This window comes from Mytilus trossulus, chromosome 7 (genome assembly GCF_036588685.1).
Source record: "Mytilus trossulus isolate FHL-02 chromosome 7, PNRI_Mtr1.1.1.hap1, whole genome shotgun sequence".
Classification (NCBI taxonomy): Eukaryota; Metazoa; Mollusca; class Bivalvia; order Mytilida; family Mytilidae; genus Mytilus; species Mytilus trossulus.
This window is the reverse complement of record NC_086379.1, coordinates 50,103-338,460: the sequence shown is the minus strand read 5'-3', so window position 1 is coordinate 338,460 and position 288,358 is coordinate 50,103. Positions and strand designations below refer to the sequence as shown.

At 34.0% G+C, this 288,358-nt stretch overlaps 6 protein-coding genes and 1 long non-coding RNA gene across 8 annotated transcripts; 3 read left to right on the top strand and 4 right to left on the bottom strand.

Annotated features, from left to right (window-relative positions):
• The first annotated feature begins 44,225 nt into the window (after positions 1–44,225).
• On the top strand, positions 44,226–59,416 carry LOC134724451 (forkhead box protein K2-like). 2 transcript variants are annotated; one of them, XM_063587463.1, is made up of 8 exons: positions 44,226–44,646; positions 45,908–46,117; positions 46,918–47,281; positions 48,082–48,275; positions 49,864–50,075; positions 50,823–51,023; positions 54,054–54,358; positions 55,184–59,416. In XM_063587463.1, the coding sequence occupies exons 1-8, from the start codon at positions 44,285–44,287 to the stop codon at positions 55,325–55,327; spliced, it is 1,992 nt and encodes a 663-aa protein (XP_063443533.1). In that variant the 5' UTR covers positions 44,226–44,284; the 3' UTR covers positions 55,328–59,416. The 2 variants fall into 2 exon arrangements, with proteins under 2 accessions (XP_063443533.1, XP_063443532.1); XM_063587462.1 differs by having other exon boundaries at positions 44,227–44,646; positions 50,796–51,023.
• A 3,661-nt stretch (positions 59,417–63,077) lies between these two features.
• Positions 63,078–68,820, top strand: LOC134724450 (tektin-4-like). The gene is made up of 6 exons (XM_063587461.1): positions 63,078–63,766; positions 64,450–64,520; positions 65,311–65,454; positions 66,557–66,779; positions 67,525–67,679; positions 68,218–68,820. The coding sequence occupies exons 1-6, from the start codon at positions 63,227–63,229 to the stop codon at positions 68,432–68,434; spliced, it is 1,350 nt and encodes a 449-aa protein (XP_063443531.1). The 5' UTR covers positions 63,078–63,226; the 3' UTR covers positions 68,435–68,820.
• A 3,334-nt stretch (positions 68,821–72,154) lies between these two features.
• Positions 72,155–72,958, bottom strand: LOC134726075 (zinc finger MYM-type protein 1-like). Its single transcript, XM_063590472.1, has one exon. The coding sequence runs from the start codon at positions 72,956–72,958 to the stop codon at positions 72,155–72,157; it is 804 nt and encodes a 267-aa protein (XP_063446542.1).
• Positions 72,959–93,900: 20,942 nt separating this feature from the next.
• On the top strand, positions 93,901–99,865 carry LOC134726074 (uncharacterized). The gene is made up of 6 exons (XM_063590471.1): positions 93,901–93,952; positions 94,671–94,721; positions 95,818–96,001; positions 96,677–96,768; positions 97,048–97,143; positions 99,615–99,865. Exons 1-6 carry the CDS (start codon positions 93,901–93,903, stop codon positions 99,863–99,865), a joined length of 726 nt encoding a protein of 241 aa, XP_063446541.1.
• A 39,579-nt stretch (positions 99,866–139,444) lies between these two features.
• LOC134726073 (low-density lipoprotein receptor-related protein 2-like) lies at positions 139,445–245,932 on the bottom strand. Its single transcript, XM_063590470.1, has 23 exons — positions 245,899–245,932; positions 241,293–241,345; positions 238,920–239,057; positions 238,106–238,231; positions 231,639–231,764; positions 229,666–229,791; positions 225,808–225,933; positions 224,011–224,136; positions 221,995–222,120; positions 220,605–220,730; positions 219,874–219,999; positions 218,858–218,983; positions 217,684–217,809; positions 173,955–174,080; positions 169,987–170,112; positions 169,207–169,332; positions 166,523–166,648; positions 161,758–161,895; positions 159,439–159,564; positions 158,889–159,017; positions 157,211–157,339; positions 140,241–140,372; positions 139,445–139,482 (listed from the first exon to the last, which is right to left on the bottom strand). Coding segments are annotated over exons 1-23 (2,649 nt in total). The 5' UTR covers positions 245,901–245,932.
• Positions 245,933–248,898: 2,966 nt separating this feature from the next.
• LOC134726743 (low-density lipoprotein receptor-related protein 2-like) lies at positions 248,899–274,900 on the bottom strand. The gene is made up of 16 exons (XM_063591159.1): positions 274,837–274,900; positions 273,062–273,114; positions 270,547–270,672; positions 269,926–270,051; positions 268,984–269,109; positions 266,337–266,462; positions 261,276–261,401; positions 259,996–260,121; positions 259,362–259,487; positions 258,565–258,690; positions 255,615–255,755; positions 254,710–254,835; positions 252,770–252,898; positions 251,214–251,342; positions 249,638–249,769; positions 248,899–249,121 (listed from the first exon to the last, which is right to left on the bottom strand). The coding sequence occupies exons 2-16, from the start codon at positions 273,108–273,110 to the stop codon at positions 249,084–249,086; spliced, it is 1,752 nt and encodes a 583-aa protein (XP_063447229.1). The 5' UTR covers positions 273,111–273,114; positions 274,837–274,900; the 3' UTR covers positions 248,899–249,083.
• An 8,215-nt stretch (positions 274,901–283,115) lies between these two features.
• LOC134726742 (uncharacterized) lies at positions 283,116–284,998 on the bottom strand. Its single transcript, XR_010108625.1, has 2 exons — positions 284,941–284,998; positions 283,116–284,179 (listed from the first exon to the last, which is right to left on the bottom strand). It is a non-coding gene; the product is annotated as an uncharacterized LOC134726742 (long non-coding RNA).
• Between the last annotated feature and the right edge of the window lie 3,360 nt (positions 284,999–288,358).

The window sequence follows — 288,358 nt, the reverse complement described above, 5'->3', positions numbered from 1 at the left end:
AACAAGAATAACAAATGTGAAACAACAACCAAATGACACAAATATATAACAAGAATAACAAATGTGAAACAACAACCTAATGACACAAATATAGAACAAGAATAACAAATGTGAAACAACAACCAAATGACACAAATATAGAACAAGAATAACAAATGTGAAACAACAACCAAATGACACAAATATAGAACAAGAATAACAAATGTGAAACAACAACCGAATGACACAAATATAGAACAAGAATAACAAATGTGAAACAACAACCGAATGACACAAATATAGAACAAGAATAACAAATGTGAAACAACAACCGAATGACATAAATATAGAACAAGAATAACAAATGTGAAACAACAACCGAATGACATAAATATAGAACAAGAATAACAAATGTGAAACAACAACCGAATGACACAAATATAGAACAAGAATAACAAATGTGAAAAAACAACCAAATGACACAAATATAGAACAAGAATAACAAATGTGAAACAACAACCTAATGACACAAATATAGAACAAGAATAACAAATGTGAAACAACATCCAAATGACACAAATATAGAACAAGAATAACAAATGTGAAACAACAACCAAATGACACAAATATAGAACAAGAATAACAAATGTGAAACAACAACCAAATGACACAAATATAGAACAAGAATAACAAATGTGAAACAACAACCGAATGACACAAATATAGAACAAGAATAACAAATGTGAAACAACAACCGAATGACATAAATATATAACAAGAATAACAAGAATAACAAATGTGGAACAACAACCGAATGACATAAATATATAACAAGAATAACAAATGTGAAACAACAACCGAATGACACAAATATAGAACAAGAATAACAAATGTGAAAAAACAACCAAATGACACAAATATAGAACAAGAATAACAAATGTGAAACAACAACCAAATGACACAAATATAGAACAAGAATAACAAATGTGAAACAACAACCGAATGACACAAATATAGAACAAGAATAACAAATGTGAAACAACAACCTAATGACACAAATATAGAACAAGAATAACAAATGTGAAACAACAACCAAATGACATAAATATAGAACAAGAATAACAAATGTGAAACAACAACCAAATGACACAAATATAGAACAAGAATAACAAATGTGAAACAACAACCAAATGACATAAATATAGAACAAGAATAACAAATATATAACAAGAATAACAAATGTGAAACAACAACCTAATGACACAAATATATAACAAGAATAACAAATGTGAAACAACAACCGAATGACACAAATATATAACAAGAATAACAAATGTGAAACAACAACCAAATGACACAAATATAGAACAAGAATAACAAATGTGAAACAACAACGGAATGACACAAATATATAACAAGAATAACAAATGTGAAACAACAACCTAATGACACAAATATATAACAAGAATAACAAATGTGAAACAACAACATAATGACACAAATATATAACAAGAATAACAAATGTGAAACAACAACCGAATGACACAAATATATAACAAGAATAACAAATGTGAAACAACAACCGAATGACACAAATATATAACAAGAATAACAAATGTGAAACAACAACGGAATGACACAAATATATAACAAGAATAACAAATGTGAAACAACAACGGAATGACACAGATATATAACAAGAATAACAAATGTGAAACAACAACGGAATGACACAGATATAGAACAAGAATAACAAATGTGAAACAACAACCAAATGACACAAATATATAACAAGAATAACAAATGTGAAACAACAACCTAATGACACAAATATATAACAAGAATAACAAATGTGAAACAACAACCGAATGACACAAACATATAACAAGAATAACAAATGTGAAACAACAACCGAATGACACAAATATATAACAAGAATAACAAATGTGAAACAACAACCGAATGACATAAATATATAACAAGAATAAGAAATGTAAAACAACAACCAAATGACACAAATATATTACAAGAACCTAATGACACAAATATATAATAAGAATAACAAATGTGAAACAACAACCTAATGACACAAATATATAACAAGAATAACAAATGTGAAACAACAACCGAATGAGACAAATATATAACAAGAATAACAAATGTGAAACAACAACCGAATGACACAAACATATAACAAGAATAACAAATGTGAAACAACAACCGAATGACACAAATATATAACAAGAATAACAAATGTGAAACAACAACCGAATGACATAAATATATAACAAGAATAACAAATGTAAAACAACAACCAAATGACACAAATATATAACAAGAACCTAATGACACAAATATATAATAAGAATAACAAATGTGAAACAACAACCTAATGACACAAATATATAACAAGAATAACAAATGTGAAACAACAACCGAATGAGACAAATATATAACAAGAATAACAAATGTGAAACAACAACCGAATGACACAAATATATAACAAGAATAACAAATGTCAGGGTCAATAATGTTATAGAAGATTAAAACTAGTGCATAAGGCCTGAATATGGATGATATTCAAGGTTCTGATTTTAGATTACTTCTGCAAGGCTATTATAAACTTTAAAATGAAGGAAAATGACAATTACTGCATGGATTTATTCACAGCTTAACATTTGAAAGTCATCAATGTTAACTTAGGGGCCGTTTGACCATAAGGAATATGAAATGTATAGTCAAAATTAAATGAATCATAAGGGCATTTTTGTCTTAGGGGTTTAGACCTCTAATTAGTTTTCACATAATATAATTATTTATCAATTGGGAATATAAAACAAATATATATTGATGTATCTTCCTATATCTAATTATAGGTTATAAATCATTTCAATACTACTACTAAGCTGTTGATCACTGGGATGTTAACAGTCCACTAGAAAAAGATTTTTTTTAAAGAAGTTTGGCTGCATGCTCGATTCAGTTGACATCAGTTGTCCATGTTACTGCACCAGATACGATGTTAAACAATAAATGTATCTTCATTGATGATCGAAGCCAAAATTTTGAAAATACAAAAAGTTTTAATACAAGCATTTGGAGTGGACAAGTATATAGGTTATACAAGTACCCAGCTTCGTACTCTCTGTGTTTTTAGCTCACCTGGCATAGCCATGTGAGCTTATGCCATCACTTGGCGTCCGTCGTCGTCCGTCGTCTGTCGTCGTAAACTATTTCAAGAATCTTCTCCTCTGAAACTACTAAGCCAAATACTTTCAAACTTTAACTGAATGTTCCTTAGGGTATCTAGTTTATAAATTGTTTCCGAAGTTTTGATCTATCAACAAACATGGTCGCCACTGCTAAAAATAGAACATAGGGGTCAAATGCAGTTTTTGGCTTATATCTCAAAAACGAAAGCATTTAGAGCAAATGTGACATCGGGTAAAATGTTCATTAGGTCAAGATCTATCAGCCCTCAAATTTTCAGATGAATCAAACAACCCATTGCTGCCACTTAAAAGGAAATTTTGCAGTTTTTAGTCATTATCTTGAATATTATTATAGATAAAGATAAACTGTAAACAGCAAAAATGATCAGCAAAGTAAGATCTACAAAAAAGTTAACATGACCAATATTGTCAATTGACCCCTTAAGGAGTTATTGCCCTTTAAAGACAAATTTGCTCTATTTGTTCATCAAACTTGCTTAAATGAAAAAAATCTTCTCCTCTGAAATAACTGGGCCAAATACTCTCAAACTTTAAATGAATGTTCATTGGGGTATCTACTTTCTAAATTGTATCCGAAGTTCTGATCAATCAACAAGCATGGCAGCTGTGGCTAAAAAAAGAACATAGGGGTCAAATGCAGTTTTTGGCTTATATCTCAAAAAACTGAAGAGGGTATGATCTATCAGCCCTGAAATTTTCAGACGAATCTAACAATCCATTGTTGGGTTGTTGCCACTAAATTGGTAATTTGAAGGAAATTTTGCAGTTTTTGGTTATTATCTTGAATGTTATTGAATATAAAGATAAACTGTAAACAACAGAAATGTTTGGCAAAGTTAGATCTACAAATAATCAATATGATCAACATTTAAATGGCATTTTAAAGCAAAAATAATAATTGTGAAAGGTTTAAGCAAAACGTTTCAGGTGAGCGAATCAGGCTCCTGAGAGCCTCTTGTTTTAGATATATTTCTATTAATCCATCTGATGAGTTAAGCCTTTATGCAACTGATTTTTGTCGAGCCTGCGACTTTTGTCGTAGAAAGCTCAATATAGGGATAGTGATCCGGCAGTGGCGTTAACTAACTTCTTTAAAGTTTAATATTTTAGAAGGTGGAACTTCTGGATGCTTCATACTTTGTATATGAAGCCTCGTGTTATGAAGTTTACGTCAGTCACATGTCCAATGTCCTTGACCTCACTTTTATGGTTCAGTGACTACTTGAAAAAAAAGTTAAGATTTTCAGTAATATTGAATTCTCTCTTATTATACATAATATGATGACTATGATAAAGAATGTGGCGGGACCCCAACCTCCCCCTAACCTTGAACAGTGGTGTAACTACAACATAAGAACAAATTATAACAAGAGTGCACACACTGAAATGTCGCCTTCTTTACTAATCGTTGATATTATGTTGAAAGTCCTAAATATAAAGCTTGAATGGTTTTACACTAGTAATTTTGGGGCCCTTTATAGCTTGTTGTTCGGTGTGAGCCAAGGCTCCGTGTTGAAGGCCGTACTTTAACCTATTATGGTTTACTTTTTAAATTGTTATTTGGATGGAGAGTTGTCTCATTGGCACTCACACCACATCTTCCTATATCTCTTTATTACAACTGTCACATATACTCATTAACATTAACCAAGTCAACGAAACATTGACCAATGAACCATTAAAATGATGTCAAGGTCAGATGAACCATGCCAGGCAGACATTTACAGCTTGCAACTCTTCCAGTCAACAAATTTGGCTGACCTGTTGCTTATAGTTTAAGAAAACAGACCAAAACACAACCAGATGCTCCTCAGAGCGCAGCTTTATACGATAGCAGAAGTCGCACCCTTAATTGTTGGGTCAAGTATAGACACAACATTCAAGTCTGATACAGCTAATAATTTGACTGCAATCATATTTTTGACATAACATGAGTTTCTGACACAAAACAAATGTTTTTAGCCATAAACCCCCATAGTCAATATTAACCATCCCTTCATGGTATGGAAACTTGTGGGTTAATTTCAGAGAGACGCTGATGAAGACGACAACGTGATACCAATATAGACCTTTTTTTTTAAATTTTTGTCGTATAAAACTTAACACTGAGCAATCAACTTTGAAAATGAGGTCAAGGTCAAATAAAACCTAAGCAACTGACATAATTTAAGAAAATATTTCCATACACCCAATATAGTTGACCTATTGCATATAGTATAAGAAAAAAAGACCAAAACTCAAAAATTTAACTTTGACCATCGAACCATGAAAATTAGGTCAAGATCAGATGACACCTTCCACCTAGACATGTACACCTTACACTTATTCCATACACCAAATATAGTAGACCTATTGCATACAGTATAAGAAAAAGACCAAAACACAAAACTTGAAACTGAACTATAACCACTGAACCATAAAAATGAGGTCAAGGTCAGACGACACCTGCCAGTTGGACATGTACACTTACAGTCCTTTCATAAACCGAATAATGAAACGTAACAATTATGATGTCAATTCATGAAAAAAATCCAGTATATTGATGGTGTACTCAGTTTGAGCTTGAGCACTTTCTTGTTTGTATCAGAGTTGTTGTTTTTAAATGAATGTTGATAGTGTACTCAGTTTGAGCTTGAGCACTTTTTTTTTGTATCAGAGTTGTTGTTTTACCATGTATATTGATGGTGTACTCAGTTTGAGCTTGAGCACTTTTTGTTTGTATTAGAGTTGTTGTTTAATAATGTGTGTTGATGGTGTACACAGTTTGAGCTTGAGCACTTTTTGTTTGTATCAGAGTTGGTGTTTTACAAGGTATATTGATGGTGTACTCAGTTTGAGCTTGAGAAATTTTTGGTTGTATTAGAGTTGTTGTTTTACAATGTATGTTGATGGTGTACTTAGTTTAAGCTTGTACCCTTTTTGTTTGTATCAGAGTTGTTGTTTTACAATGTATGTTGATGGTGTACTCAGTTTGAGCTTGAACACTTTTTGGTTGTATCAGAGTTGTTGTTTTACAATGTATGTTGATGGTGTACTTAGTTTAAGCTTGAACACTTTTTTGTTTGTATCAGAGTTGTTGTTTTACAAGGTATGTTGATGGTGTACTCAGTTTGAGCTTGAACACTTTTTGTTTGTATCAGAGTTGTTGTTTTACAATGTATGTTGATGGTGTACTCAGTTTGAGCTTGAACACTTTTTGTTTGTATCAGAGTTGTTGTTTTACAATGTATGTTGATGGTGCAATCAGTTTGAGCTTGCCCACTTTTTGTCTGTATCAGAGTTGTTGTTTTACAATGTATATTGATGGTGTACTCAGTTTGAGCTTGAGCACCTTTTTGTTTGTATTAGAGTTGTTGTTTTACAATGAATGTTGAGGGTGTACTCAGATTAAGCTTGAGCACTTTTTGTTTGTATTAGAGTTGTTGTTTTACAATGATTAATGATGGTGTACTCTGTTTGAGCTTGAGCACTTTTTGTTTATTTCAGAGATGTTGTTTCACAATGAATGGTGATGGTGTACTCAGTTTGAGCTTGAGAACTTGTTGATTGTATCAGAGTTGTTGTTTTACCATGTATATTGTTGGTGTACTCATATAAACACTGAACCATAGAAATGAGGTCAAGGTCAGATGACACCTGCCAGTTGGACATGAACACTTACAGTCCTTTCATAAACTGAATAATGAAACGTAACAATAATGATGCCAATTCATGAAAAAAATCCCCAGTATATTGATGGTGTACTCAGTTTGAGCTTGAGCACTTTCTTGTTTGTATCAGAGTTGTTGTTTTTAAATGAATGTTGATAGTGTACTCAGTTTGAGCTTGAGCACTTTTTGTTTGTATCAGAGTTGGTGTTTTACAAGGTATATTGATGGTGTACTCAGTTTGAGCTTGAGAACTTTTTGGTTGCATTAGAGTTGTTGTTTTACAATGTATGTTGATGGTGTACTTAGTTTAAGCTTGCACCCTTTTTGTTTGATCAGAGTTGTTGTTTTACAATGTATGTTGATGGTGTACTTAGTTTAAGCTTGAACACTTTTTGGTTGTATCAGAGTTCTTGTTTTACAATGTATGTTGATGGTGTACTTAGTTTAAGCTTGAACACTTTTTTGTTTGTATCAGAGTTGTTGTTTTACAAGGTATGTTGATGGTGTACTCAGTTTGAGCTTGAACACTTTTTGTTTGTATCAGAGTTGTTGTTTTACAATGTATGTTGATGGTGTACTCAGTTTGAGCTTGCACCCTTTTTATTTGTATCAGAGTTGTTGTTTTACAATGTTTGTTGATGGTGTAATCAGTTTGAGCTTGAGCACTTTTTGTCTGTATCAGAGTTGTCGTTTACAATGTATATTGATGGTGTACTCAGTTTGAGCTTGAGCACTTTTTGTTTGTATTAGAGTTGTTGTTTTACAATGCTTAATGATGGTGTACTCTGTTTGAGCTTGAGCACTTTTTGTTTATTTCAGAGATGTTGTTTCACAATGAATGGTGATGGTGTACTCAGTTTGAGCTTAAGAACTTGTTGGTTGTATCAGAGTTGTTGTTTTACCATGTATATTGATGGTGTACTCATATAACCACTGAACCATAACAATGAGGTCAAGGTCAGATGACACCTGCCAGTTGGACATGAACACTTACAGTCCTTTCATAAACTGAATAATGAAACGAAACAATAATGATGCCAATTCATGAAAAAAATCCAGTATATTGATGGTGTACTCAGTTTGAGCTTGAGCACTTTCTTGTTTGTATCAGAGTTGTTGTTTTTCAATGAATATTGATAGTGTACTTAGTTTGAGCTTGAGCACTTTTTTTTTGTATCAGAGTTGTTGTTTTACCATGTATATTGATGGTGTACTCAGTTTGAGCTTGAGCATTTTTTGTTTGTATTAGAGTTGTTGTTTTACAATGTGTGTTGATGGTGTACACAGTTTGAGCTTGAGCACTTTTTTGTTTGTATCAGAGTTGGTGTTTTACAAGGTATATTGATGGTGTACTCAGTTTGAGCTTGAGAACTTTTTGGTTGTATTAGAGTTGTTGTTTTACAAGGTATATTGATGGTGTACTCAGTTTGAGCTTGAACACTTTTTGTTTGTATCAGAGTTGTTGTTTTACAATGTATGTTGATGGTGTACTTAGTTAAAGCTTGCACCCTTGTTGTTTGTATCAGAGTTGTTGTTTTACAATGTATGTTGATGGTGTACTTAGTTTAAGCTTGAACACTTTTTTGTTTGTATCAGAGTTGTTGTTTTACCATGTATGTTGATGGTGTACTCAGTTTGAGCTTGAACACTTTTTGTTTGTATCAGAGTTGTTGTTTTACAATGTATGTTGATGGTGTACTCAGTTTGAGCTTGCACCCTTTTTGTTTGTATCAGAGTTGTTGTTTTACAATGTATGTTGATGGTGCAATCAGTTTGAGCTTGCCCACTTTTTGTCTGTATCAGAGTTGTTGTTTTACAATGTATATTGATGGTGTACTCAGTTTGAGCTTGAGCACCTTTTTGTTTGTATTAGAGTTGTTGTTTTACACTGAATATTGAGGGTGTACTCAGATTAAGCTTGAGCACTTTTTGTTTGTATTAGAGTTGTTGTTTTACAATGATTAATGATGGTGTACTCTGTTTGAGCTTGAGCACTTTTTGTTTATTTCAGAGATGTTGTTTCACAATGAATGGTGATGGTGTACTCAGTTTGAGCTTGAGAACTTGTTGATTGTATCAGAGTTGTTGTTTTACCATGTATATTGATGGTTTACTCATATAACCACTGAACCATAAAAATGAGGTCAAGGTCAGATGAAACCTGCCAGTTGGACATGTACACTTACAGTCCTTTCATAAACCGAATAATGAAACGTAACAATTATAATGCCAATTCATGAAAAAAATCCAGTATATTGATGGTGTACTCAGTTTGAGCTTGAGCACTTTCTTGTTTGTATCAGAGTTGTTGTTTTACAATGTATGTTGATGGTGTACACAGTTTGAGCTTGAGTACTTTTTGTTTGTATCATAGTTGTTGTTTTACCATGTATATTGATGGTGTACACAGTTTGAGCTTGAACACTTTTTGTTTGTATCAGAGTTGTTGTTTTACAATGTATGTTGATGGTGTACACAGTTTGAGCTTGAGTACTTTTTGTTTGTATTAGAGTTGTTGTTTTACAATGATTAATGATGGTGTACTCTGTTTGAGCTTGAGCACTTTTTGTTTATTTCAGAGATGTTGTTTCACAATGAATGGTGATGGTGTACTCAGTTTGAGCTTGAGAACTTGTTGATTGTATCAGAGTTGTTGTTTTACCATGTATATTGATGGTTTACTCATATAACCACTGAACCATAAAAATGAGGTCAAGGTCAGATGAAACCTGCCAGTTGGACATGTACACTTACAGTCCTTTCATAAACCGAATAATGAAACGTAACAATTATAATGCCAATTCATGAAAAAAATCCAGTATATTGATGGTGTACTCAGTTTGAGCTTGAGCACTTTCTTGTTTGTATCAGAGTTGTTGTTTTACAATGTATGTTGATGGTGTACACAGTTTGAGCTTGAGTACTTTTTGTTTGTATCATAGTTGTTGTTTTACCATGTATATTGATGGTGTACACAGTTTGAGCTTGAACACTTTTTGTTTGTATCAGAGTTGTTGTTTTACAATGTATGTTGATGGTGTACACAGTTTGAGCTTGAGTACTTTTTGTTTGTATCAGAGTTGTTGTTTTGCAAATTATGTTGATGGTGTACTCAGTTTGAGCTTGAGCACTTTTTGTTGGTATCAGAGTTGTTGTTTTCTTCAAATTTTTACAATGTAGGTTGTGTACCTTCTCAAAACAACTGATTGGTCATTATACATTTGCCATTCATTGTAATTCTTTCAATCTGTTTTTAAGGTTAGAATAAATAATGTTTGTGTAAAGAATACAGAGCAGTCGTCATCTGAATCGGACAATTCATAGAGAATATTATTTCGAAGAATGTTGAATGGGATCTATAATTTGTGCTTGTATATAATTCTAGAGACCATGAGATTTGTAATGATATGTTATCTTTCACTTGTGTTTTGTATGCGTTCAAATGTATGCTTTAAGCGCAAATAGGGACTTTCCCTTTCAGCATCAATTAACTACCTATTATATAGGTGCCTTCTACAACCGAGTCACACTATCAATGTCATTAACTATTCACGGCAATATAATTTGCATTGTGATGATTTTGTATCTATGGTTAAACTGTTTATATTGGTTACAGTTCAACAGAAGCCTTATTGTATATATTTGTATTATACTTTAATAAACATAGAAAAGAGTAAGATGTTTCGCGGGTAAACTTTGGGTCAGGTTCAATGTAAAGGGGTGTTCCGTAGGAAACTCAGATACGAGTAATGAGACACTTTTGTAGAACACCCCTCCTTCAATAATGGTACGGCTACCATTGGGGTATATAAGCAGGAGAGATTCCTAGCTCAGGGTCGATTGTCAGAAGTTTGAAGACGAAGACCTGAAGTACGGTACGTGGATATTTGAGATCGCTGTCTCTTATATATTAAATATTGTGTTAGTATTACTAAGAGTAATAAAGAACAGGTCGGTGCCTGTTATAAATACGGACTTGTACATTTACAAGCGGAACCGTATTGTACCGTATAGGACAAGTGTGAGTCTGTGTGACCACCTTGTAGAGTACATAATTGTACAAGAGGAAGAAAGACAAGTGCGTAAACTTGTAGGGTACATTATTGTACCAGGAGGACAAGTTTGTTCCTGACCCAAGGACAAATTTGTAAGAGTACAAATTTGTACCAGTTGTATATATTTAAAGTAGAATTGTTTAAGATAGTTTATTGGAGATTGCAAAGAGCAGTTGTATATATTTTGGTTCATTGGCGTATATATTTGAATGTAGATTATTTGTTATACATTTTGTAAATAGAGCAATTTTGGATCCAGTATCAAACTGGTAACGGACACATTCTAAATTAAAATAGACACGCTTACCCTGTGTACACGTTACATAATTTGGTGGCAGCGGTGGGATCCAAATTGTTCATTTTAAATCCATAGTGAAAGATTATATATCCAAATTTGATCATCTAATAAACTTATATCCAAACTGTCTTGTGAGAATTTACTGTTCACTTTTGCACAGATCATATTTGTTCAAACTGTTCACTTTTGCACAGATCAAAATTGTCCTGTTAATGTTTTAAATTTCCCACGGTTAAATTACGATTATTATTTACATTAAGGATTAACGATCGATAGTGGTACAGGCAAAATTTTGATTGACATTTATTACGTTGTACATTTATGACATTGTGTTGATATTATTATATTGTGAATGCATAGTTATATCGCAAATTAAAGTACAAAAATGTCTTTTGACGACGAATTGACAAAACAAATTGAAGGTATGGAAGAGGCAAGGTATAGAAACAGTTTTGTTTCGTCTACACCTAAAGATCAGGGTGTTCGTCCAAAAGATACTTTTATAAAAAGAAATGATTCGGGTCTGGGATCAAGAGGGGCCTCATTGTCAAGGAAGGGAGATAATGAAAAGGTTGATTTACCAACATTCAATAACCCGAATATGCACAAAACTGTTAAATTTTCCCAAATTGATTTAAAGGAAGGGGACACTTTGCCTTTACCTATAGATAATAGTTACATTAGGGAAAAAGACAAAACTGACAAATCAAAGTACAGACATACTGGAAACACAGATAATTCTGGTGTGAAAATTAAACCATGTCAATATAACGGTAGCACATCATGGACGGACTATTTGTCCCATTTTGAAATGTGTGCACTTGTAAATAATTGGTCGGAAAACCAAAAAGGGTTATATTTGGCAGTATCGTTAATGGGACAAGCACAGGCTGTACTTGGAGATTTACCAAGTGAGAAAAGACAAAAGTTTTCCGATCTAGTCAGCGCACTTGAAGAGCGATTCGCGCCTTCTAGTCAAACTGAGTTATATAGAGTTCAGTTTAAAGAAAGACGTCAAAAAGCCAGCGAATCACTTCCCGAATTAGGCCAGTCAATTCGGAGATTGTCCAACTTGGCATATCCTACTGTCCCATTGGACGTACGTGAAACTTTCGGGAAAGAGCAGTTTATTGACGCGCTCGTTGATTCGGAAATGCGACTCAGAATAAAACAATCGCGACCGAAAGGTTTAAATGATGCCGTGAGACTTGCTGTTGAACTAGAGGCGTACAATAAAGCCGAAAATAAAGTAAGAGAGAGACAAGGTTATTTACGGCAAACTAATAACGATGACGAATTAAGTAGGGGAGAAAAGATTACAAATAGTGACTCGCCAAACAAAGACATAGCATCATGGATGCAAACAATGGAGAAAAGTCTAAGTACACTCACGACTGAAATGGCAAAATTAAAAAATAATGGTACAAATGAGGGGTCTTATAATTCTAAAACGAGATATACCCAAAGTAAGAGGACAAATAATGGTTGTTACAATTGTGGCAAATTTGGTCATTTAGCAAGGGACTGTCGCCTACCCCGAAGAAATCAGAACCATTATAATAGAAATAAGGGGGATGGGTCTGTCAAAACAGTAGTGAAAACTAGGAAACAAAATAACCGTAAGACAAATGAAGGTGCGGTTACAACAGCATCAGAAGATGCTGGTATGTATGTCAAACTAAATGTAGGAGACATTGAAGCCAAGTTTGTGGTTGATACAGGAGCAACTTTGACATTGGTATCTTCCAAGTTATACGATATGTTGACTCCATTAGATAAATCATATCTAAGTGAAGTTAAGACAAGTGTTAGGTCAGTATGTGGCACTAAGCTAGAGCTTCGTGGAAAAGGCAGGTTCAATCTGCACTTCGGTCCAAATATGTTGCAATCTGAAGCTGTTGTGACTGATCTGCAAGTTGACGGTATACTTGGTTTGGATTTCATGAAAAGACATAATTGTTTAATTGATGTTAAGAATGGACACTTTTGTATTGGGGATTTTAAGGTAGATTTGTGTTTTCAGGGATCAATAGGCTGTTACCGAGTGGTTGCTTCAGAAGCGGTTGTTATACCGCCAAGGTCAGAAATTGTCATTAATGGCACGGTTTGTTTAGCAGAAGGTCAGAAATTACCTGCTGACAATGCTTTATTAGAGGCAAATGAGCATGCAGGGAAAGACTACATTTTGACTGCTAGAACGTTGGTAAGGTCAGGCGAAAAAGTCCCTGTTAGATTAATGAACACAGAACTAGATCCTAAGACAATCTATCCTGGTACAACTATAGCCCAAATGTCTGGTGTTGAACAAGTACTAGATGGTAATATTGGTTCAAATGAACAGACACATAACGGACTTAGACCAGATTTACAAGATTTGTTAGACAGGACATCAGATGAATTGACTTCGAAAGACAAACAAAAAGTAAAATCTTTGTTGATAGAAAATCAGAACTTGTTTGCTTCATCTGATGTTGACTTGGGAAGGACCAATCTCGTAAAACATGAAATCAATACGGGAAACGCAAGGCCGTTTAAAGAACCGCCTCGTCGTACACCGTATCATTTGAACAAGGTGGTTAATGACAACCTTGACAAAATGTTACAAAAAGGGATAATTGAACCCTCCCATAGTCCCTGGGCGGCAGGGATAGTCTTAGTTAAGAAAAAGGACGACACTTACCGCTTTTGCGTAGATTATAGACGCTTAAACAGTGTTACTCTTAATAAAGACGCGTACCCTTTACCAAGGATTGACGATTCGTTGGATCATTTAGCAGGAAATAAATGGTACAGTACTCTGGACTGTTGTTCAGGATATTGGCAGGTGGAGCTTGCCGAAAATGACAAACACAAAACCGCTTTTGCAACGCGAAGGGGTTTATTTCAATTTAGAGTCATGCCGTTTGGGTTGTGTTGCGCTGCACAGACATTTGAGCGATTGATGGAAACCATACTAGCTGGTTTACAGTGGGAAACATGTCTGGTTTACATTGACGATATAATCGTTTTTGGAAAAACACTAGATGGTATGCTTGATAATTTAAGAGACGTTTTTGATAGGCTTAAATCGGCTGGTTTAAAGCTGAAGGCAAAGAAGTGCACCTTGTGTACCACCAAGGTTCGTTTCTTAGGACATATTGTCTCTGAGGAAGGAATATCAACCGACCCAGACAAGATTAAGGCTGTTAAAGAGTGGCCCACACCTACACATGTAACTGAAGTTCGTTCCTTTTTAGGTCTTTGTGGGTACTATAGGAAATTTATTAAAAACTTTGCCCACATTGCTAAACCGTTACACAAAATTACAGAGAAAGAAACAAAATTTGTTTGGAATTTAGATTGTCAAGATGCTTTTGATCAATTGAAAGGCAAGTTGATAAACGCTCCAGTTCTTGCATATCCAGATTTTAACAAAGAATTCATTTTGGATACTGATGCAAGCAATTTGGCAGTCGGAGCTGTCCTGACACACAAATCTGATGAAGGGCTTGAACATGTTGTGGCTTATGCTAGTCGTACACTTTCAAAATCAGAACGGAGGTACTGTGTGACACGCAAGGAGTTGCTTGCTGTGGTTTGTTTTGTTAAACATTTCAAACCATACCTTTATGGTAGAAAATTCACAGTACGAACTGATCACGGATCCTTAAAGTGGTTACTTAACTTTAAGAACCCAGAAGGACAGATAGCTAGGTGGATAGAGACACTAGGTTCATTTGAGATGCAAATTCAGCATCGACCAGGAGTGCAACATAGGAATGCAGACGCTCTTAGTCGTATTCCTTGCAAACAATGTGGCTATCATTCTGGTTTAGAAAATGAAATTGCTTTGACTGAGACTGAAAACCAACATGACAATGTTAATGCTATCACCCGGTTTGATAGTAGTAATGACAGAGATGATGACAGTGAAGATCATGATCTGTCTTTAAAGGAAATTCAAAATAATGATCATGACCTGAATATAGTGACAAAATGGGTAGAAACAGACGGACGTCCTGATTACAAAGATATTTCAGATAAGGGATTTTTCTTGAGATCACTTTGGAATCAATGGAACAATTTAGAGATAAGAGACGGACTTATTTACAGACGATTTGAAGACCCTGCAAACAAAATTGTTAAAATGCAGGCTATCATTCCTTTGTCAGAACGTAAAAAGGTATTACAATTTTCTCATGATGATAAATGTTCTGCTCATTTGGGTATCCATAAAACTTTGGCAAAAATTAGACAATCTTATTATTGGCCTGGATTACAAAACGACGTCAGGACTTACGTAAACGGATGTGACAAATGTGTAAAGCGAAAAAGTCCACAAAAGTCCAAAAGAGCTCCAATGGCTTTAGTTGAAGCTAATGGGCCAATGGAAAGGATAGCTACAGATATCCTTGGTGAGTTGCCAGAAACAGAGAGTGGTAACAAATATATATTGGTAGTTTCTGACTATTACACAAAGTGGACAGAATCTTTTGCCATGCCAAATATGGAAGCTAAGACTGTAGCTAAGATTATTGTTGAAGAAGTCATTGTAAGATTTGGTGTTCCTCATTGGATACATTCAGATCAAGGCAGGCAATTTGAAAGCTTGTTGTTTCAAGAGATGTGTTGTATTCTCAACATAAAGAAAACACGTACCACCCCATATCATCCGAAATCTGATGGTATGGTGGAAAGATTTAATAAGACTCTTGCGACAATGTTAAGTTCATTTGTGGAACAGAACCAGAGAGACTGGGATGAATACATTCCTTTTGTCATGATGGCATATAGGGCATCTGAGCACGAGACTACTGGACAAACGCCGAATAGTCTCATGTTAGGTAGGGAACTATCAACCCCTTTAGACATCATGTATGAAATGCCACCATCAGTTAAAGATATCCCTGCACATAAATGGGCTTGGGAACTTAAAGAGAAGTTAGAACACTCTCACAGCTTTGTCAGAGGTAAAATTAAAGGACAAATGCGCAGACAGAAACACTATCACGACCTCAAACTGTCATATCAAAATTTCAGAAAAGATGATGAGGTATACGTCTATTTCCCAGTAAAGAAACCTGGGATGTCTTCAAAACTGACTAGTTTCTGGAAAGGTCCTTTCAAAATTCTCAACAAATACGGCGACCTTACATATAAAGTTGACTGTGGATACAGAGGAAAACCACAAGTCATACATGTCGACAGACTTAAGAAAAAGAACAAACAGACATTAAGGACAGAATCGGATAACACTTTTGTTCCATTAGTCACTGAAAACAATAGTGTTGAAGATGGTCCTATGGACATGATAGAGACTCAATATCTGCAAGACATAGCTGTACACGAGTCAACTTTGCCAGTTGAAGAAACTCAGGAAATTAGTGATGAAGGGCGCCGTCCAAGGCGAAAACCAGCTTGGATGGCAGATTATGTTGTTAAATAGATTTTGTACATTTATTTGAAGTATGTGTATATAGTATTTCTATGTTTTATCCGTTTGAAACATGTTAAAGATAGTTTTAGACATGCGGGACGCATGTGTTTTTGAGGCGTGGGTTATGTGATGATTTTGTATCTATGGTTAAACTGTTTATATTGGTTACAGTTCAACAGAAGCCTTATTGTATATATTTGTATTATACTTTAATAAACATAGAAAAGAGTAAGATGTTTCGCGGGTAAACTTTGGGTCAGGTTCAATGTAAAGGGGTGTTCCGTAGGAAACTCAGATACGAGTAATGAGACACTTTTGTAGAACACCCCTCCTTCAATAATGGTACGGCTACCATTGGGGTATATAAGCAGGAGAGATTCCTAGCTCAGGGTCGATTGTCAGAAGTTTGAAGACGAAGACCTGAAGTACGGTACGTGGATATTTGAGATCGCTGTCTCTTATATATTAAATATTGTGTTAGTATTACTAAGAGTAATAAAGAACAGGTCGGTGCCTGTTATAAATACGGACTTGTACATTTACAAGCGGAACCGTATTGTACCGTATAGGACAAGTGTGAGTCTGTGTGACCACCTTGTAGAGTACATAATTGTACAAGAGGAAGAAAGACAAGTGCGTAAACTTGTAGGGTACATTATTGTACCAGGAGGACAAGTTTGTTCCTGACCCAAGGACAAATTTGTAAGAGTACAAATTTGTACCAGTTGTATATATTTAAAGTAGAATTGTTTAAGATAGTTTATTGGAGATTGCAAAGAGCAGTTGTATATATTTTGGTTCATTGGCGTATATATTTGAATGTAGATTATTTGTTATACATTTTGTAAATAGAGCAATTTTGGATCCAGTATCAAACTGGTAACGGACACATTCTAAATTAAAATAGACACGCTTACCCTGTGTACACGTTACAGCATTATATTTTTACTTATCTGAATCTACAAAATGTGCACGTAACTATATACAACTTTTTCAGTATGTACTTTACTATTTGAGTGCTTGAAAATTTTTATAGGTATACAGCTGGAGAAAAGAAATTGTTCGTGCATGACACACATGGTAATGCAATGGGCCTTGGAGGTGATTGAGAGTACGAATGGACTCCCATTATAGAGCATCTATTTGACTCTACGTGATAGTCGTAGATTACATACTGAGAGGCGGTGGTGCAATTGTCTCCTCCAGCTAACCAACAAACAAACAATATCATTATCATGTATGTATATGTAAGTACAAACTATTCTTAAGTCGGTAAGAAAATGCATGTTGTGCTACCCAGTTGCCTCAAAACAGTGCTTATTAGTATTAATTCATATATGTCATCACATGGACAACACATGCATGTGAAATAAACAAACAAAAAATATATTAATATTTGTGATTTGTTTGACAATGTTTGAGTTTTGTTTGACAATATTTGAGTTTTGTTTAACAATAATATTTGTGCTTTGTAATAGTTGTGCTTGTTTGACAATATTTGTGCTTTGTTTGACAATATTTGTGCTTTGTTTGACAATATTTGTGCTTTGTATGACAATATGTATGCTTTGTTTGACAATAGTTGTGCTTTGTTTTACATTATTTGTGCTTTGTATCACAATATTTGTGCTTTGTATCACAATATTTGTGCTTTGTATCACAATATTTGTGCTTTGTTTGACAATATTTGTGCTTTGTATGACAATATTTGTGCTTTTTAATAGTTATGCTTTGTTTGACAATATTTGTGCTTTGTTTGACAATATTTGTTTCTTGTATGACAATATTTGTGCTTTGTAGTAGTTATGCTTTGTTTGACAATATTTTTGTGCTTTGTTTGACAATATTTGTGCTTTGTTTGACAATATTTGTGCTTTGTTTGACAATATTTGTGCTTTGACAATGTTTGTGTTTTGTTTGACAATAGTTGTGCTTTGAATGACAATATTTGTGCTTTGTAATAGTTATGCTTTGTTTAACAATAGTTGTGCTTTGTTTGACAATATTTGTTGATTGTTTGACAAAATTTGTGCTTTGTATGACAATATTTGTGCTTTGTTTTTTGACATTTGTGCTTTGTATGACAATATGTGTGCTTTGTTTGACAATATTTGTGCTTTGTATGACAATATTGATGCTTTGTTTGACAATATTTGTGCTTTGTTTGACAATATTTGTGCTTTGTATGACAATATTTGTGCTTTGTTTGACATTATTTATGCTTTGTATGACAATATTTGTGCTTTGTTTGACAATATTTGTGCTTTGTATGACAATATTTGTGCTTTGTAATTTATGAAAATAAAGAGACATTAAATCTCATATCAAAGTATTAAAAGCTACAAGTATATAGCAACTGGGCTAGATGAAATCCCATTTTGGGGGAATGGTCCTTGGAAACGGGTTTTGATATTCATTAGGGTTCAAATGACAATTTTTATTTAGCCTTTGTTTCAGTTGTGATTTTTTTTTCATTTTTTTCATTTTTTTATTTCTTTTCTTGACCTCTGTGAATCAGATGAGCGACTACAGGCTCCTTCGGCGTCTTGTAAAAGTTCATGAACCAATCACCAATCAATAATTCAATAATATTTGTTTAGATTTTAATAATATAATTGCCGAGTACGTGCCGTTTGGATGATTTCGGAAGTTGCTGCGTTTAGAAATATAAAAGCACTTGTTCAAATCTGCTCAAAATCGAATGGAAAATCGTATCGTGTGAACAAATACAGAAAACGTTGTACCATTTACCTGTGCGACGGTGTCAAATCGGACGCAAAATCGAATCGTGTAAACGCACCTGAAGACTAAATTATCATGTACGTACACATCCAACATCCAATGCATTTAGTGTAAAGACGTCATAAACAGTCCATATGTGTCCTTTTAAAATTTACAACAGATTCCGACTTTAAAAACCCATTTGTAATATCAATTTTTTGAAGACATGCTTCGGATATTCATCCGATCTATTTTTATGAAGGAGATAATGGGTCATTGATCCTGAGCATTTTTTTCAAATTTTCCGAACAGTTCTGTCCTTTTCAATGACCTCTCGTCAAACTAGAACTACAATACTAAACGAAAGGGAGGGGGCAATACATTTTTTTCTTATAATAATCTGTTTTGGGCCATTTCAAGATGTTGTTAAATTAACTATTATTTGAAACTACATATTAACTGTGTTCAATCCACTGTCGGTGGCTTAGTGGTATGTAAGTAGTTACTACTGTATTCAATAGCCAGTCAACACTGAGGTTGTAAGTTCGAACCCCGTTCGTGACAGAAAGCAAGTTACAGAATCAAATTATAAAATTTATAATCGATTTAGGAAACAGGAACCGAAAGTTAGAAGACAATTTTACCCGCCTTGAAGAGAAATTACATAAACTGCAAGATCACAACGCAATCCAGCAAACAGAGTTATTAAAGTCAAAGGACAAAACCGATTTGCTAGAACATGAATTGTCCTCTTTGAAAAACTTACAAAGTATACAACAATTGCAGTCGTTATATTCTTTGGAGCAGAGTGTCCAAACAATAAGTTCGAAAGTAAATGTTTTGAGTAGTCATGAGCTAGTTCGAATCCTGGTACCTTTGATAACTGTTTGCTGAACATTTTTGCTGTGTACAGTTTATCGTTATCTTCAATAATATTCAAGATAATGTTGTTAACGTAAAATTTAACTTATAAGTTTGTCAAATGATTAAAAAAATCAGCATTATGTACTTGTCTCGACTTTGCTGATGTACTATGGACTTACTTACTCTGATCATTTTATAAATGCAGTTTTTACCAACGAACACATTACACAAAAAAAGAAAAAAAGTATATGTCCAAGTGGATGACCGCATTTATAACCTTAGATAGTGGTGTAACAACACAATTCTGTAGAATATAGAACATTTTTGCTGTGTACAGTTTATCGTTATCTTCAATAATATTCAAGATAATGTTGTTAACGTAAAATTCCGAGCGTTTCTAATTTACAACTAAACACCGTCTTTGTAGAATAATACAGGCACGATTTATTCACACTGCATGTATTATAATTGTTTGATACTTCAGTTTTTTCCAAAAAGTGACATAACTTTTACATAGTTTATTTTTAACATACTGACATATCGAACCAATTGATTGGTCAAAATTTGGTAATTCAATATACAGACGTCATATAAAAATACAAAACACTCGGCATACACTCCGACAGTTCAAACCATTTCTTTCATCTTGTTCATTCGTCAACACATCTATCCCTTGTTACGTCCGAGTGGTTATCGCACAACGTCAAAATACGGAAAACAACGTTAACACTGTTTTGCATAAGCATGCACGGACATGAAGACAAGTCACGGTCACAACAATTATAATCAAAAACTGCAAAATTTCCTTAAAATGACCAACCAGAGATATATGCCAAAAACTGCATTTGACCCTTATGTTCTATTTTTAGCCATGGTGGCCATATTTGTCGATGGCTCAAAACTTCGGATACCATTTATAAACTAGATATCCTAAAGAAATATTAATAGTTTACGCAAAATTTTCCTAAAACTATCAATTTAGTGCCATCATCCCAACAATGAAAGGGTTGTTCGATTCGTCTGAAAATTTCAGGGCTGATAGATCTTGACCAATTTAAAGATACCCTATGCCATAATAGGCTCTATTGTCCGGAACTGTCAACTATGTGTTAGCTCGCTCTCTCTCTTGGCTCTCCATTGTAAACCAAAGATCCTTGTATACATGTGATAATCTAAAGCTGTATTAAACAAGTAACATTCAATTGCAGTTAAGTAATGACTTAATGCCCTGGTGTAGTTTCATCTTAACTGGCGCTAAGGAACATTAATTTAGAGTTTAAAGGTATTTGGCCATTAGTTTCAAGAAGACTTTTGAAATACTTGACGAGAAGTGATGGCCGGTGAACTAAAAATATTATTTTATACAAATAAACCATTGCAAGGAGCGTATTCCTGCTGCAACCACTGACTCAAACTAATTGAATGACTATACAAATAAAAATGAACGTAATAAAATTATCTACCCAATCCATGATCCATGCTGCCAAGGTTAGTTTATTTACTAATATTATTGTTACTTATAAGTTTGTCAAATGATTAAAAAAATCAGCATTATGTACTTGTCTCGACTTTGCTGATGTACTATGGACTTACTTACTCTGATCATTTTATAAATGCAGTTTTTACCAACGAACATATTACACAAAAAAAGAAAAAAAGTATATGTCCAAGTGGATGACCGCATTTATAACCTTAGATAGTGGTGTAACAACACAATTCTGTAGAATATAGCGTATTTCGAATAAATTTTAAAGCGAAAGATATAAAGTTGACAGAGATAAAACATCATAAAGAAATGTCAGACATCTAGTTGGGAAATATGTCATGGTAAAACCACTTCCACTAAGATAAATCACGTCTGTAAGTTAAATTTGGAACTTTATCTGGTGAGGTGCAACTTGTTATCATAAAGTATTGAACGGAACGGATAGGTGATCTTTGCGCCGGAGATTGAACGTGATTAGTCCCTCAACATGCTAAAGCTAACACTTTTTGTTACTTGTACATATTTTGTGTCAAATTCTGGATTTCTGTTGGAAAAAAATACTTCATCCAGCGGACAATCGTCAACTTTGAGCACCCAGTATCTTAGTGTAACCGAATATCTTAGCGATAAAACACGAATTAATTCTGAACTTCAGGAAATCCGTCGCGATCATGACAGGACGTTAGGTATATTAACAACGCAGTTACAGGAACGTCTTGTCGCTATTGAGAAAAGTGTGACAGAAAGCAAGTTACAGAATCAAACTATCATCGATTTAGGAAACAGGAATCGAGAGTTAGAAGACAATTTTACCCGCCTTGAAGAGAAATTACATCAACTGCAAGATCACAACGCAATCCAGCAAACAGAGTTATTAAAGTCAAAGGACAAAACCGATTTGCTAGAACATGAATTGTCCTCTTTGAAAAACTTACAAAGTATACAACAATTGCAGTCGTTATATTCTTTGGAGCAGAGTGTCCAAACAATAAGTTCGAAAGTAAATGTTTTGAGTAGTCATGAGCTAGTTCGAAATCAAGATTTCATTGCCCTTCATAATCTAACAAGCATTCAGTTTGCAAAGCTTGAAAAACAGACAGGAAATTTAACCGGTCGAATAGAAGACATATTCAGAGAAGCAAATACAACGAATATTCATATAGAAACACTTTTGAAATTGAATATTGATAAACTGAATGTCACTGCACAAAATCAAATACAACAATTAGAACGAACATTAAAACTTTACGAGCAACAACAAAACAAGACTTTGGACTTAGCCATGCAACAGATTCACACGAATAGCTTGGATGTTGTGGTAGCAGCATGTCGTGAATCTGGAACCGCAACCTTGTCTACAGGGACGATCATTAAGTTTGACAAAGTCAGAACCGTACACGAGTACAATAGCGTGCCATCATTTACTTCAACCGGAAAATTCAACTGTGAAATTTCTGGGTTTTATTTTATATCAGTTGTTATAGGAACGCATTCGGAAGAAGGTGGGTTTAAAATAATGAAAAATTCAGAAATTATAACAAATGGATGGCATACTCCACCATCCAAAAGTTGGACTCGCACCGCTTCATCATTTATAGCACTTTTCTTACAAAAAGGTGACAATATTTCGATTTTGACTTTACGATCAATGGCTGTGTCTAAAGGTAATATATCGTGTATTACCATATTTAAGATATAGAATCCGAACGGGATAACTTTTATAAAACACTGTGTTGCCATACTTGCTTGCTACTTATCAAATAAAATAACATTGGTTCGTGTTGTTTATTCTTTAGTTCACTATGTTGTGTCATTGTTACTATTGTTTGTCTGTTTGTCTTTTTCATTTTAAGCCATGGCGTTGTCAGTTTATTTTATATTCACGAGTTTGACTGTCCCTTTGGTATCTTTCGTCCCTCTTTTAGTCCCCAAGTAGATTTTTATTGATAATATCAACTTCTTGTGAAAGAAAACTTTTTGGTCATTTGACTTAGGCCGTGTTCACACCAAACGCCATATACAGTAAACAGTCTATGGAAGAAGCATATCGATCAAAACGTTTCTTATATCAACGAGCGATATAAATGTCTTATATCAACGAGTTGCATTGTGGGAAATTTCAGACGAATGTTAGCATTTGTGCGAAGAAAGGCAAATTTACCGGTATAAAGTAAGTGACGTCTGCTGTATAAATCCATGAATTATTCTATATTATAATAAGCAAGGTTTATTTGAACGAGAAAATTGATTTGTTCAATAAATGAAACATCAATGCACGATTTATCGTTTGTAGATGTACACATACAATACATATCAGGTATCAAATCCAGTGGAATGCAATTGAGGTGAATCAATTGTTTGCTAAGCCGAAATCACCTATAAGTCAAAGATACTGCTATATTGTATTATATCAATGCGATATTTGTCTTATATATAAACAGCGATGTGTTTTTAATATAAAAAAAAATCTGAATGCGATGTTTGTACCTCATTGGCAATTAGGTGAAGTTGCTAAGATGCAAGTCCAAAATATGTAATTTTGTGATATCATATTCATTGCTATTGTACGTATTTTAAAAAAATAACGATTTTTATTAAAACGAAAAAATAATTGTCGAAACTATGTTTTATGCTGCATGCGATAAGCTTCATTGAAAAAACGTCGATTTTTAGGTTGTCCCACGTAACGTATTTCATTTATTGTAACCACTAAACTATGATTTTTGTCAAAACTATTTAATATTTTGAAAAACGGGTTTTTCCATCATTAAACAGAATGGTGTCTTCAGTCTTTTGTGCATTTTGTATGACGTTATGATGACGTCACAGAAAAAAACGCGTTCCATACAAGGGCAAATCTGCCCCACGGGGAAAAAATTGGGATTCCAGATTTGAGAATCAAAATAAAGGCAACAGTAGTATACCGCTGTTCAAAACTCATAAATCCATGGACAAAAAACAAAATCGGGGTAACAAACCAAAACCGAGCGAAACGCATTAAATATATGAGGAGAACAACGACACAACACCGAAACACACACAGAAACATTTATCTAAAATGAGAAAAGTTTAGTATTTGTATTTACTACATCAATGTTAATTTGCTTAATTTCATGAATTTAAAAACAAATATCCTGAAAAATGATATATGGTAATTTATGGGCGTTTTTTCAAAGGCTTACAAGGTTGTCGCACCGCCATTTTTTTTACGTAAAAACGAACTCAACTCAAATTTACGTCAATTGTTTGCTTATCACTGCTCTTATAATGGTACAATTTTATGATTTTTAAAATGTTATTTTCTTAATTTTTCAAAAAACTAAAATTCATCAAAGTTAAAAAGCACCGTCGATTTTACGGAGTCTTACAAGAATGTTACACTTGCTTAAAACAACTTTTCAGTCGAATTTTTGGTTTGAACGTTACGAAATATTCGCGACGTTTCGTTACGCTTACATGTACGAACATCGCGCGTAAATACAATAGTAAAATAAGTTAAAAAGTTAACAGTTCCACTCAATCGATTTCATCCTTCCATTGGGACTCTTCAGGATAACTGATATGCCGTCGTTATGGGCGACGTCGTTAAGGAGGTTTGTGACGTTCCGTCATTGTTCGTTCTTAAAAGTTTTCGGGATTTAATTTTGATCGGAACGTTGTGATGAAATAACGTTCCATCTCCTTTCGATAGGCTTCATCCCGTCTTCATTTAAAAATAGGTATTATTTGAAAACGTTTTTTACCACAAGTGTCAAGATGGGCACTAATTGGCGAGTTTCTGAATTGTGGGTGTTTTATTTGTTCTTTATGAACTCGCACCCGTTCAGAGGCTATTCCCGATCTGTCCAATATAATTTTCATGACAACCAGGACATGTGACGCAGTAAGTAAGGTTTGTTGGCTTACAAGTCATATTGGCGTTCACATGAAATTTTCTGCCATCTTTAAATGTCTTTATTTTGCCCGTTTCCAAATATTTTATATCTTGACCGCAAACACCGCATCTTGAATCGGCCTTTGACCAATCCTCGTTGTGATCTATGATAGTGATGGTAAGTTTTTTAAGATCAGCTTGGGCGTGCCCATGTGATCTTAAATGACGACTTACGGGGAGGTCGGGCTTGCAGGTGTCGTCACTACGATGACCATTCATGCGTTTGTTGAATGGCTGTTCTGTCTCGCCAACATACTGCATGCCACATCGACACTGAATCAAATTGAGAAAGGAAATGGTGAATATGTCAAAGCGACAACCACCCGACCATAGAGCAGACAACAGCCGAAGGCAACCAATGGGTCTTCAATGTAGCCAGAATTCCCGCACCCGTAGGTGTCCTTCAGCTGGCCCCTAAAAATATGCATAATAGTACAGTGATAATGGACGTCATACTAAACTCCGAGTTATACACAAGAAACTTAAATTTAAAATCATACAAGACTAACAAAGGCCAGAGGCTCCTGACTTGGGACAGGCACAAAATTGCGGCGGGGTTTAACATGTTTATGAGATCTCAACCCTCCCCATATACCTCTAGCCAATGTAGAAAAGTAAAAGAATAGCAATACGCACATTAATATTCGGTTCAAGAGAAGTCCGAAACGCTGTCAAAAGATGTAACAAAAGAATATAAATAAAATGACAATAATACATAAATAACAACAGACTACTAGCAGTTAACTGACATGCCAGCTCCAGACCTCAATTAAACTGATTGAAAGATTATGTCTTCATCATATGAATATCAGGCACAATCCCTCCCGTTAGGGGTTTAGTATCATACTATCATAAAATATATGAGAAGAACATAACCCGTGTCATGCCAACAACTGTTTTTTTAAGAAATAAATGTGTTTAGTACCGATGCAAAGACCCTATCAGTGAATCAATATTAAAGCCAAAATATGCAATCTTTAATAACCTGACAACAACATTCTGGGTTTTGGAAGTTACATTACAAAATATTGTGTACACAGACCCAGTTGAGTGGCAAGTAAATGTTTGAGTATTCAGTATATGTTGGCAAGTCAGACATCGTTTGTTACCACACGACTTACACCATCCTGTAGTTGAACAGCTTTTATTAGAGGAGACGGCAGCTTTCACAAATAAGTCTTTTAGAATTGCTGGTCTCCGAAAAGCTTAGTCAGGAGGATCGGGAAAGATTTTGGATAATTTTGGGTGATTGGCAATACTTTGCCAATTGGCACGGATCAAACGTGAAAGGTTAGTAAAGGCGGGATTGTATGTTAAAACAAGTGGAACTATTTTGCTGCGCCTCTTCTTTTTGTCCTGTAACAGGTCTTTGCGGCTGTTATTGTTAGCACGCGCAAACCCCTTATCTATGTCCAATTTCTTATAAGCTCGTTTGATTAGAAATCCGCGAAGTTCCTGTAACCGCTGAGTGACAGCCTCCTCAGAGGAGCAAATCCGCTTTACTCTGAGAGCTTGACGGGATACTTTTTGTACAGTGTTTGGGGTGACAGCTTTGGGGAGAAAGGTACTGATGTTTATCTGTAGGTTTACAGTAGAGGTCTGTTGATATGACACCGTTCTTTATAGATGTAGTTGTGTCTAAGAAAGATATCTTAGAGTCGGATATTTCATATGTAAATTTAATTGACTGGTGGGCGTTATTTGCGTGTCTGATAAAAGCATCTACTAGTATTTTTGTTGGGATTCAATCCATTTCATGTCAACATCATCGATGAAACGGAACCAAGACAGAGGTTTGGATAAAGATAATTTGTTTCTCTAATTTGCCCTTGAAAATATTGGCGTAAGACGGTGTCATTTCGTCCCCATCGCTGTCCCGTTAATTTGAAGGTAATTCTCACCATTAAAGGTAAAATTGTTCCATTTGGGGACCAGAGTAAGCAGCTGGACTAAACATTCGGTAGGAGGTTCTAAAGTGTTGCGCGAGTCCAATATTTCTCTACACGATTGTAATCCGTCATCATGAGGTATGTTGGTATACAATGTCATTATGAGGTGACATCTAAAGTGAGGGTTTCCGGAGGAAGAGGGTTCATGGATTCCATTTTGCGAAGATAATCTGTAGTGTCTTGAATGTGAGAAGGAAGATTTTCTATAGGAGATCTTAAATGAAAGTCTACAAATTCCAAAATTTTCACAGTCGGGTGGCCGTTAGCGGTTACAATGGGTCTACCAGGGTTGTTAACCTTGTGTATTTTAGGAAGAAGATACAATCGACCAGGCTTGGCGTTCTCTGGTTTTAAATATCCAATTGTATCCTCATCTATGTGACCGTCATTGTGCATGGTTTGTTATATATGGGGTTCGTGTTGTTTATTCTTTAGTTTTCTATGTTGTGTCATGTGTACTATTGTTTTTCTGTTTGTCTTTTTCATTTTTAGCCATGGCGTTGTTAGTTTGTTTTAGATTTACGAGTTTGACTGTCCCTTTGGTATCTTTCGTCCCTCTTTTGTAACGCAGTAATAATTTTGGAACTAAACTCGGAAGTAGGGTCATTGTCAAGTTTCTTATAAAATCTCTCATCAGAGAGCTGACGCTCTGCTTCCGCGATGTAGTTTGCTTTGTCCATTATCACAACGGCACTTCCCTTGTCTGCCGGTTTAACAACAATATCATCTCGGTTTCTCAGCGATTGTATGGCTTTTTTCTCGTCAGAAGAGGTGTTATAAAACGACGAGTACTTGTTGCTGGCTAGATGTACAACATCCGATTTAATTTTGTCAATAACATCTTCCAGTGTAACAGATTTGCTGGGCTTTGGAATCCATGAACTCTTCTTATTAAAATACGGAATTATGATTTCATACTCCGAGTTGGACGTGGCTTTGTCTTCCTCAATATCCTCCTCTTTATATATATACTAGAGGTAGCAATACACAGTTAGAACTTTAGTTTCGCATTATGGCCCCTGTGAATTTTTTTAATTTTTTTACAATAAAATTGATTTTTTGATAATTGAAGAATAATAGAGCCTTCTTAGTGGGTTTATATGAACATTTAGATAGATTTTAACATGTTTTATAGGCCATTTGTATGATTGACAGTCCGTATTTTCCTATCCGTACCGTTCATAGGGCCTTAAATTATTGAAGTGTTTATCAACAAAGATTTTGCGCTCGATCTTTTCAATTCAATTTTATGGAAAAAGGAGCAGGAAAGCATATGATTTTTTTTTTGGACCACTTGATAGATATAAACCTATGGATTCAGGAAAGGTATCACTGTAATTTGTTGCCATGGTTACACCCAAAATGTGATATCGCGGGTTCGTGACTGAATTCATATCCAACTATAGCAGTCATCACGTGACTTTTGTGACGTCACACATCACCCTTATCAAGCCCAAGTAAATTGTAAAGAAATGCATAGGGGCTTTCTGGAATCGATGAAATACATTACTTTAAGTTTATGATACTAAAAGTGTGGGTCTTTGTAGTAATTCCTCGTATATTTAGAAATATAAATATTCCTTTTGGAATAGTTTAAATTTTGATCTTCTCCCTTCCAAATGCTTTTGAAAATTTGTCTTGTTGCCTCGATAGTTCACACTGTTAAATCATACAACAACGATAAATATTGGATTTTCTGTCGTCTTTAATCTTAAATTGCGATTTAAACAAAACAGATGGAATAATTGTGGGTCTTTGTGCTTATTATTATATTCATAAATATTTGAAAAATCGTATATAGAATAGTTTAATTTTCTATTATGTCCCTTCCAAATTGATTTGAAAATAAGCTATTTTCAGAAAATCTGCTATTATTTTTCAAGATGGCGACCAGATTGACAGCGTGGGGCGACATGGTAAAAATATAATTTGTATGATTTTTAAAATGAAAATTAAATAACTGTTGGATGCTCGCGTTTTCAGTCATTGTCTTACCTTAAAGCAGCATGTAATCGAACATTGGTTCCTTTTTATCAAGCTCAAACATGCTGTTGTTATTTTTATAATATGGCGAAAAATGGCGAACAAATAATTCTCAAACGTAGAGGATGTTCGACACTTATTTTGTTAATGCACATAATTCAATTTATTTTCACTGTTTATATTGCAATTAAATATGACACGTTATTGTAACTATAAGAATAGCCTTAGACATAGCTAGATTAAGGAGATATTAATTAAGTCATAACATCAACGTGATCAAAGAAAACAAACATGGCACCTAATCACGATGTAAGTTTTGACAATACCCATGTAGATGCGTGTTTTGACAATACCTATGCCGGTTAGTGTTGTCCGATTATCAATGAAATTCTTAGCAAAATTATTTTATATACATAAAAGAAGACATCGAATGGATATAGACCGAGGTGAACTAAATATATTTTCAATTTTCTTTAAATAATTCATCAGGTAACAGGTAAAAAAAAAATCCAAATTGAACCAGTCACATGCAGAGTTATCGAACGTTATTATGACTGTAATAGTTGCATATGAATGTATACAACTATGCGCAAGCCTTATTTTAGTATTAGTATTGTCATCTGATAAACTCATGCCGATTACTGATCAATTATTAGTAGTATTAATTATTTGGAAAACAAAGGTCCGGGAATGGAGTATTTTTTAATCAACAGCATTATCCTATATTAGTTATAGATAAAGTTGAATTATTTGATTCGCTGTTTTACGTCATGCCCGCTAACAAATTGAAAAATGTACCTATACGCCTTATTTTCAGTCAGATTTTTAGTATTCATATTGTTATCTTAGAAAGTCTTACTGATTGAAATACTTCAATAGGTAACAATTTGACAATTTAGTAGTGTCAACCCTGTGATTATTGAAAACTGTACCTATACGCCTTATTTTTAGTCCAGATTTTTAGTATTCATATTGTTATCTTATAAAGTCTTACTGATTAAAATACTACGTATACAATAGGTAACAATTTGACAATTTAGTATTGTCAACCCTGTGATTATGACCCGTGTATATAGCATATTAATCCTGAATACACCGTTTGGTGGTGCGCCTGTCAGATGCGGAACGTACAGATAAGGTAAGAGGTAACAGGTGAATGTATTATTGGTATCGATATCAGACTCGACCCGGACTTTATTTAAAATTTTTTAAAAAATCGATGTGAACTGGTTACAGTTACCTATATAGTTAATGTTTCTGTCATTTTGGTCTTTTGTGGAAAGTTGTCTCATTGGCAATAATACCACATCGTCTTTTTTATATGGCACAACTGTAAATTCCCAAAGGTGGTGACAGTTGAGATGTTAAACAACTGCGTGGAAATACAGTCCAAATAAACAGTCCTGATCGATCTAAGTTGGTATAATATTTAAAATATGACAACGGTGGTGCAATTTCAACAGAGACTGCTTATTTAAACATCCCAAAAATATAGTAATTTGATGATAAGAAAATTGAGTAATAAATTTTTACTAAGGTTCAGTAATGCAACGTGGCTGCGTATTTACACATCTCTGCCAACTGTAATTAAAACTAGTATAATTCAAAAATTCCTGAAAAATGTAATAGCCCAGTACGGAAGCCAGAGTAATTAGACACAAGTGATGGCAGGAAATTAGTAATGGTAGGGAAAATGAGTGACTCTTCTATGTTTTTTCATTAATGCCCTCTGAGCATTCTTATCCAAAAACTTTCCCGAGCAAGTCTGTATATGAGAGATTCAAATTATATCAAGGACTCCCTGCCCTCTGTCTTAGCGACTTTTTTTTTAAAAAGGAGCCTAATTTGCAAGTATCCTGTTTTGTTTCAGGATTGAGGATATGTCTAAATTTATCAATATGTTTGATGTTTGAGGATCAATATCACTAAAATTTCGTTCCTGTAACAAAATTAACACTTACATGAACTTATAAATATAATTATCATTTCGAAAATGTTACTTGACCCTATTGAAAGTTGACCTGGGGTCTACAATAATAAAGCTTTCAGTTACCGTGTGTTACCTTTCCTAGTCAGTATTAATCTAGCGGCGTACTACTGTACATGATATATAAGGCATGGAGATGTTTTTGTTACAGATCAGCTCAGTTATCTATAGTAAAGGATTCTACAAATTAATGTAAGATCATATACTAGTATATATATATTAAATGACTGAATAAATAGTCAACGATAAATCTTACGGGGCGATGGATCATATACTAAACATGATTCAGTATACTACAAAATATAATTTATAACAAGTCTAAAAGGGTACAACATCACCAAAAACACAATAAAACGAACAATATGTTAGATATTTCGGATAACAGATATCCTTCCTCGGTAATTGCACGATAACAAATGAATCATGTCAATTCAAATTGAGACTCTATCAAAATCTTGAAATGTATACAATTTAGGCGAACGCTGGAACAATTTTTAAATTTCCAAACACGGCGCAAAGACTACAAAGATATGCCAAAATTTAAAAAAAAATCGATGTGAACTGGTTACAGTTACCTATATAGTTAATGTTTCTGTCATTTTGGTCTTTTGTGGAAAGTTGTCTCATTGGCAATAATACCACATCGTCTTTTTTATATGGCATAACTGTAAATTCCCAAAGGTGGTGACAGTTGAGATGTTAAACAACTGCGTGGAAATACAGTCCAAATAAACAGTCCTGATCGATCTAAGTTGGTATAATATTTAAAATATGACAACGGTGGTGCAATTTCAACAGAGACTGCTTATTTAAACATCCCAAAAATATAGTAATTTGATGATAAGAAAATTGAGTAATAAATTTTTACTAAGGTTCAGTAATGCAACGTGGCTGCGTATTTACACATCTCTGCCAACTGTAATTAAAACTAGTATAATTCAAAAATTCCTGAAAAATGTAATAGCCCAGTACGGAAGCCAGAGTAATTAGACACAAGTGATGGCAGGAAATTAGTAATGGTAGGGAAAATGAGTGACTCTTCTATGTTTTTTCATTAATGCCCTCTGAGCATTCTTATCCAAAAACTTTCCCGAGCAAGTCTGTATATGAGAGATTCAAATTATATCAAGGACTCCCTGCCCTCTGTCTTAGCGACTTTTTTTTTAAAAAGGAGCCTAATTTGCAAGTATCCTGTTTTGTTTCAGGATTGAGGATATGTCTAAATTTATCAATATGTTTGATGTTTGAGGATCAATATCACTAAAATTTCGTTCCTGTAACAAAATTAACACTTACATGAACTTATAAATATAATTATCATTTCGAAAATGTTACTTGACCCTATTGAAAGTTGACCTGGGGTCTACAATAATAAAGCTTTCAGTTACCGTGTGTTACCTTTCCTAGTCAGTATTAATCTAGCGGCGTACTACTGTACATGATATATAAGGCATGGAGATGTTATTGTTACAGATCAGCTCAGTTATCTATAGTAAAGGATTCTACAAATTAATGTAAGATCATATACTAGTATATATATATTAAATGACTGAATAAATAGTCAACGATAAATCTTACGGGGCGATGGATCATATACTAAACATGATTCAGTATACTACAAAATATAATTTATAACAAGTCTAAAAGGGTACAACATCACCAAAAACACAATAAAACGAACAATATGTTAGATATTTCGGATAACAGATATCCTTCCTCGGTAATTGCACGATAACAAATGAATCATGTCAATTCAAATTGAAATTTTATCAAAATGGTGTATGTGTTTTATCCATATACAATTTCAAGAAGAAGAAAAAAAATGCACTTTAATAAATTCAAACTATATACTAGTAATCACTTCCGTATATTAAGACTCAAATCAGTAACAATTTTCCAAATAATCTTTGTAAATACATTTATATTAACTGAAATATTCGTGGCTGAACAGTTATCAGAACCAGCATCCATTGGCATACCAGTATCAACAATGCAGAAAAAAATCCGAACGTCTGGCATCTCGATTTCCCCCTTAGGACCTTATGCACGCATTACGTTCATTCAACAAATATATGCATTTAATACATTTACTCAATCTAAATGGAAAATACTAGAATATTGTCATAAATGAAGCTGTATACAACACATTGATAGATAATCATCAGAGACCTTTAACTCTTAAAAATAGTAAATATTACATCAATGAAACACTTCATAAGTTACATATGCAGTCAAAAGAAAATACGATTAATTCTCCCTCTCTAACGTGTTCAATCTCTCATACATCACACTCACAAAATAAAAATAAAGATGAAACAAATGAATAGCTCCAGAAATGTCAATATCAACCTAGGTTTTATTTATGACTATTATCTCACCGCTACTGACAATCCGCTATCAAATCAGTCCAACTGATAACAGAAATATATGTATTAATAAAAATAATAAAAATAATAAAAATTAAAAAAAAAATCCTTCACGTTAAAGTGCGATGGTCTACGCTAAAGTCTGGGTTCCATACTACGCCATTTTGAAGTGCGATGGTTCGGGAAAATATAGACGTAAAAACGTAGTTTGATAATGACAGACGACTATTTTTCTAAATAAATACAAAACCGTATATAGGCATACTTATCCTGCTTCTATTTGAAGCGAACGGAACAACGGATACAATTCGAATCATTGTTTATGCGGCACTTACTTTGTGATCCCTGTTACAATGCCACCGTTGATTTTAATGAAAAGTAACGTCGGTAAAATAGAGATACATGTGTTCATGCGTTAACTATAAATTGTCTGCTAAAATGTATGTTGTAGGAAAATAAGGAAAAGGAGAAAACTCGGCGAACATTGCACTTCTAGCTCTCGCATTTAGATTTAAGCTTATGAAAATAAATGTTGCATTTTCCGACAGTGAACGAATTAGGGATTTTTTTTATTTTAAATGACAAATTAATGTAAGGGTTGTAATATTAGTGTGAACGGCAATTTACACCAATTATCCAAATATTCATTACGCTCCGAATTGTTAAAAAAATCATTTTACAAGAAATATTTTATAAGCAAACAATAGTTACCTTTATAGCAATTATAACTTGGTCGGACTTGTTAATCTAGATACAATTACTTCCGACTACCGGTAAATTGTAAAGCCTATCACATATGCTATACCTTAGCATAATAGCTTTTGCAAAAAGACTTTTTAAACCTCGATGTTTTAATACTTCGAATCTTACCTTTGGACCATCACACTTTGGCGTGATACACCATCGTACTTTCGAACAAACAATCAACGCACTTTAGTTTGAGACACCATCGTACTTAAGCGTAGACCATCGCACTTTAGCGTGACCATCGCACTTTAGAGTACCATCGCACTTTAGAGTCCTACATATAAATATAAAATGACTGAATAATAGTCATTGATAATTCTTACGGGGAGATGGATCATATAACCATGATGCAGTACACTACAAAATATAATATATATAACAAGTCTAAAAGGGTACAAAATCACCAAAAACACAATAAAACTAACAATATGTAAGATATTTCGGATAACAGATATCCTTCCTCGGTAATTGCACGATGACAAATGAATCATGTCAATTCAAATTAAGACTCTATCACAATCTTGAAATGTATACAATTTAAGCGAACGCTGGAACAATTTTAATATTTCCAAACACGCCGCAAAGACTACAAAGATATGCCAAATTAAAAATAGTTATTTACAATCTGTACTGGCACAACTCTAAAATTCCCAAAGGTGGTGACAGTTGAGATGTTAAACAACTGCGTCGAAAAAAAGTCCCAATAAACAGTTCTGACCGATCTAAGTTGGAATAATATTTAAAACATGACAACGGTAGAGAAATTACAACAGCGACTGCGTATTTAAACATCCCAAAAATATAGTAATTTGATGATAAGAAAAACTAGAGGCTCTAAAGAGCCTGTGTCGCTCACCTTGGTCTATGTGCATATTAAACAAAGGACACAAATGGATTCATGACAAAATTGTATTTTGGTGATGGTGATGTGTTTGAAGTTCTTACTTTACTGAACGATTTTGCTTCTTACAATTATATCTATCATGAACTTTGCCCATTAGTAACAGAGAACTATATTTGGTAAAAATTTACATAAATTTACCAAATTAATGAAAATTGTTAAAAATTGACTATAAAGGGCAATAACTCCTTAAGGGGTCAATTGACCATTTAGGTCATGTTGACTTATTTGTAGATCTTACTTTGCTGAACATTATTGCTGTTTACAGTTTATCGCTATCTATAATAGTATTCAAGATAACCAAAAACGGCAAAATTTCTTTAAACATTACCAATTGGAGGGCAGCAACCCAACAACCAGTTGTCCAATTCATCTGAAAAATTCAGGGCAGATAGATATTGACTTGATTAACAATTTAACTTCTTGTCAGATTTGCTCTAGATGCTTTGGTTTCATAGTTATAAGCAAAAAACTGCATTTTACCCCTATGTTCTATTTTTAGCCGTGGCGGCCATCTTGGTTGAATGGCCAGGTCATCGGACACATTTTTCAAACTAGATACCCCAAAGATGATTGTGGCCTAGTAGTTTCAGTGGAGATTTTGTAAAAGATTACTTAGATTTATGAAAAATGGTTAAAGATTGACTATAAAGGGCAATAACTCCTAAAGGGGTCAACTGACCATTTTGGTCATGTTGACTTATTTGTAGATCTTACTTTGCTGAACATTATTGCTGTTTACAATTTATCTCTATCTATAATAATATTCAAGATAATAACCAAAAACAGCAAAATTTCCTCAAAATTACCAATTCAGGGGCAGCAACCCAACAACCGATTGACCGATTCATCTGAAAATTTTAGGGCAGATAGATCTTGACCTGATAAACATTTTTACCCCATGTCAGATTTCCTCAAAATGCTTTGGTTTTTGAGTTATAAGCCAAAAACTGCATTTTACCCCTTTGTTCTATTTTTAGCCGTGGCGGCCATCTTGGTTGGTTGACCAGGTCACGCCACACATTTTTTAAACTAGATACCCCAAAGATGATTGTGGCCAAGTTTGGATTAATTTGGCCAAGTAGTTTCAGAGGAGAAGATTTTTGTAAAAGATTACTTTAATTAACGAAAAATGGTTAAAAATTGACTATAAAGGGCGATAACTCCTTAAGGGGTCAATTGACCATTTAGGTCATGTTGACTTATTTGTAGATCTTACTTTGCTGAACATTATTGCTGTTTACAGTTTATCTCTAACTATAATAATATTCAAGATAATAACCAAAAACAGCAAAATTTCTTCAAAATTACCAATTCAGGGGCAGCAACCCAACAACCGATTGACCGATTCATCTGAGAATTTCAGGGCAGATAGATCTTGACCTGATAAACATTTTTACCCCATGTCAGATTTGCTCTAAATGCTTTAGTTTTTGAGTTATATGCCAAAAACTGCATTTTACCCCTATGTTCTATTTTTAGCCGTGGCGGCCATCTTGGTTGGTTGACCGGGTCACGCCACACATTTTTTAAACTAGATACCCCAATGATGATTGTGGCCAAGTTTGGTTTGATTTGGCCCAGTAGTTTCAGAGGAGAAGATTTTTGTAAAAGTTAACGACGACGGACGACGACGACGACGGACGACGACGGACGACGGACGCCAAGTGATGAGAAAAGCTCACTTGGCCCTTCGGGCCAGGTGAGCTAATGAGTAATGATTGTTTACTTAGGTTAAGTAATAGAACGTGGCTGCGTATTTACACATCCCTGCCAACTGTAATTAAAACTAGTATAATTAAAAAAATCCTGAAAAGTTTAAGAGTCCAGTAAGGAAGCCGGAGTTAGTGGACACAAGTGATGACAGGAAATGAGTGATGGTAGGGAAAATGAGTTCATCTGCAATCTTCTATGTTTTTTTCATTAATAACCACTGGGGAAACTGTCCTGAACGTTCTTATCCAAAAACTTTCCCGAGCAGCAAGTCTGTCGGCCTTTGACCAATCCTTGTTATGATATATCATGATAGTTATGGGAAGTTTTTTAAGATCAGCTTGGGCGTGCCCATGTGATCTTAAATGACGACTTACGTGGAGGTTGGGCTTGCAGGTGTAGTCCCTACGATGACCATTTATGCGTTTGTTGAATGGCTGTTCTGTCTCAACAGCATACTGCATGCCACATCGACACTGAAGAATGTATTCAACATTCTGGGTTTTACCAGTTACATTACAAAATATTGTGTACACAGACCCAGTGGAGTGGCAAGTAAATAGTTGAGTATTCAGTATTTGTTGGCAAGTCAAACATCGTTTGTTACCACATGACTTGCACCATCCTGTAGTTGAACAGCTTTTATTAGGAGAGACGGCAGCTTTCACAAATGAGTCTTTTAGACTTGCTGGTCTCCGAAAAGCTAAGACAGAAGGATCGGGAAAGATTTTGGGTGATTGGCAATACTTTGCCAATATTGGCACGGATCAAACGTGAAAGGTTAGTAAAGGCGGGATTGTACGCTTAAACAAATGGAACTATTTTGCCGCGTCTCTTCTTTTTGTACTGTAACAGTTCATTGCGGCTGTTATTGTTAGCACGCGCAAACCCCTTATCTATGTCCCATTTCTTATAACCTTGTTTGATAAAAAAAAAAATCGCGAATTTCCTGTAACCGCTGAGTGACAGCCTCCTGAGAGGAGCAAATCCGCTATACTATGAGAGTTTGACTGTACGGGATACTTTTGTACAGTGTTTGGGGTGACAACTTGGGGAGAAAGGTACTGATGTTTATCTGTAGGATCTTTTACTATAGATAATTGAGCTGATCTATAACAATAACATCTCCATGCCTTATATATCATGTACTGTAGTACGACGCTAGATGAAAACTGACGAGGAAAGGTAACACACGGCCACGGAAAGCTTTATTATTGTGAAGCCCAGGTGGTCGTGTGGTCTAACGAAAGGGATTAATATAAGTTGCAAAACTTGTTTTCCAATCCACTATAAATAAATATGTTTAAACTAAACTAACTAATATAGTACAAAGGTGTAGATTAAAAATCAGGTGTTATCAGGAAAATCATTGAAAGTTTAGCATGTTTCATTGTATAACTTTTTAAATATATTTTTATTATAAAAAGTATTCATGTCTTACAAAACAATTCAACATACTGAATCCAGTGGTGTAATTATTATTTTTCGCTTTTTCGCAGAATATAGAATAGAAGATAAGGACAAAAGAGAGTGATGCAGTGCTAAACAAGAGAAAAAAAATAATAATTGTTTAAGAATACAGGCATGAAAACAACACTGGGTGTTGGAACTGTAACCATTGCGATGTACTCATATTGGTGACAAAGAAGTTTACATGCGGAAAACTGCAGTTCTCCTCTCTCTTATGCATGTAGAAAGGAACTTAACGTTACGGAATAAAATGAATTAAAACTTCAGTTACCAAAATGTAGCTGCAATTCGCTCCCTTCCATTTACTTCTTTCGAATAAATTGAAAACAACATAAATTATGATTAAGTAATAGAAGAAAATCACCAATTGGATGATTCTGACAAATAGCATGTGCATATGAGAACGACAACACGTTTTAAGTACACCTGTGTTGTATTAGAAAGACACTGTCAGTCGGATTTGAGACCGTGCTACTTTTAACAGATTCAAAAATTAAGGCCGATTGAAAACGTTTATAATAAATCCATGCATATTCCAGCGGCCTATCCATATCATGCTATATTGAAGTGACACACTCTTCAATAAAATGCAAAGAAAGTCAAAATAAAAATGCTCGAAGGATACTGTTGCACCGTATTGTCAATTTGTTTTTACTCAAGAACATCTCATTCTTCACTGTTTCAATGGGAAAATGTAAAGGTAGCAACATATATAAATAACTCTTAACTGACACAATTTCATTTGTCCGACCCGTTAACACATTTTATTCTCATAATTTTCACTAAAACGTGGTATTAATCACGTTATATTACAATTATGAAATATTTACTATTGTCAATTTATTTTTTTAGAACCAAAGTACTATTTTGTGTCCTTTAAATGATATCTAAAATTGTTTCTTTCGCCTTTTATTAAAAAAAAATACTATGCGTATAAGCATGAATAATACATACCTGCGCGACGACTTTCAGTTTTACTGAAAACTGCGCAGACTATGAAATGTTGTTACAGGTGGAAAATATTCTATGATAGATATCATTTTGTTAGACACTTTTCTTTTTTTTTGATTTGGTTCTTATAAAATCCAAAAAATCTGTATATTTAATATAGTTTAACGTAAAATTGTGCGGTTTACGCTTAACAGACGTATAACCAACCCGATTAACAGACCAATCGCCCATATAGCCGCATACTCAATATAGATTAACCGATCAATCTCTCGGTTAGCCGAGTGTCGGCCGTGTACTACCTTATCTGTACGTTCCGCATCTGACAGGCGCACCACCAAACGGTGTATTCCTCAGGTGTATTTAGGATTAATATGCTATATACACGGGTCATAATCACAGAGTTTACATTACTAAATTGTCAAATTGTTACCTATTGTAGTATTTTAATCAGTAAAACTTTCTAAGATAACAATACGAATACTAAAAATCTGGACTAATAATAAGTACAGTTTTCAATTTGTTAGCGGGCATGACGTAAAACAGCGAATCAAAGAATTCCACTTTATTTATAACTAATATCAGAATGAATATAGGACAATGCTGTGGATAAAAAAATACTTCATTCCATGACCTTTTGTTTTCCAAATAATTAATATTACCAATAATTAATAAGTTCCAGTTCGACGGATTCAAACAGAAAGATTTGAAAGCAGAGAAAACTGCGTATCTTAAAATCGGCATGACTTTATCATATGACAATACTAACCCTAAAATAAGGCTTGCGCATAATTATATACTTTAATTCAGTCACGGATCCACGATATCACGGGTGTGACCTAGTATATATTTTTTGAGAGCCCAGGAGGTCGTGTGGTCTAGCGGGACGGCTGCAGTGCAGGCGATTTGGTGTCACGATATCACAGTAGCATGGGTTCGAATCCCGGCGAGGGAAGAACCAAAAATTTGCGAAAGCAAATTTACAGATCTAACATTGTTGGGTTGATGTTTAGACGAGTTGTATATACATTATGTACACCGCCATGTATCACCATCATTGATGGCGATCCGATGGATACATCTGTTGTAGGGTTGTCACTGACTCAGACGTACTTATGAATATAATTATTTTCTCTGACTGTATCTTACATTAATTTGTAGGATCCTTTACTATAGATAATTTAGCTGATCTTTAACAATCATCTTCATGCCTTATATATCATGTACTGTAGTTGGCCGCTAGATTAAAACTGACGTGGAAAGGTAACACATGACCACCGGAAGCTCTTTTCTTTAGGTCCCAGGTGGTCGTGTGGTCTAGCGGGACGGCTGTAGTGCAGGCGATTTGGTGTCACGATATCACAGTAGCATGGGTTCGAATCCCGGCGAGGGAAGAACCAAAAATTTGCGAAAGCAAATTTACAGATCTAACATTGTTGGGTTGATGTTTAGACGAGTTATATATATTTTCTGTGACGTATTAAATTTATATTAAGATCCATTTTGTTACATCTTGTGATCAATTTTATCTGGCAATCGCCAATGGCAGTCAGCAGGGTTAAAGAACATCAGTTGTTCGACCTGTTAGTCAAATGCGTTTTGTTTAAATATACTTTTTCACTCTTTTGGTCTTTTGGAAAATGTTGTTTGTGCTGTTTTTAGACCCTTCTACAACGAAATTTGTTTGACATGCACACGTATAAAAATTGCGGTTTTTATCCAACGCAGTCATATGTTTGAACGTAGTTTTCAATTTAGACTCGTTTATATTTTTTGTTTGGGCATGCATCATATTTTCCCTCCGGTTTATATGATCCGTTCATCCTATATATTGACTTAAAATTCAAGAGTTAATCTAAAAATGAGGGTACTTTCTCTAAAAATGAGGGTACTTTTTATATGGCCTTCCAAATACCGTTTCGATCCCTAACATCACTGAAGAGACATTTATTGTCGAAATCCGGATATGGTGTACTAAAAAAATATTGACACCGAATGTTTGTGGCACAACATACTGTCCACAAGTTAACAATTTTTTTTTTTCTGTGACGTATTAAATTTATATTAAGATCCATTTTGTTACATCTTGTGATCAATTTTATTTGGCAATCGCCAATGGCAGTCAGCAGGGTTAAAGAACATCAGTTGTTTGACCTGTTAGTCAAATGCGTTTTGTTTAAATATACTGACTTTTTCACTCTTTTGGTCTTTTGGAAAATGTTGTTTGTGCTGTTTTTAGACCCTTCTACAACGAAATTTGTTTGACATGCACACGTATAAAAATTGCGGTTTTTATCCAACGCAGTCATAGGTTTGAACGTAGTTTTCAATTTAGACTCGTGTATATATATAAAGTGCCTAGAAAATCCACTTAGTAACGATGATAGAGTAGATTCGATACGTAACTTCCTCCCCGGCCGAGGCTGGAACCTGTACTTTTTATTTCAAACTTCTACGACATCGCCTAGCATTGTGCAGAGACCTCAGAATTCCCTTCTCTAACTTATAAAAATAAATTTTCGTTTCGGGAGGTGTTACCTACTCGTAAGAATCAAACAAGCATCTCTGATACAATGCGTTAGCTGTATATGCCTGCCTGGCATGGTTCATCTGACCTTGACCTCATTTCATGGTTCATGGTAAATGTTCAGTTTTCTTGGTAAATCATTAGGTTTATGTGACAATTGTAAACTATATATATATATATTAGTTTACAACTGTCACACATATATATATAAAGACAATGGGACTATTCTAAAAGGCTCATTAAAAAAAATCAATATCGTTATGATTTGAAATTTACTTAATCGCAATATTCTCACCATTTTGTAAGTTGGCTGAAGGTTAGGGTATCAACTGACACGTTTTCTAGGGGAAGGGGACGGACGTCACGGCGAATTAAAATCGAGTAATATCAAACCAAAGTGAGATCAGATAAGTATAGAGAGGGTTGGTAATTGTTGCTGTCTTCACCCGTCATAAGATAATAATATCAGATTATTACATGGCATTTTTCATATCGCATGTATTATCAGCCCTAGGTTCAATATCAGCCCAAGAGCCGCATGGCTCGAGGGCTGATAATACATCATGCGATATGAAAAAGACATGTTATAATCTTTTTATCATATGCCTCAACATATGGAGAAAAAAAAACCAGATTCTTATATTAATCCTTTTACGTGGTTCACAAATAGAAGTTCAAAATGTGAAAGGTTCAAAGACGTCGGACCCCAAATTTAGTACATTCGATATGCAATCTTTCTTGCATATGCCTCAACTGCCTCAACAGAGAAGAAACATATTCTAATATGGACGAATCGACAAAAATATACATAATAAACACTGTTTGAAAAAGTCAAAAGTAAGAGCAAGTAACTTTCTAAATTATGTTAACTTTGAAACTTTTAAAAATGCATTTACTTAATTTTTTAATTTTTTTTTTATCATTTTTCACAATATACTTTCCAGTATCCAACACTACTTTGTAATGTTATTCATAGAAAACGTAGCAGTAAAGTGTATTTTCCGAAATTCGTCGAGTATCACCGGAATGCCATGCGATAACGTTACGCCGGGAAAGGCATGTGCACAATCGAAGCATGTGATAAACTTTTCATGTCAGCCCACTAAGCAACAGTTCGAAAAAATATGTAATTTACGTTAATTCAATGCTATTACCATACAGTAAAAATAATATGTTATTTAGTCTAGGTAAATGATAATGCCATATACAGAAGTTATCATAATGGTCTCGACTGAGGGTCTTGATCGACTGATCATGGTCACCGTTTACACACAATTAGATTTGGTTATACACATCGACGGGAAAATAACAAAATGAAATGAAAACAAATAGTTGTAAAGATAAAGAAAAGAATGAGGTGTTAATAACAAAATAAGAATAGACCGTAATAATGGACACAAATCAGAAAAGGGTCTTTAAAAATCCACTTTAGAAGATCTTAGAACACTGCTTTAGAAAAAAATAAGAGTTATCGCTGATTTACCTCATTAGAGCCTACAAATGAAAAAGCAATTATGATTGATGGATTTTCACTTGTCTTACTTGCAAAAAAATCATTGTATGTACTGGTAAATGCCTCCGATATCCGAAGAACCCCTCGAAAGCTGCAAGGGTACAGTGACATCCGTGTACACTCCCTAACAGGATTAATGGAGATGTGTCACTAACGTATATTTATACGACAATTATTTTTACAAGGACAATCAATCCCCACCCAATTCAACACAAAGGGAGTGCTAGGACACCGGGAAGTCTGGGTACCAGAGATGTGTGTGAGAGGGTGAAAATTACCCTACTAATGTACTGATATTTTTAGCACCCCGAGTGAGAATCGAACTCGGGACCTTCAGCACTGTAGCCATCGGTCTTAACCACTAGACCACGAATTAGAATAATTGTTTGGCGTGCTAAAACAATAACAATAATTTTAAATTTACCGCGTTTTAAAGTTTAGGGTAAACCGCAAAGCATGTCGGGATATTGTGATGTAAACACTTGGAATAGGGTATGTTGTTTTCCCTTGATTTGCTGCCATTTTTGTGTGCTATCGCCTCGTGATGTCTGCTGTCCCACAATCGTCAGATAACGATGCTTGGGCATTGTTATCTCTGATGAAGTCTGCACCAGCAAGTCCTAAAGGCATACAATGGCAGCCGGATCCACAGAACCAGTCTATTGCCAGATTAGAAGGAAGAGACTTCGAATATTCTATGCGAAAAAATCGGATCACAATAGGGAGAAATAGTAGCAAGGGTGATGTCGACGTAAACATGGGCCATTCTAGTTTTATATCTCGTGTTCATCTTGAAATTTTCTACGATCAACCTAACTTCTTCATGAAATGTGGTGGGAAGAATGGCATATTCATTGACGGCATCTTTCAGAGAAAAGGCGCACCGCCTTTACAGCTTCCAAGGACGTAAGCACGCATTTCCCCCATAAGTTGGCCCCTCGAACTTGTCGGCATTGTTTACAAACAAATACTTGAAAATAAACGACGACACCGTTTTCTATCGACAAATCGGCTTTCAAGCTATCAAAATTCACAAATTTAAAATATCAAAACACGTCTTAAGTCTTTATTTTGTAAATAAAGGGTAACCATGTGCTCGTCAAATAATGGCCGCTATGTAAACAAAATGGCTGCATGTTTGTTTACGTTTTAACCTGAACCTAATCGTTTTATCTTTCTGCATTTGAAATGAAGAATAAAAAGGGACATTTTGACTCTCATACTTTAGAAAAGAAACATCATTCCCAAAATTTCAATGTTCTGTTCAAATCTGCTTTTGTTTTAATATTTGCAAAAAAGGGTGTTTTGTTTGTAAACAAAATTTTGAAAGCTATCAAGCATGACTTATTGCCATAGGTGTGAGGACATGTCATTTCTTATGTGAAGTAAACATTGATATACTTTTGAGTTATTTTAAGTACAGATTTTTATTCAATTACTTATTGAAATTTTAAATGAATACATTCTTCAAATTTTAAATGAATATGTTCTTCCAACAAATTTATTTCAAAGCACATAAAATTAAACGAAAAAGCTTTTCTCTTTTGAATCAAGTTTATATTATTTTTCAACAGGTTACCTATGACTTCTTGGTACTCAGTCAATTTAGAGCAAAGAAAGAAGTAACATTATCATTAATCGGTGTGATTGAGGGGAAATTTTACTATTTTCCGATGAGTTTGTTGTGTAAAGAAAATATGAGGCATCATATTTTCCTCAAGAATATACCATTAAATGTTTGATGTTACTTCTTTATGTTGCTCTTAATTGACTGCATACCAGGATGTTGTAGGTAAATATAAACCAGATTCAAAAGTCGGTAATATGAAAATAGCCTAGTAATTATTACTAGACACAACTGACAAAGTACATACATGTAACATCATTTAAATATACAAAATGAATATTTCTGCCTTTATAAAAAAAAAATATGATTCATGAAATCTATAGCAACATAGATTACATAACAGCAACAATTCAATTGGCAAATATTGTTTATGCCTAGATATAGAGTGACCCCTAGATAAAATGGAATTTTGTTTTGTCAATACTTTTGATTCAAAAATGAAAATTTCTCCATTTATGGTTCATTTAGCAGAGTAAAACAATAGACTATCATAATGTTCCTTTTACTTATGTATTAAGCTTTTTTGTTTTATATTTGTAGATGTGTTCTAAGATTTCCTAGTACAAATATTAAGATTGTGTTCCAGTCTTTAGTAGAAGACAATCCCCCAACAACAGCCCCACCCCCTCCACAGCTGGAAACCCCACCAAAGAAGAAGGCACCATTACCTCCATTAAAGATCAACATCCCAGATCCTGTTCAGCAGCCACGGTTTGAAAGTCCTTGTCCATCTCCAACAGGGACCATTAGGTATGTTCAGTGATAAACACAAAGATAAACAACCTATAATCAGGATAATGAAAAAATACAAACATAAGACATTTACAAACTCAGGATATTTGTGACTAATTTGTCACCAATTTTAAACATCAAGCAGTTGTTTGTACTATACTCACAATTCAAAGACAAAAATGACAAGTACACATGTATCCCAAAAAAATGCCCCCCCCCCTCAAAAATAAAAAAAGAAAGATGATGAATATGAGATTAAATGAATCCTGGAAAAAAGAATTTGAGGATATTAAATGGTTTTGATTAATTGAAAACTAAAGAATGAATTAAACAAATCAGTCATGGCAAATTAGTCAACAAATATTAAACAAAGAAAATTACACAAATATATATTATGCTATGATTTGAACCAAAGCTTCATCTTTGAGTCTTCATGAAATAACATGCAACCAACTTAAGTCAATGCTTTTCGATCTTCTATCAGCAAAAAAATCAATACAACAAACTAATATTGATGAGTTAAGGTCAAAGGGCACATTGCGTCAAATTTGTTGTAAGGAAAGGGCTAAGCGTCTGAAAAAAGGCAAGTTTAATCGCTTAAGGTACATGTACATGTAAAACACTACATTATTAAATGTCGATACATGACAGTTTAAAATTCCCAAGGCAAATACACAATTAGGACAAGTGATTTTCTCTTTCTGACAAGTAACGTATCAAAAGCACTGCCAAAAGGCAAGTTGTTTAAAAAAAATAATGTCCAACTCTATATAAAGCAATGTATTTCTGATTAAACTGTTCTGTGTTTTGTTTTTCAGTGCAGCAAATTCTTGTCCAACATCTCCAAGAGGAGGCACATCATACCGTCCTAACTTCATATCTGAGGCACAGATAGCTGCCCTGAATGCTGCTGTAACTTCAAACAGTAGTGCTAACAGTCTTACTAACAATAATAGCATTAAACACGAGGAAAAAGACAATACCCCAATGTTACAAATTAGTGAAACATCAAATGGAGCTGGGGGAAGTCCCAAAGATGATTCAAAGCCTCCTTATTCTTACGCACAGTTAATAGTTCAAGCTATATCATCAGCGCCTGATAAACAATTGACACTGAGTGGCATCTATGCTTACATAACAAAAAATTATCCTTATTACAGAACAGCTGACAAAGGTTGGCAGGTAGGTATTAGCAGTTACTCTAATTAGCACTCTGCCACGTTGACTAAATGCTACATCAAAGGTGTAAAGAATAACAGTAATATGAGTTGTGTGAATTTAGTACTACTAGATTGATGATATATTTTACAGATTTATTTATCTAATTTGGGTAATGCAGTGTATAGGTTCACCAAAATTTATAATTATTTTACAGTCCTGAGAAATTTTTCAACAAAATACAATATGTGGACTCACAAAAACAAGCAATGTAAAAATTATTGTCACTTTAGGCTCAGCCTAAAATTCAATTTTGAGCATGTTGAGAAAAAATCTGTTTTATTCATATATTTTTTTCAAAATTCATGTTCAAATTATTGCAATTATAACCCTGTAGCATTTTTGGCAATAATTTGTGAATTTACAGTAATATACATGTTTATACCTGTCAACCAATGTAAAACTGCAGGGTTGGACTGGCAAGAAAATTCTGCTCAAAGAGGCTGGCTCCAGTGGACCCCCTAAACTTATAGAAGCCTGTCATTTGTTTTATATTTTCTAAGTGTAAATTTTTAAACATTTGTAAATGCTATAAATTCCTGACCCTGCAAAATAAGCCCAAAATGAAAGAAGTAAGTTATAAGAGGTGTGCTATAATTAGAAAGAAGATACAGTGAGAAAAAATTGTGTACTGGTATATCCACAAACATTTACACTTCCTGTTTGGTTTGGTGTTAAGAATATATGTCAAGCTTCTTCCTTTAAGTTGTAAAAAAAACACTAAATAAAAATTCAAATAAAATATCTATTTCCTTTCCTTTCAGAATTCAATACGACATAATTTATCATTGAATCGTTATTTTGTCAAAGTACCTCGATCACAAGATGAACCCGGTAAAGGATCATTCTGGAGAATAGATCCTGCCTCAGAGGCCAAATTAACAGCACAAGCATTCAGAAGACGTCGCCAGAGAGGGGTGCCATGTTTTAGAGCACCATTTGGGGGCCTTTCCACTAGGTGAGTTAAAAAATTGAACAGGAACGAGATCAACAAAAGAATTTTTTGTAATGAGGACCTCACAAATAGAGGAATCAAAGTGCTGATTACTCAAATGTTTGTTTTAGGCTCAACAAAAACAGATAAAGCAATATAGCTGTTAAGAAACACAGATAAAGCAATATAGCTGTTAAGAAACATAGATAAAGTAATATATCTGTTAAGAAACACAGATAAAGCAATATAGCTGTTAAGAAACACAGATAAAGCAATATAACTGTTAAGAAACACAGATAAAGCAATATAGCTGTTAAGAAACACAGATAAAGCAATATAGCTGTTAAGAAACACAGATAAAGCAATATAGCTGTTAAGAAACATAGATAAAGTAATATAGCTGTTAAGAAACACAGATAAAGCAATATAGCTGTTAAGAAACATAGATAAAGTAATATAGCTGTTAAGAAACACAGATAAAGCAATATAGCTGTTAAGAAACACAGATAAAGCAATATAGCTGTTAAGAAACACAGATAAAGCAATATAGCTCACAGATAAAGTAATATAGCTGTTAAGAAACACAGATAAAGCAATATAGCTGTTAAGAAACACAGATAAAGCAATATAGCTGTTAAGAAAAACAGATAAAGTAATATAGCTGTTAAGAAAAACAGATAAAGCAATATAGCTGTTAAGAAACACAGATAAAGCAATATAGCTGTTAAGAAACATAGATAAAGTAATATAGCTGTTAAGAAACACAGATAAAGCAATATAGCTGTTAAGAAACACAGATAAAGCAATATAGCTGTTAAGAAACATAGATAAAGTAATATAGCTGTTAAGAAACATAGATAAAGTAATATAGCTGTTAAGAAACATAGATAAAGTAATATAGCTGTTAAGAAACACAGATAAAGCAATATAGCTGTTAAGAAACACAGATAAAGCAATATAGCTGTTAAGAAACACAGATAAAGCAATATAACTGTTAAGAAACACAGATAAAGCAATATAGCTGTTAAGAAACACAGATAAAGTAATATAACTGCTGTGAAACATATGGACACTGCAAGATATTATTGTAAAGGAATCAAAAGTGGTAACACAAATATTTGTATGACTTAATAGTAACATACAAGTACAGAATAACAACTGCATTATAGAATGAAGTTACTATAGTAGTTTCCTAACAAAGGCCACACAATGTTAAAATGTGTGTGCTTCTCAACAATATCACAAAGTTTAACTTAATTCATGAAAAAATTCAGACTGTTCGTACTGTGGATATTTGTGGAATAACTTTTGTCGGTTTAGGGAAAACATAAATTTACATGTGTAGTCTGCACCGTTAACCACTAGACAGATGCCACAGACTAGTAAATATTGATTCTGTCTAGTGAAAATTTCAAAGTTCTGTATAGGGACAAGTTTTGATATTTAGTTTCCAGACTAGTATATGAAAAAGCTTTTGGCTCAGACTGTAGACTTGTGTACAAACTATTGCTAAATTATAAAAAAATATTATTTCTTTTACCCACAAAAATTGAGTGCACAGTATTAGATATTAGTATTTCATAAAATCAAATGTAATTAAATTTATTTTCAGATCTGCACCTACATCTCCTAGTCAGATGGGAGGTTCATTTACACCTGACAGTATGTCACGAGAAGGTAGTCCTATCCCGGAACATTCAGAAGAAAGCATGCCTCCAGCCCCAACCCAAAACTACATCCATCATCAACATCCACAGATTATACCTGCAAGTTCTATTGCAGAGCTGTGTAGAATAAGTCAGTCAGCGCCTGGATCTCCTGCAGGTAAATAGCCACATTTATCCGACATATCTGTTGATTCTTTTACACAGCTTTGGTTGATAAGATGTTCAGTACTATGATCTATTTCAAGAAATCATCCAGACTGGGATACATTTTGATATTAAATTTTTGCTTGCCTTTGAAAATCATTTTGATTTGTTTCAAAAAAAATTTCCATCAGATAAAAAAGGTTTTACAAAATGACTTGAATCTATAAACTGTCCTATTTCTTATAATCAACTATTTTCAGTTCAATTAATTTTCAAAATCACATTTTTTTTTAGTTGAATTTTTATGCTTCACCTTCGATAGTAGAGGGGCATTATGTTTTCTGGTCTGTGCATCCATTTGTCTGTCTGTTTGTCTGTCTGTTTCAGGTTCAAGTTTTTGGTCAAGTTGGTTTTGATGAAGTTGAAGTCCCATCAACTTGAAACTTAGTATACATGTTCCCTTTTATATGGTCTTTCTGATTTTTATGCCAAACCAGATTTTTTTTACCCCGATTTCAAGGTCCACTGAACATAGAAAATGATAGTGCAAGTGGGGCATCCATGTACTTGGGACACATTCTTGTCTTCACTTGTTTGTTATCATTCTTATTCCACTTGATTAATAAAGTCCTCTATATCAGTCACTTGCTTGCAAGACAAAATTTCTAAAATTGAACTAAAATCAGTGATTTTAAAATGGACTATTGATTGAGCAACTTGTTGTATCTTTCAGCATCAAGAGTTATGTCCCCTATTTCAGTTACAACAATGCAGCCATCTGTGTCGACAGTATCGGCTCTTCATCAACTTCCCACAGTCATCACTAAGCCCAAAATCATGGTTACAAATGCTGCCCAGATGGTGTTGAATGGACCATCCCATACAGTTTCTAATTCATCTTTAACTAATGGGGCCCATACAGAAATTAAAAAAGAAAACAGTTTGTCAGCTCTATCATTTGGTAAGTATTCTCTTAGTTAGTTACTCTTTTTAGAACAAAATATAAATTCATATTCATTTGTTATGATCCTGAATATATAGATGTTAAGCAGCCATAAATCTATCAATCACAAATTCAGTTAAGCATAAAATTGTAAATAATGTTTTTTTATACGACCGCAAATTTTGAAAAAAATTTCGTCGTATATTGCTATCACGTTGGCGTCTGCGTCGTCGTCGTCGTCCGAACACTTTTAGTTTTCGCACTCTAACTTTAGTAAAAGTGAATAGAAATCTATGAAATTTCAACACAAGGTTTATGACCACAAAAGAAAGGTTGGTATAGATTTTGGGAGTTTCAGTCCCAACATTTTAGGAATTTATAGGGGCCAAAAAGGGCCCAAATAAGCATTTTCTTGGTTTTCGCACTATAACTGTAGTTTTAGTCAATAGAAATCAATGAAATTTTGACACAAGGTTTATGACGACAAAAGAAAGGCTGGGATTGATTTTGGGAGTTTTGGTTTCAACATTTTATGAATTAGGGGCCAAAAAAGGGCCCAAATAAGCATTATTCTTGGTTTTCGCCCAATAACTTAAGTTTAAGTAAATAGAAATCTTTGAAATTTTATCACAATGTTTATGACCACAAAAGGAAGGGTGGTATTGATTTTGGGAGTTTAGGTCCCAATAGTTTAGGAATTAGGGGCCAAAAAGGGACCCAAAAAAGCATTTTTCTTGGTTTTCGCACCATAACGTTAGTATAAGTAAATAGAAATCTTTGAAATTTCAACACAAGGTTTATGACCATAAAAGGAAGGTTGGTATTGATTTTAGGAGTTTTGGTCCCAACAGTTTAGGAATAAGGGGCCCAAAGGGTCCAAATTTAACTTTGTTTGATTTCATCAAAATTGATTAATTGGGGTTCTTTGATATGCCAAATCTAACTGTGTATGTAGATTCTTAACTTTTGGTCCCGTTTCCAAATTGGTCTACATTAAGGTCCAAAGGGTCCAAAATAAACTTTGTTTGATTTCATCAAAAATTGAATAAATGGGGTTCTTTGATATGCCAAATCTAACTGTGTATGTAGATTCTTCATTTTTGGTCTTGTTTTCAAATTGGTCTACATTAAAGTCCAAAGGGTCCAAAATTAAACTTACTTTGATTTTAACAAAAATTGAAATCTTGGGGTTCTTTGATATGCTGAATCCAAACATGTTCTTAGATTTTTGATTATGGGCCCAGTTTTCAAGTTGGTCCAAATCAGGATCTAAAATTATTATATTAAGTATTGTGCAATAGCAAGTCTTTTCAATTGCACAGTATTGCGCAATGGCAAGAAATATCTAATTACACAATATTGTGAAATAGCAATTTTTTTTTAAATTAGAGTTATCTTTCTTTGTCCAGAATAGTAAGCAAGAAATATCTAATTGCACAATATTGTGCAATTGCAAGAATTTTTTTTAATTGGAGTTATCTTTCTTTGTCCAGAATCAACTTAAATCTTTGTTATATACAATATACAATGTATATTCACTTTTTACTGCCAACTGATAAATTAAAATAATCTTAACCATTCAGTGATAACAATCAGTTTTTTTACATCTTAATATTTTATGATGTATTTAAATGAGTAGTTATTGTTGCAAACTCCATTAGAAATTTTAATTGCGATTAGTTTTGGAATAAGGGAAAGTGGGATGTGATTAAAAAAATTGGGTTAAATTTTCTCATTTGAAATTTCATAAATAAAAAGAAAATTTCTTCAAACATTTTTTTGAGAGGATTAATATTCAACAGCATAGTGAATTGCTGTAAGAGAAAACGAAAATTTTATGTTCATTAGAACACATTCATTCTGTGTCAGAAACCTATGCTGTGTCAACTATTTAATCACAATCCATATTAAGAGCTGAATCCAGCTTGAATGTTGTGTCAATACTTGCCCCTACCGTTCAGGGTTCAACCTCTGCGGTCGTATAAAGCTACTCCATGCGGAGCATCTGGTTATTACATTGTTTATGCATATTCAAAGCTGCTTGAGATTTTATTGAATTATTGTCTCCCCTGCAACAGAAGTCGCTGTATGCCTGACATAGGTATTACAATTTGCAGCTTCAGTGGTGAAACCTTTGATTTTGTATAGAGCTTTATATTATTGAATATAGGAAACCTGAATGCTTCATATCTTTTTATATAGGAGACCTGAATGCTTCATATCTTTTTATATAGGAGACCTGAATGCTTCATATCTTTTTATATAGGAGACCTGAATGCTTCATATCTTTTTATATAGGAGACCTGAATGCTTCATATCTTTTTATATAGGAGACCTGAATGCTTCATATCTTTTTATATAGGAGACCTGAATGCTTCATATCTTTTTATATAGGAGACCTGAATGCTTCACATCTTTTAATATAGGAGACCTGATTGCTTCATATCTTTTAATATAGGAGACCTGATTGCTTCATATCTTTTAATATAGGAGACCTGAATGCTTCATATCTTTTAATATAGGAGACCTGATTGCTTCATATCTTTTAATATAGGAGACCTGAATGCTTCACATCTTTTAATATAGGAGACCTGATTGCTTCATATCTTTTAATATAGGAGACCTGAATGCTTCATATCTTTTAATATAGGAGACCTGAATGCTTCCTATCTTTTATGCAGATACCTTATGTTGCAAAGTTTCTGTCTATCATTATCATTGACCTCATTTTCATGGTTATCTGACTACTTGAAAAAATATATAGTTTTTTTATGTGAATTTCTAACTTATAATGAGTAATAGTAATAGAATAACTATATTTGTATATAGGTCCCTTGCAAGGTCTACATGACAACCAGACATGGTTTACCTAATCTTTACCTCGTTTTATGGACCACTATTTGATATGGTCACAGTCTATTAGAAGTACACTGGTTATTGTTGTAGCCAATGCAGATATGATCCTAGGTGAAAAATTGGAAGTCATGCAACCATATTGAGTATCAGTTTGTCTGCAATAATTAAACAAACATTGTTATAACTTTTCAGATAAGTTTCAAGGAGTTACAGTTGGTGGTCAGACTGTTAAGCCTGTTACATTAGTAAGAAATTTAATAACAAGTTTAGCCCAACAAGGCGGAATGTCAGCAACTGGCCAGCCATTTACTGTGTTGCCGACCAACTCAAGTCAGTCGAGTCAACCAACGGCTATTCTGCAACAGTCTATTAGTAGTACATTGGCAGGGTCACAGGGCTTGACCTTGCTATCTCAGCAAGGAGGCTTACAGTATGTTAATGCCGCAGGGGCAGCTTCGCGGCACTCTGATGGGCAACAATCACAGACTCAGTTTTTGGTAAGACTGTCAATAAGAAACTAAACATCTGAATTTGAATGATTTTATTTTCATAAATTTTGATAAAGATATTTTTATGTAATTTTATTTATTTTGCGTATTTACCTCTGATAACTATTATCATATGACAACACAAACAACAATTAAAAAAAAAAAAACATCGCACTCTGAGGAAAATTCAAAAAGGAAAGTCTGTAATCTAATTCAAATCCGAAAATTCCAAAGCTCAAACAAATAGATAACAACTTTCATAATCCTGACTTGGAAGGTAGAAAATGGCGGATGACATTACAAACAATAGACAATGCATAAACATGACGTCACATACCTGATTGTGTCACTCTGTTCTGTAGGATGCTGATGTAATCGGCCAAAAACGTTGCTAATGTTGGACGATAAATGTTGTAGTAAACTTAGGTGTTGTTGTCAATTTATCAGTACTTAAAATAATGTATTGTGTACAATATTTTAAAAAGAGGGAAAGAATTTATTTGGACAAAAGGAACTTAACAAAAAAAATTCAATACATACATCCCCATTCCCTAAAGGGTGAATAAATAGTCAAGTAAGTTATTGTATTTACTAAGATAGATTTAGTTGTTGCACATGCTTTAAACAGGTTACCAGTTTTCATACCATAAAAAAGTTTGTAACAACTAAATGTCTACTGAAAATATAAAGCCATAAATGTTAATGATTGGTATATAATAATCTAACAATCAATGTTATATTTTCATTGCATCAACTTCAAAGTTTTTGAAACTTTATTGTATAAATATTTTTTTCTCATAATTCTTTAAAATAAAATATTATTTTCCATTTCAGGTGACAACTGTAGGTGGTGTTCCGTTGACACTTCCTGTTACGTCAAAACGTCCGGCGGCGGCAGGAGACGGTGATAGTGCTATTGAAAACAAACTGATCAAACTGGAGGAACAAGTCGGGAAAGAAGAACCAAAGGCAGAATAAAACAATTGATTTTTACAGAAATTTTTACTCTTTTGTCTGTTAGTTGTTATTGGAGAAATATTTTTACACATTTTAGCTCGGGTGGGTGACAAACACATGAAAGACTGTTTTTGATTGGTTATTTAGAGATGATGACTTGATTGTTTGTTATTTACGACCTGATTGTTAAAGACGATTGAAATTGACTGTGTGTGGATATATATATTTCCACTTTGTATTATTAATAGCAATACTTCTCAAAAGTTAATGTTGTCAGTATTTTTTATACAGAAATTCACCGTAAATTGTGTTTTTATGGTTTTGAGGGAGGTTGTTACAGTCTTGAATGAATAAGTTATTTCTTCACTCCTGAATAGACCCCCAAAAATACAAATAGATTATGAGTTATTCCCCTTTCTTGGGATTTGCAATAGTTCTCAGCTTTGATAACTTAACAATAAGCTATTCGTAACTTCTAATTTCTTGCAGTGCATTATTGTATGTTGTATTTGCTTTGTAAAAAAATAATATAGTCTTTGTAGTCAAATTGAAGTATAATTAAAAAAAAAATGTGTAGATAAAACAAAAAATAGATATTTTCTTTTGTCTTTTGCTTTTCAATATATCTTATACAAACCATTGCTGAGAACAAGAACTTATCCCTTGAAAGCTGAGTAACTTATTTCTGTATTGTTTTATTGTCAATTTCTGAATATATGACATGACTTAATGAAGTACTATATATACACGATAAAACTAAAGATTTTTTTTTTCTTTTTCAACCTACCCCTAGTTGGATTTGACACATCATAGTCTAACTTGACCACCTTATGGAATGGACATGTTTCTTCTTGTTGTATTTAACTTTCAGGTATAATTTATTTATATATTATAAGTATGTGTATTGATAATTTCTTAAAAAAAAAAAAAAATAAGTTCAGGGGGCATGGGTTGAAAAAGGGAATTTCTTTAGAGCTGTAGTGTAAATGTAATTTGTTATAGAGCAAGAGACTCTCTAAACATCTTTGTTTTTAATCCTGTAAAGTAGTAATTAATGCAATGTACAAAGTAAAGTTTTTAAGCATTAACAGTTTGTGGTTATTTAAAAAAAAATCTGCCTTTAGAGCACATGTTTTCTGATAGTTCGGGTGTCACATGGGCAATACTTAAATAATTAGAAATGGTTTGGGAATATAAATAAATAACTGGTCTTCTAATGGCATTACTGTTAGCATGTTTTAAACACACAAATAAAAGTTGTGATAATTGGCTGACAAACGCTTTGACAAATCAAATTTCACCAACTTTATTGGAAGATATTTTATTTTGAAAAAAATGTCATATTTCCAAAAATATAAAGTGATAATGAAAAAAGCCCATGGTCTGATGTAAATCAAGTTTGTAGAATAAAGTCCTGATATTTACATTTTATCCTTTTTGACCTAATTCATTGATTGTTGTTTTCTTGTTAGAAATAACTTAATATTTGCTAAATCTTGCAAATGATTTTGAGGGAGTTATCTTCTTTGATATATGATTTCATGATGATTTCCTTAGTGAATAAAATAATGCAAACATCATGTTTATTTTACATATCATGTTGGAAAAGATTTTTTTTTCGATGGTGGACTTGGTATATGATAAAATGAAAAAGTTATTTGGTTTTATTAAAAAACTGAAAAAATTACTCACTCTTAAAAGCATTACCCGGTAAATGGAACAAGTTTATATAGAAGGCAGCATTTAGCTCATATTTTACATAAAATACATGTTTGTCTACTGATAATAAAGATATAAAATTTGAATGAAGTAGAAAAAAAAAATGATAGAAATTAATTTATTGTCTGCACAAATATTTTTTGTTGTTGTTTACACATTGTAAGAATGTTTTCTAATGATATTGTTTATCTATGAAGTTGGGGAGCATCTTTTAATGTTTTGAAGGGAGGTTGGCAGTTTGGTTTAAAGAACATTGCTTTTATAATTAAAAAAAAAAGTGAATGTTTTAAAAAAATGAAGATATGACCATATTTTGTATAAAAGATGGGAACAGAAAAAAATAGAAAATTGGTTTTGGACAAGATCTGTATATGTGAGAATATGCAAGTTATAAGAGTTTAAGAAAGGTACATAACTCTGAATGTTTTGTCTGCATATTTGATATAGACAAACAATAACAAATTGTATCATTATGCTGAAACAAGTATCAATAGGCAGTTTTTATAAACCTTGTACTATCAAAAGGACATATTGCATCTGAAAATAAACTACAGTCCTTGGTGAAGCAATGCATGTAAAGTGAAGATATATATGGATATTTTTTTATCATGATTAGTTGCAAAATATTAAGGTATTTGAGTGGACATAATCCTAGATAATTCAATCCTTTATATGTACGGATTATCATATTAATGAACTGGTATAAACAGATAAAACTTTGTACGAGACCAGGATGATTTGTGTTGAGAGAATTTGTTGTTGGAGATGTGATTTTATCAATTAATAATAGTGCTGATAACTTTCTGTGTTAAATTGTAATTATGGATCTACGTTTGGATAGATTCTCATGATTGTTTAATTGCTTGTATGTAAAAATTAATTGTTTTTCTTTGTTGAAAAATGCAAATATAGTATCTAACTTTGTTGTGATAAAACATTAAAGCTCAGTCCGTTTATTTATCAAAATCATTTGCATTCTGGGTAATTAAGATTAATGCTAAGGGCTGTTTTACTAACTATACATTGTACCCAAGGAAGGCACTTTAAAACAAAACTCAGTTATAACCCTTTTAAACAAATTTGGTTTATCATGTACATTTTTGTTGTACTTTAACCTACTCATTGGGGAGATCCAAATTGCCTTCTTTGGATCCTCTGTATGTTTTTCTTGAACATTTCAAGCCTCGTGATTGCAAGTTTAAAACAGCCTCTTTTTGACTGAATATTTATGGCAGCCTCATTGTGACTGAACAATTTAGACAGTCTTAATTGTGGTGAATTTCTTTTAATGATATTCAACCATCACTTGTGGAAGAAGTGAAATGCCCAGCTTTTTGTTGTTTAATACATATTTATTAGATTTATTTGAATTATTTAAAGATAGCCATGTTTTATTGGCAAGTTATGATGACTAATGCTTTATTACAAATTGATACATAGATTATAATATGAATTAATAATCTTCAATTTGAACTGCTAATTCTCTGTTATTTCTCTTTTAATTTCAACAATAGTTGTAACTTGATGACCTGAATTTTATGGCAAACTCCATAAACTGCTTAGAATTTTCCCTTGATTAAGAAATAATTCTTCATACTTACTTATGACAGTTGTTTAATCTCTAAAAATCATTGTTACTCAAGAATAAGACATAACAAATGAAAGTTCATTTTAAATTAAACAAAAATCAAATTAGGAAATTTAATCATCAATATCGATTTATTGTACATCATTGTACATTCATACATAAATTCAGATTTCAACCAATTTCATAAAATGTTTGATCAAATTATTTGTTTTCAAACATTACAAAAGCATATGTTATGATTTTTACCCATAATTTTTCAAGCTAACAATATATACTGATGATTATGGATTGAAAATGTTCATTGTAATTTATTATTTTGTATTGTCTTCATTAACATTATTGTGGACATTGTAAATAGAAATGTAACAGTGTTGTTCTCTTCATTGGTGAACAACTATATTGTTGTTCCACATCATTGGTGAACAACTATAGTGTTGTTCTCTCAACTGGGGAACAATCATATTGTTGTCCTCTTCATTGGTGAACAACCATATTGTTGTTCCACATCATTGATAGACAACTGTAGTGTTGTTCTCTCAACTGGGGAACAATCATATTGTTGTCCTCTTCATTGGTGAACAACCATATTGTTGTTCTCTTCACTGGGGAACAACTATATTGTTGTTCTCTTCACTTGGGAACAACTATATTGTTGTTCTCTTCACTGGGGAACAACTATATTGTTGTTTTCATCACTGTTGAACAATTATATTTTGTATCATTGGTATTTAATAACTGGATAGTAAAAATGGTATGTCCCATCAGTGGGTTGTACCACTCTGATCAATAAAAATATTGTTTTACTCAAACTCTTGTTTTATTATTGTGCCATCAAAAGTACATTTTTGAGTTATGATTGCATTCATACTGATATCAAAAGCTTTTTTTATGACCCATTTATGGGCATTATATTTTCTGGTCTGAGCGTATACGTTCGTTCGTCCGTCTGTCCCGGTTCAGGTTAAAGTTTTTGGTTGAGGTAGTTTTTTTGATGAAGTTGAAGTCCAATCAACTTGAAACTTAGTATACATGTTCCCTATCATATGATCTTTCTAATTTTAATGCCAAATTAGAAATTTTCCCCCATTTTCACTGTACATTGAACATAGAAAATGATGATGTGGATTGGGCATCCATGTACTGGGGGAACATTCTTGTTTCCAGCCATTCCTCCACATTTCATATATATATTTCCAGCAATTTATACATGAAATAGATTTGCTCATGTATGACCATACCTGTGTGTAGAAAATTGTTTTTATTGAAAGAAACAAAAGCCATGAAGGTAATATTGAAATAGGAGTTATCCTTCTTTGTTTATGCATTAACCAAAAAAATGACAAAAAGTTGTAGATGATTTTACTTCAAACCTTTTATTTTGGGTGTTAAATAATTAATAATTTACAACAAATGGTCAATTGAATTTGAATATACCTAAGGCTGAATAACCCACATAGCCATAGACAGATAAAATATTACAGTAATTTCTTACAATTTAATCCTAAATTCCATTTAAACTGAGTAAACCATGAAAAACCGTTGATGACTCACGGTCCTATGAATAAATTATGTCTATGAGCTGATAAACAAAATGACGTCAGCCAATCAGTAGATGTGTTTCATACAAAATTAAATTATTGATATATATTGCATATCATTGGTAGACAACCAAATCAAAATTCAAATATGTATTTATTTGTAAATTACAAATTAGGATGGACACCATGAAGCCACAAGACTTCCTAGGAACTACTACAGTTGCACCAGCTAATGATTTAGGTGATCAATATGGAAAGCTTCATAAAAAAAGGATAACGGGGTTTTAGGAGGGGTTGGGGGTTGGCGTAATAAGAACTAGAACAAAATCTTCCAGTGCAAATAAACAACTTATGAATAATTATTACTCCAGCAATAGACAAGTATCTAATTAATTCTCCATATGCCTGGAAAATTTAAAATAAAGATATGAGGTGTGATTGCCAATCAGACACCAAATTATGAGAAAGGGATTTATAAAATATACTGTTTAGTCAACTTTAAAACTATTAAGACATTAGAAAGACAGATAATCTGATATACATGTAAGCTTTAAACAAAAGAATGAAAAGAAAAAAAAACAATATAACAGACAGAAAGGTCTAGTTAAATGAATAGAGAATAACTAGCCTAAAAAAAGAATGGATTATATTGTGCAAAAGTATAAAGAATAATTGTGAGAAAAGAAAGAATTGGGTAATGAATATTGATTGCTGAAATAAATGATTTATAGAATAGAGTTTTGTCCTAAGTCAGATGTCAAAGTTGATGTACTGTAGTAGTCGTCTGTTTATTTAGTTCATAGGTGCTTCTCGTTTCTCCATTTTATAAAGATTAGACTTGGTTTTCCCATTTGAATGGATTTACATTTCTTATTTTTATGCCCTTTATAGCTTGCTGCATGGTGTGAGCCATCATCAGGCTCCATGTTAAAGGCTGTACCTTGACATATAATGGTTTACTTTTATAAATTGTTATTTGGATGGAGAGTTGTCTCATTGGCACTCATACCACAGGTTCCTATATCTATTCATATACTTACAAAATAAGTTATTCATGAGAAATTTGCACAAAAGTGTTATTCTTCAAGATGATGTCTTGTAATTTTAATAAAACATAAATTAAGGACCCAATCCACACCATCATAAATCATTTTAATAAGCTTTTATAATATCAACTAGTATGAAATTTGGGATGGAAATGCAAAATAGTAACTAATTTTACAGATAAAATTCATATCATGATTAATCTATTATAGAACTTAACATGGCTAGACTAATAATTGCGTCACCTATAGATTAAATTAGTGTAATTATGTTTGTAACAAGTTTTTTTTACAGCTTAAATAATTACCATATGTCATATCAGGTCGAGTGTTACCTGACCAAGTATAGTTGTATGATTAAGAATTGGATTTCAGCTTAAATTTTTTACCATAATTGTTTTTACACTTTATGTGCTTAGACAATTCACCAGGCTTTAGTGCAAAGATAAGATTTTTTTTAAAAATAAAGCTGTTATTATATGAATAAAACTGGAAGGAATTGATATAAATGGATGAATTTATTATAAACATAAGATCAGAGGCGGATTAAGGGGGGGGGGGGGGGGGGCAGGGGGCCTGGCCCTTCCCCCTTTTTGGGAAAAAATTGGTTGCTTATGTAGGGAATTACTGAAGCGTGACTGGAGCAAGCCCCCTCCTAGCTCAGTCAGTGGGCCCCCACTTCTGAAAATTCCTGGATCCGCCACTGAAGATGAATGAAATAAAGTCATAATGCAAACCTATACAGCATGAGTTTTATAATTGTAGCTTAATGAAACTTTACAAAGTATACCCCCCCCCCCAAAAAAAAAAAAAAAAAAAAAATAAATAAATAAATATAAAAATTGAATAAAAAATAAATATATAATGAAATTGAGAATGGAAATGGGGAATGTGTCAAAGAGACAACAACCCGACCATAGACAAAAAAACAGCAGAAGGTCACCAACAGGTCTTCAATGTAGCATAAAATTCCCGCACCTGGAGTCGTCCTTCAGCTGGTCCCTAAGCAAATATATACTTGTTCAGTGATAATGAATTGTGTTTGCTCTCCTCCATCTTCGAAGTTTTGATCTGAAGGAAGTTATCAAAAATGCAAATGAACAGAAATATTATTTAATGTCATAATAAGCTAGCCAAATAATGGGAGGGTCTGGATTGGGGTTATAGAGAGGTTCTATTCAGACAGGCATGTCTTCATCAGCTTCCAACTTTAAAAAAAAATCATTGCTGGATCTTTGATGCAGTTAATTCTGAATTAAAATATAAAAAAGAAATTTTGTATGATTGTCAATGAGACAACTGTCCACAATGACACAAGAATTAACAACTATAGGTCACTACAGCCTTCAACAATGAGCAAAGCCCATACCTCATAGTCATCTATAAAACTAGTTATATTTGTCTGAATCAGATTCTAAGAAAGGAGCACTTCACAAAATAACTGCAAAAGTAGCACCAGAAAAGGAACAGACTAGCTTTTAATGTATAAATCTTGTCACATCAAATGGAACTATACTTCACAGAGGGTATCTGCACGGAAGAACGCAAAACAAAATTGACAGTTCACGATGAACGAACAATCAAAAAATTTCCTGTACGTTGATTCTTTTATCAATTTCACGAAACATGAAACTTTTTCACAGCTGCACGTGAAATAAAAATGGCAAAACATGTTGCATGAAAATAACTCTTTACCATCCCCTAAAAAAGTAAAAAGAAAATAAAACAATGCACATTCTAATAATAAAATAATGGATGTGTATATTGTATTAGAAAAGAGAAAATGTAATTTTCGTTAATAGATTTTTAATTTTTCATGGATATAATTTTAATTTTCCCAGACTTTTTACTTGACAAAGGGGAATAACTAATGACCACGTGGTACAAACCGGAAACAACCACATCCATAGCGACCATAACAACGATAAGGGCTGTCGAACCAACACATTGCACAGCACTTAGCGATACTTGACAAATATCGTTAGTGAACTTATTTCATGTAAGTAGTACAGTCGTACAACATTCGAACAAGATGGCAGCAGCTACGGCAACACTGAGGAGCACTGAAATTCCTCCTACTATGCCAGAAACTACAAGAAATATGACTGTAAATGGGATGGAAACAACATATCAGGGAAACACTGGACCTGATATGGGAATTTCTACAATGGGATTCCGGTCTCAGAAATATAACCCAGCAGAGTGGCACGAGACCAATTATTCCAAATATTATCAGTCCTTTTCTGACCGAGACAATGCCGAGAGGATCAGACACGAATCCAAAAGAACCATGAATGAAACTGAGTCAACTACAAATAAAACACAGGCTGAAGTAACCAAGAAACTTGGTGAACGACTCCAGGACATTAACTTCTGGAAATCTGAGTTGGAAAGAGAAATTCAGGATGTTATTTCAGAAACTGACTTGCTCTTGGCACAAAAGAAACGTCTAGAGAATGGTTTGAGAGCAACTGAAATCCCACTACATATTTCCACAGATAATTTAAATTGTAGACAGAAAAGACAAGGTGTTGATTTAGTTCAAGATGATGTAGAATTATCTTTATTAAAGGTAAATATTTTATAAGCACTTGCAATTATTTCATTTATGGCTTGTTTATTCAACTTTAATGTATAAACTGTAGTGTACCATACATATTATTATAATATAATATACATACATTAGAGACGATCTTAACAAGGGTCTAGAGGAACAGAAGAAAATGAAATATAAGTGTGAAATTATCAATGAATGAAAATTAAACAATTGTAGGATTAAGCTTTAACTTCATAAATTCATTTCTCTGTTGTTTCATTGTTTTAAACATAATTCAATTAGTGTTTGAATCAGAAATATGTTGCGGTATGAACCAGGGGCAAACTTGTTGGTGTGAATGTGTTAAGGGAGAAAACAGACCCAATACCTTTAATCAGAGTTCAAAGTTTATAAGCATTTAAATGCCATGTTACAACATTGAAAATTGTTTTTAAGCTTGCATTGTATGCTGATGGATAGAATTATAATATGAATAGGATAGATAAATATTTACATTTCAGTTAATTTTCTTATGTATCAGCGTACAGATATGTGATGCTTTCAAATTAATTGACAAAATCACACACTTACACAAGTAAATTAAATAAATATTAGAAAGGGACTACATGTACTATTGAATAAATGATAATTATATAAATTGTTTATTCAAATGTTATTGAAATTGAAGTTTTTAATCATTTTTTGCTATTCTTTTTCAGGAAGTAGAAATAATTAATAATGTTCAAGATTTGCTCAAGAAAACTATAGATCAATCTGAGAAACAAATTAAGTAAGTAAACTATATCTTTAAACACTTTATTATATTGTGTACTTTTATGAATCATAAATTGTTGTATTTAATTATTCAGATGTTGCAATCCTTATCATGATATAGTTTTAAACTAAATTGTTAGCACAACAGGGAGTTTTTTCAACCCAGGACAAAAGGGAGGGGTGTCCAACTTCATGTCCCCATTCAAATGCATTGATTGCCCCCCAAATAAAGGGGGGGGGTTCAATTCCCCTGGATCCGCCAATGGCACAATTAAAGCAATCATCGTAAGAAATGTAAACCATGATCCATACTGTTACACACCTGGGGTTGAAATCATTAACTTTTCTCAGTGCTTGGAGAACAAAAATCATGCTCGAAACATAAAATCAAGCATTTTGATTGGTTGATTTTGGAGTTTGAGTATTTAGAAATATATATGCACCGATTTGACTGGCGAATCTGCGCCTCTTGAACTATTGATGTTATAATAAAAAATATTCCCGTCTTACTCTGTATGTACAAACAGGATACCCATTGGTAATTGGATTTGTCTTGTAAGAACAAAAACATTAAAAAAATAATCAATGCATGCAATTACAATCGGATAAAAGTAACAGTTATTTAACTGAGCATTTAAAATACACATTCACTCATATAAACCATATTCAGAAGGATGAGTTTTTAAAATTCAAAGCAAACAATTTACAATGCAAATTTCTTAACTATAACCTATAAGGACATTTTTTGAATAATGAGAATTTCATCATTTTTAGCTACCATTCATGTTACATTCTATCTATTTTAGATTAAACAGAGAAGCTAAACAGAATTTGGAGATGGATTGGAGTGATAAGAAAGAGGCATTAGAAATAGATACCAAGTCAGGATCACTTAGGAACCACCATACAGATAAACAGTTCTATAGTGGAGCTGCTAAATTTGAAGAAATGTAAGTCTTTTTGGAGAGTTTTTTTTAGTTACCAGATTAAGGAAATGTAACCTAATGTGAGTGTTAAGTTTTTCTATCTTGATATTCAATCTTGAAGAATAACAACAGACAAAAAAGATTTTTCATATAACAAATTAACAATGCCTTCCATCATTGGCAGCAATTAACATGATTAAACTATGATATTTTATCTTTTTGTAAAAAAATCCCAGATAGACAATAGTTATTTGAATGTTTTTATATAATTTATTATTTATTTGAATATTAAATAGATGTATCTCATTTGTTCTGAAATATAAACAAAGAAAGTATTATATTCAAATTATCTTAATTTTAGTTTTTCAAGTAAGAGAAGTTAATTAAAATACGCTCCTTGAGTTAATTCCCTTTTGCACTTCAAAACTTTATTGTCATTAAACTAAATTGTTAAGTGTTATGTGAAAAATACAATGAACAAAAAATATAGTAAAGACAAACTGTAAAATAAGTAATAAAATAATAGATTTAACAATTAAATGTTTTAAGTACAAAACATGTGCAATGTTTTTAATCGTTTTTAAAGTAGTAATCAATGGATTCCAATAAATTCTTTGAACTTGAAGTAACACTTTGAGACCTGTTTCTTACATATCATAAAGACAAGAAATAAGAACATGTATATATTCATTGTTGCATAATTTTTTTTTAAAAGCTGTCTAAATTTTCAATTACTAAAAGAGAAAAAAACTACCTTGAATTGATGTTAAGTTTTAAGAAGCAAAACTTTGAAAAAATCAGCATGATCAGTAATCTTTAGTGTCACTAGTAGCCTAGGAACTTCTGAACCTACACTAATGCCTTTTTTGGGGGAAAGTTCTTGTTGATGAATGTAAAGTTTCCTATGTACTTTTTTGGGGGGTAACTTCTTGTTGATGAATGTAAAGTTTCCTATGTACTTTTTTTGGGGGTAAGTTCTTGTTGATGAATGTAAAGTTTCCTATGTACTTTTTTGCAGAATGATGTTTGTATTTTCTTTTGATTATGTTTCACAATTCAAATAAATAATAATGTTTCTCAATAATAACATTTTTATTTATACTCTTCATTTGTATCTATCTCACAGTCAGTCAACACCAGAATCTTGGGCCCAGTTCTCACATGATAATGTCGTCCGTGCAGAGCACGAGAGAATGGCATCCATTCAATTACGTCAATTGATTGACAACATCCTTGAGGACTCATCACGAGATATGAGAGAACAGTGTGACACAGTAGATGTTAACTTTACGAAGAGAATTGAAGAAATGGAAGATGCTAAAACAAAACTGGAGGAGAACCTTAACAAGGTAATTGAAGTTAAATAAACGCACTTAAACATCCAAACTGAAAACTATAAATATCAAAAAGTTATTTATTAAAGTTGCTAAGATTCAAATTGAAGTTTGACTATAAAAAAGTCAGAGAGCAATGACCTCACAAAATAAGTCTCGGAAACATTATGCCTATAGGTTTGTAAAAAATATTATTTAAAGAGTTTCCTCTTTTACAAATTGTTGATACATCTTTCACGGAGTTTGATCATTCATACTGTTAATTATTTTATTCTTAAAAAATTGTTGTAAATGTTTAGTAAAGAAATGGTATTTTGCTTAAAATGTACATTACTTAGGTGTGTAATTAACCAAAATCACTATAGAAGTGTTTTCTCAATTTAAATAAGGATTAAAAAAAACAGTAAAATTTTGATTTTTGATATATATATAAATTTGGAAACATTTAAAAAAGAATTTATAATAATTTAGAATTTTGAATTTCGATTTGAAATAATATGTATTAAAAAAATGTTATTTTTTTGTTCTTAGTATTTGAGGTTATTTATTAGAGAAAAATAGAATATGTATTAAAGCAATAACAAATAAATTGTTTAATTTAATCTTTGAGTTGTGACCCCTCAGTTGAAAAATTACACCTGAACAAACTGACTTCCTTAATTTGAATGCTAAGTCTCTAAATTAATTTTTAAAGATGTTTTTTTTTATGTCGGATAGTGTACAAAATATAAACATAATTTCATTTAATTTTTTTTAACAGATCTGCAGAGAAATCACCCAGATGGAGAGTAACATTGATAACCTAAGAAAAGCCATCCGTGATAAGGAGAACCCAATGAAAGTATCTCAGACTCGTCTCAACAACAGAACATACAGACCAGGTGTAGAACTGTGTAGAGATCCAGTGCAATACAAGTAAGTCTTCAATACTTTCATGAATGTTGATTGTTCACATATGAAATTATGACTCAAAGCTCATATATGAAAAAAGAAGATGTGGTAGGATTGTTAATGACTCAATGAGACAACTCTCCACACCAGACCAAATGACACAGAAATTAACAACTATAGGTCACTGTACAGCAAAGCACACGCATTATTATTATGTCAATCAGCAATAAGAGGTCCAAAATGATCGATCTGAAATTTGGTATACATGTTTTTGCCTATCTGAAAGCAAAGGAATCATGCTAAAGGAGGAAGTTTCAAAGAGGTGCCCTGTATCAGGAAAGGTACATGTTTGAGAACATCGCTGGTTAAAAGTGTAAACCAGTACAAAATTTTGCTAACAAAGGTACATCCTCACACCACCTTCCTATATCTATATAAGTTTCACATAGCTCACTTTTATATATGCAATAATGTTGATTAGCTCTTTGACATTTAATTGTTCTTAACCTTATTAGGTCAAATAAATGTACTTTTTTTATTATTGAACTTGTACAAATTTCAGATTGGTGGGCGAAGTAAATGAAATTGCACAATCAATAGATGCTCTTACAGAACAGCTGAACAATGCAGAGAATGCCCGAAAAGACCTCCAGGATAACCGAATGGCTCTTGAGAAAGAAATCTCTGTAAAGAAAAATAGCTTGTTTATTGATAGAGAAAAATGTGTCACCACACGTACACGATATCCCACCACACTGAAACTGCAGGGACATCAATAAAACACTATGCTTATGGATTTAGAATGATGCAGTATTGATTTTTTTTCTTTTTTCTACCATGTTTTGTCGTCTGCAATCATAGAACATTCTCACCATATTTGGTCATCATGACCTAATATAGATATGTTGACCAAATATGGCAATAGATTTGCACTGCACATGTACTTTGTCGACTGCCTCTATGTATCTTTGTTTGCTCATTCATTTTTCCAAACATCAAATGTGATAATTTTTTATATATTATATTAACTCTAAAAATGAAAGTATTATTTATGTGGCGGAGAAGATCGTTGATGCTTAAAATTTAAATCAACAGTTCAATTGTTGAGTTTTATTCAGATATATTTAATGTTATGTAAATAAGTAATAAATCATTCAAAAACCTACATTTGTGTCAAATATTAAAACAAGAAATTGTTGTGAGATTGCCAATGAGACAATTTTCCAAAAGAGATCGAAAGACACTGAAATTAACGACTATATGTCACCTTCCTTCAGCAGTGGATTGATTGATTGGAGGTTGCTTATCTTCAGCATTGTATAAAACCCTTGCAACAGCCAGGGTCAGCTATACATTTTTTAAAAGGCCACGAAATGACAAATGTAAAAGAATTCAAACAAAAAAGATTAACAGGCTGATTTATGATCAAAATAATTAACCTGGTTCTAGGGGCCATATAAGGTGTTGTCACTATTTTATTTTGTGTCTTTTGTCAGTCACCTGTTTTTTCACTTTATTTTGAAAATCTACCTCTACTGAAATCATAGCCATGTCAACTCTTTAAGTGTGTGAATCTCCTGCAGGTTGATCAGCATTTTTGGTCACAGTATCTAAAACTAGAACAAACTATCTCTAAAACTTTTGCAATTGGAGAAAACTACAAAGGGTAAAGATATATAGCCTACCAAGTTTTACCAGGAAAGTTTGGAAAAAGTTTGTCAAGTAGTTCTTACCTGTGAAATGTTGATTTTTCTCATCACTTGGCGTCCGGTGTCAGTCGTCTGTCGTTAACTTCTACAAAAACCTTCTTTTCTGAAACTACTGGGCCAAATTAAACCAAACTTGGCCACAATCATCATTGATGTATCTAGTTTAAAATTTGTGTGTTTTTTTACCCGGCCAACCAACCAAGATGGCTGCCATGGCTAAAAATAGAACATAGGGGTAAAATGCAGCTTTTGGCTCATAACTCAAAAACCAAAGCATTTAGAGCAAATCTGACATGGGTTTAAATTGTTTATCAGGTCAAGATCTATCTGACCTGAAAGTTTTAGATTAATTGGACAACTTGTTGTTAGGTTGCTGCCCTAAATTGGTAATTTTAAGGAAATTTTGCTGTTTTGGGTTATTATCTTGAATATTATTATAGATAGAGATAAACTGTCAATAGCAATAATGTAAAGCAAATTAAGACTCAAAAATAAGTCAAAATGACCAAAATGGTCAATTGACCCCCTAAGAAGTTATTGTCCTTTATATTCATGATAATCAATTTTTAACAATTTTCATAAAATTTATAAATTTTTACTCACTGAAACTACACGGACAAGTTCATTATAGATGGAGATAATTGTAAGCAGCAAGAATGTTCAGTAAAGTAAGATGTACAAACACATCACAATCACCTAAACACTATTTTGTCATGAACTGTCTGCTTCCTTTGTTCACATATACCAAAGTGAGCGACACAGGCTCTTTAGAGCCTCTAGTTTAAAACTTGTTATTTTCTTAACCACTGTTCCAAGTATAGTTATAGTATAAATATTGCAAAAACGATTGCTGTGACAAGATATAGCCACGGTACCTGAGATAACTACTTGCTTTGGAGTCATTTGCTCATTTTTTTAGTAGCTTGGTAAAAAAGATAACAAATGACTTAAAAATGTTCAGGAAAGGAGGAGGGTAAACAAAAGTTTGTTTATTTGGAAATAATAGAATCTCACTTAATCCACAATAAAGGTTCTGTCACAACATGTGTTGAAGTTATAGCCATATAATCACATATTTTACCCGGTTTTATGGGTAACGTTGAAATATGTTGGAGTTGGTAAAAACTTTTAATTCCATAAAAATTCACCATGGCAAGAAGTATATACATTAAATCGAGAAAGGAAATGGTGAATGTGTCAAAACGACAACAACCCAACCACAGAGCAGACAACAGCCGAAGACCACCAATGGGTCTTCAATGTAGCGAGAATTCCCGCACTCCTAGGTGTCCTTCAGCTGGCCATTAAAAATATGTATACTAGCAGTGATAATGTACGTCATACTAAACTTCGAAAACTAAAATTAAAAATCATACCAGACTAAAAAATGCCAGGCTCCTGACTTGGGGCAACGCCGTAGCACCGCCTTAATTATTGGTGCGGCGAAATCCGCCGCGCGCACTGCTAGGGGGGTTTGGGGGCATCCCCCAAGAAATTTTTGAAAATACATGCAAATCTGAGCAATCTGAGAGCCTTTTCATCTGTTTTTCAGAAAATTCAAATACCAAAAAAGTCATGTTTTTTGTGTATATCTTTCGAATATTTTATGCCTCAGTGACAGTGTGTCCATCAGTTGAACTTCAAATGTGTTGGATTTCTATTGTTAGTAGTTAGTTTAGGAAAGCCATGCCTTGAACAAACAGATAAGGTGGCAAATCACGAACACAGTATACTGACAAATTGTTTTTTTTTCAATAACTAACTAATAACTAACTATGTTAAAGGTGTCTGTTTCGTGTACTGTGCATTACATTACACTTCTGTTTACATTATAAACTTCATTAATTTACATTACACATCTTTATTTATAATGAACGATAGAACAAGATTGATTAGAATTGTCCAAAAATGTTCCTTCGGTTTTCCGTGAAAACAAATTCTCTCGCAACAGCTACCAAATTGAGGTGGTCTGTTTTTTTCTTTATGAACATTGAGAACCATAAGATTGTTTAATCTACTTTGGGTCATTGTAGAGCGTAGATAGGTCTTCATTTTCCGAAGGGAACTAAATGACCTTTCACTCGTCGCGTTCGTTGCTGGCATGACAAGGACGAGCTGCAAGACCTTCACCACCTCGCCTTGCCATATTTTTCCTCCCTTTAACAATCCTCTGAAGAAATTTGTGATATCAGAAAAAAACTGCTTCCCCTTTGTTTCCATCACATTCGAAATTTACAGAAAGCATTTGAAGTTCTGTTCGCAAATTGTCTGTGTGAAAGTCATCCCCATAAAATGTTGTAACTGTTTCAAACTCTTCTTCAAACACTTCGCCTCGAACACATTTTATTAGTAATTGTTCAGCATTTGCATAAATTGCAAAATCAGGTGTGTCAAACCTGTCCTCGATCGCATTCACTAAATGGTCTATTGCCTCATAGTAGATCTGGTGAAAATATGCTTGTGTTGTATCATGATATTCGGGGGCTGCATTTCCAGTTTCAAAGCGAGCAGGCATTCTTTTTTGCCTCGGCAAACATGGTTCTGCTACTCCTTTCCGCTCAGCATTTTGAATCACCTTCTGCCAAAAGAGTCCATATGCTTCATCCGATCGCATTAGGGATATTGCTTTTACGGTTTTCATGTCCATGCTTTTTCCTTCAGCAGCAGACAAATCCTTTGACGGAAGGTCTGCACTTAAATTGTCTGCATTTCGTAGACACTCACCTAGAGTAAGTCCAAAGAAAAAGTCAAATCTAAGCATGTGTGATTGTACACCCCTAATCCTTGCCTTCATGTCAGTATCATGAATCTGTCTAAAGACCATTCCCAGAGCTTCATCATTAATTCATGGTTGTTAATTATTCCAGAGTAGTTACCATCGTCAGATTCCAACAGCTCAACTTTTCTAATCTTATCTAATTGTGTATCCCGTTGAGAAGACTTTTTAACAAGTTTAGTAATTTCATATGTTGTATCAAGGGCATCACACATGATTTTTGTCTTTTTGATGTTATCAGAGCAAGCTAGATTCAAACGATGACCGTGACAGTGGTTATATAGCGCCTTCGGTTGCTCGTCTTTAATTCTTTTTTGAACACCACTCTTTGGGCCTGACATTGCACTAGCGCCATCATATGTCTGACCTCGGCATTGTGATAAATTTATGTTCAATCTAACTAGAGCGTCCTGTATTGAATCAGTTATTGTTTGAGCAGATGTATTATCAATCTGGTACAAACCAATAAAGTCTTCATGTACATCTAGTGCTTGATCAATCCATCTCAAGCATACATCTAGTTGCTCCTTATTGGCAACATCTGTAGTTGTATCTACCATCAATGCAAAATATGACGACTTTCGAATATTGTCCGAAATTTCCCGTACAATCATCTGAGCCATGATCTTTAAGATTTCATTTTGGATGTCAGGTGAAGTGTACTTGTCACTTTTTCTTGTGAGCCATTCCCTGAAATTCTGGTTGTCTTCGCATCGTAGAAGATTCAATTGGACAAAATTTGAATCTGAATCATCAGATGATCCTCTAAATGGTAAACCCTGTCGACTGAGAAATTGAAGGTTTGACAAAATTGTCATAAAACACGACCTGTTGTTTTCTCTTACATCACCGACTTGTTAGTCCTATGTCTGTGGAAGATTTGTCTACATTTAATTTTTGTAAAGCTTCTAGGTGGCATTCTGATTGCTCATGCTTTCCAAAACACCTGTGTGCATCATTCCAGTTGCTGAATCCAGTTGAAATAAAAACTTGACTGGCTTTTGAAGATTTTATCAGTCTCTTTCTAGATGCAATTTGGCAAGGGTGACAATAAGCTTTATCTTCATTTTCATTTTCAAACCAAACTGGTTTAAATGATCTATATTCAATAGATTTTGCCGAACGGCCTTTTAGGAAAGTTGAAAATATTCGGTTGATTAGGCTTTTGGTGTTCATCTGTTTCCTCATTTCTTGGAATAGTGTTAGGATATTGTGTAGTGGATTCAGTCTGTAATATTAAACAGGTGTGTAAGATAAACAGTTATAAAAGAGGGACGAAAGATACAAAAGGGACAGTCAAACTCATAAATCGAAAATAAACTGACAACGCCTGGCTAAAAATGAAAGAAGACAAGCAGACAAATAATAGAATAAAGCACATGACACAACATAGAACAGAACACCAAAGAATAAGCAACACGAACCCCACATATGAAACAATGGTCGAAGTCTAAAAAAAAAAGAATTCAGCTTCAACAGCTTTAAGATTAAAGAGGGACGAAAGATACCAAAGGGACAGTCAAACTCATAAATCCAAAACAAACTGACAACGCCATGACTAAAAATGAAAAAGACAAACAGAAAAATAATAGTACACATGACACAACATAGAAAACTAAAGAATAAACAACACGAACCCAACCAAAAACTAGGGGTGATCTCAGGTGCTCCGGAAGGGTAAGCAGATCTTGCTCCACATGCGGCACCCGTCGTGTTGCTTATGTGATTACAAATCCGGTAAATAGTCTAATTCGGTAGGTCAAATTCATGAAAGGGAAGGGGATTGTAGTTACGACGTAAGGAACATATCTGATATCATTTGTGAAACGGTTATTCCATAAAGGTCAACCAACTCGTGATGGCGTCCGTAAAATTTACGAAGGGATGATTTCAACTTCAACATTTGGAACTCTTGATTTAATAGCTTCCTTGTGAGCAGTAACCCTCTATCAAGAAAATCATGATAGGAAATGCAAGCACGGGAATATCGTATCAATTGAGAGATATATACCCCGTATGCAGGTGCTGCTGGAATGTTGCTACTTAGAAATAGAAAGTCCACAATTGGAAAGCTGAAATCATCTCTTTTGTCGTAAAGTTTTGTCTTCAACCGACCCTCATTGTCAATTTCTAGATGTAAGTCAAGATATGAAGCTGACTTAACTGTATCTGTAGTATCCTTTATCTCCAATTCGATGGGATAGATGCGTTCCACATAGAATTGTTTAGTGAAAGAACGTCATCTATATAGCGGAAAGTAGAGTTAAAGGATATTGCTAACTTCTTATCTTTCTTCCTAAGAAGTTCCTGCATTAAGTCAGCCTCATAATAATAAAGAAACAAGTCAGCAAGTAGAGGGGCACAGTTTGTTCCCATATGGATGCCGACAGTCTGTTGAAAAACACGTCCTCCGAACGTAACAAATATGTTGTCAATCAAGAAATCAAGCATCTTGATAATATCGGTTTCAGAGAATTTTTTGTTTGAATCAGAGTGATTCTTTACAAAGTAGGATTTATCCCTTCCTAAGACAAGATACTTGTTTCTACGTTGGCCATTCTTTTTTATGAAGCAAAGTAATACCAACTCTTTTAATTTGTCTTTAAGTTTGGAATGTGGAATACTTGTATAAAGAGTAGAAAAGTCAAATGTTTTAATACTGTTACAAGATGAAAGAGAGTTAGATTGTATGTACTCTAAAAGATCTTTGGAATTTTTAAGTATCCACATCTGATTCACGCCTCCTCTAGAATAGGCAGTTTCACAATAACTTTGAAGCTCGTCTTTGATTGCTGATAAAATGGATGTTAATAATTTAGAAAGAGGTTTTGTGGAGCACTTGGAAGACCCAGCAATATACCGCTGTTTGTAAGGACACTTATGTAGTTTAGGTATCCAATACAGTGATGGAAGATCCAGTTCTTCATCTTTGGTTGAAATACCAAAGGAACAAAGAACAGACCTATGATTATCCAGGATTTCCTCTTTGGTAAGTGTCGTGAGGGTATATGTTGAGTTTCCAAGTGAATTGTCTATACCTAATTCGTTTATCAAGCAATTAATGCAATGACTTTTACAGACAAAAACGATGTTATTTGGGGCTTTGTCTGCGGGGACAACAACATATTTATCATGGAGGTCGGATAGGTGTTTAGCAACATTTGGGTCTTTAAAGATTGACGTAGCATGGGCATTGATGGACCCATTCAGTTTCTTAATTCTGATTTGTATTAAGGACCTCACTGCCTTTATCCATTCGGATAGAGTGTATACGTCTTCCTTCTCGCGCTTAGCCCATTGCCTGGCATAATCCTCGACTGAATCCATCAAAATTTTAAGTTGTATTTCCAATTGATGGATTTAGGCTCACGATATTTCGGACCTTTCGATAACACGTTTCGTAGAGAAGTGTTATTAACAATGTTAAGGTCACCGGTAATAACGTGGCCAGCAGGATTATATGTGAATAGGGAACTAGCACAAGTGCAATCAGGAGGTTTAGACTTGAAGTCGTCAATATCGAGATCCTGCAAAACGCGTTTGTAATTGAAAATTTTAGTTGCAATAGGTTTGGTATAGGTATAAGAAATTATTGGTACAGACTGGTCTTTAAAATAAGGAGGTATTTTCGATTGAACTAATTTATGATGAAGGATATTGCCAAGGTTGACGCCATCGAGACCTTTGTTGGCAAAGGGAAGATTTAGAAAAGATCTTTTCTCTTTTTCATCTTTTCCAATGCGAACTGGCTTGAAAAGTCTGTGACTTGCAATATCCGAAATTATAGCTTGAAGTTTGTATTGGTTTGAATGAGGGTTTGTAACAGTGGATTCCAAACATAAATTGAACAGAGAATGAAGTTTTGAAAGGGGTAATGAATAAAGTTTCGTGCGAATGTGATGAATACCTAACGGTTTTTGTATGAATGACAGTAGTATAATGGTGTAGTTATAATTAAATACCACTTGTTACCGTTCACACTAAGCATCTGCAGTTATGTTAACCTGTTTTTTTTTTAAAGATGTCTTTAGTTTTAAGTTCTATGTTTACCTTTTTGTCATTGATAATTTTTGCATAGTCATGGTTTGTCTTTGTCTCTGAATTTAAATATTTCAACGATATAAATAGATCATTGATAACAATTACCCATGGCGTCCATGTTTGATGATGAATATTCATTCATTTAATTTACTTTAAAAGTAAGAACCATCTGAAAGATCGCTAGACTTTTGCACTTCGGAGTAATTATTTTTGTTCATATCAGGAAATATCAAAATATGATATTAAGCTAAAGCAAGACATATTTTCAACTCATCCAGATTTGTTGCTGTGTTACACATTTGTATGTTCGTTCTTTTTTTGTAAATTAATGAGATCATCATTAGTTTTCTCTTTTGAGTTTTTTTTTCGTTTATGATTTCGGTGTCATTTATAGTAGTCTAAACGGTATGAGTTTATTGTTGAAGGTCGTTTAGTGGCCTATTACTGTTAAGTGACAGTCTGTGTCATTGTTAAAAGTTGTTTCATTGACAATCATACCAGATCTTCTTTTTAATATATGCTTAAATTGTAAATAAGAACTTTTGTGCGTGATGTTCTTTTTTTTTTTTAACAACAAATATAGTCTTTATTCTAAAGATATCTTGTTACAATTATACTTCACTGTCCAAGCGCCAGTGGAGCATTCCTGTGAAAAAACTTCTGAGTTGCCAGGAACATACTCAGAATATAATAAACAATATTACATAAACTATTACAATATTTTCAACTTATTCTATTAAATCAATTTCTTCAAATTTATGAAAAATCATTTTGAGGAATTATTTTGCTTTCCTTCATAACCCTTCTTAATTCCTTTATAAACAATTCATACACATCTATATATTTCAATTTTTGCTCTGAAACATAGTATGACTTGAAAATGCAAAAACCTAAAACTGTCAAAAAATAGTTAAAAACCATAATAACCTTTATCTGATATTTTGTATCCAAATACTAATTGTTTAACTGATATCTTATTTTTAAAATTGAGTTTTGCAAGAAGATGTTCCACTTTATCCCAAAAGTCTTTTAAAAAAGAACATGTTATAAAGAAATGAAAGTAATCTTCCTCTTCTGTTCGACAAAAATTACATTTACTATTAGTAGAAATTTTCCATTTAAATAGTAATTGCTTTGTGGGAATAATATAATTTAGCAGTTTCCATCTAAACATTTTCATCTTATTCTCTCTTAAAAATTTGAATATAAAATCGTTTACGAATGACATATTTGACTTGCTATCTAGCTTTAAATTTTTTGTCCAAATATTGATACCAATCGGCTGTGTATACTTTTGATCTACTAGACTATTATATAACATTTTATTAAAGATATCTTGTGCTTGTATTTGTTTATTTCCCCATTTCAAATTATCCTTATTAATACTAATTTTACTCTTTAAAGAGTTTTCTTTAATAAGAATTTGCTGCCATTCCTTTGGGATGGAAGATTTTAATATTGTAAACTCTGCAATCCAATTAGACTTATTGCTTAATTTTTCTAAAATAAAAGCCTCTGATAACTTTCCCTCACGATCAAGTATGTCGTTGATGTAAATCAAACCACTTGCTACCCAGTTTTGAAAGAACAAACTTTTGTTACAATGTTTAACGTACCTATTTCCCCAAATAATCTGTTTTCTTATATTTGAAAAATGATCTTTAAATTTTGTAAAACCTCCCCCTGTTTTCACCCAGCTTGAAATTACTTGCAAATAAAAGTCTGGTATATTTTCAAATTCTTTTAGTGATTTAATGTTATCTAAATTCATGTTAAAGACAAGATAATTTTTTCCCAGATTGTTGAAATATTTGGTAGGAATAATCTTCCAGTTCGGCATAGTGGTTGAATTGAATTTGGAAACCCATGAAGCTTTCAGTGATGTAAAATAGCTATCAAAATCAACCATTTTTAACCCCCCTTTTTGATAATCGCCAATAAGTGTATTTCTTTTTACTTTGTCATTTTTACCTTCCCAAATATATTTAAAACAACAGCTTCCAATCTCTTTTATGTATTTGTTTGGAACAATACACGAAGTAGCCAAAAATGTAAATTTAGGTAAGATCAAAGATTTTATAATTAATATTTTTCCAATTGTTGTTAATTTTCTTTTTTTCCATGCCTTCAGTAAGGATTTCATTTTATCAATTTTAGGTTCCCAATTTAACTTTTCACATTCGTTTATGTTGTGACCAAAATAAATCCCTAAGGCTTTAACTGGTTTGTCCGTCCAGCGTATTCCCTCAATTTTATCTTTACTATGTTTAAGCGCCCCTATCCATATTCCTTCTGTTTTACTGCGATTTAATCTCAGACCTGAGAAAGAACCAAACGTTTCTATTATATTCATAGCATTTGATATGTCGGTTTTTGAACTACAAAAAAGAGTTGTATCATCTGCCAATTGAGATATTTTTATGCTATGTGTTTTTTTATCAATAGTAATTTGAATACCTTTGATGTCGGGGTTTTGTCGTAATCTCAAAGCCATAATTTCTACTGACAAAACAAAAAGTAAAGCAGATAAAGGGCATCCTTGACGGATTCCTCTAGAGTTTTCAAAAATCTCAGATACCCATCCATTATTTATTACACATGTTTGTATTCCCTTATATAAAGTTTCCACCCATGATATAAATGATTCATTAAAACCGAAATGTTTTAGAACGCTTAACATGAATTCCCATTCCAATGAATCAAAAGCTTTAGTAAAATCAACAAATACGATAGTCCCATCTATTCCATATGATTCTGCATAGTCCATAATGTCTTGAATTTGCCTTAAATTGAATCCAATAAAACGATTTTTTACATACCCAGTTTGATCTTCATTGATTAGTTTAGGAAGCAGTTTTTTAAGTCTCTGTGCCAAAACATGGGATAGTATTTTTAAATCTACGTTTAATAATGATATAGGACGATAATTGTCCAAAGATAATGGGTCATTCTTTCTAAATAATAAAGATAGTACACCTGTTCGTTGGGTATACGATAAAACTTTTTCCTCGTGTCCCTTATTAAGAACTTTAACTAACATTAGTTTTAATTTTTCCCAGAAAGTCTTATAAAATTCCAAAGTCAAGCCGTCAAGACCTGGTGATTTATTTAGCTTCATCGTGTTTATTGCACTGGTGCATTCATCTATAGTTACTTCCCCATCACATTCTTTAAAGTCATTAATATTTACATCTTTTTCCATAATAGTATCAGCAACGTATGAATGTAACAAATTTTTATCGGGGCATGTTGTAGTGTATAATACTTTATAATAATTCTTTATCATTTCCAAAATTTCATCCTGGTTTGTTGTTACTTCGTTTCTTTCGTTTCTAAGCTTATTAATAGATTTTTTAACCTGTCGCTGTTTTTCTAACCCTAAAAAATAAGCGTTATTTCCCCCCCCCCCCTAATTCCACCCATTTTTCCCTTGATCTAATTTGAGCCCCCTTGGCTTTATATTCATAAATTTCTTCTAAATGCACCTCTAATTGTTTTATATCTTTTGTTAACTTTTCATCTTCCTTTAATTGTTCATCTCTTAATTTCGTAAGTTGCTCTAATTCGTTTTCCAACTTTCTTGTTGTCTCCCTTGATAACTTTGATTTTCTTTTACAGTAAAGTATAGATTCGTCCCTGATTTCGACTTTTAAATTGTCCCATAGTAAACGTATATCACTGCTGTCACTATTGATTATACGACCTTTAAACCTATTTATCACATTATTGATTTTATCTTGATATTCAATATCTTTTAAAATAGAATTATTCAATTTCCAGTACCCATTCCCTCTTTCAGAATCTAAAACCCGAATGTTAATTACTACCCCTTGGTGGTCCGTCACTTTAATAAGTGCTGGTTTTATTTTACAATTCTCAACAAGAGACTGAAAATCTTTTCCAATTAAAATATAATCTATCCTACTTGCTTGAGTCTTATCTTTTCTTCTCCATTGATGTTCTTATGATGAAATCATAATCTTTCAGTCAGTTTAATTGAAGTCTGGAGCTGGCATGTCAGTTAACTGCTAGTAGTCTGTTGTTATTTATGTATTATTGTCATTTTGTTTATTTTCTTTGGTGACATCTTCTGACATCAGACTCGGACTTCTCTTGAGCTGAATTTGAATGTGCGTATTGTGTTATGCGTTTACTTTTCTACATTAATTAGAGGTATAGGGGGAGGGTTGAGATCTCACAAACATGTTTAACCCCTCCGCATTATTGCGCCTGTCCCAAGTCAGGAGCCTCTGGCCTTTGTTAGTCTTGTATTATTTTAATTTTAGTTTCTTGTATACAATTTGGAAATTAGTATGGCGTTCATTATTACTGAACTTATATGTATATATTTGTTTAGGGGCCAGCTGAAGGACGCCTCCGGGTGCGGGAATTTCTCGCTACATTGAAGACCTGTTGGTGACCTTCTGCTGTTTTTTTTTATTTGGTCGGGTTGTTGTCTCTTTGACACATTCCCCATTTCCATTCTCAATTTTATTTGTATCAAACATATATGGTAAGTACATTATATCGAAGAATTCTGCGTTGTTTCGTCCGATCTTTAGATAGAAAGGCATAATGAAAAAAAATGTAAAGTGAAAGTTTATTGATAGATTCTGTATGGAGAACAACAAATGTTAGCAAAAGCTCGCATAGCCTGAGGAAAAGTAAGCTAAAAACTGAGTTTTTAAAAATTTAATTACATTCATGGCAGTATCTGTAACATTGGCATCTGTATGAGAAATACCAGGCTCAGTATTAGACTGAGGGTTGCCATTAACTAATATCTTTTTTTAGCTGGAAAGTCTGCAGCTTGTTGTCCAACACTATTTCCTATGTCCACAGAAAGGCTATGGTCTTCATGGTTTATAGGTTTTGTCAGTTTTGACTGCAATAAACATAGCACAATAACATGACATGGAGCTAACAGGTGGAACATCGTAGGAACAGGCGAATAAAATAATTATCAGATAATTTTAAGAGCTTTAATAGAAGCCAAAATTTAAAAAAATAAGTAATAAAAGTTCCTTGAATTACATGTTTACCATTCTTTCAAAAATGTTTTATTTCTTTAAATTCTTCAAGCTTACCGAAAAATAATCAATCAATGTTCTTCCTTTACGCTTTCTGATTTTGTCTAAGGATGCTGTAGTTTTGTCTAAGGATGCTGTAGTTTTGTCTAAGGATGCTATAGTTTCGCCTAAGGATGCTATAGTTTTGTCTAAGGATGCTGTAGTTTTGTCTAAGGATGCTGTAGTTTCGCTTGTACACACTGTTCCTTCAATAATACAAAAGAAAAATCACAATTGATAAATTGATAAACGGCTTTTAAACGTCCAGTGGCAAGTTGAATGCATATTCAGAAAGAAAACATAATAGTGTAATACGAATATTATAAACCATGTTTTTTGCGTGCATTCCATAAATCACTGAGACGATTAACCAACATATACAAAGATAATATTCTTATTTTCTATTGATGGAACTAGATAATGTTTTATTTTTTTAAATGTGAAATAAATATTTGAATTTAGTTTTTTTTCTATCCTACATTGAACTGTTCATGTCGTCCCTTAAAAAGGATCAAATTATATTTTTAAAAAGACCTAAGATTTTATTTTATTAATTCTTCTTTAGGTTCATGTTTTTCATCTGTCTCTTTAAACCATTTTTAGCAAAGAGTACTATTATGATCATGCATGCATGATTAATATATTCTTGTTTTTTGTTTGTTTGTTTGCTTTTCATTTCATTTGATCTTCTCATTAACAATATTTTTTTTTCAAACTTACTACGAGTAACGCACACAAAATGATTTGGATTGAATGGACCATGAGGTAAACCTCCATCAACAGACCATATATGGTTCTGCCAATTTGCAGCCAGCTTGCATCAAAAAGTTGCAATGTTTGGAAAAGTTTGCAGTGAGCTGTCTACAACTGCTCACATTATTCTCCGGTTGTTTTGCAAATATGCAGATGATCTGCTGCAAATCTGCAACTATTTTTTCATTTCTCTAACAAGTGAAACAACAAATATACCAAGGAAAATTGAAGACAGAAAGTCTTGTCTCAAATGGCAAAATCTAAACACCAACACAACTGCGAGCGTTATACCGACAGGGAAGCTCTTAAACTAAGAGAACCAATGGTAAAGTTGAAATCGCCAATTCTTAAATTTTACGGACGCCATCACGAATGTAACCTATATATATATATAGAGCTACCGAATTATACTTTTTACCGGATTTGTAATAACATTAACAACACGACGGATGTCACAAGTGGAGCAGGATCTGCTTAACACTGCTGGAGCACCTAAAATCGTCCCAATTTTTTTTAGGGAGTTAGTGTTGCTTGGTCTTTAGATTTTTTTGTTTTCTATGTTATGTCTTCTGTGCTATTATCTGTCTGTTTGTCTTTTTAGTAGTGGCGTTGTCAGTTAAGTTTCAATCTATGAGTTTGACTGTTCTTCTGGTATCCTTCGTCCCTCTCAAATATGCAGTAGTGTTTTTATGCTTCCCACACATGAAAGAAGCATTTAATGTATTGCGGTTAAACATTTTTTTGGGTCCGAAAACTTGAGTATGAATCTTCAAGTAAACACCGGATCCCGTTATAGAAAACTGTTCATTGAAAGAAAGTGTCGGAACCACCAAATATAAAACAATGCAAAATCTATTCATAGTGTCATTAATGGAAAAAAACATGTTGAAATATAAAAAGCGCTATTTGTACAAGTGTTACGTATGAAGTAACCCGTACAACCAATTCTAGTTTAATACAAAATTGTCCTCATTTATACACATTGAACTCATTTGATAGATCTGCAGTGATTGGAAAGAAACCTTATAGTTTGGAAACGTGAAGATTCAATGTGCAAAAGTTACCATCCAAAAATAAAGACTCAAACGATAGATGAGAGTCTGAATTGGGGTATGCTAATTTCTAAGCTGAATTTTAAGGCAATTTTTCTCTTTTGTTCCCCTTTATTTTTGCTAATTGTTCATGTTTAACTATTCACATTTTACCAGTTTGTTCATTATCTCTTTTGTAAATTAATTATCAATTATGTTACATCTATAGAGACTTCTAATTGCAATATTGCAATATACTGGGGCTGTTCAAACGTTATCAAAGCGTAGAATCTAGTGTTGAAATAACAGTTTACCTTTAAAGACTGAAAACTTGATCATTCTAATATTTGTTTAATTTTAGAAGAGACGATATTTTTTTACTTTAAAATTGCACACAAACACGTTTTAGTAAAGAAAACAATGAAAATGAATCGCAATAAATGAAATAAAATCCGAACATCAAATTAGCAAACGACGAGCACGATAGGCTGTAAGAGCTTTGTGTAACAGTAGTTTAAAGTCTTGCTACACGAAGTATTGCTCATAGTACATATTTCAATTTATTTTCTTATAGTTCAGTACCTCTCTTGAACACATTTATAACCTGCATATGTATATAGGTAGATCAGAGAGATTGGGGAGAGTATTCAAAAGTAATCGATTGGTATAAAGAACAGACTAGTACTTGAAGTTATATTACAAACAAATTCAAATGAGTCTTATCCCAATGTTAACAAATTAAATCAACGTGAATAAACCGAAAACACATGAAATACACCAACAGACATATGAATGACCTTTTCTTAAAACAGTATTAAAAAAAAATAGAAACCTTACCTTTAAATATTTTTTTCAAAACTGCACGGACATAACTTTTATGATCACGAAAAAAACATATTTCATATTGAAATTTACGCAACAAGAGCAAACAGGTGTACTCGAAAACTTAGGTGTGAAACACAGGTATATGTTCGGAAATTATAACGTGGTAGGGCTATGTAGAACACTCCTTATATTGATGACCTGAAATATCGTTATATTTTGAATGTTCTAGAACGTTGTTTTTCCATTTTTTGTCAACACTCAGCAAAAGCTAAGATGTCTAATCTGCACCAATTGTTTCCCGTCCCCGATTTTGACATTTGTTGTGTGAAAACTGCAATAAAAGGGAACCTTTGCACTAATACAACAATTACGCACACAGGCTTCCAATATTTGAAGTTCATAGAAATTCAACAATCTTGTTTTGTTATCAATAAGATTTGAAAGCTTATAAAGAAATTATCATAGTTTAACATTCATACACTAAGTCATCATAACCTTTGTTTTTCTATCATTATACGTCGTCATCTCACTGCTTAATATCATATTAATAATTTTTTTAAGTGTTTTTTTTATAAGTGTTAAAAAGAAGATGTGGTGTGATTGCCAATGAAACAACTCTCCACATTGACACAGAAATTAACATTAATAGGTTAAAGTACGTCCTTCAATAATGGGCAATGCCTATACATCATAGTCAGCTAGAAAAGGTTTGTAGCGTTTGATCAAAGCAACAATGCATAATTTATTCACGAAATACTTTCTGATGTTGCTTGTTTTCAAGTACAAACATGTAGCTTAAGTATTTTTGTTGATCTTTTGATGTTTTGATCGACTTTTGAAAAGTAATACAAATTTATTCACACGATACTTTCAGCTGTCACCTTACATAATACATTTGCGTTTCCTTTTTTTTGTAGCTAAACATATTTATTCGATTAAATATTTTCCAGTTTTATTTTGTTTATATGAAATATAATTAATGTTTAAGCCTACCTTGCAATAATAAATCTATCAGTTATACAAGTCTTGAGGGGATGGCTCTTGATTTTTTAGAGGCATCAACATTCCAATAGAAAAATGATTTGACCCCGTTTATGTTATAAAGGTCTTGTTGCTCCATGAGCATTGCCAACTACAAGAAAATTCAATAATTTCTAAAAAAAAAAAAAAGAGATGATTTATTCATTTTTTTTTATCTGATTGGGTTCCATTAATATATCCTCCAGAAATAGAAATAAGGACTAGTAGCAGTTACTGACATGCTAGCTACACACATTAATTAAACTGATTGAACGTAAATGTTATGTCTTTACCCATTGGAATCGCTATTGACGATATACGGAACCTCCGTGGCGAATAAAAAAATATCTAGTAAAGAAATTAAGTATAGTTATCGTATCAAAACAGGTACATTTGTCTTAACTCTTTTGCTCGTGTTACTTACTAGTAAATCTTACATCATATATATTCGCATTCTTCCTTTTATAGTGTCCATTTGATTATTTTATTGATTTTTTTCTTAATGAGAATATGAGGCAAAGTGGTATATAGAGTAGAAAATCAAAACTTTCACCAAATTTTAAATAGTAAATATAAAAAGTTAAATCACAAAAATACTGAACTCGGAGGAAAATTGAAAAGGGAAAGTCTCTAGTCAAATGGCAAAATAAAAAGGTCAAACACATCCTACGAATGGATAACGACTGTCATATTTCTGACTTGTTAGAGGCATTTTCTTATATAGACAATGGTGGATTCAACCTGTTTTAAAAGAGCGCAACCTCTCATTTGTACGTACGACAGTCGCATTAAATTCTGTTGTGTTGACAACGATGCGTGATAAAAAAAAACCATCAGACATAATGGGTATAAAAGTCTAAATAAGGGGTATAGCATTTAGCATAAGCCTGCCATTTACAAAGTTCTTCCAATAAATGTTTGATACCCCAAAGCAATTAATTCCACTATTTTAAAGGACTTATTTGAACATTTAAGTAACATGTTTTTTATTGTACCAAGTGTAATCGTAAGCTAGAATAGACGGTTTAGTAGTGGAACAATGACGAACTAAATCTATATTTGTGAGGCGTTTTGTGTGTAACTAAAGAAGAAAGTTTATAGTTTTCATTGTATTTGGTTCTGCCTGTGAAGACATGCTTGTTACAGATCTCATTTTGTGAAAATGGAGTCAGATCGAATGTAGGTGAGTAATAGGGCTATTATGATTGTTGTTAGGAGTAAAATATGTCTTGAATTGCTAAATACGAACATATGCTATGTTCATTCATGAATTAAGACAGAATATAAAGATCTTAGTCATCTTTTCTTGTTTTATCAATATCACAGAACGTCCGTTCTAAGTCCCGGATGATATCACTCATTTAAATAACTTATAAACTGATAGAGGTGGGCGTTATTTTAGTCTTTCACTGAGGAGTTATTTCAACACTCTGTCATGAAAAATGTTATAAAAGAGAGGTGAAAGACACCGGAGGGACAGTTAAACTCGTAGATAGAAATTAAACTGCCAACGCCATGACAAAAAAAAAGCAAAAGACAAACTGACAAACAATAGTACAAAAAACACAACATTGAAACCTAAAGACAAAGCAACAAAAAACCAACCAAAAACTCGCAGGTGCTTCGGAAGGGTAAGCATAATATATGGACAGAAATTTTCTCGGATACGCTAAAATTTCATGACGAATGTTTAAAATCTGTGCCCACTTCATTGAACACATATTTACCGATAGATTTTTTGTAGACATATCACATAGGAAAAAGCCCAGTATTATCAAAATCACCGGGAATTTATTGACAAATTTGATTTTGATAAAATGTATTTCATGATTTTGAGGGCGATCAATTTTTTGAAACAGTTTAGAATAACAATTCCAATAATTTATTTTAACTTGGACGATTCCATAGTTCAGAGCTGCAATAAAAATTTGTGTTGCAATCCTCTAAAATACAATTTAATTTATTAACAGGTAAGAACAAAGCCAGTATCTACAGTTGATTTTTAGCTCACCTGGCCCGAAGATGAAAATTGTTTATCATGTCAAGATCTATCTGCCCTGAAATTTTCAGATGAATCAGAGAACCCGTTGTTGGGTTGCTGCTCTTAAATTGGTAATATTAAGGAATTTTTGTCGTTTTTGGTTAATATCTTGAACATTATCATACATAGAGGTAAACTGTAAACTGCAATTATGTTCAGCAAAGTAAGATCTACAAATAAGTTAAATTGTCAGTTGACTTCTTAAAGAGTAATTGCCCTTTATTGTAAATTTTTTAACATTTTTTTGTAAATTTTTGTAATCTTTTACAAAAATCTTCTCTTCTGAAACTACTAAGACAAATTAAACCGAACTTTTCCACAATGATCATTAGGGTATCTAGTTGAAGAAATGTACCCACGAACCAAGATGGCCGACATGGCTAATAATAGTACATATGGGAAAATGCAGTTTTTGGCTCTTATCCCTGAAACCATAGCATTTAGAGCAAATCTGATGGAGTAAAATTGTCCAATAGGCCAAGATATATCTGCCCTTAAATTTTTAGAGCAATCGGGTACCTTGTGGTTGGGTTGCTGCCCCTGAATGGTAATTTTAAGAAAATTTTGCAGCTTTCGGTTATTATCTTGAACATTATTATAGATAGAGATAAAGGGTAAACAGCAATAATGTACAGCGCTACAAAGTAAGAGCTACAAATAGGTCAACATGACAAAAGTGGTCAATTGACTCCTTAAGGAGGAATTGCCCTTTAAAGTCAATTTTTAACAATTTTCATAAATTTTGTAAATTTTTGTAAATTTTACAAAATATTCTTTTCTGTCACTCCAGGGCCAAGTTAATTATAGATGGAGATAATTGTAAGCAGCAAGATTGTTCAGTGAAGTAAGATCTACAAACACATCACCAACACCAATAATCTTGAATACATCTGTGTCCTTTGATTAATTTGCACATAGACACAGGTGAGCGACACACACATTTTAGAGCCTATAGTTTAAATAGTAATTAAGTCCAGATATTATCTTGGTGGTACAAATTTTTCTCTAATTTTGATTAATTCTACGCCCATGAGAACGGCTTAAACGACTTGAATTAAGAGACGTATTAGTGGCACTCATACATCTTCTTATTTCTAATCAGAAACTATATCAAAAAGGTTTAAAGAATTTGTTCTTGATAAATATCGTATGCCCATGATATTATCACATGTATCATTAAGACCGAGAGTATTGACTGTTTGTGAGTTTTAATTTTATTTGATTTAATTATTTTAAGTGATCGAACAAACTTTGAATTATATTTTCTAGGCTCCTTATTAACTGTTTCTTAATTTTGGATTGTTAAATCTTTGAAAGGATGAGTATGACTTGTAATGATGTACGTAGTTGAGGTGTTGGAATTTTTCAAGAGTCCTTGGTTTTATAGTATGATACAGGGAAACACAGTTTGCCCCACTACATCAATTTTTCTTTTCAGATAAGACTACAATAGCTCATGAAAGATCATTTACTAAAATTTCGATTTGATATCAAAATCATTTATTTCGTGGTTACCAATTTTTGTAGATTATTAAAAACTTGTATTTTCGTAGATATTTGTCTTCGTAGTTAGACCAGATTTTGCATACAATGCTATAACATGTTTGTTATTTGTTGAACATTTAAATTTGTGGTTTTGCTGTACCCACGAAATCCACGAAAATTGCTATCCAACGAAAAAGGACGAATCCACAGTAATACCAATATAAGTTCAGGTAAAACTCCGAGCTAATCAGACCATCAATATGTTTAGCTTATTTTCCTCCTAAACGAATGCTTTTACGACTTATAATATCAATATTTTTAGATTATTTTCCTCCTAAACGAATGCTTTTACGACTTATAATATCAATATTTTTCGATTATTTTCCTCCTAAACGAATGCTTTTCCGACTTATAATATCAATATTTTTAGCTTATTTTCCTCCTAAACGAATGCTTTTGCGACTTATAATATCAATATTTTCTTCCTAAACGAATGCTTTCACGACTTATAATATCAATATTTTCTTCCTAAACGAATGCTTTTACGACTTATAATATCAATATTTTCTTCCTAAACGAATGCTTTTACGACTTATAATATCAATATTTTCTTCCTAAACGAATGCTTTTACGATTTATAATATCAATATTTTCTTCCTAAACGAATGCTTTTACGACTTATAATATCAATATTTTTGAAAAGAAATCACCTTAATTTCGTTGTTCTCTTCTTATAGTTGATGTGTTTCCCTCAGTTTCAGTTTGTAATCCGGATATGTTTCTCTCAATCAATTTATGATTTTGGAACTACTACTGTTGCCTTTATTTAGTAAACATATAATACTGTTAGTTTTTTAATTCAGTTTTGCGATGCAAGAAAATGTGCGACCATTCAATGATGCCATTACCGTATTGTGAAAAGACGGAGACATGCAAATAATTTTTTTGACACAAGTAAGAATTGAAACCACGAATTTTATTATAAAAAATGTGAACGAGTCTAATATATACTTAGAAGATTGAGACGTTAAGAAACCATTCTAACGAGTCTAGTGTTTTCTTTTCCATTCTGGAGTTTCATTTTGTTATCTATATTTCCAATTGAAAGTAGAAAAGACTGGCGTCCGGAACATAATAATGTTTATGGTTTAACTGGTTTAAAGTCGCTAATCCACTCCTTATCTAGGCCTGTAGTGTAACAGTACAAAATAAGAATTAACTATAAAAATCAGTTTAAAAGGCCTCACTCATCATATGTATACAAATAGAAATACATCTAATAAGAACACAGAGTGGACATTGATGGGTACGTACAAAAGTACTTACAAAAAAGACACTTTATACTGATCTGAGAGTAATTCTTCCAGTGGCATACTAAACTTTTGGTAAAGTTTAGCTACTGACAGTTATTTCAAAGCCAATAACAACAACAAAACATTCATGCGTCTAAGATTAAAAAAATAAGGACCTTCAAACTCATAGATTGAAAATATTCTAACAAAGCCATGGCTAAAAAGACAAAAGTCAAATAGACGAATATTAGTATACAAGACACAACATAAAAACATAACGATTAAGTAACACGAACCCCAAACACTTGGGGTGATCTCAGGTGCTCCGGAAGGGTACGCAGATCCTTTTCCAGATGTGGCACCTGTCGTGATGCAACTGTTATTACGATACCTGTGAAAAGTCTTCAAGAGCACCAAAAGGACGACTCCGGGTGCGGGAATTTTTCGCTGCATCGAAGACCTGTATGTGACCTTCTGTTGTTGTCTGTTCTATGGTCGGGTTGTTGAGACATTCTCTATTTCTGTTCTCAATTTTTATAATAGGTCACATTCGTGAAAAGGGAAGGGGAGTGTAGTTACCACACAAGGTATAGAACTACTAATTTAGACCCGGTTGGAAAGAACATACAAAAAAGAAGCACATATTTTATACAAAATAGTTACTACGCATAACTTGATCTTGGACAATAAGTGGAATATTTTTTTGTAGCTTGGGGACTTAGTGTCACTGTAGAACCTTGTTAAAAGTTCCGTTTGAATAATAAATCAGTATATGCAATTTTAATTGGGAGTAACATTTGACACTTTGTTCACATCACAAGTACCTGTTTTGTACTATCAAACATTCTGGTATCAGTTTTCCTTAATATGCAATTAAATGTATGTCGATTTTTTTCAGCACAAGTTAGGATAAGGTATTGTTCTAACATGAAATTACTGCCAATTTATTTGAACTTAACCATTAGTGCTTGAAATTAAGGAATTTAACAGAAGTGGTTTTATATCACATGGAACATCCAATATCATATGTAAAACGAATATTCCATATAATATCAATAAGTACATATCCAACATCCAATAAATTAAGTGTAAAGACGTCATGTACAATCAAAGAAAAATCTTGACCTTGTTCAATTCCACGATACAGTTTTAGACAGATTGTAGAGCCATACATGAACATATGTATATGAAATTAATAGTAAGTAGGTTTTTTAGTTATTGATAACAATATCAAGATAAACACCAATAAAATACAGTTCAAAATTTAATTACAGTATTGAAATGAAAACCTTTTATATTAAGTTATCTTTATTTCGCGGGGCACTCCAAATTCTCCGCCTTTCATCACACTTTGCAGAGCAATATTTATTTGTTGCATTTTCTCAGCTTTAGCTGAAATTTGCACGCAATATTTGCTAGTTGACGTAACGCAAAAAAAATAGAATAAATACCAACAAACAAACATGCACATATCTTTTCGGGCTTAACATATGCAAAGAGAGCAGAACTTTTCCAAAGTGTCATGCACACTAGTCGAAAACAAACTGACAATGCAATGGCCTCAAAAGAAAAATCAAAATTCACACAACAGTACTCCCAAAAATACAACATAGAAAACAAAAGATTTAGCAAAGACCAAGGGTGCTCTCGGACAGGTAAGTAGATTCTTTTTCGCGTATGAGAGAAAAGAGGATCTGTAAGTCATTAAACTTGACATTGAATGAAAACAATATGGAAGTTATTTTCCAAGTTGAGCAACATAACTTTAAATTTAATTTGTTTCTGATGTAATCACTACAACACATGCATATAATTGATTTTGGTTTTATTTTTAGGTGCAACTGAAATAAAGTTTTACTGATTTAATAAGTAGGTTAAACATAACAATTGGCTTTCTGTTTGTTGATTATGTAAATCAACACGTACTAGTGGCATGCTTGTATTCAAATGAAATTGATTAAATGTTTGAAAGTTCGTAAATGTGTAAAACATTCTCCTGTTGCATACTGAACTATTGGTTAAAAGTAAAATCACAAAAATACTGCACTACGAGGAATATTCAGAACATAATTAATTTGGTTTTGAGGCGACGCTCAGAGAAAGAGGGACGAAAGATACCAGAGGGACAGTCAAACTCATAAATCGAAAATAAACTGACAACGTCATGGCTAAAAATGAAAATAGACAAATAGACAAACAAAAGTACACACAACACAACATAGAAAACTAAAGAATAAACAACACGACCCCACCAAAAACTAGGGGTGATCTCAGGTGCTTTGGAAGGGTAAGCAGATCCTGCTCCAAATGTGGCACCCATCGTGTTGCTTATGTGATAACAAATCCGGTTAATAGTCTTATTCGGTAGGTCACTTTCATGAAAAGGAAGGGATTGTAGTTACGACGTAAGGAACATATCCGATATCATTTGTGAAACGGTTATTCCATAACGGTCAACCAACTCGTGATGGCGTTCGTAAAATTTACAAAGGGATGATTTCAACTTCACTATTTGGAACTCTTGGTTCAGTGAGTGAGGGTCATTGTAGATTCTTTAACATGGATGTAACACTAATGGTGTTGTGGTAGTTTTTACATACATAACATTCGTAATTAATCAGTTCCTTATCCAACCATACATCCCGGCAATAAGTTTCCAATGTAATGATATTTTGTTTTATTATTGTTACATTTCCATACAACCGTAATCAGTACCTTATAATAAAGATTGTGTAGGTGAAATTCAAAGATTGCCTTTTCATCTAATATTTCTTCGTATTTATTACGCGTAAACAATTTAAACAGCGAACACATTTTATTCAATTGGCACAGCACAAAGGTAGATATGTAAACATTACCTGCATGGAATTAAATAAAAACTGCATAGATGAAAGTTCGATTGTAATTTTGGATTTCCAACTATCTAAGATTCATTTGCAGTCTACTTTGCGTTAGACAAGTCTTTGTTGAAAATGAAAATGAAAAAATCTTTTTTTCAAGTTAAAGATCCCGTAAGGTTGAGCACAAATTGAGCTTTTGAAGTCAGTAGAACGTTACTTTAAATCAATATTACAAACCAATCATGATAAAAAAAAACAACACAAGATCTCCGAAGAAGGGAAGCTGTTCATGCAAAAACTTACGCAGTAAAAAAAGTGTTACAATCGGGTATTATAAACACTTTCGTTAAAATAAAAGTTTAATCTCATATATTGGTTTCTGAAACTCTAAGATAAATCTACTGTTTCTGAAAAAGAAACATTATCTCAAGGTAAAGATATTATTATAAACATAATTTGCACCGATAAAAGTTTTTTTGATTGCACAGAAAAAAATACATCCGATCAATTTTAATTTCATCTACATATAAGTTATTTTCGTCGTAAAGTATTACATATACAACAGCCTGTATGACAACTGAATTCTGAATAAAGGTTTAGAAAAGTAACGAACATAGAAAATGTCTTGCTGTCACACATACTTCATTATCTTGTATTTTAAAAGATCATAAACCTAACTCCACGTAATTAATTTTGCCCAACAACAGTTTGCCTACATAATCTGCTAGTCTTGGGTCCATTTGTTATCTTTTTGAAATCTACAACTCTGTAAAAATGTTCATTGACTGCACATTTTTTTATCTGTGTATAAACAATACATATATATTCTATCACTACATCTTGATACGATACGATATTTATCGATAGTTGAATTAAGCTTTACAGATGAAAAGTTTATATACAGCTTTACAGTATTACAGTTTATATACAGCTTCACAGATAAACATTTTATATGCAACTTTAGAACTGTACATCATGGTTTGGTTGCCAATGAGACTCATGAAAACAGATCAGTAAAAGTGTCAATAAACACTGTCCGTAAAATAATAGTTTTGTCAAATGTTATTGTTTCTGGAACTATAAGATAAATCAACCGTTTTTAAAACAACATTATCTCAAGGTAATGAAATCTATAAGAAAATTGCACCAATGATCGATTTCTAGAATGCATTATTAATGCAAAAAAAAAGATTGCACCTAATAAATGTTTACAACACCTACATAGAAGTTATTTTCGTTGTAATGTACTACATCAACAACAGCCTGTATGACAACTGGATAAAGGTGTGAGAATATATACAAAAAATACTCTTACCTAATAAAAGTATTACTCGCATTTATCAGACTATTATGTGACAAAGTAATGGAAAGACATATCTCAATAATACGTTTCTTCCTTTGTTACACAGTATTTGGTAAGTATAATAATTCTTAACGAATTAAACATTGTTACAAGATATTTTCAATTCATATGCACGTCTGGTACAGTAAAAATCGTTCTGATAAAAGCTATTCTGAATTTATGATATATATTTTACATATATGTATCAGCAAAAGGTGTTATTTTCTATTTGACAACAATTTTGAAAAAATGCTAATATACTGATATTTATTATTTGTTAATTGATTACGAGATCAATATGAAGTTAACAAAGGAGACAGGACATACAGACTGGATAAGTGTTTCCTAATAGCCATGCATGCAGAGAACAATTGATTTTGTGTGCAAATGTGTTGGTTTTTTCCCAACGACATGATGTTGACCAATATCGACGAATCAATGTTTTTGACACTGGATATTTCTTTTTTTACATTTGTTGATTCGAGCGTCACTGATGAGTCTTTTGTAGTCGAAATACGCGTCTGGTGCGAATTTAAAATTTCATTCCTGGTATCTATAATGAGTGTATTTACACCGTATATGTATAGATATATTGTCAATATTGGCCACGGCCTTTTGTTAAGTTAAGTTTAAAATATAGATGCCTTAACTGATATTGTGTTTATTTTGTTCTGAATATCCTTCTACATCACAAATTATTGTCTCGATTAATTCAAAGATTTAATGTATGACCAGCATTTACATTGAGAAAAATTATTTCTTAATATTTTTTTTCTTTTTTCTTTTTTCAGTTACTGCTTTTGGACATTCTATGTACTCCAGATATGCACCAGGAAAGAAAGGTACGTCGTGTGGTATTCTGAATTCACCAATTTTAATTTAAAGTTATCCTCATACTGGATCGACATTAAGTTGGGTTAGTATCCTTTCGTCTATAATTTGGATAATTAGCTTGAGTTAGTTTTAATGTGTTTGTTATTCGTAAAGAATATATGTATCAATGCTCAATTTCGTTGTTGATATCATGATTTATTAAAATTGAGAATTGAAATTGGGGATGTGTAAAAGAGACAAAAACCACACATCAAAAGTTTGTTGAGCTGTTTTGCTCCCACATTGTTGTCAATTAAATGGAAATCTATGCGAATGTCATTTACGTGAAAGTTTGGGCTAACTTTAAATCACTACTTAATCCACTATGTTCTACATAAGGAAATGCAGGTACCAAGTCAGGAATATTACAGTTGTTGTTTTGATGTGTTTGCGCTTTAGATTGTACTATTTGATAAAGGACAGGCTGTTTGTTTTGATATCATTTCTTTTTTCTTTTGCTTTAGTTGTGTACGCCTAATTTGTTAAAGCTCAGACGGTAAGCAGCGTTAAACTCCAATCTAATTTTCCTGAGAGTATCAATTTAATTTAACCTGTATGGAAAAGTCTTGGTATCTTCAGATGATTTGTTTTAGAATAAGGACGAGACGTACTTTGACATAACCCTGGTTCAATAATTTTTCTGACCAGACACTACGGACGTTTTATATGAAGTGTGCGTACTAGTTGCAATCTCTTAAATACCAAATAAGTAGTACTATATGCAGGTGAAAATTATATTTTGCTTCTTAGGTGGGTGAAATTGATAATTTAAGAAAATAAATATTTTTGTTTATCATAGATTCTGGTACTGAGATGACCGTTTATGTAAATTTCGAGGTATAAGTCTGAAAAATGAGCCGTGTGTCTTTTGTTTCTTTAATTTATATTTCTGGAGGTTATCTATATGGAACCCAATTAGAAAATGTTTTTATGGATAGAACATCATAAATATATCTGAATGTGAAATTAAATGATCTGGCGTCTTTGATTATTTTGTTTTTGACAATTGTCTGAAGGAACTACAATGTATAATTTAAAAAAAAAAAAATATTATTTTTTTTTCAGGAAAAACTGAATTTCCTTGTACTTTGCCATGCCCATGGAGAGGGAAAACCTTCGACACTTATAACCTTAATGGGGTCGATACTTTTCCTAATTGGACCATTGACGCTTCTGGAAAATCAGGAGCTATCCCAATAGGACTTGTATTCGAGTGTTATCAAATTAATGATAGATTTATTATTTTCAGGTAGGCTGAAAACATAATTATTTCTTATACAAAGCAATTTTTTTAAAAAATTTGCAAATAAGCGATAGATGAAAGTATGGCATAAATAAATAAGCCTAGATACTTTTGAGTAAACCTTACAAAATAAACTAATAAAATATAAACATACTATAAAGAAATGTTATGACGACTTTTCATAATAGAAAAACAAAGGTTATGACGACTTACTGTATGAATGATCAATTATGATAATTTCATAAGTAGCTTTGAAATCAAAATGAAAACTAAACAAGATTGTTGAATTCCTATGAACTTTAAATACTGACCGATCGTGTGTGTAATTGTTCTTGTAATGCAAAGAATCGCTTTAATTGAAGTTTTTAACCCAAAATGTCACAATAGAGAAAAGCAAACATTTGGTGCAGATCAGACAACTATTTAGATATCCATATCATATATAACATGCCAAAAACAAAGTTTAGACGCAGCAGACTTTTATTCAGTTTGAGTTAATCGACCCGGTTTACTCATCAATAACCTCTAGTTAAAAAGTGTTTAATCCTATATTGTAGTAGAAAAGCTTGTACTGGTTTCTTCATTCGTGACACATGTATCAACGATGTCTGTATATTTCATCAACTATTTTTTTTAAATTTTTCATCAATGACACACATAATAGATTTTGCATTGCTTTAGAATTCGTGGTACCGACACATTCTTTTGTTCAACATTCTTCTATGACGGAAGTACGGACCCGGTGAAATTTGCTCTAAATGATGTCGATTCAGGTATGTTTACTCAAGCGGTTATCAAAATAAATACTATGTATATAATTATTACAGATACACGAAAGAAAGGAAAAATGTATTAATTTTAATTGATATCCTAAAAAAAGAGCAAAAAAAAAAAAAAACCCCATTGTATTCTCCGTGTTCTCATGAAGTTGTTTATTGATAACCAGTTTTTATAAGCTAATTAGTTTTACAAAAACAAATACATGTGCTGCAGTTATTTTGGTATTCGTTCAATGTGCCAAATATAATCGAAACTTTAATTTGATCATTCAGCTGATGGTCTTATCACCTTTGAAAACAAAACGGACGAATTCAACGATATATGTGAAGTTTGCAAATTTCCATCATTTGCAAAGCTACTATTTGTAGGTAAGTGTAACATTAACGTAAAATTTACTCTTTCAAAACATCCCATTTTTTTCTTATGAATAAAAATATTACGAACTTTCAGAATTTAGTGTGTACATCCACATGGTGACCACGGAAATCACACTGGCCGCCATGTGGAATGTACACACTCAATTTAAAATGATCTTTATGAACTAATATGTTTTCTGTTAATCATTTTTAAGTTATACAATACATCGATAATATACTATTAATAAGCAATATTTAAAAGTCACCAAAATGAGATAATATTAAATTTTCAAGTTTTATTCGGTCATTACAATTGTTATATGGATAATAACAGTGTTATTCGGTCATTCGTGTTACCCAGTTTATCACTTCCAGTAGTAAAACCTAGATAGGGAACTTTCCATGTCTTGCTTCTAGTAACGGATTTTTTATTTCGTTGGACACTTAGATTCGCGGATAAAGTAATCCACGAAAATCACGAAAATTGGTTCCCCACGAATGAAAGTACCTTCACAGTATTATGCAACTTGGACGTAAGCTAATTGCTCAGATCAATTTATAGCATCTCTTAAAATTGATGTAAGTAGGGTACGGGTTTTTTTCTCCTATTTTTTTTTTATGATAGTATGATGTTTAACCAATAACAGGAGGAATTGTGATTGATATCCATATGATTATGAGATAATCTTTCAATCAGTTTCATTGAGGTCTGGATTATGCATGTCAGTAACTGCTAATAGTACTTTTTTAATTCATGTATCATTGTCCTTCTATTTAGTATCTTTTATTTCCTATTCTGATATCGGAATCGGACTTTTTTTAAATTATGTTTGACTGTGCGTATTGCTGTTTATTTCTACATTGGCTAGAGGTATAGGGAGCGGGTTGAGATCTCACAAAATGCTTACTCCCCCTGTATTTTTACAACGGGCTTAAGTCAGGAGCATCTGGCCTTTGTTAATCTTGTATATGTATAATTTTGTATTTCAGTTCATTTATTTATTTCGAAGTTTTGTATAACGTCTATTTTCATGGTGCCAGTACAAATGTTTATTTAGGGCCCATTAAAGCACACGTCTGGGTGTGGGAAGTTTTTGCCGAGTTGAAGATTCACTGGTGGCCTCTGGTTTCTGCTCTTAGGTCGGGTTGTTTTCAATTGTAGAACACATAACACATTTCAATTCTTAATCTTAGTTTATTGATATTTGATGATTTGTATTTCACTGGTTTATTGACTCATTGTTCGTTTTGAATTTTCCTCAAAGCTCGGTATTTTGTTAATTTACTTGTTGACCCTCTACAGGCAGCAGAAATCATTTAATATGTAATGTCGTCATTGCAACGTTGTGTGAAGCTATTAGAGATAGCTCAGCACAATAAAAATATGCATGTTTCTGATGTTTGATAACTAACTGTCACATTGTATTCTTCCGATACTTTCTTCTTTTCAGAATCTGGAGCACCTCGTTAGTATATATTATTTACTTACATTTCAAGAATTTTAATAAGTTTTTCAAAAAGTATTCATGTAGTGTACCCAATAATCCTGTGAAACATTCATTTATTAACCTTTAATTAATCATTGAAATGCCATATTTTGATCGGCTAGTACGATTGCGATGATTTACTTTATACTTTGTCTACTCGGGTGTCAATTTTTGAATGTCACCCTATCGTGCATTCAGCAATCCTCGGTAGAATCCGCTGAGTTGAGACGAATGCCTATCGTGCAGTCTAATCAATAGTCGACTCATTACAGGACACTAGATTGAATTGGCATGAATGATTTAACAGGAGACATTGCTCAAGTTTTTGCCTGAAATTTTTTTCAAAGACAGTTAAAAGTAAAAAACCCAAAGATATTGCTACACTTCTGTTGTTTTTCTAATAACTGTAACAATGTTATGTACCTCGCACCATAGTTCAGTTCTTACAATTTGAAATGAAAAGTTTATGAACTTATCATAAATACTACTATGAGCATTTGTACGCGCGTTTCGTCGAAAAAAGTTGTTTTAATTTTTGTTGTATTCTATTTTGGCCATGTCAGTGCATGTTTTGTCTTGCTGCCTATCACTCTGCGCAGCTCTTAATCAAATTGCATATCACGGCTTTGTGACGTCTAATACATTGACTCAAAATAAGAATATTTGACGTGGACAAATCACCTACGTCGTAACATATGAACCGACGTTGATAATTTTGACCCGAAATAATCAGGTCATTTCCCGGTTTGCTGTTGAAACAAAAATGCACTTTTCTATCATGCAAAATAGGCAAATTCCCGATACAAAGATTATCTGATTTTCTTTATATTTATATTGTAGTCACAATATGAAGCATTCACTACGCTCAAATCAACAAAAGGTTTCCTATTGTGACTCGCAGCTGATATTTGACGATATCAATATGCTTACAACCTGATAATCGGTATCTCTTTGGATGTACAAAATAGTGATATAGTTTTTATTCATTTATTTTAGGACCAAATGATCCCGACGTCGAATGCAATCTACCATCTTACTGTGAACCTTCTGAGTCATGTACTTCATGTGCTGTATGTAAAAATAATGGCAATGTTCCTAAAGCGTGTAAGAAGAACAAATGTAGAGATTCCTTCAAAAGAAAAGGATCTTATAAGAAAACATTCTGGAAGCGAAGATACAGAAAAAGTTTGAAAATGAAAGGGAGAAGAAGAGCGAAGAGTTGGTTATATGGCAGAAGATACACATGATTTTTTTCCGTAACGAGCGAATGTGACAATAAGGAAACTATTCTAGTAACCAATACATATCACTTAAACAATAAATAATATTTTTGAATACGACTTTGCTTTATATTCAATTTAACAACTAATGATTGCCCTTTGTAATTAGTGAAATGTAACTGGGATCATCCGGGAATATTAACAATACTAAAGTATATTGTAGCAGGCCAGAAATAAAACAAACATAAAGCTTATATTAATTAATTAATATTCGTGGGATACTAATTTTCGTGCATTTTTTTTGAGATTCAGCAGAATAAAGAATAACACTTTTGCAATAAAATTGGATAATCACTTTGACAAAGTTGTACAGCACTGAGTATCAAAAGTTGAAAAAGGTTGTGCCAAATACAGCTAGGGTTTTCTGCTTGGGACAAGAACATCCTTATAAACGTTTATATTTGTATTGGAATTTGATTTGCCAATTATCAAATGTTTAAGGTGAAGGTCAGAGCACCTGACCCTGGAGAGGGGATTCACACTTTGCATTCACTGACAAAGATTTCTAGAGTATTTTGATCGATGATATCGTTTTTATCTCTAGTTGATCCTAACCGGCCTTGACCGACTATGAAGGAATGCATTTAGTCAAAGTAGGTTTGGTGTATTTAGGATAATTTATACATATGAATTGTATGATATTGAATTGTATATGCATTACAATAAAGATGATAATAATATTTGTGATTATTTATAATACTATATGACCTCCGTCGAGCATGACGAGCTGTCGGCAAACTAAGATTATGTTTGCATTGGTTATAATTGGCACGAGTATGTAGTTAATACTTATAATTATGTTTATAATTACCTACTAGTGACATACTTTTCTTTAAAGGAAATTGATTTAATATTTGCATGTTCGTAAACATGTGAATATGTGTTCATTCAACCATTGGTATACTGCAGTTACTTATGTTAAATCCCCTTAACTCTTTTTAGCTCACCTGGCCCAAAGGGCAAAGTGAGCTTTTCTCATCACTTTGCGTCCGTCGTCCGTCGTCCGTCTTCCGTCGTCCGTCGTCGTCGTCCGTCGTTAGCTTTTACACAAAATCTTCTCCTCTGAAACTACTGGGCCAAATTAAACCAAACTTGGCCACAATCATTATTAGGGTATCTTGTTTAAAAATTGTGTCCTGTGACTCGGTCAACCAACCAAGATGGTCACCATGGCTAAGAATAGAACATAGGGGTGAAATGCAGTATTTTGTCTTATAACTCAAAAATAAAGCATTTAGAGCATATCAGACAGGGGTTAAATTAATTATCCGGTCAAGATCTATCTGCCCTGAAATTTTCAGATAAATCGAACAACCTGTTGTTGGGTTGCTGCCCTAAAATTAGTAATTTTAAGGAAATTTTGCTGTTTTTGGTTATTATCTTGAATAATATTATAGATAGAGATAAACTGTAAACAGCAATAATGTGCAGCGAAATAAGATTGACAAATAAGTCAACACCTTTGAAATGGTCAGTTGATCCCATTAGGAGTTATTGCCCTTTATAGTAAATTTTTAACCATATTTCGTAAATTTTAGTAATCTTTTACAAAAATCTTCTCCTCTGAAACTACTGGGCTAAATTAAAGCAAACTTGGCCACAATCATCATTAGGGTATTTAGTTAAGAAATTGTGTCAACCAAACAAGATGGCTGCCATGGCTAAAAATAGAAAGTAGGGGTAAAATGCAGTTTTTGGCTTATAACTCAAAAACCAAAGCATTTTGAGCAAATCAGATAGGGGTGAAATTTTTTATCAGGTAAAGATCTATCTACCCTGCAAACTTAGGATGAATCTAACAACCTGTTATTGGGTTGCTGCCCCTGAATTGGTAATTTTAAGGAAATTTTGCTGTTTTTGGTTATTAGCTTGAATAATATTATAGATAAAGATAAACAGTAAACACCAATAATTTACAGCAAAGTAAGACCTAAAAATAAGTCAGCATGACCAAAATGGTCAATTGACCCCCTACTGAGTTATTGCCTTTAAAGTAAATTTTTAACAATTTTCATAAAATTTGTAAATTTTTACTAACATTTTCCACTGAAATTACTGGGCCAATCATTATAGATAGGGATAATTGTACACAGCTAGGATGTTCAGTAAGATCTACAAACACATCACTATCACCATCACCAAAATACAATTTTGTCATGAATCCATCTGTGTCCTTTGTTGAATATTCACATAGACCAAGGTGAGCGACACAGGCTCTTTAGAGCCTCTAGTTTTAGAACAACACACTTATGCTGCATGTGTGTCTTTTGCTTACAACATCTATCAAGTATTCGAATGTTTTATAGTTATTATTCAATATGAAAAGTAATTAGTCGCAGTTTGAATCCCTGTAATTCTGTTGGGTTACATACACTATTGTTTGGCTTTTTTTCCCTAGATTTCTAAAAAGAAAATGCCACTAAATTTCGTGTGAATAAAAAAGAGACGAAAGATACCAAAGGGACAGTCAAACTCATAAATCGGAAATAAAATGACAACGCCATGGCTAAAAATGAAAAAAGACACACTGACAAACAATAGTACGCATTACACAACAGGGAAAACTAAAGATAAAGGACACGAACCCCACCAAAAACTAAGGGTGATATGTTGTGCTCCGGAAGGGTAAGCAGACCCTGCTCCACAAACACTAAAATATATTTATATACATCACTTGGAGAAGTGGTAGCAGGAATGAATCAGAGTCAGCATCTATATGACATTTTCCACCAACAAAATGTTTAATGCATATGTATGTATTCTTTTTTACTCTGACAGTTGTAAAGTCGTCTTAAATATGCATGTATCCTCATGTGCATTTTTCTCTGTCCTTCCATGGCTTTGGAAATCTTATAAATTCCACTCCCTCTATGTAATTTGTGTGTGTATAACGTTAATCACTATTATTATTATATCTCACTACTAGAGTTTAGAGATAAAACATATAAATTTATTGTTTGTATAGCATAATACTATTAATACATATGGGAAATAAGTTTGTCCTCAAGTGAGATTGATTACTCAGTATGTATATAAGGATATCTATAAATAGACTAAACAGATAATCTGATCATATGATATCTCAAGAAAACTCCGGAGGCTCTTTGAATAGTGAGTTAACGACCAGATATCTTTTAGAAAATACTTGGTAACAAACATTTTGATTGGTTGGAAAAAGTACAAAACTTACGGTATGGAATGAAAAACTTAAATGAAAGTTAAAACCAACGCGTTGAAAGTAAAAACCAACGCGTTGATAGTAAAAACCACCGCGTTGAAAGTAAAAACCAACGTGTTCATAATAAAAACCCAACGCGTTTAAAATTTCATACGGTATGTTCATACCGCCAATGACACGAACGGCCACTCATATTCGCAGTGTTGCTCATGTTATGATAAATCCGGTAATTGTCTAATTCGGTAGGTGACATTTATGAAAGGGAAGGGCATTGATATTCCGTCCACAGGAACATATCCGATGTAATCTGTAAAACAGTTATTCCATAAAGATCAACCAACTCGTGATGGCGTCCGTTAAATTTACAAAGGGATGATTTCAACTTGGCAATTTGGAACTCTTGGTTTAATAACTTCCTTGTGAGCAGCAACCCTCTTTTAAGTAAATCATGATAGAAAATACAAGCACGGGAATATCATATCAATTGGGAGATAAATACCGCGTATGCAGCTGCTGCTGGTATGTTGCTACGTAGAAATGGAAAGTACGCAAGTGGAAAGCTGAAATCATCTCTTTTGTCTTAAAGTTTTGTTTTCAACCGACCCTCATTGTCAATTTCTAGATGCAACTCAAGACATGAGGATAACCTAACTATCTGTTGTATCCTTTATCTCTAGTTCGATTGGATAGATGCCTAAATTCCTTGACTTATTGCCAATGTTAATACAGTTTATACAGTTGAAAATGCACAAGTGCAGATTTGCATGTTGTTGAATAGTAATAAAAAGATAAAAGCGATTAGTTCCATTGTAATTTTAGCATTACAACTATTTAAATCTATTCAGTTTACTTTGCATATTAGAAGACGTATGTTGAAAATTAACTACTACCATCTTATATGTCCTGACCTTTTAACAGCTGATTGCTTGACAAAAATGGTTTGGAATTAGATAGGGACTTCAATAGGATTAGCCTTAAATAAAGTGTTAATTTCATTTGGTATTAAAATGTTTTATTGACAATTGCACGTTTAGAATAACTATATATTTAGTATATGAAAAATTGTACATTTTTTCTTGCAATCGTGAAATATGTAGAAGGAATAATCCATAATTATTTCTTCACCACAACGGAGTCAAGTAATTCTTACCTTGTAAATCAAAACTGAATCCTACCTTCTTAGCCATTTGAAACAGATACATAACTACTAAGTTATGTATATCATGCTGAGAACTTTCGGAATTCATATAAGCTTAAATCAAAACTCATTATGCATACATATGTGAGATATCCGTAATCCAATTAACATATGTCTTTCAAAGAAGTATGAACCACAAGTATTATGAAAAGCTAATTTCAAAAAGTTAATGGTGCATAGAAATAATATACGAAATGTTTAACTCCAAAGAAGCATTAATGGGTTGCATATTTACCCCATGAAATACACAAAACAACTTGAATATTAAAACATTCGATCAATGTTATCCGAATGGGAATATACAGACCTGCACATGTGTCTTTACTTTCGTCAGAACCATCTTTACATTCTGTATTTCCATTACATAGGTTATTCTTTTGAATACACTGTAAACCATCGGAACATTTCACATGATCTGGTAGGCACTGAAAATTAAAAAAAACCCCAACAATATTTGATTTGTATTTTAGAAATAGGAAAGTTCGTTTTTTTGCTTATTGTACAAGACTCCAACATATATTTGATCATATATCAGTTAATAACTATAGGTCACCGTACGGCCTTCATTCGCAAGACCCATAATAGGCTAAAAATAACGAATGATTTGAAAATGAAACCTAACGGTCTAATGTATGTACAAAACTATAAACGAAAAAATAACGATACACAGCAAAACACGACAGCAAATTAAATGCATGCTTCTAAGTTAGAGCAGGCAACACTAGAATGAAGGGGGGTTAATCTATTTTCCTGTTGCCACAACCGTTCTTTTCATAACCTTGGACAGTAGAAATAGAAACCGTACATTAGAAGGACAAACTATAGAAAATAGTTGAAAATTGCATAACTCATCATATCGAAACAAAGCAGAAAACCTCTTGCGCAAAGTATAACGTACATGGCAGGGAATAATACATCCAACATCAAAATGAAAAAGTAGTACAAATCTTAGATTACACACATGTACTGACAGCTGCTTATACTACTTTTATTCGCAGATGAAACATTGTAAAATATCATTTGCACTCTCCAACGCTCAATGATGTTTCGCAGAGCAAACGGTCCGGAAACCTCCCTTTTCCTTTCAAAACCTTGAGAAATTGTTCCAACACCTTTTGTTATCTTGATGTGAAGATTGACTTTTAAAAAAATTGTCGAGTACACGATTACTTTTTCTGTTTGGTGGGTAAACGCAATTGTTTGACCATGTCTATCTTTAATCGTTCCCATTAAGTTAACCGAACTAGTTGTAAACATTTAACAACTCAAAACATTTTTTTTTTAAATTTGCCTATTATGCTTTGAAAATTGCTAAAATGTTTAATCAATAAAATAATATTTGACTAATAAGTTAATAGTCAAATAACCATACTTTCTAAACCTGTATCTTGACAGTTAGCCGTGATTTAACAAGCGATCGAAATTTGATTAAATTGCAACTTATAAACTAACCTTTGCACATTAATAAATCTTCATTGTCACCAGTTTTGCATATATCCTCACCATAACAGTGATCTTTTGGTGAATAACAGGCAATGCCATCAGTACACGTCGTTGTATTAGTCGGACACGTTTGTTATAATAAATTGGTAGAAACTGGAAGGTGACTTTTTAATGACAATAAAGATATTAAGGCTTAAAATATTATTACTATACTAGTAGACTATTGCAGTAGTTGCAGTATAATAACTTAAACACGTTTATTGATAATGACAAGAGATCCTCATTTCGAATTTTTAGAATAATGCTTAGTCAGGAGCCTGTAATTCAGAGGTTGTCTTTTGTTTATGTGTTACATATTTGTTTGTCCTTCATTTTTTACACAAATAAGGCCGTTAGTTTTCTCGTTTGAATTGTTTTACATTGTCTTATCGGGGCCTTTTATAGCTGACTATGCGGTATGGTCCTTGCTCATTGTTGAAGGCCGTACGATGACCTATAGTTGTTAATGTGTGTGTCATGTTGGTCTTTTGTGGATAGTTGTCTCATTTGCAATCATACCACATCTTCTTTTTTATATTAACCTTCAACATTAAAAAAGGCGTATCATTTGCATTTAAATAAATATCTTAAATGCCATTAAGTTGCTAACACTGTTTCATTTGACAAAATCTGCAATTTCTTTAAAAATATTGAGTATAACAAAAAATTTATTTTGAAATAAAAAAAAATCACAAAAATACCGGACTCTGAGGAAATTCAAAACCAATATTTCATTATCAAATCAAACACATCAAACACATATATAACAATTGTTATTTCATTCGTTTAAACGGCCACTGCATTATCATGATTATAGTGAAATTGATTCATCCTGGGTGTAATCGCATGCAGCATAGAGGGCGGTAGGTTTTCCGGATTTATTTTCGCGGTTTTTGATTGCCTATGAAATCATTCAGCACGACACCGTCAATCTAAACAGTCGAATTTTCCAAAAAAATGTTACTTCTGGTTAAAGTTAACTTAGCTGTATATTTCAAGAGTTTTTTGTTTTTTGTTTGATGCTTGTGTTTGATTTCATATATTATATGTGTAGATATATGTATAAATGATGATTATTTCATATTAAATAATGATCATCGGCGTTGTCGTATAACAATCTAATTTACAAAGGCCTTTGGTATGTATTATAGCCTTTCATTGCATGTTTGTTTATCAGTTGGATTGGCCGGTGCAAAATGGGGTTGGTAAATCACCTTTTTTGTGGAAATATTTGGATGGGCGAGAACTTTTTTCATAGAAAAAATATTGCTATATATTTTATTGGTGTGTAGGAATTTCTTTTGCGGGCACACAAAACATGTATCATCAAACTGATTGCTAAATGATTCAATTCTGTCAATGTTCTGGAATAAATAAACTACAATTTTCTGTTCAGACTATTTTTTTATTTTTTTTACCTTATAGAATACCACGTTGTTTAATAGTTTGGTGTCTTGCTGTAAAATTTATGGATTCAATCATTACATTTAGTTAAGAAAAACACCGTTTTCGAATCAACTTGGATTTTCATAAAACTCTACAGCTAACTTACTTATATATTGATCTTATAGAACACTAGTTATTTTAGTAGTTTGGTGTATTTCTGTCATTTTTATGGAATTAAATATAAATAAGGAAAAAGAGGTTAAAATTTTCAGTTTAGGTTGAATCCATATAGTCATCTTTTGATTTTTTTGTTATAAATTTTTTAAATCAACTTGGATGTTCATATAGATTTACAGTTATTTCATTTACATATTGATCTTACAGATGTTCCGACAGTGGTGTTTTTCATTGATCAGATTATGTATAAGTCTTCAAACAGTGGTGTTTTTACTTGATCAGGTTATGTATAAGTCTTCCGACAGTGGTGTTTTTCATCGATCAGGTTATGTATAAGTCTTCCTACAATGGTATTTCTGGTCGATCAGGTTATTTATAAGTCTTCCGACAGTGGTGTTTTTCATTGATCAGGTTATGTATAAGTCTTCCAACAGTGGTGTTTTTCCTTGATCAGGATATGTATAAGTCTTCCGACAGTGGTGTTTTTCCTCGATCAGGTTATGCATAAGTCTTCCGACAGTATTGTTTTTCCTTGATCAGGTTATGTATAAGTCTTCCAGCAATGGTATTTCTCGTCGATCAGGTTATTTATAAGTCTGCCGACAGTGGTGTTTTTCATTGATCAGGTTATGTATAAGTCTTCCGACAGTGGTGGTTTTCATTGATCAGGTTATTTATAAGTCTTCCGACAGTGGTGTTTCCTTGATCAGATTATGTATAAGTCTTTCAACAGTGGTATTTTTCATTGATCAGGTTATGTATAAGTTTTCCGACAGTGGTGTTTTTCCTCGATCAGGTTATGTATAAGTGTTCCGACAGTTGTGTTTTTCCTTGATCTGGTTATGTATAAGTGTTCCGACAGTTGTGTTTTTCCTTGATCAGATTATGTATAAGTCTTTCAACAGTGGTGTATTTCATTGATCAGGTTATGTATAAGTTTTCCGACAGTGGTGTTTTTCCTCGATCATGTTATGTATAAGTGTTCCGACAGTTGTGTTTTTCCTTGATCTGGTTATGTATAAGTGTTCCGACAGTTGTGTTTTTCATTGATCAGGTTATGTATAAGTGTTCCGACAGTTGTGTTTTTCATTGATCAGGTTATGTATAAGTCTTCCAACAGTGGTGTTTTTCATTGATCATGTTATGTATAAGTCTTCCAATAGTGGTATTTTTCTGTGATCAGGTTATGTATAAGTCTTCCAACAGTGGTGTTTTTCATTGATCATGTTATGTATAAGTCTTCCAATAGTGGTGTTTTTCCTTGATTAGGTTATGTATAAGTGTTCCGACAGTGGTGTTTTTTCTTGATTAGGTTATGTATAAGTCTTCCGACAGTGGTGTTTTTCCTTGATTAAGTTATGTATAAGTCTTCCTACAGTGGTGTTTTTCATTGACCAGGTTATGTATAAGTCTTCCGACAGTGGTGTTTTTCATTGACCAGGTTATGTTTAAGTCTTCCGACAGTGGTGTTTTTCATTGATAAGGTTATGTATAAGTCTTCCGACAGTGGTGTTTTTCATTGATCAGGTTATGTATAAGTCTTCCTACAATGGTATTTCTGGTCGATCAGGTTATTTATAAGTCTTCCGACAGTGGTGTTTTTCATTGATAAGGTTATGTATAAGTCTGCCGACAGTGGTGTTTTTCATTGATCAGATTATGTAGAGGTCTTCCGACAGTGGTGTTTATCATTGATCAGGTTATGTATAAGTCTTCCAACAGTGGTGTTTTCGTTGTTCAGGTTATGTATAAGTCTTCCGACAGTGGTGTTTTTCATTGATCAGGATATGTATAAGTCTTTCGACAGTGGTGTTTTTCCTCGAACAGGTTATGTATAAGTCTTCCGACAATGGTATTTCTCGTCGATCAGGTTATTTATAAGTCTGCCGACAGTGGTGTTTTTCATTGATCAGATTATGTATAAGTCTTCCGACAGTGGTGTTTTTCATTGATCAGGTTATGTATAAGTCTTCCGACAGTGGTGTTTTTCATTGATCAGGTTATGTAAAGTCTTCCGACAGTGATGTTTTTCCTCGATCAGGTTATGTATAAGTGTTCCGACAGTTGTGTTTTTCCTTGATCTGGTTATGTATAAGTGTTCCGACAGTTGTGTTTTTCCTTGATGAGGTTATGTATAAGTCTTCCGATAGTGGTGTTTTTCCTTGATTAGGTGATGTATAAGTGTTCAGACATAGGTGTTTTTCCTTGATAAGGTTATGTATAAGTCTTCCGACAGTGGTGTTTTTTTCTTGATTAGGTCATGTATAATTCTTCCTACAGTGGTGCTTTTCATTGATCAGGTTATGTATAAGTCTTCCGACAGTGGTATTTTTCTGTGATCAGGTTATGTAAAAGTCTTCCAATAGTGGTGTTTTTCATTGATCAGGTTTTGTATAAGTCTTCCAATAGTGGTGTTTTTCCTTGATTAGGTTATGTATAAGTGTTCCGACAGTGGTGTTTTTCCTTGATTAGGTTATGTATAAGTCTTCCGACAGTGGTGTTTTTCCTTGATTATGTTATGCATAAGTCTTCCTACAGTGGTGTTTTTCATTGATCAGGTTATGTATAAGTCTTCCGCCAGTGGTGTTTTTCATCGATCAGGTTATGCATAAGTCTTCCGACAGTGGTGTTTTTCCTCGATCAGGTTATGCATAAGTCTTCCGACAGTATTGTTTTTCCTTGATCAGGTTATGTATAAGTCTTCCAACAATGGTATTTCTCGTCGATCAGGTTATTTATAAGTCTGCCGACAGCGGTGTTTTTCATTGATCAGGTTATGTATAAGTCTTCCGACAGTGGTGTTTTTCCTTGATCAGATTATGTATAAGTCTTTCGACAGTGGTGTTTTTCATTGATCAGGTTATGTATAAGTTTTCCGACAGTGGTGTTTTTCCTCGATCAGGTTATGTATAAGTGTTCCGACAGTTGTGTTTTTCCTTGATCTGGTTATGTATAAGTGTTCCGACAGTTGTGTTTTTCCTTTGATCAGGTTATGTATAAGTCTTCCGATAGTGGTGTTTTTCCTTCATTAGGTGATGTATAAGTGTTTAGACAGTGGTGTTTTTCCTTGATAAGGTTATGTATAAGTCTGCCGACAGTGGTGTTTTTTTCTTGATCAGGTTATGTATAAGTCTTCCTACAGTGGTGTTTTTTTCTTGATTAGGTTATGTATAAGTCTTCCGACAGTGGTGTTTTTTTCTTGATTAGGTTATGTATAAGTCTTCCTACAGTGGTGCTTTTCATTGATCAGGTTATGTATAAGTTTTCCGACAGTGGTATTTTTCTGTGATCAGGTTATGTAAAAGTCTTCCATAGTGGTGTTTTTCATTGATCAGGCTATGTATAAGTCTTCCAATAGTGGTGTTTTTGCTTGATTAGGTTATGTATAAGTGTTCCGACAGTGGTGTTTTTCCTTGATTAGGTTATGTATAAGTCTTCCGACAGTGGTGTTTTTCCTTGATTAGGTTATGTATAAGTCTTCCTACAGTGGTGTTTTTCATTGATCAGGTTATGTATAAGTCTTCCGACAGTGGTGTTTTTCATTGATCAGGTTATGTATAAGTCTTCCTACAATGGTATTTTTTGTCGATCAGGTTATTTATAAGTCTTCCAACAGTGGTGTTTTTCATTGATCTGGTTATGTATAAGTGTTCCGACAGTTGTGTTTTTCCTTGATGAGGTTATGTATAAGTCTTCCGATAGTGGTGTTTTTCCTTGATTAAGTGATGTATAAGTGTTCAGACAGTGGTGTTTTTCCTTGATAAGGTTAAATATAAGTCTTCCGACAGTGGTGTTTTTTTCTTGATTAGGTTATGTATAAGTCTTCCTACAGTGGTGCTTTTCATTGATCAGGTTATGTATAAGTCTTCCGACAGTGGTATTTTTCTGTGATCAGGTTATGTTAAAGTCTTCCAATATAGTGTTTTTCATTGATCAGGTTATGTATTCGTCTTAAAATAGTGGTATTTTTCCTTGATTAGGTTATGTATAAGTGTTCCGACAGTGGTGTTTTTCCTTGATTAGGTTATGTATAAGTCTTCCGACAGTGGTGTTTTTCCTTGATTAGGTTATGTATAAGTGTTCCGACAGTGGTGTTTTTCCTTGATTAGGTTATGTATAAGTGTTCCGACAGTGGTGTTTTTCCTTGATTAGGTTATGTATAAGTCTTCCGACAGTGGTGTTTTTCCTTGATTATGTTATGTATAAGTCTTCCTACAGTGGTGTTTTTCATTGATTAGGTTATGTATAAGTCTTCCGACAGTGGTGTTTTTCCTTGATTAGGTTATGTATAAGTCTTCCGACAGTGGTGTTTTTCCTTGATTATGTTATGTATAAGTCTTCCTACAGTGGTGTTTTTCATTGATCAGGTTATGTATAAGTCTTCCGACAGTGGTGTTTTTCATTAATCAGGTTATATATAAGTCTTCCGACAGTGGTGTTTTTCATTGATCAGGTTATGTATAAGTCTTCCGACAGTGGTATTTTTCATTGTTCAGGTTATGTATAAGTCTTCCGACAGTGGTATTTTTCATTGATCAGGATATGTATAAGTCTTTCGACAATGGTATTTCTCGTCGATCAGGTTATTTATAAGTCTGCCGACAGTGGTGTTTTTCATTGACCAGGTTATGTATAAGTCTTCCAACAGTGGTGTTTTCATTGATCAGGTTATGTATAAGTCTTCCGACAGTGGTGTTTTTCATTGATCAGGTTATGTATAAGTCTTCAAACAGTGGTGTTTTTCATTGATCAGGTTATTTATAAGTCTTCCAACAGTGGTGTTTTTCCTTGATCAGGTTATGTATAAGTCTTCCAACAGTGGTTTTTTTCATTGATCAGGTTATGTATAAGTCTTCCGACAGTGATGTTTTTCCTCGATCAGGTTATGTATAAGTGTTCCGACAGTTGTGATTTTCCTTGATCTGGTTATGTATAAGTCTTCCGACAGTGGTGTTTTTCATTGACCAGGTTATGTTTAAGTCTTCCGACAGTGGTGTTTTTCATTGATAAGGTTATGTATAAGTCTTCCGATTGTGGTGTTTTTCCTTGATTAGGTTATGTAAAAGTGTTCCGACAGTGGTGTTTTTCCTTGATCAGGTTATGTATAAATCTTCCGACAGTGGTGTTTTTCCTTAATTAGGTTATGTAAAAGTCTTCCAACAGTGGTGTTTTTTATTGATCAGTTTATGTATAAGTCTTCAAACAGTGGTGTTTTTACTTGATCAGGTTATGTATAAGTCTTCCGACAGTGGTGTTTTTCATTGAACAGGTTATGTATAAGTCTTCCTACAATGGTATTTCTGGTCGATCAGGTTATTTATAAGTCTTCCGACAGTGGTGTTTTTCATTGATTAGGTTATGTATAAGTCTTCCGACAGTGGTGGTTTTCCTTGATTAGGTTATGTATAAGTCTTCCAACAGTGGTGTTTTTCATTGATCAGGTTATGTATAAGTCTTCCGACAGTGGTATTTTTCATTGATCAGGATATGCATAAGTCTTCCGACAGTGGTGTTTTTGCCGATCAGGTTATGTATAAGTCTTCCAGCAATGGTATTTCTCGTCGATCAGGTTATTTATAAGTCTAACGACAGTGGTGTTTTTCATTGATCAGGTTATGTATAAGTCTTCAAACAGTGGTGTTTTTCATTGATCAGGTTATGTATAAGTCTTCCAACAGTGGTGTTTTTCCTTGATCAGGTTATGTATAAGTCTTCCAACAGTGGTGTTTTTCATTGATCAGGTTATGTATAAGTCTTCCAACAGTGGTGTTTTTACTTGATCAGGTTATGTATAAGTCTTCCGACAGTGGTGTTTTTCATTGATCAGGTTATGTATAAGTCTTCCAACAGTGGTGTTTTTCCGTGATCAGGTTATGTATAAGTCTTTCGACAGTGGTGTTTTTACTTGATCAGGTTATGTATAAGTCTTCCGACAGTGGTGTTTTTCATTGATCAGGTTATGTATAAGTCTTCCTACAATGGTATTTCTCGTCGATCAGGTTATGTATAAGTCTTCCGACAGTAGTGTTTTTCCTTGATCAGGTTATGTATAAGTCTTCCGACAGTGGTGTTTTTCCTTGATTAGGTTATGTATAAGTCTTCCAACAGTGGTGTTTTTCCTTGATCAGGTTATGTATAAGTCTTCCAACAGTGGTGTTTTCATTGTTCAGGTTATGTATAAGTCTTCCGACAGTGGTATTTTTCATTGATCAGGATATGTATAAGTCTTCCGACAGTGGTGTTTTCCTCGATCAGGTTATGTATAAGTCTTCCGACAGTATTGTATTTCCTTGATCCGGTTATGTATAAGTCTTCCAACAATGGTATTTCCCGTCGATCAGGTTATTTATAAGTCTTCCGACAGTGGTGTTTTTCATTGATCAGGTTATTTATAAAACTGACCATAATTAAAATATCTGAAAAATGTTACATTTCTGTTATCATGGTTATGTTACAGAACTAATTTATGTTTTCTCCTTTCTTTAACAAATAACACTTTTTAATTTTCACAATTGAATTTCAGCAATATAAGCATTTTGGGACAGCCCATTGTGTACTGACTTTAAAAAAAGTATTAAATAGAAACTCATAATGCACAAATGTGTCAGATAGCTATAAAGCAGTACCAAATTTAACATATAGCTTTCAAGTAAGTGTACAAAAAATAGTTTAAAGGCAATATCAGAAAGATAGGTCCATACAATATAGATATAAAAATACAAAATTGAAATTAGTCAAAGAATAAATTATAGGTTTGACAATTATTCAATGAAATACACAGAACAACCTAAATGTAAAAGAATGATATACATAGAACCAAAATTGGAATATACAGACCTTCACACGTATCTTTACTTTCATCCGATCCATCATTACACTCTGTAGATCCATCACAGAGGTCCGTCGTTCTAATACACTGTAAGCCATCAGCACATTTAACATGATCTGATAGGCACTGAAAATCTAAAGGAACACATTTGATTTGTTTTTTTAAAAAGGAAATATGGTTTGTATTGATTGGACAAGACTCAACCAAGGACTAAATGACATATCAGTTAACACCTATAGGTTTACATATGGTCTTCATCAGCAAACCCAATAACGAAAAAAGATCCTTAAATGTCCTTATGTGACTAATGTTAATGAATTCAAACTATCAAAATGATGACCCTATGTATGAACAAAACATAAAGAAAACAAATGAAATACAGCAACCATTAACAATCGTTGAATATTTGGACAGGCAACACATAATGTTATGTAGTTAAACTATTTAGTAAACACCTCCCTATCTGGTTTAGTAGAAGTGTTACTGGCCAGCAAAAGAACAGACTTTACAAAGCATTTGAAAAGTGGTCAATTCATCTGATCACTTAGAAGCGATTTTTTTGGCGAGAACAAGGACGGACGTGGAATTTTTCATTCGCAATCAAAATCGACCGACAATTAGTACATATCTGGTAGTTCAGCATTTTATCAAAATATTTATACACGTTAAACAATGTTATATACTGTTTATTTGAACATTGATTTGCTTTTAATAAGAAATGCTCCTTGTTTAGACCTTACTATGACTTATAATTGTGACTTTGATGGTGAGTCGCATTGGCACTCAAACTACATATTCTTAAATTTGTTTGAATACAACTGTCGATAGAGTATTCAGCATTGTTTTTCTCTGTATCATTTTATGATGAAATTGTTTAACCATGTCCAAGGTTGTATCGTTCCAATTTTGTCAACAGTAATTTCTGTGATTTTTTTTATTTGAATATCATAAATATCAGATTGCTATGATTATGTTTTTATAATCCAAAGATGGTTAACAAATATAATACTACTTCAAAAATTGTATCTCAATAGAAATCAGTGCATAATCAAACGGAAGTAAATTGATAAGGTTAAAAATGTTAAATAACTAGTGGTAAATTGTTTTCAGGTGTAATATTCATGATATTACCAAATCATAGAACGTCACATCCAGTTGCATACAACAACAAGTCGAGAACAAATATTCCTTTCAATCTTTGTCATAAACATATATACACATGGAAAAAAGTATTGCAACACCTTGATTTTTTAAAACTTGAAAAATCAGTCTCTTATTCTGTATGGAATATGAAAAAATATTTGTAAAATAATATTGAAACGAAGTTAATGATAACATTAGCTTTAAAACGAAAAAAAAATGTATGAAAAAAAAGGTTTTATAAAACCAAATTTTTTATAACAAAATGAAGTGTTTTTTGTACCAAAAAATGCATTTTACAAGTTTTAAGTCTTCCGACAGTGGTGTTTTTCCTTAATTAGGTTATGTATAAGTCTTCCAACAGTGGTGTTTTTCATTGATCAGGTTATGTATAAGTCTTCAAACAGTGGTGTTTTTACTTTATCAGGTTATGTATAAGTCTTCCGACAGTGGTGTTTTTACTTGATCAGGTTATGTATAAGTCTTCCGACAGTGGTGTTTTTCATTGAACAGGTTATGTATAAGTCTTCCTACAATGGTATTTCTGGTCGATCAGGTTATTTATAAGTCTTCCGACAGTGGTGTTTTTCATTGATTAGGTTATGTATAAGTCTTCCGACAGTGGTGGTTTTCCTTGATTAGGTTATGTATAAGTCTTCCGACAGTGGTATTTTTCATTGATCAGTTTATGTATAAGTCTTCCAACAGTGGTGTTTTTCATTGATCAGGTTATGTATAAGTCTTCCGACAGTGGTATTTTTCATTAATCAGGATATGTATAAGTCTTCCGACAGTGGTGTTTTTGCCGATCAGGTTATGTATAAGTCTTCCAGCAATGGTATTTCTCGTCGATCAGGTTATTTATAAGTCTGCTGACAGTGGTGTTTTTCATTGATCAGGTTATGTATAAGTCTTCAAACAGTGGTGGTTTTCATTGATCAGGTTATGTATAAGTCTTCCAACAGTGATGTTTTTTATTGATCAGGTTATGTATAAGTCTTCCAACAGTGGTGTTTTTCATTGATCAGGTTATGTATAAGTCTTCCTACAATGGTATTTCTCGTCGATCAGGTTATGTATAAGTCTTCCGACAGTAGTGTTTTTCCTTGATCAGGTTATGTATAAGTCTTCCGACAGTGGTGTTTTTCCTTGATCAGGTGATGTATAAGTCTTCCAAACGTGGTGTTTTTCCTTGATCAGGTTATGTATAAGTCTTCCAACAGTGGTGTTTTCATTGTTCAGGTTATGTATAAGTCTTCCGACAGTGGTATTTTTCATTGATCAGGATATGTATAAGTCTTCCGACAGTGGTGTTTTCCTCGATCAGGTTATGTATAAGTCTTCCGACAGTATTGTATTTCCTTGATCAGGTTATGTATAAGTCTTCCAACAATGGTATTTCCCGTCGATCAGGTTATTTATAAGTCTTCCGACAGTGGTGTTTTTCATTGATCAGGTTATTTATAAAACTGACCATAATTAAAATATCTGAAAAATGTTACATTTCTGTTATCATGGTTATGTTACAGAACTAATTTATGTCTTCTCCTTTCTTTAACAAATAACACATTTTAATTTTCACAATTGAATTTCAGCAATATAAGCATTTTGGGACAGCCCATTGTGTACTGACTTTAAAAAAAAATATTAAATAGAAACTCATAATGCACAAATGTGTCAGATAGCTATAAAGCAGTACCAAATTTAACATATAGCTTTCAAGTAAGTGTACAAAAAATAGTTTAAAGGCAATATCAGAAAGATAGGTCCATACAATATAGATATAAAAATACAAAATTGAAATTAGTCAAAGAATAAATTATAGGTTTGACAATTATTCAATGAAATACACAGAACAACCTAAATGTAAAAGAATGATATACATAGAACCAAAATTGGAATATACAGACCTTCACACGTATCTTTACTTTCATCCGATCCATCATTACACTCTGTAGATCCATCACAGAGGTCCGTCGTTCTAATACACTGTAAGCCATCAGCACATTTAACATGATCTGATAGGCACTGAAAATCTAAAGGAACACATTTGATTTGTTTTTTTAAAAAGGAAATATGGTTTGTATTGATTGGACAAGACTCAACCAAGGACTAAATGACATATCAGTTAACACCTATAGGTTTACATATGGTCTTCATCAGCAAACCCAATAACGAAAAGAGGTCCTTAAATGTCCTGATGTGACTAATGTTAATGAATTCAAACTATCAAAATGATGACCCTATGTATGAACAAAACATAAAGAAAACAAATGAAATACAGCAACCATTAACAATCGTTGAATATTTGGACAGGCAACACATAATGTTATGTAGTTAAACTATTTAGTAAACACCTCCCTATCTGGTTTAGTAGAAGTGTTACTGGCCAGCAAAAGAACAGACTTTACAAAGCATTTGAAAAGTGGTCAATTCATCTGATCACTTAGAAGCGATTTTTTTGGCGAGAACAAGGACGGACGTGGCATTTTTCATTCGCAATCAAAATCGACCGACAATTAGTACATATCTGGTAGCTCAGCATTTTATCAAAATATTTATACACGTTAAACAATGTTATATACTGTTTATTTGAACATTGATTTGCTTTTAATAAGAAATGCTCCTTGTTTAGACCTTACTATGACTTATAATTGTGACTTTGATGGTGAGTCGCATTGGCACTCAAACTACATATTCTTAAATTTGTTTGAATACAACTGTCGATAGAGTATTCAGCATTGTTTTTCTCTGTATCATTTTATGATGAAATTGTTTAACCATGTCCAAGGTTGTATCGTTCCAATTTTGTCAACAGTAATTTCTGTGATTTTTTTTTATTTGAATATCATAAATATCAGATTGCTATGATTATGTTTTTATAATCCAAAGATGGTTAACAAATATAATACTACTTCAAAAATTGTATCTCAATAGAAATCAGTGCATAATCAAACGGAAGTAAATTGATAAGGTTAAAAATGTTAAATAACTAGTGGTAAATTGTTTTCAGGTGTAATATTCATGATATTACCAAATCATAGAACGTCACATCCAGTTGCATACAACAACAAGTCGAGAACAAATATTCCTTTCAATCTTTGTCATAAACATATATACACATGGAAAAAAGTATTGCAACACCTTGATTTTTTAAAACTTGAAAAATCAGTCTCTTATTTTGTATGGAATATGAAAAAATATTTGTAAAATAATATTGAAACGAAGTTAATGATAACATTAGCTTTAAAACGAACAAAAAATGTATGAAAAAAAAGGTTTTATAAAACCAAATTTTTCATAACAAAATGAAGTGTTTTTTGTACCAAAAAATGCATTTTACAAGTTTTAAGTCTTCCGACAGTGGTGTTTTTCCTTAATTAGGTTATGTATAAGTCTTCCAACAGTGGTGTTTTTACTTGATCAGGTTATGTATAAGTCTTCCAACAGTGGTGTTTTTCATTGATCAGGTTATGTATAAGTCTTCCGACAGTGGTGTTTTTCATTGATCAGGTTATGTATAAGTCTTCCTACAATGATGTTTTTCCTTGATTAGGTTATGTATAAGTCTTCCGACAGTGGTGTTTTTACTTGATCAGGTTATGTATAAGTCTTCCAACAGTGGTATTTTCATTGATCAGGTTATGTATAAGTCTTCCAACAGTAGTGTTTTTCATTGATCAGGTTATGTATAAGTCTTCCAACAGTGGTGTTTTCATTGATCAGGTTATGTATAAGTCTTCCAACAGTGGTGTTTTTCATTGACCAGGTTATGTATAAGTCTTCAAACAGTGGTGTTTTTACTTGATCAGGTTATTTATAAGTCTTCCGACAGTGGTGTTTTTCATTGATCAGATTATGTATAAGTCTTCAAACAGTGGTGTTTTTACTTGATCAGGTTATGTATAAGTCTTCCAACAGTGGTATTTTCATTGATCAGGTTATGTATAAGTCTTCCAACAGTGGTGTTTTTACTTGATCAGGTTATGTATAAGTCTTCCAACAGTAGTGTTTTTCATTGATCAGGTTATGTATAAGTCTTCCAACAGTGGTGTTTTCATTGATCAGGTTATGTATAAGTCTTCCAACAGTGGTGTTTTTCATTGATCAGGTTATGTATAAGTCTTCCAACAGTGGTGTTTTTCATTGATCAGGTTATGTATAAGTCTTCAAACAGTGGTGTTTTTACTTGAGCAGGTTATGTATAAGTCTTCCAACAGTGGTGTTTTTCATTGATCAGGTTATGTATAAGTCTTCAAACAGTGGTGTTTTTACTTGATCAGGTTATGTATAAGTCTTCCAACAGTGGTATTTTTCATTGATCAGGTTATGTATAAGTCTTCCAACAGTGGTGTTTTTCATTGATCAGGTTATGTATAAGTCTTCCAACAGTGGTGTTTTTCATTGATCAGGTTATGTATAAGTCTTCAAACAGTGGTGTTTTTACTTGAGCAGGTTATGTATAAGTCTTCCAACAGTGGTGTTTTTCATTGATCAGGTTATTTATAAGTCTTCCGACAGTGGTGTTTTTCCTTGATCAGGTTATGTATAAGACTTCCAACAGTGGTGTTTTTCATTGATCAGGTTATGTATAAGTCTTCAAACAGTGGTGTTTTTACTTTATCAGGTTATGTATAAGTCTTCCGACAGTGGTGTTTTTCATTGATCAGGTTATGTATAAGTCTTCCAACAGTGGTGTTTTTCATTGATCAGGTTATGTATAAGTCTTCCAACAGTGGTGTTTTTCATTGATCAGGGTATGTATAAGTCTTCAAACAGTGGTGTTTTTACTTGAGCAGGTTATGTATAAGTCTTCCAACAGTGGTGTTTTTCATTGATCAGGTTATTTATAAGTCTTCCGACAGTGGTGTTTTTCCTTGATCAGGTTATGTATAAGACTTCCAACAGTGTTGTTTTTCATTGATCAGGTTATGTATAAGTCTTCAAACAGTGGTGTTTTTACTTTATCAGGTTATGTATAAGTCTTACGACAGTGGTGTTTTTCATTGAACAGGTTATGTATAAGTCTTCTTACAATGGTATTTCTGGTCGATCAGGTTATTTATAAGTCTTCCGACAGTGGTGTTTTTCATTGATTAGGTTATGTATAAGTCTTCCGACAGTGGTGGTTTTCCTTGATTAGGTTATGTATAAGTCTTCCAACAGTGGTGTTTTTCATTGATCAGGTTATGTATAAGTCTTCCGACAGTGGTATTTTTCATTGATCAGGATATGTATAAGTCTTCCGACAGTGGTGTTTTTGCCGATCAGGTTATGTATAAGTCTTCCAGCAATGGTATTTCTCGTCGATCAGGTTATTTATAAGTCTGCCGACAGTGGTGTTTTTCATTGATCAGGTTATGTATAAGTTTTCAAACAGTGGTGTTTTTCATTGATCAGGTTATGTATAAGTTTTCCAACAGTGGTGTTTTTCCTTGATCAGGTTATGTATAAGTCTTCCGACAGTGGTGTTTTTCATTGATCAGGTTATGTATAAGTCTTCCAACAGTAGTGTTTTTCATTGATCAGGTTATGTATAAGTCTTCCAACAGTGGTGTTTTTCCTTGATCAGGTTATGTATAAGTGTTCCGACAGTTGTGTTTTTCATTGATCAGGTTATGTATAAGTGTTCCGACAGTGGTGTTTTTCATTGATCAGGTTATGTATAAGTGTTCCGACAGTGGTGTTTTTCATTGATCAGGTTATGTATAAGTCTTCCTACAATGGTATTTCTCGTCGATCAGGTTATGTATAAGTCTTCCGACAGTAGTGTTTTTCCTTGATCAGGTTATGTATAAGTCTTCCGACAGTGGTATTTTTGATTGATCAGGATATGTATAAGTCTTCCGACAGTGGTGTTTTCCTCGATCAGGTTATGTATAAGTCTTCCGACAGTATTGTATTTCCTTGATCAGGTTATGTATAAGTCTTCCAACAATGGTATTTCTCGTCGATCAGGTTTTGTATAAGTCTTCCGACAGTAGTGTTTTTCCTTGATCAGGTTATGTATAAGTCTTCCGACAGTGGTATTTTTGATTGATCAGAATATGTATAAGTCTTCCGACAGTGGTGTTTTCCTCGATCAGGTTATGTATAAGTCTTCCGACAGTATTGTATTTCCTTGATCAGGTTATGTATAAGTCTTCCAACAATGGTATTTCTCGTCGATCAGGTTATCTATAAGTCTTCCGACAGTGGTGTTTTTCATTGATCAGGTTATGTATAAAACTGACCATAATTAAAATATCTGAAAAATGTTACATTTCTGTTATCATGATTATGTTACAGAACTAATTTATGTCTTCTCCTTTCTTTAACAAATAACACATTTTAATTTTCACAATTGAATTTCAGCAATATAAGCTTTTTGGGACAGCCCATTGTGTACTGACTTAAAAAAAAATATTAAATAGAAACTCATAATGCACAAATGTGTCAGATAGCTTTAAAGCAGTACCAAATTTAACATATAGCTTTCAAGTAAGTGTACAAAAAATAGTTTAAAGGCAATATCAGAAAGATAGGTCCATACAATATAGATATAAAAATACAAAATTGAAATTAGTCAAAGAATAAATTATAGGTTTGACAATTATTCAATGAAATACACAGAACAACCTAAATGTAAAAGAATGATATACATAGAACCAAAATTGGAATATACAGACCTTCACACGTATCTTTACTTTCATCCGATCCATCATTACACTCTGTAGATCCATCACAGAGGTCCGTCGTTCTAATACACTGTAAGCCATCAGCACATTTAACATGATCTGATAGGCACTGAAAATCTAAAGGAACACATTTGATTTGTTTTTTTAAAAAAGAAATATGGTTTGTATTGATTGGACAAGACTCAACCAAGGACTAAATGACATATCAGTTAACACCTATAGGTTTACATATGGTCTTCATCAGCAAACCCAATAACGAAAAGAGGTCCTTAAATGTCCTTATGTGACTAATATTAATGAATTCAAACTATCAAAATGATGACCCTATGTATGAACAAAACATAAAGAAAACAAATGAAATACAGCAACCATTAACAATCGTTGAATATTTGGACAGGCAACACATAATGTTATGTAGTTAAACTATTTAGTAAACACCTCCCTATCTGGTTTAGTAGAAGTGTTACTGGCCAGCAAAAGAACAGACTTTACAAAGCATTTGAAAAGTGGTCAATTCATCTGATCACTTAGAAGCGATTTTTTTGGCGAGAACAAGGACGGATGTGGCATTTTTCATTCGCAATCAAAATCGACCGACAATTAGTACATATCTGGTAGTTCAGCATTTTATCAAAATATTTATACACGTTAAACAATGTTATATACTGTTTATTTGAACATTGATTTGCTTTTAATAAGAAATGCTCCTTGTTTAGACCTTACTATGACTTATAATTGTGACTTTGATGGTGAGTCGCATTGGCACTCAAACTACATATTCTTAAATTTGTTTGAATACAACTGTCGATAGAGTATTCAGCATTGTTTTTCTCTGTATCATTTTATGATGAAATTGTTTAACCATGTCCAAGGTTGTATCGTTCCAATTTTGTCAACAGTAATTTCTGTGATTTTTTTTATTTGAATATCATAAATATCAGATTGCTATGATTATGTTTTTATAATCCAAAGATGGTTAACAAATATAATACTACTTCAAAAATTGTATCTCAATAGAAATCAGTGCATAATCAAACGGAAGTAAATTGATAAGGTTAAAAATGTTAAATAACTAGTGGTAAATTGTTTTCAGGTGTAATATTCATGATATTACCAAATCATAGAACGTCACATCCAGTTGCATACAACAACAAGTCGAGAACAAATATTCCTTTCAATCTTTGTCATAAACATATATACACATGGAAAAAAGTATTGCAACACCTTGATTTTTTAAAACTTGAAAAATCAGTCTCTTATTTTGTATGGAATATGAAAAAATATTTGTAAAATAATATAGAAACGAAGTTAATGATAACATTAGCTTTAAAACGCACAAAAAATGTATGAAAAAAAAGGTTTTATAAAACCAAATTTTTTATAACAAAATGAAGTGTTTTTTGTACAAAAAAATGCATTTTACAAGTTTTAAGTCTTCCGACAGTGGTGTTTTTCCTTAATTAGGTTATGTATAAGTCTTCCGACAGTGGTGTTTTTACTTGATCAGGTTATGTATAAGTCTTCCGACAGTGGTGTTTTTACTTGATCAGGTTATTTATAAGTCTTCCGACAGTGGTGTTTTTACTTGATCAGGTTATGTATAAGTCTTCCAACAGTGGTGTTTTCATTGAACAGGTTATGTATAAGTCTTCCTACAATGGTATTTCTGGTCGATCAGGTTATTTATAAGTCTTCCGACAGTGGTGTTTTCATTGAACAGGTTATGTATAAGTCTTCCTACAATGGTATTTCTGGTCGATCAGGTTATTTATAAGTCTTCCGACAGTGGTGTTTTTCATTGATTAGGTTATGTATAAGTCTTCCGACAGTGGTGGTTTTCCTTGATTAGGTTATGTATAAGTCTTCCAACAGTGGTGTTTTCATTGAACAGGTTATGTATAAGTCTTCCGACAGTGGTGTTTTTACTTGATCAGGTTATGTATAAGTCTTCCAACAGTGGTGTTTTCATTGAACAGGTTATGTATAAGTCTTCCGACAGTGGTGTTTTTACTTGATCAGGTTATGTATAAGTCTTCCAACAGTGGTGTTTTTACTTGATCAGGTTATGTATAAGTCTTCCGACAGTGGTGTTTTTACTTGATCAGGTTATGTATAAGTCTTCCGACAGTGGTATTTTTACTTGATTAGGTTATGTATAAGTCTTCCGACAGTGGTGGTTTTCCTTGATTAGGTTATGTATAAGTCTTCCAACAGTGGTGTTTTTCATTGATCAGGTTATGTATAAGTCTTCCGACAGTGGTATTTTTCATTGATCAGGATATGTATAAGTCTTCCGACAGTGGTGTTTTTGCCGATCAGGTTATGTATAAGTCTTCCAGCAATGGTATTTCTCGTCGATCAGGTTATTTATAAGTCTGCCGACAGTGGTGTTTTTCATTGATCAGGTTATGTATAAGTCTTCAAACAGTGGTGTTTTTCATTGATCAGGTTATGTATAAGTCTTCCAACAGTGGTGTTTTTCCTTGATCAGGTTATGTATAAGTCTTCCAACAGTGGTGTTTTTCATTGATCAGGTTATGTATAAGTCTTCCGACAGTGGTGTTTTCCCTTGATCAGGTTATGTATAAGTCTTCCGACAGTGGTGTTTTTCATTGATCAGGTTATGTATAAGTCTTCCTACAATGGTATTTCTCGTCGATCAGGTTATTTATAAGTCTTCCAACAGTGGTGTTTTTCCTTGATCAGGTTATGTATAAGTCTTCCGACAGTGGTGTTTTTCCTTGATCAGGTTATGTATAAGTCTTCCGACAATGGTGTTTTTCCTTGATCAGGTTATGTATAAGTCTTCCAACAGTGGTGTTTTTCCTTGATCAGGTTATGTATAAGTCTTCCGACAGTGGTGTTTTTCATTGATCAGGTTATGTATAAGTCTTCCAACAGTGGTGTTTTCATTGTTCAGGTTATGTATAAGTCTTCCGACAGTGGTATTTTTCATTGATCAGGATATGTATAAGTCTTCCGATAGTGGTGTTTTCCTCGATCAGGTTATGTATAAGTCTTCCGACAGTATTGTATTTCCTTGATCAGGTTATGTATAAGTCTTCCAACAATGGTATTTCTCGTCGATCAGGTTATTTATAAGTCTTCCGACAGTGGTGTTTTTCATTGATCAGGTTATGTATAAAACTGACCATAATTAAAATATCTGAAAAATGTTACATTTCTGTTATCATGGTTATGTTACAGAACTAATTTATGTCTTCTCCTTTCTTTAACAAATAACACATTTTAATTTTCACAATTGAATTTCAGCAATATAAGCATTTTGGGACAGCCCATTGTGTACTGACTTTAAAAAAAATATTAAATAGAAACTCATAATGCACAAATGTGTCAGATAGCTATAAAGCAGTACCAAATTTAACATATAGCTTTCAAGTAAGTGTACAAAAAATAGTTTAAAGGCAATATCAGAAAGATAGGTCCATACAATATAGATATAAAAATACAAAATTGAAATTAGTCAAAGAATAAATTATAGGTTTGACAATTATTCAATGAAATACACAGAACAACCTAAATGTAAAAGAATGATATACATAGAACCAAAATTGGAATATACAGACCTTCACACGTATCTTTACTTTCATCCGATCCATCATTACACTCTGTAGATCCATCACAGAGGTCCGTCGTTCTAATACACTGTAAGCCATCAGCACATTTAACATGATCTGATAGGCACTGAAAATCTAAAGGAACACATTTGATTTGTTTTTTTTAAAAAGGAAATATGGTTTGTATTGATTGGACAAGACTCAACCAAGGACTAAATGACATATCAGTTAACACCTATAGGTTTACATATGGTCTTCATCAGCAAACCCAATAACGAAAAGAGGTCCTTAAATGTCCTTATGTGACTAATGTTAATGAATTCAAACTATCAAAATGATGACCCTATGTATGAACAAAACATAAAGAAAACAAATGAAATACAGCAACCATTAACAATCGTTGAATATTTGGACAGGCAACACATAATGTTATGTAGTTAAACTATTTAGTAAACACCTCCCTATCTGGTTTAGTAGAAGTGTTACTGGCCAGCAAAAAGAACAGACTTTACAAAGCATTTGAAAAGTGGTCAATTCATCTGATCACTTAGAAGCGATTTTTTTGGCGAGAACAAGGACGGACGTGGCATTTTTCATTCGCAATCAAAATCGACCGACAATTAGTACATATCTGGTAGTTCAGCATTTTAGCAAAATATTTATACACGTTAAACAATGTTATATACTGTTTATTTGAACATTGATTTGCTTTTAATAAGAAATGCTTCTTGTTTAGACCTTACTATGACTTATAATTGTGACTTTGATGGTGAGTCACATTGGCACTCAAACTACATATTCTTAAATTTGTTTGAATACAACTGTCGATAGAGTATTCAGCATTGTTTTTCTCTGTATCATTTTATGATGAAATTGTTCAACCATGTCCAAGGTTGTATCGTTCCAATTTTGTCAACAGTAATTTCTGTGATTTTTTTTATTTGAATATCATAAATATCAGATTGCTATGATTATGTTTTTATAATCCAAAGATGGTTAACAAATATAATACTACTTCAAAAATTGTATCTCAATAGAAATCAGTGCATAATCAAACGGAAGTAAATTGATAAGGTTAAAAATGTTAAATAACTAGTGGTAAATTGTTTTCAGGTGTAATATTCATGATATTACCAAATCATAGAACGTCACATCCAGTTGCATACAACAACAAGTCGAGAACAAATATTCCTTTCAATCTTTGTCATAAACATATATACACATGGAAAAAAGTATTGCAACACCTTGATTTTTTAAAACTTGAAAAATCAGTCTCTTATTTTGTATGGAATATGAAAAAATATTTGTAAAATAATATTGAAACGAAGTTAATGATAACATTAGCTTTAAAACGAACAAAAAATGTATGAAAAAAAAGGTTTTATAAAACCAAATTTTTTATAACAAAATGAAGTGTTTTTTGTGCCAAAAAATGCATTTTACAAGTTTTACTGTAGTCGAACTTGACAATATCAGACATTTCTAAATTTATCTTTAGGTGATTGTTCACATCATGGTTGATCGTTATACGCCAAAGAATTAGTACTTTGTGCGCAGCTTCCATTCAAACGGATAACAGCATCTTAACGTCTTCTGATCCCTGCCATAAGTCGACTCATTTGTTGCTTAGCTAGCAGCAACCATTCTTGACGAAGGGTATTGTTTATTTCATGACCTGTTTGAACTGGGGTGTCCTTTCGTGCACTTTACGCCCAATAGTGTCCAATATATGCTCGATATGGTTCCAATTCTGGCTACAATAGGGCCAAGAAAGTTAAACCGAATTCAATTGGAACAATGGATCTTCCTCAACGACGTTAATTTTCAACTTTGGCGAGCTCTACACTATATTGGATACGGGCATCTGTGTGTCCGTTCGTAGGCAAAGGTCCCCGAAATGGTATTATTGCACGATAACCAGAAGCGATGAGCCGATCTTAAACAGTTCTGGTTTAAAGGCTCCTGTATGGTCATTATTCCCTTTTTAGGATTGTATTGTTTGCAATGGGTTTCTTTCTGACCAACCTTCATTATGCTTAATTTTCCCTAGCAGATGTTATATGGGGTCTTCCTGACCTCGGAAGGTCTTTAACATCGTTTCTTGCCTGCTTTTTAATCTCAAAACGATTAATAGCGGAATGGAGATGACCAACAATACGTGCAATAATCACAGCGACATACCTGCTTCCCTCATGCTGGATATCTGCCATCTTGCTGCAGTTATGAGTTGTGGATGACCAATTACAAGGTGTCAATAACATAAATTTATAAACTTGGTTATTTTAAGTGCTGAAAACAATGAGGATTAAAACATCTGTTTTAGGGTTTACGAGTACAGTAGCTGCATGTGCAGATAAGAACTGATAGAGTCGATACTTATTGATTAATCTCAGGTGATATTTGAATAATGTTAAACTAGTTCTATTTCAACAAATTATTTAACAAAAAAATAAAAAAGTATTTTTTTAATTTGAATTTTAATTTGGTGTTGCAATACTTTTTTCCAGGTGTATATATTACTCTTTTTTTTTTTAAAGCAGCAGTATTGTTTTATTTTGAGTTTTTAAGAAATATTTTAGAAAACGACTCGACGATGCATGGTTACTTAAGTTGCAGATAGATTAAAAAGCGTAAAATTTTAAAAATAAACTTCGAATGATGTTTTTTTTCTGATATGCAATTAAATGTTATGTGAAAGAATTGTTTCTAAATTACTGGACATGATAAAACTTTACCCATGCAATGTATTTCTTTTCTTGAAACATTATAAATGCTGCAAATGTTTTATCTAAAAGTACAAATTTAACAAAGATCAATAAGAGAAAATCGATGGTCGTATCACACCTAATATGGGAAGCTGTATATGTTTCTTGAACCTCTTTAGTACTCTCACGTGTAACCATTTTTTTGTGATCTTAGTAAAATTTAAAAAAAAATATATATTTTGAGTGCAGTCTTGAAATCTCATTTTATGAAAACATTTTTGAAATAGGATTCTACCATGCACAAAAATTGACAGAATAAGCCACATTTAGGGTTTTAGGAGCTTATTCACTTACACAGAAGTTTTTTTATGTCCATCTCCTGAACGCGGAATAAATCTAAGTTTTACGTTAGGACTAATTGAAGCATCGTTGGAGACTGTAAACTTTTACATTCAATTTGATAGTTTATCCAGCTCGAATTACTCAATTGTTGTAACATTAATATCCTAAATGAGTGAATCTTACACCATTTTGGTCACCATTTTACAGTCATAATAAATTTAAGAAATAATTCCTTCATGTCATGCTCTATGCTCATTTTAACATGGGTAGGCATTATATTTGTCGATATTTTACACTGAGCGTTAGCGAGGTGTAAAATGTGATCAAATATAATGCCTACCCATGTTAAAATGAGCATAGAGCATGACATGAAGGAATTATTTCGATTCTAATAGGACAAATTCGGTATTTCTTTAGGTCGAAGCGAACGAAAATACCGTAAGATTGTTTGGCTGTTCCCGTGTCCTCCCCGGAGATTCTGTATATTACATTTCATATTTGATAAGTTTAAAAACTACGAGCAGACCAAATATATGTTGTTTGATAAAAATATATAATAAAAGTTTATATTAGCTGCTTAAATGTAAATATTTAAAAGGATAACGATGGAAATAACGTTAATATAAACAGTAAGTCCGTGCGCATGTGTCAAACATATTTTTTGTGCTCATTAGAACACGGCTTTGTTAACAAAGCGTAATAAGGACGTCATATTAGAATAAGAAATAACATCATGTGCACCATTTAATAGTTTAAAAGTGTTTTAAAGTTAAGGAAGTATCAGAGGTTATACGCCAGTTCGTTTTTCGATGTTCAATATCCAACCTGCTGCTATCAGTCGGTTCGGTTTTCAAAATAAAGCTGAAAATTAAAAAAAAAATACTTGATAACATTAAAAGCATGATTTTCATAGTTAAGAGGATTGATAAGACACGTAGGATATCGTTTACTGACCTGTTCAAGCTGGCATAGATTATCTTTGTCATCTTATATCAACCCTTTTTCTAAGTTGCATATTTGTCTTAATGAAATTGAGATTTTTATCCATAAAACGACTTCAAATAATTATGTACATTTTTTATATGATATTTAAAAAAAATAAAAAAACTCTAGAAATATTTATAGAAAAACATAAATTTATAGAAAGTCCAAAAAACAAAATATGTAGCACAAACCTACCTGTGACCGCTTAAATGAGAGTGATTCCCCCTGGTATTTCAATGTCCATAAAATTCAATTAATTCACATACTCTGTACATATAAAGGTTGTATTAAAATAATGTCATCTTCGATATCTACGGAAGTCAAATATTGTCACTTTTTAGCTAAAAAAGTTGTCAAAATATTAGGACAAAGGGCACAGGGCAATGTTGAGAGTCCCCTTGATCTTTCAATCTTTCTAATATTAATATGCAGACATTTAGGTAATGGATAGATACAAACATGACTAAAGGAATGTTGGTACACTTCCGGTATTCTATGTTAAAGGAGGGCCAAAAGTGCCAGTTTGATATTCCAAATAAATAGTGAAAAACTACTTGAGACCGCTTAAATGACGATGAGACCCCCTGTTCTTATAATGTCCATGAAAATTGATGAAATCAGGACAAAGGGCACAGGACTATATTGAGAGCCCCTTGGTATTTTAATCCGCCTAATATTAATTTATCAAATTTCATGGACATTAAAAAAAACAGGGGGTCTCCACGTCATTTAGGCGGTCTCAGGTAGGTTGTTGCTATATATTTATATTGAAGGGGCTCTCCGTATGTTTCTATTGGTATTTCTGAATATTTCTAGAGTGATCGGTTATGTTTTTGTTTTAAGAAATGTTATATATAAATTTTTCGATGTCATTTCATTCATAAAAATCTATAAAACATAAAGACAAATATGCATCTTACACAAGCATTGATAACGGTATATATTCGAGGACAACGAGTGTTCAAGACAACTTGCAGAGGTCATTAAACGGTTTCCTACTTACTTCTCACTCCTCTCAAACATGAAAATCATGGGTTTAATGTTATTTTAAAAATATTATAATTTGTTATGATTTTGAACTAAATTTTATGCTAAGTAATGCATGTAGCCGATTTGATATTGAATATCGAATATCGAATAACATACCGGCTGCTAATTTCACATCTATGTTTAGGGAATATACATGTATGCATGATGATTTGATAAAATCATAAAACCGAAGAAATCAATATACGCAGGTGCAAACAATTTTTTTTGGATTTATAGCATTGGTTTGTTCACAAAGCGAACGAAGCACGTCATATTATAATTAAAAGTAATACGAACATGAAGTATAATTCATTAAAAAAAAAAAAAAATCGAAAGAGAGCTTGTCCTCCTATGAAACAAAATACGAATTTTCATTTTTTTATAAGTCATGTTAATTCGTTTATTCAATGGAAAGATCAATATGAATAGCACGAAAACCTACAAAAAGATGAAATGAATTTTGCCATTACACAATTATTTTATAAATATTTACAGATTAATTATACAGATAAACATTTAACCTTCGTACCTCTACAGATATCTTCGTTTTCATCCTCCCCATTGTCAAATTTATTCCAACCATTACAGAAGTGATATCTATAAACACAGCCAATACCGTCTGAACATTATCTACATTCTCCTGGAGGAATAACGTCTGTCAACCAACCTGTTTAGATATAAAAATTATTAATTACAGCATATCTTAATGCATGACATTTTTGGTATAAATAATAAATGTCAATTTTTGGTGAAGAGACAATAACAATCATGACCAAGGAGTAAAAAAAGACTAACAAAACAAAGGACATTTACATCAACAGTTATAAATAATGAATAACAAACAACACGAACTCCACTACAAACCGGGAGTGAAGTCAGGTGCTCCGGAAGGGGAAGCACTTACTGCATCGTTTACGGCATCCGTAGAATAGATACTGTTTTACTTTGTTATCCTTTTTTTTCAGGATAGTCCTTTAAAAAGAAGTAGTCTTCTTATGATTGTCGATTAAAAAAGAGGGATGTATAAATATGAACACTAGCACATTTTATAACTAAAAGTACTTTGATATGACTTAAAGTAAAAATATTGAATTTAACGAGAAAAGCCAAACAATTGTGATGCGTAAGTAGAATGTGGATACTTAAATTTATAAAATGCTTTTAATATTATTTTGATTTAATATTAACTCTTGACTTAAAATAATTCCTTTTGTCTTGTAATCATATAATACATATTACATAGTATTACCATATAATTGAAAAGTTAAAAGGAAAGAAATTTCTCTTTTCCTAATGTGAAGAGTAGTACCTTACTGGTTTAAAAAGACGAAACAGGCTACCTCACAAATTGTACTAACTTAGTCTGTATATAAGTAATAAAAGAGGGACGAAAGATAACAAAGACGACTGCGTTGGCATCCTAAGGTAGTATTAAGACTTGACAAAATTCCTGATCCTTTGATATTATCACAGCAACCATGGGAGGTAGTTTTATCGGTGAATAACAGAGTATTTCGTAGCATATTAGCATGCGGCAATCCTTGCATTTAAATAAAAGTTGACACAAATAGTTAAGTATTGCTCCAGTTATGTGGAGCAGGATCTGCTTACCCTTCCGGAGCACCTGAGATCACCCCTAGTTTTTGGTGTGGTTCGTGTTGTTTATTCTTTAGTTTTCTATGTTGTGTCGTGTATACTATTGTTTTTCTGTTTGTCTTTTCATTTTTAGCCATGGCGTTGTCAGTTTGTTTTAGATTTACGAGTTTGACTGTCCCTTTGGTATCTTTCGTCCCTCTTTTATGGATTAGCCTTCGACCAAATACGAGTGTATTTGCAATTGAACATGAAACAGTTATGGTATGAAAATAATGATTTAAGCTTAGTCTCGCATACATATCCCTTACCTCTTATTGCAGTCAAAAACCACACAGCAAAGAAAGGATAAATTTCCATTGCCCTGTGAAAAATAATTTTATAAATGTAACATGATAAAAAATTATAGCATGCACTGTTATTTCCTTTTAAGTCTTTTTCATACATTGTATTACAATGTATATATCGACTTTATTAACATTGAAAAAGTAATCAAATCGTGATATAACTGATACATTCTGATAATGGTAATATTACGATAAAGGTAAATATTCAGTTATCCTTTAAATTTTGTTGCGACATTTTCAGAATATTACAATATATATATAAAGTTTCTAATAGAAGAGAAAACATACTTTGGACATGGTTACCAATAAAATATTTAGTTGCATACATTTTTTAAACCTAATAGATATAAGAAGATGTGGTATGAGTGTCAATGATACAACTTTACATCCAAATCACAATCTGTAAAAGAGAACCAGTATAGGTCAAAGTACGGTTTTTAAAATGGAGCCTTGGTTCACCCCGAACAGAAATCTATAAAGGGCTCTTCAATGACTAGTGTAAAACCATTCAAACGGGATAACCAACGCATTGATATAGATAAAAAAAAAAGGAGAATTGAGATACAGTTATAAACCAAATCAACAAACGACAACTACCGAACATTATAATCCTGACAGAAGACAGGTGAAATTAAATGCAGCGGGTTTACATTTTTTATACATACATGAGGCTGACTTCATGCAGGAACTTCTTAGGAAGAAAGATAAGAAGTTAGCAATATCCTTTAACTCTACTTTCCGCTATAAAGATGACGTTCTTTCACTAAACAATTCAAAATTTGGTGACTATGTGGATCGCATCTTTCCCATCGAATTGGAGATAAAGGATACTACAGATACAGTTGAGTCGGCTTCATATCTTGACTTACATATAGAAATTGACAATGAGGGTCGGTTGAAGACAAAACTTTACGACAAAAAAGATGATGTCAGCTTTCCAATTGTGAACTTTTCATTTCTAAGTAGCAACATTCCAGCAGCACCTGCATACGGGGTATTCATCTCCCAATTGATACGATATTCCTGTGCTTGCGTTTCCTATCATGATTTTCTTGATAGAGGCTTACTGCTCACAAGGAAGCTATTAAACCAAGAGTTCCAAATGGTGAAGTCGAAATCATCCCTTCGTAAATTTTACGGACGCCATCACCAGTTGGTTGACCGTTATGGAATACTAGTAACCCTTTCACAAATGATATCGGATATGTTCCTAACGTCGTAACTACAATCCCCTTCCCTTTCATGAATTTGACCTACCGAATTAGACTATTTACCGGACTTGTAATCACACAAGCAACACGACGGGTGCCGCATGTCGAGCATGATCTGCTTACCCTTCCGGAGCACATGAGATCACCCCTAGTTTTTGGTGGGGTTCGTGTTGTTTATTCTTTAGTTTTCAATGTTGTGTCATTGTACTATTGTTTGTCTGTTTGTCTTTTTCATTTTTAGCCATGTCAGTTTGTTTTAGATTTACGAGTTTGACTGTCCCTTTGGTATCTTTCGTCCCTCTTCTATACAGAAGAATTACATTTATATTATGTAATACAATCGGTTCCATATAAGGCAAAATTGTGTAACACTTTTGAAAGAAAAGTAGAAGTTAGCCAGCTTATTGATTTTTGTAAATGCTTCACACAGAATATATTTAGATATTAATTACAGTTTGCTTAACATCCAGACTTATAATACAAAAAAAAAAAATGACATAGATAATTCAACTTTATTTATTACTAATATTGGACAATGCTGTTGATTAAAAAATACTCCATTTCAGGCACCTTTGTTTTCCAAATATGTCATATTACCAATAATTGATAAGTTCCAGGTCAACGGGTTCAAACAGAAAGCTTTTTAAAGCAGTGAAAAATGTGCATCTTATAATCGGTACGACTTTATCAGATAATACGCATAGTTAAATACTTTAATTCAGTCACGGACCCGCGATATCACGGATGTGTTTTAGTAGAAGTAAAGAATAAGCAACACTTATCCCACTAAAAACTAAGTGTGATCCCAGGTGCTACGAAAGGGTAAACGTATTTTGCTCCACACGTGGCTCCCGTCGTGTTGTTCATGTTATAACATATCCGGGAAATAATCTATTTCAATAGGTCACATTCATGAAAGGGATATAGTTACGACGTAAGGAATACATGTATATCTGATATCATATGTGAAACGGTTATTCCAATACGATTAACCAACTCGTGATGGCGTCCGTAAAATTTACGAAGTGATAATTTTGACTTCACAATTTAGAACTCTTGGTTTAATAGCTTCCTTGTGAGAAACAACCCTCTATCAAGAAAATCCTGGAAGGAAATACAAGCACGGGAACATCGTATCAATTTAGATATATGTATACCTCGTATGCAGGTGCTGCTGGAATATTGCTACTTAAAAATAGAAAGTTCACAATTGGAAAGATGAAATCATCTCTTTTGTCGAAAAGTTTTGTTTTGAACCGACCCTCATTGTCAATTTCTAATAAGTCAATATTATGAGACCGACTTAAATGTATCTTTTGTATCCTTTATTTCTTGTTTGACGGGATAGATGCGTTCAACATTTTCTTTAATTTGCATTTAAATTTTTAAGTGAAAAAACATCATCTATATTGCGAGTTAATGTAGAGTTAAAGGATATTGCTAACTTCTTATCTTTTTGCCTGAGAAGTTTATGTATGAACAAGAAACAAGTCGACAAGAAGAGGGACACAATTGTTCCAATTGGAATGACAGTCTGTTGAAAACCACTTCCTCTGATCTTGATAATGTTAGGTTCAGAGATTTTTTGTTTGACTTCGAGTGATTTTTTACAAGGTATGTAATTGTGCATGGTGAAGGCTGTAATTGTATAAGGTGTTTGTTGGAAGCTTAAATCATCCGATGTCTGAAGTCAATGTGTTCCATGAATAGAATAAAACTATAAAAATATTCCTTCAGACACTTCTGTTATTGTAATTAAATTCATTCTTTTCTTTTATTTTCGCTAATGTGCCATATCTATATGACCGTTATCGAATGTCTTTATGTTCGTCCTAATTACTACAATACCGTCCAAGCTCATCCGAATGTGAACTCTGCGTTATATTTACTACAACGGGTCTACACTAGCATGTATATTTCTCATAATTTAAATTCCGTAAACTTTTTAGAGTTAATTGGCCTTTTTTAATTTTAAATTAATTTGACTTCTGGTGGAGTGCATGATTCATATATCCTTTTTTTAGTGTCTAGATGCAGTTCAATAGTTCATTTCATATTGATAAACACATTTCATTATATTTTTTAAAAACTGCCAAAATGACGTATACTTCACATTACGCTAATAAGTTATAATGGTATAATTTCATTCATACAGTGTTACTGAACATAATACACATGTTGATAAAGTTGATTGCATCTATTCTTCAATATGATGCAGTTCAATAGTTCATTTCATATTGATAAACACATTTCATTATATGTTTTAAAAACTGCCAAAATGACGTATACTTCACATTACGCTAATAAGTTATAATGGTATAATTTCATTCATACAGTGTTACTGAACATAATAAACATGTTGATAAAGTTGATTGCATCTATTCTTCAAATATGAATGAGATGGCATATCCATAAACATGAAAATTTATATCATTAGAAGACACAAAACTGTTCACCTATATTTCACTGTGTCTAAACCACACCGGCAAAATTTGTTCGGACTCGATGGTATCTAACATCCAGGACAATGGCGGAACATCAATAGACAGAAAAAAGGTTTCTTTTTATTTTATTATTATTTTATGATATCGAAGAATATATATTATATATACAACTATTTTCAATTGTGATATGCAATATTTTCTACAACCGTTTTATCTTAATGGAGAAATAAGTAAATATGCACGTCAAAATGACGAATTGAGTGAACCTTGCCTCAAAGTTGTATAATTTCTCGTTAAAACTCATTTTTAATACCGAAGTTAATTATTAGTTATAATGTAATGCGATTATGTTTTTTTTTTTACCAAACCGGGTTATGCATAATGAAATATATGACAAAAACGGGTGATAATCATTGACAAAACCGGCAATTTCACATCCAATTTTTTATGGAAATATTCTTTATAAAGCACAAAAATGTCAGTATTCTCCTCAGAAACTAACAAAACCTTTAAATATACTTATTAAAAGAGGATACAGTTACGATACTGTTGTCAGGTCATTAAAGATTGCATATTTTGGCTTTAACATTGATTCACTGATAGGGTCTTAGCATCGGAACTAAACACATTTGTTTCTAAAAAACAGTTGTTGGCATGACAAGGGTTATGTTCTTCTCATATATTTTATGATAGTATGGTACTTAACCCCTAACGGGAGGGATTGTACCTGATATTCATATGATGAAGACATAATCTTTCAATCAGTTTAATTGAGGTCTGGAGCTGGCATGTCAGTTAACTGCTAGTAGTCTGTTGTTTTTTTAATGTATTATTGTCATTTTATTTATTTTCTTTTGTTACATCTTTTGACATCGGACTAGGACTTCTATTGAACTGAATTTTAATGTGCGTATTGTTATTCTTTTACTTTTCTACATTGGCTAGAGGTATAGGGGGAGGGTTGAGATCTCATAAACATGTTTAACCCCGCTGCAATTTTGCGCCTGTCCCAAGTCAGGAGCCTCTGGCCTTTGTTAGTCTTGTATGATTTTAAATTTTAGTTTCTTGTGTATTATTCGGAGTTTAGTATGACGTCCATTATCACTGTACTATTATGCATATTTTTAGGGGCCAGCTGAAGGACACCTACGGTGCGGGAATTCTCGCTACATTGAAGACCCATTGGTTGCCTTCGGCTGTTGTTTGCTCTATGGTTGGGTGGTTGTCGCTTTGACATATTCACCATTTCCTTTCTCAATTTTAAGTTCCATTTTGACATGACCTGTTTCTTTCGTTCCATACTCAGAAATACAAGCATTGAGATGTTCATAATGACAAGTTTTGCAATATCCGTGTCAGTATCTTCCCGTACCTTTTTTCCGTACAATGTGAACAATTTAACGAGAAATTAAACAATTTCGAGGCAAGGTTCACTCAATTCGTCATTTTGACGTGCATTTTCCCTTTTTTCTTCATCTAGAACGGTTGTAGAAATAAAGGCAACAGTAGTATACCGCTGTTCAAAACTCATAAGGAGAACAACGATACAACACCGAAACGGACCAAGCAACAGACAAAACACCACGAGAATAACAAATAAAACATCAAAACCAAATACAAGAATTTGAAAATATTGCATATCAAAATAGAAAAAAAAGATGTATATGTATTTATCGGACCGCAGATGAATTACCACGTTGTCATTGGTTAAACGCCGTCACGTGGTGACCCCCTATAAGACCAATGGGGTAAGTAAGTTTCATATGGGGTTCATGACGCGTTAATGGCGACGTCATCTATAAATTTTGTTGTGTGTCAATGTTTATTTTTCAACAAAATGCCGCAGAAAAGACCAGCGTCCGATAAATTAGTTATACGGTTAACTACGGACCCCCTACGGATCCATTGAGGGTGAAAAAAATTCACAGGGGACTTGGCCTCCGGCCTCACTTCCTATGGATTTTACTAACCCTCTATGGAATCGTATGGGCTCAGTAGCGAACCATATAACTTATAACATATTCTTCGATATCATTTAGAAAAGAATACAATAAGGAGAAACCTATCTTTTTTCTGTCTATTGATATTCAGTCATTGTGCCGAATGTTACATACCATCGAGTTCAAAAAAAAATCCCGATGTGGTTTAGACACAGTGTGTTTTGATAATCATAAAACCATAACATATTCACTTGTAATAATCGACACAATTGGTATCATAATAAGATTGGGGTTTGAGGATTGTCAATACGACGAGTTTACGACGGAATTTAGTGACAAATGCAGTGTTGTTTAACAACTTTGTACAATAGTTTTCTATGCATTTGTTTGGTTTTTTGTATGTGGATATTATTATTTTTTCTATCATTCTCTATTTTTCTTGAACGTATGAATTCAACTGTCACGACTCTCTCTGTTGGATTTTCAAATCTTGTTTACAAAAAAAAAAATCAATTGTATTTCTGAAAATCAATTAACATAGCTATTTTTGTATTTTATTTATCAGTATATTAGCAAGCAAATTTAAAAGTTTTAAACAAAAAACAATAATACAGGAACATTAAAGATTGCAGAAAAATATGTAACATTTAACAAGTGCACATGTTTACACATACATAACTGAATTTCGACACTTATCTTAATAAACGAGAACAATGCTGATTCAATTTCAAAATCATAATTGTCTTTGAAGTTCGATCGGATAAAAATAGTGATTGCACACAAATGTTTTTTTTTTTTATTTCGACCTCTAGCAAAGGAGGCAGCATTGGCCATAACTGTGCATAAACTATAATTTGGATAACAAAAAGACCCAAATTACGCTACAAAAAAGGACGTTAAGAAACCTTTAAATTATCCTATATAAATTTTCATAGTTCACATAGATTATTTTTTACCTTGAGTGTTTTTGTTCTCAAAAAGGACAAACAAACTATAAACATTGTGTTGAATTTCAACTGCTGTTCATATTGTCACGAAGACCTGTTAGCAGTGACTGGTAACGTCGATGACAAGACGATACAAATAAACATGATTGCAATTAAAGAAGTCCATGAAATATTTCATATTTTGATTATTAAATGATAACATCTAAAACAAGATTTGAACACACTAAATTGTCATCCTAACTATTTACAAATACCACAAAAGGCGTGATGTTCACATCACATAAGTCTTTTTTTTTTTAAATGTTTTGATATATGACTAAAGCGAGATGTTTTTACGTCAAATCAAATCAGACTTCTTTCTATGTAAGCCACGGCAATTTAATGGATCCTTCTGGACCTGAAAATATAAATTAAGAAGAACATATTTCAATGTCTAATCAATATATTATAAAACTATCAGCCTTTTTTAGATGAAAAAGGGGTCTTATGTTTTGACTAATTCTTGCATTTTGATGAAACGTTGTACAAGTATACTACAACGAAACATTATTCCTGATCAATTGAAAACTGAATTAAGAAGTCTTAAAAAATCTACAATCAACACCACATTTATAAATGGACAAAAGATACATATTCCAAACAACGGTCTTCTCTTTCGTTTATGGACACTACATCGCGTATCAATATTTGACATTAATGGTATACAAACGTGTTTTTTTTTGTCATGTACACAAATAAAAAGTTGTGAGAAATTTAGTCAAGAACAAGCAACATCTCAAAAAGTATGAGAACCAGTTGATACATGTTTGTATTGTTTACTTTGAACATTGCCAACATATGTTAATAAATCAAGTGTAAATAATAATACAGACTATTCATTTTATTTTATGAGGCAGAAACCTATCAAACTTGACAAATCAAAACTCGTTTTTTTATATAGACAAGACCGTTAGTTTTCCTGTAAGAATGGTTTGATCGTTCCCATTAAACCCAAAAGAAAACAGTATGTAAATGAGGTCGATATGTGACAAATCTGTCCCTTTTAACATATCTAAAGTCAATAAGTTTATTTTAAGACATGCAAAGCATAGTGTAGTTTAAAAATACTCAAGTTAATATCATTATGCAAACATGTGTTCAAGTTAAATATCTTACGATTAAAGCAGTTATTGTGACTTTCATCCGCTCTGTTATCACATTCTGATTGGTTATTGCAGAACCAACTATCATATATGCATTGTGGGTCATTTTCGGAGCATCTAGACATCCCAGTTGGACAAGTTCTGTCTGTGAAAAATATTGTAAAAATATTTTAATATACAATACATATACATCATGCAATTGCAGTTCCAGTAATTCCAAATATATTGACGGCCCAAGATCCTATGTTATAACAGGACACCTTATTATTGCCCATGAGCGAGAACTAAAATTATTCCTCATTTAATAACCTGCATATTGTCTCCGATTCACACCTTGCCATATGCACGAAATTAATAAAACGAAAACGAAAACAGCTAACAAAAAACCCTTAGCTTCTTTTTTTTATCTTAAGTATGAATGAAGTTGATATTCGTATTCAACGTTTAAAAACATACCCTATTTCTCCTAACAACAACTATAATAGCTCGATTTCTGGTATGAAATATAGGCAAAAGAAATCGCCATGAAAATTCATTTTTTCCGGCTTGAATTTCCTCTCCCTTTTTAGCAGTCTCTCCTTTTATATTTGAAATTATTCAAGAGATGGTAGAACTTATTAACCATTACATAACACAGAACTGGTCTCTTTTGATTTGAGGGCATATGTTTTCTAGATTTTGACCTTTCTTTAATCTTCGTATGTACACGTCTAGTAAACAATCATATAACACTCAAAATTACATTTTTTTAAACCGGAAGTTATGACTGATTTTCCTTTATTTCAACGAAAGTGTATAAAACCATATATTTTTAAAAACAGCTTACGACGCATTTAGTCCTCGACATTTAGGTCAAGTCATATGCAATATTGACGTTCTAGACTTCGACCTTTCCTTTAACTTCGTATGATAAAGTTGTAGGACTTTGGCATTATGTTGCTAGCCATATGTCCTTGACAATTTCTACTGGAAATCACCTTGAGAAAACCAAGTGGACGCCAAGTGTTATACCCTTTTATGTCAAAGTACTAACATCACATATGTTTTTAATTAATGTCTAGTAAGCTATCAGATTATAACATTTTTCAAACCGGAAATACTAAATAATCTCCCTTTATTTCAAACTCTATTGTATAGACACCATGTATTTTAAAAATAAGCTTACATAAAGCTATCAGTTGGCACTGAAAGTTACATTTCAAACCAAAGTTCATTTTTTTCCTTATCATAGGGTGAAAAGATGATTTAACCAGCTGATCGTGATCTGTTTTTGTTCTATTTGAGCTAGTTTTTGTATTCTTGACACATCCCCCGTCTCTATGTTTTCCACTTGTACTTAACTCGGTAAATTATGGTCTTCTATATAAATATATCTAATTAACTGTGCATTTGTATTCAGATATCGCAGATCAAATTTATTCTTTAAAAAAGGATTTTCCTTTTTGAATTCTCCTCGGAGCTCAGTATTTTTGTGTTTTTACTTTTTATTCGTTCATGGTGTTATCATACGTTTTTTGATTTAGTTAAGTCTGCCAATTGATATTTTATCGTGTGTTTTCCTATGTTGTGATGTTATGCCATTGTTTCAGAAAAAAGGGAGAAGGTTTTGATCCATTAAAACGTTTAATCCCGCTGCAAATGTTTGCACCTGTCCTAAGTCAGGAATCTGGTGTACAGTAGTTGTCGTTTGTTTATGGAATATATACGTGTTTCTCGTTTCTCGTTTTGTTTATATAGATTAGACCGTTGGTTTTCCCGTTTGAATTGTTTTACACTAGTAATTTTGGGGCCCTTTATAGCTTGTTGTTCGGTGTGAGCAAAGGCTCCGTGTTGAAGGCCGTACATTAACCTATAATGGTTTACTTTTTAAATTGTTACTTGGATGGAGAGTTGTCTCATTGGCAGTCACACCACATCTTCCTATATCTATCTATATATTTTCTGCATGCTCTATAACCGTCAATGCAAATAATCTGTAAATTAATCATAACATTAAAGACACATTTCACAATTGACAAACGAAGCTTACACTCGTTGTAAGAAAACAAAGGTATACAGAAAATACAAAATATAAAGCAAACAAATCAAATTAACCCAAATAATAGAAAAAAATGGAACGAAATATTTGCAATGAAATGGTTAGCAATTGCAACTGTTACCTGCGTTTTATTGTGTTGTAATGGCATAATGATAGTTGAATACAGTTACATCATACATATATATTAAATTGACAACACTATGTAATATAATCAAACAGAAATTAAACAACAGTTGTTTAGAGAACAATGAAAGGTCTTTCTAACCGGAACAATATTTTTGACAAGGAAAAAAAATAAAATCCAGTTTAACATGTCATTTCCTCCTACAAAATATAAGTTATTGTATACTGGTTCCTAAATATCTGCTTTCTATACACTATTTTGTGACATAACAGAGATAACTTGTTACTTCAGCTTAGACAAATATTATATTTGCTTTTGATTAATAGTTTACTTGACACTGATTTTAATAATACATGGTTCTATATATGTTTAAATAATATTTACAAAACATAGCTACATGTACTTCAAGTTTACAAAGGTCTTATGCAATAGAACCCATCCTTTTTTTTTATGTATATGTCGTGTACAAGTTGCAATTATGTACAGGTTATAACATCTACAAAAATATTGTAACTGTTATAATTTTTACAATGCTATAATACAAGTTATTACATGTACAAAAGTACCTCGTACATGTAATAAACTGTACACAATATTGCTTAAAAATGGTTTTAACTTGTACTAAAATATGTTTATTATTCATGTTATTACAATTAAAGCATGCCATTAACTTCAGTTGTATTTTTATGGTCCATTCATGTTAAGATGATATCTTTTCGATACGGTTAATGACCAGATACCTAGTTTTTATTATAACTCAATACCTTATGGTGGTATATATGGAAGTCAAAATTAAAAATGACAGAATTTGTTCATACTATGTAGTATATATTGTAATATGATATAAACAAATATATAAAAAAAAATTATAAGTTGTGACAACACGACACATTTTGTATGGATTATACAAGGAGAAAATATGATTATATGATTAGATGATAAATAAAGGCAACTGAACAGTTACAGTAGTATACCGCAGTTCAAAACTCATAAATCCATTGACGAAACACAAAATCGGGCTAAAATAAATGATATAATTGTAAAATAAAATAGGAAAAGACAGCTTTTGGTAAATGCTTTGGTAATATCAATAGAAAAGATAGGATCACTGGGCGAATTCTTTCGAATGTGAATGAACATAGCGGCTATAAAATTCTAACTAAAGTAGGATTAACAAAGGGATACTTCAGAAAAAATTAGGGTTATGTTTTTGTAAATCAACTTTAAATATTTTTGATTTGTATCAATGAGTGTGAGAGATAGTGCGTAAGCTATGATTGAGTGGAGGGCAATGTTTTGTGCATCCTCAATGTTAGAAAGGCAGTTGTAAGTCTTGTAGAAGTAGCTGTGGAAGATATAAAGTTTTGTCTTTTCTGTGTGTGTTACATTGGAAAGTAAATAATCCACCTTCTTTTGCTTCTGATTATTGTTCTTTATTTTTGAATCAATTTCAATTATGCATGTCTATCCTGCTTTATTATCAGTTTTGAAATTTTGTAAAGGTGAATACCATTTTTAAGCAATATTTTGTAAAGGTTATAACATATACGAGGTACTTTTGTACATGTATGATATCGGATATGTTCCTCACGTCGTAACTACAATTCCCTCCCCTTTCATGAATGTGACCTACCGAATTTTACTATTTACCGGATTTGTTATCACATAAGCAACACGACAGGTGCCACATGCGGAGCAGGATCTGCTTACCGTTCCGGAGCACATGCGATCACCCCTAGTTTTTGGTCGAGTTCGTGTTGTTTATTCTTTAGTTTTCTATGTTGTGTCATGTGTACTTTTGTTTTTCTGTTTGTCTTTATCATTTGTAGTTTTTGCATTGTCAGTTTGTTTAAGATTTATGAGTTTGACAGTCCCTTTGGGATCTTTTGTCCCTCTTTTATCTTCTTCAAAACTTTAGCATTGTAAAAATTATAACATGTACAATCTTTTGTACATGTTATAATTTGTACAAAATTGCAACAGGTACACGACATAAACATATAGAATAAAGGCAAAGAAAGGTCAAAATCTAGATCGTCAAATTCATGTGTGACCTTGTAAAATCCATTGTCATAAACCAGGGACCTCAATTCGAAAGTCTCTAGGTCTTTATTATATTTTTGATTTTGAGTTATATCGCCATACACGTAATTTAAAATATAATCAGGATTAGTGCGACACGGAACATATTATCGGGAGATATCTCTTACAAAACACAGTATTTGGTTAAGCGGTGTCAGTATAACCGGAAGAAAAGTTACCATATACTATAATTCGCAAAGTGCTTTACATGAACTCTCGTTTTAAATTGAATATTTATATGAACTCTCGTTTTGAATATTATATAAACTCTCGTTTTAAGGTAGCACAATACAAAGATTTTTTTACTTCCAATCACTAACATTTGAAATGCTGTAACTTTCTTATGAATGCATAGAAAATAATAAAAGAGGTACATATAGATAGGTAAAAGATTAATCTTTGAAATGAATGTAATATTTTTATTATGCAATCATTATGTAATCAATTATTATTTAATAAGTGGCAAAATCGGGGTAAGGTCACTTGAATGAATTTAGCTCTTTCATCTCTTTAACTATACAGAAAATTTTAATGAAATCTTAATCAACACATCATGGGCTTCAAAAGGGTGTCTCAGATTGTCTCTATGGTTTTCTATTCTCTCATAAATCTCCAATTAGTGAAACATCCTAACCACATAAAAGAAGATAATGTTTAATAAGGTGTAAAATTTGTTCTATACATTCTATCTGAAATCTGAGACACCCTTTTGTAGATAATGGCCATAGGAACAACATATAATAAAATCAAGCATCTAGGAATACCTATGCAGAAGCTAATTTCATTTGAAAGTGGAAATTTGGTGAAAAATATTTTAGACACCGTTAACATTATAATTGGTTACATAATTGTTGCATAATGCTAACATTGCATTAATTTGAAAGAGTAATCTGTTAGCTATACAAAACTACCACTTTTATAAATTTTCAAGCATTATTAAGAAAGTTACAGCATTTTAAAACTTGGTAGTTGGAGTTATAAAATCTTTGTATTGTGCTACCTTAAATCGAATATTTCCCATTTTAGTCTTAAGTTGAATATTCTTGTTTAAAATGTTCCTGTTTTCTTAAATATAATGTGTCTTATTTCAAATGTTCCTGTTTTCTTAAATATAATGTGTCCTATTTCAAATGTCCAAGGAGATTATAGAATTACAATTTTTACAACTTAATCTGTCAAAAGTGCTAAACTTACACTCAACTTCAAAAGAGGCAATTTTCGCTAATTTATAAAGTTAAGCCGTAGGACAATGTTCAGCTTATTATTACATAAGATTGGACTATTATATATATATTTAATGATAACCTTTATAATGTTTTAATACCCTTATCTAAGACTTTCTTTATGTTTTGCATGTTTTGTAAACTGTTGCTGGGGCAGTCTTCCCCTAGCTTTCGAACTGTAAATTTGTGTTAATAAATTTGTATATATTTTTATACGGTTTTGCATTTAAAGCAGCCATAGTGTCAATTATAGACCTAAAAACTTTAATGTTACCCGTGTCGAAGTTCACGGACTTATGCCAGAATTCACGGGGGTTATAATCTCCACTGCAACCTTCAACATGATCATAAATGAAGTAATCAGGGATCTCAACTGGAAAAGCGCATTAGTTTATGTGGACGACATTCTAATTTACAGTAGGAACTTTGAAGAACACCTTTGCCACTTATCAGCCCTATTTGATAAACTAATCGAAGCCAACCTTAAATTAAACCGTCGAAGTGTTAATTCGCATTTAAAGAGGTCCAGTATTTAGGCCATATTATTACCAAAGCAGGCATAGCAGTAGATCCAGAGAAAACGACATCTGTACATTCCTTTGCAGCGCCGAAAAATGTCAAAGAAGTACGTATGTTTCTTGGACTATGCAATTATTACAGAAAGTTCATTCACAATTACTCCAAAATTACTTCTCCGCTCAATCAACTGCTACACAAAGATCAACAATTCCATTGGACAGACGAATGTCAACGATCGCTCGAAATGCTCAAGACAAAACTTACTTCAGCTCCTATTCTAGTATTTCCGGACTTCAATAAAGAGTTTATTTTACATACTGACGCAAGTGGTACTGCAATAGGATATGTTCTAGGTCTACATGACAAAGACAAGAAACTCCGAGTTATTGCGTATGGCGGACGCATGCTACGAAAACCAGAACACAGATGGGACGTTAAAGACAGAGAGTGCCTCGCACTAGTTGTAGCTATCAAACAGTTCCACGTTTATTTGGCAAACAGCAAATTTCATGTTTATACTGACCATATAGCTTAGCAATTTCTTCATCGTATTAAAGAGAGTACTGGACGTTTATCAAGATGGTCCATGTATATTCAAACACACAATTTTGAAGTTCACTATCAACCAGGAAAAGATAACGTTTGCGCTGACTTCCTCTCCATAATTCAGCACCCCGAGAACCAGTGTCAGCGTCGACTCAGTATAGACGAAATCGAGGCTACATATACAGCAACCGATCAATCCAGTAAAGAAACCAATCAACAGATGTACAACGAATATCAACGTCAGTCGTCCAGCCAGTCAAGTTACCAGACTCAGACGAATCAAAACATGAATCAGTATCAGCAATTAAGGCAATCACTGAAGCAGATAATCGTTATCGTAATGCGGATCAATTACTCATGATCATCGAAACCACAAAGCTTACACAGGAAAGAATCCAAGCCGCTCAAAATGAAGACGAAGAAGAAGGACAAATGCTACATTACATTGTACAAAACACGTTACCCCCAAGACAAAACGAAACCTGATGTAATAGTCCGAGAATCAAATCACTACGTTGTTTCTAATGGAATACTGTTTCACCACTATTATCCTAGAGGGAAAGGACACTTATCAGATAGGATCATTAAACAACTTGTTGTACCAAAGTCATTACAAGACGATGTACTCTTATCGAACCATGATGCAATTATTGCAGCGCACCCCGGTATTGACAGAACTTACAACATCCGAATGAAGTATTACTGGAAGAGAATGTACTCAGACATTACAGATTATGTGAAAACCTGTATTGCATGTCAACAAGGAAAGACTAATCCACACTCTAAGAGAGCACCCTTACAGCCTCTTCCGGCAACTGGAGTATTTTAAAGAATACACATGGACCTTCTTTTAAATTTACCACATTCATCAGGGGTCTGTTGTTCAACTTGTCGTTAGTGCTGAAGCGTCGTTAAAATTTCTTAATCATTCGATTAAATTTAATTATATGATTAGTGTGTTGTTCAACTTGTCGTTCATTTTAACGCTGCGTTAAAAATGCTAAAACTGTTGTTAAACTTAATCAACCTCTTTGAGGTGTATTAAATTTTAATCATATGATTAAAGCATCCAAGATGGCTGCAGTACCAATGCAAAAATAAGTTTATCCTTGAAATATGAGATGTTTAAGATATATTTAGCTCCTGGAAAGAGATTTCAGCTATGAAAGAGCTTTAATATTTGAAAGAAACACAATATATTTGCTAGGAGTTGAGTTGACACATAAATTGGCAAGAGATTTGACAAGATGGGGCGAAGGATCGGACGCACTCATTAATTGGTAATTTGATAACAGAATGAAACTGCACTTTTCGGCAGATTTCCGTTTGTTGATTGCAACGACGGCCACATTATTATGCGGAATCATTCAATAAAATATTACGCAAAACAGCTTTATAAATAATAAATGTTACCATAGCATTAATGTACAGGCCATAGGTGATTTTGGAAGCAAGTCTTTGCTAATTTCCCCATTTTTCGAAGTTCAAATAATAGCACATTCTCTGGTAGCGCCCTTGACCTAACAGTTTACGCAGGTAAATTCTAACGGGTCAATTCGTCCCACAGATAGCTCGGACCTTACGGTTTTTATCTTTACACGGGAGTTTTTAAACATTATTTATTTTCCATTTACTATCAAAACTTATGTTTGACGAGGACCCAAATAATGGACGGATCCAGCCTTTTGGGGGAAAAGGGGGGTGGGGGGGGGGGGGGGTCCAACAGTGCTTAGGTTAAAAGGATTGTTTCAACTATATGTTTTCTTTCAAAGGCTTTGATTGTCAAATAAAAAGGGGTTCAGACCCCAGATACCACCTCCTGAACGTCCACTCTAATTATTTATTATGAAAATGTTCTACCGCAAGTGTTTTATGTTAGTGATTTAGTAAAAAAAGTAATGAGTCAATGATATGTCTCATATTTCTCAACTGACGTGTAATATACAAACTCAAGCACCTGTTATCAAGAATCTGGAAAATCTCATTTGATTTTTCGAGTGTCAGAGATATTTCAAAAGAAGCAACTCACCCCCGTTGGGAAAGAGGGAGAATTTCACATACTAGTGCCGGTCATTCAAATAATTTGGATTATTGCAAAACATAATATTATGTTTGATTTATTTAACACTCAACTATATGCTACTCCGGTTTAAACGTCCGAGTAAGACATGATACAGTGGCGGATCCATAAACTTTTCCTAAAAAGGGGGGGGGGGGACGCTGACTAACACGAGAGGGTGCCGCTCCAGTACGTCATGCTTCAATTATTCTCTATATAATCAACCAAATTTTTCCCACGAAAGGGGGCCCAGGCCCCCCAGCCCCCTGGGTCCGCCTATGTGATAAAGTATAAATTGCGTCAATATTTCCCGAGAGAGTTTGATCGATTACTGATCGATGACTTCAAGACATCAATCGAGTACTGATCGAATATGATCGATAAGTGTTTGATTACCGATCTGATCGATTAGTTAAGTCTGGATATTAACAATAAAGGGCATGCAAAAATCCAATAGAGAAAATTACATGGAGAATTTTGTATATTGACCATTTGTTATATTATGATCGTGTTCTTAGCGACACGTACATTTAGGTCATAAATTAATTTCATTTAATGGAATCAAATATTTATCTCCTAATGGGTGCAATAGGGGTTCATCGGCGATTTGAACAAATATTTCTTGACATGTAGCGGATAAAAAAAACCCTCAGGGTTAGAATTTACAGAACAGACAAGTTACAGTGACTAATGTTTCATGTATATTTTGAACATGGAGAGGGTGCCCCTGGCATATCATTGTCATTTTGTTTAGTTTTATTTGTTACCTTATCTGACTTCGGACTCGGACTTCTTTTAAGCTGAGTTTTACTATGCGTAATTTTTGTTGTTCTTTATTCTACATTGGCTAGATGTAAAGGTGGAGGGTTGAGATATCTCAAAACTTATTTAACCCCAGCGCATTTGTGCGCCTGTCTCAAGTCAGGAGCATCTGACCTGTGTTAATATTGAATGTTTTATATGGGGGTGGGGGTCCCCTGTCCGTTCATCTTCTAATATATCCTCCTGTCGGATTACTTTCATTGATCTTTATTATTATTTCTATCAGGATTTTTTTCTGACAGCTAGGGTATTGTCAAATAATGTCACGAAAAAGTTGCTATTTCAATTTAAAAAAAAATATTGAAAACTCAGATACCTTGACTTATAGAATTACAACTTTGACGGACTGTGCATTATGCATTTACACTTACACAATTGAATATTTGTAATTGTCTCTCTGTATCTCCTTTTGTCGTAGGAACTACAATCGATCTCAGTTCTGTTAAATATAGTGCGATCTACACCATCCGTAAAAAATATCTTAAATGTTAACTTGGCTTGCCATACTTGATGAAACGCGGACGTGAAAGAAAGCACTCTTCATCAACGCGTCAATGGAGATATTATTTCGTCATTTAGCATGTGAAGAAGGTTGTACTAAATCAACAACATAACTGACAGGATTTTTAAAGAAATCATTATGATCTGGATAAGTGGAAAACCGGGGTAAAATCATGAAAATCACGGCCATGAGTCGGATGCATTCTTGACCGGAGACAATTCAGATCACTGACATTATTTTTTTTTTTCTTTCTGAGTTTATAGAACAACCAAATGTTGCATGATATTTCAATATGCCGCATATTCTCAGGGCATTACTTGACTTTTCACTGAAATTATTTTTCCATTTAATAACATTTCATTGTGAGCTGGAAACAAAACTAAAAGTGAATATGATTGATCATGATTCCATAAAAAATATGAACATGTAAAAATTAATAAGATATTTATTTAATAATTATTGGTACCCAAAAACTGTTTAAAAGAAGAATGTTATGATTTAATGCAAACAGGGAAGTTATAGAGGCCCTGATTTACAATGCATTGTGGGAAACACTTGCTAACTACCCAAACTTAATCATATGATTAAAAATTAATCGCATGATTAGTAAATACAATGATTAAAATAAGTTGAACAACGAAATTTAATCATTGCATTTACTAATCATCCGATTAACTTTTAACGACTGATTAAAATTAATCATATGATTAGTTTAATCACAAGTTGAACAACAGACCCCTGGTGGATTCAACTAAATCTTACTAGTAGTATGTCCGTTCTCTAAATGGTGTGAAGCCTTTCCACTTAAAACAGGAGAAGCCATAGAAACTACATGAATCTTGTACAACGAAATTGTATGTCGATATGGTCCTTGTAGACAAATTCTTACAAATTTAGGGAAAAATTTCACTTCAAACCTCGTGAAAGAAATCTGCAAAATTTTCCAGATCACCAAACTCAATACGTCATCCTATCACCCAGAATGCAATGCAGCAATCGAACGACAGAATCGTACATTAGCAACATCTGTTTAGATAAGACTCTGAGGTGAACAGATGTGTTTTCCTGAGCTCCATTTGGTTATCAAAATGGAGCTAAATTTTTTGCTGTATATGTGAATCAAAATCATATCAACATTGTTTATTGGAATTATGAGTTATTAAGTCAGAATGGATTTCAATTCTACATTTGTGAACAACTTATTTACATCTTTTTCTGGTGAATTTTCTGGATTTGAAAGTGATGACTATAATTGCTACCTAAACAACTGTAATCTTTATTCAATTGAGGATTGTACAGATAGAACATTGTCAATTGTTGAAACCTTTAGCAGTGAGAAAATATACTTTATTTTTGAAAACATTATTTTTCAAAATTATGACAGAAATTTATTCATTCAGAAAGACAAGAACGGATTTGTATATAATTTCATTTATGAAGGGAATACAGTTGTGATTACACTATACAGTTCGTCTGCAACACTTCATATTCAAGGAAAAGGATGTGGGATTTGGTTTAAGGAAGCATTTAGTGTTTTAGGAAAACAATTACACAATGAGGTAACATATTTTCAAACTTCTTTAATAGAAAATAACACTGACCAGATGTCTACTGGAAACCTATTATTAGAATCCATGATAAGCTTTGACACTTCAGAAACAGACCCAAAGTTATTAGTAACAGATATGTCAAACACCTTGTTAACATCAACCCCAATTAGAAACTCGTCTGTGAATAGTACTTTTCGTAATCTACAAAATCTAGATCATTACAATCTAGATTTGCAACAAGAAGTAATTGATTTAAAACAAATGGTTGAATCAATTATCAATACAATCCATTCAAACATTAATATAATTGATAAATGGCTAAATGAAATGAATAATGGAAATATCAATTTGGCAGTCCTCTTGGATTTTAAGAAAGCTTTTGATGTTGTTGATCATAAAATTCTATGTACAAAACTTCTAGTTTATGGCTTCCATGAAGATACTGTTGATTTTTTTAAATCATATTTGAGTGAAAGAACACAGCAAGTCCATATAAATAATCAGTTTTCTGATAAAAAGTTTATAAATTTTGGTGTTCCACAGGGCTCAATATTTGGTCCCATTGTGTTTGTTTTGTTTATAAATGACCTTCCATTACACATCAAAAACTGTCATACAGACTTGTATGCTGATGACACAACTATGCATACATTAGGAAAGACCATTGCTGATATGCAATTAAAAGTACAAGATGATCTCCAATGTGTTGAAAAATGGTGTCTTGAAAATAGCATGTTCATAAATTCGGAAAAGACTAAATGTATGGTTATTGGTACAAGACAAAGGCTGCGTTTAAATCAAGCAGAACCAGTTCTAACTATTGAGAATAATATTCTTCAAAAATCATCAATTGAAAAACTTTTAGGTGTTAGAATTGACTCTAATCTGTCCTGGACAGGCCATATTAATTACTTATGTTCATCAATTTCATCTAGACTTTTTTTACTCTCTAAAATCAAGAAATTTCTAAATATTGATCTAAGAAAATTATTTTATAATGGTTATATTCTCCCACTGATAGATTATTGTTGTATTATTTGGAGTGGTTGTGCTAAAAATGAGCTAGTCAGAATAATAAAATTGCAGAAAAGGGCTGTTAGAATTATTTTAGATGCTGATCCACTTTCATCATCAGCTCCACTGTTTAAACAGCTTGGATGGATGACAGTAGAGAACAGAATCTCATACCACAAATCAGTTTTGATGCAGAAATGCCTTAAAAATGAAGCCCCTGTATATCTCAATGAAAAATTTAAAGAAATGCCAGAAATAAACCAATATTGTTTGAGAAATGCCTCTTGCAAAAATTTACAAGTTCCAAAAGCCAAAACAGAGCTTTATAAGAAATCTTTTATATATTCAGGATCTGTTTTATGGAATAATTTACCAATATCCCTGAAAAAGTCAACATCAAGTTCAAGCTCATTCAAAAAAGATTAAAAAAATTACTGGTTGGAACATTAAAAAGCTGAGTGTTTTTTATATGCATAATAATTTTCTCACAAATTTTTACTCAAATTTGTTATTGTTGATGTTATTACAATAAGTATATGTCATATGTGAATTTGTAATTTTTACCTGTTTTGAAAATTGTATACTTCATGACAATTTTTTATTTCATTCTTCATGTATGTGTGTCTGTTTGATATTTTGTAATTGTTTGTTATATTTCATTGTATTTCATGAGGGCCTCAGGGAAGATTAGCTTTAGAGCTAACTGTGTAACCCTCTTTAAATAAAGAATTATTATTATTATATTATTATTACATCTCTGCGAATGTATTGTCATGACAACCAGTCGACTTGGACCGACTTTTTACAAGGCGTCATGATGTCTTTCAGAAACAAAATACAAACCGAGTCCACACAATATAGTCCATATTATTTGGTCGTTGGAAGGGAACATCGAAATTCTATCGACATCGCACTAATCCCAGAATCTACAAAAGGATTGAGCAAAGAGTCAGCCCTAAAATTGATCGTTGATAATCTCGCCAATGCCAGAAAAATAGCCAAGACAAATATTGAAGCTGCACAACAGAAGTATAAAACGCAACACGACAAAAACGTATATACTAAACAAAGTGTGGCTTTACTGTACCCGGACTCCCGTTTGGTTGTCGCCCAAACTCCAATGTAAATGGACTGGACCATATTTTATTGCGGAACACATAGGCGAAAATACTTTCCGTTTGCGCAAAGCTTCTCTAAGATGAATTTTCATTTCTTTTCTGAGATATTTGCCACTGACATTGAGAAATTAAGCAATAAATCGAGCTAAAGTCTGTGTATCTTTGTTGTATCATAGAACCTAGTGTTTCACACAAGTAAAGGTTGTAACTTTGAGCAAAGATCACTGACTATAGTATACCAAATAACCACAATTATTGTTTAATTGTCGTTATTACTTTGTATTATTTCACGCACCATGCTATCAGTAACCTGTTGAATTTACACGTATGAGTTTCAGTGGTATATCAAAACCATTTTAAAATACAATTTTGGTCCGAAACAGGAGTGCAAGATTGACTCGTCACCTATCTTGTGTTCTTGTTTCCATGGGTGTACAGGAGTGACGACCTGTATACTACATTTCAGAAAAATGCTTTGTTATTGTTGATCAAAACCTGCTTACAAGGTAGATATATCCACTAATAATCTGATAATCGGTTCAAATTCTTGATATTGTTTTCGAAAACCTTCCAATATAGTGTAGTTTTAGTTAGAATCATAAACGGACCATTGATCATTATTGCCCCCTCTTTTAAAATAAAACTTGAATGTTCAGTCCTACTTTTATGATTATAGTAAAAGCAGCCGAAATTTGTTTTATATAATAATACATGTGATAGAGCCATGCATGCAGTCTTTTGAGTTGTGAAGTTGAAATAGACATTTCAGTATATTTATGTCAGTAGTCCCCCTTCCTTAGAGTATTAGTATATTTATGTCAGTAGCCCCCTCCTCAGAGTATAGTATACTTTTGTCAGTAGTCCCCCCTCCGAGTATTAGTATATTTATGTCCGTAGTCCCCCCTCCTCGGCATATCTAGTATGTTTATGTTTATCCCCCTCCATATACCCCCTTTGTATATCTATTAAAAGTTCCAATATGTGCACTTTCTATGTTCGTGATGTTTTCAGTACGTACACACTTTCAGCAACCAGGAAGATGAATTACCAAAAGACGAATTACCCATAGACGAATTACTCAAAGACAATTTACCCAAAGACTAATTACCCATAGATGAAATAATATTAAAAACCCAAATACGAAATGTAGAATTTGTGCTCGGGACGATCACTTCGGGGAATAAGTGGAGAAAATAACCAGAAGAAAAGTGACTTTAGGAACTTTTACTATAATTCGCAAAGTGCTCTACATGAACTCTCGTTTTAAATTGAAGATTTATATGAACTCTCGGTTTAAATTGAATATTTCCCATTTTAGTTTTAAATTGAATATTATTGTTTTAAAAGTACCTGTTTTCCTAAATATAATGTTTCTCATTTCAAATGTCCAAAGAGATTAAAGAATTACTATTTTACAACTTAATCCGTCAAAAGTGCTAAACTTACACTCAACTTCAAAAGAGGCAATTATCGCTCATTTATAAAGTTAAGCCGTAGGACAATGATCAGCTTATTATAACATACAAGTATGGACAATTATATTTATATTTTTAAAACCTTTATAATGTTTTAATACCCTTATCTTAGACTTAATTTATCTTTTGTAAACTGTTGCTGGGGCTTTCGAACTGTAAACTTGTGTAAATACAGTTTTGCGTTTAAAGCAGCCATTGTGTTAATTATAGACCTAAAAACTTTAATGTAACCCATGCCGGAATTCACGGGGTTATATTAGTTTCAAATGCGTATTAGTTATTCAATATCATACACCAAAAATCTAAGCGACGTATTTTGAACAACAATACAGTGAGAGAAAAATAGCCGAAAAAAGTACACTATCTTTCACGTAAGAGTGGAAAGACCTGCCAAAAGTATTTTATAAAGCACTAAATAGTGAGGGTTTCAAATATATACAAAGGTAAATAATTGAGTTTGCTATTACACGATAAACAACGTCTGTACCTATAATCTGTACTTACAGACCAGCAAATGTTATTTGTGAAGTTGATAAAAAATATCTATCAACTAGTTCATTGGAAACCATCGATGAACTCTTACTTTTTTAAAAGACGGGGAGTTATGTTATACCACACTGGTTCATCGACGTTTTGCTTAGACACTAAAGACGTTTGATAAATTCCGACTTGCAGCTGCAATAAAGGCAACAGTAGTATAGCGTTGTTCAAACGTCATATATCGACAGCAGGATAACAATTCGGGATTACACACTAAAAAGGAAAGAAACACATCAACTATGAAAGGAAAAGAAAGGAACAAAACGAACAACAGGAACACTGAAGTTTAATAAAAACAGACGTCAACTTACATAGTAACAAACTATTTGATAACAACTGCCATATTTCTGACTTGGTACAGGACTTTTTAAGAAAACAAATGATTTAAGACTAGCTAATATGACAAAATTTAATAATATCGCTTAAATAACAACACTACGTGACAGAAATACTATACACATAAACGCAATAACACTCATCACAGAAACAGAACAAACATATATTATAATGGTAGACAAAACTCCAAAAGAACAAGTAACATATTCGTTAAACAGAACACCGCAAACAGAGAAGGTCTTACGTAACGAGCATGCAATCTATAACTTACATTCATACAATTATTTTCATAATATCAGTCCAGAATACTTTCATGAAAATGATTGTGATAACAGGTTATTTCATAGATAAATAAACTACAAAGGATAAAGTGTGAATTCGTCCATCTGTTTTAATATTGAGGAAAGTATCACGGTATGAAGGAGTCCTTTTTATCAGTTGTGCCCCCTTTTTCACGATTAAAGGGGTATATGAGATAACAATTTTGAATACTGAATGAGTCATGAAACATAGATATAAATGTAGCTGGTGTATAGAAGTTATGTATATAAGAGTTATAAACCACAAGGAAAGACACAAAACATCTGTGTGCTTGAAAGATATATAATTATATAGTTTCTTTGCTCAATATTTATTTCTGTAATTTTGCCGACATAGACGCACTTATGAGTTCTAAATAAAGGCAATAGTAGTATATATACCGCTGTTTAAACTCACAAATCCATGGACAAAAAGAAAATCGGGGTAGCAAACCAAAACCGAGGGAAACGCATTAAATATAAGAGGAGAACAACGACATAACACTAAAATGAAACACACACAGAAACGGACCGAGCAACAGACAAACTCCCGCGATAACAACAAACCTAACATCAAAACCAAATACATGAATTTGAGATAGATAAACCGTTTGAATAACACGTTTTCAAAATATGACACACGCATAGAAGACAACAGGTTTAACATTTGTTAAAACAACTGACATTGCGTACTAAAACTGTTTTTTTCAAAACATGAATTAAGATCTACTATTACCTTTTGTACAAATCTTTGGGCTTTCGTCAGATTTATCCATGCAGTCATGGAATCTATTACAAAACTGTACTTCGTAAATACACTGAACTTTATCTTCACATTTCACCATACCAACTGGACAGCCACGATCTTTTAAAAAAAAGAAACTAGAATAAGTAAAGGCATGTAAGGGTATATATTCTGGGTACTGACGTTGTTGATTATCTTTATTATGTGCTATGGTATTCTTTTATTTGTTTTTATAATATCACTTGTACTGTTTAATGTATCCTTTTGTGATATTCATTTTACATTATGTACGTGGCTCGGTACCTGGACATCCCGCCATTCTGTTATTGTATTAGAGAACATTTGTGTATTTCTGTCTTTAATTTTGCTAATTTGTTTTTTTCTATTTACCGCTTTTATGTTTCCTTTTTACTTATTTGTTTGTTTTATAGCATATATTATACATGTAACACAATATTGACTGTTGTATCCTTATTTTGAAGTTTTTACCTGTTATGTCTAGTTTTTTTGTGAACACATCGTTGTAAATATAATTTAGGAATTTGTAAGATGTTATCTATCCGTTTGATGTGAACGAGCTTTTGCTTTTGTCATTTGATAAGATACTTTCTGTTTTGAATTTTCTTCGTATGATTTACTTCTTAAATGCCTTGACTGAGTTCCAATAACAATATCGCATTTATTTTATACATGGTTTCGCAGTATACAAGTATGCATCAATAACCAACAAAATAACTAAAAAACACGAATATGTAGTATTTTTTCAGTACTGACAATATTTTTAACATGTTTAATACAAGTGGCTAATCACCTTTTCACGAACGTTTGTTTCAATAGTGTCTTCACACTAGAAATGAATTCGTATTCCTTTCGTAAATAAAGCTGATGTATATGTTAAGTTTGAAATGTGTCAACCAACTGTTACACAATAAAGGTGTTAACGCTGTACTTGTACTTCAAATGTTACTTGTACAACACTTTATAATCCTAGAATCTAAAAGGTAAAGTGAGTGTCGACATGTCAATTAAAAGTTTCAAAATGTTTCTCCCAAAGAAAACAATGAATCTTATATTATGATACTGGACACAGTTGATTTTGTTTTAGTTTTAGGAACACCTATTATTGTAATTATGTAAGTCAAACATATATGAATAATAAAATAGTATGCTATTATGTTGTTTATAAAATGATATTTTTTGTAAAACCAATATAAGATTTTCAGCTCTAGATTTACTGTAAATAAGATCACACTCTTGTAGCTTTTTGAAATCTCTTCTTTGTGTACTAAAACCTGTGTGAGTTATTTCAAATTGCATTGAGTTACATTAAAAACATAACCTGACTCAATTAGAGCTGGACAGACATTTTCTAATTTTTCGGCAGATTAGAAGAAAAGGTATTCAGTTTCAGTGATTGCCGTGAATCTGTCTATTATTTAAATGTCTAAATATGCTTGAATGAAACACAACTGAAATAAGTGCTTGGCCACACAAAACACACTTGACTGTTAAACATGCACTTTATAAAAACTAAACCTTTGAAATATTTGATAAAAGAAATTATCTCTTTTTAAACACTACAATCATTTCATTTCTTAAACCTTTCGACCATCATTTGCCAAATTGGTATAATTTCAAACATTATTTGATTTTATCCAAATAAGCATACTCTCTACACATAGGTCTGGATTCTCATCTGAACCATCTGTACAATCTATTACGCCGTCACATTTCTTGAACTCGTACACACATTGGTAGCCATTATCACATTTGGACATCAAGTCACCACAACTGTGTGCTGTAATTAAAGAATTTATATATGAGTTTTACTGTTCCGTTGGTATCCTTGGCCCCTATTTCATTTCATAGAAATAATCCATGACTCCAGAAAGAAAAATATAATATCTTAAGTGTTCGAGCATTTCAACAATTTGTCATTAAGATGCGAGATACACCAACAATCCCCTTTGTATTAATACTTCTACCCTAAGGGAAACACAACATATCAATCTACCCAAACAGATGTTTTTTTACGAAAGGCCATTACAAACCTGTGTCTATCACAAAGGTATATTTTCATCTTCAACAACTGACACTTTTGATATTGACTTCTATATCAAAATTCATCACAAATGTTCTGGTCTTGCTGATATTATTTATAGTTCACGGCTTCTTTTAAAAAACCCATCTTAATGAAAGAAAGAAATACATTTAATTACTTTTACAAAATTGTTGACCATCTTCTGACTCGCCGCTACATTGTTGTTCTCCAGAACATATCATTGACTGGTGTACACATTCATAACCATTAGGACATTTGGCAAAATACAGTGCGCATTCGGTGGCTAAAATATTAAAACCAAGAAATAGATAAGTGTTTGATACATTACAGATGTTACATTTGGAAAATGAAAATAAAATGTCTAGAAGAGTCATGCAATACATATTCGCAAGAAATCACTTGTAATATAACATATAGACACACTTTAGTGTGAATAAACAGTTATATATTCAAATAAGGATATTGGACCAGTATATTACCTTTTGATGATTCTATCGAATTTATCAATATGAAATAATTGCTTAAATGCAACACCAAAAAGCACAGGCTAAAAAGACCTACTATGTAAAAAAAAAAGATGTGATATGATTGCCAATGAGACAACTATCCACAAAAGACCAAAATGACACAAACATTTACAACTATAGGTCACTGTACGGCCTTCAACAATGAGCAAAGCCCATACCGCATAGTCAGCTATAAAAGACCCCGATCAGACAATGCAAAACAATTCAAACGAGAAAACTAACGGCCTTATTTAAGTAAAAAAATTTAACGAAAAACAAATATGTAACACATAAACAAACGACAACCACTGAATTACAGGCTCCTGACTTTGGACAGGCACATACATAGATAATGTGGCGGGGTTAAACATGTTAGCGGAATCCCAACCCTCTTCCTAACCTGGGACAGTGGTATAACAGTACAAAATAAGAACAAACTATAAAAATCAGTTGAAAAAGGCTTAACTCATCAGATAGACAAGAATACAAGTGAACGTGGCCGGGTACTTATACATCTTACACAAGAAAAACCACAATGCACAGATCTTAGAGTACTCGCAGTTATCTGACAGCTTGTTCAAAGTTACTAACAACTAATAAAAAAGTCATGCCACTAAGACTAAAAGTACTATGTCTAACTCAGAAGGTGCATAACGTTACAATATGTTTGTGTGCTCAGTAGTTTTGTTTTTGCCATGTTTTAAATTTTTCAAGAAATAACTGTTATTACAAAGACTGCCACTTATTCATACCAGACAATTAATGGATGACATGTAAAGAGTTTATAGCTCATTTGGGTCAATAGTTTTTAAGAAATATACCATTTATTATTTTAATTTACATGCATTTGAATATTGAAATCTGTAATGTCATATTTACCAAACTTGATAGCAATGTTTTTCTCACACATACATGACTGATATGATTTATATGATGAAGTTTTAACACTATAACAACACAATCAACCAGAAAAAAACAGTAACTACATGGTACAGATTAGAATTTATATGACATACATCATAACGATGTGATTTTTTTATTCTTATAACATGAATCTACTTTAAAAGATCCCAGTCGTTATATTACTGTTCTATTATATGTCATTATGTTATTGTTCTATTATATGTCATTATGTTATTGTTCTATTATATGTCATTATGTTATTGTTCTATTATATGTCATTATGTTCTTGTTCTATTATATGTCATTATGTTATTGTTCTATTATAAATTTGAAAATACTTTGAACGACAAACGACAACATAAGTTGACTTGCGTAATGGTCTTAACAATATGTGGATTCCTAAAAATTCTTCTATAAAATTTAAAATCTAGGTCTATTTCTGAAATAAATTATAACATAACTTTTGAATTTTTAACCCTGTATACAACTATTCTCAATGTGACATTATTATTATTTTGAATAAACATTATACGATATTTTTTTCCTTATGTGATATTTACATTTTCTGACGTCAGACACGCGAAGCAATGCATGTGTTTTTTTTTATTTTATAGATAATTTTGTGCCTTGTTGTAAACAGTTGTTTGGTCTGACACTATAACACAGTGATAACTGCTCTACCCAAATTTTGACTTTTGTTTTTTTATGTCTGTTTTGTTCGCGCATCGTTGTAAATTGAACTTAATTTAATGTGACTTTCATATAAGTGAGAGTTTTAGGGCTTTAACATCAGGTTCAATGCAACATTTTCTACATTTAAAAACGCCTGTACCAAGACAGGAATATGATAGTTGTTGTTCATTCGTTTAAAGTGTTTTATCATTTGATTTCGCCATTTAATTTGGGACATTACGATTGAATTTCCGCAGAATTCAGTAATTTTAAATTAGTTATCGTTCAAAATTCAATTTTGTAGATCAATTGTACCACGGAAATCCACGAAAGTTGATATAAATTGAGAAATAATAAATCCACAGTATGGAATTTTCCCGTAAAAAGTTTTCAACCTGCACAAAAATCTGTATCATTATTCGAACCATCTTTACATCCCACTTCTGAAACGGAGTTCCCATCACACAAATAAAAATGACGAATACACTGCATTCCGTCTTTGCATTTCAGAAATCCGATAGGACACTCATAATCTACAAAGTAAAGCAGATTTACGGTTACGGGAACAGATTATGGTCATAACATCTATAACAGAGTGTATGTCATTAAATACTACATCATATATTTCAAAAGTGGCTGAAGAGCATTGACAAGTCGTTAAATACTATATCATATATTTCACAAGTAGCTGAAGAGCATTCACAAGTCGTTAAATACTACATCATATATTTCACAAGAAGCTGAAAAGCATTGACAAGTCGTTAAATACTATATCATATATTTCACAAGTGGCTGAAGAGCATTGACAAGTCGTTAAATACTATATCATATATTTCACAAGTGGTTGAAGAGCATTGACAAGTCGTTAAATACTACATCATATATTTCACAAGTAGCTGAAGAGCATTGACAAGTCGTTAAATACTATATCATATATTTCACAAGTGGCTGAAGAGCATTGACAAGTCGTTAAATACTACATCATATATTTCACAAGTAGCTGAAGACCATTGACAAGTCGTTAACTACTATATCATATATTTCACAAGTGGCTGAAGAGCATTCACAATAAATTAAAAAAAAACCCAAAGTATAACTATTGAACAACATATAAGTAAAAAGGACACTTTGTGCTTTTTAAAAAAAAAATATTATTCAGAATACTTGACAGAGCTGTGCCTTAATTCATCCTGATATGGTTGACAAATATAGTCTGTCATAAATTGTCTGAAATATGAGTATTGAGAATTGATCACATCGTTTATTGATTGATATATCAGACATCAACATCTGAATTACATGGCAGTTGAGGATTATCAGCGTAAAGCAAAGATGAGGCTTGGAAGGTCTCTTGTCATCTTAATATTAGATCATCATAAAATGTATTTTATGTTTTTTTTCAGTGGTAGACGTATTTCATAGGCATATAAAACGTTAAATGTGTGGTATGCAAAACAAATCACATACTGACACCATTCATATCGAATTCCGGACAATTTACTCACAAATGACATGCCGTGCTCGTAAAAATGAGCCTTTGTGCGTTTTGAAAAGTTAAAATTAGAAACAAATTATTTTTGCGTACATTGCAACAAGTAACATATGGCCACCGAAAGCTCTTTTTTTGAGAGCCCAGGTGGTCGTGTGGTCTAGCGGGACGGCTGCAGTGCAGGCGATTTGGTGTCACGATATCACAGTAGCATGGGTTCGAATCCCGGCGAGGGAAGAACCAAATATTTGCGAAAGCAAATTTACAGATCTAACATTGTTGGGTTGATGTTAAGACGAGTTGTATATACATTATGTACACAGCCATGTATCACCATCATTGATGGCGATCCGATGGATACATCTGTTGTAGGGTTGTCACTGACTCAGACGTACTTATGAATATAATTATTTTCTGTGACTGTATCTTAAATTAATTTGTAGGATCCTTTACTATAGATAATTTAGCTGATCTGTAACAATAACATCTTCATGCCTTATATATCATGTACTGTAGTACGCCGCTAGATTAAAACTGACGCGGAAAGGTAACATATGGCCACCGAAAGCTCTTTTTTTGAGAGCCCAGGTGGTCGTGTGGTCTAGCGGGACGGCTGCAGTGCAGGCGATTTGGTGTCACGATATCACAGTAGCATGGGTTCGAATCCCGGCGAGGGAAGAACCAAATATTTGCGAAAGCAAATTTACAGATCTAACATTGTTGGGTTGATGTTAAGACGAGTTGTATATACATTATGTACACAGCCATGTATCACCATCATTGATGGCGATCCGATGGATACATCTGTTGTAGGGTTGTCACTGACTCAGACGTACTTATGAATATAATTATTTTCTGTGACTGTATCTTAAATTAATTTGTAGGATCCTTTACTATAGATAATTTAGCTGATCTGTAACAATAACATCTTCATGCCTTATATATCATGTACTGTAGTACGCCGCTAGATTAAAACTGACGCGGAAAGGTAACATATGGCCACCGAAAGCTCTTTTTTTGAGAGCCCAGGTGGTCGTGTGGTCTAGCGGGACGGCTGCAGTGCAGGCGATTTGGTGTCACGATATCACAGTAGCATGGGTTCGAATCCCGGCGAGGGAAGAACCAAATATTTGCGAAAGCAAATTTACAGATCTAACATTGTTGGGTTGATGTTAAGACGAGTTGTATATACATTATGTACACAGCCATGTATCACCATCATTGATGGCGATCCGATGGATACATCTGTTGTAGGGTTGTCACTGACTCAGACGTACTTATGAATATAATTATTTTCTGTGACTGTATCTTAAATTAATTTGTAGGATCCTTTACTATAGATAATTTAGCTGATCTGTAACAATAACATCTTCATGCCTTATATATCATGTACTGTAGTACGCCGCTAGATTAAAACTTACGTGGAAAGGTCACATATGGCCACCGAAAGCTCTTTTTTGAGAGCCCAGGTGGTCGTGTGGTTTAGCGGGACGGCTGCAGTGCAGGCGATTTGGTGTCACGATATCACAGTAGCATGGGTTCGAATCCCGGCGAGGGAGGAACCAAAAATTTGCGAAAGCAAATTTACAGATCTAACATTGTTGGGTTGATGTTTAGACGAGTTGTATATATATATATATATAGACGAGTTGTATATATATATATATATATACAACTCGTCTAAACATCAACCCAACAATGTTAGATCTGTAAATTTGCTTTCGCAAATTTTTGGTTCTTCCCTCGCCGGGATTCGAACCCATGCTACTGTGATATCGTGACACCAAATCGCCTGCACTGCAGCCGTCCCGCTAAACCACACGACCACCTGGGCTCTCAAAAAAGAGCTTTCGGTGGCCATATGTGACCTTTCCACGTAAGTTTTAATCTAGCGGCGTACTACAGTACATGATATATAAGGCATGAAGATGTTATTGTTACAGATCAGCTAAATTATATATAGTAAAGGATCCTACAAATTAATGTAAGATACAGTCACAGAAAATAATTATATTCATAAGTATATATATATATATATATAGGAAAGTTGAATTGAAACTACAAAAAAACCTGCAGGATGTCTCAGTTCTATGAAACATGAGAACTATATGATTAATGAGCACACTCAGTAAAAGCCGATGAAGCCACATGAGTAGTTGTTCCATGACCATATTGGTATATACTCCTATATATCCTACTCTTATGGTCCGACTGCGCGTGCGGGGTTATTAACAGGTTTAATTTGAATTCTTAACGCTACATACAACCCTTCTAGTTGTCACGTCATTTAAAATGCACAATCAAAGGTAATTTTATTATAGATTTATTAGAAATTAACAAGATTTAAACTTAATAAAAAATAAGATGTCTCACACATTTAATTTCATCACTAGTCAAAATTATAAACACATGTTATTTTTTATATCTTCATTAGAATATAACGAGCGAATGGCAAAATGTCGACTTGGGTACATCAATTTTATCAATATCTTAATTATCTGTTACACAAGAGGTCAACTGTTTTACTTTAAAAGAAGGACGAAAGATACAAAAGTCAAAGGGACAGTCAAACTCATAAACCTAAAACAAACTGACAATGACATGGCTAAAAATGAAAAAGACAGAAAGACAAACAATAGTACACATGACATACCATAGAAAACTAAAGAATAAACAACAAGAACCCAAACGAAAATTAGGGGTGATCTCAGGTGCTCCTGAAGGGTAAGCAGATCCTGCTCCACATGTGGCACCCGTCGTGTTGCTTACGTGATAATAAATCCGGTAAATAGTCTAATTAGGTAGGTCAAATCAATAAAAGGAAAGGGGATTGTAGTTAACACGTAAGGAACATATCTGATATTTTTTTTAATAGTTATCCCATAACTGTCAACCAACTCGTGATGGTGTCCGTAAAATTTACGAAGGGATGATTTCAACTTCATCATTTGGAATTCTCAGTGTAATAGCCTCCTTGTGAACAACAGCCCTTTATAAAAAAAATCATGATAGGAAATGCAAGCACGGAAATATCGTATCAATTGGGAGATATATACCCCGCATGCAGGTGCTGTAGGAATGTTGCTACTTAGAAACTGACATTAAAATCGACAGGATGAAGAGTCTATTGATTTTCTAATAATTTTGAAACTTTATACAAATAACATTAGCAGTGCAATATTCAGAATTTTGTTACTAATACGTGTTATTGTTTTTGAAGTATGAATGATGTCACCGGCAAGGACACTAGTTTATTTTCGAAGGTGTAGGGTTATATGATGTAATTCAGTCAGGTTACAAGATAGGAGATCTAGATCTTTTCAAAAACATCGTAAACACCTCGGAATCACACAGAACCGAAGCTATGGTACCGTGTTGAAGTCATTATCATCCTTTGCATACATGCAATAATACAATGAGCTATGAAAACTAGCTGTGGCCTCAATATTTAATGCTTATGTAGCCTTTGAATTGTAACTAATAAATTTGCATGTAGCAATCATTTTTTTATAAAGTATTCTAATGCATTTATTTTCAAAAATACATAATTTGTCCAAATACTCATATAGTCCGGCTCGTTAATAAAAATACGAGTGAACACCTGGACCTTATATAGCACAGTTAGAAAATAACAGCACCTAACAGTCAGTATAATTAGGGTGCATATTTACGTAAGCACATATCGGGATCTTCGTCTTCTCCCGTTGAACACTCATCGCGTCCATCACACCACCTTTGTGCATCAATACATCGATAGTCATCACTACACCTTCTAGTACCATAAGGACATTTTCTTGCTAAAAAAATACGTTGTGATCAGGGTAATAAATAACAATTAATATAGAATAGTGTTAAATATGTGTTATCTAAAGACACACAGAAAAAAAGTATCATAAGTTTATAGCTGACTGAGAGAACTAAGTATACATAGTTAAACTAGTTTATAATTGACTGAGAGAGAGAACATAGTGTACATAGTTAAACTGGTTTGTAACAGACTGTAATGATAATTGTCTTTAACACCCAGTCTTTGATAGAACCATGCAAAATGCCTATAAGTCTCCACATGACATGTCAACCAAATGAAATGAAATTTTGCACACATGCTATGACAGTCAAGAGAAAATTAATAGTAACTTTAAAATTTTATTTTAAGCTATTTTTAGATTTAACAGCGCCTTGAACTGGAAATGCCTGAATTTCCAAAAAAATCTACAAAAATATCACACTTTTGTTGCTCTGAATATGCTAGATAAAGTTATGTTAAACTGGTATTTGAATTGATTTTTATAACAAGTATCATTCCTCCTTGGAAACTTGACAAAATGTTAAAGCTTGAATATTGCTAAATTTTGAGGCTGACCGGTCCAAAAGGGGCATTTTGGGCATACTTTGGATACTTGGTAAAATGACAATCAAAAGGACATATAATCTCATATAGTACTTTAAATTTTTAAATGTTTTACATATTTTTACGAAGGTTTACATGTGTACTACAGTATGTCTTATTAAATGACAACTGCCAGTTGACCTTGACCTTTGACCTCAAGGTCAAAATATTTGATTTCCCCCCGTTTCTGATACTAGAGGACACACTTTTTTCTTCCTTGAAGATTTTTTTAACACTTGACACACAATGTCAGCACCTAAATATTATGTATTGTGTACTATGGATGATGACCTTAATATTTGACCATCAAGGCCAAAGAAAAGGTCAAGGTCTAATAGATAATTCCAAGTGTCAGCTTAAAACACAACATTCTGTCTTGACATGTCAATATGAAAAAGAAATGTACTGATTGCTTATGAGACATTACAAGCAAAATAAAGTGGTAGTAATCATTTTTATTTTATAGGCCACAGAACAGGCAAAACCTTTGCAGTACAGCTAAGGGTTTATCTCTGTGGTCATGTTCTACTCCCTCATATAATGATGTTACTGTTTAGACTTTTAAAAAGTTCAGTACCTAATCTGTAACCCATATGTAACCTTAATTGTCTTTCTAGTTCATCATGGGGGTCATGCCCTGCCCCCACCATACAATTGATGGTTAAATAGCTTGAAATATCTTCATATTCTTCACTTTTAAATCATATGTATTTTTTCAATCAGACCTTAGAGTACACCAATGATGTTTTTGCTGGAGTTCGCTCCCATTATAGACACTGTTCAGATACCAACCCATAACCTACAAACTTTAATAATAATTTTATATCATGACTAAACCAACTACGTGTACCATATATTATGTAACTCATGTCATAACCCTCGACTCTACAGGGAGGACATGAGTTTTGATTCACTAAAACAGTTCTATCGAGTTATAGTTGAAGTAAAAAAAATCGTAGAAATTTAGCTAAAAGCAAAAACTTATAAAACTGCAAATTCATGTATTAGGTTTTGATTTTATATTTGTTATTCTAGTGGGATTTGTCTATGCTTAGTCCGTTTGCGTGTTTGTTATATTTTAGTGTTGTATCGTTGTTCTCATGTTATTTTTAATGCGTGTCCCTCGGTTTTAGTTTGTTACCCCGATTTTGTTTTTTGTCCATGAATTTATGAGTTTTAAACAGCGGTATACTTCTGTTGTCTTTATTAAAATAAAAAAAACATAAACTATTTTGACTCCATTATACCAGTGTTATGTCGTTAAATTACGGCAAAAGTTGTATACCGCTGTTCAAAAGTCATCAATAGATTGAGAAAAAACAAATCCGGATTGCAAACTAAAACCGAGGGAAACAGAGAAACCATGTAGCTATAATGTAATATATTGTTCAGTGAGATAAATACATTCAACGTGGAATTGAAAAGTTATAGTTGGCAAAGTGTTTGAACAGTTACAAAAGGGAAACTGATCAACATACATTTGATATAAATATTTGAATGAAATATAAATTTTGCTTGCAGTATAGAGTATTACAACTTTGTCGCCTCGCAAGGGTTCTAAACATGATTCGAATCATTTTAAGCCGGCAGAAATTTCAACCGTCTCAATCGGATACAACACACACTATTTGGATTTCTTCACCTTGAAAAGTCGAGCTATATCATTCTTGATGTAAAAATAATGTGTGTAAGGCTAGTTATAATATCAATGTAAAATATAAATTCTAGGTACCAGAGTATCAGAATACAGTAAAAATTCATCTACATTGTCAAAAATACATCTTTATATATGATAAATTTGGAAAAAAACAATTATAAGCAAACTATCTTAAACTTTATACAACAATGTTCTCAATGTATCAAAACTTAAAAAAACGAAAGTTGTTTATCAACGGCATGACTAGCGATAAACCTCTCGTTGCATATACTTTAAATGTTTCCTCCTTTTTTAGGATTGGGGCTTACTTTGGCATTTTTCTTTATCTTCATCACTACCGTCATGACAGTTTTCATGGCCGTTACATATATCTTCTTGACGAAAACATTGTAGTCCATCCGCACATTTAGCTCTACCTTTTATACATTTGTGTTCTAGAAAGAAAAACAAAACAATAACCAGAAATGTCCATTAGATTCATAATTTCAATATGTTGTCGAATGTTTAGAATTATTTGTTTAAATATATCTTTCACCTTTTTAACGACATTAATTACTTGCATATTTTTTCAACTTGATATGTTTGAGCTTTTAAATTTGCCATTTCGTCTGTAATATTCCGAATAAATTTTTCCCTGGACTTGTTGGAGTTTGGAAATTGGGTTCAATTTAATGTTCAGTTCAAATTTGACGTGCTTGATAATAATCCAACAACGCTTGACTTATCAATTCAGTAAATGTATTCTCTATTGCAATTAACGTTTTAAAAGTAGGGCAAACAATGATACTGATGTTCTCTTATTTCTATGGTTTAATCATTGATTATAAATATATATATTGATGACAGTAGGGAAATGTGTAAAGTAAACCAATTTGATATTTGAACGTAAAACATTATTTTAAATATTAATCAGATGAATTGCAAGGGTAAACAAATTAGCTAATCTATCAAATATTTCAGTGTAAAGATTTATTTCTTAAGTCAAGTGCATGTGGATATACACAATGCTTAATTAAAATAAATTGAACAGTTATATTTGTACATACATGCAAGATGGTAGTAAAATTTTACATGTGTTTTAAAAGTACCTTTACATGCTACTGGTTCTTCATCCGAACCATCATAACAGTTCGCATATCCGTTACAGACATTGTCTTTGTCTATACAGTTATAATTGTCTGCACACTTTGTTTCGCCAGGTTCACAGGTTCTAGCTGTAATTGACGCATATATTTACTGCATTAAATCACATAATCAAGATAAACTGATAATTGGATAAACCTCGGTTGTACTCCTGTACAAAAAAAAAAGTCAAATCACACGTCGCAATATTTACAATGCAAATAGGAAAACCTACTAAAATATTTTATGAAAATCTTCAGAAATAATCAGATCAAGGAAAAATTCATTGCAATATATTTGGCGTGACAAAAAACTAGATCGAAAAAAACATATGAACATTGATAATATAGTCAATGCTTAGTACGTAAGTTTACAGGTTGAGAAAACGTTTCAAAAACCGAGATATAATCAATTTGTTTGAACAACACGTAAGTAATGTATGCCTTTTATCAGATAATAAACCAATTTGACGAGCCCTTAAGTACAACCACAACCCAGTGATCAGTACCCCTACCTCAACATGAAATGTTCTTTATTAAGAGGTCATTTGTCGATAATACATTAATCACTTAAAACCCAGTGATCAGTACCCCTGCCTCAACATGAAATATTGTTTATTAAGAGGTCATTTGTCGATAATATATTAATCACTTAAAACCCAGTGATCAGTACCTCTGCCTCAACATGAAATATTGTTTATTAAGAGGTCATTTGTCGATAATACATTAATCACTTAAAACCCAGTGATCAGTACCCCTGCCTCAACATGAAATATTGTTTATTAAGAGGTCATTTGTCGATAATACATTAATCACTTAAAACCCAGTGATCAGTACCCCTGCCTCAACATGAAATATTGTTTATTAAGAGGTCATTTGTCGATAATACATTAATCACTTAAAACCCAGTGATCAGTACCCCTGCCTCAACATGAAATATTGTTTATTAAGAGGTCATTTGTCGATAATACATTAATCACTTAAAACCCAGTGATCAGTACCCCTGCCTCAACATGAAATATTGTTTATTAAGAGGTCATTTGTCGATAATACATTAATCACTTAAAACCCAGTGATCAGTACCCCTGCCTCAACATGAAATATTGTTTATTAAGAGGTCATTTGTCGATAATACATTAATCACTTAAAACCCAGTGATCAGTACCCCTGCCTCAACATGAAATATTGTTTATTAAGAGGTCATTTGTCGATAATATATTAATCACTTAAAACCCAGTGATCAGTACCTCTGCCTCAACATGAAATATTGTTTATTAAGAGGTCATTTGTCGATAATACATTAATCACTTAAAACCCAGTGATCAGTACCCCTGCCTCAACATGAAATATTGTTTATTAAGAGGTCATTTGTCGATAATACATTAATCACTTAAAACCCAGTGATCAGTACCCCTGCCTCAACATGAAATATTGTTTATTAAGAGGTCATTTGTCGATAATACATTAATCACTTAAAACCCAGTGATCAGTACCCCTGCCTCAACATGAAATATTGTTTATTAAGAGGTCATTTGTCGATAATACATTAATCACTTAAAACCCAGTGATCAGTACCCCTGCCTCAACATGAAATATTGTTTATTAAGAGGTCATTTGTCGATAATACATTAATCACTTAAAACCCAGTGATCAGTACCCCTGCCTCAACATGAAATATTGTTTATTTAGATTTTTTACAAGTTTTTGAGAATGAAGTTATGACTGTTATTCATATTTAAAACATATTTTTTTCAGTGGCATTTTGAATGGTTTGATTTGTAAATCACCGGTAATTCTTAAAGTTGACAGTTCTTTTTCCTTTATTGTGGATGCTTATACATTGTTGTCAACCTAATAAAACTTAATGAGGTTTTGAAATAATTTAAATTTATCGCAGAAGCTAGTTAAGACTGAAGATTAAATGATAATCTTGACTTTAATTAATAATTCAATCTTCATTCTTTTAAATAACAATGAAATCGTTACCAGTACTTCTTAAACTTTGTCATTGAAATTGATTACGTCACCCATCGCTTAGGAATTTTATGTAAAAAAATACGCATATCAGTAATCATTGCATTTTATCTGAGATTCAGGTTTTTGGTTGTTTACTGGAATATGGTAAATAATGGTAAAGGTATAAATTACAATTATTGTGATATGTAATGGCGTTTTATACGGACCGTGGTATCATCTTTCTATCCATATAAACATTGGGCTATTATGGAATAATCAGGATGATACCGAGTTTTATATTGCAGTCGTTCTATTTGAGCAGTCAAATGCGTTGACTGTTTATGTCTATGTCATATACAGTGACTGACCCCATATCACCTTTTCACATGCATTTTTAAATAGAAGTTGTCTAAAATATTTAGTTATTCATACGACCTCTTCATCCTAGTTTTGTTTCCAATGTATACAACGAATCAAACTTATTTGGTTTATAATTTTTGGAAAAAAACATACATCACTGGTTAATATTTTGTGTTTAAGACCTATAAATAATTTTGTTTTATTCTTATTGTTAATATTTTCGTTCATACTCAAACGAATTCGTTCACCATCGATTGCTGGTTTCAACAGGTAAAGTGCATTTTATTCGTCTGATATGAGGCCTGTTTAAACGGGAATTTACCAATACTTTAATCAAATTAAAAGAAAATTAACACATCAAACAACATGCATTGATTTGTCAGATGAAAGATTAAAGGATTTGATCCGAAACGGGGAAATGCGAGGCTGTTTTCTAAGCCTCATTCTTATATCGTTGATAGGTAAAGTAAATGCACTATTATTGTCTATATATCTATAAAAGGACACAATACAATATTTCATTCATTTTGGAGAAATAGTAGTAACATGAATCCTAATCAAGAAGACATAAAAACGTTACCGTATTTAAAAGGCTATTTATTGCATTTGGTTTCAAATTGCAAAAATAAAATAATGCCACATCGTTCTTGTTAAAATACATCATTGCACATTTTGTCGTAGTAATTATTTTTATCATATACTTAGACTAAATAACATATGATTCTTACTGTATGATAATAGCATTAAATTAAACGTAAATTCCATATTTTTCGAATTGGTGCTTAGCGGGCTGATATGAAAAGTTTATCACATGCTTCGATTGTTATCACATGCATTTCCGTAACGTTATCGCATGGCATTCCGGTGATACTCGGGAAATTCCGGAAAATACACCTCAATGCTACGTTTTCAGTGAAAAACATTACAAAGTAATGTACAGAACAATTATTTAGATACTGGAAAGTATATTGTGTAAAATAATTTAAAAAAAACTAAAAAAACCCAAACAAACAAATTAATAAATAAATGCTTTTTAAAAGTTTCAAACACAATTTAGAAAATTACTTTTAAAAATTGACTTTTCGAAACAGTGTTCATTATGAATATTGTTGAATACCTTTTTTTGTCGGTTTGTACATATTTATATATTTTTCTCTTCTGTTTGGGTACAATGTATACGATGGAAAGATTTCATATCGAATGTACTAAATTTTGGGTCCGACATCCGTAAACTTTTCACTCTTTGAAGTTCTATTTTAGAACCACGTAAAAGAATCAATATATGAATCTGTTATTTTTCTCCATTGTTGAAGCATATGATAAAAAGATCATATTAACATGTCATTTTTTCATATCGCACGTATTATCAGCCCTCGGTCAATATCAGCCCTCGAGCCATGCGGCTCTTGGGCTGATATTGAACCTAGGGCTGATGATACATGCGATATGAAAAACGCCATGTAATAATCTGACATTCTCACACTTTGTTATAACAACAAAACATTGAAGTAAAATATCAACATACCAATAATAAATTGATTTGTGGTCAACAAGTCACCCTTCTGATACATGTTCAACTTCTCAAAAATGAAAATGCAACCTGACTGTTGATATCTCACCGTTACACATATGTTCATCCTCATCAGACTCGTCATTACAATGTGTGTATCTGTCACATAGTTGATATTTATAAATACATTGTATGCCATCATCACATTTAACTTTGTCGTTGTCACATTCCTTTGCTGCAAAAAAAGATTTGTCATTGTATAAGCAAATGTGTTTGTTTTGTATCTAGTACGTATGCAACCATAATAATCAAAGTAATTTCATGCAATTTCTTGTTTTTACGATAGCTATATACAGAAATGGTATGAGTGTAAAATGAGACAATTCTTCATCTAAGTCGCTATTTTAAAAAGTAAACCATTACAGATGAAGGTACTGTCTTCAACACGGAGCCTTAGCTCACACCGAAAAACAAACGACACAGAGCTTCTCACAATTACTAGTGTAAAACCATTCAAACGAAACAATTAACAGTCTCATTTATATATAAAAAAACTTCACTATTGTTTTTTAAAGGGTGAAGAAACTTATATAACTATTAAATGGAAATTTACATTAACTGAATCAAACATATTAAAATGAAAATAAGCAGACAATTATTTTTTTCGGTGCTGGTTGTAGCAGTGAATTTGATGAATGTTTTTCGGTGCTGGTTGTAGCAGTGTATTTGATGAGTGTCTTTCGGTGCTGGTTGTAGTAGTGTATTTGATGAGTGTCTTTCGGTGCTGGTTGTAGCAGTGTATTTGATGAGTGCATTTCAGTGCAGGTTGTGCAGTGTATTTGACGAGTGTCTTTCAGTGCTGGTTGTAGCAGTGTATTTGATGAGTGCCTTTCAGTGCAGGTTGTAGCAGTGTATTTGACGAGTGTCTTTCGGTGCTGGTTGTAACAGTGTATTTGATGAGTGTCTTTCGGTGCTGGTTGTAGCAGTGTATTTGATAAGTGTCTTTCGGTGCTGGTTGTAGCAGTGTATTTGATGAGTGTCTTTCGGTGCTGGTTGTAACAGTGTATTTGATGAGTGTCTTTCTGTGCTGGTTGTAGCAGTGTATTTGATGAGTGTCTTTCGGTGCTGGTTGTAGCAGTGTATTTGATGAGTGTCTTTCGGTGCTGGTTGTAGCAGTGTATTTGATAAGTGTTTTTCGGTGCTGGTTGTAGTAGTGTATTTGATGAGTGTCTTTCGGTGCTGGTTGTAGCAGTGTATTTGATAAGTGTTTTTCGGTGCTGGTTGTAACAGTGTATTTGATAAGTGTTTTTCGGTGCTGGTTGTAACAGTGTATTTGATGAATGTCTTTCGGTGCTAGTTGTAGCAGTGTATTTGATGAATGTCTTTCGGTGCTGGTTGTAGCAGTGTATCTGATGAGTGTCTTTCGGTGCTGGTTGTAACAGTGTATTTGATGAATGTCTTTCGGTGCTGGTTGTAGCAGTGTATTTGATAAGTGTTTTTCGGTGCTGGTTGTAACAGTGTATTTGATGAATTTCTTTCGGTGCTAGTTGTAGCAGTGTATTTGATGAATGTCTTTCGGTGCTGGTTGTAGCAGTGTATCTGATGAGTGTCTTTCGGTGCTGGTTGTAACAGTGTATTTGATGAATGTCTTTCGGTGCTGGTTGTAACAGTGTATTTGATGAGTGTCTTTCGGTGCTGGTTGTAGCAGTGTATTTGACGAGTGTTTTTCGGTGCTGGTTGTAGTAGTGTATTTGATGAGTGTCTTTCGGTGCTGGTTGTAGCTGTGTATTTGATGAGTGTCTTTCGGTGCTGGTTGTAACAGTGTATTTGATGAGTGTCTTTCGGTGCTAGTTGTAGCAGTGTATTTGATACGTGTCTTTCGGTGCTGGTTGTAGTAGTGTATTTGATGAATGTCTTTCGGTGCTGGTTGTAACAGTGTATTTGATGAGTGTCTGTCGGTGCTGGTTGTAGCAGTGTATTTGATGAGGTTCTTTCTGTGCTGGTTGTAGCAGTGTATCTGATGAATGTCTTTCGGTGCTGGTTGTAGCAGTGTATTTGACGAGTGTCTTTCGGTGCTGGTAGTAACAGTGTATTTGATGAGTGTCTTTCGGTGCTGGTTGTAGCAGTGTATTTGATGAATGTCTTTCGGTGCTGGTTGTAGCAATGTATTTGATGAATGTCTTTCGGTGATGGTTGTAGCAGTGTATTTGATGAGGTTCTTTCTGTGCTGGTTGTAGCAGTGTATCTGATGAGTGTCTTTCGGTGCTGGTTGTAGCAGTGTATCTGATGAGTGTCTTTCGGTGCTGGTTTCAGCAGTGTATTTTATGAATGTCTTTCGTTGCTGGTTGTAGCAGTGTATTTGATGAGTTTTTTTTCGGTGCTGGTTGTAGCAGTGTATTTGATAAGTGTCTTTCGGTGCTGGTTGTAGCAGTTTATTTGACGAGCGTTTTTCGGTGCTGGTTGTAGCAGTGTATTTGATGAGTGTCTTTCTGTGCTGGTTTTAGCAGTGTATTTGACGAGTGTTTTTTCGGTGCTGGTTGTAGCAGTGTATTTGATGAGTGTCTTTCTGTGCTGGTTTTAACAGTGTATTTGATGAGTGTCTTTCGGTGCTGGTTGTAGCAGTGTATTTGATGAATGTCTTTCGGTGCTGGTTGTAGCAGTGTATTTGATGAGTGTCTTTCTGTGCTGGTTTTAGCAGTGTATTTGATGAGTGTTTTTCGGTGCTGGTTGTAGCAGTGTATTTAATGAGTGTCTTTCTGTGCTGGTTGTAGCAGTGTATTTGATAAGTGTCTTTCGGTGCTAGATGTAGCAGTGTATTTGATGAGGTTCTTTCGGAGCTGGTTGTAACAGTGTATTTGATGAGGTTCTTTCGGTGCTGGTTGAAGCGGTGCATTTGATGAGTGTCTTTCGGTGCTGGTTGTAGCAGTGTATTTGATGAATGTCTTTCGGTGCTGGTTGTAGCAGTGTATTTGATGAATGTCTTTCGGTGCTGGTTGTAGCAGTGTATTTGATGAATGTCTTTCAGTGCTAGTTGTAGCAGTGATTTAATGAGTGTCTTTCGGTGCTGGTTGTAGCAGTGTATTTGATAAGTGGCTTTCTGTGCTGGTTGTAGCAGTGTATTTGATGAATGTCTTTCAGTGCTAGTTGTAGCAGTGTATTTAATGAGTGTCTTTCGGTGCTGGTTGTAGCAGTGTATTTGATAAGTGTCTTTCGGTGCTGGTTGTAGCAGTGTATTTGATAAGTGTCTTTCGGTGCTGGTTGTAGCAGTGTATTTGATGAGGTTCTTTCGGTGCTGGTTTCAGCAGTGTATTTTATGAATGTCTTTCGGTGCTAGTTGTAGCAGTGTATTTGATGAGTGTCTTTCGGTGCTGGTTGTAGCAGTGTATTTGATGAGGTTCTTTCGGTGCTGGTTTCAGCAGTATATTTGATGAAGGTCTTTCGGTGCTAGTTGTAGCAGTGTATTTGATGAGTGTCTTTCGGTGCTGGTTGTAGCAGTGTATTTGATGAGGTTCTTTCGGTGCTAGTTGTAGCAGTGTATTTGATAAGTGTCTTTCGGTGCTGGTTGTAGCAGTGTATTTGATGAATGTATTTCGGTGCTGGTTGTATCAGTTTATTTGATGAATGTCTTTCAGTGCTAGTTGTAGCAGTGTATTCAATGAGTGTCTTTCGGTGCTGGTTGTAGCAGTGTATTTGATAAGTGTCTTTCGGTGCTGGTTGTAGCAGTGTATTTGATGAATGTCTTTCGGTGCTGGTTGTAGCAGTGTATTTGATGAGTTTTTTTCGGTGCTGGTTTCAGCAGTGTATTTAGTTTAAACATATTGTTACGGTTTTGTAATTCTAAATTATCCATTCTTGATCATTTCTTTTGTGGATCACGTTCTTTATATTTTGTGATGAAATGTAAATACTGTTCAAGATGGGAAGGCAATTGATACGGGAAATGGGGACAAAGCTTAAGACTATATTTTTTATAATTGTATGATGTATGTGACAAGTGTAGAATTTACTATTTTAATGTACGAGTTGTACATTTAACTTACAGTCAAGTAAAACTAATATGATTCTCTGGTTCCTTGTTGTAGTTATACCGGTATCAACGATCACAAGTCTCCCAGACATGTAGCTTTTATCCCTTTTTATTAACGGGTCACTTCAACCCTGGGGGCCGCCATTGTTTATTTACAAGTTTCTTATAAAAGTCCCCGTATGTTTAAAGTGCAGTTTGTGTCGTTACGTCATTTGACGTTAGAAACGTCAAAAGTGTGTCCAAATCGTGTCCAAAGTGTGTCGTGTACTATAAATTCATGCGCGTCATTCTCTCTTATTCAGTCTTGTTCCTCCTGGGCAGCCATATTGTTAATTTATAAACAAACTAGCAGAAACATAGAATTTATATAACCAGTTATTTTATAAAGGTTAGGTTCTAATATTTTAGGATTTTGAGGATTATTATTGATATTTATTCTAGATCTTTTTATTACAAAAGCTTATTTGAATCACGCTAGCTAAATAGGAAAGTTCATTGTGAATATTTATACGGTACCGCCGATTGCGGAACACCGCAGAAACCGTAATTTTAACTATAAACTGTTAATTTCTTCTATAAATATTCTTTAAATATATATTAACTTTAGTCTTCCATTTATGCTGAAATGTGTAAGGATCTGTAAGGATTATATGCTTTGATTATTTATTTAGTACTGTTAGTTATTACCAGTCCAGTTCACTTGCCCGTATTGAACCAGAGCTACCCCAGCCCCCCCCCCCCCTTTTTGTAACTCTCACAGGTACCAGAGAAGTAACCAGTTGTTACTGACTATATATTTTGTGTTTGTATAAAGTTGTAGATAAAACATAGTATTGTTATAACAGTTATTTGTGGAACTTATTGATTATATAAATCTAACTTATTAAATTACACATATTAAGTTCGAGATACGACTTTGTATTTATTGAAACGCCAAACCGCCATTTATACAGCTAGTTAGGCTACCTACCCCACCCCCTTTTTGCTATCGTAACTTATGCAAACAAGACTACGGCGGCAGTTGAGCTGAATATTGATTGATAAGTGAGACAACTATCTACCAGAAGTCTAGCAGTATATATTGACCTCCGCATAGCAGTCACAGTATCCGATAAACCATGCAACAGGCAGTAAAGAAACGCTACCAACCCTCGACCCGCTACAATTGGTTGCAGCGGTGGGATACAATCTCCATTGACATAAAGATTGCCGTTAAAAATGTCGGACTGTGAAGAATCATATGCACGGACTTTTTCAGAGAAACCTCAATATTTGCAGCTGGACTTAGAGCAGCCGTCAGCCCAATGTCATGCCCAGGGACCAAGACTCCCCGCATCTGCCTCCGAACCATACATCAATGCTACACCAACAGGAGAGGTACAGATACGGGTAAAGAAAGCCGGAGAAGGTTGCTACGAAAGACAAGAACAACGATGTATATATGATTAACCGGGAACCAGTTATGAAAATACCAGAACTGACCATTATAATGAAGATTTAATACAGATCAATGAACCTACTGGCAGGGCGGTTTATGGAGATAAAACCGCAGCTGGTTTAGTTGCTCGCGAGCGAACTATCAATCAGCAGGTAGCCCATGGAAGGGGAGACATACACATAAATACTGGAATAGGCGATGTTGAGAACCAGCGTTTAACCCGGCAACGGGCGTCTTTTCCTAGATTTTATAGCCCAAGTCGTTCAGAGGAGCGAGCTCCAAAGGACTTCACAGGGGTAGAAGTTTTACAGGAAGTCTCTCAGGGTCCAAAATTGACACACACGGTGCCTTCAGAAGGCATGCGGGGGAACCCATGGAAGATTCACACAGGTACAGAAGATCCCAGGGAGTGCACTGGCCATGCACGGGAGTCTTTCAGGACAGTACCTACGGGTGGGGATATACCTGGTTGTCGCGATAATCAAGGGTTTAGCCAGGGTTCATATGGTATGACAAATGATTATAGGGGCGATAACAGGGTTATGAGAGGAAATAATTCGCCTAATAAATCATACAATAAGAAACCAGCAACTTTCGACGGAACCAGTAGTTGGCAAGATTATCTTGTACATTTTGAGATGGCAGCAGAAACGAAAAGACTGTCAGCCACTTCCAGATGACGCCTGTCAGAAGCCCAACTCCAGTTTATGTGGACATGCCAACATTTAATATAACCCCAGATGAAGAAATGCTGTTCCTGGGAAGACCATTACAGACAGGAAGTCCTGTAGAGTTATTGAGTTTGCTAGATAGACCTAGACCGAACCATGCAGTTCCGAGTCCACGAACGGCTCCCAACACAACAACCGCTCCTGTTCGAGCTCCAGACGTTTCAGTACAACCAGCGGCAGTACAGACCATTCCACAAACAACTCCTATGCCAGTGACTATCAACCCAAATTCTCTTATGCAGGCATATTTCACAGGAACTCCGCAACCAGCTGCACTACAGGCCACATCATATGCAAATCAGCCAATGCCGGTTATCAGCACCCCAAGTTGTGTCACGCAGCCATATTTCACAGCAACTCCGCTACCAGCTGCAGTACAGGCCACATCACATTCAAATCAGCCATTGCCGGTTATCAGCACCCCAAGTTACGTCATGCAGCCTTTTTTCACAGCAACTCCGCAACCAGCTGCAGTACAGGCCACATCACATTCAAATCAGCCATTGCCGGTTATCAGCACCCCAAGTTATGTCAAGCAGCCATATTTCACAGCAACTCCGCTAACAGCTGCAGTACAGGCCACATCACATTCAAATCAGCCATTGCCGGTTATCAGCACCCCAAGTTATGTCACGCAGCCATATTTCACAGCAACTCCGTAACCAGCTGCAGTACAGCCCAGTGCACAGACAACTCAGCCATTGCCGGTTACCATCAGTACAAGCTCTCTTTGGCAGCCATACTTAGCAGAGACGGTAACGCCACAGTCATCACCCCAGTTAGCTCAGCAAGTCCCAGTGCCAACAAACCCAAGTACCATGGAAAGGAACGACAAAACAACTTCGGACCACTCTAAAATATCAGAAGCACCATCCAGTCCTCCTCCCATTGTCGAGGGGTATGATCCAGAGATGCCATGGATAGATGGAGACAAGAGACGGGCGGAATTTCGAGAAGAAATTGAATTATATCCCCCTAGGGAATTCAGATGACAGCCACAGGTAGAGGGAGGCTGTATGACTGGAGCCACCTGGGAGTCCCCACTCAAGAGACATTAAATGACCCAAGGTTCCAGTTATGCTCCCCCCCATCAAGCTACCTGTCGAGTGAAGATGCCGAACTAATAAGGAGGCTCCGATCTAGGGCAAGGACAGCAGACATTGATGCCCGTGTCGTACCCGATGGGTACCTCGGGTTATTGAAGGAAGAGAAGGCTGTTCTTCCAGATGGCACCGTATACGTACTTAAAAGTACATGGATACCCGACCCGTCAGTAAGGAGAAGACGAAATACAGCAACTCAAACAGAAGAAGATACATGTACCAACCAAGTTGAAGCAATAATAGAGAACAGAGAAATCAGAGACAATGGGGTCCAGGCGACAGTAACCACAGAAGACACCAGTACACAGTGCAACATATTGCAGGAACTTCTTTTTAGTTTATAATAATTGTATTTAGGAAATTATTTTCAGTTTGTAATGTAATTTTATTGTTAATAGGGTATATTTTAAAAGACATGAAACGTTTAGATGACTAACTTTTAAATTTCTAAGGTAAAGATAAATTATTCATGTTCGAGGACGAACAGTTTTTCAAAGGTGGGGGTAATGTTACGGTTTTGTAATTCTAAATTATCCATTCTTGATCATTTCTTTTGTGGATCACGTTCTTTATATTTTGTGATGAAATGTAAATACTGTTCAAGATGGGAAGGCAATTGATACGGGAAATGGGGACAAAGCTTAAGACGATATTTTTTATAATTGTATGATGTATGTGACAAGTGTAGAATTTACTATTTTAATGTACGAGTTGTACATTTAACTTACAGTCAAGTAAAACTAACATGATTCTCTGGTTCCTTGTTGTAGTTATACCGGTATCAACGATCACAAGTCTCCCAGACATGTAGCTTTTATCCCTTTTTATTAACGGGTCACTTCAACCCTGGGGGCCGCCATTGTTTATTTACAAGTTTCTTATAAAAGTCCCCGTATGTTTAAAGTGCAGTTTGTGTCGTTACGTCATTTGACGTTAGAAACGTCAAAAGTGTGTCCAAATCGTGTCCAAAGTGTGTCGTGTACTATAAATTCATGCGCGTCATTCTCTCTTATTCAGTCTTGTTCCTCCTGGGCAGCCATATTGTTAATTTATAAACAAACTAGCAGAAACATAGAATTTATATAACCAGTTATTTTATTAAGGTTAGGTTCTAATATTTTAGGATTTTGAGGATTATTATTGATATTTATTCTAGATCTTTTTATTACAAAAGCTTATTTGAATCACGCTAGCTAAATAGGAAAGTTCATTGTGAATATTTATACGGTACCGCCGATTGCGGAACACCGCAGAAACCGTAATTTTAACTATAAACTGTTAATTTCTTCTATAAATATTCTTTAAATATATATTAACTTTAGTCTTCCATTTATGCTGAAATGTGTAAGGATCTGTAAGGATTATATGCTTTGATTATTTATTTAGTACTGTTAGTTATTACTAGTCCAGTTCACTTGCCCGTATTGAACCAGAGCTACCCCAGCCCCCCCCCCCCCCCCTTTTTTTGAAACTCTCACAGGTACCAGAGAAGTAACCAGTTGTTACTGACTATATATTTTGTGTTTGTATAAAGTTGTAGATAAAACATAGTATTGTTATAACAGTTATTTGTGGAACTTATTGATTATATAAATCTAACTTATTAAATTACACATATTAAGTTCGAGATACGACTTTGTATTTATTGAAACGCCAAACCGCCATTTATACAGCTAGTTAGGCTACCTACCCCACCCCCTTTTTGCTATCGTAACTTATGCAAACAAGACTACGGCGGCAGTTGAGCTGAATATTGATTAATAAGTGAGACAACTATCTACCAGAAGTCTAGCAGTATATATTGACCTCCGCATAGCAGTCACAGTATCCGATAAACCAGGCAACAGGCAGTAAAGAAACGCTACCAACCCTCGACCCGCTACAATTGGTTGCAGCGGTGGGATACAATCTCCATTGACATAAAGATTGCCGTTAAAAATGTCGGACTGTGAAGAATCATATGCACGGACTTTTTCAGAGAAACCTCAATATTTGCAGCTGGACTTAGAGCAGCCGTCAGCCCAATGTCATGCCCAGGGACCAAGACTCCCCGCATCTGCCTCCGAACCATACATCAATGCTACACCAACAGGAGAGGTACAGATACGGGTAAAGAAAGCCGGAGAAGGTTGCTACGAAAGACAAGAACAACGATGTATATATGATTAACCGGGAACCAGTTATGAAAATACCAGAACTGACCATTATAATGAAGATTTAAAACAGATCAATGAACCTACTGGCAGGGCGGTTTATGGAGATAAAACCGCAGCTGGTTTATTTGCTCGCGAGCGAACTATCAATCAGCAGGTAGCCCATGGAAGGGGAGACATACACATAAATACTGGAATAGGCGATGTTGAGAACCAGCGTTTAACCCGGCAACGGGCGTCTTTTCCTAGATTTTATAGCCCAAGTCGTTCAGAGGAGCGAGCTCCAAAGGACTTCACAGGGGTAGAAGTTTTACAGGAAGTCTCTCAGGGTCCAAAATTGACACACACGGTGCCTTCAGAAGGCATGCGGGGGAACCCATGGAAGATTCACACAGGTACAGAAGATCCCAGGGAGTGCACTGGCCATGCACGGGAGTCTTTCAGGACAGTACCTACGGGTGGGGATATACCTGGTTGTCGCGATAATCAAGGGTTTAGCCAGGGTTCATATGGTATGACAAACTATTATAGGGGCGATAACAGGGTTATGAGAGGAAATAATTCGCCTAATAAATCATACAATAAGAAACCAGCAACTTTCGACGGAACCAGTAGTTGGCAAGATTATCTTGTACATTTTGAGATGGCAGCAGAAACGAAAAGACTGTCAGCCACTTCCAGATGACGCCTGTCAGAAGCCCAACTCCAGTTTATGTGGACATGCCAACATTTAATATAACCCCAGATGAAGAAATGCTGTTCCTGGGAAGACCATTACAGACAGGAAGTCCTGTAGAGTTATTGAGTTTGCTAGATAGACCTAGACCGAACCATGCAGTTCCGAGTCCACGAACGGCTCCCAACACAACAACCGCTCCTGTTCGAGCTCCAGACGTTTCAGTACAACCAGCGGCAGTACAGACCATTCCACAAACAACTCCTATGCCAGTGACTATCAACCCAAATTCTCTTATGCAGGCATATTTCACAGGAACTCCGCAACCAGCTGCACTACAGGCCACATCATATGCAAATCAGCCAATGCCGGTTATCAGCACCCCAAGTTGTGTCACGCAGCCATATTTCACAGCAACTCCGCTACCAGCTGCAGTACAGGCCACATCACATTCAAATCAGCCATTGCCGGTTATCAGCACCCCAAGTTATGTCATGCAGCCTTTTTTCACAGCAACTCCGCAACCAGCTGCAGTACAGGCCACATCACATTCAAATCAGCCATTGCCGGTTATCAGCACCCCAAGTTATGTCACGCAGCCATATTTCACAGCAACTCCGCTACCAGCTGCAGTACAGGCCACATCACATTCAAATCAGCCATTGCCGGTTATCAGCACCCCAAGTTATGTCACGCAGCCATATTTCACAGCAACTCCGTAACCAGCTGCAGTACAGCCCAGTGCACAGACAACTCAGCCATTGCCGGTTACCATCAGTACAAGCTCTCTTTGGCAGCCATACTTAGCAGAAACGGTAACGCCACAGTCATCACCCCAGTTAGCTCAGCAAGTCCCAGTGCCAACAAACCCAAGTACCATGGAAAGGAACGACAAAACAACTTCGGACCACTCTAAAATATCAGAAGCACCATCCAGTCCTCCTCCCATTGTCGAGGGGTATGATCCAGAGATGCCATGGATAGATGGAGACAAGAGACGGGCGGAATTTCGAGAAGAAATTGAATTATATCCCCCTAGGGAATTCAGATGACAGCCACAGGTAGAGGGAGGCTGTATGACTGGAGCCACCTGGGAGTCCCCACTCAAGAGACATTAAATGACCCAAGGTTCCAGTTATGCTCCCCCCATCAAGCTACCTGTCGAGTGAAGATGCCGAACTAATAAGGAGGCTCCGATCTAGGGCAAGGACAGCAGACATTGATGCCCGTGTCGTACCCGATGGGTACCTCGGGTTATTGAAGGAAGAGAAGGCTGTTCTTCCAGATGGCAGCGTATACGTACTTAAAAGTACATGGATACCCGACCCGTCAGTAAGGAGAAGACGAAATACAGCAACTCAAACAGAAGAAGATACATGTACCAACCAAGTTGAAGCAATAATAGAGAACAGAGAAATCAGAGACAATGGGGTCCAGGCGACAGTAACCACAGAAGACACCAGTACACAGTGCAACATATTGCAGGAACTTCTTTTTAGTTTATAATAATTGTATTTAGGAAATTATTTTCAGTTTGTAATGTAATTTTATTGTTAATAGGGTATATTTTAAAAGACATGAAACGTTTAGATGACTAACTTTTAAATTTCTAAGGTAAAGATAAATTATTCATGTTCGAGGACGAACAGTTTTTCAAAGGTGGGGGTAATGTTACGGTTTTGTAATTCTAAATTATCCATTCTTGATCATTTCTTTTGTGGATCACGTTCTTTATATTTTGTGATGAAATGTAAATACTGTTCAAGATGGGAAGGCAATTGATACGGGAAATGGGGACAAAGCTTAAGACGATATTTTTTATAATTGTATGATGTATGTGACAAGTGTAGAATTTACTATTTTAATGTACGAGTTGTACATTTAACTTACAGTCAAGTAAAACTAACATGATTCTCTGGTTCCTTGTTGTAGTTATACCGGTATCAACGATCACAAGTCTCCCAGACATGTAGCTTTTATCCCTTTTTATTAACGGGTCACTTCAACCCTGGGGGCCGCCATTGTTTATTTACAAGTTTCTTATAAAAGTCCCCGTATGTTTAAAGTGCAGTTTGTGTCGTTACGTCATTTGACGTTAGAAACGTCAAAAGTGTGTCCAAATCGTGTCCAAAGTGTGTCGTGTACTATAAATTTATGCGCGACATTCTCTCTTATTCAGTCTTGTTCCTCCTGGGCAGCCATATTGTTAATTTATAAACTTAACTAGCAGAAACATAGAATTTATATAACCAGTTATTTTATTAAGGTTAGGTTCTAATATTTTAGGATTTTGAGGATTATTATGGATATTTATTCTAGATCTTTTTATTACAAAAGCTTATTTGAATCACGCTAGCTAAATAGGAAAGTTCATTGTGAATATTTATACGGTACCGCCGATTGCGGAACACCGCAGAAACCGTAATTTTAACTATAAACTGTTAATTTCTTCTATAAATATTCTTTAAATATATTAACTTTAGTCTTCCATTTATGCTGAAATGTGTAAGGATCTGTAAGGATTATATGCTTTGATTATTTATGAAGTACTGTTAGTTATTACCAGTCCAGTTCACTTGCCCGTATTGAACCAGAGCTACCCCAGCCCCCCCTTTTTTGTAACTATCACAGGTACCAGAGAAGTAACCAGTTGTTACTGACTATATATTTCGTGTTTGTATAAAGTTGTAGATAAAACATAGTATTGTTATAACAGTTATTTGTGGAACTTATTGATTATATAAATCTAACTTATTAAATTACACATATTAAGTTCGAGATATGACTTTGTATTTATTGAAACGCCAAACCGCCATTTATACAGCTAGTTAGGCTACCTACCCCACCCCCTTTTTGCTATCGTAACTTATACAAACAAGACTACGGCGGCAGTTGAGCTGAATATTGATTGATAAGTGAGACAACTATCTACCAGAAGTCTAGCATTATATATTGACCTCCGCATAGCAGTCACAGTATCCGATAAACCAGGCAACAGGCAGTAAAGAAACGCTACCAACCCTCGACCCGCTACAATATTTATTTATAGTGGATTGGGAAACAAGTTTTGCAACTTATATTAATCCCTTTCCACTTTGCGGATGCGAGTGCTGCCTAGTAGCGGCATTAGCCTACTCTTTTTCGAAATCTACAAGGGTGTCTTTAACGTGCAAGAGATGTGGCTCTCTCTTAACACGGGCCAGCCATTTATCGTCCCCGTCCGACGGACTATCATCGTTTCCTCAAGACCATACTCGCAGATGGTGTCAAGGGAGAGCCGAAAATTGAGTTCCTGAAATTTTCATCCCAAACGGGAATCGAACCAGGAACCTTTGCGTTAGTAGTCCGATGCACTAACCACTACACCACGGCTCTTCGGTGCTGGTTTCAGCAGTGTATTTGATGAATGTCTTTCGGTGCTAGTTGTAGCAGTGTATTTGATGAGTGTCTTTCGGTGCTGGTTGTAGCAGTGTATTTGATGATGTTCTTTCGGTGCTAGTTTTACATGTGTATTTGATAAGTGTTTTTCGGTGCTGGTTATAGCAGTGTATTTGATGATGTTCTTTCGGTGCTAGTTGTAGCAGTGTATTTGATAAGTGTCTTTCGATGCTGGTTTCAGCAGTGTATTTGATGAATGTCTTTCGGTGCTAGTTGTAGCAGTGTATTTGATGAGTGTCTTTCGGTGCTGGTTGTAGCAGTGTATTTGATGAGGTTCTTTCGGTGCTAGTTGTAGCAGTGTATTTGATAAGTGTCTTTCGGTGCTGGTTGTAGCAGTGTATTTGACAAGTGTCTTTCGGTGCTAGTTGTAGCAGTGTATTTGATAAGTTTCTTTCGGTGCTGGTTGTAGCAGTGTATTTGATGAGTGTCTTTCGGTGCTGGTTGTAGCAGTGTATTTGATGAGTGTCTTTCTGTGCTGGTTGTAGTAGTGTATTTGATGAGTGTCTTTCGGTGCTGGTTGTAGCAGTGTATTTGATGAGTGTCTTTCGGTGCTGGTTGTAGTAGTGTATTTGACGAGTGTCTTTCGGTGCTATTTGAAGCAGTGTATTTGATGAGTGCCTTTCGGTGCTGGTTGTAGCAGTGTTTTTGATATGTGTCTTTCGGTGCTGGTTGTAGCAGTGTATTTGATAAGTGTTTTTCGGTGCTGGTTGTAGTAGTGTATTTGATGAGTGTCTTTCGGTGCTGGTTGTAGCAGTGTATTTGATGAGTGTCTTTCGGTGCTGGTTGTAGCAGTGTATTTGATGAGTGTCTTTCTGTGCTGGTTGTAGCAGTGTATTTGACGAGTGTCTTTCTGTGCTGGTGTAGCAGTGTATTTGATGAGTGTCTTTCTGTGCTGGTTGTAGTAGTGTATTTGATGAATGTCTTTCGGTGCTAGTTGTAGTAGTGTATTTGATGAGTGTCTTTCGGTGCTGGTTGTAGCAGTGTATTTGATGAGGTTCTTTCGGTGCTGGTTGTAGCAGTGTATTTGATGAGTGTCTTTCGGTGCTGGTTGTAGTAGTGTATTTGACGAGTGTCTTTCGGTGCTGGTTGAAGCAGTGTATCTGATGAGTGTCTTTCGGTGCTGGTTGTAGCAGTGTATTTGATAAGTGTCTTTCGGTGCTGGTTGTAGCAGTGTAATTGATGAGTGTCTTTCTGTGCTGGTTGTAGCAGTGTATTTGATGATGTTCTTTCGGTGCTAGTTGTAGCAGTGTATTTGATAAGTGTCTTTCGGTGCTGGTTGTACCAGTGTATTTGATGAGTGTCTTTCGGTGCTGGTTGTATTAGTGTATTTGACGAGTGTCTTTCGGTGCTGGTTGAAGCAGTGTATTTGATGAGTTCCTTTCGGTGCTGGTTGTAGCAGTGTATTTGATGAGTGTCTTTCGGTGCTGGTTGTAGCAGTGTATTTGATGAGTGTCTTTCGGTGCTGGTTGTAGTAGTGTCTTTGACGAGTGTCCCTCAGTGCTGGTTTTATCAGTGTATTTGATGAGTGTCTTTCGGTACTGGTTGAAGCAGTGTATTTGATGAGTGTCTTTCGGTGCTGGTTGTAGCAGTGTATTTGATGAATGTCTTTCTGTGCTGGTTGTAGCAGTGTATTTGATAAGTGTCTTTCGGTGCTGGTTGTAGCAGTTTTTTTGACGAGTGTCCCTCAGTGCTGGTTTTATCAGTGTATTTGATGAGTGTCTTTCGGTACTGGTTGTAGCAGTGTATTTGATGAGTGTCTTTCGGTGCTGGTTGTAGTAGTGTATTTGACGAGTGTCTTTCGGTGCTGGTTGAAGCAGTGTATCTGATGAGTGTCTTTCGGTGCTGGTTGTAGCAGTGTATTTGATAAGTGTCTTTCGGTGCTGGTTGTAGCAGTGTATTTGATGAATGTCTTTCGGTGCTGGTTGTAGCAGTGTATGTGATGAGTGTCTTTCGGTGCTGGTTGTTGCAGTGTATTTGATGAATGTCTTTCGGTGCTGGTTGTAGCAGAGTATTTGATGAATGTCTTTCAGTGCTAGTTGTAGCAGTGTATTTAATGAGTGTCTTTCGGTGCTGGTTGAAGCAGTGTATTTGAAACGTGTCTTTCGGTGCTGGTTGTAGCAGTGTATTTGATGAATGTCTTTCGGTGCTGGTTGTAGCAGTGTATTTGATGAGTGTCTTTCGGTGCTGGTTGTAGAAGTGTATTTGATGAATGTCTTTTGGTGCTGGTTGTAGCAGTGTTGTCGATAAGTGTCTTTCGGTGCTAGTTGTAGCAGTGTATTTGATGAGTGTCTTTCGGTGCTGGTTGTAGCAGTATATTTAAAGAGTGTCTTTCGGTGCTGGTTGTAACAGTGTATTTGATGAGTGTCTTTCGGTGCTGGTTGTAGCAGTGTATTTGATGAGTGTTTTTCGGTGCTGGTTGTAGTAGTGTATTTGATGAGTGTCTTTCTGTGCTGGTTGTAGCAGTGTATTTGATGAGTGTTCCTCAGTGCTGGTTTTATCAGTGTATTTGATGAGTGTCTTTCGGTACTGGTTGTAGCAGTGTATTTGATGAGTGTCTTTCGGTGCTGGTTGTAGCAGTGTATTTGACAAGTGTCTTTCGGTGCTAGTTGTAGCAGTGTATTTGATAAGTTTCTTTCGGTGCTGGTTGTAGCAGTGTATTTGATGAGTGTCTTTCGGTGCTGGTTGTAGCAGTGTATTTGATGAGTGTCTTTCGGTGCTGGTTGTAGCAGTGTATTTAATGAGTGTTTTTCGGTGCTGGTTGTAGTAGTGTATTTGATGAGTGTCTTTCTGTGCTGGTTGTAGCAGTGTATTTGATGAGTGTCCCTCAGTGCTGGTTTTATCAGTGTATTTGATGAGTGTCTATCGGTACTAGTTGTAGCTGTGTATTTGATGAGTGTCTTTCGGTGCTGGTTGTAGTAGTGTATTTGACGAGTGTCTTTCGGTGCTGGTTGAAGCAGTGTATCTGATGAGTGTCTTTCGGTGCTGGTTGTAGCAGTGTATTTGATAAGTGTCTTTCAGTGCTGGTTGTAGCAGTGTATTTGATGAGTGTCTTTCGGTGCTGGTTGTAGCAGTGTATTTGATGATGTTCTTTCGGTGCTAGTTGTAGCAGTGTATTTGATAAGTGTCTTTCGGTGCTGGTTGTAGCAGTGTATTTGATGAGGTTCTTTCGGTGCTAGTTGTAGCAGTGTATTTGATAAGTGTCTTTCGATGCTGGTTTCAGCAGTGTATTTGATGAATGTCTTTCGGTGCTAGTTGTAGCAGTGTATTTGATGAGTGTCTTTCGGTGCTGGTTGTAGCAGTGTATTTGATGAGGTTCTTTCGGTGCTAGTTGTAGCAGTGTATTTGATAAGTGTCTTTCGGTGCTGGTTGTAGCAGTGTATTTGACAAGTGCCTTTCGGTGCTAGTTGTAGCAGTGTATTTGATAAGTTTCTTTCGGTGCTGGTTGTAGCAGTGTATTTGATGAGTGTCTTTCTGTGCTGGTTGTAGCAGTGTATTTGATGAGTGTCTTTCTGTGCTGGTTGTAGCAGTGTATTTGATGAGTGTCTTTCGGTGCTGGTTGTAGCAGTGTATTTGATGAGTGTTTTTCGGTGCTGGTTGTAGTAGTGTATTTGATGAGTGTCTTTCTTTGCTGGTTGTAGCAATGTATTTGATGAGTGTCTTTCGGTGCTGGTTGTAGCAGTGTATTTGATGAGTGTCTTTCAGTGCTAGTTGTAGCAGTGTATTTGATGAGTGTCTTTCGGTGCTGGTTGTAGTAGTGTATTTGACGAGTGTCTTTCGGTGCTGGTTGAAGCAGTGTATTTGATGAGTGTCTTTCGGTGCTGGTTGTAGCAGTGTATTTGATGAGTGTCTTTCGGTGCTGGTTGTAGCAGTGTATTTGATAAGTGTTTTTCGGTGCTGGTTGTAGCAGTGTATTTGATGAGTGCCTTTCGGTGCTGGTTGTAGCAGTGTATTTGATAAGTGTCTTTCAGTGCTGGTTGTAACAGTGTATTTGATGAGTGTCTTTCGGTGCTGGTTGTAGCAGTGTATTTGATAAGTGTTTTTTCGGTGCTGGTTGTAGCAGTGTATTTGATGAGTGTCTTTTGGTGCTGGTTGTAGCAGTGTATTTGATAAGTGTTTTTCGGTGCTGGTTGTAGCAGTGTATTTGATAAGTGTTTTTTCGGTGCTGGTTGTAGCAGTGTTTTGATGAGTGTCTTTCGGTGCTGGTTGTAGCAGTGTATTTGATAAGTGTTTTTTCGGTGCTGGTTGTAGCAGTGTTTTGATGAGTGTCTTTCGGTGCTGGTTGTAGCAGTGTATTTGATGAGTGTCTTTCGGTGATGGTTGTAGCAGTGTATTTGATGAGTGTCTTTCGGTGCTGGTTGTAGTAGTGTATTTGACGAGTGTCTTTCGGTGCTGGTTGAAGCAGTGTATTTGATGAGTGCCTTTCGGTGCTGGTTGTAGTAGTGTATTTGATGAGTGTCTTTCTGTGCTGGTTGTAGCAGTGTATTTGATGAGTGTCTTTCTGTGCTGGTTGTAGCAGTGTTTTTGATATGTGTCTTTCGGTGCTGGTTTTAGCAGTGTATTTGATAAGTGTTTTTCGGTGCTGGTTGTAGTAGTGTATTTGATGAGTGTCTTTCGGTGCTGGTTGTAGCAGTGTATTTGATGAGTGTCTTTCTGTGCTGGTTGTAGCAGTGTATTTGATGAGTGTCTTTCGGTGCTGGTTGTAGCAGTGTATTTGATGAGTGTTTTTCGGTGCTGGTTGTAGTAGTGTATTTGATGAGTGTCTTTCTTTGCTGGTTGTAGCAATGTATTTGATGAGTGTCTTTCGGTGCTGGTTGTAGCAGTGTATTTGATGAGTGTCTTTCAGTGCTAGTTGTAGCAGTGTATTTGATGAGTGTCTTTCGGTGCTGGTTGTAGTAGTGTATTTGACGAGTGTCTTTCGGTGCTGGTTGAAGCAGTGTATTTGATGAGTGTCTTTCGGTGCTGGTTGTAGCAGTGTATTTGATGAGTGTCTTTCGGTGCTGGTTGTAGCAGTGTATTTGATAAGTGTTTTTCGGTGCTGGTTGTAGCAGTGTATTTGATGAGTGCCTTTCGGTGCTGGTTGTAGCAGTGTATTTGATAAGTGTCTTTCAGTGCTGGTTGTAACAGTGTATTTGATGAGTGTCTTTCGGTGCTGGTTGTAGCAGTGTATTTGATAAGTGTTTTTTCGGTGCTGGTTGTAGCAGTGTATTTGATGAGTGTCTTTTGGTGCTGGTTGTAGCAGTGTATTTGATAAGTGTTTTTCGGTGCTGGTTGTAGCAGTGTATTTGATAAGTGTTTTTTCGGTGCTGGTTGTAGCAGTGTTTTGATGAGTGTCTTTCGGTGCTGGTTGTAGCAGTGTATTTGATAAGTGTTTTTTCGGTGCTGGTTGTAGCAGTGTTTTGATGAGTGTCTTTCGGTGCTGGTTGTAGCAGTGTATTTGATGAGTGTCTTTCGGTGATGGTTGTAGCAGTGTATTTGATGAGTGTCTTTCGGTGCTGGTTGTAGTAGTGTATTTGACGAGTGTCTTTCGGTGCTGGTTGAAGCAGTGTATTTGATGAGTGCCTTTCGGTGCTGGTTGTAGTAGTGTATTTGATGAGTGTCTTTCTGTGCTGGTTGTAGCAGTGTATTTGATGAGTGTCTTTCTGTGCTGGTTGTAGCAGTGTTTTTGATATGTGTCTTTCGGTGCTGGTTTTAGCAGTGTATTTGATAAGTGTTTTTCGGTGCTGGTTGTAGTAGTGTATTTGATGAGTGTCTTTCGGTGCTGGTTGTAGCAGTGTATTTGATGAGTGTCTTTCGGTGCTGGTTGTAGCAGTGTATTTGATGAGTGTCTTTCTGTGCTGGTTGTAGCAGTGTATTTGATGAGTGTCTTTCGGTGCTGGTTGTAGCAGTGTATTTGATAAGTGTTTTTTCGGTGCTGGTTGTAGCAGTGTATTTGATGAGTGTCTTTCGGTGCTGGTTGTAGCAGTGTATTTGATAAGTGTTTTTCGGTGCTGGTTGTAGCAGTGTATTTGATGAGTGTCTTTCGGTGCTGGTTGTAGCAGTGTATTTGATAAGTGTTTTTTCGGTGCTGGTTGTAACAGTGTATTTGATAAGTTTCTTTCGGTGCTGGTTGTAGCAGTGTATTTGATGAGTGTCTTTCGGTGCTGGTTGTAGCAGTGTATTTGATGAGTGTCTTTCTGTGCTGGTTGTAGTAGTGTATTTGATGAGTGTTTTCGGTGCTGGTTGTAGCAGTGTATTTGATGAGTGTCTTTCGGTGCTGGTTGTAGTAGTGTATTTGACGAGTGTCTTTCGGTGCTATTTGAAGCAGTGTATTTGATGAGTGCCTTTCGGTGCTGGTTGTAGCAGTGTTTTTGATATGTGTCTTTCGGTGCTGGTTGTAGCAGTGTATTTGATAAGTGTTTTTCGGTGCTGGTTGTAGTAGTGTATTTGATGAGTGTCTTTCGGTGCTGGTTGTAGCAGTGTATTTGATGAGTGTCTTTCGGTGCTGGTTGTAGCAGTGTATTTGATGAGTGTCTTTCTGTGCTGGTTGTAGCAGTGTATTTGACGAGTGTCTTTCTGTGCTGGTGTAGCAGTGTATTTGATGAGTGTCTTTCTGTGCTGGTTGTAGTAGTGTATTTGATGAATGTCTTTCGGTGCTAGTTGTAGTAGTGTATTTGATGAGTGTCTTTCGGTGCTGGTTGTAGCAGTGTATTTGATGAGGTTCTTTCGGTGCTGGTTGTAGCAGTGTATTTGATGAGTGTCTTTCGGTGCTGGTTGTAGTAGTGTATTTGACGAGTGTCTTTCGGTGCTGGTTGAAGCAGTGTATCTGATGAGTGTCTTTCGGTGCTGGTTGTAGCAGTGTATTTGATAAGTGTCTTTCGGTGCTGGTTGTAGCAGTGTAATTGATGAGTGTCTTTCTGTGCTGGTTGTAGCAGTGTATTTGATGATGTTCTTTCGGTGCTAGTTGTAGCAGTGTATTTGATAAGTGTCTTTCGGTGCTGGTTGTACCAGTGTATTTGATGAGTGTCTTTCGGTGCTGGTTGTATTAGTGTATTTGACGAGTGTCTTTCGGTGCTGGTTGAAGCAGTGTATTTGATGAGTTCCTTTCGGTGCTGGTTGTAGCAGTGTATTTGATGAGTGTCTTTCGGTGCTGGTTGTAGCAGTGTATTTGATGAGTGTCTTTCGGTGCTGGTTGTAGTAGTGTCTTTGACGAGTGTCCCTCAGTGCTGGTTTTATCAGTGTATTTGATGAGTGTCTTTCGGTACTGGTTGAAGCAGTGTATTTGATGAGTGTCTTTCGGTGCTGGTTGTAGCAGTGTATTTGATGAATGTCTTTCTGTGCTGGTTGTAGCAGTGTATTTGATAAGTGTCTTTCGGTGCTGGTTGTAGCAGTTTTTTTGACGAGTGTCCCTCAGTGCTGGTTTTATCAGTGTATTTGATGAGTGTCTTTCGGTACTGGTTGTAGCAGTGTATTTGATGAGTGTCTTTCGGTGCTGGTTGTAGTAGTGTATTTGACGAGTGTCTTTCGGTGCTGGTTGAAGCAGTGTATCTGATGAGTGTCTTTCAGTGCTGGTTGTAGCAGTGTATTTGATAAGTGTCTTTCGGTGCTGGTTGTAGCAGTGTATTTGATGAATGTCTTTCGGTGCTGGTTGTAGCAGTGTATGTGATGAGTGTCTTTCGGTGCTGGTTGTTGCAGTGTATTTGATGAATGTCTTTCGGTGCTGGTTGTAGCAGAGTATTTGATGAATGTCTTTCAGTGCTAGTTGTAGCAGTGTATTTAATGAGTGTCTTTCGGTGCTGGTTGAAGCAGTGTATTTGAAACGTGTCTTTCGGTGCTGGTTGTAGCAGTGTATTTGATGAATGTCTTTCGGTGCTGGTTGTAGCAGTGTATTTGATGAGTGTCTTTCGGTGCTGGTTGTAGAAGTGTATTAGATGAATGTCTTTTGGTGCTGGTTGTAGCAGTGTTGTCGATAAGTGTCTTTCGGTGCTAGTTGTAGCAGTGTATTTGATGAGTGTCTTTCGGTGCTGGTTGTAGCAGTATATTTAAAGAGTGTCTTTCGGTGCTGGTTGTAACAGTGTATTTGATGAGTGTCTTTCGGTGCTGGTTGTAGCAGTGTATTTGATGAGTGTTTTTCGGTGCTGGTTGTAGTAGTGTATTTGATGAGTGTCTTTCTGTGCTGGTTGTAGCAGTGTATTTGATGAGTGTTCCTCAGTGCTGGTTTTATCAGTGTATTTGATGAGTGTCTTTCGGTACTGGTTGTAGCAGTGTATTTGATGAGTGTCTTTCGGTGCTGGTTGTAGCAGTGTATTTGACAAGTGTCTTTCGGTGCTAGTTGTAGCAGTGTATTTGATAAGTTTCTTTCGGTGCTGGTTGTAGCAGTGTATTTGATGAGTGTCTTTCGGTGCTGGTTGTAGCAGTGTATTTGATGAGTGTCTTTCGGTGCTGGTTGTAGCAGTGTATTTAATGAGTGTTTTTCGGTGCTGGTTGTAGTAGTGTATTTGATGAGTGTCTTTCTGTGCTGGTTGTAGCAGTGTATTTGATGAGTGTCCCTCAGTGCTGGTTTTATCAGTGTATTTGATGAGTGTCTATCGGTACTGGTTGTAGCTGTGTATTTGATGAGTGTCTTTCGGTGCTGGTTGTAGTAGTGTATTTGACGAGTGTCTTTCGGTGCTGGTTGAAGCAGTGTATCTGATGAGTGTCTTTCGGTGCTGGTTGTAGCAGTGTATTTGATAAGTGTCTTTCAGTGCTGGTTGTAGCAGTGTATTTGATGAGTGTCTTTCGGTGCTGGTTGTAGCAGTGTATTTGATGATGTTCTTTCGGTGCTAGTTGTAGCAGTGTATTTGATAAGTGTCTTTCGGTGCTGGTTGTAGCAGTGTATTTGATGAGGTTCTTTCGGTGCTAGTTGTAGCAGTGTATTTGATAAGTGTCTTTCGATGCTGGTTTCAGCAGTGTATTTGATGAATGTCTTTCGGTGCTAGTTGTAGCAGTGTATTTGATGAGTGTCTTTCGGTGCTGGTTGTAGCAGTGTATTTGATGAGGTTCTTTCGGTGCTAGTTGTAGCAGTGTATTTGATAAGTGTCTTTCGGTGCTGGTTGTAGCAGTGTATTTGACAAGTGCCTTTCGGTGCTAGTTGTAGCAGTGTATTTGATAAGTTTCTTTCTGTGCTGGTTGTAGCAGTGTATTTGATGAGTGTCTTTCTGTGCTGGTTGTAGCAGTGTATTTGATGAGTGTCTTTCTGTGCTGGTTGTAGCAGTGTATTTGATGAGTGTCTTTCGGTGCTGGTTGTAGCAGTGTATTTGATGAGTGTTTTTCGGTGCTGGTTGTAGTAGTGTATTTGATGAGTGTCTTTCTTTGCTGGTTGTAGCAATGTATTTGATGAGTGTCTTTCGGTGCTGGTTGTAGCAGTGTATTTGATGAGTGTCTTTCAGTGCTAGTTGTAGCAGTGTATTTGATGAGTGTCTTTCGGTGCTGGTTGTAGTAGTGTATTTGACGAGTGTCTTTCGGTGCTGGTTGAAGCAGTGTATTTGATGAGTGTCTTTCGGTGCTGGTTGTAGCAGTGTATTTGATGAGTGCCTTTCGGTGCTGGTTGTAGCAGTGTATTTGATAAGTGTCTTTCAGTGCTGGTTGTAACAGTGTATTTGATGAGTGTCTTTCGGTGCTGGTTGTAGCAGTGTATTTGATAAGTGTTTTTTCGGTGCTGGTTGTAGCAGTGTATTTGATGAGTGTCTTTTGGTGCTGGTTGTAGCAGTGTATTTGATAAGTGTTTTTCGGTGCTGGTTGTAGCAGTGTATTTGATAAGTGTTTTTTCGGTGCTGGTTGTAGCAGTGTTTTGATGAGTGTCTTTCGGTGCTGGTTGTAGCAGTGTATTTGATAAGTGTTTTTTCGGTGCTGGTTGTAGCAGTGTTTTGATGAGTGTCTTTCGGTGCTGGTTGTAGCAGTGTATTTGATGAGTGTCTTTCGGTGATGGTTGTAGCAGTGTATTTGATGAGTGTCTTTCGGTGCTGGTTGTAGTAGTGTATTTGACGAGTGTCTTTCGGTGCTGGTTGAAGCAGTGTATTTGATGAGTGCCTTTCGGTGCTGGTTGTAGTAGTGTATTTGATGAGTGTCTTTCAGTGCTAGTTGTAGCAGTGTATTTGATGAGTGTCTTTCGGTGCTGGTTGTAGTAGTGTATTTGACGAGTGTCTTTCGGTGCTGGTTGAAGCAGTGTATTTGATGAGTGTCTTTCGGTGCTGGTTGTAGCAGTGTATTTGATGAGTGTCTTTCGGTGCTGGTTGTAGCAGTGTATTTGATAAGTGTTTTTCGGTGCTGGTTGTAGCAGTGTATTTGATGAGTGCCTTTCGGTGCTGGTTGTAGCAGTGTATTTGATAAGTGTCTTTCAGTGCTGGTTGTAACAGTGTATTTGATGAGTGTCTTTCGGTGCTGGTTGTAGCAGTGTATTTGATAAGTGTTTTTTCGGTGCTGGTTGTAGCAGTGTATTTGATGAGTGTCTTTTGGTGCTGGTTGTAGCAGTGTATTTGATAAGTGTTTTTCGGTGCTGGTTGTAGCAGTGTATTTGATAAGTGTTTTTTCGGTGCTGGTTGTAGCAGTGTTTTGATGAGTGTCTTTCGGTGCTGGTTGTAGCAGTGTATTTGATAAGTGTTTTTTCGGTGCTGGTTGTAGCAGTGTTTTGATGAGTGTCTTTCGGTGCTGGTTGTAGCAGTGTATTTGATGAGTGTCTTTCGGTGATGGTTGTAGCAGTGTATTTGATGAGTGTCTTTCGGTGCTGGTTGTAGTAGTGTATTTGACGAGTGTCTTTCGGTGCTGGTTGAAGCAGTGTATTTGATGAGTGCCTTTCGGTGCTGGTTGTAGTAGTGTATTTGATGAGTGTCTTTCTGTGCTGGTTGTAGCAGTGTATTTGATGAGTGTCTTTCGGTGCTGGTTGTAGCAGTGTTTTTGATATGTGTCTTTCGGTGCTGGTTTTAGCAGTGTATTTGATAAGTGTTTTTCGGTGCTGGTTGTAGTAGTGTATTTGATGAGTGTCTTTCGGTGCTGGTTGTAGCAGTGTATTTGATGAGTGTCTTTCGGTGCTGGTTGTAGCAGTGTATTTGATGAGTGTCTTTCTGTGCTGGTTGTAGCAGTGTATTTGATGAGTGTCTTTCGGTGCTGGTTGTAGCAGTGTATTTGATAAGTGTTTTTTCGGTGCTGGTTGTAGCAGTGTATTTGATGAGTGTCTTTCGGTGCTGGTTGTAGCAGTGTATTTGATAAGTGTTTTTCGGTGCTGGTTGTAGCAGTGTATTTGATGAGTGTCTTTCGGTGCTGGTTGTAGCAGTGTATTTGATAAGTGTTTTTTCGGTGCTGGTTGTAACAGTGTATTTGATGAGTGTCTTTCGGTGCTGGTTGTAGCAGTGTATTTGATGAGTGTCTTTCGGTGCTGGTTGTAGTAGTGTATTTGACGAGTGTCTTTCGGTGCTGGTTGAAGCAGTGTATTTGATGAGTGCCTTTCGGTGCTGGTTGTAGCAGTGCATTTGATGAGTGTCTTTCGGTACTGGTTGTAGCAGTGTATTTGATGAGTGTCTTTCGGTGCTGGTTGTAGAAGTGTATTTGATGAGTGTCTTTCGGTGCTGGTTGAAGTAGTGTATTTAATGAGTGCCTTTCGGTGCTGGTTGTAGCAGTGTATTTGATGAGTGTCTTTCGGTGCTGGTTGTAGCAGTGTATTTGATGAGTGTCTTTCGGTGCTGGTTGTAGTAGTGTATTTGACGAGTGTCTTTCGGTGCTATTTGAAGCAGTGTATTTGATGAGTGCCTTTCGGTGCTGGTTGTAGCAGTGTTTTTGATATGTGTCTTTCGGTGCTGGTTGTAGCAGTGTATTTAATAAGTGTTTTTCGGTGCTGGTTGTAGTAGTGTATTTGATGAGTGTCTTTCGGTGCTGGTTGTAGCAGTGTATTTGATGAGTGTCTTTCGGTGCTGGTTGTAGCAGTGTATTTGATGAGTGTCTTTCTGTGCTGGTTGTAGCAGTGTATTTGACGAGTGTTTTTCTGTGCTGGTGTAGCAGTGTATTTGATAAGTGACTTTCTGTGCTGGTTGTAGTAGTGTATTTGATGAATGTCTTTCGGTGCTAGTTGTAGTAGTGTATTTGATGAGTGTCTTTCGGTGCTGGTTGTAGCAGTGTATTTGATGAGGTTCTTTCGGTGCTGGTTGTAGCAGTGTATTTGATGAGTGTCTTTCGGTGCTGGTTGTAGTAGTGTATTTGACGAGTGTCTTTCGGTGCTGGTTGAAGCAGTGTATCTGATGAGTGTCTTTCGGTGCTGGTTGTAGCAGTGTATTTGATAAGTGTCTTTCAGTGCTGGTTGTAGCAGTGTATTTGATGAGTGTCTTTCTGTGCTGGTTGTAGCAGTGTATTTGATGATGTTCTTTCGGTGCTAGTTGTAGCAGTGTATTTGATAAGTGTCTTTCGGTGCTGGTTGTACCAGTGTATTTGATGAGTGTCTTTCGGTGCTGGTTGTAGTAGTGTATTTGACGAGTGTCTTTCGGTGCTGGTTGAAGCAGTGTATTTGATGAGTGTTTTTCGGTGCTGGTTGTAGTAGTGTATTTGATGAGTGTCTTTCGGTGCTGGTTGTAGCAGTGTATTTGATGAGTGTCTTTCGGTGCTGGTTGTAGCAGTGTATTTGATGAGTGTCTTTCGGTGCTGGTTGTAGTAGTGTATTTGACGAGTGTCTTTCGGTGCTATTTGAAGCAGTGTATTTGATGAGTGCCTTTCGGTGCTGGTTGTAGCAGTGTTTTTGATATGTGTCTTTCGGTGCTGGTTGTAGCAGTGTATTTGATAAGTGTTTTTCGGTGCTGGTTGTAGTAGTGTATTTGATGAGTGTCTTTCGGTGCTGGTTGTAGCAGTGTATTTGATGAGTGTCTTTCGGTGCTGGTTGTAGCAGTGTATTTGATGAGTGTCTTTCTGTGCTGGTTGTAGCAGTGTATTTGACGAGTGTCTTTCTGTGCTGGTGTAGCAGTGTATTTGATGAGTGTCTTTCTGTGCTGGTTGTAGTAGTGTATTTGATGAATGTCTTTCGGTGCTAGTTGTAGTAGTGTATTTGATGAGTGTCTTTCGGTGCTGGTTGTAGCAGTGTATTTGATGAGTTTCTTTCGGTGCTGGTTGTAGCAGTGTATTTGATGAGTGTCTTTCGGTGCTGGTTGTAGTAGTGTATTTGACGAGTGTCTTTCGGTGCTGGTTGAAGCAGTGTATCTGATGAGTGTCTTTCGGTGCTGGTTGTAGCAGTGTATTTGATAAGTGTCTTTCGGTGCTGGTTGTAGCAGTGTAATTGATGAGTGTCTTTCTGTGCTGGTTGTAGCAGTGTATTTGATGATGTTCTTTCGGTGCTAGTTGTAGCAGTGTATTTGATAAGTGTCTTTCGGTGCTGGTTGTACCAGTGTATTTGATGAGTGTCTTTCGGTGCTGGTTGTAGTAGTGTATTTGACGAGTGTCTTTCGGTGCTGGTTGAAGCAGTGTATTTGATGAGTTCCTTTCGGTGCTGGTTGTAGCAGTGTATTTGATGAGTGTCTTTCGGTGCTGGTTGTAGCAGTGTATTTGATGAGTGTCTTTCGGTGCTGGTTGTAGTAGTGTATTTGACGAGTGTCCCTCAGTGCTGGTTTTATCAGTGTATTTGATGAGTGTCTTTCGGTACTGGTTGAAGCAGTGTATTTGATGAGTGTCTTTCGGTGCTGGTTGTAGCAGTGTATTTGATGAATGTCTTTCTGTGCTGGTTGTAGCAGTGTATTTGATAAGTGTCTTTCGGTGGTGGTTGTAGCAGTGTATTTGACGAGTGTCCCTCAGTGCTGGTTTTATCAGTGTATTTGATGAGTGTCTTTCGGTACTGGTTGTAGCAGTGTATTTGATGAGTGTCTTTCGGTGCTGGTTGTAGTAGTGTATTTGACGAGTGTCTTTCGGTGCTGGTTGAAGCAGTGTATCTGATGAGTGTCTTTCGGTGCTGGTTGTAGCAGTGTATTTGATAAGTGTCTTTCGGTGCTGGTTGTAGCAGTGTATTTGATGAATGTCTTTCGGTGCTGGTTGTAGCAGTGTATGTGATGAGTGTCTTTCGGTGCTGGTTGTAGCAGTGTATTTGATAAGTGTCTTTCGGTGCTGGTTGTAGCAGTGTATTTGATGAATGTCTTTCGGTGCTGGTTGTAGCAGTGTATTTGATTAGGTTCTTTCGGTGCTGGTTTCAGCAGTGTATTTGATGAAATTCTTTCGGTGCTAGTTGTAGCGGTGTATTTGATAAGTGTCTTTCGGTGCTGGTTGTTGCAGTGTATTTGATGAATGTCTTTCTGTGCTGGTTGTAGCAGAGTATTTGATGAATGTCTTTCAGTGCTAGTTGTAGCAGTGTATTTAATGAGTGTCTTTCGGTGCTGGTTGAAGCAGTGTATTTGAAACGTGTCTTTCGGTGCTGGTTGTAGCAGTGTATTTGATGAATGTCTTTCGGTGCTGGTTGTAGCAGTGTATTTGATGAGTGTCTTTCGGTGCTGGTTGTAGAAGTGTATTTGATGAATGTCTTTTGGTGCTGGTTGTAGCAGTGTTGTCGATAAGTGTCTTTCGGTGCTAGTTGTAGCAGTGTATTTGATGAGTGTCTTTCGGTGCTGGTTGTAGCAGTATATTTAAAGAGTGTCTTTCGGTGCTGGTTGTAACAGTGTATTTGATGAGTGTCTTTCGGTGCTGGTTGTAGCAGTGTATTTGATGAGTGTCTTTCTGTGCTGGTTGTAGCAGTGTATTTGATGAGTGTTCCTCAGTGCTGGTTTTATCAGTGTATTTGATGAGTGTCTTTCGGTACTGGTTGTAGCAGTGTATTTGATGAGTGTCTTTCGGTGGTGGTTGTAGCAGTGTATTTGACAAGTGTCTTTCGGTGCTAGTTGTAGCAGTGTATTTGATAAGTTTCTTTCGGTGCTGGTTGTAGCAGTGTATTTGATGAGTGTCTTTCGGTGCTGGTTGTAGTAGTGTATTTGACGAGTGTCTTTCGGTGCTATTTGAAGCAGTGTATTTGATGAGTGCCTTTCGGTGCTGGTTGTAGCAGTGTTTTTGATATGTGTCTTTCGGTGCTGGTTGTAGCAGTGTATTTGATAAGTGTTTTTCGGTGCTGGTTGTAGTAGTGTATTTGATGAGTGTCTTTCGGTGCTGGTTGTAGCAGTGTATTTGATGAGTGTCTTTCGGTGCTGGTTGTAGCAGTGTATTTGATGAGTGTCTTTCTGTGCTGGTTGTAGCAGTGTATTTGACGAGTGTCTTTCTGTGCTGGTGTAGCAGTGTATTTGATGAGTGTCTTTCTGTGCTGGTTGTAGTAGTGTATTTGATGAATGTCTTTCGGTGCTAGTTGTAGTAGTGTATTTGATGAGTGTCTTTCGGTGCTGGTTGTAGCAGTGTATTTGATGAGTTTCTTTCGGTGCTGGTTGTAGCAGTGTATTTGATGAGTGTCTTTCGGTGCTGGTTGTAGTAGTGTATTTGACGAGTGTCTTTCGGTGCTGGTTGAAGCAGTGTATCTGATGAGTGTCTTTCGGTGCTGGTTGTAGCAGTGTATTTGATAAGTGTCTTTCGGTGCTGGTTGTAGCAGTGTAATTGATGAGTGTCTTTCTGTGCTGGTTGTAGCAGTGTATTTGATGATGTTCTTTCGGTGCTAGTTGTAGCAGTGTATTTGATAAGTGTCTTTCGGTGCTGGTTGTACCAGTGTATTTGATGAGTGTCTTTCGGTGCTGGTTGTAGTAGTGTATTTGACGAGTGTCTTTCGGTGCTGGTTGAAGCAGTGTATTTGATGAGTTCCTTTCGGTGCTGGTTGTAGCAGTGTATTTGATGAGTGTCTTTCGGTGCTGGTTGTAGCAGTGTATTTGATGAGTGTCTTTCGGTGCTGGTTGTAGTAGTGTATTTGACGAGTGTCCCTCAGTGCTGGTTTTATCAGTGTATTTGATGAGTGTCTTTCGGTACTGGTTGAAGCAGTGTATTTGATGAGTGTCTTTCGGTGCTGGTTGTAGCAGTGTATTTGATGAATGTCTTTCTGTGCTGGTTGTAGCAGTGTATTTGATAAGTGTCTTTCGGTGGTGGTTGTAGCAGTGTATTTGACGAGTGTCCCTCAGTGCTGGTTTTATCAGTGTATTTGATGAGTGTCTTTCGGTACTGGTTGTAGCAGTGTATTTGATGAGTGTCTTTCGGTGCTGGTTGTAGTAGTGTATTTGACGAGTGTCTTTCGGTGCTGGTTGAAGCAGTGTATCTGATGAGTGTCTTTCGGTGCTGGTTGTAGCAGTGTATTTGATAAGTGTCTTTCGGTGCTGGTTGTAGCAGTGTATTTGATGAATGTCTTTCGGTGCTGGTTGTAGCAGTGTATGTGATGAGTGTCTTTCGGTGCTGGTTGTAGCAGTGTATTTGATAAGTGTCTTTCGGTGCTGGTTGTAGCAGTGTATTTGATGAATGTCTTTCGGTGCTGGTTGTAGCAGTGTATTTGATTAGGTTCTTTCGGTGCTGGTTTCAGCAGTGTATTTGATGAAATTCTTTCGGTGCTAGTTGTAGCGGTGTATTTGATAAGTGTCTTTCGGTGCTGGTTGTTGCAGTGTATTTGATGAATGTCTTTCGGTGCTGGTTGTAGCAGAGTATTTGATGAATGTCTTTCAGTGCTAGTTGTAGCAGTGTATTTAATGAGTGTCTTTCGGTGCTGGTTGAAGCAGTGTATTTGAAACGTGTCTTTCGGTGCTGGTTGTAGCAGTGTATTTGATGAATGTCTTTCGGTGCTGGTTGTAGCAGTGTATTTGATGAGTGTCTTTCGGTGCTGGTTGTAGAAGTGTATTTGATGAATGTCTTTTGGTGCTGGTTGTAGCAGTGTTGTCGATAAGTGTCTTTCGGTGCTAGTTGTAGCAGTGTATTTGATGAGTGTCTTTCGGTGCTGGTTGTAGCAGTATATTTAAAGAGTGTCTTTCGGTGCTGGTTGTAACAGTGTATTTGATGAGTGTCTTTCGGTGCTGGTTGTAGCAGTGTATTTGATGAGTGTCTTTCTGTGCTGGTTGTAGCAGTGTATTTGATGAGTGTTCCTCAGTGCTGGTTTTATCAGTGTATTTGATGAGTGTCTTTCGGTACTGGTTGTAGCAGTGTATTTGATGAGTGTCTTTCGGTGGTGGTTGTAGCAGTGTATTTGACAAGTGTCTTTCGGTGCTAGTTGTAGCAGTGTATTTGATAAGTTTCTTTCGGTGCTGGTTGTAGCAGTGTATTTGATGAGTGTCTTTCGGTGCTGGTTGTAGCAGTGTATTTGATGAGTGTCTTTCGGTGCTGGTTGTAGCAGTGTATTTAATGAGTGTTTTTCGGTGCTGGTTGTAGTAGTGTATTTGATGAGTGTCTTTCTGTGCTGGTTGTAGCAGTGTATTTGATGAGTGTCCCTCAGTGCTGGTTTTATCAGTGTATTTGATGAGTGTCTATCGGTACTGGTTGTAGCTGTGTATTTGATGAGTGTCTTTCGGTGCTGGTTGTAGTAGTGTATTTGACGAGTGTCTTTCGGTGCTGGTTGAAGCAGTGTATCTGATGAGTGTCTTTCGGTGCTGGTTGTAGCAGTGTATTTGATAAGTGTCTTTCAGTGCTGGTTGTAGCAGTGTATTTGATGAGTGTCTTTCGGTGCTGGTTGTAGCAGTGTATTTGATGATGTTCTTTCGGTGCTAGTTGTAGCAGTGTATTTGATAAGTGTCTTTCGGTGCTGGTTGTAGCAGTGTATTTGATGAGGTTCTTTCGGTGCTAGTTGTAGCAGTGTATTTGATAAGTGTCTTTCGATGCTGGTTTCAGCAGTGTATTTGATGAATGTCTTTCGGTGCTAGTTGTAGCAGTGTATTTGATGAGTGTCTTTCGGTGCTGGTTGTAGCAGTGTATTTGATGAGGTTCTTTCGGTGCTAGTTGTAGCAGTGTATTTGATAAGTGTCTTTCGGTGCTGGTTGTAGCAGTGTATTTGACAAGTGCCTTTCGGTGCTAGTTGTAGCAGTGTATTTGATAAGTTTCTTTCGGTGCTGGTTGTAGCAGTGTATTTGATGAGTGTCTTTCTGTGCTGGTTGTAGCAGTGTATTTGATGAGTGTCTTTCTGTGCTGGTTGTAGCAGTGTATTTGATGAGTGTCTTTCGGTGCTGGTTGTAGCAGTGTATTTGATGAGTGTTTTTCGGTGCTGGTTGTAGTAGTGTATTTGATGAGTGTCTTTCTGTGCTGGTTGTAGCAATGTATTTGATTAGTGTCTTTCGGTGCTGGTTGTAGCAGTGTATTTGATGAGTGTATTTCAGTGCTAGTTGTAGCAGTGTATTTGATGAGTGTCTTTCGGTGCTGGTTGTAGTAGTGTATTTGACAAGTGTCTTTCGGTGCTGGTTGAAGCAGTGTATTTGATGAGTGTCTTTCGGTGCTGGTTGTAGCAGTGTATTTGATGAGTGTCTTTCGGTGCTGGTTGTAGCAGTGTATTTGATAAGTGTTTTTCGGTGCTGGTTGTAGCAGTGTATTTGATGAGTGCCTTTCGGTGCTGGTTGTAGCAGTGTATTTGATAAGTGTCTTTCAGTGCTGGTTGTAACAGTGTATTTGATGAGTGTCTTTCGGTGCTGGTTGTAGCAGTGTATTTGATAAGTGTTTTTTCGGTGCTGGTTGTAGCAGTGTATTTGATGAGTGTCTTTTGGTGCTGGTTGTAGCAGTGTATTTGATAAGTGTTTTTCGGTGCTGGTTGTAGCAGTGTATTTGATAAGTGTTTTTTCGGTGCTGGTTGTAGCAGTGTTTTGATGAGTGTCTTTCGGTGCTGGTTGTAGCAGTGTATTTGATGAGTGTCTTTCGGTGATGGTTGTAGCAGTGTATTTGATGAGTGTCTTTCGGTGCTGGTTGTAGTAGTGTATTTGACGAGTGTCTTTCGGTGTTGGTTGAAGCAGTGTATTTGATGAGTGCCTTTCGGTGCTGGTTGTAGTAGTGTATTTGATGAGTGTCTTTCTGTGCTGGTTGTAGCAGTGTATTTGATGAGTGTCTTTCTGTGCTGGTTGTAGCAGTGTTTTTGATATGTGTCTTTCGGTGCTGGTTTTAGCAGTGTATTTGATAAGTGTTTTTCGGTGCTGGTTGTAGTAGTGTATTTGATGAGTGTCTTTCGGTGCTGGTTGTAGCAGTGTATTTGATGAGTGTCTTTCGGTGCTGGTTGTAGCAGTGTATTTGATGAGTGTCTTTCTGCGCTGGTTGTAGCAGTGTATTTGATGAGTGTCTTTCGGTGCTGGTTGTAGCAGTGTATTTGATAAGTGTTTTTCGGTGCTGGTTGTAGCAGTGTATTTGATGAGTGTCTTTCGGTGCTGGTTGTAGCAGTGTATTTGATAAGTGTTTTTTCGGTGCTGGTTGTAACAGTGTATTTGATGAGTGTCTTTCGGTGCTGGTTGTAGCAGTGTATTTGATGAGTGTCTTTCGGTGCTGGTTGTAGTAGTGTATTTGACGAGTGTCTTTCGGTGCTGGTTGAAGCAGTGTATTTGATGAGTGCCTTTCGGTGCTGGTTGTAGCAGTGTATTTGATGAGTGTCTTTCGGTACTGGTTGTAGCAGTGTATTTGATGAGTGTCTTTCGGTGCTGGTTGTAGAAGTGTATTTGATGAGTGTCTTTCGGTGCTGGTTGAAGTAGTGTATTTAATGAGTGCCTTTCGGTGCTGGTTGTAGCAGTGTATTTGATGAGTGTCTTTCGGTGCTGGTTGTAGCAGTGTATTTGATGAGTGTCTTTCGGTGCTGGTTGTAGTAGTGTATTTGACGAGTGTCTTTCGGTGCTATTTGAAGCAGTGTATTTGATGAGTGCCTTTCGGTGCTAGTTGTAGCAGTGTTTTTGATATGTGTCTTTCGGTGCTGGTTGTAGCAGTGTATTTGATAAGTGTTTTTCGGTGCTGGTTGTAGTAGTGTATTTGATGAGTGTCTTTCGGTGCTGGTTGTAGCAGTGTATTTGATGAGTGTCTTTCGGTGCTGGTTGTAGCAGTGTATTTGATGAGTGTCTTTCTGTGCTGGTTGTAGCAGTGTATTTGACGAGTGTCTTTCTGTGCTGGTGTAGCAGTGTATTTGATAAGTGTCTTTCTGTGCTGGTTGTAGTAGTGTATTTGATGAATGTCTTTCGGTGCTAGTTGTAGTAGTGTATTTGATGAGTGTCTTTCGGTGCTGGTTGTAGCAGTGTATTTGATGAGGTTCTTTCGGTGCTGGTTGTAGCAGTGTATTTGATGAGTGTCTTTCGGTGCTGGTTGTAGTAGTGTATTTGACGAGTGTCTTTCGGTGCTGGTTGAAGCAGTGTATCTGATGAGTGTCTTTCGGTGCTGGTTGTAGCAGTGTATTTGATAAGTGTCTTTCGGTGCTGGTTGTAGCAGTGTATTTGATGAGTGTCTTTCTGTGCTGGTTGTAGCAGTGTATTTGATGATGTTCTTTCGGTGCTAGTTGTAGCAGTGTATTTGATAAGTGTCTTTCGGTGCTGGTTGTACCAGTGTATTTGATGAGTGTCTTTCGGTGCTGGTTGTAGTAGTGTATTTGACGAGTGTCTTTCGGTGCTGGTTGAAGCAGTGTATTTGATGAGTTCCTTTCGGTGCTGGTTGTAGCAGTGTATTTGATGAGTGTCTTTCGGTGCTGGTTGTAGCAGTGTATTTGATGAGTGTCTTTCGGTGCTGGTTGTAGTAGTGTATTTGACGAGTGTCTTTCGGTGCTGGTTGAAGCAGTGTATTTGATGAGTGCCTTTCGGTGCTGGTTGTAGCAGTGTATTTGATGAGTGTCTTTCGGTGCTGGTTGTAGCAGTGTATTTGATAAGTGTCTTTCGGTGCTGGTTGTAGCAGTGTATTTGATGAGTGTCTTTCGGTGCTGGTTGTAGTAGTGTATTTGACGAGTGTCTTTCGGTGCTGGTTGAAGCAGTGTATTTGATGAGTGTCTTTCGGTGCTGGTTGTAGCAGTGTATTTGATGAGTGTCTTTCGGTGCTGGTTGTAGCAGTGTATTTGATAAGTGTTTTTCGGGGCTGGTTGTAGTAGTGTATTTGATGAATGTCTTTCTGTGCTGGTTGTAGCAGTGTATTTGACGAGTGTCCCTCAGTGCTGGTTTTATCAGTGTATTTGATGAGTGTCTTTCGGTACTGGTTGAAGCAGTGTATTTGATGAGTGTCTTTCGGTGCTGGTTGTAGCAGTGTATTTGATGAATGTCTTTCTGTGCTGGTTGTAGCAGTGTATTTGATAAGTGTCTTTCGGTGCTGGTTGTAGCAGTGTATTTGACGAGTGTCCCTCAGTGCTGGTTTTATCAGTGTATTTGATGAGTGTCTTTCGGTACTGGTTGTAGCAGTGTATTTGATGAGTGTCTTTCGGTGCTGGTTGTAGTAGTGTATTTGACGAGTGTCTTTCGGTGCTGGTTGAAGCAGTGTATCTGATGAGTGTCTTTCGGTGCTGGTTGTAGCAGTGTATTTGATAAGTGTCTTTCGGTGCTGGTTGTAGCAGTGTATTTGATGAATGTCTTTCGGTGCTGGTTGTAGCAGTGTATGTGATGAGTGTCTTTCGGTGCTGGTTGTAGCAGTGTATTTGATAAGTGTCTTTCGGTGCTGGTTGTAGCAGTGTATTTGATGAATGTCTTTCGGTGCTGGTTGTAGCAGTGTATTTGATGAGGTTCTTTCGGTGCTGGTTTCAGCAGTGTATTTGATGAAATTCTTTCGGTGCTAGTTGTAGCGGTGTATTTGATAAGTGTCTTTCGGTGCTGGTTGTTGCAGTGTATTTGATGAATGTCTTTCGGTGCTGGTTGTAGCAGAGTATTTGATGAATGTCTGTCAGTGCTAGTTGTAGCAGTGTATTTAATGAGTGTCTTTCGGTGCTGGTTGAAGCAGTGTATTTGAAACGTGTCTTTCGGTGCTGGTTGTAGCAGTGTATTTGATGAATGTCTTTCGGTGCTGGTTGTAGCAGTGTATTTGATGAGTGTCTTTCGGTGCTGGTTGTAGAAGTGTATTTGATGAATGTCTTTTGGTGCTGGTTGTAGCAGTGTTTTCGATAAGTGTCTTTCGGTGCTAGTTGTAGCAGTGTATTTGATGAGTGTCTTTCGGTGCTGGTTGTAGCAGTATATTTAAAGAGTGTCTTTCGGTGCTGGTTGTAACAGTGTATTTGATGAGTGTCTTTCGGTGCTGGTTGTAGCAGTGTATTTGATGAATGTCTTTCGGTGATCGAAAAGATATACCATAGCTCTAACAATCCTTATCTTTCAACGACTCTCCGTAGACAAAAAGAAGACTACTGGATTAGACAATTGGGAACTGCAACACCGTATGGCTGCAATGACAAAATTGATGGTATAGGTATTCTATGTAGTCCTTCGTGTAACTCGATGAATGTGATGAATATTTTCAACTCGACTCCTCGACGTAGACGCAGTCATGGTCATCGTCATTATACATCACCCTCTCTGCATTATGTCTCTATTAATGACTTGCTGCCATTCATACAAAAACCGTTAGGTATTCATCACATTCGCACGAAACTTTATTCATTACCCCTTTCAAAACTTCATTCTCTGTTCAATTTATGTTTGGAATCCACTGTTACAAACCCTCATTCAAACCTATACAAACTTCAAGCTATAATTTCGGATATTGCAAGTCACAGACTTTTCAAGCCAGTTCGAATTGGAAAAGATGAAAAAGAGAAAAGATATTTTCTAAATCTTTCCTCTGCCAACAAAGGTCTCGATGGCGTCAACCTTGGCAATATCCTTCATCATAAATTAGTTCAATCGAAAATACCTCCTTATTTTAAAGACCAGTCTGTACCAATAATTTCTTATACCTATACCAAACCTATTGCAACTAAAATTTTCAATTACAAACGCGTTTTGCAGGATCTCGATATTGACGACTTCAAGTCTAAACCTCCTGATTGCACTTGTGCTAGTTCCCAATTTATATATAATCCCGCTGGCCACGTTATTACCGGTGACCTTAACATTGTTAATAACACTTCTCTACGAAACGTGTTATCAAAAGGTCCGAAATATCGTGAGCCTATATCCATCAATTGGAAATACAACTTTAAAATTTTGATGGATTCAGTCGAGGATTATGCCAGCCAATGGGCTAAGCGCGAGAAGGAAGACGTAGACACTCTATCCGAATGGATAAAGGCAGTGAGGTCCTTAATACAAATCAGAATTAAGAAACTGAATGGGTCCATCAATGCCCATGCTACGTCAATTTTTAAAGACCCAAATGTTGCTAAACACCTATCCGACCTCCATGATAAATATGTTGTTGTCCCCGCAGACAAAGCCCCAAATAACATCGTTTTTGTCTGTAAAAGTCATTACATTAATTGCTTGATAAACGAATTAGGTATAGAAAATTCACTTGGAAACTCTACATATACCCTCACGACACTTACCAAAGAGGAAATCATGGATAATCATAGGTCTGTTCTTTGTTCCTTTGGTATTTCAACCAAAGATGAAGAACTGGATCTTCCATCACTGTATTGGATACCCAAACTACATAAGTGTCCTTACACACAGCGGCATATTGCTGGGTCTTCCAAGTGCTCCACAAAACCTCTTTCTAAATTATTAACATCCATTTTATCAGCAATCAAAGACGGGCTTCAAAGTTATTGTGAAACTGCCTATTCTAGAGGTGGCGTGTATCAGATGTGGATACTTAAAAATTCCAAAGATCTTTTAGAGTACATACAATCTAACTCTCTTTCATCTTGTAACAGTATTAAAACATTTGACTTCTCTACTCTTTACACAAGTATTCCACATTCCAAACTTAAAGACAAATTAAAAGAGTTGGTATTACTTTGCTTCATTAAAAAGAATGGCCAACGTAGATACAAGTATCTTGTCTTAGGGAGGGATAAATCCTACTTTGTAAAGAATCACTCTGATTCAAACAAAAAATTCTCTGAAACCGATATTATCAAGATGCTTGATTTCTTGATTGACAACATATTTGTTACGTTCGGAGGACGTGTTTTTCAACAGACTGTCGGCATCCCAATAGGAACAAACTGTGCCCCTCTACTTGCTGACTTGTTTCTTTATTATTATGAGGCTGACTTCATGCAGGAACTTCTTAGGAAGAAAGATAAGAAGTTAGCAATATCCTTTAACTCTACTTTCCGCTATATAGATGACGTTCTTTCACTAAACAATTCAAAATTTGGTGACTATGTGGAACGCATCTATCCCATCGAATTGGAGATAAAGGATACTACAGATACAGTTAAGTCAGCTTCATATCTTGACTTACATCTAGAAATTGACAATGAAGGTCGGTTGAAGACAAAACTTTACGACAAAAGAGATGATTTCAGCTTTCCAATTCTGAACTTTCCATTTCTAAGTAGCAACAGTCAAGCAGCACCTGCATACGGGGTATATATCTCTCAATTGATACGATATTCCCGTGCTTGCATTTCCTATCATGATTTTCTTGATAGAGGGTTACTGCTCACAAGGAAGCTATTAAATCAAGAGTTCCAAATGGTGATGTTGAAATCATCCCTTCGTAAATTTTACGGACGCCATCACGAGTGGGTTGACCGTTATGGAATAACCATTTCACAAATGATATCGGATATATTCCTCACGTCGTAACTACAATCCCCTTCCCTTTCGTGAATTTGACCTACCGAATTACACTATTTACCGGATTTGTAATCACATAAGCAACACGACGGGTGCCGCATGTGGAGCAGGATCTGCTTACCCTTCCGGAGCACCTGAGATCACCCCTAGTTTTTGGTGGGGTTCGTGTTGTTTATTCTTTAGTTTTCTATGTTGTGTCATGTGTACTATTGTTTTTCTGTTTGTCTTTTTCATTTTTAGCCATGGCGTTGTCAGTTTGTTTTAGATTTATGAGTTTGACTGTCCCTTTGGTATCTTTCGTCCCTCTTTTGTAGCAGTGTATTTGATGAATGTCTTTCTGTGCTGGTTATAGTAGTGTATTTGATGAATGTCTTTCGGTGCTGGTTGTAGCAGTGTATTTAAAGAGTGTTTTTCGGTGCTGGTTGTAACAGTGTATTTGATGAGTGTCTTTCGGTGCTGGTTGTAACAGTGTATTTGATGAATGTCTTTCGGTGCTAGTTGTAACGGTGTATTTGATGAATGTCTTTCGGTGCTAGTTGTAACAGTGTATTTGATTGGTGTCTGTCGGTGCTGGTTGTAACAGTGTATTTGATGAGGTTCTTTCGGTGCTGGTTGTAGCAGTGTATTTGATGAGTGTCTTTCTGTGCTGGTTGTAGCAGTGTATTTGATGAGTGTCTTTCGGTGCTGGTTGTAGCAGTGTATTTGATGAGTGTCTTTCGGTGCTGGTTGTAGCAGTGTATTTGATAAGTGTTTTTCGGTGCTGGTTGTAACAGTGTATTTGATAAGTGTCTTTCGGTGCTGGTTGTAGCAGTGTATTTGATGAGTGTCTTTCGGTGCTAGTTGTAACAGTGTATTTGATGAGGTTCTATCGGTGCTGGTTGTAGTAGTGTATTTGAGGAATGTCTCTCAGTGCTGGTTGTAGTAGTGTATTTGACGAGTGTCTTTCGGTGCTGGTTGTAACAGTGTATTTGATAAGTGTCTTTCTGTGCTGGTTGTAGTAGTGTATTTGATGAGTGTCTTTCGGTGCTGGTTGTAGCATTGTATTTGATGAGTGTCTTTCGGTGCTGGTTGTAGTAGTGTATTTGATGAGTGTCTTTCGGTTCTGGTTGTAACCGTGTATTTGATAAGTGTCTTTCGGTGCTGGTTGTAGCAGTGTATTTGATGAGTGTCTTTCGGTGCTGGTTTCGGCAGTGTATTTGATGTATGTCTTTCGGTGCTGGTTGTAACAGTGTATTTGATGAATGTTTTTCGGTGCTGGTTGTAGCAGTGTATCTGATGAGTGTCTTTCGGTGCTGGTTGTAACAGTGTATTTGATGAGTGTCTTTCGGTGCTGGCTGTAGCAGTGTATTTGATGAGTGTCTTTCGGTGCTGGTTTCAGCAGTGTATTTGATGAGTGTCTTTCTGTGCTGGTTGTAGCAGTGTATTTGATAAGTGTCTTTCGGTGCTGGTTGTAGCAGTGTATTTGATAAGTGTCTTTCGGTGCTGGTTGTAGCAGTGTATTTGACGAGTGTTTTTCGGTGCTGGTTGTAACAGTGTATTTGATGAGTGTCTTTCGGTGCTGGCTGTAGCAGTGTATTTGTTGAGTGTCTTTCGGTACTGGTTGTAACAGTATTTGATGAGTGTCTTTCTGTGCTGGTTGTAGCAGTGTATTTGATGAGGTTCTTTCGGTGCTGGTTATAGTAGTGTATTTGATGAATGTCTTTCGGTGCTGGTTGTAGCAGTGTATTTAAAGAGCGTTTTTCGGTGCTGGTTGTAGCAGTGTATTTGACGAGTGTTTTTCGGTGCTGGTTGTAACAGTGTATTTGATGAATGTCTTTCGGTGCTGGCTGTAGCAGTGTATTTGATGAGTGTCTTTCGGTACTGGTTGTAACAGTGTATTTGATGAGGTTCTTTCGATGCTGGTTATAACAGTGAATTTGATGAGGTTCTTTCGGTGCTGGTTGTAACAGTGTATTTGATGAGGTTCTTTCGGTGCTGGTTTCGGCAGTGTATTTGATGTATGTCTTTCGGTGCTAGTTGTAGCAGTGTATTTGATGAATGTTTTTCGGTGCTGGTTGTAGCAGTGTATCTGATGAGTGTCTTTCGGTGCTGGTTGTAACAGTGTATTTGATGAATGTCTTTCGGTGCTAGTTGTAACAGTGTATTTGATGAATGTCTTTCGGTGCTGGTTGTAACAGTGTATTTGATGAGGTTCTTTCGGTGCTGGTTGTAGCAGTGTATTTGATGAGTGTCTTTCTGTGCTGGTTGTAGCAGTGTATTTGATGAGTGTCTTTCGGTGCTAGTTGTAGCAGTGTATTTGATGAATGTTTTTCGGTGCTAGTTGTAGCAGTGTATTTGATGAGTGTCTTTCTGTGCTGGTTGTAGTAGTGTATTTGATGAGTGTCTTTCGGTGCTGGTTGTAACAGTGTATTTGATAAGTGTCTTTCGGTGCTGGTTGTAGCAGTGTATTTGATGAGTGTCTTTCGGTGCTGGTTGTAGCAGTGTATTTGATAAGTGTTTTTTGGTGCTGGTTGTAACAGTGTATTTGATAAGTGTCTTTCGGTGCTGGTTGTAGCAGTGTATTTGATGAGTGTCTTTCGGTGCTAGTTGTAACAGTGTATTTGATAAGTGTCTTTCGGTGCTGGTTGTAGCAGTGTATTTGATGAGTGTCTTTCGTCGCTAGTTGTAACAGTGTATTTGATGAGGTTCTTTCGGTGCTGGTTGTAGTAGTGTATTTGATGAGTGTCTTTCGGTGCTGGTTGTAACAGTGTATTTGATGAATGTCTTTCTGTGCTGGTTGTAGCAGTGTATTTGATGAGGTTCTTTCGGTGCTGGTTGTAGCAGTGTATTTGATGAGTGTCTTTCTCTGCTGGTTGTGGCAGTGTATTTGATGAGTGTCTTTCGGTGCTAGTTGTAGCAGTGTATTTGATGAGTGTCTTTCGGTGCTGGTTGTAGTAGTGTATTTGATGAGTGTCTTTCGGTGCTGGTTGTAGTAGTGTATTTGATAAGTGTCTTTCGGTACTGGTTGTAGCAGTGTATTTGATGAGTGTCTTTCGGTGCTGGTTGTAGCAGTGTATTTGATGAGTGTCTTTCGGTGCTGGTTGTAGCAGTGTATTTGATAAGTGTTTTTCGGTGCTGGTTGTAACAGTGTATTTGATAAGTGTCTTTCGGTGCTGGTTGTAGCAGTGTATTTGATGAGTGTCTTTCGGTGCTAGTTGTAACAGTGTATTTGATAAGTGTCTTTCGGTGCTGGTTGTAGTAGTGTATTTGATGAGTGTCTTTCTGTGCTGGCTGTAACAGTGTATTTGATGAGTGTCTTCCTGTGCTGGTTGTAGCAGTGTATTTGATGAGTGTCTTTCGGTGCTAGTTGTAGCAGTGTATTTGATGAGTGTTTTTCGGTGCTGGTTGTAACAGTGTATTTGATAAGTGTCTTTCGGTGCTGGTTGTAGCAGTGAATTTGATGAGTGTCTTTCGGTGCTAGTTGTAGCAGTGTATTTGATGAGTGTTTTTCAGTGCTGGTTGTAACAGTGTATTTGATAAGTGTCTTTCGGTGCTGGTTGTAACAGTGTATTTGATGAGTGTTTTTCGGTGCTGGTTGTAGCAGTGTATTTGATGAGTGTCTTTCGGTGCTAGTTGTAGCAGTGTATTTGATGAGTGTTTTTCAGTGCTGGTTGTAACAGTGTATTTGATAAGTGTCTTTCGGTGCTGGTTGTAACAGTGTATTTGATGAGTGTTTTTCGGTGCTGGTTGTAGCAGTGTATTTGATGAGTGTCTTTCGGTGCTAGTTGTAGCAGTGTATTTGATGAGTGTTTTTCGGTGCTGGTTGTAACAGTGTATTTGATAAGTGTCTTTCGGTGCTGGTTGTAGTAGTGTATTTGATGAGTGTCTTTCTGTGCTGGTTGTAGCAGTGTATTTGATGAATGTCTTTCGGTGCTGGTTTCAGCAGTGTATTTGATGAGTGTCTTTCGGTGCTGGTTGTAGCAGTGTATTTGATAAGTGTCTTTCGGTGCTGGTTGTAGCAGTGTATTTGATGAGTGTCTTTCGGTGCTGGTTGTAGCAGTGTATTTGACGAGTGTTTTTCGGTGCTGGTTGTAACAGTGGATTTGATGAGTGTCTTTCGGTGCTGGCTGTAGCAGTGTATTTGATGAGTGTCTTTCGGTACTGGTTGTAACAGTGTATTTGATGAGTGTCTTTCTGTGCTGGTTGTAGCAGTGTATTTGATGAATGTCTTTCTGTGCTGGTTATAGTAGTGTATTTGATGAATGTCTTTCGGTGCTGGTTGTAGCAGTGTATTTAAAGAGTGTTTTTCGGTGATGGTTGTAGCAGTGTATTTGACGAGTGTTTTTCGGTGCTGGTTGTAACAGTGTATTTGATGAATGTCTTTCGGTGCTGGCTGTAGCAGTGTATTTGATGAGTGTCTTTCGGTACTGGTTGTAACAGTGTATTTGATGAGGTTCTTTCGGTGCTGGTTGTAACAGTGTATTTGATGAGGTTCTTTCGGTGCTGGTTGTAACAGTGTATTTGATGAGGTTCTTTCGGTGCTGGTTTCGGCAGTGTATTTGATGTATGTCTTTCGGTGCTAGTTGTAGCAGTGTATTTGATGAATGTTTTTCGGTGCTGGTTGTAGCAGTGTATCTGATGAGTGTCTTTCGGTGCTGGTTGTAACAGTGTATTTGATGAGTGTCTTTCGGTGCTGGCTGTAGCAGTGTATTTGATGAGTGTCTTTCGGTACTGGTTGTAACAGTGTATTTGATGAGTGTCTTTCTGTGCTGGTTGTAGCAGTGTATTTGATAAGTGTCTTTCTGTGCTGGTTGTAGCAGTGTATCTGATGAATGTCTTTCGGTGCTGGTTGTAGCAGTGTATTTGACGAGTGTCTTTCGGTGCTGGTTGTAGCAGTGTATTTGATGAATGTCTTTCGGTGCTGGTTGTAGCAGTGTATTTGACGAGAGTCTTTCGATGCTGGTTTTAGCAGTGTATTTGACGAGTGTCTTTCGGTGCTGGTTGTAGCAGTGTATCTGATGAATGTCTTTCGGTGCTGGTTGTAGCAGTGTATTTGACGAGAGTCTTTCGATGCTGGTTTTAGCAGTGTATTTGATGAGTGCATTGTTTCACTTAAGTTAATTGCAATTATAGTTAAGGCAACTTTTGCTAGACAATTAGCTATGACATATATAAGAGACCATAAAAACAATAGCATAATATTTTTGTTTTTCTCGGTTACATTGACATATATGATGTAATATATCTGAAACCGATTATACGAATTCGTTCTGCTAATCTAAATTTCGTAATTTCTATATTTTTCTAAAAGAGATCTTTCATATTCCTCAATTACAAATGTGTCAGTTTGTTGTATATGTATTGTGTTAAGAACAACTATCCTTTTGAGGAACTAACCAGCCTGTAAATGGTGTAATTTCCAATTTAAAACTGATGGTTTATGCAATCGTTTATCGTCTTCTTCTGTTGAACTATATTAGATGTAGACTATTAAAAATTTTCTGAATGTCCGCAAACATGTTACAGGTTGACTTTATATTTTAGTTCGCGATTTCAGAAAGAGAAAGGTGTATAGAATTATGATATTTGATGTGTTATTTATGTGTGAAGTTTACACTATTTAAGGTTGGTCATCTGACAAAAAAAGGAAAATATGCAAAACTCTGTTGTTGCCGAAAAAAAAAGAGAAAATATGTTTCAATCAGTACTCAAAATAATGCCATTAGGCCAACAAAAAATAAATGCTTATACAAATAAATCAACCACTTCAGAATATACCTCTACAAACGTCTGGATCTTCATCTGATCTATCTGTACAATCTGTATTTCCATCACATACACTGTATTTACTGACACATTGTAATCCATCTGAACACTTTTTGTTGTAATCACCGCAGCTATAATCTAGATATATATACACATGTATGTCATAGCAAAATTCCGGACAAATGATAAATTCAGGCGTGAGAACAAATTGTTATTACAACCATATATTCATTTAGTAATGCGAAAAAATCAGTTGTTGATGTGATCAAAAAATGGATTTATTTATAAGTCAATTTTACTTCGTTAGTGTATTGTCATTAGACAGACTAGTGTAAAACGTTACATCAAGTGTTATTACTCAGGAAATTGAGATTAACTGAATCAAACATATTAAAATGAAAATGTGCGGAAAATTATGTTTTTCGGCGCTGGTTGTAGCAGTGTATTTGATTAGTGCATTCGTTTCACTTTACTTGATTGCATTTCATTTCATGTAATTTTTACTAGAAAACTAGTTGTGACATATTTAGGAGACCATAAAACAATAGCGTAATGTTTTTGTTTACTAGTTTGACCTTAGTGACATTGATAAATAAGATGTAATATGGCTGAAACCGATTATAGGAATTCTTTCTATCATATACTTGAACTATAAATGTATCAGTTTGTTGTACATGTATTGTTTTAATGACAACTAGCCTTTTGATGAACTAAACAGCCTGTAAATGGTTTAATATCCAATTTAAGTATACAAAAGAAGATGTGGTATGACTGCAAATGAGTCAACAATCCACAAAAGACCAAAATGACACAAACATTAACAATTATAGGTCACCGTACGGCTTTCAACAATGAGCAAAGCCCATACCGCATATAGTCAGCTATAAAAGGCCCGAATAAGACAATGAAAAAAAATTCAAGCGAGAAAACTAACGACCTCATTATATAAAAAAAGAACGAAAAACAAATATCTTACACATAATCCAACGACAACCACAGAATCACAGGCTCCTGAATTAAGGTTTTTCATCAGACAAAAAGAGTAAAATATGCAAAACCATGTCGTTTCCAAAAAAACAACAACAAACAAACAACAAAATATGTATCAATCAGTAGTTGAAATAATGCCATAAGGCCAACACAAACTAAATGCTGATACAAATAAATCAACTAATTCAGAATATACCTCTACAAAAGTCTGGATCTTCATCTGATCTATCTGTACACTCTTTGTTTCCATCACATAAAACGTATTTACTGACACATTGTAATCCATCTGAACACTTTTGGTTGTTTTCATCGCAGCTAAAATCTAGATGTATATAAACATGTTTCTCTAATTCTTCGTCAATTTATCCCTTTCTGCACCATTTGTATAAAAAAATAATAACCAACGTGTGGTTCTATTGATCTCAGTGCTTCATTGGTTAAAATCCGAGTATGAAGTCGAACTTTTTTGCTTTTCTCTGAATTTCTTATTGTGACGGCATGAAAAAAGGCGACCATGCCTGATGACGTCACATAGGAAGATCTTTTAGCAGCTCATTCGAAAGAAGGTAATAGTTTGCCTGCATAATATTTGAAAATCATAAGGGAAATAGATTCCACCACTGCATCTTGTGTAATATACTATGTATCAACTCTTGACAGTTAAATTTTAGATATCTAAAACGCTCGGGCAAGCCTCCCGTTTTAAATTGGAAAATTGAACTGCCTCGAGTTGATAAATATCATTTTACACTCGATGCAGTGGTAGAATCTATATATTACATAACAAAATACAGGACAAATGATAAATTCAGGGGTGAGAACAAATTGTTATTACAATCATATATTCATTTAGTGAATCGAAAAAGTCAGTTTATGGGATCTAAAAAGGATTTATTTATTAGTTAATCTTACTTCGTATGTGAATTGTTATTAGACAGACTAGTGTATAATGTTACATCCATTTTCATTACTCAGTATAAATGCGCGAATATATTGACATGTCAAATGATTGTTTTTAATTGAACTTTATTTTTCAAACACTTGCATACATATCTGGTGTATGCTGATTTTTATTTATAAGAAATGTAAAGTGCTGTGGTATATTAAACTACATAATCAATTTGGTAGGTTATCTGTGTATTTATAGTAGCAGCATCTCCTTTGTGATAACAAAACAATCATTGCAATGTCAGCAATTCATTATTTGAATACCTCGACAAAATCCTGGATCTTCGTCTGACTTATCGTTACAATCTGCATGTCCATTACACGAACTTTGTTTACTGACACATTGTTGTCCATCAGCACATTTCATTTCCCACTCAGAGCAAACATATGCTAGAAACAAAAAAAAAAGACTTCAGGTTGTATATATAAAACATGACCTTTGATAATATAACCAGAAATAGTGTTGTTTTTCTTTACACTAAATCACAGTATTATTTGATTTACATTGTTACTACATGTATAAACTTTGAAATGTGTTCTCTTAATTTTTTGTAGAAATACAAATTTCATTAATCTATTTCGCATTTTTTTTTATCAAAATGTATGATTATATATCTGTATATGTTCATGCAGGAATCATAATACAGATAATGTTCGGAATCATTTCTTCAATAGATATAGGAAGATGTGGTGTGAGTGCCAATGAGACAACTCTCCATCCAAATTACAATTTAAAAAGTAAAAAATTGTAGGTTAAAGTACGGCCTTTAACACGGCCTTCAATCTCCACATGTTGACCGATATCATATATTCAGCAGAACTGTTTTATTATTCAATACGAATTGTTTTGATATGCTGGTATAAATATAAAATGTTTATAATGTTTTGTTTTTGATACAAAACATCATTGGATATGAAAACCTTACTCTACACACTACATAAATCGACAACATAATCATCTTTCATTTTGAAAAAACAAAAATGTTAGAATTTACCCTTGCACATCACTTCTTCTTCATCAGACCCATCATAACAATGTTTCGTTCCATCGCAAACAGTTGATTTAGGGACACATTCAACACCATCCGCGCACTTAGTTTTGTCGTCTTTACAAGGAAGAGCTGCATAGAATAATTGAACAAATGTATGTGATCATTATACAATCATTTCCTTTGTCTAATTGAAATAGGAAGATTTGTTCACCCATAGAAAAATCATATTTCACGAGGGTGAACAAATCTTCATATCTCAAGAAGCCAAGGGACATTATTTTTTCATTACTTTGCCTATACTTTTTTCAATTCTTAATATAAAATTTACATAATTGTTTTCTTATCCGTTTTGATTTATAACTTTACTGCTTAGTCTTAGAGGCATGATGTTTTTATTAGTTGTTAATGGCTTTGAACTAGCTGTCAGATAACTACGATTACTCTCATATCTGTTCATGGTGTCTTTTTGTGTTGGGATGTATTAGTACCCGGCCACGTCCACTTGTATTCTTTGTCTATCTGATGAGGTAAGCCTTTTTCAACTGATTTTTATAGTTCGTTCTTATGTTGTACTGTTATACCACTGTCCCAGGTTAGGTGGAGAGTTGGGATCCCTCCAACATGTTTAACCCCGCCACATTAGTTATGCATGTGCCTGTCCCAAGTCAGGAGCCTGCAATTCCGTGGTTGTCGTTTGTTTATGTGTTACCTTTTTGTTTTTCGTTCATTTTTTTACATAAATAAGGCCGTTAGTTTTCTCGTTTGAATTAGTTTACATTATCTTATCGGGGCCTTTTATAGCTGACTTTATGCGGTATGGGCTTTGCTCATTGTTGAAGGCCGTACGGTGACCTGTAATTGTAAATGTTTGTGTCATTTTGGTCTTTTGTGAATAGTTGTCTTATTGGCAATCATACCACATCTTCTTTTTTATACAACATACACAGTTAATAAAGATCAATTTTGAATGCATATAATTGACACATCGCTATTTGCAATTACCACTACAATATGCTTGTTTTGTATTTGTCAGTTGATTGTTTTGTTGATAATTTCATAACATCAGATATCAAATGACGTAGATATCAACATCTTTAATTCACGTATACGTAATGACCTTGAACAATGAGAAAAATCTGTTCTGCATAGTAAGTGATAAAATGGCCAGAAAAGGAAAAATAAAAGTAACAAAAATGTTTTGAATTATCGTATTATCACGCAGATAAGTCGAGTCTTGTATATGCATTTGTAAAAGGTTGAATCATTTCAGAAATTAATTAATGAAACAATCAATTATGGATATCTAAAGTTGACCTAAATCATGTAAGTGTGATTGTTGAAGAATTATCACATCTACGCGCAATCCTACACGACCTTTAATACACGTGTATACCTTTACACATTTCTTCATCCTCGTCAGAACCATCATTACAGGTTACATACTGATTGCATAGGCCTGATTTATAAATACATTGTATATTATCCCTACATTTAACTTTACCATCTGGGCACTCAAAATCTGAAATTAAAAGAGACAACATTTAGATAAAATATACAACATAACTTTCGACGTAACGCTATAAATATGAAAACTATTCCTTTCTTCTGGTGGTTTGCTTAGATAAAATTTAGAATGGAAATTGGGAATGTCTCAAAAAAACAAACGACAGCAGAAGTTCACCAACAGGTCTTCAATGTAGTAAGAAATTCCCGCACTCGGAGACGTCATTCAGCTGGCCCCTTAACACATATATACTAGTTCAGTGATAATGAATGCCATACTTATTTACAAATAGTACACAAGAAACTAAAAATAAAATAATACAAGAATAACAAAGGCGAGAGGCTCCTGACTTGCGACAGGCACAAACATGCGACGGGATTTAACATGTTTGTGAGATCTCAACCCTCCCCTAATACCTCTAGCTAATGTAGAAACGTAAACTCCTAAAAATACGCACATTACAATTCAGTTTAAGAGAAGTCCGAGTCTGTTGTCAGAAGATGTGACCAGAGAAAATAAATAAAATGACAATAATACACAAATAACAACAGACAACTTACTAGCAGTTAACTGACATGCCAGCTCCAGACTAAAATTAAACTGCCTGAAAGATGATGATTTTTGAATATCAGGCATAATCCTTCCCGCTAGGGGTTTAGTATCCTACCATCATAACATATATGAACTGAACATAACCCGTGTCATGGCAACAACTGTTTTTTTTAATAAATGTCTTTAGTTCCGATGCAATGACCCTATAAGTGAATCTATATTAACGCCAAAATATGCCTTCTTTAATGACCTGACAACAGTATTATATGACATACTGACAAATTGATTTTTAAGGTCAAGTATATTTTCCTCTTTTTCCGGACAATTACTATCAATGTGTAATTGCATTAGTCAATTATGTTAATACGTTAACTGGAGTCATGTTATTTGAAATATAAGTTTAATAAGCAAGTGTATTGATGACGGCTCAAAGCAACAATGCGTACGATAACAAATGGGTTAAGGATACTACAGATACTGTTAAGTCGGCTTCATATCTTTACTCACATCTGGAGTTGACAATGAGGGTCGAGTGAAAACAAAGTTTACGACAAAAGAGATGATTTCAGCTTTCCATTTGTGAACTTTTCATTACTGAGCAGCACCATACCAGCAGCACCTGCATACGGGGTATATATCTCCCAATTGAAACGATATTCCCGTGCTTGCATTTACTATCATGATTTTCTTGATAGAGGGTTACTGCTCAGAAGGAAGCTATTTAACCAAGATTTCCAAAAGGTGAAGTTGAAATCATCCCTTCGTAAATTTTACGGACGCCATCACTATTTTGTTGACCGTTATGGAATAACCGTTTCACAAATGATATCGGATATGTTCATTGCGTCGTAACTACAATCCCCTTCCCTTTCACGAAAGTCATCTTCCGAATTAGACTATTTACTGGATTTGTAATCATATTAGCAACACGACGGGTGCCACATGTGGAGCAAGATATGCTTACCCTTCCGAAGCACCTGAGATCACCCCTAGTTTTTGGTGGGGTTCGTGTTGTCTTTTCATTTTTATCCATGGCGTTGTCAGTTTGTTTTAGATTTATGAGTTTGACTGTCCCTTCGGTGTCTTTATTCCCTCTTTTATCTTCTTAAAAAATTTCACTATAACCAATATTTGTGTATTTATCATACAACACTTTACACATATATTTTTATCTTTATCAATCCAAGTAACCGTGGAAAAGAACAATTGACATTTCATTATTATTAATTCTATATTTTGAGTGTATTGTCTTAAAACAAGCAATGATTAAAACGCCGATTGGGTCTAACTAAATATGATGCTTAATACAAATGCTAAAATATAAATCATACTCCTCTTTATTTGTATTCTTACCATTACATATTTCCTTTGTTTCATCAGATCCATCATTACAATCTTTAAAACCAGAACATAGACTCCTTTTAAATACGCACTGAATATCATCCTGACATTTGATCTTACCGTCACCACAGTCGAAACCTAAATAATAACAATTTGTAATTATTCTCGCGCCCATGTATTCAATATTCGGTGTTTTAGTCGACAATTGTGTATCTCTGGTATAAATCCATATCAAAACCGAATGTATTAAAGAAAATAATATTATACTGCATGAATCGCTTTAATGTATATTTGACAAATGCGCAAACAAGTTCATTGTGACTATTACTTTATATTTGTATTGGTATTATTTTGGTCTCTAATCGAATAAAAAGAAATCCAGAATATGTTTAAATTTTAGTAAATGACCTTTTATCGGCTATTGACAATAGTACATAAATAACAACAAACAACTAGCGGTTGACTGACATGCCAGCTCTAGATATCAATTATACTGACTGAAAGATTATGATTTCATCATAAGAACAACAGTCATAATCCTTCCCGTTAGGGGTTTAGTATAATACCATTATAACATATATGAGACGAACAAAACCCGTGTCATGGCAACAACTGGTTTTTGAAGAAATGTGTTTAGTTCCGATGCAAAGACTTTATAAGAGAATAGATATTAACGCCAAAATATGCAATCTTTAATGACCTGACAACAGTAAATATTTAAAACCAGAACATATGCTCCTTTTATATACGCACTGGATATCATCCTGACATTTGTTTTATCGTTACCACAGTCGAAACCTTAATACATTCGTAATAACAACTTGTAATTATTCTTGCGTCCATGTTTTCAATATTCGATGTTTTAGTCGACAATTGTGTTTCTCTGATATAAATCCATATCCAAACTGAATGCAATAAAGAAAATAATATTAAACTGCATGAAACGCTTTACATGATAACGCTGTAGGATTAAGTGGCTGTATACAAGATACAATATAATGCAGTAATGTATATTTGACAAATGCGCAAAACAGTTAATTGGGACTATTCCATTATATTTGTACTGGTATTGTTTTGGTCTCTAATCTATAATACTAAAATAACGAGGTCCAATTTGTCAGCCGTCATCACGTAAAAACAACGAATCAAAGAATACAACTTTATATATTACTAATATAGTACAAAGGTGTAGATTAAAAATTACACCACTCCACGTAATCAATATTGCCAATAATTAAGAAGTTCCGGGTCGAGTCCGATACCGATACCAATTGTATATTCACCTGTTATCCATTACATTATATGTACGTTCCGCATCTGACAGGCGTACCACCAAACGGTGTAATTAGGATTTTGCTATATACATGGGTAATAATCACAGGGTTGACACTACTAAATTTAATCATTGTCAAATTGTTACCTTTTGTAGTATTTTAATCAGGTAGACTTTCTAAGATAATAATACGAATACTAAAAATCTGGACTAAAAAAGGCGTATAGGTACTGTTAGTGGGCATGACGTAAAACAGCGAATCAAATAATTCAACTTTTTTTATAACTAATATAGGACAATGCTATTGATTAAAAATTACTCCATTCTAGAACCTTTTGTTTTCCAAATAACTTATATAACTTCAGTCATGGACCCGCGATATCACGGGTGTGTTCTAGTCGAATAAAAAGAAATCCAGAATAGGTTTATCAATTTAAGTAAATTACTTTTTGTCGGCTATTAAAGTTTATCTAAAATATTTCGAAAAATTATGTAAACGCCTGCTAACAATGATTCTTGGATGGGAATATACACACCTGCACAGGTCTCTATACTTTCGTCGGATTTATCATTACACTCTCTATATCCATCACATAGATGTCTCTTTCTAATACACTGTAAACCATCAGCACATTTAACATAATCTGGTTGACACTGAAAATCTAAAGGAATGTATTTAATTTGTATTTTAGAAAAATGAAAGTCACGGACTAAATGTTTTATCAGTTAACAACTATATGTTTCAGTATGACATACATGAGCAAAACCTATACTGTATAGTCGGCTTTGTAGACCCCGATATAGCTGGTGATGAATAGGTATTGTCATGTAGTATCAACAGTCCAGTAGTCAGCACTTCTGTGTTGACGTGAGTTATCATTGATGTGTTCATAATTATACATTAACTGTTAGCAAATCATCGAATTAATGAAACACAAAGGCTCTTCTACCTCAGGAAAAGATTACTTTAGCTGTATTTGGCAAGACTTTTAGAAATTTGTGGTCCTCAGTGCTCTTCAACTTCGTAATTAACTTGTCCTTTTATGATATTTGATTCGAGCGTCACTGATGAGCCTTTTGTAGACGAAACACGCTTCTGGCGTAAATTTTAGTTATCTTGGTGTAATCAGGGATGTACAGAAATTAACACCGTTGTTGAAAATTGATACACCCTGACGCGCAGCCGAATGGGCGTATGAATTTTCAACAACGGTGTAAAATTCCGTACACCCCTATGTATAGCTAATTACACCAAAATGACGAATCTATTTCTAAGGAACAATTCCTTTACTCATTTTCAAACCAGGATGTAAAATTAAAAATTGGTAATGAAGAATTTCCAGTTTTTAACTTCGATGTTGCGACACGTTGTCATATAGATACACCTTATTATATATTTTATATGAAGTGTTCTATTGAAGTTTCGGGTAAAAAAAAATATATAAAAAAGTGTATCTTGTATGTTTTATTTTAAACATTAAATCTTTTTTTTTACTTTTTTTTTTATTTCGACCAAAAAAATTTAATTCGTTTTTGGCATATTTTATTTATCCCGATGCAAACAAGGGTGGGGTGCTATTTACAACGTGGTAATTAACCAACTAGATTGCAAAAGATTTGCTGCCTGAGAAATATTGAATTCTATTCCTGGTATCTATGACGAATTTATATTTCACATTTGAATGAATTCAAACCAAAATCAGTAGGAAAAAATATATGTAAAACTCATAAAACGAAAACAAATAATGTACAGCAATATTCGACAATATGCATATGCTGATAGCAAAAAAAAAAAAACATATAGCGAGAAAAAAGACGAATTTATATACATCTTCCAACATAATCGGCAATAAGAACTGATCTTATAGCATTCCAATTTAACGAATAGCAAGCTTATAACACTTTTATCCGCAGACAACATATCACTTCCTTTCTGTTACGCTTAATGTTTTGTTTCAGAACCCCAAAAAGGTTTTATTTACCATTTCATCAAAATATTTCTACACATTTATTTACTGTGATCATTGACCTGTTTTATGGAGCAATTCTGTGTTGAAAGCCTTACTTTGACATATAATGATTTGCGTTATACAAATAATAACTTTATTGGAGAGTCTCAATGACACATATACCACATCTACTTTTTTTTAACAAGATTGTCGATCGAGTAAACGGCAATGTACTGCTCCGTATCATTCAATAATGAAATTGTTAATTAATGTCCAACATTCCAATTTTGTGAACCGACATTTGTGTAAACATTCAACAATTAAGGCCGTGTTCACACCAAACGCCGTGTAGAGTTAACATGGTTACAATTAGTTCAGTGTAGTGTTCACTGGTTTCACATAAGATTTGTCCACATCTATACACCTTGTTTAGTTAGCTGTACATAAAAAAAATTCCCATTTGTAAACTATATGTCATTTAAATTTTCATTACGTAGAAATGAATTCAAAATTTTTGGAAAAATTTTCTAGCGGTAAGGGAACAATCATTTGACTTCAAAAGGGGGGTGGGGGATGGGAATGGAAATATTCCGATCACCAATTTGATAAAAAAAAAAAATATTCTGAATCCAGAGTTTCCCCATACATTATAGTGTTAAATATTGAAAAAAAAGTATTTGATCACCAGCATCGAAAAAAAGGGAATAAAAACGTACGCGCGAAATAAAATCTGACTCAGATAAAAAAAAATAACCCTCCCCCTTTTTTTAAGTTAAGTGGTTGCTACTATATGAAAGCCATTTTTATAATTTGCAGTAGTTTGAATATACGAGAGATGTCTCGATAACGCATAAGTAAACGTTAGCTGCAACAGCGTGCTTACAGCCAAAAAAAAAAAAGGATTGATATATTAGGGATCACTACATTTTTATCTTTTCTGTTCGTTTCAAATGGTATTTCTTCTCCAATGAGTATTTGGTAAAGATAGAGGGTAACATTTTTTTAAATTTATTTTACATGTTATTTAGCGGAACTGAGATACTAAACAAACATATCATTTACCTCACACTTTTTGCAGTCATGCATTCATGCGTGAATCGTTTTTTTTAAAGACCAGTGGCGAATATTTCTGTGTACGTCAAAGACCTTTTCAAATGAATTAGGCAGCAACTATTTTCTTCATTTTTTGTGGAGGGGGAGGGGGCGTAAGCTATTGATTTTTTTCAGAACAAATTTTGTTGACAAGTCGAAATCAATTTCAGCATTATATATAGTGGCAGCTGAGGGTGAAACAAATAATTTTTTTTCAGGGCCAAAAAATGGAAACATTTTTTGTTTCCAAAACAAAACCCATAGCTCACCACCCCGACCCCCTTGCCTTTATGTCTTATACTTGACTGTAATAGCCCCCCTTCGGAATATCAACTGGTTGCTGCCTTATGGGTTCGGCAATGATGCTGCTTTGAGTCTTGATTAGGGGTTAATAAAGTACGTTAATTTGTTTTAACAAAAAAAAATCTGTAAAATTTAGACAACTTATATTTATCAAAAATATCAATTTTGTGTACACTTAACCTACACAAGGCCTACATTGACTATCGACTGTGTGTAGGTTAAACATGATTTAAACTACATGTAAACATTGAGTTTTATCAATGGGAACGCAATTGTGTTCAGTTTACGTGTAAGTTACACTAACACAACACCGAATTTAGGTCAATGTGAACACGGCCTAAGACAGTTCTATATTTGGTTTTATTATACATTTCAGATTGTTTTAATGTTTAAATGATAAAATTATATTTGACTTTCTTGATAAAAGTCATAGAACCAAATTTTCAAAAAATTGTATCCAAACAGTTATTAGTGTTTTAACAAACGAAAGTAGACTTTGATCTTACTGTCTCCACAGTCGAAATCTTAGGTTTGTGTTGTCTATTCTTTAATTTTCTAAATTGTGTCATGTGAACTATTGTTTGTCTGTTTATCTTTTTCGTTTTTAGCCATGGCGTTGTCAGTTTGTTTAAGATTTATAATTTTGACTGTCCTTTTGGTATCTTTCATCTCTCTTTTAATAATAACAACTTATGATTTTTCCCGAGTCAATATACTCATTATTTAGTGTTTTAGTTGACAATTGTGAATCTCTGATAAGAATCCATGTCCAAACGTTATGTTTTCAAGAAAAAAATATCGTACTACATAATAATTCTGTAGAATTAGGTGGCTGTGTACAAAATATAACTGAATACACGAAGGGGTTCACTTTGACTTTTGCCTCATATTTTTTTTATGATTTTGGCCTCTAATCGAATAAAAATAAATCCAGAATATGTTTTAATTTTAGTAAATGACTTTTAATGGGCTATTGAAGTTTATATGAAGTCTTTTGAAAAATAATATAAATGCCTTCTAACAATTTTTAATATATGTGAATAAACATACCTGCACAGATCTCTTTACTTTCGTCGGAATTATCATTACAATGTATATTTCCATTACAAAGATGTCTCTGTTTAATACACTGTAAACCATCAGCACATTTGACATCATCTAGTAGGCACTGAAAATCTAACGGAACATATTTGATTTGTAGTTTAGAAGATTGAAAGTCTCAACCAAGGACTAAATGGCATATCAATTAACAACAATATGTTACAGTATGATATACATCAGGGGAATTCATACTGTATTATCGGCTTTAAAGGCCTTGATATGTCACATTTGAATGAACTCAAACCAAAAACCGTAGGAAATAATGTATGTACAAAACATTATGCGAAAACAAATGATATACATTCGACAACCGATAATATACAGGCATATATTGATAGCAAAAACAAAAAACAAACACAAAATAAAACATCTAGCGAGAAAAAAAAGACGGATTTATACATTTTCCAACAAAATCGGCAATCAGAACTGATCTGATACATGTTATAGTATTCCAATTTTACGAAAGCAAGCTTAAAACACTTTTATCTGCAAACAACATATCATTTCCTTTCTCTAACGCTTTATGTTTTGTTTCAGAACCCCCAAAAAGGTTTTATTTAACATTTCATCAAAATATTTCTACACATTTATTTACTGTTGATATGACCATTGACTTGTGTATATGGAGCAATGTATATAGAAAATAGCAAAAATAGATAACCATAAAACATACAGCGAGAAAAATCAAATCGGAAATCAGTACTAATCTTATAGTATTCCAATTTTACGGATAGCAAGCTTAAAAATCTTTTTTTTTCGCAGACAAATATCACTTCCTTACTCTGCCGCTTAATTTTGTGTGTTCAGTAAAAAGAAAGATGTTCTTTATCATTTTATCGAAATATTTCTACACATTTACTTACTGTTGATAAGGACATTGACTTGTTTATACATGGGACAATGCTGTGTTGACATTTAATGATTTGCGTTATACAAGTTATGAATTTACTGGAGAGTTTAAATGATACTCATAACACATCTACTCATTTGAACAAATTTTGTCGATCAAGTAAACGCCAATGTATTGCTCCGTATCATTCGTTAATGCAATTAGTAATTAATGTCCATCTGTAAATTATTCTGTGAACCGACATTTTTGTACTGTAATTTTCAACAATTAAGACAGTTACAAATTTGGATATTATAAATTTCAGATTGCTATAATGTTTAAGTAATTAAAGATATTTGACTTATTTGATAATAATCATAGAACCAAAGTTTTCAAAAATTGTATCCAGAGAGAAATTAGTGTTTTAACAAACAGAAGTAAATTGATCAGTTTGTACTTGTTGGGTATTTGGTAATAAATGCTTTCATGAACTGTAGGAGTCTGAATGACATTTATTTTTGAATTACAATACAATTTTGTACGTTCCGAACTAGTCAAATCACGTACATTTTATGATTTTGTTTATTGGTGGCCTTTCTTTGTGTGTGTGTGTGACCATGATGAGAATACAACTTTGATTGGAATGAAATGTTTAGAGTGGATAGTCGAAATAATGTCACAGTTTGAGAATGCTGACATTTGAGAAGAATAGAGAATGTAAATAGTTATCAAAGGTACCAGGTCTACATAAGACTCACCAGTGACGCTCATATCAAAATAGTTATAAACCAAACAAATACAAAGTTGAAGAGCATTGAGGATCCAAAATTTCAAAAAGTTGTGCCAAATACGGCTAAGATAATCTATGCCTGGGATAAGAGAATCCTTAGTATTTCGAAAAAATCAAAGTAAGTAAGTTATTAGACGCATTTTCTGTTGGACCGTGTAAATAATTGTATTCATATTTATATTTATACTTGTGTATAATAATTATGAAGGTACGTAAACGACATTTTTTAATAAACCTGTGCTTGTCAGAATCTCCAAGACACCATGCACAATTCATATGCATATTTTGTAATTAAGAACCAACCTTTGCACATTAATGTATCTTCATCATCACCAGTTTTGCACAAAGCGTTACCATTACAGCGATCTTTTGGTGAAAAACATTCAATACCATCACTACACTTTGTTGTATCAATCGGACACGTTCGATCTGTCGGAATTGATAAACGCATTAAGCGATTTATAAGTACAGTAATGCGTCTACAAATCTAATTTTCAAACTTATATAATAAGGTTTGTTTACCTTTCTGTGGAAAGACCTATCGGGTTTCTTCTAATTATTAGGTCTTTCTGCTTTTCTTTGGAAAAACCTATTGTATTTGTTTTAAAATTGAGGTTCCTCCACTTTTCTTGATTATAAAAGATTAGGTGACATTTGACCTTAAAAAGTGACAACCGGAAATGACCTTGTGAAAACCAAAAGTAGCTATTTTTGTACTTTTTCATTGAAAAGTAATCTAATTTCTTATATTTTGTTATTCGAATACAAAACTTATCACTCATGACTATAAATGACTTTGGATCAGCCGGAAGTGACCAGTTGTCTCCTTGTTTAAAGGCAATAGAATATAGAAACTATATTTTTTTTTAAATCGGAGTAAAAAAAAACTTTCAGATAACACTGAAAGAGACATTTATATCACCGGAAGTATCAAATTATCTCCCATGTTTCATTCAAAAGTATATCAAAACAAATTATGTAGCACCGATAAAGTAAGTAGCTTCTTTTCAAAATTTCTTTGATTTTAAAAGACCTTCAATTATTCTCTAAACAATTGTTTTTAATTATTAGGTATTTTACTTTTATGTGGAAAGACATATTGTTTTTCTTTTTCTTTTGTTTTGTTCTTGCAATAAATATGTGTTTCGCAATAAGTTGCTTAGATATTTTCTATATGATATCGAACATTTTATGCGGTTTTAAAATGTACCTTGGTTAACCGAATACTTTTCTTTGTATGAGGTATCTCCCCAAACACTGTTTCCTTGTGTCCCCTACTCCGTCGCAAATATAAAAGAATACAACAAATTTATCTTAATAAATTGCTCGTTATATCCCTCGCATCATTTGTCCTGTTTTGACCGACGCAATACATGTATGAACGCTCAATATGAGAGCTATTTCCCCTGATGCATTTAATATAAGTGATATGCATTTATATGTTGTAAACCATAAGTAATAGGGACCTAGGATCTTTTGATTTTTGGTCTTTTGGCAAACAAATGAAAATTGGGTCAAGGTCAAAGGTCCAGGTCATATTCTAGATTTTGAATTTGGCTTATTTACACTGATTTCAAGAAACGGAATAAGATATCGACTAATTATTGTTTACTAAATTGTAAGTTGCTACATGCCGTAATACGTGAATTTTGATTGCAAGGGTATGTTGAACGTAAAAGTGAGATTTCTACCCTGTTTTATTAAAAAAATATGCGTATGGTGATATATCTCATTAACCAAATATAATCAAGACCAATGGTCTTTTGATTTGACGCTATTGGTTTATGGCACTAAAATATATCTCAAAGCCATAGCTTTAAATGACGCTGTAGATTTTGACATTTGCTTTTACCCCATATGTAAACATGATAAAACCACGAGACTTTCGGCAAAAGGTATCAAACCTTCTAACATTAGAACAAACTACGGAAGTGAACTTGTGTAAACCGGTAGTATCTATTTTGTGTACTTTATTAATATAACAGTATATAGAAACAGATTCTTTTGAAATCAGTGTCAAGTAAATATTCAATATTATCGGAAGTAACATTTTTGAAACCGGAAGTAATATCCATTATTAAAAAAATATAGTATAGAAACCATATATTTTTGGAATCAGTGTACAATAGACTTTCTTTTGACGATTGAAATGACACTTTAAACTTAATTTGACAATTTCAAATTTAAATACATTGTTGTTGGTCGAAAGACCTTCAACTGTTCTCTAATTGATTGGTTTTTAATGAAAATAACAATTTCTGTCAAATTTATGTTTGTTTTGCAATATGTTGCCTAGATAATTCTCAAATTGTATTGTATTGTTTATACGCTTTTAAATTTCACTCTGCTAAGCCGAACCATTTTGTTTGTAAGAGTTATCTCCCTATTCACTGTGTATCATCTGTGTGTATCTTCATCGTAACCAAAAAAAGATATCGACAATTTTTTTTTGACAAATTGATCAATACATTCTCAGAAATGATTGGCTATAATGGATCGAAGTGATTCGATGAAATCTTTTAGGAGTAATCTACCTTAACGAAATAAATTTGTCGGTATGTGGTATTTACTTATAAACCATTACCCGTAAATCCTGGAATGTTTGTATTTGAGATCTATAATTCCTTAATAAGAAAATGAGGTCAAAGTCAAAGGTCAAGGTCAATTTCTAAGTTTTGACTCTTCTATGTTTTTGCATTTTCTCGAACACTTTGAAAAATATGAATAAAAGAACAAGTGCAAACTGATTGCTTTACGATAATGAATATATATGTTACATTGGTCTGATACAATACGCTGGCATCTTATTGGAGTGAGTGCTCATCATGCTCATGCGATTCCTATAATAATAAGGTTAATTGATCATTACTTCAAATTCCTTCTTTAAAAAGCCAAATGACTCTAACACAAGGTTTAGTGACATAAGTCCTTACAAAATGACACCCGAAATTGACATTGAGAAAACCGAAATTCATTTATTTTTGTTATTAAGATACATACGCTTATCAATAAATACTAGTTGTGACTTTTGATTATCCAGAAGTGACCAATTATCTCTTGGTTTACAGGCAAATGAATATAGAAACTATATTTTTTTTGAAAAGACGTGAATGACGCTTTCATTTGAGACCAGCAGTGACATTAACTTCACCAGAAGTAGCTAATTATCTTCCTTATTTCACTCAAAGTATTATAAAATCGCTCATGTATCGCTTAGACATAAATTAAACAGCTTTTTTTTCAATTTCTTTCATGTGGAAATATCTTCAATTGTTTTTTTTTCATATACTGTATTAGTAGTCTAATGAATTGACAAACGTGTTACCTTAAGGAATTTCTCTTGAAATAGTCAGAATTTGAAATTATCAGTCATAAATATAACACCTTTCATGATAGCTATGCATTCATTTACCAAAAAAATTGTATGTTATTTATGGTAAGATATTACATACTGCTCACAAAATATTTAAGAAACCGTTTTTTTTACAAAAAAAAAATTCCAGAAGTAAGAAAAATAAAAAAACCTCTTTCAAAATTATTAACATCTGTTTTCTTAGCAATTAAAGCCGTGCTTAACACACTGACTAGTATAAATGTGGCGTGAATTAGATGTGGATACTTATACATTCCAAAGATTATCAAATGTACATTCGATTTAAGACTTATTCATCTTTTAAAAACATTAAAACCTTTGACTTTACACAAGTTATCTCCATTCAAAACCATAAGACGAATTGAAAGAGACATCATAGATTAAAGGCAGATAAGAGGTTAGCAATATCCATTAACTTTACTTTCCGCTTTTTAGACGATGTTCTCTCACTCAATACAATTTGATGACTATGTTTTCCACATTTATATCGAACCAAAGATAGAGTATACAACAAGTACAGGTAATTTAGATTCATATTTTGATTTACATCTAGAAAATGAAAATGAGGATAGGTTGTAAAAATAACTTAACGACACAAGAGATGTGAACTTTCAATTTATATGTAACAACATTCCAACAGTAACTGCTTACAGATAAAATATTATATCTCCCAATAGATACTATATTCCCGGAGCCTGCATTTCCTAGCATGATTTCCTTCATAGAGAATAGCTGTTCCGAGGAAAGTATTAGACCAAGTGTTACAAATTGTGAAGTTGATATCATTCCTCCGTTAATTTTACGGACGCAATCACGAGATGGTTGACCGTTATGGAAAAAAGAACATTGCATAGATAATATCAGATATGTTCATTTTGTCGTACCTATAAAGGCAACAGTAGTATACCGCTGTTCAAAACTCATAAATCCATGGACAAAAAACAAAATCGGGGTAACAAACCAAAAACCGAGCGAAACGCATTAAATATAAGAGGAGAACAACGACACGACACAGAAACGCAACACACACAGAAACTGACTAATCATCAGACAAAACACTACGAGAATAACAAATATAACATGAAAACCAAATACATGAATTTGGGAAAGACAAGTACCGTGCCACGTCTTATCTCAATATCTCAAAAATAAGAGAAAACACAAAAGACTCAACGTTAAAATGCAACACACAGAGAAACGAACAATAATATAACAATAACCATCTTCCTGACTATGTACAGGACACTTTTAAAGGGGAATAAAAGTGGTGGGTTAAACCTGGTTTTATGGCATGCCAAACCTCGCACTTTAATGGCAAAGTTAAATATAATATTGAAATGACAACATAATATTATAGGACTACAATACAAATAAATAGGAGAACATATTAGACAAAGAAAAACATGATTAATAAATAACAAAAAGCATCAGGTTCAAAATTCAATACGCCAAAAACGCGCCTTGTCCACACAAGACTCACCAGTGACGCCCAGATTTAAAAGATCGAAAGTGAAAAAAGTACAAAGTTGTACAGCACTGAAGATCAAAAGTTGAAAAGGTTTCGCCAAATACGGCATTGTTTTTATGCCCGGGATAAGAACATTCTTATTATATAGAACAATTCATGCTATTGCAAACAGTAAATTTTATCAAATGAATATGAAAGAGATATACATAAAGAAACTGAAGTATTAAAAATTACAGAAAACAAAACCTGAATACATAACGCCTAGATATAAAAGATCGAACGTGAAAAAGGTACAAAGTTGTACAGCACTGAAGATCAAAAGTTGAAAAGGTTTTGACAAACACGGCATTGTTTTTATGCACGGGATAGGAACATCCTTATAATATAGAACACTTAATGCTATTGCAACCAGTAAATTTTAACAAATGAATATGAAAGCGATATACATAATGAAACTGAAATATTAACTAATTACAGAAAACTAAACCCAAGTTTATCACAAAATAGACACACATCCGAATCAGTTCAGGCGTCAACGTAATTAAAAAAATGTGACGTCACATACGATGGCGAAAAGGCAGAAACGTTATGCCAAATTTGAATTTATGAAATTTAGAAACAGCATGACGTCACATAAGAAAAAACTATCATTCAAAAATGAGATAGAATTAGGATTGATTTAGAACTAAATACTGATAATTCATTTAAACAAAATGCATATTGCAATACTTATTAATAGCAATTAACTGTGATATATATATATATATATATGTCCAGTTTGTTATGAATCCAACTTCAAACGTAAAAAAACGTACAAAATTTAATATAATAAATAAAGAGGAGGTGATAAATTTTTCTATACGTCACACCTAAATATATAATAAGAAGACGTCAACACATTTGACAAAATATGATGAGAATTACAAATATAACATTAAACATGTAAACTAAATACATGAATTTGGGATAAACAAGTACAGAAACACGTCTTATAGTAATGCGAATTCACATTCAGCAAAACAGTCACAATCGGGAATAAGTCACGTTTGGTAATTAAAGATTAGACGACATAATGACAAACCACAATCTACCATGTGGTAAAAATGCCCTTAGCTAGTTTGGTTAAAGAGACATCATATGGATCCACCAATTCGTGATGGAGTCCATAAAATTTACGGAGTGTCAATTTTAATCTGTCCTCCTCATAACTTTGTTGGAGCAGTTTCTGCGTAAGGAGCACACTCCTGTATATAAAGTCCGTATAGTGTGAACAAGCACGTGAATAACGGATTAATTGTGATATGTAAACACCATACGAAGGGGCAGAGGGTATGTTACTGCTGAGAAATGGGAAATTGATAAGTGGGAATATTCTACTCTCTCTATGAATTTTACCTACAGAATAAGATTACTTACCAAGTTCGTTATAATATGAGTAACTCGACGAGTACCACATAATAAGAAGAAACTGCTGACCATTCCAGAGCACATAAGATCACCCGGAGTGTTTAGTCGGGTTCGTCTTGCTTGGTCTTTATTTTTTTTGTGTTGTGTCTTGTGTAATTTAGAGTGTATATCTGTCTGTCTATAGATATAGGAAGACGTAAGAGTGCCAGTGAGACAACTCTTCATCCAAATAACAATTTAAAAAAAAAAGAATCATTATAGACAATGTACGCCTTTTAACACGGAGCTTTGGCTCACACTAAACAACAAGCTATAAAGGGTCGCATAATTACTAATGTAAAACCATTTAAACGCGAAAACCAACGATCTAATGTTTGGTTTTGTTTCTTTTTTTGCCATGGCGTTGTCAGATTGTTCTCGATCTATGAGTTTGACTGTTACTCTGGTATGTTTTGCCCTTCATTTATGTTATTGTTTTTAAATATGCTAGCCAGCAATAACTAACCACACAAATGTACCTACTTTTGCACATTTCCTGATTATCATCTGAACCATCATTACAGTAGGGTCTGTAGTTACATAAAGTATACTCAGGAAAACAATGTATCCCGTCTTTGCATTTCATGAAACCTTTTCTACATTCCAATTCTAAATAAAACCAACAAGTATCAAAATAAATAAATAAATACGTCTTGAATATTATAAAACAGAAATGTTAGGTAAAGAACATTGATTTTTAACCGATTGACCGGGGATATTCATATATAATCCAGTAAAGTTTGACATTAATCATATGAGTAGGAACTAAAGAATGTGCTATGACCTCTAATGGTTTTTCAATCAGATATTGTGACTTTGTTGAAGAGTTTTCTCACTGACACTCATACCAAATGTTCTTATATCCATATTTAAACGTAACGTTATTTCAATGAACAATAAAGGCCTGTCGTATGTTTTCTTCTTCTTCAGAATTATGGATAATTTTGTTGAAATCCCTGATTCGATCAATATTTTAATATGATTTAACCATTCAGTAAAATTGTTTAAAGAAAATAGATTAAAAGCCGAGCTTTGATACAACATAAAAATTATATAATATTGCACTGTAACGTTAAGAACTCTTACGTGCATTCGTTTCCCATGAAAATGATGATGTCACATATAATTCTAAATAGCACGAACACCCATAAAATGAGGAGACAAAATGAAACAATTATGGTATAAACAAATCACACATTCTTGTAACAGTTAAACAGTAAAAGAGGGACGAAAGATACCAAAGGGACAGTCAAACGCATAAATCTAAAACAAACTGACAACACCATGATCTTGTTACCTCTACATATTTCCTCGTTTTCATCCTCTTCATTGTCACAAGTATTATAACCATTACAGAATTGCCATCTATAAGCACAGCCAGAACCATCTGAACATTCTCTACATTCCCCTGGAGGAATAATGTCCGTCAAACCACCTGTTAAGATGCCACAAATATCAAACGACAACGTATCGTAAATAATGTATTACCACGCTTTCTAAAACCAATATCAAAGTATATTGTATGTTGCAAACTTCAGGTGTCTAATGGTTATAAAGTAAATATATTAACTCCGATCCACTGCAGGTCCCCTATCGACGTGTGTTGCTCAAATTGACATCAGAATCAGACGCCACAATGAATTAAGATTCCAAATTGACGGCTTAGTAAATGTCCTACTATTATTTTTTTTCACATCGTTGTTTACTTTTTGAACTACTTTAACATATTACACGACTCCGTTTTTTGGATTTTCCACAATGACAGTCGATAACGACAAAACAATTGAAACATTTTCTATCAATACTAAAATTAATATAATTATGTGTTTGACATGTCGGTGGGTTTCTTGGCGTCATTTATCAATATTATTCCTTTATTCTGATTAAGTTTAACCTTTTGGGAGAGATGTAGCTTTATGTATTGTGTTTTCCTTCTAATACGTCTACTAAGACATTACGATTGGTATTGCATACAGACAATAAGTTTCTCTGAACAGCTTTACATCAAGACAAAATGATACGTATGATATTAATAGAAATGAAAGTAAACAATAATATGACGTCCAATAGAAATTTGAGAATAGATATCGTAACATCTTTTACTAATATCCGGATGACAACAAGTTAATAGAAAGTCCTTAACTATTTGATAATTGGGTTGCCATGACAGCAAACAGACCAACAATCATGTAAACGAAACAAGTAATTTATGATTAATTAAGTATATACTTTTAGTACATCAAATGAGATAAAGTACAATCGGTCGGACGTCCTTTTTTGCAATAAAATTGAAAATGGAAATGGGGAATGTATTAAAGAGACAACAACCCGACCATAGAAAAAACAACAGCTCAAGGTGATCAACAGGTCTTCAATTTGTACAATTTGGAAATTAGTATGGCGTTTATCATCACTGAACTAGTATATATTTGTTTAGGGGCCAGCTGAAGGACGCCTTCGGGTGCGGGAATTTCTCGCTATATTGAAGACCAGTTAATGACCTTCTGTTGTTGTTTTTTCTATGGTCGGGTAGTTGTCTCTTTGTCACATTCCCCAATCTATTCCTAATTTTATGATCATATGTTCTATTTGTTAAATATGTACTTAAATCTAGTCCATCTTCGATTGTGGAATATAACTGCACTGCTTTTTACTGATTTGTTACTCGCAACAAATTATGAGTGTTACTTTTGAGGTGCCTTAAATATCTAAACAGTTTCCTTTTGAGAAAACCAATCCATCTAACGTTAACGAATAGATTCTTGTAATTCGAATATACATATCTGTACAAATATATATATTGCAATTTCCTGAAATCAAATGTCTTAATCTTATCGATGTATAGACTCTATATATTTGTGTTTGTTCAAACTAGCGAATTGTTTAACTGAATTGATAATTTGATATTAGATGAATAATGACACAAAAGACATAAGCTGTATATTTAACACAACAACTAAAAAATATGTTTGGTGATGCTTGTGAACTAAGATTTTACCCCTATTCTTGAAATAATCACATTGTAAAATAAGTTAATTATGCAGCCATACATAACTTTTGATAAGTAGGGTGCATGTGCTTGCCTAAGAGGTGCCCGATATATCCACGCTACAGTGATTCTCTATATAGCAACTATTCTTAAAAAAAAAGAGGGGGTGTCTGGCCCTACCTCACATCCGCCTCTGCGATTCAATGTGAGTCTCAGAAATTATCATAATTACAGGCGTTATACAGAGTGCTGGTTTGTATAGAATTTGTATTGACTTAGTAAAGAATTATTTCAGTTTGAGAATGGTGTCAGAAATCAATACATGATTTTGCTGAAACAATATCGCAATTTATGCCACTCATGCTCGGCAACAGGAGGATTTGAATATGTGGTTCTTTGTCACTCTTTCCCACGGACTACTTCTTACCTTGTTGTGTTAACCGACGTCAGCTACGCCATTTCAATTGGAGATTGGTGAAAAACGGAATAGTTAATCGCATATTTGCATGGGACAATCCTTGCATTAAAATGATAATTTGCACAAACAAGTCATATTGATCGTGTTATGTATGGGTCTTTTTTCCAGTAGTGTTGTCAAACAGCCAGCTTATCCCGACTAAATACGATTGAACTAAAACATTACACATTTATAATATGAAAACTGCCATTAAAGTGAGATACCTGTTATTGCAGTCACAAACAGTGCAACAAAGAAAGGATACTTTTCCATTGTCCTGTGCAAAAAAAGTTAATCAATGTCACATGATAAAATAAACCAAAGCAACGTGTATTACACGCTTTGTAAACATTACAAATGAAAACTAAATCTTAATCAATTCGAATAAATGAAATCTTGAAACATTCAAAATTCAAACAGTCATATTTTGTAATGTAAATCAGTCTTTTGTTTTTGGTTGTATGATTTTCTTTTGTAATATAACATTTTGTGCTCATGAGCGCATGACATCGTTGGTTTTGCCGTTAAACATGGTAATTTCTGGGCCTTTTAAAGCTGACTATGCGTTATGGGATTTGTTCATTGTGGAAGGTTGTACGGCGACCGAAAGTTGTATATATGGACAATGGCTAACCTATCTTCAAAATAAAATGAAATAAATAAGAAAAGAAAGATACAATTGGGACATTTCCTATCATGGTTTTCATGAAAGAGGGTTGCTGCTCACACTGAAGCTATTCAACCAAGAGTTCCAAATGATGAAGTTGAAATCCTTCCTTCGAAAATGCTATGGACGCCATTACGAGTTAATTGACCGTTATGGAATAACTGTTTCAAAGATGATATCAGATATGTTCCTTACGTCATAACTACAATCCCCTTCCTTTTCACGAATGTGACCTATCAATTAGACTATTTACCGGATTTCTCATCATATAAGAAACACGACGGCTGCCACATGTGGAGAAGGATTTGCTTATCCCTCCGGAGCACCTGGGATCAACCCTTGTTTTTTGATGGGGTTCATGTTGTTTATTCTTTAGTTTTCTTGTATAGTGTGTTTGTGCGTTTGTCTTTTTTATTCTTATCCATGGCGTTCTCAGTTTATTAGCTCACCTGGTAAAAAAGGCCAAGTGAGCTTTTCCCATCACTTGGCGTCCGGTGTCCGTCTTCCGTCGTCGTCGTCGTCGTTGTCCTGCGTCCGTCGTCGTTAACTTTTACAAAAATCTTCTTCTCTGAAACTACTGGGCCAAATTAAACCAAACTTGGCCAAAATCATCATTGATGTATTTAGTTTAAAGTTTGTGTTTAATTACCCGGCCAACCATCCAAGATAGCCGCCATGGCTAAAAATAGAACATAGGGGTAAAATGCAGTTTTTGGCTCATAAACTCAAAAATCAAAGCATTTAGAGCAAATCTGACATGTAGGTAAAATTGTTTATCAGGTCAAGATCTATCTGCCCTGACATTTTCAGATGAATCAGACAACCCATTGTTGGGTTGCTGCCCCTAAATTGGTAATTTTAAGGAAATTTTACTGTTTTTGGTTATTATCTTGAATATTATTATAGATGGAGATAAACTGTAAACAGCAATAATGTTCAGCGAAGTAAGTTTTACAAATAAGTCAACATGACAAAAATGGTCAGTTGACCCCTTTAGGAGTTATTGCCCTTTATAGTCAATTTTTAACCATTTTTCGTAAATATCCATGATCTTTTACAAAAATCTTCTCTTCTGAAACTACCGGGCCAAATAAATCCAAGCCTGGCTACAATCATCATTGATGTCTCTAGTTTTAAAAATGTGTTTTATTACCCGGCCAACCAACCAAGATGCCCGCCACGGCTAAAAATAGAACATGGGGGTTAAATGCATTTTTGATTATTACTCAAAATAGTTATCAAAGGTACCAGGATTATAATTTAATACGCCAGACGCGCGTTTCGTCGACATAAGACTCATCAGTGACGCTCAGATCAAAACAGCTAAAAAGCCAAACAAATACAAAGCCGAAGAGCATTGAGGACCCAAAAATTCCAAAAAGTCGTGCCAAACACAGCCAAGGTAATCTACTCCTGGGCGTAAGAAAATCCTTAGTTTTTCGAAAAATTCAAAGTTTTGTAAACAGAAAATTTATAAAAATGACAATATAATTGATATTCATGTCAACACCGAAGTGCTGACTACTGGGCTGGTGATACCCTCGGGGACGAAACGTCCACCAGCAGTGGCATCGACCCAGTGGTGTAAATAGTTATCAAAGGTACCAGGATTATAATTAAATACGTCAGACGCGCGTTTCGTCTACATAAGACTCATCAGTGACGCTCAGATCAAAACAGCTAAAAAGCCAAACAAATACAAAGCCGAAGAGCATTGAGGACCGAAAAATTCCAAAAAGTCGTGCCAAACACAGCCAAGGTAATCTACTCCTGGGCATAAGAAAATCCTTAGTTTTTTCGAAAAATTCAAAGTTTTGTAAACAGAAAATTTATAAAAATGACCATATAATTGATATTCATGTCAACACCGAAGTGCTGACTACTGGGCTGGTGATACACTCGGGGACGAAAAACCAAAGCATTTAGAGCAAATCTGACAAGGGAAAATTGTTTATTTGGTCAAGATCTATCTGCCCTGAAACTTTAAGATGAATGGGACAACTCGTTGTTAGGGTGCTGCCCCTGAATTGGTAATTTTAATGAAATTTTGCTGTTTTGGATTATTATCTTGAATATTATTATAGATAGAGATAAACTGTAAACAGCAATAATGTGCAGCAATTTAAGACTAAAAAATAAGTCAAAATGACCAAAATGGTCAATTTACCCCCTAAGAAGTTATTGTCCTTTATAATCAATTTTTCACAATTTTCATAAATTTGTAAATTTTTACTAACATTTTCCACTGAAACTACACGGAAAAGTTCATTATAGATAGAGATAATTGTAAGCAGCATGAATGTTCAAGAAAGTACAAACACATCAGAATCACCTAAACACAATTTTTCATGAACTGTCTGCTTCCTTTGTTTAATTCATATATACCACGGTGAGCGACACAGGCTCTTTAGAGCCTCTAGTTTTTGATTCATTGGTTTGACTGTCCCTCTTATATATCTTTTGTCCCTCTTTTTGAAACTCATTGATCTAAAAATAAACTGAAGACGCCTTGTCTAAAATGAAATAAAAAGAAAAGACGGAAAAAATAGAACAAATGACTCAACACAGAAAACCAAAGACTAAGCAACACGAACCCCAGCAAAGATTGATCTCAGGTGCATGTGCTCCAAAATGGGGTGCAGGTTCTGAACTCCATAAAAAGGTGTGACGGATATAAAAGATATCAGGTGCTCCCGAAAGAGTACACATCATGATTCACAAATGTCAACCGTCGTTTTGCTATTGTTGATACACACCCGGTAAAAATCTAATTCGATTGGTAACATCTTGCTGAAGAGGACAGTACATTGTATTTACGACATAAGGAATGTATCCGTTATTATCTGTGAAACCGATTTTTATCAACGGTCAATCAACTCGTTATAGCGTCTGGACACCTTGCGAAAGTATGATTTCATCTTTACTACTTGGGACACTTGGTTTAGAAGCTTCAATGGAACAAATACCCACTATCAAGGAAAGTATGATAGGGAATGCTCGCTCTGAAATACGGGTGAAGTAAGGTGTATATTACCGGTACCATGCGTTGCTGGATTTTTGCTACATCATCTCTATTTATCGTAAAGGGTTTTTTTTTTTTACCGACCCTTAATGTAAATGTCGTAGATATAATTGAATATATGAGACAGACATATTGTTTATGTTGTATCCTTTATCTCAATTACGAAGGGACAGATATGTCCAATATGGCGGTGGGAAATCATATTAAATTTTGAATAAATTAGTAAGTAAACAGTCCCCATGCATTAGTTTAAAGTATTTTTCTATCTTATCTTATCAAAAAGCACAAATTATGTCATTTCATTTTTTTTTCAAACTGGACCGCTGATTCCGTTTTGCTTTTACACTCTATCTGTAGCTTGTTGGCAAAAAACTAGTAAATGTATTTGACACTCGTAAATGTGATTCAAGCTTGAAGATGACACTTGTAAATTTGTATCCAGTTTATTTTTCCTTTTGGCATTCAACTTAACTGTTCTGCGATGTATTTTGTTTAGCATTGCGACACATCATTATGTGTTATTGACTCCAGAGTATCATTTCAACTATCTTTGGATTTCAAATGTTTGGCTTTGAGCTTCCTTAATGAAGGTAAATCAAAAAAAGCGCTTCGGACGCGTGAAATTATTACACGTATTGTTTTCAATTTTTTTACAACATTGGGTCGATACCTCTGCTTGTGGTCTATCAGTCACCGAGGGTATCATCAGCTCAGTAGTCAGTACTGAAGGATTTAACAATCTTTACTAAAATTGTCCGTTTATAAATTTTTAAATTATTAAGAAACTAAGGTTTCTACTCCCTCAGGCAAAGTTGGCTTTATATGAATTTGGCTACTAGTATTCATTTTTTTGCATTTTTGACATTTAGATCTTCGGTTTCGGTACTTATATATCTTTGGATTTCAAATATTTGGCATTGAGAGTTTCTAATGATGGTAAATTCAGAAAAGCGCTTCAGAGGCAAGAAATTATTAAACGTGTTGTTTTCATTTTTTTTTTTAATTTATGACAATATTTCATCTGTTTTTTTCGTCAATGTTCTACTCAGATGACACTCTTAAATAAATTATTTTTTCTGTAAGCCTAGTGGATAGCAATCATAGTACTATGTAACTTAAACAAGATAAAATGTATACTTACATATCTAAAATTAGAAGCTAACATTCGCTAAGTGAATATTCAAGTAAATCAGAAAGTTAGCAGGAGACCTAATAAATGTTAGCAATTAATTACTGACATTTCAAAAACGGCCAATTATCTTGATTTGAAACACTTATCTTTATTATAAACCAATTACCTTCATTAAATCCTAATCCGCCTTAACAACAATTTTATATTAACAATAAACTTTCAAATGTCACCTATGATGACCCTTTAAAAAGCTTTATCAAACTAATTGACCATAACTAATTTGAAAAAAAATACATTAACTCCTTATCCGCCTGTCAACAATTTTATATTAACAATAAACTTTCAAATGTCACATATGATGACCATTTAAAAAGCTTTATCAAACTTATTGACCATAACTAATTTGAAAAAAAATATACAATAAATGATATCACAAATAGTCAACTTGGGATTGATGTTAAATGATTGATAACCATTAATTTCACTACTCATCCTATAACAAAATCTGTAAAAATATTATGATCGTGTACATGGTATTTTTTTTAGAACTAAATATATATATATACATATATAAATGAGGTATGAGTGTCAATGAAACTCCGTCCAAGTAACAATTTATAAAAGTAAACCATAAAAGGTCAATTTACCGACTTTAACTAGGAGCACTGACTCACACCAAATAATCTATTAGGATGAAGTATATGACTTTAACATTTGACTTTAAACTGTTGTTTACATTTTGCTTTCCAAATTGTTTTAATCGTGCGCTCCTAATGGGTCGTCTTGTAGATACAATACGAGTATGACCGGTCCCATTTTAATTTTCTTTAACAGTAACCGTCGAGTAAACTTGACATACAGGTTTATGAGCTGTGGATAATCAAAATGTATTTGTAAATAAACTCATCACAGAAATCAGGATAAAACTTTGTATTTTAGCACGATGTGCCGTTTGTCTACAAAAAAAAGTATCAGTTAATTTACAAAAAGATGATTGTGAAATTTCTTTCGTTATTGATATTCATGCAATAAATGATACTGCCGCAATTTGGTCAACATAACAAAGTCATGATAATATGACTCGGTTGCTGAAGTTTTTGTTTTCGTATGTTCATTGATTGACATCTCCTTTATGACATTACCATATACTTCGGTTTTGTGTAAAATATTTTCAGTTATAGGTAACAAAAATCAGATAGATATACAAAGATGTGGTTTGAGTGCCATATAGACAACTCTCCAAAATTCGAAAAAGTAAACCATTAAAGGTCGCAGTACCGTCATCGACGAGAAGCCGTGGCTCTCCTTAACAGCAAGCTACAAAGGGCCCAGAAACGACAATAGAAGGAGGCAATAATACAAAAAGCCAGCGTTGATGAGTATGCATACATCTAAACAAAATGATAGTCTAGTACCAATTAAGAACAAAGATAAAATATACATGTGCAAACTCAATCACAAGAAAACAACTCATTATTAAAAAAAAATGAAGGGCATACAATACAAGTATTCTACTGTATCTACACAGCACGAGCAACACACCTAGCAGTAAATAGATATGGGTTCGTTTGTGGTACAATTCCAATCAAAAATGTATGGTGAATTCTTTGCTTATAGTTGTTAAAAGTTTATCAAAAGGATTACACTTTATATCAAAGGTACCAGGATTGTATTTAAGTACGTCAGACGCGCGTTTCGTCTTCATAAGACTAATCATTGACGCTCATATCAAAATATTTATAAAGCAAAACAGGTAGAAAGTTGGAAGATCATTGACGCTCCAAAATTCCAAAAAATTGTGCCAAGTACAGCTAATTAACCTATGCCTGGAATAGGAACATCCTCAGTGTTTCGAAAAATTCTAAGTTTTGAAAAAAGGAAATTTAGAAAAAATACCACATTATTGATATGCATGTCAATATCGGAGTGTTGACTACTAGGCTGGTGATACCTTCGGGGACAAAACGTCCATCAGCAGTGGCATCGATCCAGTGGTGTAAAAGTTAACACAAAGGTACCAGGATTATTATTAAACAAATAATCACGATGTAGGTGTAATCATAAGGTAATACCTGTATTTGTTTCATTGGTGCAGGTTCACCACGGATGCAAATGTGCTACAGCTTATGATGTTATATTATAATAAATTTAACGGAAATTGTTTTTGCTTCTTAATGCAACGTTGCATATTACACTACACAGTTTCTACGATAAAAGAAAGATAACGGAGGGACTTTCAAAAACACAGATCGAAAACAAACTGACAACACATTGGTTTGTAAAGTTAAGACAAAAAAGTACAAAAGACACAAAATATAAAACTAAAGACCAAAAAACAAGAACCCCACTTAAAACTCCTTTATTCACCTACATCATGTTCATGGGGATGATTTTATATCGTCCAATTTCAACTTTCAACTAGCAATTTTATTGGTATAACTACATAGATGACTCATATTTAACCAATAATACGAGTTAAACCAACGGTGTCTGTCGAGGCAATGTTGCTTAATTAACGTTCTTTTGTAATGTTGCATGAAGTTGTTTTTATCTTTCAGGTAATTCAATGTTTTCCTTATTGTTGGCTTGTCTTGAACTAATGGATTGCAGCTATGTTTGTGTTATTTTTGTCTTTAATACAAGGTATTAATGACCTGTTGATACAACTACACATTATCATTGTTTTGTTATGTTTATCCTAAGATCAAATCCAACTAAATCAATATTGGGTATGACTTTCAATAAACCAAAGTTAATGTTACTGTAAACTGCGATTTATTGCTAAAAAGAAACATCTCGACATAAGAGAGTAGCGTTATTTCCTGACACACATTTTTTTTATCGTTATTAATTGTTTTTCTTTTTTTTTTATGTAGATTGGTTTGCACCTTGTTGAACGTTATGATGAACTGATTTTGTATAGGCCCCCCCTCCTATTAACCGTGATTGGAAACGCCAATGGCTAGGCTAACGTTATAAGAAGACCTTGTAAAAAGTTAACAATGTAAAGACGTATAGCATATCATTTTATTATTTGGTGATAGCATATCCAAACAAGATTCGTGCACACCAAATTGCTATCCCTATTTTCTACAGATACAATAAAAGCATTTACTACTTTTCAAACACTTCAATGGTTGTTTATCTGTCTTCGTAGCGAGATGGTTTTTATATAAATCCAATTTGACTGCAAGCTATGTCAGCCATGGGAACTTAGTGGATCCTTTTGGACCTGTAAAGATAAATTTTAAAATATATCTTTCAATGTCCTATCACGTAATGTAATACTATAAAACATTTTAGAGGGAAAAATCTCCTTTTCCTGAACCATATTTGAAATTTCAATGATACCTGGTACCTGCATACTACAACGACGTATAATACTTAAAAAATTAAAAACGATGACTGAAAGTATTAAAAAATATTCGATTGAACAAAAATTTAAGAAATGGCCAAAATATTCACATAGATACAAAACACAATGGAATAGAAACATTAAAATGTATTATACTCCTGTCTAGCAAATATTAACATATTTAGTTTCACTTGTTATCGTATCAACTGAATGCAATCAAACACAGTGAATAAATAAAATCTATATATGATAAATAATAATTATTACGTTCGGTTCAATGAATGCTATAACATTGAGAACTAACAATAAGGAATTTATGCATGGCGTTAAAATACGAATGCAAACATATGTATGTATGTATGTGTTAAGTTATTTAGTTAAATATCTACTTACGATCTAAGCAATTGTTCGGATTTTCATCCGCTCTTTGGTAGCATTCTGGTTGGTTGTTGCAGAACCAGCTTTCATATATGCACTTCGGGTCTTCTTCAGAACATCTAGACATTCCAGTGGGGCAAACTCTGTCTATATAAGAAATTTACCGATGTTGAGTATTGTTTTGATGCTGACTACATTTAACATTCACATTATACATGTTATAAAAGAGGGACGAAAGATACCAAAGGGACAGTCAAACTCGTAAATCTAAAACAAACTGACAACGCAATGGCTAAAAATGAAAAAAAGACAAACAGAAAAACAATAGTACACATGACATAACATAGAAAACTAAAGAATAAACAACACGAAACCCACCAAAAACTAGGGGTGATATCAGGTGCTCCGGAAGGGTAAGCAGTTTCTGCTCCACATGCGGCACCCGTATTGCTTATGTGATTACAAATCCGGTAAATAGTCTAATTCGGTAGGTCAAATTCATGAAAGGGAATGGGATTGTAGTTACGACGTAAGGAACATATCCGATATGATGTCCAAATACAAATGACACAAAACAATAAGAAAATGAAACAATCTGTTAAGTATAAACAGGTGTGAAATGCTATATCGTGAGTTGTTTTGTAATTTAATTCCATATGTATGTTTTTAAGATTTAGTATTGCGAAATTTTTATTGAACCTGTACAAATTTATGTTATTGGGTAAGCTGTATAATGCTTTTATCTGCAGGGATTTCTCAATGTGTTGATGATCCATTGGAGATCTCAAGTTATGTGCTACTCTATATACGGGGTATTGTCTTTTTGACAATCCACGATTTTCATTCTAAGTTTACATATCTGAATTTTAAACCTGCTGTTACGTTTGCTCTCTTTTAAAGCAATAACATGGTCATTTAAGTTCATATAAAGGCAACAAATAGAGAGACAGGAATACACGTATTAATAAAGCACAAACGCACAATGGCTGCATATTTGAATAACGAGTTACGCAAATGTATATTACCGGAATATAGAGTTAGCATTAATCATGTAATGGTTGAAAACACAATAAGACAAATACAAAAAAATTCACTCAGGCACTTAAATAGGATAATAAACAACGTTTGTACCTAGAATGAATAATACAAGACCATCATACTTTTTGTTTGTTATATTGATACGGAATATGTATCAACAAGGTATTGGTATCTTCCGATTATCGTTTTTAAAAGAACGAGAGCTTTTTGTCTGCTCAGACACCGATGACGTTAATAAAGTCTGACTAACATTTGCAAGCTCAAATTCGAATGTGTTTTTCCATATGGAGGTTAGGTAAGGTTAAGGTTACAAGCATAGAGAGCAAAACACAAGTATTTCCCTGCATTATATAGGATAACAGTTTCAGTGCTGCCATAGACATGATACAGTGCTGCAATTATTCTGACATACATGCATTACTGTGCGATTAATCTTATGAATAACAGCTTTATTTAAGACGATTTATGGTATACATAGCTAACACTAGTTTAAAAGATTGCAATATTGTAAATATTACTGTAATTGCATACACAAACTACCACTGTATATTACCTCTTGTACAAATATGTGGGTTTTCATCAGATTTATCGTTGCAGTCCGGATGAAAATCACAAAACTGCATATCGTAAATACACTGAACACTATCTTCACATTTCACCATTCCAACTGGGCAGATGCGACCTTCGAATAAATATATTAATGAATAAGAATAAGAAGGTCTAATTGAACTCTTTGTATGGTTATCCTATCTCGATTCCAAACGCCTTTCCATGTGAGATTTAATTATAGTTACGACTGAGGAGGAAACATTTAGGTTAAGTAGTTCAAGTATCGACGATAATTTAACCAGAAGTGCCTACACATAAATTTTCAAAATATTTCTCTTTACATTTACTAGACATTGAACACAATATTCGTTTTCTTTGTATCAGACAAGCTACTTTTGACTGTGAAAAGTGACAATAAGTTTTATTGAATAATTGTCTTGATACTTTACTAATAAACAGCGAATGAATATTGTTCATTACTATGTGTTCTTTCACCGTAAATGTAACGTAAGTGTCGACTTGCCAATAAAAAATTAAATAACAAAGACCTTAACAAAACTGATGATTTTCCATACTTATGTATTTAATGGCGTTGTAAAGATGTTTTAAACGAGTTAGGAGTTCATATACTTGTATCAAATAAATTTCCAAATAAAACACCAACTATGTGATTAAGTAAGTCGTTTCGTCCCTGCGGGTATCACCAGCCCAGTAGTCAGCACTTCGGTGTTGACATGGAAATCAATTATGTGCTCATTTATATAAATTTCCTGAACATAAAACTCTGAATCTTCGGAAAACTAAGGATTGTCTTATCCCAGGAATAGATTATCTTAAATTTTGGATCCTCAAATGCTCTTTAAATTCGTACTTGTTTGGTTTTATGAATATTTTAATATGAGCTTCACTGATGTCCTATGTAGACGAAAAGCGCGATTGGCGTACTAAATTATAATCCTGGTACCTTTAATATTAATTGTTACTTTAACTCATACTTTTTTAATAAAAAAAAACCGGTTTACTTTCCTCAATGTACTCTGCGTGTTTTGTTCCTTTGTTTATATTTTCAATTTGTATTGCATATACGCTATTTTCTTTTGATAATGAAGAGGAAACAAAAATCACTTGAATACACGCGTTTTGATGCATTTTTTCGTATTTTATATAGAAAAACCTGTTGTCCTTGTTGACGGGGTTTACACCAGTAATGCTGAGGGTCTCGTATAGCTTGCTGTTCAGTGTGAGCAAAGACTTCGGGTCTAAAATTGTACCTTCACCTATCATGGTTTAATTTCATAATTTGTGACACGAATGATGAGTTGTCTCATTGGAACTCATACAGAATCTTTCTTTATTTATGCTCTATTTCAAACAACACTATAACTAATGTGTCTTGTATGACTATATTAATTGAGCATGCAACAAATAGTGATTGTACTGTTTTTTGTTGTAGTGTACACGAGGCAATCATTTTTATTCCTGAAAACTTTTGACTTTAGATTATGTAATAAATATGATATAAAACAATGACTCAAATGATATGCTAGTACTAGAACATACTCTCTACACACAAGTCTTTATTCTCGTCTGAACCATCTTCACAATCTACGAAGCCGTCACATTTCTTGGCATCGAACACACATTGGTAGCCATTATCACATTTGGACATTATGTCACCACAAGTATATGCTGTAATTATAAATTACAAATGTCTAATTTACCCATCATCATTAACATTATTCCTAATTACCTTTCTGTACAGTTAAAATTAAGTAAACATTATGATTGTCCTGTTTCATCAATTATATATTTGTTTTACACATAAAAAAGGACAGAAACATAAGAAAGATAAAAACTAAAGAAATATGTCATAAAGTACAGAAGGAAAGCAAAACTGATCATTCGATTACAAATAAGAAATGCAATGGAAAAAACGAAAAATGACAAAACAAAAACAATAGTCTAAACAAAAAAACATAGACACATTTAGGTGAGACTGAACAACCACATTAAAACTGGATTAAAGAATATTTACCCAGCAAATTAAAGGTAAACACCCGTGTAGAAAAATAAGGGTCTTCTGACGTTTTGCATAAAATAAGAATCAACCATGACAAAGGAATACAAAGGGAAATTATAAGGCCGTAGATGACTACACATTGCGTGTGTTAATGAAAAAAATCTAACATACTCGATTTTCTATAGAATATCGTAAGCATTAGAAACAAATCAATGTTAAATAATCGTGATGCGACATACATTAATATTCCTCTTTTTTTTTTAAAGATATTTAAAATAAGAGAATCACAAAACATTTATTGATTACAAAGGTTCTTATAAACGAGATCGATGCTTACAAAGTTTGCGTCGCTAAATTACCATTGGTCTATGCACATATCTATCAAAGGAATCTTTCCAACTTTGACTTTCATGTAAAAAAAATCACCAACTAAAATTAATTATTGATCTTTTATCGCTGCTAATAAAATTTGCTACATGTTCTCTCTGTCATTTTACGCTTTTGCCAAAAACACCAAATAAGTTTTACAACTTGTCAATTACAGGTAGGAGCAATTACTTCTAACGAACAAGAATTTAAACGACAAGTCTATTCTACTTGTTAACATTTTTTGCCTATTCCAATTTCATTCTTCACATAACTATAATTGAACATATTCTTATCATATAAGGACTGTTATGTCAAAAGATAGCTTTTCAAGTAGATGTTATAAAACAAACTTGAAGTGCTTTTAATAGAATATAGCGTAAAATCGGTCATTTGCTTTATTCCTATTATTATCATTTAGCTTGGATAGCAAATATGATACTGTCAGTTTAGTTGGATCGTATATAAAGTGACAAAATGTTTGACAAAACCTTATTCAAATGTGTCTGTTAGAAATAAATGATAAAATGACATAAAGTATAAAAGGAATGAAAATAAGATATTTTTTTCATTATTTTTTTTTCAAATACAACCTTCATTAGAGTTAAGTTGGCATGAATATAACGCAAGTTACACGGAAGGAGGACATGCAGAATGTTTTAAGAGCATTGTGCCTATGTGTACATGTACCTGTTACTTCGTCAAAATTGTAAAACATATAGGTTCTTTGAATGTTTTGATATAAATATATGAAATAACAAAGGAAGACATAATTGCCAGTTGATGAAATAAAAAGTACTTCGTCTTTAGTTGGTACCCAACTTTCGGAAACCAGTGCGCTTTAACGTGTTATACCTGGCGAGTTAGACTTTTTGCACTTATCAAAACATGGTATATATTTGCTATGAAATGACTGCCACTTTTAATTCGATTTATATTAATGAAAATAAAAGCACTATGAATTCGAGATATAATTCAAAGCAATGCATATATTTGTATCTACTAATATTTTCTGACAACCTTGACATTTGAAATAGTCTATGTAATTGAATATTCTATGTATAACGAAAGAACCCACTAATCTCAGTAAAAACTAGATAAGTTAATGACTTACTTGTACACAGTTCTTTTTCATCTTCTGACTCGCCATCACACATCTGTTCCCCAGAACAAACCATTGATGTATGTACACATTCATGACCATTAGGACACCTTTCCATATGCATGGGACATTCGAAAGCTACAACATTAAATCATTGAATACATTATATAATTGAAACATCAAAACAGTTCAAAAGAATCATGCAAGTTGGATTCGCATCCATTAGCTTCACTCTTACTTTTATGACAGTCGCATAAAATAACATTATATTGACAATTGTGTGTGAACAAAACAAAAAGACATGATAAGAAAAATGTCAAACATAAGGGAAACAGCACTTAACATGGTGTAATAATCTTAATCAGTTTAACAACAAACAGACGTGCCATCACAGTAAACTAAATGAAATATAGACAAAGCACATATGCAAACACTAAATACAAGAACACAAAAAATTACCACAATACAATAAAACATTGGCAAAATGCCTAAGTATCAAACCAAGTAAAAAAGATATTACCAAAAATTGACTAAAGCGTAAAGATAAATAATTAAAAAAATAATAATAAAAGAACACAATGTCATTGTATTATGATAAATATGATAAATAATGTCAGTACCTAGATTATATAATTCAATATCATACTGTTTTATTTGTGACGTTGATTCGAAAGTTTGTCAACAAGGTATTTTCAGACAAATTCTCTTTCAGAGACATCACCATAGGTTCTTTAACATCACCCTTGATCTTCAACTATCTTCTCAAATACTGGTGACCTTTTATTAAGTCTGGGTAGCAGCTCTTGAATACCGAGTGACTTGTAGATCACATTGCATGTTAATAGAATGCGGTTTGAAAAAAAAATAACGTTTAATTTCTATAAGGTATAATTTTAAGGTAATGCATTTATGTATACCGGAACAATAATCTGTATCAGTATCGGAACCATCTTTACAAACTGTTCTTGTATAATTCCAGAACCAAGCACACATGTCAAAAGCACGAATACACTGCATTCCGTCTTTGCATTTTACAAATCCGAGAAGACACTCATAATCTACAATAAAAGCATGTTTGCTGTTTCAAGTATATAACAGATCATTGCAATAATAGTGTTTATGTCGTTAATGTTGTCCATTGGACACTGTTATACAGTTGTCGCCTGAAGAGCATTGACTACAATACATTTAAACCTTTCTCACGAAATATGACTAATGCGAATATTATGTGTGAAGGAAGGAGTAATACGTTTGCGTTTATCTCGAAATTGTATGCAGAAAAAATGATAAAACGGTGCTTTAAAATCATTCTTGCTGTGGTTGGCACATGTAATTTGTCAACAATAGTGCCTGAAACATAAACATGGATGAACACCAGATGGTCCTAATATATTTTACCTCAGAAAAAGTGTGCAATGCATGATACACATGCTAATAAATGACTAAATAATTAAAAAAAAAAGCTATTTAAAGTTTAGTACTAAATTTCAAACAGATGCAGCAAGCCTCTCAACATCTCAATCGGAAGCCGTAACATTTTTTGAAGACGTCTGCTTGTTACAACACCTTTAGATCAGGTCACTTGATATTGAAATATAAAACTAAACCTACTGTAAATATTTAAAACAAGTGATTGTTTCCATTAGATGTTCAATTTGCTAGTTCAACATACTTAAGTTATGAAATTGCTACAAATCATTGCTATTTAGAACACAGCAGTGCTAATCATTTTAGATATTTCTTAAACGATTACAATTTCCCTTACGTTCTCCATCTCTCATGAGTATTAATCGTTTATAGTCAACATTGGTCAATTGATGATTAACCACGTAAAAGCAATGGTTATGATTTGAATTTCTGTTTTTTTTTAAGTAGATCCTCAAAAGCTGTATGTGTTACTTTTCGAAATCTAAGGATTTTCTTACCCCAGAAGTAGATTACCTTAGCCGTATTTGGCACAACTTTTTGGAATTTTTGGTCCTCAATGCTCTTCAACTTTGTATATGTTTTGGCTTTTTCACTATTTTGATCTGAGCGTCACTGATGTGTCTTATGTAGACGAAACGCGCGTCTGGCGTATGAAATTATAATCCTAATACTTTTGATAACTAATTATGCTTACTGGAACGTCAATTTCCATAAACTCAGAACATTTAATGTGTTGTCACGTACAAATACAGCCATATATTGACACTTTACTTGAAATTACCCGCCATGCATTCTACATGTTCTAGTTATTAAAAAAAAAACGAGTCGTAGCGTTAATATACGATCATTTTAAATTCAAGTTAGGGGAAGCAAAATATATATTGCGTCCAGAGATATTTATTTTTATCAGGAATGATCAATCGAAATTGTTTAAAAGACAATGATAACAATTTAGAATGGAAATGAGGTATATGTAAAACAAACTCGACCAAAGAGCTGATAACACCCGAAGGCCACCAATGCGTCTTCAACTCATCGAGAAAAGCCCACACCTTGAGGTGGTCATTAGCACACTAATCAATGAAAATGTGTACTAAATATCATCTTAAACTCCAAAACATATAAATAAACTAAAATTTGAAAAAAACATACAAGTCTTACAAAGAATTTATAAACTTATAATACACGAAAGCTCTTTGATTAATTCAGATTTAAACTAAAATCCTAATGATGTAGAATTATGTTTATTAAGGGTAGTTTAAACCTTATTAGACTTCTGATCTGATGCCCAACCTACCAAAAGGATAAGGCAGTGGTAGGGAAAACAACAGAAGTATTCAAATGAACTTTGAAAATGGAGAATAAATTGTATCAATTGTAAAAGTTATTTGGAATTTACGATTGATGTCATGTTACTGCAGTATTTATTCAAATAAAACTAAATTAAAATTATCATCAGAACAATGGTTCGAAGATACTTCCTATTTATTGTTTTCCTTCATACATTAAATACAGACTGCCATCATTAAATCATTAAGACCTCATCATACAGAAAATTATAAGTATTTATTAACCAGTTAGTATAATTATAAGCTTAACTGTCCTATCATTATAATAGGTGTCAATACATTATTTTACCCAAAATAGTCACCCCGGTCCATTATGACTTTTACCCGGTCCATTATGACTCATATCCGGTCCATTATTGATTTGTTGCCAGTCCTTTATGAGCACGTGCAATAATGTTGAAAAACCAAAAAAAAAATGGCTGACATCAGTGTCCGCTTCGATTTCAATTTTATGTTTTGAAAAGATTTGTTGTCCTTGTTGAAAAATTTTGTTATCAGTAAATAATTAAGAAAATATACAATTCCATTTTTATTGCCTCAGAACTGGTTAATAAAAGTATTAAGAAATGGGTAATTTAATAATGGACTGGTTATATATCCTCGGTCCGTAATAACGGCCCGCGGATTACTGTAATGGCCCTCGGCGTTGCCTCGGGCCATTACAGCAATCCTTGGGCCGTTATTACAGACCTTGGATATATAACCAGTCCATTATAAAATTACCCATTTATTAATACTATATTAAACTTGTGTTTTGATAAAGCGAACATACACCACATTTCTCATTAACCACTACTAAAACCTACGTCTAACATGCGGATGAAGCTGATCGTTGTGTATCAAGTGTAAGCTTTTTAGCTTGATATGAAATAAAAATATTAACTACTGTGCATTCAGACAGTACGTTACGCAATGGCAAACTAATAAAATAGAAGATTGCCAAGTAGATATCTTATAAGTTTAAATATGCTGTATTTGTTAATATTTAAATTCTTTCCCGCGAAAGAGTTAATGTTTAGTAATTCAGTTTTTATAGTACTTTTTACAAACCGTACACCGAATAATCAATATAATTAAGATGCATATTTACGTAAGCACTTATCAGGATCTTCGTCTTCTCCCGATGAACAATCATTTCCTCCATCACACCACAGTTCTTCATTAATACAAGGATAGTCATCACTACACTTTCTAAAACCATAAGGACATACTCTTGCTAGAACAAATTCAACATGCTTTATCAGAATCAGTTTATAATGTAGAATTGGGTATTGCAGTTCTTTGTAATTAAAAAAACATGCGGAACTATTCGAAAGCATTCACTAAATATTTTTACCTAAAACATATTAATATAGATTAAATAGAAAGGATTTCAAAGTGTTTGATTTAAACAAGTTTGATCATGCGAAAAAGTACAGTATTTATTAATATAATAATAAAATTATGCGGAATATCTAAGTACCGAACCACGTCCGCATGAATATACACATATCGACCCAGCAGTACTAGTATAGCATGTATAGGGTTAATAATTACAAATGAAACAAACAAAATAAAAGAAGACTTAAACACGTTAATAAGAAAATATCAACAAAAGAACCTATAAAATATTTTTCAAGACCAATCTCAGTAGGTGTTAAATCAACATGGAATATCAGCTAATCATACAAATATCTTGATACCTTTTTTTAAAGGACGAGATGTTGATCAATACATCCATGCATATCAAAAGACAAATATTGCCACTATATTAGGGAAGACGATCTACGAAATGTACTTAAAGGAAACAAGCTCTTTAATTTATATCACCTTTCAACCAAATGTAATGTCGTCAAACGAGGGAAGCATATCTGTAAATAAGCAGTAAGTAAACAGTAAAACAAATACCTTTACATGTTACTGCATTTTCATCAGACTCATCAATACAGTCCGTATTTCCATCACAAACATCATCTATGTGTATACACTGAGCATTGTCTGCACATTTTGTCTGGTAATATTCACACTTTCTAGCTAAAATTAACGTACGTACTAGTATATACTTTCGTCACATTAAAACACCTAATCAAAAAAGCCTAATAAATCCACCAGCATCCAAATAACATAAAATGTATAAACCCCGAATTAAAAAAAAAATGCAATATCTACAATTTTAAACGTGAACACGGCATACCTATGTGTATATCAGATAAATATTCTTTAACATGCTATTTTTTGAGAAATAAAATAACATTTTAACAAGCCATCTTCAACGTGTTACAAAAACTTCCATTGTAACATGTCCTTTTAGCGAATATATTACACTGTAAGCAGAGGGATTGTCATTGTTACATACGAAAATAAGTTTGTAACATTATTATTTCTAACGAATACTTGCAGAAAAGGCACCATTATTGACATACAGGAAAACAACCAAAAAACGAAAACGAACATGTGGGTCTTTGTTTCGGATGAAAGTGGAGAATTATTTTTCGAATATACTTCTTTAAATGTTTCTTCCTCTGTAATGATAGGTGCTAACCTTTGCATTTTTCTTTATTTTCATCACTATCATCACGACAATCATCACGGCCATCGCAGATACGAGGTTTAAATATACATTCTTTTCCATCTGCACATTTAACATAGCCATCAGGACATTTGTATTCTAGAAAACAGTAACCAATAGTTATACATCAGATTTATAATAGATGTAGAAAGATGTGATGTGAGTGCCAATGATACAACTTTTCATCCAAATAATAATTTAAAAAAGTAAACCATTGTAGGTCAATGTACAGCTTTCAACACGGAGCCTTGGCTCACACTGAACAACATGATATAAAGGAACCCCAAATTACTAGTGTTAAACTATTCAAACGGGAAAATCAACGGTTAAATCTATATGAAAAATAATCCCGAGAAATAGGTATGTTTTGTCGAATGTTTATGAATAATTTGTTATGTCGAATGCGTATATATAATTTGTTTTAAACATTTATTTGAACTATCTAAACAACATTGATAACTTTAATATGAAAAAAGTAAAATCACAAAAATACTGAACTCAGAGGAAAATCAATTAGGAAAGTCCATAATCCCATGGCAAAATCAAATAACAAAACGGAAACGCATCAAAAACGAATGGACAAGAACTGTCATATTCCTGACTTGGTACAGGCATTTTCAAATGTAGACAATGGTGGATTAAACCTTGTTCTATAGCGCTAACCCTCTCACTTCAATAACAGTCTCATCAAATTCCGTTAAATTTGCTTTCAGGTCGTTTCATGTGACTTTGCTTTTGCTTTTGTTATTTCATAAGAGACTCCCCCTTAAGAGACCGACTTGAAGTTTTTGCATTTTTTGTTGTTGTTATTTTACTTATGAAAATGTTTTAATTCATCATTCGGTTTCCCTTTCATGCATATGTGATTTGTAATTCTTTTCTAGCGTTTACCGTACCTATATATCTAGACTTTAAGTTTAATCTCTATTGCAGTATACATTTTGCAATGTCCAATGTTTTTAACAGTAGTGCGTTGCAATATACTTTCAATCTGTATGGTTTGATCAGATTATAAATCTAATCTAGATGTCAGGAATACATTTGATTAAAATAAAGCCATTTTAAAATTGTAACAAACATTTCGTCGTGTATATTACTTAAATCATTTACGGAAGTAATTCAAGATCGATCATTTAATTAATTTCATGGTTATAAAAACTGAGGAATAAAGTCAAGAGAATGTGGATTCACCAACAAAATGAAAAATATACAATGTGGCAGCTCATTAGCAGTAAGTAAAATATGAATATTACCTGTACATTCTTCTGGATCTTCATCAGACTCATCATTACAGTTCGTGTATCCATCACAAACATTGTCTATGTTTATACACTGATAATTATCTGCACACTTTTTCTCGCCAGGTGCGCACTCTCTAGCTGTAATTGACGTATACATTTATCCCAATAAAACAACTTATCAATATAGCCTGATAATTCACCTGACATACCGAGTACCCCTCTCCATAACATTAAAACATGAAGTAAAAACAACCGTCTCAATATCTATCATACAAACGTTAACACTTTGCCTCAATCCTGTTACACATAAATAGTTTAATGTTATTAAATACTCATTTACAATCATTGATCATATTTAACAAACTTACTTCTTCTTCGGGAAGGGCCTCCGTGGCCGAGTGGTCTTAGTAGTTACTACTGTAATCACTAGCCAGTCATCATTGAGTTTGTGAGTTTTAACCCCGCTCGTGCAAGTGCACTCGGCTCAAATTTTAATTGACTAAGAATGTCAGTTTTCCTATCGAAGGTCGGTAGTTTTTTTCCGGGCACTCCGGCTTCCTCCACCAATAAAAACTGACCGCCACGAAATAGTCAAAATACGGTGCTTAAAAGTAGCGTTAACTCACAAAAAAATCAATCAACACAATCGTATTACGGATAAACTAAGTCAATGGCAGTGCAACAAAAAGTTACATAAATATAGGGCATATCTCCAGTAATTGCCGTTAGATGCATAAATTCTGCTATGCTACCCATCAACTGTTAGCATACTATTTTATTAAGTCCTTAGGTTTATGAACTACAATGATTGCCGAGAAACGTCGATTTAATGGCAGCACACTGTGTTGCAGAATTAAGCAACTGCATATCTCCTTCATAAAAAAGAACATTGAAGTGCAACAAAAACAAACACCAAAATACACATAACATGTAGAAACGAACTATTTGATAACAACTGTTATATTCCTGACTTGGTACAAAAGAGGGGCAAAAGATACCAGAGGGACATTCTAACTCATAAAGGACGGTTTAAAACAACATAATAGGTTTAAAGACCGGGGATGACTTAGAAAGTTTTACACCCCTACAGCAATTAAACCTATTTGGATATGGGCGGTCTTTAGATAGATAAGAAATGTAATAAACAGCTGATGGTGATAATGTAAACAATAACACATGTTGAATAGACAAGAAATAAATGTAAATAAAATATTTTACTGTACACGTTATTTACATATCTAATTTTTCCAGATTAAATATATATATAAAAAATAAAAATAAACAATTAAATAAAATTCATCAACTTTCTTTATTTTTTTGTCATAACTCCAAATTATTTTGTCATACAATTTCATATTTTATGTAGTATTTTATAGTTTAGAAAACTGTCATGTCTATCAAAATTGTGGTCACAGATAAATGGAGTTTATTTGTCTTTTCCATATATTGTTCCTATAAGAGTAAGATGGAGGTTTATAATTTTTCTTTCCTTTCATGCTTCTTGGTGCATTTCTCCTTTCAGGATTCCAAATAGATGTAAAGCCTCTGTCCACATTTTCATTCCAGTGACAGACAGCTAAACAGGCTCGTGCATTATAATTTGCATCACTAAACACAATTCTCTTATCCTGAAACATGTTCATTGTATTGTTAAAACTTTCTACATATAATGTATCACGTGCAAAAACGAAATGATCTGGACTTTTAAAAATTACAGATTTATGGATTACACCTAGAAGTAGTTTTTCTGCTATAGGTTTATTGATGGTTGACCTTTTAGGTTCATAATTTAAATCCCTTTTGCATCTGGAGTCGGGATGACATTTAGTATGGTTGTTTTTGTAATGTTCCACAACATTAATCAAAAGGTCCTTCAGCTCTTTAGGATTTTGTTCGCAATTACGAATTGCCCAATGAAAGTGGGTGGCTACTAATTCTACCTTGTCCTCAAGCTGTTCAGACCATGGTTTACCTTATAAATATTTGGGTCCAGAGGAAACTTTTTTCATTGCACTTTTCACTGCCTTTATTCCATGCCATAAATCATTCTGGTTTACTACTCCAGATTCACGTACCAACTTGTTTATACTCATGTTCATGTCATGCGAATGTATACCAACTTTAACATCATTGTCATCTAAGTACTGGTATATTCTTTGAGTTCCAAGTTTTTCGTGTCTCTGTGATACAAAGTCGTCTGCTTTAGTAATATGTTCACATTTCAGTACTTTGTGCATTTTCTCGCCTATGGCTACAACACTTGAATCCTTAGCATTTTTCCTCCAGCCATGTCGGGCATCGGTCATGATGTCAATACTTGTTAATTCTTCATACATGCCAACTTCTTCCATCAATGTAGTCTCAATGCTGTTGTTGTATTCTTCATCTACAAACCGTTTATATTTATCAAACATGTAACTTTGTTTAGACTTATTGATATGTCCAATATTGGCCCCCTGTGAAAATCGGTTGTAATGTACAGGTAACATTCCACTACATTCATATCCGTGGAAGATTCTTGAATTAGCCATATATTCTCCATTTGGCAAATACGGAGATGATGACCAAAGTACAGAGTGATGCTTATCCTTGTCACATGTAAATCTAATCGCGGCTACATGTCCTTTTTGAGTTCTTTTTTTTTTTAATTTAAAGTGACCTGTACAAAATGATGAATGATTTTCTGAAACACTGACCAATTTCTGCAATGAAGTTTCAGCTGTCACAAAAAGTTGCTGATCAACATCCTTTTTCTCCACCTGAATATATGTGTTTAAATTCATATTTTCCAGTTTGGTCTCAGAGTTGTCTACACTGTGGGTAGAAATAAATTCATCCAGTACTTTCTCCAAAATGTAAGCATTATTTACAGGGTGGTTCATCTCTTTCACTATAATACTTCGTACATGTTGTAGTTTATCCAATACATCTTTTTTCTTACTATCATCACCAGGTACAGATATTCTAAAATAAGGAGGTCTTTTAGATTCTTTTTCCATCATTTAGGTATAAACAAATTGCACAAAATTGATCTAAGTCCAAGAGTGGAAGTTGATACCTGTATGATGGGTGAGCCTGTATCATCAGGAGTTCTGTAATCTCATATAAAAATGACCTTATTTACTTTTTGAAATTTATTTTTTTAATAGTTTCCCTTTATCTTTAAAAAAAAAGAATATGAATTATAATTTTAATATTAAGAATAGAATTATTTCAAGAAAAAGATAAAAGAACAGAATTAATAAATTTATCCTGTACTGACCCCTAAGTAAAATGCTTCATAAAACTAGCTGCAGGAATCTCAGCATAACAGAACCTATTATTTGTCTTTTAAATTGGTTGATTAATTTCTTGATGTAAAAGTTACAGATAAAAGTCTGATTTTTATTATGTGTGGGGAATATCAGCTGTTCTACATACAAAATAAATAGAACAAATAGAAGGTCTTAGAAATTCCTCAATGCCATGTGATAGAACATGATACCGTCCATAAATCTTAGATAGAAATTTTGGAGGGAAAGTTGTTTTACACAAGTTTCTACACATAAGTGTAGTCCTCTCTGCAAATATGTCAAATGAGAGCACAAAATTATCACTTTTTGTAAATGAAGAACAGAAAGAAACAATTCTTAGTTTGTTTGGATATTATAACTGGGATGTGAACGAATTGAATGATGAACAAGCAACTTGTGTGAATGAATCTACCCAAACTGATGAAATACTTGAAAATGATGACAATGCGAATGAGGACACAGAAGTAAACAGATTTGTTATCCAGCAAAATGAAGATAGAGATGAATGTCCTTTCTGTTTGTGTAAACCATGTATAACTGATGAAAGCAACATACAAATGTGGTGGGAGACGGAGGGTCAGCAAAGACACAGGAGAAATAACAGTTTGAGAAAAGAAAAATATAAATATTTTTGGACAATGCTGTACCATAGAGATGTTTGGAGAGATGATAGATATCAGGAAAGAAAATTACAAGCCTTGGCGCGTGATCCAAAATTCAAAAATTTTATCTGGCATAAACGAGATATAATGCCAAATTGTGTATTGAAACTTGCGCGAAACTGGCACCCAAATCCTGATAACATCCCATGGGCCACCTATGGGAATAAAAATTGTCAAGTGAAAATTTTTAAAATTAATATTCTTTTAGTTACCTAGTTACGTTTTAAATCCAGACCTCATCAAACATTTTATTCTCAAAAATACTGAAAAAGTGAAAACATGGTTTATCTGTGAAATTGAAACTCATACTGATTTTATATAGTTCTTGTGGTGTAAAATACACATTCTGTGGATTTCTTGATACACTGTCTAGGATAATAATACTTATTCCCATGTTGATATGTAAGTGGATTATCAATAAATTAATGCATGCAGTATATAATTTATCTAGACATGAATGTATTCACATGTTTCACACTACTTCCTGTGTAAATATAAACAAGTTGTTGCCATGGGTATCTCCTCCTCATCTGTCAATCACAAGATTTGAATTTGAAAAATATTGCACCTCAGAACTTCATTTTAAAATATTTTAAATAATAATAAGATTTTTTTCAATCTGTTTGGCTCTAAATATTTATTTTTTATGTTCCCACCTCTGCACATTTTTTTTGGCAAAAAAAGTAAATAATGAATAAGAAATACTAAAAAATGTTCCTTAGACCTAAACCCTGCCTTAAATTTGAATATATCCATGTTTTCAAAAACTGTCTCCCTTTTATACCCTAGCCCCGGTCTTTAACCTGGTTTAATAGTACGTAAAACCACGCGCATTATGTCAATGTGAAAACATGTTTGGCTTAAATATATCTTCAGAAGGTTATTTGTGTCGTTGGGTTGCAGTTTCGCAGATCGATTACAAAACGTTTTATTCATGTTAAATTATAATTTATGTTTGATGATTCAATCATACTGTATTATAACGTATACATGACAATGAAGTATCAACATGTCAAACGTGTTATGATTTTTTTTCTAAAAAAAAAAATCATGCAGATTACATTTCAGATTACAAATTAAAAAAAAGAGCATAAATCTGGTTCACAATATCTTCTCACCTTTACACATATTTTCGTCCTCATCAGATGTGTCTTTGCAATCTGTGTCTTTGTTACACACACTTGATTTGAAAATACATTGTATGCCATCATCACATTTAACTTGGTCGCTGTCACATTTCCATACTGCCAAAAATACATTTTAAACATAGTTAACATGGTTAAAGTACGGGTACACGACAACTCGTACTTTCGGCAAGTCGTACTCAACCAACTCGTACCCTATTTTTACCAAATCGTAACCTTGTTTTATTTGATATTATTTATCAAGTTTATATGCATAGTTATTGTAACTTTCTTTCGTTTATCATTATTTAGCAAAATATAAATAAAAAAACAACCTTCATTGTTAATAAAATTCAATCATAATTGTTTTAAATAAGCTTATAAAATGCTAATCGTTATAATCATTAGTATTCCTTAGAATTAATTGTTTGAAATTGTTTGGACGGCAATTTATTTGATATGCACTTTAAAATAATTATGAGTACACAATATGCTAATCAGTGGTCATTAGTGGATAACATACCTACAAAAATAGAATGGATTTGTTAAAAGTAGAATAAACAGAGAGAAGTAAATGAAAACAAGAAAACGGTATAAATGCGGCACTATGAACATCAAAGGCCATTGGGTTATACTTAAACAATCGCCATCCTCACCGAAAAGAAAATGCATGGCTTAAACGTTGTATAAACCAAGCTTAGAGAAAAAGATGTGGTATGATTGTCAATGAGAGAACTCTCCACAAAAGACCACAATTGACACAGCTAACAATTATAGGTAATCGTATGGCCTTCAACAATGATCAAAGCCCATAACGCATAGTCAGCTATAAAAAGCTATATAAACTTTATTTGATTAGATGCCATTTCGAGTAAAGTTTAATTATCAACTAGCTGTGGTTTAATATAGGAACGAAACGTCATGACAATAAAGAAGAGGCTCTTTAGAGCCGGTGTCGCTCACCTAGTTCTACTTAGGTTTTGGAAATCGTGTGAAAATAAATGATAATAAAATCATAACTGATACCCTAATAAAGATAACCAAAGTTTCATCAAATCAAAACTATACAATCTTTGTTGAACAAAATTACCAAAACATATATTGATTTATGGCTCTCGTCATAAGCGTCAAATTGGTTAAATCTTACCGTTGTTTGTCAAATATCTTTATCGTGATTCATCAGATGTCTTAAATAATATATCATTTGGGTTTTTTTTAAAGAAAAAATAGCGTCATTCACCAAATTCAGCTATTTTTTTTATCGTCTAAAAGAAATTGTTCATTGTATCATTGTCCACTTAAAATTACCGTTAACGTCATTTGACAATATTTTTTACCGTTAAACGTCATGAAGGTACCCTCATTACTAAATGCTTTTATGGACATATCAATATGTCAATCGATAATATTGCTCATGTTGTCATACAATGTACGTTTAAATCTTGTTTCCTTAAACTTGCTTTTACTGTTCACACTACGCCTCAAAGCTATATTTATTATTGTCGTCAACAAGTCGTGAGAGAAAATATGCCAATTTTGTTTTATTACTTTCAGTGCTCAACTAGAAGAAGCATCTGTATGCATTCATCATAGCGTCTTATGTTAAACTAAGTCCCCTGCTGGTTGCAATACTGTATAATGGTTTCGGCGATAAAGTAGCAAAATTTGTTCAGCAACTCGTTATCAACAGTCATGCCATGTTTGGTTTTATTAGGTTCAGTGGTTCTATGGGAATTTCTGATAGTGTCCTATGTTTAACTCACGCCCTGTTCTCCTAAATCAGCTACAAAATAACAACATTTGGGCAAGACATTAGAAGAAACATCCATACCATGCTTGATATCAATCTGTTAAGCTGTTGTCTAGACGAAAACATTTATATATATTTCCAATAAGGTTCTTTGTTAAGCTGATCCCTATGTTAGCAGCAATCTTAGTTGGTATATGTGCTACACGGATAATTCATTTCATGTTTTTTTCATTCTATTCAATGGTTCTCTTAAAGAAAACATTTGTACATATTGCCAAAAGGGTCTTTTGTTAAACGAATTATGTAGATGACAGCCATCTTTGATATCTGATTGGCTTCAAAGTTACAACACTTGGTCTGCTTCTCATAAGTAAAATTCCTTTTATGTTCGGTTTCATTCCATTCAGTGGTTCTCTAAAAGATGATATGTGTATGAATTGTTCAAAAAGACCCATGTTAAACAAAGTATCTTGATGACAGCCTAAATAACAACACTTGGTCAATACTAGTAGCTCATAAGTAACATTCATGACATTTGGTTTCATTACATTCAATGGTTGCCTTAAAGAAACTCAAAATGTTAAATGTTAAGTACTACGACGGACGACGACGAACGACGGATGTCATGTGATGAGAACAGCTCAATTGGCCATTCAATTTTGTCAAAATATGCTGACGAAATATTCACATGGAAAAAAAGATAATAATACAACCTTTGGTCTATACAAAACACATACTTTCACGGGTAAAAATTATGAAAACCTTTTTTCACGCTCAGGCCACGTGCAATAGCATATAAATATATTACGTATTAACATTAAAAGGATGAAATAATACAAATCATTTTGCAGTAAGAAGAAAAAATTTGAAAAAAACGATTCAAAAACTTACGTCTACAAACTTCTAGTTCTTCATCTGATCTATCTGTACAGTCTTCACGTCCATCACATAAACTGTATTTACTGATACATTGTAATCCATCAGCACACTTTTGATCGAAATCAAAGCAACTGTAATCTTGATATATAAATGTTTGGAAAACTTTCATATTAAGGCATGATAACAGTTGTTAATCATATTCTAATTGTGTGCCGCTAAATAAAGGCAACAGTAGTATACCGCTGTTCAAAACTCATAAATCCATGGACAAAAAACAAAATCGGGGTAACAAACCAACACCGAGCGAAACGCATTAAATATAAGAGGAGAACAACGAAACAACACCGAAACGCAACACACACAGAAACGGATTAATCATCAGACAAAACACCACGAGAATAACAAATATAACATGAAAACCAAATACATGAATTTGGGATAGACAAGTACCGTGCCACGTCTTATCTCAATATCTCAAAAATAAGAGAAAACACAAACGACTCAACGTTAAAATGCAACACACAGAGAAACGAACAATAATATAACAATGACCATCTTCCTGACATGGTACAGGACACTTGTAAAGGGGAATAAAAGTGGTGGGTTGAACCTGGTTTTATGGCATGCCAAATTTTCACTAAATAAGATTTGATAATTGTTCTTTCTGTATTGTTTAAGTGATGCATTTGTATACACACCAAAAATGTTATTGAATCAAGTTACATCTTTACTATAACTAATATAAAAACGCGGAGGTATTAACTGGTTATTTTTAGTCTAATGCTTTTTTCATCAAAACACTTGCAAAAAAGCTGTTTTTTTGTTGTTGGATACATGTATCATTATTTATTTTGTAGATGTAATGTGTATTCAAAAAGGCAGCATATACTCTTCAGGAAACAAAACCAAATCCTTGTACAAGAAAAATATCTAAGTAGTTTATTATTATAGTACCTCGACAGAAGACTGAATCTTCATCTGACTTGTCGTTACAATCTTCATATCCATCACACAAACTTTGTTTATCGAGACATTGTTGGTTATCAGTACATTTCCTTTTACTCTCAGGGCAGGCATATGCTAAATAAAAAAAATACAAAACAGACTGTTATACTAGTAATTGTTAGAACATTATATATCAGACATTACTTTGTATTATATAAACGATAACCGTATTGTTCAATTTCATAAAAAGTCTAAGTACTATTTTATTTAAACTGTAATTTTATGCATGCATATATTTATCCTTTTAATGATATTATGGTAACACAATTTTGCATATTTTTCTATACATATCATTTAAATACATGTAGGTATCAGAGTTTTTAGTGTTATTCTGCGTAAATTTTGTCAGTTTCCGCATTAACCGACAAATACAGCTATTACTTTTGTAATAAAAATAACGAATATGGTACCTTTTGAAGGATGCTAAAAATCTTAATATAAAACTAAAAATGCCGACAACAATATAATCTTTCATTTCAATCTTTTTGTTTTGATCTACATATTACTCATAGAAATTAAAATCTGTCTAACAATGTGAAATATAAAAAGAAATGTGTGCTTTTAACAAACCTTTACAAGATTCTCCCTCTTCATCAGAACCGTCTAAACAGTGTCTTATTCCATCGCAAACATCATTATTATTGATACAGTGAACACCAGTCGCACACTTGACCTGGTTGTTTTCACAAGGAAGAGCTGCATATAATAATTAAAAGTGATATGGCCATGGTCATCATTAGTTATACATTATAAACAGATTGATATTGTGACTCGGAAAGGCAAAGTTTTCCTCCGTTGGATAAAACTGTATGTCGATACTTATTCATATAGCTTTAACATGAGTGGTTATTAGTGAACATATTCGATATCATTTGTAAACGGTCTGAAAAGTTAGTAACACAAACAGTTCGAATTGAACCTGTTTCATAAGTCTTCATACAGTCTTGTACAGATACATATATTTCTCTAATTCTTTTTAATTCAATTTATTCCTTTTTGCACCCATTGTAGAAACAAAATTTCATCAACGTGTGGTTTGTTTGATCTTAGTACTTCATTGGTTAAAATTCGATTATGACGTCGAATTTTCTTACATTCTTCTGAAATTCCTATTGTGACGGCATAAAAAAGGTGACCATGCCTGATGATGTCACATAGAAAGAACCGATCTTTCTGTAGGAATAATTTTGCCTGTATAATGTTAGAAAATCATTAGAAAAACAGATTACACCACCAAATCTCGTGTAATAAGATATTTATCCACCCACGACAGTTATATTTTAAATATTCAAAACGCTGGGGCAAGCCTCGCGTTTTAAATTTGAAAATTTAACTGTCGAGAGTGGATTAATGTCTTATTACATACGATGCTATCGGACGCCAACACTGTCTTGTTATGACCATTTTTATTATATTTATTATGTGTATTTACCATCATATGATATGTATTTACCTTTATATGATGTGCACTTGTCATTACATAATGTTCAAACACCTTTATATGATGTGCAAATATCCTTATATGACGAGCAAAAATCTTTATATGATGTGCAAATATCCTTATACGATGTGTACTTGTCTTTATATGATGTACAAACACCTTTATATGATGTGCATATATAAAACTGAGAATGGAAATGGGGAATGTGTCAAAGAGACAACAACCTCAACGAAGAAAAAAACAACAGCAGGCGGTCACAAACAGGTATGTAATGTAGCGTGAAATTCCCGCACCCGGAGGCGTCCTTCAGCTGGCCCGTAAACAAATATATACCAGTTCAGTGACAATGAACGCCATACTAATTTCCAAATTGTACACAAGAAACAAAAATTAAAATAATACAAGACCAACAAAGATTATGATTTCATCATATGAACATCAGGCACAACCCTTCCCGAAAGGGACTTAGTATCATAACATATAAGAGAAGAAAATAACCCGTGTCATGCCAACCCAACAACTTTTTTTTTAATAAAGGGATTTAGTTTTGATGCAAAGACCCTATAAGTGAATCAATATTAACGCCAAAATATGCAATTTTTAATGACCTGACAACAGTATCGTAACTATATCCCTTCTTAAAAAGTCTATTCAAAGGTTTTGTTAGTTTCTGAGGTGAATACTGACATCTTTGTGCTTTATAAAGAATATTTCCATAAAAAATTGGATATGAAATACCTGAACGTGTAAGAAGTCTGCATGTTGAGCTATATTTACGAATGATGTCCTTATACCGATGATAAAATTTAGTAAATGTTTTGACTAGTTTGTGATTTTACGAGAAAAGCCAAACAATTGTGATGCGTAAGTAGAATGTGGATACTTAAATTTATAAAATGCTTTTAATATAATTTTGATTTGATATTAACTTTTGACTTAAAATAATTCCTTTTGTCTTGTAATCATATAATACATATTACATAGTATTACCATATAATTGAAAAGTTAACAGGAAAGAAATTTCTCTTTTCCTAATGTGAAGAGTAGTACATTACTGGTTTAAAAAGACGAAACAGGCTACCTCACAAATTGTACTAACTTAGTCTGTATATAAGTAATAAAAGAGGGACGAAAGATACCAAAGACGACTACGTTGGCATCCTAAGGTAGTATTAAGACTTGACAAAATTCCTGATCCTTTGATATTATCACAGCAACCATGGGAGGTAGTTTTATCGGTGAATAAAAGAGTATTTCGTAGCATATTAGCATGCGGCAATCCTTGCATTTAAATAAAAGTGACACAAATAGTTAAGTATTGCTCCAGTTATGTGGAGCAGGATCTGCTTACCCTTCCGGAGCACCTGATATCACCCCTAGTTTTTGGTGTGGTTCGTGTTGTTTATTCTTTAGTTTTCTATGTTGTGTCGTGTATACTATTGTTTTTCTGTTTGTCTTTTCATTTTTATCCATGGCGTTGTCAGTTTGTTTTAGATTTACGAGTTTGACTGTCCCTTTGGTATCTTTCGTCCCTCTTTTATGGATTAGCCTTCGACCAAATACGAGTGTACTTGCAATTGAACATGATACAGTTATAATATGAAAATAATGATTTAAGCTTAGTCTCGCATACATATCCCTTACCTCTTATTGCAGTCAAAAACCACACAGCAAAGAAAGGATAAATTTCCATTGCCCTGTGAAAAATAATTTTATAAATGTAACATGATAAAAAATTATAGCATGCACTGTTATTTCCTTTTAAGTCTTTTTCAAACATTGTATTACAATGTATATATCGACTTTATTAACATTGAAAAAGTAATCAAATCGTGATATAACTGATACACTCTGATAATGGTAATATTACGATGAAGGTAAATATTCAGTTATTCTTTAAATTTTGTTGCGACATTTTCAGAATATTACAATATATATATAAAGTTTCTAATAGAAGAGAAAACATACTTTGGACATGGTTACCAATAAAATATTTAGTTGCATACATTTTTTAAACCTAATAGAAATAAGAAGATGTGGTATGAGTGTCAATGATACAACTTTACATCCAAATCACAATCTGTAAAAGAGAACCAGTATAGGTCAAAGTACGGTCTTTAAAATGGAGCCTTGGTTCACCCCGAACAGAAATCTATAAAGGGCTCTTCAATGACTAGTGTAAAACCATTCAAACGGGATAACCAACGCATTAATATAGATAAAAAAAAGGAGAATTGAGAAACAGTTATAAACCAAATCAACAAACGACAACTACCGAACATTATAATCCTGACAGAAGACAGGTGAAATTAAATGCAGCGGGTTTAAATTTTTTATACATACATGAGGCTGACTTCATGCAGGAACTTCTTAGGAAGAAAGATAAGAAGTTAGCAATATCCTTTAACTCTACTTTCCGCTATATAGATGACGTTCTTTCACTAAACAATTCAACATTTGGTGACTATGTGGATCGCATCTATCCCATCGAATTGGAGATAAAGGATACTACAGATACAGTTGAGTCGGCTTCATATCTTGACTCACATATAGAAATTGACAATGAGGGTCGGTTGAAGACAAAACTTTACGACAAAAAAGATGATGTCAGCTTTCCAATTGTGAACTTTCCATTTCTAAGCAGCAACATTCCAGCAGCACCTGCATACGGGGTATTCATCTCCCAATCGATACGATATTCCTGTGCTTGCGTTTCCTATCATGATTTTCTTGATAGCGGGTTACTGCTCACAAGGAAGCTATTAAACCAAGAGTTCCAAATGGTGAAGTTGAAATCATCCCTTCGTAAATTTTACGGACGCCATCACCAGTTGGTTGACCATTATGGAATACTAGTAACCCTTTCACAAATGATATCGGATATGCTCCTTACGTCGTAACTACAATCCCCTTCCCTTTCATGAATTTGAGCTACCGAATTAGACTATTTACCGGATTTGTAATCACACAAGCAACACGACGGGTGCCGCATGTCGAGCATGATCTGCTTACCCTTCCGGAGCACCTGAGATCACCCCTAGTTTTTGGTGGGGTTCGTGTTGTTTATTCTTTAGTTTTCAATGTTGTGTCGTGTGTACTATTGTTTGTCTGTTTGTCTTTTTCATTTTTAGCCATGTCAGTTTGTTTTATATTTACGAGTTTGACTGTCCCTTTGGTATCTTTCGTCCCTCTTCTATACAGAAGAATTACATTTATATTATGTAATACAATCGGTTCCATATAAGGCAAAATTGTGTAACACTTTTGAAAGAAAAGTAGAAGTTAGCCAGCTTATTGATTTTTGTAAATGCTTCACACAGATTATATTTAGATATTAATTACAGTTTATTTAACATCCAGACTTATAATACAAAATAAAAAAAAATGTTTGACTTAAGAATGATAAAATATATACTTACACTATGTAGAATAGAAGCGTACATACGAGAGGTGAATACACAAGTAAATTAGAAAATGGACAGGACACGTATTCAAAGGTTAACAACTACTGACATTTCAAAAACCGCCGATTATCCTGGTTTGAGATACTTATCTCTTTATATACCAATTACCTTCATTATCCGCCTTTTTAGATATAATTTTATATTAACAATTAACTTTCACCTATGGTGACCATTCATAAAGTGGTATCAGTTTTATTGACAATTATTAATTATTAATAACAAAATGTAAAAGATAGATTGACATCGAAATTGCCTGGGATTAATGTAAAAAACCTAATAATTATTATTGTTATTTGATCACGTTGATTTGACTATTCAGTATATAAAACTGCAGTTAAAATCTGTAAAAATACTGTGATAGTGTGTAATATTTTTTTTTTTCAAACGTCCGTTTAATAATATTTTTACTTGTATACTATATTCTAACAAGATGATGTATTTGACCTCAAATGAACATTTGAATAGTTATTAAAGGTACCAGGATTATTATAGTTAGTACGCCAGACGCGCGTTTCGTCTACACAAGCCTCAGAAATCAAAATGGTTAAAAATGTAAAAATTGTAATTTTGGATAAAAGGAGAACTTGAAATCATTTAAATGAATTGAATGAGTGTCCATTACGTATACAATTAACCCTCGGGAATAAGCAGTTTTAATTTGGAATTAGTTTTATAATTGTGTATATCTTGCTGTGTTTACAGTATATTGATCATATAAAGACCGAGTAATATGATTCGTTAAACTACGGATATAACGTTACATGCATGAATGATTTTACAAAAAGCTTATCAAAACAAATGTTTGTATGATAATTTTGAAAAGTGTAAACTGTTACAGTAAATGAAATATATTTGGAAGCCTTATCAATTTATTTGATAGGTATATGAAGTTACGTATTACATATGTATTACACAGTACCGTGTGAAATTGCAGGTATTTAGTGGTGGTTTCGAAGAGATGAGAGACTAAATTAATGAATGTTCACCGAGATATATTTCAATATTTGCTTTGAACAGTTACAAAAAAACTGCAACAGTGAAAAATTAACATCTGCTACAATTAAAAAAAAACCGTTATGAGTCTCAGAACGACTATTACTGGCATGGGCAGTTGTTTATTTGTCCAGTAGTGTAGTGGTTGTCATGGTATTAGAAGTGCAGATACACAGCGGATGAAAATGTTCTATAGTATCCGTACTTATAAAATTATGAATAGAACGAAAAATACCGTTGATTTTTTAATAAAACTTTTAGCATTCAGATATTTTCCAGGGTTAAATTGAAAAAAATGAGTAAACATTTTTGTAGTCGCACGCTTTCTTTATAATTAAATTGCATATGGGTTATTTTATATAATATAGACAGACTGTGTAAGGTGAAGGGTGCAAAGGTGTTACATGTTATGACACTACTAAATTCAACCATTATCACATTGTTCCCTATTGTAGTATTTTAATCATTATGACTTTCTACGATGAAAATACGAATACTAAAAATCTAGACTTAAATTAAGGCGTATATGTACAGTTCTCAATTTGTGAGCCGGCATGACGTAGAGAATTCAACTTTTTTTATTACTAATATTGGACAATGCTGTTGCACGGTGGGTATGGTTGTCCTGCGAGAGAACGTACTGTGCTGGTGATTTGGTCCTGACGGGTGATGGTGGGTCCTGATTCTGTGCTGGTGGGTTTGTTTACATTGTATCAGAACGGCAATAAAACGACTGTTTTGTTGCTTAATTTTTCTCTGATGTGTCATAAGTACCATGCAAAGTATATTACAACAATATTATATTGCAAAAGTCGTTCAAGTTCGTAAAACGGAATTGTCCTGACGCTGTGCTGGTGATACGAAAAACGGTCCTGGTTCTGTGCTCCTATGTCCTGGTTCTGTGCTTTTATATTTTAGTTAAAAGTGGCATATATTCAAGATTATTGATGCTGTACTGTTATTGACCATTAGCTGTTGTCTGCTTTCTTGAAATTGACATTGTTGTGAATCTGTTTACTGTTATTTTGAGAGAAAAAATACCCCTATTTTTAAATATTTTTTTTTAAACTAACTGTAATCTTATTTATTGGCCTGTTAATGGAACCCTTCTGGCCCCCTTTTAAGATAAGAAAATATGTTTACGATTTTCGGGATTACGATCATTTTGCAAGATCACCAAAATACGTTGTAATTTATACAATACTTATATAAAGTAGATGATGTGGTATGTTTGTTGTCAATGGACAAATTTCCATAAGAAACCAAAGGAATTATGTGTTAACAACCATACGTCATCGTACGACCTTCAACAATAACCCATAAAATAAAAATGGAGAGCAAAAATATGGAACAAAGGACTTTCTGAGCGTTTGAATCATGTCTTTAGCAGCTTAAAACACATTTGTTTGTGAACAATTGAGTGCTGACTATAAGAATGACAATAGTATTGCGAGTTTGTTTGTTTGGTGTTTTTTTTTTGGGGGGGGGGGGAGGGGGGGATAAGTTAGAGTGAGGTTACAGTGAAAGCTTGGAATAGTTTCCCGTAAGATTTAAAAGTGGTATTGTAAAAGAAAAATGTAACTTATAGCTATTAAGAATCACTTGCTGTAAGATTTTTCCAACACATTTTTTTGTTGTCTAAACGGTTATCAGGTATTTTTTTTCTTTCGAAAGTTCGATAGAACACTAAAAAAAAACACTATTTCATGAAAGGGCAGGCTAGAATATGTCAGAGAATGAAGACGAGATTACCTGGAGAACACTAATAAAATTAAGATTTCTTAGCTTTTTTCATTTCAAAATAAATATTTTTGATAAAGAATTACGGGGGAGGAAGTGAACAATGTGTCCTTCTTTTCTATATATAAATATTTTTCATGAATAAAAATAAAATGTGCCTTGATTATAATTGAAAATGAGTAAATGGAAAAAATACCCAACTAAAATACACTTTTATTTTAAAATTGGTAATATCACTAAGTTCAAGTTTTGTGTATCAAACACACCATCTCTGTAGTAATGACTGCTTACTAAGATGTCTTACTTCATTCATTTTTTTTTCTGCATTTTTTTATATTGTGATTTTTTACAATGTAGCCTTAATTTATATTTAAAAAAAACTGAATCTAAAGCCAGATATATCAAACATTTTTGTTTCCATCTATCCGTTTTCAGGACTTTAACAATCAACAATAACACGCCTGGAAAGTAAAATGCGTACTCGGCTGTCTGTAATCGACCATTTTTAGACACCCCAGGCTCCTAAAAAAACAAGCCGGGGTGGGGGTTCAAAGATGCAAATTAAGTACTTATATCAATATTTTATCTTTTCGTGTACGGTTTATGACCCCTTCTGTGGCCTGTCAATTCCGAAATGTGCAAACTGCAATAGTATCAAAACAGCACAAACAATGAATAATAGAGATATAAGTTTGTACATATATCAAGGGGAAACTTCTTGCAAAGCATTATTATTTATAGTTCATTATTGTATTTAGAAGAAAAAGAGAATTAAGTGAAAATAAAATCACTATTTTTGTAGAAAATTCACAGACCTTTGTACAGAGATTTTTGTTATATTTAGCATGGGATCAACACAATGGTTCATTACCGACGGTAAAAAAATTCAAAATGTCTATCTACCTTGCACATTTCAGAAAATTCAGATAACGGAACTGGTTCCAGCAACATTTATAAGCATTGTGACCCTCACAGTTTCCATTCACCACAAATATTCTCGTTACAACGAATCATTTTAAATACTAAAAAATACGTGTTTCATGCAGCCTTTTGTTTATCTATTAATATATGTATACGGATAAAGTTATGAAAGGCAGCAGGGTCATCAGGGTGAGGAGTCCATGTCATCTGAAATAAATGCTAAGCATAGATCTAGAAAGCGACATATAATCATGACATTAAAAAAGTCTCTTCTTTTCGACTTTTTTTCGAACAAATTGACACATAAAATGAATTATATAGTATTGTGGAATTTTTAACTTATTTTAGATTATATATATTAATTGTTATCTGATATTGGACGAAAGATGTTGCCCTTTTATGTTATTATGTAATACAAGTTCAGATCATTTGAAAACACATATTAGAAAGCCAAATGGATGCACAAGAGTTAAAATAGGAGTCATAGATCCTGTTGGCAACAATTATCTGGCTAATTTTATTGATTTTGTAACATTTGTTTCAAATATGACCAACTTCTTATCCAAAATCACCAGCACAGTATCAGGACCCACCAGCACAATGACAGGACCCACCAGCACAGTATCAGGACATGAAAAAATTGAGAAAATGCTAAATTTTATTAAATTGCAATGTTTTTTCACAAAATTGTTTTATCGTGTGGATTGCGGTATAGAAAGCGGACTCTATAAGCATTTTTGTTTTATTTTTTCAGTTCGAGATTTTCTGAAAATGAGCATTTTTGTGTTACGCTTACTGAAACAGTTTAGAGGGGCATTTTTGTAATGGTTCATATATGAACCCCTTAGAAACGAAATGGAATAATCTCAACTGTTTTCTTCCATTTTTTATGAGTGAAAACGTCAAAAATCATAATTTTCGTCTTTGTTTACATTTTTTCATTGATCACCAGCACCCGTCAGGACCAAATCACCAGCACAGTACGTTCTCTCGCAGGACAACCATACCCACCGTGTGTGGATTAAAAAATACTTCATTCAGGCACCTTTGTTTTCCAAATAAGTCATATTACCAATAATTGATAAGTTCCAGGTCAACGGGTTCAAACAGAAAGCTTTTTAAAGCAGAGAAAACTGTGCATCTTATTATCGGTACGACTTTATCAGATAATACGCATAGTTAAATACTTTAATTCAGTCACGGACCCGCGATATCACGGATGTGTTCTAGTAGAACTAAAGAATAAGCAATACTAATCTCACTAAAAACTAAGTGTGATCCCAGGTGCTACGAAAGGGTAAACGTATTTTGCTCCACACGTGGCTCCCGTCGTGTTGTTCATGTTATAACATATCCGGGAAATAGTCTATTTCAATAGGTCACATTCATGAAAGGGATATAGTTACGACGTAAGGAATACATGTATATCTGATATCATATGTGAAACGGTTATTCCATAACGATTAACCAACTCGTGATGGCGTCCGTAAAATTTACGAAGCGATAACTTCACAATTTAGAACTCTTGGTTTAATAGCTTCCTTGTGAGAAACAACCCTCTATCAAGAAAATCATGGAAGGAAATACAAGCTCGGGAACATCGTATCAATTTAGATATATGTATACCTCGTATGCAGGTGCTGCTGTAATATTGCTACTTAAAAATAGAAAGTTCACAATTGGAAAGATGAAATCATCTCTTTTGTCGAAAAGTTTTGTTTTCAACCGACCCTCATTGTCAATTTCTAATAAGTCAATATTATGAGACCGACTTAAATGTATCTGTTGTATCCTTTATTTCTTGTTTGATGGGATAGATGCGTTCAACATTTTCACTAATTTGCATTTAAATTTTTAAGTGAAAAAACATCATCTATATTGCGAGTTAATGTAGAGTTAAAGGGATATTGCTAACTTCTTATCTTTTTGCCTGAGAAGTTTATGTATGAACAAGAAACAAGTCGACAAGAAGAGGGACACAATTGGTTCCAATTGGAATGACAGTCTGTTGAAAACCACTTCCTCTGATCTTGATAATGTTAGGTTCAGAGAATTTTTTGTTTGACTCCGAGTGATTTTTTACAAGGTATGTAATTGTGTATGGTGAAGGCTGTAATTGTATAAGGTGTTTGTTGGAAGCTTAAATCATCCGATGTCTGAAGTCAATGTGTTCCATGAATAGAATAAAACTATAAAAATATTCCTTCAGACACTTTTGTTATTGTAATCAAATTCATTCTTGTCTTTCATTTTCGCTAATGTGCCATATCTATATGACCGTTATCGAATATCTTTATGTTCGTCCTAATTACTACAATACCGTCTAATCTCATCCGAATGTGACCTCTGCGTTATATTTACTACAACGGGTCTACACTAGCATGTATATTTCTCATAATTTAAATTCCGTAAATTTTTAAAAGTTAATTGGCCTTTTTTAATATTAAATTAATTTGACTTCTGGTGGAGTACATGATTCATATTTCGTTTTTTTAGTGTCTAGATGCAGTTCAATAGTTCATTTCATATTGATAAACACATTTCAAACTGCCAAAATGACGTATACTTCACATTACGCTAATAAGTTGTAATGGTATCATTTCATTCATACAGTGTTACTGAACATAATAAACATGTTGATAAAGTTGATTGCATCTATTCTTCAAATATGAATGGGATGGCATATCCATAAACTTGAAAATTTATATCATTAGAAGACACAAAACTGTTCACCTATATTTCACTGTGTCTAAACCACACCGGCAAAATTTGTTCGGACTCGATGGTATCTAACATCCAGGACAATGACGGAACATCAATAGACAGAAAAAAGGTTTCTTTTTATTTTATTATTATTTTATGATATCGAAGAATATATATTATGTATACAACTATTTTCAATTGTGATATGCAATATTTTCTACAACCGTTTTATCTTAATGGAGAAATAAGTAAATATGCACGTCAAAATGACGAATTGAGTGAACCTTGCCTCAAAGTTGTATAATTTCTCGTTAAAACTCATTTTTAATACCGAAGTTAATTATTAATTATAATGTAATGCGATTATGTTTTTTTTTACCAAACCGGGTTATGCATAATGAAATATATGACAAAAACGGGTGATAATCATTGACAAAACCGGCAAGTTCCATTTTGACATGACCTATTTCTTTCGTTCCATACTCAGAAATACAAGCATTGAGATGTTCATAATGACAAGTTTTGCAATCTCCGTGTCAGTATCTTCCCGTACTTTTTTTCCCGTACAATGTGAACAATTTAACGAGAAATTAAACAATTTCGAGGCAAGGTTCACTCAATTCGTCATTTTGACGTGCATTTTTCCTTTTTTCTCCATATAGAACGGTTGTAGAAATAAAGGCAACAGTGGTATACCGCTGTTCAAAACTCATAAATCCATGGACAAAAAAAAATAGGGATAACAAACTAAAACCGAGGGAAACGCATTAAATATAAGAGGAGAACAACGATACAACACCGAAACGGACCAAGCAACAGACAAAACACCACGAGAATAACAAATAAAACATCAAAACCAAATACATGAATTTGAAAATATTGCATATCAAAATAGAAAAAAAAGATGTATATGTATTTATCGGACCACAGATGAATTATCACGTTGTCATTGGTTAAACGCCGTCACGTGGTGACCCCCTATAAGACCTATGGGGTAAGTAAGTTTCATATGGGGTTCATGACGCGTTAATGGCGACGTCATCTTTAAATTTTGTTGTGTGTCAATGTATATTTCAACAAAATGCCGCAGAAAAGTTCAGCGTCCGATAAATTCGTTATACGGTTAACTACGGACCCCCTACGGATCCATAGAGGGTGAAAAAAATTCACAGGGGACTCGGCCTCCGGCCTCACTTCCTATGGATTTTACTAACCCTCTATGGATCCGTATGGGCTCAGTAGCGAACCATATAACTTATAACATATTCTTCGATATCATTAAAAAAAATAATAAAATATGGAGAAACCTATCTTTTTTCTGTCTATTGATATTCAGTCATTGTTCCGGATGTTAGATACCATCGAGTTTAAAAAAAAATCCCCGATGTGGTTTAGACACAGTGTGTTTTGTTAATCATAAAACCATAACACATTCACGTGTAGTAATCGACACAATTGGTATCATAATAAGATTGGGGTTTAAGGATTGTCAATACGACGAGTTTACGACGGAATTTAGTGACAATTGCAGTGTTGTTTAACAACTTTTTACAATAGTTTTCTATGAATTTGTTTTGTTTTTTTGTATGTGGATATTATTATTTTTTCTATCATTCTCAATTTTTCTTGAACGTATGGAATTCAACTGTCATGACTCCCTCTGTTGGATTTTCAAATCTTGTTTACAAAAAAAAAATCAATTGTATTTCTTAAAATCAATTAACATAGTTATTTTTGTATTTTATTTATCAGTATATCAGTATATTAGCAAGCAAATTTAAAAGTTTTATACAAAAAACAATAATACAGGAACATTAAAGATTGCAGAAAAATATGTAACATTTAATAAGTGCACATGTTTACACATACATAACTGAATTTCGACACTTATCTTAATAAACGAGAACAATGCTGATTCAATTTCAAAATCATAATTGTCTTTGAAGTTCGATCGGATAAAAATAGTGATTGCACACAAATGTTTTTTTTTTTATTTCGACCTCTAGCAAAGGAGGCAGCATTGGTCATAACTGTGCATAAACTATAATTTGGATAACAAAAAGACCAAAATTACGCTACAAAAAAGGACGTTAAGAAACCTTTAAATTATCCTATATAAATTTTCATATTTCACATAGATTATTTTTTACCTTGAGTGTTTTTGTTCTCAAAAAGGACAAACAAACTATAAACATTGTGTTGAATTTCAACTGTTGTTCATATTGTCACGAAGACCTGTTAGCAGTGACTTGTAACGTCGATGACAAGACGATACAAATAAACATGATTGCAATTAAGGGGGTGTCCATGGAAAAACCAGGCAGTGGATGGTACATGACATATTTTGTTTTCAAAATTTTTTCATCTATTTCATATCACAGATTCATTCTGTCTCAAAGTTAAATTTTGTTTTGTTATTAACTGTAACAAATAAAGAGAAAAAAAAATACATAGAAAGCACTGAAAGTTCATTGAAAAGTGGAGATAACTCTTCATTATGTACAAAATTTTGTTGCATTGTTAGTGAACGTTAAAATCATTTTCTGAGCCATCCACTGTTTATTCAAAAAAAATCTTTGACAAATATATCCTTTGTATGATATAAACATTGTATTGGAACCAAAAATTCAGTGGGAAAAAAATTTATTGTGCCACCAATATCATAGGATTTGCCTGATATTTACTTGGACAGCCTCTTAAAGAAGTCCATGAAATATTCCATATTTTGATTATTATATGATAACATCTAAAACAAGATTTGAACACACCAAATTGCCATCCTAACTATTTACAAATACCACAAAAGGCGTGATGTTCACATCACATAAGTCTTTTTTTTTTTTAATATTTTGATATATGACTAAAGCGAGATGTTTTTACGTCAAATCAAATTAGACTTCTTTCTATGTTAGCCACGGCAATTTAATGGATCCTTTTGGACCTGAAAATATAAATTAAGAAGAACATATTTCTATGTCTAATCAATATATTATAAAACTATCAGCCTTTTTTAGATGAAAAAGGGGTCTTATGTTTTAACTAATTCTTGCATTTTAGATGAAACGTTGTACAAGTATACTACAACGAAACATTATTCCTGATCAATTGAAAACTGAATTAAGAAGTATTAAAAAATCTACAATCAACACCACATTTATAAATGGACAAAAGATTCATATTCCAAACAACGGTCTTCTCTTTCGTTAATGGACACTACATCGCGTATCAATATTTGACATTAATGGTATACAAACGTTTTTTTTTGGTCATGTACACAAATAAAAAGTTGTGAGAAAATTAGTCAAGAACAAGCAACATCTCAAAAAGTATCAGAACGAGTTGAAACATGTTTGTATTGTTTATTTTGAACATTGCCAACATATGTTTATAAATCAAGTGTAAATAATAATACAGACTATTCATTTTATTTTATGAGGCAGAAACCTATCAAACTTGACAAATCAAAACTCGTTTTTTTATATAGACAAGACCGTTAGTTTTCCAGTAAGAATGGTTTGATCGTTCCCATTAAACCCAAAATAAAACAGTATGTGAATGAGGTCGATATGTGACAAATCTGTCCCTTTTAACATATCTAAAGTCAATAAGTTTATTTTAAGACATGCAAAGCATAGCGTAGTTTAAAAATACTCAAGTTAATATCATTATGCAAACATGTGTTCAAGTTTAATATCTTCTTACGATTAAAGCAGTTATTGTGACTTTCATCCGCTCTGTTATCACGTTCTGATTGGTTGTTATCATATATGCATTGTGGGTCATTTTCGGAGCATCTAGACATTCCAGTTGGACAAGTTCTGTCTGTGAAAAATATTGTAAAAATATTTTAATATACAATACATATACATCATGCAGTTGCAGTTCCAGTAATTCCAAATATATTGACGGCCCAAGATCCTATGTTATAACAGGACACCTTATTATTGCCCATGAGCGAGAACTAAAATTATTCCTCATTTAATAACCTGCATATTGTCTCCGATTCACACCTTGCCATATGCACGAAATAAATAAAACGAAAACAGCTAACAAAAAACCCTAAGCTTCGAATTCTGTTTTTTTAAATTAAGTATGAATGAAGTTGATATTCGTATTCAACGTTTAAAAACAAACCCTATTTCTCCTAACAACAACTATAATAGCTCAATTTCTGGTATGAAATATAGGCAAAAGAAATCGTCATGAAAATTAATTTTTCCGGCTTGAATTTCCTATCCCTTTTTAGCAGTTGTCTCTCCTTTTTAATTTGAAATTATGCGAGGGATGGTAGAACTTATTAACCATTACATAACACAGAACTAGTCTCTTTTGATTTGAGGGCATAGGTTTTTGACCTTGACATTGATGTCAGGTAATATGCAATATTGACGTTCTAGATATTGACCTTTCTTTAATCTTCGTATGTACACGTCTAGTAAACAATCATATAACACTCAAAATGACATTTTTTTAAACCGGAAGTTATAACTGATTTTCCTTTATTTCAACGAAAGTGTATAGAAACCATATATTTTTAAAAACAGCTTACGACGAATTTATGACCTCGACATTTAGGTCAAGTCATATGCAATATTGACGTTCTAGACTTTGACCTTTCCTTTAACTTCGTATGATAAAGTTGTAGGACTTTGGCATTATGTTGCTAGCCATATGTCCTTGACAATTTCTACTGGAAATCACCTTGAGAAAACCAAGAGGACGCCAAGTGTTATACCTTTTTATGTCAAAGTACTAATATCACATATGTTTTTAATTAATGTCTAGTAAGCTATCAGATTATAACATTTTTAAATAATCTCCCTTTATTTCAAACTCTATTGTATAGACACCATGTATTTTAAAAATAAGCTTACATAAAGCTATCAGTTGGCACTGAAAGTTACATTTCAAACCAAAGTTCATTTTTTTCCTTAGCATAGGATGAAAAGACCTTAAATATTCTCTGATTTAACCAGCTGATCGTGGTCTGTTTTTATTCTATTTGAGCTAGTTTTTGTATTCTTGACACATCCCCCGTCTCTATGTTTTCCACTTGTACTTTACTCGGTAAATTATGTTCTTCTATATAAATATATTTAATTAACTGTGCATTTGTATTCAGATATCGCTGATCGAATTTATTCTTTTAAAAAGGATTTTCCTTTTTGAATTTTCCTCGGAGTTCCGTATTTTTGTGTTTTTACTTTTTATTCGTTAATGGTGTAATCATACATTTTTTTATTTAGTTAAGTCTTCCAATTGATATTTTATCGTGTGTTTTTCTATGTTGTGATGTTATACTCTTGTTTCAGAAAAAAGGGAGAAGGTTTTGATCCATTAAAACGTTTAATCCCGCTGCAAATGTTTGCACCTGTCCTTAGTCAGGAATCTGATGTACAGTAGTATAATATAATTAACGGTACCAATTTTCTTGCACCAGATGCGCATTTCGACAATACATGTCTCTTCAGTGATGCTCGTGGCCAAAATATTTGAAATCCAAAGCTTATATAAAGATGAAGAGCTATAATCCACAAGGTCCAAAAAGTATAGCCAAATATGTGAAAGGAATCAGAGCTTTGCATGAGGGAGTTACATTCCTTAATTTATAAAAAATTCTAATATTTTTGTAACAGCAAATTTTATTAACATAAAAAATCCGTATTTTCATGCCAGTACCGAAGTACTGGCTACTGAGCAGTTGATACCCTCGGGGACTAATAGTCCACCAGCAGAGGCATCGACCCAGTGGTAGTAATATAATTAACGGTACCAATTTTCTTGCACCAGATGCGCATTTCGACAATACATGCATGTCTCTTCCGTGATGCTGGTGGCCAAAATATTTGAAATCCAAAGCTTATATAAAGATGAAGAGCTATAATCCACAAGGTCCAAAAAGAATAGCCAAATATGTGAAAGGAATCAGAGCTATGCAAGAGGGAGATACATTCCTTAATTTATAAAAAAATCTAATATTTTTGTAACAGCAAATTTTAATAACACAAAAAATCAGTATTTTTATGCCAGTACCGAAGTACTGGCTACTGGGCTGGTGATACCCTCGGGGACTAATAGTCCACCAGCAGAGGCATCGACCCAGTGGTAGTAATATAATTAACGGTACCAATTTTCTTGCACCAGATGCTCATTTCGACAATACATGTCTTTTCAGTGATGCTCGTGGCCAAACTATTTGAAATCCAAAGCTTATATAAAGATGTCGTTTGTTTATGTAATATATACGTGTTTCTCGTTTCTCGTTTTGTTTATATAGATTAGACCGTTGGTTTTCCCGTTTGATTTGTTTTACACTAGTAATTTTGGGGCCCTTTATAGCTTGTTGTTCGGTGTGAGACAAGGTTCCGTGTTGAAGGCCGTACATAAACCTATAATGGTTTACTTTTTAAATTGTTACTTGGATGGAGAGTTGTCTCATTGGCAGTCACACCACATCTTCCTTTATCTATCTATATATTTTCTACATGCTCTATAACCGTCAATGCAAATAATCTGTAAATAAATCGTAACATTAAAGACACATTTCACAATTGACAAACGAAGCTTACACTCGTTGTAAGAAACCAAAGGCATACAGAAAATACAAAATATAAAGCAAACAAATCAAATTAACCCAAAAATATAGAGAAAAATGGAACGAAATATTTGCAATAAAATGGTTATCAATCGCAACTGGTACCTTCGTTTTATTGTGTTGTAATGGCATAATGATAGTTGAATACAGTTACATCATACATGTATATTAAATTGACAACACTATGTTATATAAACAGAAATCAAACAGAAATTAAACAACAGTTGTTTAGAGAACAATGAAAGGTCTTTCTAACCGGAACAATATTTTTGACAAGAAAAATAAAATAAAATCCAGTTTAACATGTCATTTCCTCCTACAAAATATAAGTTATTGTATACTGGTTCCTAAATATCTGCTTTCTATACATTATTGTGTGACATAACAGAGATAACTTGTTACTTCAGCCTAGACAAATATTATATTTGCTTTTGATTAATAGTTTACTTGACACTGATTTTAATAATACATGGTTCTATATATGTTTAAATAATATTTACAAAACATAGCTCCATGTACTTCAAG

What these genes read in the sequence shown, in the direction of transcription:
- LOC134726074 (XM_063590471.1), top strand. Translation starts at nt 93,901, where the DNA reads ATGGAAAGACATATCTCAATAATACGTTTCTTCCTTTGTTACACAGTA. An exon ending in ATATGCACCAGGAAAGAAAG is followed by an intron (nt 94,722 to 95,817) that starts GTACGTCGTGTG and finishes TTTTTTTTTCAG; the next exon opens with GAAAAACTGAATTTCCTTGT. An exon ending in GATAGATTTATTATTTTCAG is followed by an intron (nt 96,002 to 96,676) that starts GTAGGCTGAAAA and finishes GCATTGCTTTAG; the next exon opens with AATTCGTGGTACCGACACAT.
- LOC134726075 (XM_063590472.1), bottom strand. Translation starts at nt 72,958, where the DNA reads ATGACAATTTTGTCAAACCTTCAATTTCTCAGTCGACAGGGTTTACCA.
- LOC134726073 (XM_063590470.1), bottom strand. An exon ending in AGAAGAAGTGATGTGCAAGG is followed by an intron (nt 220,000 to 220,604) that starts GTAAATTCTAAC and finishes TTTTGTTTCTAG; the next exon opens with CATATGTTTGCTCTGAGTGG. An exon ending in AGAACCAGTAGCATGTAAAG is followed by an intron (nt 169,333 to 169,986) that starts GTACTTTTAAAA and finishes TTTTCTTTCTAG; the next exon opens with AACACAAATGTATAAAAGGT.
- LOC134724450 (XM_063587461.1), top strand. Translation starts at nt 63,227, where the DNA reads ATGGCAGCAGCTACGGCAACACTGAGGAGCACTGAAATTCCTCCTACT. An exon ending in CAATCTGAGAAACAAATTAA is followed by an intron (nt 64,521 to 65,310) that starts GTAAGTAAACTA and finishes TATCTATTTTAG; the next exon opens with ATTAAACAGAGAAGCTAAAC. An exon ending in GCTGCTAAATTTGAAGAAAT is followed by an intron (nt 65,455 to 66,556) that starts GTAAGTCTTTTT and finishes TCTATCTCACAG; the next exon opens with TCAGTCAACACCAGAATCTT.
- LOC134724451 (XM_063587462.1), top strand. Translation starts at nt 44,285, where the DNA reads ATGTCTGCTGTCCCACAATCGTCAGATAACGATGCTTGGGCATTGTTA. An exon ending in TTTGGGGGCCTTTCCACTAG is followed by an intron (nt 48,276 to 49,863) that starts GTGAGTTAAAAA and finishes ATTTATTTTCAG; the next exon opens with ATCTGCACCTACATCTCCTA. An exon ending in TTTGTCAGCTCTATCATTTG is followed by an intron (nt 51,024 to 54,053) that starts GTAAGTATTCTC and finishes ATAACTTTTCAG; the next exon opens with ATAAGTTTCAAGGAGTTACA.
- LOC134726743 (XM_063591159.1), bottom strand. Translation starts at nt 273,110, where the DNA reads ATGGAAATTTATCCTTTCTTTGCTGTGTGGTTTTTGACTGCAATAAGA. An exon ending in GTTTTTGACTGCAATAAGAG is followed by an intron (nt 270,673 to 273,061) that starts GTAAGGGATATG and finishes TATTATATGCAG; the next exon opens with CTCTTCCTTGTGAAAACAAC. An exon ending in AGATTCAGTCTTCTGTCGAG is followed by an intron (nt 269,110 to 269,925) that starts GTACTATAATAA and finishes TTATATATCAAG; the next exon opens with ATTACAGTTGCTTTGATTTC.